This window comes from Lemur catta, chromosome 17, assembly GCF_020740605.2.
Source record: "Lemur catta isolate mLemCat1 chromosome 17, mLemCat1.pri, whole genome shotgun sequence".
NCBI lineage: Eukaryota > Metazoa > Chordata > Mammalia > Primates > Lemuridae > Lemur > Lemur catta.
The window spans coordinates 15,217,091-15,502,812 of record NC_059144.1 but is presented as its reverse complement, the minus strand read 5'-3'; the positions used below and the strand labels follow the sequence as shown (position 1 = coordinate 15,502,812).

General features: G+C 47.0%; 6 protein-coding genes and 3 long non-coding RNA genes across 22 annotated transcripts in view; 4 read left to right on the top strand and 5 right to left on the bottom strand.

Annotated features, from left to right (window-relative positions):
• Nucleotides 1–17,065, top strand: part of HNF4A (hepatocyte nuclear factor 4 alpha) — a 56,621-nt gene extending 39,556 nt beyond the window's left edge. For 2 of the 3 annotated variants that reach the window (XM_045529176.1, XM_045529174.1), the window contains exons 4-10: nucleotides 2,340–2,446; nucleotides 3,126–3,281; nucleotides 6,747–6,834; nucleotides 7,759–7,914; nucleotides 10,881–11,117; nucleotides 14,196–14,348; nucleotides 15,349–17,065. In XM_045529176.1, the coding sequence (XP_045385132.1) occupies nucleotides 2,340–2,446; nucleotides 3,126–3,281; nucleotides 6,747–6,834; nucleotides 7,759–7,914; nucleotides 10,881–11,117; nucleotides 14,196–14,348; nucleotides 15,349–15,491 (1,040 nt within the window). In that variant the 3' untranslated portion in view covers nucleotides 15,492–17,065. The remainder of the gene's footprint in view (nucleotides 1–2,339; nucleotides 2,447–3,125; nucleotides 3,282–6,746; nucleotides 6,835–7,758; nucleotides 7,915–10,880; nucleotides 11,118–14,195; nucleotides 14,349–15,348) is intronic. The other variant, XM_045529175.1, reaches the window with a different exon arrangement.
• A 17,671-nt stretch (nucleotides 17,066–34,736) lies between these two features.
• Nucleotides 34,737–46,787, bottom strand: LOC123622646. Of its 3 annotated transcripts, none has more exons than XR_006729567.1 (7): nucleotides 46,348–46,787; nucleotides 45,410–45,591; nucleotides 44,968–45,053; nucleotides 44,556–44,705; nucleotides 35,220–35,262; nucleotides 35,092–35,139; nucleotides 34,737–34,758 (listed from the first exon to the last, which is right to left on the bottom strand). It is a non-coding gene; the product is annotated as an uncharacterized LOC123622646 (long non-coding RNA). The 3 variants fall into 3 exon arrangements; XR_006729568.1 differs by lacking the exon at nucleotides 46,348–46,787 and adding an exon at nucleotides 46,204–46,269; XR_006729569.1 differs by lacking the exons at nucleotides 34,737–34,758; nucleotides 35,092–35,139; nucleotides 35,220–35,262 and adding an exon at nucleotides 41,019–41,203.
• TTPAL (alpha tocopherol transfer protein like) lies at nucleotides 44,515–61,552 on the top strand. Of its 3 annotated transcripts, XM_045529171.1 has the most exons (6): nucleotides 44,515–44,700; nucleotides 45,018–45,290; nucleotides 53,616–54,075; nucleotides 57,312–57,505; nucleotides 58,731–58,841; nucleotides 61,032–61,552. In XM_045529171.1, exons 3-6 carry the CDS (start codon nucleotides 53,631–53,633, stop codon nucleotides 61,308–61,310), a joined length of 1,029 nt encoding a protein of 342 aa, XP_045385127.1. In that variant the 5' UTR covers nucleotides 44,515–44,700; nucleotides 45,018–45,290; nucleotides 53,616–53,630; the 3' UTR covers nucleotides 61,311–61,552. The 3 variants fall into 3 exon arrangements, with proteins under 3 accessions (XP_045385127.1, XP_045385128.1, XP_045385126.1); XM_045529172.1 differs by lacking the exon at nucleotides 45,018–45,290; XM_045529170.1 differs by lacking the exons at nucleotides 44,515–44,700; nucleotides 45,018–45,290 and adding an exon at nucleotides 49,290–49,397.
• A 7,304-nt stretch (nucleotides 61,553–68,856) lies between these two features.
• On the bottom strand, nucleotides 68,857–71,179 carry LOC123622643. Its single transcript, XR_006729566.1, has 2 exons — nucleotides 70,757–71,179; nucleotides 68,857–70,520 (listed from the first exon to the last, which is right to left on the bottom strand). It is a non-coding gene; the product is annotated as an uncharacterized LOC123622643 (long non-coding RNA).
• Nucleotides 71,180–71,628: 449 nt separating this feature from the next.
• SERINC3 (serine incorporator 3) lies at nucleotides 71,629–89,093 on the bottom strand. The gene is made up of 10 exons (XM_045529169.1): nucleotides 88,915–89,093; nucleotides 81,477–81,638; nucleotides 80,666–80,859; nucleotides 78,904–78,983; nucleotides 78,122–78,259; nucleotides 76,685–76,854; nucleotides 75,521–75,611; nucleotides 74,353–74,533; nucleotides 72,492–72,719; nucleotides 71,629–71,875 (listed from the first exon to the last, which is right to left on the bottom strand). Exons 1-10 carry the CDS (start codon nucleotides 88,951–88,953, stop codon nucleotides 71,737–71,739), a joined length of 1,422 nt encoding a protein of 473 aa, XP_045385125.1. The 5' UTR covers nucleotides 88,954–89,093; the 3' UTR covers nucleotides 71,629–71,736.
• A 5,774-nt stretch (nucleotides 89,094–94,867) lies between these two features.
• Nucleotides 94,868–95,895, bottom strand: LOC123622641. The gene is made up of 2 exons (XR_006729565.1): nucleotides 95,724–95,895; nucleotides 94,868–95,172 (listed from the first exon to the last, which is right to left on the bottom strand). It is a non-coding gene; the product is annotated as an uncharacterized LOC123622641 (long non-coding RNA).
• Nucleotides 95,737–177,692, top strand: PKIG (cAMP-dependent protein kinase inhibitor gamma). Of its 3 annotated transcripts, XM_045529166.1 has the most exons (5): nucleotides 95,839–95,938; nucleotides 109,801–109,862; nucleotides 147,232–147,301; nucleotides 171,896–172,069; nucleotides 176,930–177,692. In XM_045529166.1, the coding sequence occupies exons 4-5, from the start codon at nucleotides 171,919–171,921 to the stop codon at nucleotides 177,007–177,009; spliced, it is 231 nt and encodes a 76-aa protein (XP_045385122.1). In that variant the 5' UTR covers nucleotides 95,839–95,938; nucleotides 109,801–109,862; nucleotides 147,232–147,301; nucleotides 171,896–171,918; the 3' UTR covers nucleotides 177,010–177,692. The 3 variants fall into 3 exon arrangements, with proteins under 3 accessions (XP_045385124.1, XP_045385122.1, XP_045385123.1); XM_045529168.1 differs by lacking the exon at nucleotides 109,801–109,862 and having other exon boundaries at nucleotides 95,737–95,938; XM_045529167.1 differs by lacking the exons at nucleotides 95,839–95,938; nucleotides 109,801–109,862 and adding an exon at nucleotides 137,233–137,462.
• A 450-nt stretch (nucleotides 177,693–178,142) lies between these two features.
• ADA (adenosine deaminase) lies at nucleotides 178,143–203,040 on the bottom strand. 4 transcript variants are annotated; one of them, XM_045529164.1, is made up of 13 exons: nucleotides 202,864–202,996; nucleotides 194,095–194,162; nucleotides 193,885–193,946; nucleotides 188,012–188,134; nucleotides 184,825–184,968; nucleotides 184,029–184,144; nucleotides 182,658–182,785; nucleotides 181,964–182,035; nucleotides 181,412–181,513; nucleotides 181,091–181,155; nucleotides 179,623–179,752; nucleotides 178,935–179,037; nucleotides 178,482–178,573 (listed from the first exon to the last, which is right to left on the bottom strand). In XM_045529164.1, exons 4-13 carry the CDS (start codon nucleotides 188,023–188,025, stop codon nucleotides 178,488–178,490), a joined length of 960 nt encoding a protein of 319 aa, XP_045385120.1. In that variant the 5' UTR covers nucleotides 188,026–188,134; nucleotides 193,885–193,946; nucleotides 194,095–194,162; nucleotides 202,864–202,996; the 3' UTR covers nucleotides 178,482–178,487. The 4 variants fall into 4 exon arrangements, with proteins under 4 accessions (XP_045385119.1, XP_045385120.1, XP_045385118.1 ...); XM_045529163.1 differs by lacking the exons at nucleotides 178,482–178,573; nucleotides 194,095–194,162; nucleotides 202,864–202,996 and adding exons at nucleotides 178,143–178,475; nucleotides 202,397–202,636; XM_045529162.1 differs by lacking the exon at nucleotides 194,095–194,162 and having other exon boundaries at nucleotides 202,864–203,040.
• A 51,474-nt stretch (nucleotides 203,041–254,514) lies between these two features.
• On the top strand, nucleotides 254,515–268,690 carry CCN5 (cellular communication network factor 5). 3 transcript variants are annotated; one of them, XM_045529160.1, is made up of 6 exons: nucleotides 254,515–254,803; nucleotides 254,931–255,045; nucleotides 258,635–258,851; nucleotides 263,898–264,158; nucleotides 266,192–266,453; nucleotides 268,202–268,690. In XM_045529160.1, the coding sequence occupies exons 2-5, from the start codon at nucleotides 254,986–254,988 to the stop codon at nucleotides 266,407–266,409; spliced, it is 756 nt and encodes a 251-aa protein (XP_045385116.1). In that variant the 5' UTR covers nucleotides 254,515–254,803; nucleotides 254,931–254,985; the 3' UTR covers nucleotides 266,410–266,453; nucleotides 268,202–268,690. The 3 variants fall into 3 exon arrangements, with proteins under 3 accessions (XP_045385116.1, XP_045385114.1, XP_045385115.1); XM_045529158.1 differs by lacking the exon at nucleotides 268,202–268,690 and having other exon boundaries at nucleotides 266,192–267,144; XM_045529159.1 differs by lacking the exons at nucleotides 254,515–254,803; nucleotides 268,202–268,690 and having other exon boundaries at nucleotides 254,826–255,045; nucleotides 266,192–267,144.
• The last annotated feature ends 17,032 nt before the right edge of the window (nucleotides 268,691–285,722 follow it).

Here is a 285,722-nt window from a genome sequence, read left to right as displayed (position 1 = left end):
AAGGGTTCTTTCTTATAAGCCAAGGTCAGGGCGACAGACACCTGCCTGGGCCTCAGCTGTCAGGCCCAGGACAAATATCTGGCTCCTGGCCTCAGAGACCCAGCCCAGAGAGTGGGACCAGAGGTTGCAGGAGGTGAGCGTTGTTAATGGGCCAGGGGCCATCTGATGCCACCTTCCTCGGCCGCCCTGGCCAGCTCCCCACGGGCCCCCACCCACAGGTTCTCTGAAGACAGGCTCATCTCCTCTCTGCCTCTGCCCAGGTCGGTTAATATTCAATAGAAGTTACATTAGGTCCCCGACCCTGCTAATACTGAGCAAACATTTGGAAAACATCATTCCGTGACTGAGCTCGCGCCGGGCACTGATAACGCCCGCCTAACCTTGAGGAGCTCTAGCCGCAGCTGCTGACAGCAGCCCTTTCATTCCGCCCGCCGGCCACTCGGCGCCCTGGTGGGTGCGGGCGCTGGCAGGGCGGCGTGGGAGGGGCGCGGGCGGGCGGGGCGGGCAGCGCCGGGCAGGGCAGCGGGGCTCTGAGCCGGCCCGTGCAGGTGCTGGGGATCTGAGGGAAGATCGCTTACCCTGGGGTCTCCGTTAGACCCCACGGATCCCCCGGGCTCGGTGTAGACTGACTTTTATTCTCAGATTTCAACAATGTGTGAAAATCAAGAGAGAGCAGAGTAGCTGGGATGTCGTGTTCCACGGAGAAATAGGGAGGTTGTCAGAATGAGGGCCAGGCTCATCCATCGCTTCTTTCACTCACTCAGTAAATACTTACTGAGCACCTACTGGGTGCCAGGTTCTCTCCTGGTTGCCATGGCTACAGCAGTGAATAAGAGGGATAGCCTTCTGGCTTTCTGGAGCTTTCCTTCTTGGAAGGCAAACAGTAGAGAAATTAACAAACCATTCTGCAATAGGTGACTTGAAGACCAATAAGGCAGGGTGGGAGCAGAGCATGGGGGACGAACCACGTCAGATGGGGCGGCCGGAGCAGGCATCTGAGGGGGCGGCGCTTGTATGGAGACGCGAGTGAAGGGAAGAAACAACCGAGCCAGGGAAGAGAATTCCAGGCAGCAGGAACAGCAGCAGCAAAGGCCCAGAGGACGGGTGTGCTGATGTACCTGAGGAGGGAGGCAGGTTTGGCAGGGACAGAGAGGATGGGACGGGCCATCCCGCCATGAGGACTTGAGAGGTGGGAGCCACTGGTTTTGAGCAGCCGGGGACATGACCTGGGTGTGTTTGAATGGGTCCCTCTGTCTTCTGAGAGGAGCGCAGACGGGAGGGGCCAGGCCGCAGGCGGAGCCCGGTGAGGAGGGCCGTGCTAACTGGGGAGACAGTGGGGCCCTGGCTGGGACAGGAGGGCGAGGGAAGCAGAGGACGCCGCCCAGGCTCTGGCCTGAGAGCCTGGAAGAACCGACCTGCTAGTTCCTGAGATGGGTGAGAGTGCAGGGAGCAGGCGGGGAGGGAAAAGCTTAAGGATGGGGAAACTGAGGCCCAGAGACAGGATGCCATTCTCAGCAGCACACAGAGAGAGGGTGGCAGATTCTGGCCAGGAGGCCAGGTCTCCTGTAGCCTCGTCCTCTCTCCCTCCCGTGTCAGGAGAGCTCAGTCCTTGGGAGGTCAGGACAGTGGAAGGACTGTCTTGTATCTTAGGCTGGGACTGACCTGGATGGGGGTGGGCGGTTGGCGCTGGGGTGTGGGGCCCTTGTGGGCCAAGGCCCCGGGTCCCCGCGTGCCCAGGGGAGAGCCCAGCGGCGGGGCAGGAGGGAGACAGAGCCTGGGTGACTCTCAGAAGGTCAGTCTGGAGCACATGCAGCTCCTGCCGATGCACGAGACTGTCGGGGCAGGTGGGGGCCTCAGATCCCATCTCAGGAACCCCTCCCTGGGCTATTTCTGTGTCACCCAGACCAATTTGTTTTGTTTGCTTTACCCTCTTCAGTGTGGAAAGGGACTGTTTCCTAGAACAGAGCTTGAAAATCTAGTCAGATCCCCTCCTCTGAGCCCAAGACTTCTCATGAGCCCTCTGCCAAGCCATCGCTGTCTTGCACGCCCCTGGTGATGGGTGGATCACTCCTGCAGCCTCCCCGTTGTGCAGGCGGCAGTTCTGATGTTTGGAAAGTTCTCCCACAAGCTAAGTTAGACCCCATGTCCCCTCAGTCCCACATGCTGATATGGGCTCTGTCCCCTGGGCGCCCTCCATCCGCCACCCCCAACTGTGTCTCTGTCTGGGTTGAACTTGAACTCTCTCCTCCTGCTCCTCGCCCACTCATTGGTCATGGGCACCCCCGGCCCCCTCGCCCCATCCTTGTCCTCCCTCCTCACGTCTCTCTGCCTCCTCGCAGCTGTCCAGAATGAGCGGGACCGGATCAGCACGCGGAGGTCAAGCTACGAGGACAGCAGCCTGCCCTCCATCAGCGCGCTCCTGCAGGCGGAGGCCCTGTCCCAGCAGGTACCAGGGTGCCCCGCCCACTCACCTGGGGATCCCCCACACTGCAGAAGAGTGTGGGGGGCCCCACCCCCTCCACCTCTGTCCTCCCCAGCCAGGCCTGGAGCAGCTGATACCACAGAAGGGACACTGAGCCCAGTGTCACATAGCCAGTTTAATAACAGAGACAGAACTGGAACCCAGGTCCGGTCCTCTGGTGCCCTTTCTAGTTCATCCTGCTGCCTGCATCCCACAGGCCAAGCAGAGTCTTTGCTCTCACCGAGGGCCTGAGATCAGCTCAGCCCCCAGAGAACAGAGCAGTGGGCCGGTGGACAGACAGAGGTAGCAAACAGGCCCAGCCAGCCCCTTGCTGTGTGACCTTGGGCAAGTCACAGCCCCTCTCTGAGCCGTGCTTGCACCATCTATCAAAGGAGAAGGAGGATTTCTACTCTGCTTCTCCTCTGAGCCTGAGAGATTCCTTGGGGCTCCAGAGAGCTGGTGGAGGAGGAGGCTGGAGGCCAGCAGCTGCTGAAGGCCCAGAGGGAGCCCCCCCACTTCGTCCATCCACCCATTTCCCAAGCTTCCTTCAGAGCTGGAAGGTTCCCACAGCCCAGCTCCCTCCCTCACCCCTTTCCCCACAGGGAAACTATCCAGGAAGGGGGCTCTGTCCCGGCCATCCCAGCATTTTCCTTACCTCCTGCAGATCACCTCCCCCGTCTCTGGGCTCAATGGCGACATCCGGGCGAAGAAGATCGCCAGCATCGCGGACGTGTGTGAGTCCATGAAGGAGCAGCTGCTGGTGCTCGTGGAGTGGGCCAAGTACATCCCGGCTTTCTGTGAGCTGCCCCTGGACGACCAGGTGAGGGCGGACGTGGAGTGGGCAGCGGTGGACACTGGGCAGCCAGGGGCCTGCTAGTCCACCTGGGATTTAGCCTTGGACTAGTCTGATTTTATTTAACAAAACACATAGAGCTCACATGTGCCTGGAACTGTTTAAATCACTTTACAAATATTAACTCATTTAATCCCTCCAACAACCCTCCGAGGTAGATGTTATTATTATTCCCGTCTCATAGGTGAAGAAACTGGGGCACAGAGACGTTAGGTAACTTGCTCAAGGTCACACAGCTAGTATCCAGTACAGCTGGGATTACAGCCAGGCAGGGAAGCTCCAAAGTCCAGGCCCTGCACCACTGCACATTCTGGGGGGATGTTGACAGGGACTCAGGGCCAGGGATCAGGAGATTTTGGCTTAAGCTGTGGCTCTGAGACTGGTTCTCTGGGTGATCCTGGAACAAATGACTTCCTCTCTCTGAGCCTCGGTCTTCTTATCTGTAAAGTGGGAATTATAATATTCTCCGCAGAGCATTGTTGGGAGGATTGAGGACATTACTGTCTGAACAGTGCAAATTCATATAGTGGAGACCAGAGCTGACCTCCCTGGACGTTAGTTTCTTCCTTCTAACCCACCTGGATGGCCTCACTCAGCATTTTGTTTTCCAAAGGACATTCTTTGGAATACTGAAAATATCCCAGGAGAAAAGACAGGGCTGGTGGGAGGGTGGCATGTGTCTGTGGACAGATGAGTTTCTGAGATACCACATATGACAGCTCCTGCCCAGGGCACCCCCACAGACACTTTCCCTGTCTAGGAAAGGGGGCCTGCACTGGGTCGCCTTCCCAGCTTTGGAGGAAGCTCCTGGTGCATTTGCTTACCTGTTCTGCACCTTTGCACAAGACACGACACTGCCACGCATGCCGCTGTGTGGGAGCTTCCTAGAAGCCGTGTGGTCCACGCAGCTGTCTAGCTTTGTGGCTGTCCGGGCTTCCCAAACTGCTCTGGGCCCCAGACTCTCCTGGAACATCTGTTACTGTTACACAGGGGGACGCTCTGTGGAAACACCGGTTTGGCTGGTCCTCAGCCTCTCACAGGGGCTGGACCGGAGACCCTCCCCCGCGGTTCCTCCCTCTGTCAGGGCAGTTGACAGGGCAGGGATCCTGGCCAGTCTGCCCCTTCCTTCTCCCTGCTCCTCGCGCTCTGGCCATGGTCCCCTCTGCTGGAGACTCTGCATTAATGTTTAATCCCGCCTGTTCCTTCCCAGGGGCTTAGCAGGGCAACAAGATACCCCTAAGCTGAGCAATTGTTAACCTCAATTTCCCACCCAAACCTTTCTGGCTGGGGCTCAGAGCATTCTCAGAGAGCAGTGATGGGTGGCCAGTAACACGGGACAATCATTAATCCCCCCACCTGCCTGCCCACCCCCAGAACAGCCACCATGTCGGGGGTTGAAGCTGGGACCAGGAGGGTACGCAGCTCCCCATTCATGGTGTATGAGGAGCCCATCTTGCCCTGCACGGGTGGCATGCCTGGGACAGCTGGGGGCATTGTCCTCCAAGAACACTCCAGTTCTGTCCACACTGCCCCAGGAACCAGCTTATTTGTCCTGCACATCAACCCATTGAGACCTAGAAGTCCAGGACGATCGGATAAGGGGATGGAGGCCTAGAGAGAGGAAGCCTTTTGTCGACAGCCACAGCGCTGGGACCCGAATCCAGTTTGAGAGCCACTGGGGTGGCTGACGAAAACCCCGCACGGTGCCTGGTGCACAGGAGGCGCTCGGCAGTGAGCATCCCTCGCCTCCTTCACACTGGTCTTGCAAAGTGGCTTCTCAAGTCCAAGGTTTCCCGTTTTCCTCTTTCTCTGTCTTCCTCACAAGGTTCTAACCCTGGGGGGATAGAAAGGGTAGGGACAGGTGGCTGCCCAGGGGGCTAGATCTAGAGAGCAAGTCAAGATGTTTACTCATTCATTCATTTATTCCCCTGCCTTCATTCACTCATTCAAATATTCATGGAAGGCTTACTCTGTGCCAGGTATCGCCATGACTTACAACAGTTTCGCCTCCTTAGAGAGGCCTTCTCTGCCCTCCCCATCTAGCGTAGCCATTCCTGCCCCACTGCTCTGTTCCTCACACCCCTCATCTTCCTTTCTTCCCCCCTTCTTCCACCTGCAGGCCTGCCTCACCCCCTCGTCCATCTCCTTTCCTTCCCCTCCTTCCTTCCTTCCTTCCTTCCTTCCTCCCTCCCTCCCTCCCTCCCTCCCTTCCTTCCTTTCTTCCTTCCTTCCTTCCTTCCTTCCTCCTAGGTAGAGGGTGCTACCACCCTCTGTCCTATTATTTGTTCCTACTCTATTATCTGTTCCACCCCCTCCCCCATACGATGTTAGTTCTACGAGATCGGAGACCTTGTCTCTCTTTCTTTAACATTGTGTTCCATTGTCTGGCACTTAGTAGGCATTTGAGATTTGATAACTGGAAGAATGAACAATCGAATGAATGAATGAACAAGAGCATTTTAACCTTCTGGTCTGGCTTGCTATAGAATCTCTAAACTCCCTAACCCAATGTTAAGGCTAAGCTCCCTGAGGCCACCAGCCTGCTACTATTTTTTGCCAACCCATCTCTTGGTCCTCACATAAGCACTGAAGCAGATGGTTCTGAAAGGGCAGGCGATGTCTCCCTGTGAGCCAGCTGGGCCTAGCGCGGACTCCAGTCTCCAAAGGCTGCCGTGTCCTCCCTGCGGAGAAGGGGCCTGTGCAGCAGGTGCTCTCCGAGGACCAAGGCTCACACCTCTGCTTTGGGAAGGACCAGCCCTGAGAACCAACGTCCACATCCAAGTTCTTGTAATGCTCCCTTGGAATCCTAGAGTCTTGCAATATCAAATGGGCAAATGCCCAGGAGATCTTCCAGACCAGGGATTTCCCAAATAGAATTGCACTTCAGAAGCAACTGAGGAGCCTGTTAAATGCAGATCCCTGGGCCAACCCATGCATACAGAATCAGAATCTCTGGTTGTAGGGCCTAAGAATCTGTGTTTTTAATTGCAATAATATTGCGTAATTCTCTGTAGCTGGTCCATGGGTAGGAACTTGGGACTCACAGTTTTAAAACTTTTGGGGGTCATAGTCCCATCTGAGAATCTCAAAAAAACGCACACAAATTGTTGCTTATGGTTTCACAGGCACAGAGGGGGTCTGGGGGGAGCAGCTGCTTGCCCAAGGACACAGCAGTTCAAGGCCAGAGTCCGCACAAGGTCTCCCAGCTCTGAGTGTGTGTTCTTTCCCCTTCCACGTTTCTGCCAAATCCTTTCCAGGTCCCTAGTTTTATCAGTTATGGGAGGAAGGCTGCAGTTTTATGATTGTTATTTTATAGTTCAGGCAGGCAGAGGCAGAGGGGAACAATAGCTGACATTCCCACGGTCATTGAGTTGGCTGGGAGCAGTCTTCCCAAGGGTGCAGATGCCAGACGCTGTCCCTTCTGTCTTCAAGGTGGCCCTGCTCAGAGCACATGCCGGCGAGCACCTGCTACTCGGAGCCACCAAGCGATCCATGGTGTTCAAGGATGTGCTGCTCCTAGGTGAGGAGGCCACCCGCCCCAGCCAGGGCTCTGCGGAGGGCATGCCCAACGTGGCACGCACTCAGCAAAGGAGATTTGCATGGGGGCATCCAGGGGTGAGGGAGACAGGCCAAGAACGGCCCCGTCTTCAGGCTTGCGAATGGAGGACTCCAGGACTCGGTTCTCAGCTGGATACCCCGCTCAGATGCAAGGAAATGTGGATGCAAGGAATATAGTTCCCCAGCATTAAAGTTAGAGCCCAATCAGGGTTATCGCTGGAATTACCCGTGCATTCTGATATTCTTTCTGGAGTAGGAGCAAGAGGTGACCAGGAATGGCACAAAGCCCCAGCCCATGTCACCTGTGCTTTCATGACATATTTATTATTTTAAATGCTCATATAGCACACACTGTATGCCAGAGACTATGCTAACTGCATTTCAGACATTACCTCTTTTAATACAACAACCCTCTAAAGGAAGCTCTATTATTTATCCCCATTTTATAGATGAGAAAACTGAGACCCAGAGAGGTTAAGTAACTTATCCAAATATAACCAGCTATAAGTGATGGAGCCTTTCAACCGGGGCAGTCCAGCTCCAGAACCTGGTCCCTTAACTCTGATGCTTTCGTGCCTCCCAAGTGGCCTTTGAATGTCATCAATCGTGTGAGTCGTGTTGGTAAAAGGAGCTCGGGGGTCCTAGAAAACCAAGTTCCAAACTCAGCCTGATGACGTCGGGACTTGAGGCAACTCACCCTCTTAATCTGGGCCTCAGCTTCCTTGTCTGTAAAATGGGTGTGACAATCCCTCCAGCTCCTCCTCCCACGGGCACCAGCTGCGTCACCAACTGAAGAGCCGAAACTAGAGAAGTGTCAACTCAGCAAGGGAGATCAGGCTGAGCTGACAAAGTGACTGCCGCATCTCTCCCTCCCAACCCCATGCAGGCAATGACTACATCGTCCCTCGGCACTGCCCAGAACTGGCGGAGATGAACCGGGTGTCCATGCGCATCCTGGACGAGCTAGTGCTGCCCTTCCAGGAGCTGCAGATTGATGACAACGAGTACGCTTGCCTCAAAGCCATCATCTTCTTTGACCCAGGTACAGGCCACACCTCCTGACCCACCTGTGACTGTGCAGACCCTCGGTCAGGCTTCTCCTACTGGGTCACGGACGCTGAGTTCACAGCCTCATCTCATTGTTAACGACAGCCAGGAGGGTCATTTTTGCATCAGCCGCATTTAACAGAGGAGGCAAATCGAAGCTCAGAGAGGTGATTTGACTCGACAGGGCACACTGACTCCAAAGCCTGGGCATTTTCTTTTTCTTTTTTCTTTCTTTCTTTTTTTTTTTTTTTTTTGAGACAGAGTTTCACTCTGTTGCCCGGGCTAGAGTGAGTGCCGTGGCGTCAGCCTAGCTCACAGCAACCTCAAACTCCTGGGCTTAAGCAATCCTACTGCCTCAGCCTCCCGAGTAGCTGGGACTACAGGCATGCGCCACCATGCCCGGCTAATTTTTTCTGTATATACATGTTTTTAGCTGTCTGTATAATTTCTTTCTATTTTTAGTAGAGACGGGGTCTCACTCTTGCTCAGGCTGGTCTCGAACTTCTGAGCTCAAACAATCCGCCCACCCCGGCCTCCCAGAGTGCTAGGATTACAGGCATGAGCCATCATGCCCAGCCGTCTTTTTCTTTTTTTAAATTTCAGAATATTATGGGGGTACAAACATTTCGGTTACATATATTGCTTGTGCATCGCCCAAGCCAGCCTGGGTATTTTCTTTCTCTTCTTTCCTCCCTCCTTTCTTCATTCTCATTTCCTATCCTCCTTCTTTTCTTTCATTTTTGCTTCTTTCTTTTTTTTTTTTTTTGCACTTAGCCTTGACTTCTCAATCTTTGCATTTTTTCCTCAAAAAATTTTATCAAAATAACATCTACACATACTTAAAATGCAAACAGTTCTCCCCACCCTACCCTACTGTTCCTGGCTGAAGGCTGTTCACCGAAAGCCCTTCTGATTCTTTTAACTGTGTTTTCTGGCAGTTACTTCCACAGTTCTCAGTAAAATCCCAAGCCTTCTATCTCTTGATTTGCCCATTTTAGATCGTGTCTTTCCTCCTAGATGGCTGAGGGTTTTGCTCAACTCCATCACCATTCCCACATTTTCTTCCCGTCCTCCCAATATATTTTCACTGTTATTTTTGTGTCTGCATTGACTACCTTGCAACTTTGGGTTGTGTGCTTTTATGCCTTTATTTCTTGTGCTATCAACTGTAGACAGCGTCTCCCAACCCTTCACTCGGCCGGGTGGGGAGGAAGCACCTACACTTCCCTTCAGCTCCTGCCTCTCCTCTCTGCCCTCCTCGGACTGACTTTTGCACTTGCTTCTTTACCGAATGTCTCTGTGGTTGGCTTTGTGCACAGTCTGCGTTCATTTCACATCAGGGTGCCCCAGCCCTGGAGGCTTGTCTGCTTCCTCCCTTACATGTTAGAGAGGACCTACTGTGTGCACTGTCCTTAGGGCTAGGGCCCTGTCTGCACAGAGATCATCTCTAGCAATTCGGTAATGAAGAGGAAGAGGCCCGCCATTGATTGAATGCTCACCAAACACCCTTTTAAACACTTTATGTGGCTTATCTTATTACATGTACCTATGAAGTAGGGATTATTATTATCTCCACTTTGCAGATAAGGAAACTGAGGCATGGGGAGATTGATTAACTTGCTCAAGGTCACGCAACTGGGAAATGGCAGAGCTCCGATTTGAACTTCAGACTACTTATCAGTCGCTATCTATCTATCTCTCAAGTCCATGCTTTTACCTACCACATGCTAGTCCCCATTCCCGAAGGGTGAGATTTCTAGTTCTGGTTTCCTCCGGAGCCTGGCCCAGGCTGTATCCCCCGCAGTGCTCCACCTGGGCCTGGACAGGTTGAATTGCTCCGTAAAATGTGCAGGATTACTGGTGCTGAGTCAGAGGCAGCAACCCCCAGCAACCTGAAGGGCCAGGGTACCAGTCCAGGGCCTGGCATGTAGGTGACCCTTGCCCTGGATCACCCAGCCAGTGCCTGATAAATGGTTGAATGAAATAATGCACAGACATGGTTCAGTGCAGAGAGAGCTCACTGGAATTGTGGGTGAATTCTCTTTCAGCCATTTTCCTTGTTCCTATAAGAGGAAATAAATGCATTATCTCCATGAAGGTTGAGATTAAGGTACGGGATGAGCTCCTGAGTTCCTTTCCAGATTGAGGATCTAGAATTTATGCACTGGTTTTCTCATTTATTCTTCCAGCCATCTACTCCTCCCCTTATCCCATTATCTATTCAATAAATATCAACTATACGCGGTACTAGGTGGTGGATTTAAAATGGCAAATGAGACATCTGGCTGCCCACATGCAGCTCACAGCCTAACTGAAGGACAGTTACATCCTGTCTGGTCAGTAGTGATGGAGGAGCCACAGAAATCTGGGGACATAAGGGATGCTTATGAGGCAGACTTAGAAGGGTAGATGAAGAAGGCTTCCTGGAGGAGGTGAAACCTCACCTGCATCCCCAAGATGAAGGGAGGCAGGAGCCAGGGAAAGGGAGACTATTCTAGCATAGCAGAAGCAGCGTGTCCTGAGGTCTGGACAGCAGGACCTCAGCTGTGGGCCAGAACCCCGAGTTCATATCATGGCTCTGCCAGCAACTGGCTATGTGGCCCATGGCAGGTCCTTTCCTTGCTCTGTGCCTCAGTTTCCCCATGTGTAAGATGAGGAGGTTGACAGGTGCCTGCTGGGCATGGTCCTGAAGTCCTGCCCTCCCTCCCCTGTTCCTCACTCCCCCAGTTTAGTATCTTATGAAATGTGGCAGAAATCTTTTTCTCCCTGAATCTTGGAAGCCACAGTGGGAGGGTACCCTGGATGCTGAGGACCCTCAATCCTTGTCCCAGCACTGCTGAAGACTCCCTGTGTGAGCTTGGGTAGCTGGGCCACACGAGTCAGGGGGCATCTGGGTCCTGGCTCCGCAGACACTCCAGCTGGGCCCTACTGCCCTCCCTTGCCCACCCCCTTCCACTGCAGATGCCAAGGGGCTGAGCGACCCGGGCAAGATCAAGCGGCTGCGTTCCCAGGTGCAGGTGAGCTTGGAGGACTACATCAACGACCGCCAGTACGACTCGCGCGGCCGCTTCGGCGAGCTGCTGCTGCTGCTGCCCACCCTGCAGAGCATCACCTGGCAGATGATCGAGCAGATCCAGTTCATCAAGCTCTTCGGCATGGCCAAGATTGACAACCTGCTGCAGGAGATGCTGCTGGGAGGTCCGTACCAGGTCCAAGAGGGGTGGGGGAGGGGCTGGGGAGACCCACCAGGAGACAGGCCTCCCACAGACCTGAGCTAACCTCTCAGCTCCATCGCTTCCCCACTGTGTGACTTTGGGAAGGTTGCTTAACCTGCCTGTGCCTCAGTTTCCCCATGATAAAATGAGAACAGGGACAATGGCCCATTTGTTCAGGCACTGAGAACCTAGCATGCAGGAGCCAATGTTCTCAGTGGTGGAAATTCAGCAAAGAACAAGGTCTTTGCCCAGCTGGAGGTTGCATGTGGGTGGGGGGGTGTGTATGTGCATATATAAAAGCTGGGGGGAACAGACAATAGCCAGGTATATCATAAAGAAGGTGACAGCGGCTTTTGAAATAAACAGGAAATAAACAGCTTAACTGATGAGACGGCCTCTTTAGATAGGTGGGAGAACTCTCCGAAGTGGCGACTTTTGTGCTAAGGCCTGATGGGCAAAAGGAAATGGAGGATTTAAGAGCCAAAAGAACATTCCAAGCAGAAGTAACGAGTTCAAGGCCCTGAGGCGGGAGGGGTTTGTGAGTTTGAGAAAGAAGGGCAAGGTTGTGAGACGGGAAAGATGTAGGAGGTGATGACGGACACTGGGCAGAAACCAGATCAGAACCACAGGGCTTTGGAAGCCAAGGTCAGAAATTTGAATTTTAGTTTCATTGCAACTATTGTAAAGAGGGTGAAAAATCAGGCTAATGTGTTAAACAAACCACTCCAGTTGTTGGGTAGAGAATGAAGTTCAGGGGCAAAGTGGAGCCCCCTGAGGCTGTGGCTGCTGCAGCCGCATGAAGAACACCAGAGGCTCAGACTGGAAATGCAGACGCAGAGAGGAGCTTCCTCCGTTTGGGGGAAGAACCCACAGGATTTGCTGACGGGCCAGATGTGGAGAGTGAGGGGAAGGGGAGGAGTCAAGGACAAAGTCTACATTTTTGCTCTGAGTAGCAGAAATGATGGAATAATTACTGCGATGGGGAAGACTGAGAAGTGGGGATGGGGGTGGTGGCGAGGGTGACCCGAGAGAACCGTCTTGCTTCTGTGAAGCAAGAGATGATTATTAGATACCCAAGTCGAGTTATCAAGGAGGCAGGTGAAGGTACGAGTCTTGCTGAGACACCAGATGAAAGGCAGCTCCATGGCCATGACTTCCAGCCTTGACAAGTCAGGAGAAGAGGAGGGTGCCGTGGAGGCAGTGGAGGAAGATTAGCTGGGGAAGTTCTAGAATTCGAGAGAATTGCGAGTTTTAAGGAGGATGGAGCATTTCATGGTGTGAAACTCTGCAGAGAGAGAGAAAGGGGGGAAGGGGAGGTGAAGGGGGGACGGGAAGAGACAGGGAGGTGCCCATCGCACCAGCGACTTGGGGGCCTTGGCTGTTGCGTGGGGAGCAGCGTCAGAGCTGGGAGGGTGGGAACCAGGTTGGAGTGTCCCAGAGCGAGTGGCGGTGGCGTAGACCAGCCTTTGAGCACGTGTGGCTGGGAAGAGAAGCCACGAGGAGGATGGCAAGGGAGTGACTAGAACGACGGCATGTGGAATCTTGTCTGCACGCAGAGAGCAGTGAAGATGGGGTGATAGGTAGTGGAAAGTGGGGGTCAGGAGCTGACAGCCTCAGCAGGGTTGAAGAATTTTTGCAGCAATGGTACTAGATTAAGGAATCTGGAAGAACAGGCGGCAAAACCAAAGCGAGGATGCTTGAACTCGAGATGTTGGAGGTGATGCGGTCACCGGTGATGGCACGGCCGAGGGCAAAGGTTCTCGCCCTCGACACTAGTGATATTTGGGACTGGATAATTCCTCGTTGTGGGGGGCTGCCCTGTGCATTGCTTGTCTGCATCCCTGGCCTCTAACCATGAGACACCAGTGGCACTTCTCCAGCAGTGACAAACAAAAATGTCAAATGTCTCCTGATGGGCCAAAGTCATCCCCAGTTGTGAAGTGCTTTCACGTGGTAGCTCGTTTCGTTCTCACTTTGACTCTGCGAATATGGGCTAATTATGAACCAGGTGTCACTGAGATCAGGGTCAGGGGCTTGTGGTCTGTTGCCAGGTAAACTTGGGTAAGATACTCTGTGGGCCCTGCTATCGCATCTGTAGAATGGGATAATAATGGTATCCACCCTAGAGGATGGTTGTGAGTATTAAATTATGTAAAATATGCAAAGCACTATAAAACAGTGCCTGGCACATGATAGGTGCTCAATAGTTATTAGTTATCCTTGAAATATGTACTTTAGAGGCCTCTTGCAAGGCTGGAAATCCCATCATTGTCATATTACTGACTGTGGCCTCTTACTAAACCATAACCCACATGGTATTATCACTCCCTGACATGGTGTTTGAAGCAGTTACTATGTTCCAGACACTTTGCTAGGCCCTCAAAGAAAGAGGAAAAATACATGTGTAATTGTCATGCTCATAGACAGAAGAAGGGATTGTTCCCAAAAGTTGTGTTGCAGATAAATTACCCTGGGAATTCCCAGGAAGGAGAGGCAGGAGGGCGGGGAGACTCAGGAGAGGCTTCCAAGAGGAGGAAATATCTGATCTGGGATTTGGACTTTACGGGCATAGGGGCTGGAGAGAGCATCTCTGATGGAAGTGGCAATGACATAGGAAAACGCAGGGGACACATAGATGCTCTGAGTAGGTCAGGTTGGCTTAAGCAGAGATGGAGGATGAGGCTGAAAGGTGAGTTGGACCAAATGGTCGGAGGACTTTCATGGCAAGGAGCTGAGAGCCACTGATTAAACCTAGCGTATTACTATACAACCAGTGCACAACTCATTATAATATTTCAATGATCTCAGAGCTTCCTTATACGCTCCTTGTTTCTTTCAATGCACTTTTGTCCTCTTGGTTTGTTGGGTCATCTCAATACCCTCGTTAAGCCTGTAGAAAGGGACGGTCAGCCCTAGTTTACTGGCTCAGGAACAAGCACCTGACAGGCACGGTCAGTGCGGGATGGACGGGTGGTTGGCCACACCAGAGGACGATGGTGCCTGAGGCCTGTGGTCCTCATCCCAGACTGTCCCTCCCAACTGATCCCCTCTCTACCTTCAGGGTCCTCCAGTGATGCACCCCATGCCCACCACCCCCTGCACCCTCACCTGATGCAGGAACACATGGGCACCAACGTCATTGTTGCCAACACGATGCCCGCTCACCTCAGCAACGGACAGATGTGTGAGTGGCCCCGACCCAGGGGGCAGGCAGGTGGGCACCCTGGGCTCTACCTGGCAAGGGGTGAGGATGGGAGCCTAGGAGAGGAGGAGGGAGCAGGTTGAGTCTAGAAGGCAGACCCAGGATATAACAGTTCTCTGTGCTCCAGGGCAGGGAATGAGGGGTGAGGCTGTCCATTCAGTGAGGTGACTGACAGCCTCTGCTAAATGAAGCTGTCCTTGGGGCGAGGCAGTACCCTGGATGAGGCTCCCCGCTGGGTGAAGATGGTCACTGGGTGAGAATTCCTTTAGGTGACATTGTCCAGTAGAAGTCTTCACTGAAGAAAGGCTGCCCAGCTGGGTAAGGCCACTCATTAGACCATTAGGTGAGACTGTCCATTGGGTCAGGATGTCACTGGGCCAGACCATCCTCTGAAGTGAAATCTCCAAAGTGTGAGTGTCATCGGGCAAAGCTCTTCAAAGAATAAGATTATCGATGGGATGAGGTGGTCCCCTGAGATGAGATGGCATGTCATTGAGATTGTTCTTTGGGAAAGTTATCCATTTTTTAAATTCTATTTTAGAATGTCACACAGAGGAGGAAAGTTGTCCATTGAATGAAGTTGGCCAACTGGGTCAAAGTTACTCTCCAAACCTGTGATGGGGGGGGAGCAATTAGTTTCTGTTACTCATCTCCTAAAGAAATGGGTATTTTTTGAGCCATTTAGCCCTAGGTCTCATCAACTGCTGCTCTTCCCAAGAAAGAGTCACCTATCCCATTGCTGTTGGCTCAGTCGGACCTAGGCCCTGGTTTGGGAGAAACAGCTCAAGATTCCATATCAAATGGTGGGGGAGATGGGTGGTAAGATCTTCCAGACCTCTTTTGCGCCATAAGAGACCTTAGGGATTATCTGGTTTAATGCCCCCCTTTTACAGCCGAGGAAACTAAGTCTGGGGGTGGGGTGGGGAGGGAAGAACTTTCCAAGGGCTCCTCACTTATTTCTTCCCCCAAGGGCTGAATTCTGAGCAGCCCCTCTCTGTCTTTGTCCTTCCAGCCACCCCTGAGACTCCACAGCCCTCACCGCCAGGTGGCTCGGGGTCCGAGCCCTACAAGCTCCTGCCAGGAGCCATCGCCACAATCGTCAAGCCCCCGTCCGCCATCCCCCAGCCGACCATCACCAAGCAGGAAGTCATCTAGCAAGCCGCTGGGGGTCGGGGGCTCTGCTGGCTCCCCCCAGCCCCCTCAGAGCCTGCCTGGTGATCACTTGGTCCCAGCAAAGGAAGGCGTGACACCAGGGCCAGCCCCAGAGTGGTAATGGGAAGGGTGAAGGGCCCGAGCACATGGCTGATGGCCACAGTCTGTTGCCACCCTTGATGCCCTGCCCTGGGAGACACGGCTTTGACTTGGGGAGACCCCAGCTGGAAAGTCCTCTGCTGCCTTGGACAACTTTTCTTGTGTTGAAGCCACTGCCTTCAGCTTCATCCATATCTACCCCCCACTTTACCTGGGAAAGACGGCTGTCTGGAGATGATTCGGGGCCCTGCTTAAACCCCACTCCCGTCACCCCAAACTGGTGCTGCTTCCCTCCCAGTCCCGGTCCTGGTGTCCAGGCACAGAGCACCTCACTCCTCCCTCTTCTGCTGCCCCCAGCTCCAACACCCCTCTCCCTCCACCCACCTCCTTGGCCAGCCTGTCTTCTCCAAAGCCACCTCTCTAGAGGCTCGGGGAGACTTAGAAACGATCCGTCAGTCATTCCTGGAACATCTCGTAATCCCAGACTGGGGCTAAGCAGAGTGCAGGAGACTCCATTCCTCCCCCTCCAGCCCCACCGCACTTCCCTGCTTCAGGGACCTGGGTGGGTCTTCGGAGGGATGATGGCTTTAGGCTTTCAAGACGAGAGAGCGAGCCAAGGTTGACAACTGCAATAGGAACTTGGAGGGAGGGCTGGAGTGGTCAGAGAAAGCATCTGGGAAGAGGCAGACCATGCACCAGGCCTTTGAGGAAGAGTGGGATTCTGGCTGGTAGAGCGGGTGAAATAGGACATTCCGAAGAACAGCCTGGACAAAGGCCTGGAGGTAGGAAGAATGGCGTGGGAGAGAGGCGGCACAGAGACAGGGCCTGCTGGGCCTGGAATGCCAGTCTCAGGCCCTGAGCAGCTGGGGAGACATGCGCAGTGAGCCAGCTTTCATAGATGAATACAGCCGTCCTACCAAGGTGGGGTGGCAGGGAGGGAGCAGGGAGGTCAAATGGGGTTGATGATGTAATGCGGGTGAGAGTGACATGGCTTGGGGATGAATGAACCTTCAGACCAAAGTGACATCAGGGAGGAATTGTCCCCCAGGGCCTGCCTCAAGCTCTTCCTAACTCCCAGGCACTGTCTTAAGGCATTTGCCATGCATGGTCTCATGTAATCCTCCCCAGTACCTGGAGCTTGTTACAGACGGTGAAGTTGGGCTCTAAGAGGTGACGAGATTTTTTTTCTGAAACTCATGCAGCTGGTAAGTGGCCAAGTCAAGACTTGAACCCAGGTCTCCTGAGACTAGGAGCTCTTAACCACAGTAGCTGAACGTCTTCTCCAAAAGAGCCCCTCTGTCCCTCACTGTGATCGAGTTCAGGGACTTCCTGGCCCTTTCACCAGCCTCAGAAACCAAAGGCTCCTTCTTCCCAGGAGCCCGGCCAACTCCCGGGACTAAGATTGGCCTGAGGTGGCACCAGAATCCACTTAGGGTCCAGAATCCTGTTTGTTGGTAAATATTAAGGAGAATTTCTGACTCTTGACCCCTTTTCTCTGTTCACTTCCCAAGTCTGGGGGAGGGGCAGCAGGGGCTGGTTCCTGGGACACAGAACTATCTGGTGGGCAGCCTGGGGGGGGGTGTGGGGGACAGTTTGAGTGGGGGCAGGGAGGGCTAAGAAGACCTGGTGTGAGGCCTGCTCTGGGGACCGACACTCAGGTGCATTCTGGACACATTAAACCCCAACATAGAGCAGCCAGTGCTTCACCCATTGCAGAATCTTGGAGGCTTTGGGGACAGTCTGGAAAATGCCACTGGCCAGTGGGAACAAAAGGGATGTGTCCTGGGGCTGGAGGTGTGATTAGGTAGGAGAGTGAACTGTTAGACTGACCACGTACCCTGCACCCAAGGCTGACCCTTCTGAGTGGAGGGGGCAGTACCCCAGGGCCCAGAAGTCCCCCAGTGGTGATTGTTCCTTTCTGCGAAAGAGACACAGGCAAGTATTGAGACAGTGCGTCAGGGAGAGATCTGTACGTCCCCCGCGCTGTCAGGATTGGCCTTCCCCAGTCCACCAAGCCAGGTCCCCAATCCCAGGAGACACTGCTCCCTGCACAGAGCTCCCAGGCCTCCCTCGGCCACCTCACTCCAGTGCCGCAGAAGCCCCACCGGGCAGGGAAGCCGGAATCATTCTGGACACTGTGGTCATTCCCACTCTGTTCCTCCAGCAGTGTGGCTCAGGCCTCTGTCATGGGAGCAAAGTTGAGATACGAATGCCCCATGGAGTGGAGGGGGTGACGGTGGCCTTTAATGGTAGCAATCTTCTGTAGCAGGGGGTTGGTGCTTTGCCCCCGAGCCACCTTTTCTAGAGGAGAAATTCATTCCACTTTAATAACTTTATTGCAATTCAGGAAACATGAAACAAAGAAAAGTTTACTTTTCTGATTCTAAGCTTGAGGACACAACATTGGAAAATCATCTTTTTTTTTTTTTTTTCCTATTTGAGTCGTGGTCCTGAAACATAAAATCTGTCAGATCAAAAGTGGCTGTTGGGGGCAAGTGTGGGCGCTGTAATTCCTCCACCAATGCACCCCCTTCTTCAGGCAGCTCTCAGGAGCTTCTAGAATCCACGTGGCTCTCCTGAGAGTGGGTGGAGGAGAAGAGAGAGTTGGAAATGGATGCTCTTCTGTTTCTTGTGATGACCAAGCCAATGGCGTCTGCCAAATGTTCTTGTGATCTGCCCCGATTCAGAGGAATTGTGAAATTCACATCAAGCAATTTGGGAAGTGGGCTGGGTCCCATCAGACCCACCCACATCTGCCCGTGGGTGTGAGTGTCATTAGGTCCTGTGCTGACCCCTGAGCACCCGTCACTGCCGCCCGATGGGACAAAGAAGCAAAAAAACATTTCTTACTCTTGTGTGTTTTAACAAAAGTTTATAAAGCAAAATAAATAGCACATATGTTTTCTAAGTCCTTGGATGGGCGTCTTTTCTTTCTTTCAGGTGTTAGAAGTAACAGTGAGGGTAATCTCATAGTTCTTGATACTGTACAAAATGCTTTGATATCCATGATTATTTTCTTCATCTTCCCATCCAGAGGTGAGCAGGTTAGACGTTATGATTACCTCCCACTTTATAGATGGGGAGACTGAGGCTAAGGGGAGGTGATTTTCTTTGAGAAGCTGAGGCGGACATCCAACCCTGGCGTCTTGACTCCAGGCACTCAGTATGCGGGGAGAGCGAAAGTTGAGCCTCCCTCCTGAAGAGGGGAGGGATGAGGGAGAAGGTGATAGAAAAGTCTGGAAAAATGGCAAGAAGATCCAACAGTCTGTCGTCTACCATCAGGGTTGACGACGGAACCCTTTTCTGGGTCACCTCAACCTACCAGCATAGGAGATGAGTAGCCATGGGGACGTTTCGTAAAAGCTAGTGTTGTTTTTTTGAAAAAGCAGAAAAGCAAGGGAGGCACTTGAGGCTCCAGGCAGGTGTGGAGCTACTTTGGTCCTCTCCCCTGCTGGACTAGGTAGGTGGCCTTGGGTCTTGGCCACCACCGCCTCGTATTCACTCGGGGATGTGCTTGTAGCCAGCTTGTGAGAGTCCACTGTCAGTGTCTCTTAACTCCATGTTTGCCGATGTGACCTTACTAGCTTGAGATGGGCCACGGTGGGAGCGCTGACACCACGAGGACCAGCCAGTGATACGAATCAGGACTTTCTCTCCCGGAGAAGCGGTGGTTAAACATTCACCAGCACACCACGGCAGCCAGCGATGGCTGCACCGCGGCCGGCCTGGGTACGCTGGTACTCAGAGATGAGGGTAGAGCAGGGTGACCCTTTCAGGTCCTCCCAAAGAGGAGAGGACAACAGTTCTGGCCTGGGAATCACACATATTGGAGATCAGTGCAACCTCGGGCAGGTCACTCCACCTCTCTGAGCCTCATCTGTAAAGTGGGAATGATATTTCCCTCAGGGTACACTGCCAGGATTAAGCAGAATGACATAACAGTAACTGTCAGAGCCACCGTTATACGAGGCAGACAGTGAACTCTTCCTGCAGCCTCTCTCTAGTGAGAGGCGAACCACTAAGTTCTCCAGCCTCAAGAGCACCCATTAGCTTCCTGCCTGGTCCCTGGGGCCCCTCCCGCCCTCCCCGTCCCGTCCCTCCGCTCATCAGCACCAGGAAATGTTTCCGATAACATCGCAACGGAGGCCTTGTCCATGCCACTGCCCGCATGGACACGGGCAGGTGGGGGTCAGGGGAGGCTATTTCAGTCCTAAATTGCGCTTAATAAATCCATATCAAAACCATAAACCCCGGGCTACCATAAATTCCTCCGGCCCCGGCTCCTCCACCTCATCAGCCCTTTGCCCCAGTTAATCTCAAACCTCAGCACAGCCGGCCAGAGCGTCGGGCTCGGTTTCCATTTCAGTTGCCAAAAAAGATCAGCTCGGGTGACAAGCAGCAAAACCCCCATTTTAGAGATGATGAGACTGAGGTTCAGAAGGTGAGGGAACTTGTTCAAGGCCACACAGCTAAGGAGCTGTTGAGCTGTCGAGCCCACGCCACTTCTACCAACCCTTGTGGCCTGATCAAGAATTGGGACTTCTGAGAAGTCTCCTCTTTTCACCTCCTCTACAAAAGTTGTTTCCCCAAGCCATGCTGCTAGAAGCCTCTTATCCCACCACCCCAAACGGAGCCCCATAGCTCAGAGTGGGGACCAGAAGTGGAAGGGACGTGGGTGATAAGCAGCTTGAAGGTCCACAGAAAGCGCCTTGCTGTGACTGCCCGGCCATCCCACGTGGGTGCGGCTGTCCTGCCCCTTGTCCCTAGGACCCAGATTGCCTTTGATCCACGTATCTCCAGTCGGCGTGTCATGTGTAAATTCCAAGACATGATCTAAGAGACCTGGATCGCAAGATCCCATGCAGCTGTTTGATGGTGGCGGAGCTAGAAACCAAGTCATGACGCCAACGATGACACGTACTGAGCTCTTTCTCTTTGCCAAACATTGCTGGACGTAATCGAATCCCCACAGCAAGCGTCCGAGGCAGTTATTCTTGCTGTTCTGTTTTCTACATGAAGAAACAGGCTTAGAAGGAAGACAGGCCTTGCCCTGGGCCCACAGCTGGAATGACAGCTGATCCAGTGCCTGTTGCCTGACTCCAGGGGCCACCACAAGGGGATCGAGGAGGACACTGATGACTCTGTCCCTGCGTGGTGGGCACAGAAGTCGCGTGAACGGGGGAAAGTTCGTCATGCGACAAATGTGAACGGGCACAGCCCCATGCCGCAGCATCCTGGGGTTGTGGAGAAGCAACACCACAAGGCGCTCCGTCCTGGAGCTTTCAGTTTCACCTGGGGGGTGGCGGAAATAAGACGCCCTTGGCTACCATGAGCCAAAGCAGCCAGAGCGGCAGCTGGTGGGATGGTAGCGAGGAGAGATGACTGCGCCCTGGGAAAGGAAGGGCTGTGCACTTTGAAGGAGGATTCGGACGTGACAAGCCAAGGCCGAGCGCCCTCCAGGCTGAGGAGCAAACCAGCAGCAAGTCGGAGGAGGTAGCGGAGGCCTGGGAATGAGGGAGGCCGGAGGCCGGCACTTCCCACCCTTGGGCATTGCACATGCCACCTTGACCTCTCTGTGCCCGAGGACCACTGTGACTTCCACTACTTAACATTTTTCTTTAAATCAGTTCATCATCATCCTAGTTATTTATGTTTTTATTTGTATATTTTTAGAGACAGGGTCTCACTCTGTCACCCAGGCTGGAGTACGGTGGCACAATCGAAGCTCACTGCAGCCTCGAACTCCTGGGCACAAGCCATCTTCCAGCCTTGGCCTCCCAGAGTGCTGGGATTACAGGCGTCACCCTGGCCCATCATTCTCTTTAAACTTTAGGTCACTGACATAACCAGGAAACCAGCATCATTTGCCGTAAATAGAAGGTGATTGCAAAATTAAAGTGAAAAGAAAACAACGTTCTTAAGCTGCAGCCTGATGGAATTGTCCCAGGGAAAGCTCTGCTCTTTCTTTCTTTATTAAAAATGAAAATTGACAAATGTTACAGAGATGTTAAAGGCATACGCTTACCCAGTGGGGACTTTCTCCTTAAAGTTTTCAGGGGAAGACCTGTAAAGAGATAGACTTTGGGGACAATGTCACCTAATGCCATTCCTGTGTGTCCCTGAAACCTCCCAGCATTCCACTGGAGGCCCTCATCCCACTCCTGGAAGCTCGCTCACCACTGCGGCTGGTCTGCTCACAGGTGATGGGGGCCTCAAATATGGGACAGAAGAGTCTGGAATTTCTTCTGAGAAAATGGGAAGCCACTGGAGGTTTGACAGCAGGGAAGCTGTCAGGATCACCCTGGCTGCTTTGGGATAGGCAGAATTTTAGAAGGAGTGTGACAAATGAAGACACACTTATGCTGTGTCAGGTAAGAGTAGTGTCCAAGATAGGGGTGGTAGAGTAGAAGAGAGAACCAATCCAAAAGACATTCATTCACTCATTCATTCATTCCTTCAACAAATATTCAGTGATTGCCTATGATGTGTGGAGCACTTTTCTGAGTCTGAGAGGTGGGCGGACAAGACCAGATAGGGCCTTCTAGGCCACGAGAAAGAGCTTGTATTTTATTATAGATGCCATGGGAAGTTCCTAGAAGTATTACCTTCATGTTCTAAGGCCACTCTGCTGTGTAAACAATGGAGTATGCGGAACAAGAGTGGATGCAGAGAAGCCGATAGGTGGCCTGTGCAGTCCAAGTGTGAGATAATGGCAGCGTGGATGGGGGTCACGTAGCAGACAGAATTCTAAGATGGTGCCCAAGATGCCCGCCCTGGCCGCATACACACCTTCTCTCAGTTATTCAATGAGATGCTAAGCTAGGTGCTGCTGTGAAGGGGTTTGGCAGATGTACTTAAGGTCCCAAACCAACTGATGTTATCATGGGGAAATTTTCCTTGGTGGGCCTGACCTAATCAGGTGAGCCCTTCAAAGGGACTGGGCTAACTTTCTGCCAAATGAAATGAGAAGCATGAGAGGGATCCATGTGAGGGAGATTCTCTGCTGCTGGGTTGGAAGATGGGGAGGCCCCATGGCAAGGAGTGCAGGCAGCCTCCAGGAGCTGAGAGAGATCGCTGGCTGACAGCCAGCCAGGAAATGGTGACCTCCATCCTACAACCATGAGGAACTGAATTTAGCCAACAACAGGCAGGAACTTGGATCCTTCCACAGGGGCTTCAGGTAGGAACACAACCCAGCTGACCCCTTGATTTCAGCCGCATAAAACCCTGGGCAGAGGGAACCCAGTCACACCACATCTGGACCTCAGACCTACCAAACTGTGAGATAACAAATGCGTGTTGTTTCCAGCAACTACATGAGTGGCCATTTGTTACACAGCAGCAGAAAATGAATACAGGCCGGGCGTGTGGCGCACACCTGTAGTCCCAGCTACTCAGGAGGCTGAGGCAGGAGGCTCACTTGAGCCCAGGAGTTTGAGGCTGCAGTGAGCTATGATTGCACCACTGCACTCCAGCCTGGGTGACAGACCAAGACCCCGTCTCTTAAAAAAAAAAAAAAAAAAAAGGAGGCAGTGTAGGTAGCAAACAGATTACAGGTGAGGTGAGGACTTTGTTCTGGGTCACAGCACCATGGAGGTTGGAAAGAGGAAGAGGAGCCAACAAAGAACGAGTAAGACGAATGTTCGTGGTGAACGAAAGGATTCAGGGGACTTTGCTGTGGATCTACTATGTGTGAAGTGTGCTGACATACTCACCATCTTAGCTGGTCACCTCGGTGAGGTTGTGGAGCAGGTGAAATAAACTATCCTCGTTATACAGAGGGGGGAAGTGACTTGCCCTGGGTCCATATGCAGCAGAATAGTGGCAAAGTGAGACTCTCCATGCTGGTGTGGCCTGCACACTGTTTCCTGTTTGTTGCATGAGTGAATGAATGAATGAGTGAATGGATGAATGAGTGAATGAATGAATGAGTGAATGGATGAATGAGTGAATGAATGAATGGATGAATGAGTGAATGAATGAATGGATGAATGAGTGAATGGGTATCACTGTGCTCCAGATGCTCCAGGTGCTCCATGTGCTCCAGGAGGTTTCACCAGCAGATTCAGCCGGAGGATCCGAGAACATGGTATTTTTAGAGAAGTCGGGCCATAAAACTTGTTCCATTTCCTGACTTGCGCAACGCCCAGCCTCTCCCCCTGTGGCGCTGAGATTGCTTCCCGGCCTTGAGAAGGCTCCTTGGGCTTATCTCGGGGGACAGTGAAACTGTAAAGCCTTTATGGCTTTCAGATCGAGTCTGGCGGGGGCGGGATTGTCGCCATAAATCTGAACCTGCCAAGTGGAGGAGGGCGATGCCCTGGACCGAGAGAAGTCGGGGACAGTTGAGCAATGCCCAGGGAGCGGCCTCTGCTGAGCCAGGTACTTTGGGGCCTGTCACAGACTTGCCTCATTTCATCCTCACATAAACCCTGAGAGGCAACGGTTACTGTGATATCTCTAAAAATCCTATGACACACACTGTTCCACATTATGATATCTCCAAATTAAGATATGTTTGGCTTTTTTTTGTTTTTTTTTTTTGAGACAGAGTCTCACTCTATCACCTGGGCTAGAGTGCCGTGGTGTCAGCCTAGCTCACTGCAGCCTCAAACTTCTGGGCTCAAGCAATCCTCCTGCCTCAGCCTCCGGAGTAGCCAAGGACCCCCGGCTACTTTTTCTATTTTTAGTAGAGACGAGGTCTCGCTCTTGCTCAGGCTGGTCTCGAAATCCTGAGCTCAAGTAACCCTCCCACCTCAGCCGCCCAGAGTGCTAGGGTTACAGGCGTGAGCCACCGCGTCCGGCCAGGATTGTCTTTAAATCAGTGGCATCCCACATAGCTGTCGGTTAGGTCAGATGGTGGCCACGACCTAGTTGACGCTGATCATTATTTCCGGTGGCCTGACTGGACAACTGCACTCCCTTTGCATTTAATCACAAATGACTTAAGGACCACTTGAGGAAGGGACATAAGTCCCAGTTGTTTCCTGAAACCTTGCATTGCCATTGCCACCTTCTGACAAGAGCAAGAAAGCACCAGGGGCAAAACCTGCAGAGCAGGAGTCAGTGGGTTGGGAGAAAATCCCAGAGACAACAGTGGCACATTATTTCATGAAATGCTGCGTGATCAAAGTGGTTAATAGTATGGGGGACAATATTGCACGAAAAAATGTAGACAGTGAAGACTCTGAGTGGAAAAGTGACCTCGATGAGCTGGATGCTGACTGCGAAGAAGTTTTAGGAATTTTTTAAACTAATTTATCTCACTTATATTTTCCTTTTTATGTATGCACAAGAGGGATACATGGTTTTTTAAAAACTATGTCTAAGCCTCAAAGAGCCTTTTTAATAAATATAAAATAAAAATTCCAGGTGATAAGAAAGCAGTATGTAGCAGTCTGATTGGCAGTGTGTTTTCTTCCTAAGTGATGCATAAAACGCTAGTGCCTCTTTAGGTAGTATGGACATTGTAACCACGTTGATTCTACCAATCCATGAGCAAGGTAGATTTTTCCATCTGTTTATATCTTCTACAATTTCTTTTCTTAGTGTTTCGTAGTTCTCTCTGTATATGTCTCTCACATCTTTCGTTAAATATATTCCTAGATATTTAATTTTCTTTGAGGCTATTGTAAAAAGTATTGCGTTTTTTATTTGAATTTTGGCTTGACTGTTATTGGCGTATATGAATGGCTCTGATTTGTGTGTATTGATTTTGTATCCTGAGACTTTACTGAATTCATTCCAGGAGTCTCTTGGTTGAATCCTTGGAATTTTCTAGATATAATATCATATCATCAGCAAAGAGCGAGAGTTTGATCTCATCTGCCCCCATTTGGATGCCCTTAATTCCCCTCTCCTGTCTAATTGCTCTAGCAAGGACTTCCAGCACTATGTTAAATAAAGTGCAGATAGTGGGCAATCTTGTCTGGTTCTGGTTCTAAGTGGGAGTGGTTTCAATTTTTCCCCATTCAGTATGATAAAGTGATCTATAGAATTAATGCAATCCCTATCAAAGTACCATGGTCATTCTTTACAGATCTAGAAAAAATAATTCTACACTTTGTATGGAACCAGAGAAGACCTCATATAGCCAAAGTAATCCTAAGTAAAAAGAACAAACTTGGAGCTATCAGTCTACCAGACTTCAAGCTATACTACAAGGCTATAGTAATGAAAACAGCATGGTACTGGCACAAGAACAGAGACATAGACCTCTGGAACAGGACTGAGAATCCAGAGATGAAACCATCTGCATATGGTAATCTAATCTTTGACAAAGCAGACAAAAATATATGCTGGGGGAAAAAAATTCTTTTGAATAAATGGTGCTGGGAAAACTGGATAGCTACATGCAGAAGATTGAAACTAGATCCCCACCTCTCACCTCTCACAAAAATCAATTCAAGATGGATAACAGACTTAAACCTAAGGCATGAAACCTTAAGAATTGTAGAAGAAGATGATGTTGGGAAGACCCTTTCAGACATCGGCCTAGGCAAAGAATTTTTGAAGAAGACCCCCAAAGCAATCACAGCAACAACAAAAATAAAGAAATGGGATCTGATCGAATTAAGAAGCTTTTACACAGCCAAGGAAACTATCATTAGAGCAAATAGACAGCCTACAGAATGGGAGAAAATATTTTCTCTCTACACATCCAATAAAGACTGATACAAGACTCTATCTAGAACTTAAAAAAATCAATAAGAAAAAATCAAACAACCCCATCAATAAATGGGCAAAGGAAATGAACAGAAACTTTTCAAAAGAAGACAGAATAATGGCCAGCAAACATAAAAACAAAATGCTCAACATCTCTAATCATTAGAGAAATGCAAATCAAAACCACAGTGAGATATCACCTAACTCCAGTGAGATTGGCCTCTATCAAAAAATCCCAAAACAGCAAATGCTGGTGAGGATGTGGAGAGACAGGAACACTCTTACATGGCTGGTGGGACTGCAAATTAGTGCAACCTCTGTGGAAAAGAATTTGGAGATACCTCAAAGAGCTAAAAATAGAAATATCATTCCATCCAGCAATAGCACTATTAGGCATCTACCCAAAAGAGTGAAAGACATTCTATAATAAAGACATCTGGGCCGGGCACGGTGGCTCACGCCTGTAATCCTAGCACTCTGAGAGGCCGAGGCGGGTGGATCGCTTGAGCTCAGGAGTTCGAGACCAGCCTGAGCAAGAGTGAGACCCCGTCTCTACTAAAAATAGAAAGAAATTATCTGGCCAACTAAAAATATATATAGAAAAAATTAGCCAGGCATGGTGGCACATGCCTGTAGTCCCAGCTACTCGGGAGGCTGAGGCAGTAGGATCGCTTAAGCCCAGGAGTTTGAGGTTGCTGTGAGCTAGGCTGACGCCACAGCACTCACTCTAGCCCGGGCAACAGAGTGAGACTCTGTCTCAGAAAAATAAATAAATAAATAAATAAATAATAAAAAAAAAGACATCTGCCCCCCAATGTTTATGGCAGCACAATTCACTATTGCAAGGATGTGGAAACAACCCAAGAGCCCATCAATTCATGAGTGGATTAATAAAATTTGGTATATGTATACAATGGAATATTACTCAATTATAAGAAACGACAGTGATCTAGCACCTCTTATATTTTCCTGGATAGAGCTTGAGCCCATCCTCCGAAGTGAGGTATCACAAGATCAGAAGAATAGGCTCCACATGTACTCGCCATTAAATTGGCACTAACTGATCAACACTAGGGTGCTCACACGGTAGTAATATTCTCCACGGATTAGGGGGTTGGGGGTGGGTAAACTCACAACTAATGGACACGGTGAGCGTTGTAGAGGGGAAGGGCATGCCTCTAACCCTCGCTTGCATGAGGCAAGGTCATGAAGTGTAACCAAAATGTTTGTACCCTCATAATATCCTGAAATAAAAATAAAAATAAAATAAAATAAAATACCCACATATTAAAAACAAAAACGCTAGTGCCTCTTACAATTGAAGCACCTTAGGTCAGGTTTCCCATTTCATAGATGAGAAAACTGAGGATACAGAGGGCACAAGGCAGATAAGTGAGGGAGCCTGGACTCTCTCTGACAACAGATCCTGTGCTCTGTCTAATACCTGAGGCTGACTTGGATGCCGATTAGCACCCAGGCCCTTCCTCCCTCAGAGGTCTTGCCCCAAACAGCTCTAGCTCTGCCACCCCAAGGGGGTCTGGGAGGCAGTGAGCTGCTCTGTTGCTCAAAATTCAAACAGACGAGGGTTAGCAGGAAGCCTCCCGCCCGATGGACCAACCACCCCTGCCCTCCTCTGCCCACATCAGCAACCCGAGTCTGGCCAAGTCCACCCCGATCTGTGCTGCCACACGCCCTTCGCACTCTTCCTGGGGCCTTTAATCACCTGGTCTTGGGCCAAGCAGACCGGACTCCCCCCTCATTTTACAGAGGAGGAAACTGAGACCCAGAGAGGTTGCCTGACTCTCTCAAAGTCACGGGTGAGTCAGTGGCAGGGCAGGGTCTGGAATCCAGGGTTCAAAGTCCAGTGCTCATTTTAACTTCACAGATGTCTTGGATCCAGAAAAGACAGGCCAGGATGGCAGAACAAGGAACTCAAAGTGGGTCAAAAGAAAGGACTTCCTGGTAAGACGGATTGCTGAGTCCTGAACGTGTAGTGGAGGGATGATGCCAGAGGTTTGACCTGGGTCTTGTCAAGACCTACATGTTTTGGGCCAGTTGTGCTCAGCACACAGCAGAGGCACCATCTTGCTCAGAGGATGGGGCCAAACTACACCAGGCATCTTTCCCATCCCCATCTGATGCTGCCTCTCCCTGCTTAAAACCCTCCAGTGGCTTCCCATCATTCCTGGAACAAATTCAAACACCTCTCCAGCGCCCCAAGGCCCTACATAACCTGCCTTCTGATCACGTGCCCAAGGTCATCCCCCTGTGGTCACTCCATTCAGCCCCCTTGGCCTCCTGCCTGTTCCTCAACCCACTAAAGCTGTTTCCATTTCACAGCTGATGTTCCCTTTGTCTGGAACATTCTTTCCTTAGCCCTTCCCATGGCCACTTCCTTCTAACCATTCGGCTTTCTTTCTGTTCCAATGCCACCTCTTGGAGAGGGCTTCCCTGATCAACTTAGCAAAATATCTGAGGTTTTGCGGGCTACACAGTTTCTGTTGCTACTGTTACAGCATGAAAGCAGCCATGAGCAGTATGTATGTGAACGGGCATGGTTAAATTCCAATGAAACTTAATTTATAAAAGCAGGCAGCAGGCTGGATTTGTCCCATGATCCAAGTTTGTGCCAACCCCTGCTCTCACTCATTGTCTTGTTTGATTTTCTTCATTGGACTTACAATGATCTAAAATCATCTGTCTGTTTATCGATGCCTTGTCTTCCTCTATGTTTCCCTCCCTAGACTGTTAACTCCACAAGGGCAGGGACTTTGTCAGTTTTGTTCAATTTCTGCCGAAGTAACCAGCCTTCATCCCCATTTCCTGGTATTCACACCATTGTGTAGTACCCCTGAAAAGTGAATAAAGCTGTCCTGTGTAATCCCCAGGATCTTGTGGAAATGGTGGGCATTATGGCTTCCATCTTGCCATCTTGGATCACTTGCTCTGAGGGAGCCAGCAGCCATGTTGTAAGGACACTCAAGCAATCCTATGGTGAAGTCTACATGGAGAGGAGCTGAGGCCCCCTGCCAGCTGCCAGCCACGTGGATGAGCCAAATTGGCGGTGAATTCTGCAGCCCCAATCAAGTCCTCAGGGAACCATGGTCCCAGCTGACATTTTGATTGCAACCTCATGAGAGACATAAGTCCAAACCATGCAGCTAAACCATTCCTGAAGTCCTAGCACACAAAAACTATAAGTTCATACACGTTTGGTGTTTTAAAATGGGGGTAATTTGTTATGCAGCCTTAGATGACTAACAAAGTTGCCTAGCACAGTGTCTGATACATAGTATATGTTCACTTAATATTGGCTAATAAATAAGTTAGGTGATTAATAAATATAGAAGGATACATTATAAAAATAAAGATTTGAAAGGCAAACATATTTCCTTGATGCAAAGGTATATAATAAAAAATAAAATAAAAGATGAAAAACAAACATAATATTTATATAAATAAACATAAAAACATAAATTAAATAATATAGAAGGGCACAATTAAAACTTTCCTAGTAAACTGACAGTCTTTGGACAAGATGCCTATACAAGAATTCTTCCAACTTTGAGACCCTAAGCGTCCAGGATTGTCAGTTTCTGTGTATCTAATGCTCTCTTAAGTCCAGGATTGTATGATTCTGAGATTTTAGGCTTCTGTTTCACCAAGTTCATGATTCTAAAAGTTCATTGGTTCTGTGATTCCAACATCTTATGATTCATTTATCAACACATATCTTTGCTCAGCAACTCTCTCTGCCAGGTACAGTGCAGGGAGACAGGAATTTAATAAAGAAAAAAATGACAGTGTTTGCCCTCCTGTGGCTCATGAGCCGATGGGACCCAGGCAAGCTCACGGACACATGTGATTCACAGTGAGCTTTGTCACATGGGTAAGCACAGGCGCTGGGGTGAGAAGTGTGAGGAGGGAAGAGACACCAAGCTCGACTAGTTGGGAGGGATGTGAGCAGACACTGTACCCAGAGGAAACAGAAAGAGGGCATTTCAACCAGAGAAGAGGGTGCTGGTGTAGACTGTGTTCCAAGTAGAGGCAACAGCATGTGCAAAGGTCCAGGGATCGGGAGGAAGGAAAGAGAGAGACAGAGAGCATACAGTGCATCTGGTGAACTAAAGTTCAGTGTGTGTTAGTGTGGAGTTGGGGGATGGGGGCAAAAGAGGGGTGGAATGGTGACAGACTGTGGCCATATGACAGAGGACCTAGCAGACCATGTGAAGGAGTTTGAACTTTATCCTGAGGGCAAAGGGGAGCCAGTGAGGGGTTTTAAGGGAAAGAGTGACACGGTCTGCTCAGTAGTTTGCAAAGATGCCTCCAGCTGCTGTGTGTAGGTCTGAAAGGAGGAGAGCCAGAGAGAAGGCTGGAACGATACCCCAGGTGGGAGAAGAAGAGGCCTGAATGCATAGGGGATGGCCTGAGAGAGACATTTCATCCACGGCGTGGTGAATGGATGGCGGGGTGGTGATGCTGGTAACCTGTGAGTCCCGGACTCCTGGATTTCATGATTCTAAGATTCTCTGATTCTGTGTTCCATACTCCATCATTCTGCGACGCAAAATGCCCATTGACATCACCATACGTTTACGATCCCGACCTCACCGCCTCTCTCCCTCCTTTCTGAGCTTCAGTATTCCTTGCTTGCAAAGTGAGGACCATCAACACTGTCCCTGCAGAGCAGCCATGGCGGTGAGAGCTGGTGTGTGCTCAGCGTGTTTGCCCTGGAGTACTCAACACACAAACGATGTCAGGAAAGAGCTGGGTGTCAAGAGAATGAACGAGATCAGAATGGAATAGCTTTTGCCTGTCCTTGTCTGGTGACCGGGGCTGCTCTGGCCTCTGGACTTATTTTTTTTTCTTTTCTTTCTTTTTTTTTTTTAAGACAGTCTTTCTCTGTTGCCCAGGCTAGAGTGCTGTGGGGTGAGCCTAGCTCACAGCAACCTCAAACTCTTGGGCTCAAGCGATCCTCCTACCTCAGCCTCCTGAGTAGCTGGGACTACAGGCATGTGCCATCATGGCCGGCTAATTTTTTCTATATATATATTTTTAGTTGTCCAGATAATTTATTTCAATGTTTAGTAGAGACGGGGTCTCGCTCTTGCTCAGGCTGGTCTTGAACTCCTGACCTCGAGCGATCCTCCCGCCTTGGCCTCCCAGAGCCTCTCCAAGTCTTAAACTCCTTCAAGGGCAGCAGACACAAGCTGGGCATAGCCAGGCAATACCTAGTCTTCCCTGGGCAGGTCCAACCCATGCCAAATCCCACCAAGGTGATTGGACCCAACCCGCTCACAACCAGGCGCCCCCTCTAGGCCATGCCATAGACCTCATCTTCTTAGGCAACTATTCCATTGGCTTCAACAAGTGCAGCTCTTTGGAGCCAGAACCCTCACTCTTCTCCCCAAAACAAGTGGTCTACTGAACCACACCCAAGGCTTATATATGCTCCTGTGTTATAATTTCCTTCTTGCCAACAGTTCAGTTTTGATTCAGTTCAATTCACAAAATATCAGTAGGATAACATAAATGTGGGCAAACCCCGGAGTTGGCAGTACCCTAGAAGACCAACTCATTGTCTGGAGGAGAAGATGGCAGGACAAGAGTGGGGGGGCCTGAGGCTGCACAGCGCTCAGTGGAAAACTTGGGCTCAGAGTCTTTGCACACAGTCCGTGTTCCACAAATGTCCATGAAGTTAAGTCAAATTAGGAGTTTCAGTGACATACATTGTGTACATTTACAGGCTACCATGTGCATCAACTATTTCTGGAAGGTGAGGAGAGACCAGAGAGAAAACTGGCCTCTGGGAAGGTGGGTTAGGTAGTGGGGTCAGACCTACTTTCCATTTTTATGACCTTTTGCGCCTTTTGAATGTTGTATTTTCACCAAGTGCATACAGAACAGAGTCAATCAATCAAACAAACAATCACAATTACATAAACGTTCACTGAGCCAGGCTCTTTTGAAAGTCCTTGGCTTTGTGCATGCTGTTCTCTCTGGTGAAATACCCTTTCCTGGGTTTTCTCCAACTGGAAAACTACACATCCTCCAAGATGTACTCAAATGTCCTGTCTTCTGGGGCCTGTCCCCACCTCCCTGTGATGGTTCTTCTCCGTCGGCCACCATATCCATGTGTGCACCAGCCACCCCTCCGTCCTGCTCTGTGTCCCGGGAGGCAGCCATGCCTCCTGACTCCCCTTCGTGTTCAGCCAAAGGGATGAATCAATGGGAGATTAAAGGGCAGGATGAGGGAGAAGTAAGTGGGTGTTTAAGCCACCACCCACTCCTCCTTGTTTTGCCTTAATTTTGGCAGAGGCTGCATTTTTCCATGACCTCAACTCCCATCTTGGCCTCACTTCCACGGCTCCAGCTACCTCTGGGTCGAGTAACACTGTTTTCTCTCTCTCATCCCTTCAAGCCTTGGGGTGCTGACAGCTCCCCGCCATTGCTAGTCCCTGGGTGCCTTACCTCTGTAAACACTTCTTTCCTTAAACCTGCTTCAGTTAAGCCAGTGGGTCTCAACATGGGGCAGCTTTGCCCCCCAGGGGACACTCGGCCCTGTTCTGGGGACATTTTTGGTTGTCATGACTGGTGGAGGGGATGCTACTGACATCTAGCAAGTAGAGGATGGAGATAGTGCTAAACGTCCTACGATGCACGGGACAGCCCCGCCACAACAGAATTTTCCATCCCCCAATGTCAGTAGTGCTGAGACTGAGAAACCCCGATTTAAGTCTTTGGGACTCCAACTGCTTCCTGCCCGGAGTGCCACAGTTCATGGCTGGGGGTCCTGGACTCCCGCTGCCCTTTCTGCACCGTGGTGTGATCTGCCAGTTTCCACACCTGCTGCTCGTCTCTTAATGGCACAGAGATGAAAAGACCCAGACTTGGCCCTCAAGCCACCCCCAGTGCAGTGGAGAGAGACCCTAGTGAGTGGGATCCCCCAGGAGTCTTGAGTCCTTGAGGGCAAGGTCTCTGTCATTCCCCACATAGCCCCAGTAGGCGATCAGCAGACATTTGCTGATCGAGCCAAAAGAGCCTTCCAAAACATCTTAAAACAGAGAGCTAGACTCAGTGGCTAAACCACATGCAGGAAACCTGGGTGAGTGTCCCTGTAACAAAAGCACCAAAGAAACCACAATTAGGAAAATATGTACAGAATGAATGAATGATAGTCCCAGGGATACGGGTGGGTGCGCAAGAGAGAAGACAAGTACCAGTGTCCCATATCTCTAAAATGGGTGTAATTGTAGAACCTACCTCCTAAGATTATGTGAGAATAAATTTAATGGAAATCCCTTAGAGCCTAGCACAACACCAGATTTTGTGATTGGCACAAAATAAATAGTATTCACTAGCTACTCAGAGGAAGTGATGGCGGAAACGCTGGGGAAGAGCTCTGCCACTAACATGGGGCTGCTTGGCACCCCTGGGCCTCAGTTTCCCAATCCGTAAAATGAGGAAAATGTAGGTAAGATTAGCGCTTTGCAGGAATGCGTTAGAGGGATCGACAACATATGACTGAACTATCATTTTCCAAATCAAATCTATAATTTTACAAAAGTAAATGGCCAGTCTGCTAAATGACAGTGAAATATAATTGTCAGGCAGCCCTAGGGTGCCCAGCTCATCCTGTTTTGCTCAGGACTTTTCCAGTTTTAGCATTGAAAGTCCTGTATTCCCCTGTCAGTCTCTGCAGACTGGGATGTCGGTCACCATAGCAGGTCAGATGATGGTCACCTTGCCCATACTAATTTTAAAGATAATAAATAGCTAGCATATGTTGAATGCTTATTTTCTGCCAGGCATTGTTTAATGACTTTACAAGTATTAGCTCATTTGATCTTCGTGAGAACCCAGTGGGGTATATATTATTAGCATCTCCTTTATACAGTGACACAGAGAGGTTCCATAACTGCCCAAAGTCACACAGCTCCTGAGTAGTAGAGCCAGGATTTGATTCCAGGCTGTCTGAGTCCAGAGTTCCCATATTTAACTATGACCTCTACTATACATTTGAATATATTTTTGAATATATTTGAATACATCTTTTGAAATGATAATAATAGTAATAATGGAAATATATTTGAAAACATTTTTATAATCCTTCAATCTCATCAAATATCTAGTCATTGTTCATATTTTTAATTATGTCGTAAGAGAGCCACAAATTGCAACAGGTTAATATGTCATTTAAGGCTTTCTTTCTTTTTTTTTTTTTTTGAGACAGAGTCTCGCTCTGTTGCCCGGGCTAGAGTGAGTGCCATGGCATCAGCCTAGCTCACAGCAACCTCAAACTCCTGGGCTCAAGTGATCCTCCTGCCTCAGCCTCCTGAGTAGCTGGGACTACAGGCATGTGCCACCATGCCCAGCTAATTTTTCTGTTTTTAGTAGAGACGGGATCACGCTCTTGCTGACGCTGGTCTCGAACTCCTGAGCTCAAGTGATCCTCCTGCCTCAGACTCCCAGAGTGCTAGGATTACAGGTATGAGCCACCGCGCCCAGCCTTGAAAACATTTTTGAAACAGTAATAATGATAATAAATTTTTTGAGCTCTCCAATATGCATTTCAGAGTTTAACCCAGAGGAGGCAGCTTATATACTAACTTGGGCTGCCAGATTGACTGGTTGCTGCACACATCTCAGAATAAAGTATTTTTGGCCACCTCTGCTGAATTAAAGATGGGGTGAAATATTCAAATATCTACAGATTCAATGTCGGTGAGTGGATGTAGGGCAAGAGGGAGTGGTGAGGATTGTGGCAAAATGGAAATGAACTGCACGTGCTGAGAAGGTGCAGCCAGGACTGAGCTCCAGGCACTTGGGGTTGGGGGCTCACCCATGGCAGAACCTCCAAGAGAAGCAAGACGTCCATCTTCAACAGCAGCTAATTCAATGCAAACAAAACAAAAACACTAGGAGCGTGAAACAAAATACGTCTGTGGGCCAAACCCAGTCCGTACTCACCTCCTTCTCCCAAATTGAATGTGTGCTCAGATCATCGGGCAAGCTGTTAAAAAAAAAATCAATATTTGAAACTGTGGTATGTTCATACAATGCAACACTGTACAGCAGTGAGAATGAATGAAATATTAGCTATGAAAATGTGGATGATCTTGCAAACATAAGCCAGACACAAAAGCATGCACCCTGTGTTATTCCATTTCTACAGTGATCAACAACAGAGAAAACTCCACGCTGGGGTTAGGAGGCCTCAGGGGGCCAGTGGGTGGTGTTCTTTTTGTGACGATTCATTGAGCTGCACACTCAAGTTTGGAGCATTTTTTTTTGGATATATGTTATACTTCAAAATTGATACAAACATTTTTGAAACACATATACACAGAAATTGTTACCATTTGGGAGTATTTCTCTGGACAAAGCAGGATTGTGTTTGGATAGAAAGGAAACCAAATGCTGAAATAATCAGATGACTCTTTGCTGAATGAATGAAAAGAATACAATAGTCAGGTATACCCTCATTTGAAATTGCGGGTTTTATTCAACAGCCTCGTGTTTTTCTCGAGGACTGGTTTATATGCTATTGTCGGTGTTAAGATTTGTATCTGGCTCTCCTCTTTTACCTGCCTTCTCAGGCATTGGAAATGATAACTTCCTATGGATTTTAGACATCAAGCTTTCATGGGAAAAGGGTTCCACAGCTAGGACAATAGGAGAACCCGAAGGCTGAGGTTCTCACTTCCACCTCTCAGAAGCAGGCTGCAAGTGGCAGGATGGCTTTGGGGGTGATTCGCAAGGCAGGGATGGCTGGGAGGGGAGCATCCATGTGGGGCAGGATCCAGCAGGTAGGAGGCTGCCACAGCCACTTCTGCAAAGGCGTGTCTCCATTTACAAAGGGACTTTTCGTCCTCTAGTGGCTCCTCAGCACGCGTGTTCCGAGGGCCTGCTCTGTGCCAGGTTGCCGTGGTACCACGTGCATCCAATAACCACAAAGCCAACTGCGGGGAGGTGTCATGAGAGCAGATGGCCTGGAGACCCTCTCTGGGCTCAGCCCCACCTCCCAACAGCCCAAACTGACCATTTCCCACTGCCTCCACTCCCGCCTCCTAGCTGGCCCTGGTCTTCACTATTCTGCAGCCCACGGTTGCCACCTCGCTGGTCTCCTGTCCCATGGGTCCCTGAGTCCATTCTCTGCTGCACTTTCATAAAACACAGATCAGAAGATGCTCGCTCCCAGCCCTACCCCCACCCTGCCCCCAATTGGCAAGTTATCCCCATGCCACGTAGAGTGACATCCACATTCCTTCCCACGGCTCCCAGACCTCTCCCACCAGCCCCGACGGCCTCCACCGCCCCTCACTCCAGCGACACTGGTCCAGCCCCAGGGCCTTGGCTCCTGCCATGCCCTCTGCCCAGACTCTTCTCCCGTATCTTCAAAACAGCAGCTGCTACTTATGACTCAGATGTCCCCACAAATGTCCTCCCAAGAAATGAGCAACGCAGGGGCCTCTTGGGAGGAAGACTGCAAAGCTGGGGACAAGGGTACGGCAGGGAGAAGCACTGTGTGTGGCTTGTGCACTGCTTGAATTTTGCACATATTCAAACAAATTCTAATTAAAACAAAAGTGTCTCTTTGGAGAGGCCTTTCTAGGGAGTGACCTCCCCAGTTACTTCCTCCTAGGGTGCCAGAATTTCCCCTCATGAAGCGTTTATGACAGTCTGTAATTGCCTTGTTTGTTTAAGGGCTTTTTCCTTTCTTTTTGTAGTTTACTGTCTATCTCCCCTTCATGAGGACAGGGACTCTGCCTGTCTTTTCCACCCATGGCACATAGCAGGTGCTCAAGAAATAGTTATTGAATAAGTGAAAACAGAAGGGAGGGCAGGAAGGAAGAATGTCTGAGTTGACCTTCGGGAGTTAATCGGGCGAAGCTGGGGTCGGGAGGGTTGGGGTCAGTTCCAAGCAGAGGGAACAGGTGGCAGTTTGAAGATCTGAATGAAGAAGGCTAATGACACTAGAATGAGAGAGCCAGGGATGTGAGGCAGGCAGGATTATGTCCATTTTAAATAGGAGGCATCTGAGGCGCAGAGACGGCAAGGGACTTGCCCAAGTTGCCCAGTTGGACAGGGTCTGAGTTTAGAATCCAGGTTCCAACTAAAGGTTAAACAGAACCTCACTTACTAAGCACCTATATGTATTAACTCATGAGGTGAGTACTATCATTCCTTTCTCATTTGACAGATGAAGAAACTGAGGCACAGAGAGGTTGAGTGACTTGCCCAATGTCACACAGCTAGGAAGTAGCCAAGCCTCAGTTCTTTCCCTGGCTCCCCATGGCTACTCTCCACCACTCAGCTCTCAGCTCTGACCCCAGAGGGGGCTGTGACCCTCTCTGGAGATTTGGGCAAAGCCAGGAAATCCATGAAACCCTCCAAGACTTGGGTTCCCCCGACTCCAAACTGAAAGAGCAAAACCAGCCCTGCTCGCAAGGCTTCTATGAGAAAAAAGTGATAAAAAATAAATTATAGGACTTGTGATAAAAATAAGTGCAGGGCTCCTGGCAAACAGCCCAGCTGTGGAGATACTGGCTGATGATAGGAATTTATGGCCCCTGGGCCCAGCCTTTTTCAGGCTCAGGTGATAGAAGCAGGGTCATGAGTAGGGTCACAGGCAACTCCCAGCAGTCTTTTGCGGTGAGGACACTGAGCCTCTCTCCTACTGGCCCACGCTGATTTCAGGGGCTCTCAGAAGGCCACCCCTTCAGCCCGTGGGCCACCTTAGTCATCCATTGGGTTGGCCCTGGTGTCTCTGGCTGCTTGCCTCTCTAAAAACCTTCACGGATTAGCACTCCACGGTGACTTAGCCCATTCATCAATGCTCAGGGCCCCAAGGGAAGGCAGGGAGCGGATTTAGGTGGCGGAGGAGGTGGACCAAGACCCAGAGGGGACAGCAATTCGTCCTTCCTGTATCCAATGGGTATTTACCAAGGGCTACTCTGTGCCAGGACCCTTGCTGGGAAGACGTTAGTGACTGGGACACCAGTAACTGGCCCAGGGTCACAGAGGCCTCTAGGGTTGGGGGGAAATCAGGGTTGGACCCTAGGTCCCCAACTCCAAGGATAGTGGTCTCACCACCACAAACAAGCCTGGGAATCTCTTGTTCCTTTGGCCAAATTACTTCCTCTTAGGATGCTAGCCCTCCCTGCAGGTGTTTACAGCTAACTGGTTTTTTTTTGTTTTTTGTTTTTTGTTTTTTTTTTAGACAGAGTCTTGCTCTGTTGCCCAGGCTAGAGTGAGTGCCGTGGCGTCAGCCTAGCTCACAGCAACCTCAAACTCCTGGGTTCAAGCAATCCTCCTGCCTCAGCCTCCCGAGTAGCTGGGACTACAGGCATGCACCACCATGCCCAGCTCATTTTTTCTATACATTTTTAGTTGTCCAGCTAATTTCTTTCTATTTTTAGTAGAGACGGGGTCTCGCTCTTGCTCAGGCTGGTCTTGAACTCCTGAGCTCAAATCATCCGCCTGCCTCGGCCTCCCAGAGTGCTAGGATTACAGGCATAAGCCACCTAGCCCAGCCTACAGCTAATTCTTAAAGACATAAAAAAAAGCACGTTAAGCTGGGTGTGGTGTGCCTGCAGTCCCAGCTACTCAGGAGGCTGAGGCAGGAGGATCGCTTGAGCCCAGGAGTTTGAGGCTACAGTGAGCTATGATTGTGCCACTGCACTCTAGCCTGGGTGACAGAGCACGACCCTGTCTCTGACAAAAAAGAAAGAAAGGAAGGAAGGAAAGAAGGGAGGGAGGGAGGGAAAATAAGAAACTAGGACTCACAGCCCAAACCTTGCCTGAAGTCCCAAAGCTGAGCCTTGCACCCCAAACATCTAGACTCCAGAGGCAGAGTTTAATCCCCAAGCAATAGCCCCCTTACCCGTCAGGACTGAAAAACAAGCACTGAAAAATCCAGAGGGCTTTGGAGTCAGGTGAACATGACTCTGAATTCCTGCTCTGCTGCAAACTAGCTGCGTCTCCTTGAGCTAGCCCCTTATGCTATCGGAGCATCAGTTTTCTCATCTCTACAATGGGGCTGCGGATACCCATCTCACGTGTTTCTGTAAGTATTGCTACTACCTGGCTAGTCACTGCTGTTTTGGGAACAGTATTGTATGTGGGGCTCCATCCTAACTGCTTTGCAGACAATACTCATTTAACTGAGAAGCACAGGTAAAGCACCTAACAAGTGAACAGGAATTTTAGTTCCCTGAGAATGTACATTGGATGGCAGGGACTTTGGCTGTTTTGTCCATTGTGTAAAATCAGGGCCTAAAAGAATGCTAGACACAAATTAGATGCTCAAAAAAAAAAATTGTTGAATGAGTGAATGACTCTAACTTAGCCAATTTCCGTGACTAAGGGCTCTGCCTTGCTAAGGGTAACCCACCCTTGGCCACCAACAGTAGGAGGAATAAATATATGATAGTACATTTGTACAATGGAATACTACACAGCAATGAAAAAGAGTATGTTACTGATAACCAAAACAACGTGGATGAATCTCACTATTACGTTGAAAGAAGCCAGCCACAAAAGGCTACTATAGTTGCCAGATAAAATACAAGATGTCCAGTTAAATTTGAATTTCAGATAAACAATGAATAATTATTTTAGCATAAGTGTGTCTCAGGAGAAATTCAAATTTAAATGGTGTTCTGGATTTTTACGTGCTAAACCTGGCAACCCTAAAGATTTCACATCTATGATTCCATTTATAGTAGGTTCAGAAACAAGCAAAACGAATAAATGGTGGTGGAAGCCAGGACAGTGGCTGCCCTGGGTGGGACAGCAGTGAGTAGAAAAGGAATTAGAAAAGGTTTACATGTTGATCTGGATGGAGGGTACTTGTGTGTATGCACTTGTAACATTTCACCAAGATGTTCACTTTGTATTTTCACATTTTACAAGATTTGTGAATTATAAAAAATTAAACTATTTTTAAAATTCTACAGAGGAACACATGCCCTATGTATACAATCTTTAGTAATAGCCTGTAACTGATGGGGTGTTTGCAAGGTTAAAATGAGATAAAGTTTGTGACGCAACACGTTTTAGGGTCTCATAGTAAGGGTTCAATAAATGGAAGCCATTGTTAAATGTCACAGCAACGTCGTGTCACCATCATCACCATCATCACGTCCGTTTTTCTCCATTGCAGATTGATTGGGGTGCCCTCTAGTGTCTACATTTTGTCATAGCAAATCAGTTACTGGGAAGAACACCCTTTTACCGAAGAAGGCTTGGAGTTTCAATTCCAAAGGGCAATGCTTTTCTTTTTTTTTTTCACTCCAGGACCATATAAAAAGGCACCAAAATCCATATCAGACCAATGAGTCCTAAGTTCAACACAAGCCAGGCCCGTGATAAGTAAGTGTGTCAGAAGGAAGGCAGAAGGGAACACACAGATTTTCTTTCTCCCCTTGATTCAAGCGCAATCACAAACATTATCTAGTTTCACATGAACACTCATAGTAATATTTGAACGTAGCATTGCACAAGCTACAAAAATGCTGTGACATTAATAATAATCACGGCTAGCTTTCAGTGACAGCTTCCTCTACCAGGCACCCCACTAAGAGATATACATCCATTTTTATCTTTAATCTTTAAAATGAGCTGTGAGGCATATATTACCTTGTAGCCTGCTGTTTTCCCCTTCGATAGTATGTTTTGGGCATCTTTCCATGTCAATAAATACGGCTGGGACGGTACTTAAGTCAAAGGCTGAGAAACTTGAACAGTCAACAGCCACTGCCCAGGTGAAGATCAATAATAGTTAACATTTATTGAGTGCTTTATGACACACCAGGCGCTAGGCTAATTGTTCAACGTCAACTCTCTCTCATTTGATCCCCGAGGCAATCCCAAGGTAGCGTCTAGTACTGTTCAGATGAGGAATCTGAAGCTCACAGAGGCTCAGGAACACTTTCAAGGTCGGACAGCTCCTGTAAATGGCAGAGCTGGGATTCAAACCCAGGTCGGTGGGATTCCGGTGCTGGGCTCTCAACCAGCATATTCGAGGGCCATACGAGGGAGGATACAAGGGCAGATCTTCCAAGCAGGGAAAGGATCCCCTGACCAAGCCTGAGGACAGGCAGGAGGGTGGTGTGGGCCAAGGCCGCTTAGGAGGCAGTTTCTAGAAAGCCACGGTCCTCCATGGAAGGGACAGTAAGGCTTCCCGGGGGTGGCACCATTTGGATGGATTCTATGACTCCAGCCAAGAAAGGAGGTCTTTTAATAACTTACCCACTCTGTGGTTCCCTGTCAGACGTACATGCGTTCAAATCCTAATTGTGCCACTCTCTAGTTTTTGCTGTTGGCTGTTTTTTTTTTTTTAATGGCATTATTGGCCAGGCAAGGTGGCTCATGCCTTTAATCTCAGCACTTTGGGAGGCCAAGGCAGGAGGATCACTTGAGCCCAGGAGTTCAAGACCAGCCTGGGCAACATATCAAGACCCTGTCTCTATAATAAAAAAACCAAAAAACTGAAAACAGTATTATTGAGATATAATTGATGTACAATAAACGGCATGCATCAAAATTGCATAATTTGATGAGTTGTGAAATATGTACATACCCATGGAACAATCAAGGTGATGAGTGTTTCCATTGTCCCAAAAGTTTCCTTTATAAGTCATCCCACCCCCATTCCCTGGCAACCACAGTCACTATAAATTACTTTCTTTCACTATAGGTGGCTCTACATTTTCTGGAATTTTATAGAAATGGAATCATAGCATTTGTACTTTTTTTATATGACTTCTTTCACTCTGCATAATTATTTTAAGATTTGTCCATGTTTTTGTATGCATCAATAGTTTGTTCCTTTTTATTACTAAGTATTATAGTATTTTTTTTTTCAGACAGAATCTTGCTCTGTTGCCGGGGCCAGAATGCCACGGTGTCAACCTAGGTCACAGCAACCTCAAACTCCTGGGCTCAAGCAATCCTCCTGCCTCAGCCTCCTGAGTAGCTGGGACTGCAGGCATGTGCCACCATGCCCGGCTAATTTTTTCTCTTTTTTTTTTTTGAGACAGAGTGTCACTTTTGTTGCCCTGGCTAGAGTGAGTGCCGTAGCGTCAGCCTAGCTCACAGCAACCTCAAACTCCTGGGCTTAAGCAATCCTACTGCCTCAGCCTCCCGAGTAGCTGGGACTACAGGCATGCGCCACCATGCCCGGCTAATTTTTTCTATATATATTTTAGTTGGCCAGATAATTTCTTTCTATTTTTAGTAGAGACGGGGTCTCGCTGTTGCTCAGGCTGGTCTTGAACTCCTGACCTTGAGCGATCCACCCGCCTTGGCCTCCCAGAGTGCTAGGATTACAGGCGTGAGTCACCGTGCCTGGCTCTCCAGTTTTTGACTATTACAAATAAAGCTGCTATGAACATTCATATACATGTCTTTGAGTGGACAAATGCTTTCATTATTCTTGGATAAATGCCTAGGAATACAACTGCTGGGTCATCCAAGTGTGTGTATAACTTTTTAAGAAACTGCAGACTATTTTCCAAAGTAGTTGTACTATTTTGCATTTTCACCAGCAGTGTAAAGAGCTCTAGTTACTAGGGCCAGTCTTTTTAATTGCAGTCGTTCTAGATGCACTCAGTTTTTCAAACTGTGGATCCAGCAGATGGTTTCTTAGACTTTCTGAGCCTGTTTTTTTCATGTGTAAAGTGGAGATAATTATATCAGCTTTGACATGTAAAGCTGGAGTGAACTAGCACATATGCAGTATATTGTATAGGCATCAGGACATAGTAGGGGTTTCATACAAGGCGGCTATTTTATTACACTTGAACCCCCAGCCACCTCATGATCCGGTGACTCACGCCGGGACACAGCAACCTCATCTAGATGGTAAAAAGCTGCTTCCTGGACACTCAGCAAGTGCTGTCAGCCTGGAGGAATAACAACAGCACCGTTGACTGTGCCGGGCACTATGCTAGGTGCTTGCATATGTTGAACCCTTGCAAAGCCCTGTGAGGTATGTGGTTGTTTTCCGTCCACACTGCAGATGAGAAAACTGAGGTGTAGTTACCAGTCATTGGCCAAGGTCACACAGCAGTGAAGTGATGGTGCTGGGATTTGAATCTATGTCAGTTTGATTTGGGGTCCAGAATTCTTGGATAATGAAGTGCCTGGATCAAGGCTAGTGAAATGGCCCAGTCACAAATGCACCTCCTGATGCCCAGGGTCATCTTCAGTCCCCAAGAAGCAGAGCCTGGAGCAGGGATTAGGTACATGTGGTTTATGAAGGAGGAACCTTCAAGGGATGAAGGGAAGCAAGAGAGGGAGGGAAGGAAGAGAGTCTGTGGTCTCAGGTAAAGTCTAGCAAGGGGACTGGCCTTTTGCACCTTTGTGCCAGTCAGGTGTTGGCTGCAAGCCAGCGTGGGTAAGGGGAATAGCCTCCTGGGTGAAGTGATTCCTGGGTGGGTGATTGTCCCCCACAGGTGGGGGTGGTGACTGGGAAGGGAGAAGGTCTAACTTGAGTGGCCAGCATCCCAGCTGGCTTTGAACTGCCCCCTTCTGTCGTGGGATGCCACTGTGGGCTCCCCGGAGACGGCCATCCCCACACGGCTCCTCTCACCCTTGACCTTGGGGGATGCATCTCTCCTCCCGAGAGTCCCTTGCAACTCCTTCCTCAGCCCTTAGAAATCCGACCTCCAACCCCGCACCTTGCTGCTGCCACCCTCTACCCCTCCAGGAAGCCCTAGGGGACAGGACTCAAGCTGCTCACTTGTGGGTAGGTGCTCCCTGCCCACGGCTGGTCCGTGGGAAACTCTCAAGCAGCCTGTGCCCTGAAATGCCTGGGAGTGTGCGCTCCCCTTAGCGCATCCACACTCTCCGGCTCCCTCGGCAACGCGGCAGGGCAGCACATTCCTCTCCACCGCTAGACGTCCCTTAGACCTCCTCGCCTACATCAGACCCCTGGGCCCCACTCAGGAGTCACACAGGAAGCTCTGCAAATAGTGCCCCCTCAAGGAAGAGCCCCCATGACCACATTCCACCCTTCTGAGCAAAGGGCCACCAAGGAATTCTTGGCTCCCTCTTCCCATCATATGAGAACTGTGGGTGAACATGGGGTTTTGAGTGGTCATGGTTAAATTTTAGCAGCTGTGGGCTTTAGACTGTGCTCCTGAACAATGATCACTGGCTGTCATTGCAGAGCTTCCTGGCAACATTGCACAAGTCATGTTCACCATGCTGAATCTCAGTTTTCTCATATCCTTACCGGAGGTGACAACATCTACCCGATGGGGTTGTTGTGAGGGCTGAGTGACGTGGTGAACTTACAGAGGGGACACTCCAGGATTTCACAGTCACAGACCCGCAATGCCATCTCCGTGTGACCATTTACAAGTGATTGTGCCTCTCCGACTATGTCTCCTCATCTGTCAGATGGTACTCGCGACAGCCTCTGCTCCACGGCATCTCTGAGGTGAGCTGAGTGAGCATACAGAGTGCTTAGCGCAAGCCTGGCTGGGTTAGAATTCAGCCCGTGCTGGGTGTTATTCACACAGTGGAGGGTGGGATCCCCACCCCGTCCCGTTCCCTCACTATTCCAGGCCCTGTTTTGGAAATACTTCAGCCCAGCTGGGATCCAGGGCCCTGGGGATCAGAGAGGACGTCCTGTACCTCCAAGTGGCAGTGCTGACTCAGATTAGGAAATCAATGTGCGACCACAGAAACATAGCTGGGCTCTTACTTCTTCTGGGAACACACGCAGCCAACCTGTGCACAACTCTTGATCCCCAGGCTCCGACGGGGCTGGCTCTGTTCTAGGTCCTCATCCTGAAGCCAGGAGGCAAAAGGCTAGCACGGCAAGGAACAGGAGTCCCTGCCCCCTTAAAGCACTCCAGGCCCATGGGTCACAAGCTTCGCACGACCCTCGGATTGGGGTCAAGCACGTCTGGTGCTTGCCAAGCCTCTGACTTCTCCCAGCCCTCGCCTGGACGCTTCTCAAGCCAAGCCAGGCTCCGGACCACTGGTTGGGCAACCCATGACCTCAGACTGGGTCAGACCCATCAGGTGAGCATCTGTTTGAGAGTATAGAACATTTCGTTCTTTAGAATCCCAAGGGACAGAGTAGGAACCTTCCCCACCCCCAGTTCAAGCCCCTCTCCCATCCCTTACTGCCATTTACTTACTTTGTAACTTCGGGCAAGTCCCTTCGCCTCTCTGGGCTCCAGTTTCCCATCCCTCAAACGCAGGCTAACAGGTACCTCCACCTCCCAGGGCTGTTTGTGGGACCCACGTGACGAGTGTGAAAGGATGGCACGCACACTGGCAGGCACTCAGTAAGGGGGGGTTATTACTGCAGACAGGAGCTCTGTAAAAAATAGTGTGGTATATATATTAATAGGACAGTGGGTGACAGGCCAGACCTGGGAGCCAGACTGCCTGAGTTCAAACCCAAGCTGCTCTGCCTCCTGTGTGGCCATGAGTAACCTCTCTGAGCCTCAATTTTTTTCTCTGTGAAATGGATATAATCATAATTGGGTTGTGGGGGTTCAATTAGATTGGATGCCCTGAGAACAATGCCTGGCACATAGTAATCACCTAATAAGTATTAACTATTTTTGACAAGTCAGGGTTTTTGAAAGGATTCACAGGGAACTCATATTTAGTGAGCATCTACTATGTACCTGGTACCACCAGGAGCCAAACATTCGCACACACACATACACACACACACACACATACAGTGAGGCGGGTACTTCTATTTTCATTTTTTGAAATCTTTATAGTGTAAAACAAAACACATGCAGAAAACCACACAAATTACATTTGTAGCTTATCGAGTTATTTCAAGGCAAACACCCTTGTAACCACCACCCAGATCAAGAAATAGAACTTTTCCAGCCAACCTAGTAACCCCACCCCCCAATATACCCCATCCCAAAAGTAGTCACAGCTGTTCCCCTCAAAAGTAACCACTAACCTGACCAGTGTAGTAATTATTTCTTTGCATTTCTTTAATGTCCTACCATGTACAGAACAACACCCCCTGTAGCCCCAAATGCCAATAGTGTCAAGATTGAGAAACTCTGCCCTATACCAAGGTGCCATCCTAGGTAAACCTTACCTTCTAATCAATACTACAGCTGGTCCTAGGAGACCGTAGGAGCTCAGAATCACATGTCTTGAAAACAGAGACAGCTCAGGCATTTCTAGCCTCCTCCAGCATATACCCACTCGATGTTAGGATTTCTTTCCTCAGAGACTGGATAAAGGTAGGAGAGCAGGACATTTGGAGCGCTCCAAACCACGACACAGGGCAAGCTGCCCTCTGCTGATCTTCCTGTGCAAGAGGCGGGTGATCATAACCAATAATCAGACATTTCATGATACAACGTACCAGGACTCTGCACATGGCATTCTACTGAATCCTCCCAAGGACCCCCTAGAAACAAGGGGCACATGCACATTTTATACATAAGGAAATGGGTGTTTTCAAGGGGTTACTACGAGACTGTCACTTCTGAGTATCCAAGGCAGAAGACAGAAGTTCAAATCCCAACTCAAGCACTTAGTCATCATGTGACCATGGGGAATTTCTTGTCCTCTGAGCCTGTTTCCCAACCTGTAAACACAAAAATATAGATCTGCATGACCTTTAGGGCAAAGTACAATTTGGGACTGTGGTGTCATACAGATGTGAGCTCAAATCTGGCACTTTCATTGACTACCTTGAGGCCGTAGGCAAGTAACATTTTCTTTTTGGATTTTAGTTTTCTCTTTTGCAAATGGAACAATCCTCACTTGCTGTTCACAGGGTTGATGTAAGGCACAGTTGAATTCATACAAGCACAGTGTCTGGCATATGTTATTGCTCAAAAAGTGGAAATTCTTTCAGTCGTTGTTTATCTGAGATCTTCTAATCCTGAGATAACTTAGTTTTCTCTAAAATATAACCTCCTTGTTCAGGTGGAACAAGAAATAATGGTCCTCAATTGAGGGATGGGGCAGAGATTTCGTGATAATCTTTGAAACTCTTCCCAGCCCTGCCCCACCCTGAGATCAAGTTCTTCTTCCCCAGCTGGCAGTATCTAGGGTTGTAGTCTGGGCTCCATATACCGCCAGCAGATCCTGGGTTTGGGTTGAGGAGACAAGCTATCGCAATACCAAAGAAAGCGTGGTTTGGACAGGGTTATCCCTCACCCTTTGCCACAAGAGCCGCCATTTATTAAGCACTTATTGTTTGCCTGGCATAAGGAAAGATGTTTCCTCTTATGAGTTCATTTAATCAGCTTTTTGCCCATGAGGAACTAGAAGCTTTAGGAGTTTGAGTGACTTGGCCAATGTTACACAGCTGGGATTAGGATTGTCAGATTTTGATAGGATAAATAACATCCCCCAACACACACACACACACACACACACACACACACACACACACACACACAAGATGTCCTCATGCTAATGTCTGAAACCTGTGAATATCTTACCTTACCAGGTAAAAGGGATTTCATAGATGTGATTAAGTTAAGGACCTTGAGGTGGGAGGATTGTCCCAGATTATCTGGGTGGGCCAAGAGTCCTTACAAGAGGGGGTGGCAGGAGGAGCAGAATCAGTAGTAGGTGTGACAACAGAAAGAAGTGGTTGAAGTGATTTGAGGAAGAGGCCATGAGCCAAGAAATGCAGGTGGCCTCTGCAAGCTGAAAAAGGCAAGGAAACAGATACACCCCTCAGGTCCCCAGAGAGAATGCATCCTTGCCAACACCTTGATTTTAGCCTTCTTACCTACAGAACTGTAAGCGAAAAATTTGTGTTGTTTCAACCCACTAAGTTTGTAGTAATTTGCTATAACAGCGATAAGGAACTAATACATAGATTTAGCAAAAACAAAACATTACAGAACAACAACCAGGATCCCCAGTTAGATTTGAATTTCTGATAAACAATTTTTAAAGTATGTCTGTCCCAAATGTTGCAGGAGACATACTTAAAAAGAAATTGTTGTCTATCTGAAATTCACAATTTAACTGAGTGTTCTATATTTTATCTGGCAACCCTAGAAATGATAGAATGACAGCAGGAGTCAGAACTCACGACTCCCTGGCCACCTTCATGCTGCCTCCCCCCGCCCCACACACACACAATGTAGCATCTGGCAGAGACCGCTGTGTCACCTGGTTTGGAATCTCTGCCTTTGGAGCAACCAGTCCCAGAGCATCTGTCGTGGGAGGGATTCCGGAATGCTAATCCTGAGGGCTGGGTTTGAAGCCCTGTACCACACTGATTGCCAGTTTCCCTTTCATGACAAAGGGGAATTGTATAAATATAAGGATTTAATGAGATAATAGATGGAAAACACCAGGTACATGTTATTGTTGTCAACAGAAAAGAAACCAAACTCTGTAAAATAATTTAAAGAGGTTTATTCTGAGCCAAATTTGAGGACCCAAGGAACCTTGAGCAAGTGGACTCGCTGTGGTTGGGTTACAGTTTGGTTTTATACATTTCAGGGAGACAGGGGTTACGGGTAAAGTCATAAATTAATACATAGAAGGCACACATCGGTTTGGCCCGAAAAGGCGGGCAGTCTGTTAATCAGAGACAAGCTACTGGCCATATATTTGTTGTGTAATTGAGGCCCTGCAGGTTTGCCTGGCAAAGCCTTAGCCTGGTAGTGAGTTACAAACGCTATCTCCAAGAAGGGAGGGGGCATGATGAGGCATGTCTGACCTCCCTCCTCATGGCAGGCAATTCAGTTTTAGGGTATCCCCTTGGCCAGGAGGGGGTTCATTCAGTCAGCCGGTGGGGAGGAGCCTTAAGATTTTGTTTTAGTTCACAGTGTATTCTTAGAAAATGGCAGCGTCTTTCCTTCCTTATCTGGGCCTCAGTTTCCCCATCTATAAACCCGGTTTGACAAGCTCCTCGCGCTCTCGATCCAGACCCGGCCCCACAGCGCGGAGCGCGGCCGCCAGGTGGCGACAGAACGCCGGCTTGGCGGGGAAATGTCGCACATGCGCGCTCCCGGGCGGCGCCCCGCCTTCCCCCGCCCTGGCCGCGTCACTTCCGGCGCGAGGGGCCGGGCCTGGCCGGGCCGGGAGTGCGGGTCGGTTCTGTGCGCGCTGCCGGACGAGGCTCCAGCCGCCGATTGACCCGCGCTCCGCCCCGTAGCCGGGCCGGTGAGTGCCCGCGAGCCCGTCCGTGTGCCCTGGGGACCGAGGAGAGGGCCCCTGAGAGGGAGGGATAACCGGAAGTGGGGCCCAGAGGAACGGGAGACCCCAGGAAATGGGGACACTTGGGGAGGGGGTGACAGCCGGAAGTGGGGGCCTCGGAAGGTTGTCCACGGGCTGTGGGGGTCTCTGGGGTTCCAGGAGAGATGGCTGCCTGACCTGTCCTTGTTGGGGGGTGGGGCGGGGAGGAAGGTGATGCTCCACAAAATGATGGGCTCTAGGTAGGGAAGATGCCCAGCTTCACCCCAACAAATGTTTGCATCCCATCTGAATCCCCCACCTAGCGGCTCGCTCACCAGACTGTGACTGAGCCCTGGAGATTAAACATGAAGCTCCAGGTGGAGGGTAGAGATTGTGAGCCCAGGTTGGGGCTAGACACATCCTTGCTCTGCCTCACTAGGTGTGTACCCTTGGGCGTGCCGCTGAACCTCATATCTTCTGGTATTTCTAGAGCACTGACATGTGCCAGGTACTGGGGCTAGCAGTGAGCATGGCAGGCAAGTTCTCCAGCTTCGTGGAATTTGCATTCTAGGGGACAGTTTCCTCCTTTGTAAAATGAGAACACTAATAGTGCTGTCGCCAAATATTGTGAAGATTACATGAGAAAACGATGTATGGGGCTTGGCACCGTGCTTGATACATGGTAAAACACTCCCGTACATATTATCTCTTTTCATCATTCCTCTCTAAGTTTCATAAGGCAAAGAATGAGATTGTTTGCTGCTGTGTGCCTAGTGCCTGTGAGCACAACGCCTAACACACAGGGTGGGGATAAGTAATTACCTGATAAATGAATGGGTGGTGAAACTGACTCCAAGGAGTTTGATAGCACTGGACTGCAATTTCTAAAGAAGAACTAGGAGCCCAGTGCTGTAGAAAACTGGAGAGAATCACCTTGGGTGGGGGGCAGGGAAGGCTTCACAGAGCAGGTGACATTGCAGCTTGAAGGTGATGAATTGTCTGGTTAGGAACAAACAAGGAGGGGAAATATCAGAAGTGCATGAGGTGTTCCGATAATGCTGGGCCACTTGTTTGTTTTGTCTGGCATTTAAGGTGCATCAAGGTGGGGAGAGGTGGGAAATGAGGCTGGAGAGGGGCCTTCAGGTGAGGCCTGTAGCCCGTGGACACTGCAGTTTATTTCCCAGGTAAACACAAGATAGAGATTGCATGCATCTCTTGGAGACTTCCATGGAAACAGAGCCATTATTGTTTTTCCATTCCTCACTCAGCATACCTCTGCCAAGAACTTATTCAACAAATATTTATGGAGCGCAGACCTTGTGTCTAACACCGTGTTAGGTGCTGAGCTTAAGGTGATGAACCAGACAGACAGGGGTGTTGCTCATGAATTGCCTACAGACAATTACAACAGCGTGGGAGAAGTGCTATGCCAAAGAGCTCTGATGTGGGGACCACCTAACCTGGCTTGTCAGCAAAGGCTGCCTGCTTCAAGCCACCATCATCCCGCACCTGGATTATTGCAGTAGCCACTAAATGGTCTCTTTGCCCCAGTCCTCACCCCTGTCCATTCTCAGGACAGCAGGGTGATCTTTTTAAAATAAAAATCAGGATCATGTCACTCTTCCCAAAACCCTCCATGGTGCCCACCTCACTCAGAGTAACAATCAAAATACTTGCCCATAAAGCCCTGGCCTTTGGGGTTCCCAGTAAGTCTCTGAAATCATCTGCTAGTATTTTCTACCTTGCTCACTTGGCTGAAGCCACACTGGCCTCCTTGCTGTTCCCCTAAAAAGCCAGGCATATTCCTGCCTCAGGCTTTGCACTTCTTCTTCTTCCCCCAGATAAACATGGTTTACTCCTTCTCCTCCTTCATCTTTGCCCAGCTGTCACCTGCGTGAGGCCTTCCCTGACCAACTAATTTAAAATTGCAGCCCCTATCCCTGGGTACATCCAACCCCTTTCCTTGCTCTGTTTCTCTCCATGGTACTTACCACCTTGCAGTGGACTATATAGTTTATTTTGCTTATTGTGTCTCTCTCACTAGAATCTAAGCTCAATGGGGACAGGACTTTTTGTTCACTTCCATATCCCTAGTACCTGGAAGACAGCCTGGTACACTGTAAGTGCTCAATGTCTGTTGAATGAATGAAGTGGCATTTAATCAGGACTGAAGGGTGAATCAGTGTTGGTCAGGTGAAAATCTAGAGTGAACATGCTAGCTCTAGGAAACAGGATGTGGACTGGACAAGAGAACACACCTTTGGGGGGAAGCAGAAAAAGCTGGGTAGAGCTGGAAGTTGGAATGCAAGGAACAGAGAAGGCAGACCTAAGATTGAGAGGGCATGACCTGGTTGCTCTGGCTGCAGTGGAAAGGGCGGGAGTCCAACTAGGTGCAGTCAGGACATCAAAGGTATGTGCATGGACCCCTGAGACAGTCCCTGCTTTCCCTGTTGAGCCTGCAGTGGAGGGCCAGTGACAGCCTGTCAAGAGCCTGTAGTCCCAGCTACTTGGGAGGCAGAGGCAGGAGGACTGATTGAGCCCAGGAGTTTGAGGTTGTTGTGAGCTGTGATGAAGCCACTGCACTCTACCCCAGAGCAAGACCCTGTCTTTAAAAACAAACAAACAAAAAGCCTTGGGTTTTGGAACTGGGCAGTCCTGCTGCTGCTACTTTATTCCTGGAATATCTAAGGCAGCTGTTTTGTTTTTGTTTTTCATTCAGTAAGTGTGTTAGTGCTGCAGGTCCTCTGAGAAGCAGACACTCTGAGATTAGGCATGCAAGAAATTTGGAGGCATCACTTGTGAAGGATAAAGGGGCAAGGAGCTGCGGAAGTCAGGAAGAGCCTTGGGCAGTGATGCGGGTCTGGCCCTGTGAAGGAGGTTTGGAAAGGAAGAATGTCTCTGACTGCAGTGCAGTCCCAAGAAGGGTTTGGCCAGGCCAACAGGGAGTCCTCGAGCCCAAGATGCCTATTAGAGGAGTCCCATGTCTCACCCATGCATTAGCTAGAGTGGTCTGTGGAAAGTGTGGCATCCCCTGGACGTAGATCCAGAGGGACAGTGGCTGGAGCCATTCGTCAATTCTGTTTTCCTAGCAGGAGGCCTGACCAGTGCATTTTCATGGCCGCCATGTTAAGTTATGTGGGTACATGGTAAAAAATTCAAACAGTATAGTAAAATGTCTTTCTCATTTTATTTTGATTTTCCTTTTAGAGAAAGGGTCTTAACTCTTGCCCAGGCTGGAGTGCAGTGGTGCAGTCATAGCTCACTGCAACCTTGAATTCCCATGCTCAAGCTATCCTCCTGTCTCAGCCTCCTGGGTAGCTGGGACTACAGATGCACCACCACACCCGATTAATTTTTAAAATTTTTTGTAGAGACAGGGTCTTGCTACGTTGCCCAGACTGGTCTCCAATACCTGGGCTCAAGTGATCCTCTCACCTCGGCCTCCCAAAGTGCTGGGATTACAGGCATGAGCCACCGCGCACGCGGCCTTTCTCATTTTAAATGTTCTGTTCTCTAGAGGTAACCATTGGTAACAGTTTCTTATATCTCCTTCCAGAAATTTTCTGTGCATTCACAAGTGTATATATATTTTAAAAACATAAATGTGATGATTTTCTGCACACTGTTCTGCGACTTGCTTTCTTTTTTCTTAACATGTCAGTTCAGAAAGATCTGCCAGATTCCTTTTCATGACTGGATTGCACCCCATTCATATAGTAATAGTATTTCACCAGTCTCCTCCTGATGTGCACTTAATCAATTTTTTGTCATTATAATCAATACTTGTACTTTGCACATACACACAAGTGTACATCCTAGAAATGGCATTCTGATAGATACTGGAAATTGCCTGCCAAAGAGGCTGTGTCACCTTATACTCCCACCAGCAGCAAGCATATCAGAGTACCTGTTTTTTATTTTTGCCAGTCTGAATCTCCGAGTTGTTTTAATTGACATTTATTTCATGACTAATAAGGTCACGCACCTATTCCTACATTTGTAAGCCAGGCCATGTGCATCGTCAGTCTGGGGTCCGGGGTGTGCCTATGGTTCAGATCCAGTTCATGCCCCAGGTTGAGAAACAGTGCTCTGATGTTACCTGGCTTTGACAAAAATGTTCCTGTCCCCTACGTCATGCTGCCCCTGGGGTTTGAAATGAGCACTGCTAAGCTTTACTAACTTCGCTTGGGGCTTCTATGTTGGCAGGGATCCTGGTAGCTCATGTCAAAAGAAGGTGATTCTCTGAGAACCAGCCCTTCTGTGGCCTCACTCTCCGAAAATGAGCTGTCGCCACCACCTGAGCCTCCTGGCTACGTGTGCTCGCTGACGGAAGAACTGGTCACCAAAGCCCGGGAGGAGCTGCAGGAGAAGCCAGAATGGAGACTTCGGGATGTGCAGGCCCTTCGTGACATGGTGCGGAAGGAGTACCCGAACCTCAGCACGTCCCTCGACGACGCCTTCCTGCTGCGCTTCCTCCGAGCCCGCAAGTTTGATTACGACCGGGCGTTGCAGCTCCTGGTCAACTACCACAGCTGCAGGAGGAGCTGGCCCGAAGTCTTCAATAACCTGAAGCCGTCAGCCTTAAAAGATGTCCTCGCTTCCGGGTTTCTCACCGTGCTGCCTCACACCGACCCGAGGGGCTGCCATGTCCTCTGCCTCCGCCCAGGTATTCTCCTAGACCGTTGTGGGGCGTGTACAGCCTCCCTGGGACGTGTCGGTCCAGCTCCACCTTCCTTTCCTAGTCCCTTTTGTACCCCTCCTTGTAGTCAAGGCTCTTTTGATTGCAGAGACAAAAAGCCACTCAAACTGACTGAAGAAAAAAGTAGGAGACTGGAGTATCTCCTAGAACCAGAGAGCTGAAAGTGCAGCAGCTCTGCTAGGCCCCAGAACCAAGAACCAGCATGCCACCAGGAGCTGACAGCCATTCTCCTTGTCTTTGCCTCGAACCGTCTGTGTGTCCTTGGGACCACACATTTCTGCTGCCTTTTGCATATCTTCTTTACATTTTATTCTGTAGACTGGCTTTTGCTGCCTCTGTGCACATTGCTAAATCTGGCACCCCTAAGCTCTCAGGTTTGCCTGACTACTCAATTAAGTTCCTCAGTGCAGATTCCACATTTCTAGGGGAGACAATCTGGTGGGCTGAGGAATCTGCCCCTGGTCATAGGACACAAGCATGGCTGCTAGGACCCTCCCTGACCTTCTCTGTGAGTAGGCCGAGGTATAGGAATCAGTGAAAGGGTGTGGGCCTGGCAGACGCCTGATAAGTTACCTACTTCTCCTGCAACCTTTTCTTTCTTTCCTCCCCTTTGTTAAGCCACCGACAAGATTCACTTTAGATTGATGTTTTTGATCTTAGCACTTCATGATAGTAGTCAGGATACTTTACATTTATTTAGCATGGTCATTTGCAATTGGGGGCAGCTCCTTGCCACCTCCCAGCAAAGACCATTTAGATGTGTTTCTCAAAGAGCACTTAGACACGACCGGAGGTACTAGAAATTGAGACTTCTGATTCTTATTTATTTATTTATTTATTTTGAGACAGAGTTTCACTCTGTTGCCCAGGCTAGAGTGCCGTGGCGTCAGCCTAGCTCACAGCAACCTCAAACTCCTGGGCTCAAGCAATCCTCCTGCGTCAGCCTCCCGAGTAGCTGGGACTACAGGCATGCGCCACCATGCCTGGCTAATTTTTTCTATATATATTTTTAGCTGTCCATATAATTTCTTTCTATTTTTAGTAGAGATGGGGTCTTGCTCTTGCTCAGGCTGGTCTCGAACTCCTGAGCTCAAACAATCCGCCTGCCTCGGCCTCCCAGAGTGCTAGGATTACAGGCGTGAGCCACCGCGCCCAGCCATGATTCTTAATCATGTTCTCTTCCATGACACCAAATGCATTATAAACTTGAGAGTGTTCTCCACTCCACCCCCAACTTCAACATTCTCCATCAAACCAGAGCTGAGAAAAAAAATTGAAAGTAAGATGCGATTTTCTTCCCCAGCAACCCAGGGAATAACACATTAACAGCCCCCTTTTGCTCGTGCATACAAACTCCTCTTGAAGGCAGCTCTGACGGGAAGTGGATACCTCCACGTACTTCCCTCTGCCTTTAGTCATTCACCAAACTCTCTCTGGAGACTAAACCATTCTCCAGCCTGTTCTATGTAGCAGGCACAGTGTGAACAGCTTACCTGCTGTTTTAGGCACTTTCCAAAATTAGGAGTGTTTATTTGAAAATAAGCAACGCAGTGCAGATTTCAGGGCACCGAGAGACCTAGAAACCAGTTAACGGGTTTTTCTGCTGCAACCCTATACTAAACCCCTAAGAATATTACAAAACAGTTAGATATTGCCACACTGGTTGCACCTTTGCGTGTGTGGTTTCAACCCTTTGCTCATGAGCTGAATTTTTTCCCTGTATGTCTGGAGCAGATCTCAACCCTTCCCCACTGACCCAATTTTTTAGGAGGCGGCATTCACAGAAGGTTTTGTTCTCAACTGCCTTATTAAAAAAAAAATTTTTTTAAAGGCGGTTAATTTAATTTTTTAAATTAAAAAAATTTTTTTTTTACTTTTTTTTGTTTTTTTTTTACCTTGTAGCTCCAGCTCAAAGGATGCCTTTTTTAAAGCTCTTTTGAGACATATCTGATTGAAAGGGATGAGATCCAGTTATGAAGAGGCAGGTTTAACCAGCGGCAACATTAAACAGCAAGCTGGAATAATTTTTGGACAAAGATTTTTCATAAGAATTTTACATATATTATAGATCCCATTGGTGGCAAATGTGAAGTTTTACCCTTCTAAGAAAGTGGCATAGAGGACCTGGTAGGATTTTCTTGAGAATAGCAGTTACTCAAAAATCATCATTTTCATCTTATTTCCAAAGAGTGGAAAGAATCATTAAACATACGGGGAGTATTAAAGGAATGTCCACGCTGGAAAGGGGGGCTTGGTGAGGGATATCCTCATAGCTTATTCTCCATACTCACAATAATCCCCCCCCAAAGGTGGTGTATGAGTTAGGACTCTCTTGGGGTGGCATGTGACAGAAAGCCAACTCAGGTTGGATGAAAGAAAAAAAGAGATCTCATTTGCTCAGATAACTGAAGTCTGAGCACAGCTGGACTCAGGGGCATCGGAAAACTTTCCACTGCTGCTGTCCTCAGCACGGGCTTCATTCTCAGACCAGCTTTGTCTCCTGGGGCCCCTGAGTCTCAGGCTCACAGCCTCACCACTACAAGAGGGAAGAAAGATCTTATTCCAAAGGACCAAGGTCCCAGAATGGAGTCTCCCTGGCTCAGCATGGCCTGGCTTGGATCACACACTGTGACCAGGAAGACATAATACCAGATTGGGCAATCAGTTCCCAATTACTTGCCCACCGCCGGAGTCAGGAGTCAAGTCAATTCTATCCAAACTGCATGGCTAGAGTGGGAGGAGGTGGTTCCCCAAGGAAAACCAGGGTGGTGTTATGAAGATAAGGGGAAATATCTAATAGCAGGAATTAGATCTGCTAATTCCTGCATCTGTGCTGATGTCCACAGAGGTAGGTATTATCAGCCAATTCTATCCTATCCTACTTGTGCACACTGAGGAAGTAACCTTCCCAAGGTCACACAGCTAGTAAGCTTCAAACCCCCAGGTGTGTCTGACTTCAGAGCTCACGCTTTTAACCTCAGCACTCAATTGCATTTCCATTTCAGAATGTGCTGCTATGTTTGGAGTTAAGAAACATCGGCTGCTGCTTAGTGTCCCATTTACTAACCTAAATGGAATCACGGCCATTTGAATATCTTTCTTTTCCATTTTGAAACAACAGTTTTAGAAAGGAGATAAATCTTTGTCTGATCACTTATTTATATTCACTTCTGTAACATACTGTCCATCTCTTATGACCTTAGACAGATGGATACCGAGCAACTACCCAATTACCGAAAACATCCGAGCCATATACTTGACCTTAGAAAAACTCATTCAGTCTGAAGAAACCCAGGTGAATGGAATTGTAATTCTTGCAGACTACAAAGGAGTGAGCTTATCAAAAGCATCTCATTTTGGCCCATTTATAGCCAAAAAGGTGATTGGCATTCTCCAGGTATGGCCCCTTTTTGTCATGTGCCCGTTCTGTGGTTGCTTTGGGTTCCCCGGGCCCTGTCCGTCTACTGCAGGTCCCATGTGATACGCAGAGCTACGTCCCACTCCGGCAGTCAGAAAGATACAAGAGCATCAGGGGAAGAAATTTAACAGTCCTGCTTACCCCCATTCTCATCAGGGTCTCTAGTACTTTCAATCTGGACAAGGTCAGTATTAGGGCAAGAGTCCAAAAAACCAGGAAAATGCTTCCTATTTTTTTCTTTTTGGTCCAGAAAGCAGAGGAATTCTCCTAACAAACAAAACTGAGCAACTGAGTGCTGGAGCCGCTCTCCTCCCCGCCCACTTCCCACCCAGCCCCCGTCCTCTGTGGCCCTGGGGTCGTGGAGTTCTGTTGGACTGTATTTTGGTCAGATGCTTCATACCTCACGTGCTGTGTGCATTTCAGAACACAAGTCACTGGGGACCATGAAGTTCCTTCCACATCTGCACAGTGTTTAACAATTTGCTTTTAATGTCATTAGAACCGATTCAGTCCTTCAAGGAATTCTGGGAGATAGGCAAGGCAAGAATTACTTTTCCTTTTGATAGATGGGGAAACTGAGGCCTGGAGAAGATACAGCCTCACCACAGTCTCACAGCTGTACAGGTTTTGGTTCCTTGTTCATTCTGACCCACCACATTGGGTGCTGTCTCTTGGGAACTATGGGGCACCAGTGATATAACAGTTGTTCTCACTGAATTCCACAAATTCTGTGAGTGTCTGAGCCCCTGCCATGCACAAGGCTTATTATTTAAACAAATCAATGCTGCGTTTAGACATTACCATAAATTCAAAATCTGACCTCGAGCCAGTGCTCTGGCTTTCCTTAGCTTGCACTTTTTCAATGCCTTCTGGTGAATACCATGTCGATTCAAGTGTCAGGGTATGGAGTTTGGATCAGTGTTTGCCTAGTACTGTAAGATCATCTGGAGGGGAAAAAATTTCCAGGGTTAATAAGTTTGGTAAATGGGGTCCCTTTTTTGTGAATTTCACCACATACCTTTACATATTAAAGCCTCTGAACATGGCTAGAGTTAAGGAAACCCATTTGATTATATTTAGTCTACTAGGAGGCCATGAGGATCAGGCTAGACTGATGTTGGGGCTTAAAATGAAGATTTAACTGGGGTGGCAGGTGCGGAAGGGTCCTCCCAATGTTCTAACTCCCTTTGCTTTCCCCCCACAGGATGGTTTCCCCATTCGGATAAAAGCAGTCCATGTAGTGAATGAACCTCGAATATTTAAAGGCATTTTTGCCATCATAAAACCATTTCTGAAGGAGAAAATAGCAAACAGAGTAAGTGATGTTCCTATTGACTTCAGAGACTTTATTTTTCTTTCTTGATTTATTTGTGACATCTAGTACTTAGTTTATTATTTTTGCCCTGGGACTAATTTGGAAAGAAGTAAAACGTTACAGATAAAATCAATGCACAATCCTTTTGTGCAGGGAAGATGAAATTAGTGAAAAATGTAATATTTGCCAGTAGAGAGAGCCAGGATTTTTGTCGTAAGTCATACGTTGTGTATCATTTAGACTTTTGGTATCCTGGCATGGGCATTGGGAACCAACATTGCATTTTATAAGTAAGAGGACATAGAAAATAGGAAAAGCAAAAGATAGTCACAGGGCAGATAGTTTAATTTAAAAATGCTATTTAAGACTTTCCATTTACCTAATATGTTATCTAAGTGTGTAAAGTTTTCAGGGCAATTCAAGATTTAAAAGATGTGTGTTTAGCTTACTTCTTATTTAAAAAGGGATAGATGACACTTTAAAAGACAGTCTTGGCTGGGCACAGTGGCTCACACCTGTAATCCTAACACTCTGGGAGGCGGAGGTGAAATGATTGCTTGAGCTCAGGAGTTTGAGACCAGCATGAGCAAGAGTGAGACCCTGTCTCTACTAAAAAATAGAAAAAATTAGCCAGACATGGTAGCTCATGCCTGTGGTCCCAGCTACTCGGGAGGCTGAGGCAGGAGGATCCCTTGAGCCCAGGAGTTTGAGGTTGCTGTGAGCTAAGCTGATGCCACGGCACTCTAGCCCGGGCAACAGAGTGAGACTCTGTCTCAGAACACAAAACAAAACAAACAGTCTTCCTTTCTGACCCAGGAGAGCCACCTCTCTCTGAACCTTTCCCAGTACCTCTGATTCAAATGGGATGGGGAGTATTTTTCCTCTTTCTTCCCTAGGCCTAGGAAGGTCACTCCAAAGACTGGGTCCTAAATTTTATATGCTTTTTCAAAGAGGAAACATATAGAGACAGAGAATCTTAAGGTCGCAAGGGAGAGAACTTAAAAACCCAGATGTGGATTTCCAGGCCCTTTCCCTGAAGATTTTGATTCATCAGCTCAAGGGCAGAGCCCACGGATCTGTGCTTTTAAAATCTCCTTAGGTGATTCTGATGCACAGCCAGGTTTGCAAACAATTAATTTAGTGGCCTCCCTGCCTGAGAGTGAACCCATGTTGGTTCCTAAAGATTCTGGTTGGAACTTTTACCAAAGCAACTTTGGATGGGTCTTTTATATCTGTGAAATGCCCTATTTGTAGCCCATGGAGTTGTTCATTTGTTCCTTTGAATGTTCATTCATTCATTCATTCATTCAAGAATATTTATTGATCAACTACTATGTGCAAGTATGTTCTATATGAACAAAACAGACCCAAATCCCTGCCCGTAGGAAGCTTATATTCTAGAGAGAGATACAATGAATCATATGTGTTTATCTAGTATTAGGATATAAGAGCTATGGAGGAAAATAAAGCAGAGAAAAAGGATAGTGTGTGTGTGAGAGTTGGGGAAGGGTTGCAGTATCCAATAGGGTGGTTAGAGGTGATGGCATTGAGAAGTTGACATTTGAGCAAAGACTTGAGAGGAGAGGGAGTGAGCCATACAGGTACCTGGGAGCCCAGCAACGACACGACCCTGAGGTGGGAACATGCCCAGCAGGCTAGCAGAGCAGCTGGGAGGCTGGTGCAGCTGGTGCCAAGAGAGTGGAGGGGAGAGTTGGTCGGAGGAGGAGTCAGAGCAGTGAGGGGACAGGTTGTGACAGGCCTTGTGGGCCATCGTGTGGACTTTGGTTTTTAGTCTGTGAGGTGGGAACACTGGAAGGTTGTAAATAGAGGAATGACATGATCTCACTTACACTGGAAGGAGCTTAGATAGCAGAGGGCCAAGAGTGGGAGCAGGGAGACCAAGTAGGAGGCTGCTGCGGGAATCCAGGCGAGAAGCGACGGCAGCATGGGACCATTAGGGTGGCTGCCAAGTGGTTGGATCTTGGATATATCTTGCAGGTCCTGCCAACGGGGCATGTGGTATAAAGAAAAGAGAATTAAGGATACTCCAAGCTTTCAGGGCTGAGGGTAGTGTTGCCGTTAACCTTTCCTTTCTTCGTTCAATAGATATTTGAGTACCTACCATGAAGGAGATTTCTGCATTCCTGATTAACCTAAGGACATGTGTGTTTTCATTCCATTCCCCTTTAGTTCTTCCTCCACGGGTCTGACTTGAACTCTCTCCACGCAAACCTTCCAAGAAGCATTCTTCCCAAGGAGTATGGGGGCATGGCGGGAGAGCTGGACACTGCCACCTGGAACGCAGTGCTGCTGGCCTCGGAGGATGACTTTGTCAAAGAGTTCTGCCAAGCTGCCCCTGCCTGTGACAGCACCCTGGGCCAGGCGCTGCTGCCTGAGGGACTGACCTCAGACGTGCAGTGTGATGACTCCATGCGAGGTGTGAAATCACAGCTGTACTCCTGTTACTAGGCAGTCCCCCGTGTCACCATTTATAAATCCCTTTTTTCTTTGGAGAGGCACAAGGAGAACTTAAGGTGCCAAGGATTTGGTCTTGTGCCTTGTAATTAAACTGCAGCATGGAGGAACAGCCCTAGAGATCTGAGGGTTAGTCCATCTGGGTTACTTGAATTACTCCATGGAAGACACGGAAAATGTCCCCAGTGATTCCCAAACATTTGGAATCCCAGTTTGCAACTATTGATCTGGAAGCTGTATCTGGTTTTTGTTTTTTTTTTTAAGCTGGTTTTTATGTATCTTGGAAGCAAGAAAAATCAGGACCAGAGTCACTTTGGTCTCACTTTCCAGGAGAAAACCACCTGATTGGCAGTCAGCATGGCTCCTATGAAACACTTGGGCTAAACCTGCAAGGTGGCCTAATGTGAGGCTTTGGGAGTTGGTCTTTTACATGAAGCCTAACCACAGACCTCTGTTGGTCATTAGGAAACTTCACATTTGAGGTCTAGGCCCCAGTTGCTATTACTGGGTTTGGAAAGCATCTTAACTGAATCATGCAAGGATCGGGACATCAGCAGCACCTCCTGATCACATTTCGAAGCCCAAGACTTCAGAACACCTCTGGGATTCATTGGTTGAATCTTGCAATAGAAACTTAAGTTTTCCCAAACCCATAAAGCCTTAGCCCTGGTTCTCAATAGAATCATACAGGGTCCTAGAAGTGTAAGATTTTACTCAACCTATAACATGGGATTCCAGGCCTGTGTAGCTAAAAGAATTCTGGCCTAGGAATCAGAAACCTGGACCCCAGGTGTGCAACTTTGGATAAAACGAGGGCCTCTGTGGGCCTCAGCTTTCTCATCTGTAAAATGAGGCTGCATGAAATGATGTCTTTTTGGCTGCTGAGGTTCTGGGATTTGGTTTAGTTACTGAACATTAGATTTTCTGCCTAGAAAAATGACTATCTAGATACAAGTGGTTGGATCCTGCTTTTCTATGGAACACACGGGCCTTTCCAAGAATGTGTCATCATTTGGCCCTGACTTTAAAGAAACTAGTATGTATATTCCTGGAACTCAGTGATACCGATTTCCTTCGAATAGTGATGGTTAAACTTTAAAAAGATGGCTTTTGCTAGGCCAGGTGAAGTGTCCAGGATCTTGTATGAACCTTTCCATCCCCGAGACTCTGGTAGTGTGTTGTAAACCCGGCTACAGTGGTTACATTCCTTGGGATTCTTAGATTTTGGTCTCTGGATTGCTGGATCACTGCCCTCCCAGACCCACTTCAGTCTCTCTCTGGCGTAAGTGGACCAGCCGGCCTGAATGTTAGCTCTGCATTTCAGCACTTTAGATCTTCCCTGTCAAGATTTTAGCCTTAGCCCAAGCATCAAATTAGGTGGTTCATAGGATGGCTTTTGACCTATTTCCTTTGCTATTTATTCCATGTGATTATGGTGTTAAATAGTGACAAGTACTACGTGTTGTACGTGTACCTTCCCCGTGCATTTATTAGACTAAGGAGGCAAGGTGGACAGCTCAGTTAGGAAGACAACAGTATTCTAAAATTCAAAGGCCAGTCTGTTGTTACTAAGCTGCTCATCTTTTTAGCACTTTGGAAAATGGAGAAACTGTTGGTGGAAATTAATTTATTTACCTCATTAATGCCAATTCTAGAGAAAGTTCTTTTCACCATGGACCCTAACCCTGGATCCTCTAGGGTCCTGGCTGAGCTGGAAGTGCCAAAATGTACACCTCTGGCTGCCTCTAGTTCCATCTGATGATGATGTGACCAGCATTGCTGAAAAGGCCTACGTAGGGCAAGTGGGATGGCTAAAGTAGAGCATTCAGAACCCAGTGGCCTGGATGGGAGATGCTTAGAGGTTTTCTTCAGTCCCAAGAGGGAAGAGAGAGAAGAAACAAGTAACAAATATTTAAAAACTAGGGAGAGAGAGGAATGAATCACTCAGCTCCACCAAGTTCCTGAGGTTTAAGTTCCACATTGCATTCTTGGCCAGTTGCCTTTGTCTATGTGACTTAACACAGGGATGGCCAAGCTCACCTAAAGAAATATCTCAGGCAGCCGGGCATGGTGGCTCACACCTGTAATCCTAGCACTCTGGGATGCCAAGGCGGGAGGATTGCTCAAGGTCAGAAGTTCGAGACCAGCCTGAGCAAGAGCGAGACCCCCATCTCTACTAAAAATAGAAATTATCTGGACAACTAAAAATATATGTAGAAAAAATTAGCCAGGCATGGTGGTACATGCCTGTAGTCTCAGCTACTCGGGAGGCTGAGGCAGGAGGATTGCTTGAGCCCGGGAGTTTGAGGTTGCTGTGAGCTAGGCTGACGCCACGGCACTCTAGCCCAGGCAACAGAATGAGACTCTATCTCAGAAAAAAAAGAAATATCTCAGGCCTGGTGCGGTGGCTCAGGCCTGTAGTCCCAGCTACTCGGGAGACTGAGGCGGGAGGATCGCTTGAACCCAGGAGTTGGAGCTTGCAGTGAGCTCTGATGACGCCATTGTACTCTAGCCCGGGTGACAGAGCAAGACCCTGTCTCAAAAAAAAGAAAGAAAGAAAAGAAAAATCTCAAAGACCAGAAAGGATGTTGCCCATTTCCCAGGCCTTTCCAGTTGGACCAGGAGCGAGCTATTTCATTCAGCTTCTGAAAGGAATCAGAGCCTAGGTCTGTCTGCTTCCTGGAGCTGCTGTGCTCTCTTTTGGATCCAGAGAGAGATCAAATAGTTCTGGCACCTCTCAGGTTTGAGCCAAGCTGTGAAACCAGGACCTCCCTGGGTGAAAATCCAGGCAGTGTCCTTGTGGCTTCACCAGGGTGTTGGTGGGAAGCTGCCTCGGCAGGGTGGGGACCATCCAGCAGCAGCACAGGGAGCCTTACTCGGTGGGGGCAGCACCCTGGCGGAGCAAACAGGTGAACCTCAAGAACTAGGAGTGTTTTCTTTCAGGGAAAGGGTTTGGCCCATCACACAAATAACCTGGAAATTAACCCTTCCCTAAATTCAAGGTAATGTGGTATTGGGAAGGAAAGGGATAGCAAATTAGGAGAACCAAGTTCAAATTTACCTTGCTGTGTGGCCTTGGACGAGCCACTTACACCCCTGGGTCGTTCTGTGATAGAGATCTATACTCTCAGTTCGCTGTTCCTGGCATCTGATTGGCTTTACTGCCACAGGGACACCATACTCTTATGGAGGCTTTTTTCCCCCTCACTGGGTTATTATTTAGGAGATTTAGGTCTGAATGAATTGGTACCTAAAGCTTCCAAATGAAACTGTAAGCTGAGGTACATGGGAGTTTTCTTCCTCTTTACTTATATCCTCCTACACAGAATTCTGGAAAACTATGCCTCTTCCTAGAATCCTATTCTACCTTCCTGGGGAGAGGCTGGATGAAATCTACAGAAACAGCCAGAAGTGCGACCCTGGCTTCACATCTTGAGTTTCTTACTTGCTTTTGGCAAAGGTGGCTTTAAATCTCTCATATGTCATCCTGTTTTCACAAGGAGTCACTTGTCTTATGTGGTTTATTAATAATTCAGATTACGAGATACTGTTTTTTCAGAAATAGGGCAATAAGAAGTATTTTCCCCAAGCCTCTCAAAATTCTCCCTGGCTGGGCAGTTTCTCTAAATGCCATTTGACACTCAGATCAATCATGGGATTACTTTTTTATTTGGGTAGCAGAAGCTGTAATAGTATTGTGGCATTATGATACCTCATTTAAAAGTTTTCAGCTTTTAAGGTTTTGCTTTGAAACCACCTTTCATTTAGGCAGTAAAATGTTAGCTAAACTAGCAAGTGTAGCTGTCCTGTGGTCCTAAGAGATGTGGCAATACCAAACATGTCTACTGTTCAGGAAAGATGTCAGTTCTGATAACACCTCTCAGTATTGGGATCTGTTAATTTTGTAAATCTAATTCTGCTCCTCTGACGTGGAGAAATGGTTTGCTTAAAATGCAAGTAACAAACACCATCAGAGTCAACAGGAGCTTGCTTCATGGAAAGGCCCAATGTGATTTGTGGATGGAGGTGATAGTGAAGAATTTACTATTTTTCACTTGGCTATTTTTCTTTTAATCTCCCTGGGCAGCGTATTTAGTCAGGCAGTAAGTCAGCGCTGTTATGGATTCTTGCGAACATGCTTTGGCTTCTTGGCACATCAGGTGGGAACTTGTTAAAAGTGAAATACTTGAAACTTCTCTGTGACCATCAGCCTCTGACACTCCTCTCTGATGGGGTGACAAGTAGGCTAATTTTCTGACCAGTTTGGGGCACCATTTCAGCCACTGGTCACATTCCTTGCTGCAAACTGAAATTCAGTTTGGCGTTGAGTGTAGGGACACAATGGTGGTGGATTCATGTACTTCAGTGTTTGTTTTGACCAAAAGTTTATTTTTCTAGTGCATTTTCTAAGTCAAAGTGGTGAAAATATGTAATTTTAGTATGCATGACTACTGGGTCTTAATAAAAACCCTTGTAAGGTTAAACATGTGTGGAGTTCTTTTGTGACAGTGACAGTTTGGATAAAGGTTCTGAGGTTTATTATTCACAGGCCCTGGCAGACAGCCTCCCCTCCAGGGCAGGCAGAAGGGGCACTGTAGCAGCAAAGTGTGCTCTGTAGATCTGCGGTCTCCAACCCCCGGACCGTGGACCAGAACCAGTCTGTGGCCTGTCAGGAACCGGGCCACAGAGCAGGCTGTGAGTGAGCAAAGCTTCATCTGTACTTACAGGCGCTCCTCATCGCCGGCATCACCGCCTGAGCTCCACCTCCTGTCAGATCAGCAGTTACATCAGATTCTCATACGGGTGCAAACCCCACTGTAAACTGCGCACGCAAAGGATCTAGGTTGCCGGCTCCTTATGAGGATCTAATGCCTGATGGACTGAGGTGGAGCTGAGGCAGTGACGCTAGCGCCAGGGAGCAGTTGCAAATACAGATTATCATTAGCAGAGACGTTTGACTGCATAATAAATGTAATGTTCTTGAATCATCCCCAAAGCATCCCCCCTTCCCCTGTGGAAAAATTGTCTTCCATGAAACCAGTCCTTGGTGCCAAAAAGGTTGGGAACTGCTGTTGTAGATGTTGGGCTGGCTGCCTCCAAAGACCATGTGCAATTAGATTACACCAGTATGTAGAAAGGAGAATGAAACTAGCTATAAACAGTGATAGGAGTGACAGGCACATTTTTCAGTTCTTGAGGCCCAGCTATACTTCTTGGACTGGCCTTGAATCTTTCCAATGACAGCTAACAATTTCCTGAGTGCTCATGTGGGCTGGGCACACACCTGTTGAGTGTTGCTCATACATCATACTCTCATTTGGCCTTCAGATATACCCTTTATGAAACAGTAGTATGTCCCTGTGGGAAAAATGAGACACACAAAAGTAGCTTGCCCAAAGACACACACAGCTAGGCAAACAGTGGAGATGGGATTCAAAACCAGACAGCCTGATTGGAGCCCACTATTTCCTCCTGATGGTTGGAACTAGGTTGTGCACGTCTCTTATTCTTATAGTCAAATAACCAACCCCCGGACAGAACATACAGGGAAAAAAGGTAGGGCTTTTTTATAGAGCAAGAAAGTACTAGAAATTGGCTTGTTTTCTGGCTTCTTGAAAATATAAAGCAGCTGTTCTTAACTTCTGAGACCCAAGTTGTAATTGAACATTTTATTCCAGAAGCACCTATGAACAAGCCCAGACTCCCTGATGGGTATCTGGGGTGTAGCTTGACAAACTCTGGTCGCATGCATGCTATGCTGTTTCTCTATATGCCCCCTGTTCGTTTTTACAGAGGAACATACACTCTGCCCCAGAGTAGACAAAAGCTAGGTCCCCATGGTAGGTCTGGTGTGTCGCTGATGAGTCAGTTGAGAAACACTTTGCCACAGGATGTAGGCTTTTGATGATGCAAAAGGTTAAGCACTTCCATTGCAGCATACCAGCAATTCAGGTCAGCGTTTCCTGAGGAAGTTGTGGAACTTAAGCTCAGTCTGTCACACCTGGAAAAATGGAGCTAACTGCTCCAATCCCTTTTACCTCACAGCAGTGTCACAAGGATCATTGGAGGCACATTTCTGTGTCGTAAGTCAGCACTTTCTCAATGCCCTTTCCTTACATGGTACCCTTACAATCAATGGCAGCAAAAGTTTCACAGTTCGAGACCCCATCTCTACTAAAAATAGAAAGATTAGCCAGACATTGGTGGCACACGCCTGTAGTCCCAGTTACTTGGGAGGCTGAGGCAGGAGGATGGCTTGAGCCCAGGAATTGGAGGTTGCAGTGAATGATGATGCCACTGCACTCTAGCATGGGGCGACAGAGAGACTCTGTCTCAAAACAAAACAAAACAAAACAAAAAGCCTGGGTCAAGCCCTGAGTTGGTTTCTCTGTCTCGCCTCCGAGTTAACCAAGTTAACCGAGGGCAAGTCATAATGTTCTCTAAGCCTCAATTTTATCTGTAATGGGGGTAGGGGGTGGAAGGGAAGGAATAATCACCACTGTACAGGGGTGTAGCCAGTATCTGTTCACTGCTTGGTACACATAGCTATTTATGTGGCATTTACTATTATTCTTCACCCAAGGACATAGGCATCATGTGCTTGAGTCACCCAGCAGTAACCAAGACATCAGTGAGTAGGCTGGCTGATCTGGGTGCCTAGCTAACAGGATGGACAGACCAACACAACAGGAGTAAACAGATGAACAGCAGCTCCCATTAATAAGCATAAGCCTATTGCCTGCTATCAGTCTGCAGAGATCAAATGCATGACTCACTGTGTGAATACTCACTTTAGCTGTACAATCAAGCAAGGACTTATAATGGATGAAAAAGCTGGTTTAAATTAGACCTGAGTTATGGTTTGGTTCAGAAAATCAAAAACTGTATCATGCTGGTCCAAGTGCAGTGGCGTTAACAACTAATTGACCACGACCAGTTACAGATTTCTTTGTTCCTTCTCCACCTGCACTGCTTCACTTGATTAACACTAACACCCCTGTCCCCCAAAAAAGCCTACATTGATAACCCAGTGCATGGCCACTCTTCGGGAGTCTCTTTGATTATGAACAGAAAGTTTCATTTCCCAACCAAGTATCTTACAAGACCAACTTAGAAAGTAAACGAATCCAGCATGAGCCTACAAGCTTTCTCCCAGCTGTAACCAGGTAAAAGTGGAAGCCACTGCTGTTGCCTTTCATGAATTCCTAAAGCATGCCCCCACCTCAAAGCCACGGTCCCCAAACTGCAGTCCTGGGGAAACAGACAAGCCTGTTCATAGTGATGAAACACCAAGTTACTCATCTGGAATGAGATGCTACCATGAGATGTTATGACTCAAAATACTCCCCTGCTTTAAATGATGATCTTGGGCTTACTCAAAATGTTGTCATTATTTATGCTTGCATGTGTAATTCAGCATTCACGTGTAAACTACTGGGTTTCCTATTAACAGGCAGACGTAACTCATTCTTAGGGTAGGGACACTGACCCCTCCCAATTTTTAAAGAGAATTTTTTACTTCAAATCAGTATCAAAGTTATCATCATGAGAAAAAGTAAAAACTTTATTGGACTTTGTTACACTTATTTTACAGTTTAGTATTGCTTTTATTTTGAATTACATAAGGTGGAGGATGGGCGGGAGACACTGTAATATTTTAGCAGTTTAGGACCTTTAAAGCTCTTAATCTGGCTCTCCTGCTGTTAAGGAAAGTGGGGTATCTGACTTACATTGGTGAAATAAGGGGCTGACTCTTCCTATTTATTCCTCAAATCCCTTGCAACTTTTTCTCCATACCTTGACATAAACCTCTGGATTAAAAGACAGCAGTTCCAACAATTCATACCAATCCCTGCTTCCCTACCAGCTGCCTCCACCGTGCCTAAGCCCGCTCCCTCTATGTTCATCTGTTCAATTCTGTGAGAACACCTCAAATTCTGCTTCCATCAGATTCTAGCTGAACATCTCTAACCTTTGAATATCATCCTGTCTCATTATAGCCACATTCAGATTAGCAGCTACTGTCGGAGTGCTTAAAATGGGTTAAGCACTTTGCAAAATGACTTTAAACAATCTTATGTACTAAAGTACTAAAACTGAGGCTCAGAGAGGTAGAGACATTGGCTCAACTTCATAAAGCATAGTATGTACTCAATAAATATTAGCTCATCAGTTTGACAGCTAGAAAACGACAAAGCTGGGATGCAGACTCAATCAATCTGACTCCCAAGCCTACTCTTAAGGGACCACCTACCTCCATCCTTCTAATACCTGTTCCTTTTCCTATTTCCCACCTGAATAAATGGAACCACCACCCACCCGGATGATTAAACCAGAATCACTCAGAAATCTACCTCTCCCCCATATCTAATTAATTGCCAGTGTTCAAATTCTAATTGCTAAGTAGCTCTTAGCTGTTAATTTCTTCCCATCCCCATTTCCACTTCTCTATTTCCAATCTCACGTCTGGTCTCATCTCTCTAAATCCATTCTCTACACATCAGCCAGAGTGACTGAAGATAAAATTTCATCATGGCACTAAGATGTGCTTTCTGCTGCCCTCAACATAGTAAGGTCCAAACTCTTCAATGGGGTTTACAAAGCCCTTCATAACTCAGTCTCTACTTTTCCCCATTCTAGCTTTACTGAACAATTGTTTTCCATCTCCCTACCTTTAATATGCAGTTTTGTCTACTCTTTAGCAATGTCATCCCACTTGCCCACTTCTCTCTTAGCTAACACCTAACAGTTCTTGGCTTAGACATCACTTCCCCCAGGGAAGCCTACCATGACACCCTTTACCCCTGGTACCTCTCCTCTGAGTTCTCTGCAATTCCTAAATCATAGCACTAATTCACCACATTATAACCACTTGTCAGCTCATTTTCACTCTCCTCTAAGCTGTAAGTCCAAGAGGGCTGAGGCTTTAACATGTTTAAGATTGTCCTCCAAAACCTACAGGGCTTGGTGCAAAACAGTGACTCTTTGTTGAAAAAACAAACTTTTATTTTACCTTTTTACATGCTGCCTTCTTGTGCAAACATTTCTTGACAGTGCCTTACTTGTCTCTCATCTACCAAAGTGTCTTACTCAGAGAAGATATTTATGACGATTTCTCAATGAGTTCAAGATTTTGCTCACCAGTCAGACCATATGTTTTAGAAGGAATAGGGAGCATCCCGCCTTGATGCTTGATGAACCTGACTGTCCAAAAAATAAGAAATGGCTAACTCATAAAAGCTGTTAAAGAAAGGGCCTTAAAATCTTAAAGTCATTCTAGTTTAATCAAATACCTTTATAGTGCAAATATAACAAATTCACATGCATTTTACTTTTACATACTCATAACAAGATAATTACACAGACTAAAGTTGCAGTGTTTTCCCAGGTGAATGTTCACTTTAACGAAACCCACAAAGCATTTATTAAAATTAACATACCTAGCAAAGCACCACACTTGAATCAAGCAGCATCAATGCTATAATATAAAAAAAAGTAAATTAAAAAACTCAAGATGTAGAAGCAGTAGCCATAGCAGCAACCATTCTTCTAGGAAGGACCCACATACATAATTCCCCAAGAACTATGATGCTACACCTCCAAAAAGTTTAAGCATGGAACAGAGTACTTGTATCACACTAGTAAGAACTTTCACAGAGGAAAACTGTCATATAAATGCTTTTTTTTTCTTTTTTGCTTTTTAAGGATACTGCAATAGAAATGTATTAATGATGGCCCCAAATATCCAACATTTTTCTATCTTACATTTTAAATCAAAGTTCTAGGAACATATCTTTTTTTTTTTTTTGAGACAGAGCCTCACTCTGTTGCCCAAGCTAGAGTGCTGTGGCATCAGCCTAGCTCACAGCAACCTCACACTCCTGGGCCCAAGCAATTCTTCTGCCTCAGCATCCCAAGTAGCTGGGACTACAGGCATGCGCCACCATGCCCAGCTATTTTTTCTATGTACTTTTAGTTGTCCAGCTAATTTTTTTCTATTTTTAGTAGAGACGGGGTCTCGATCTTGCTCAGGCTGGTCCTGAACTCAGCTCAAACGATCCACCCACCTCAACCTCCCCCAGTGCTAGGATTACAAGTGTGAGCCACCATGCCCGGCCGGAACATATCAATCTTTATAAAGAACTCTCTTTACAGCACAGCTGTAAGTTCACTTTAAACACAAAAATATTCCCTTTGTGCTATATCCTTACAAATAAACATAATATTAATATATAGATAAAAAGAAAGTTCAGATTCTGCATCAAGCATTATTTGATCTTGCCTTTCTGCTATAAATCTGGATATAGTCAAATTTGCAAAGCGTTCACTTAATATTTTAGTTAAAGCAAACCTAAAAGAGATACGGGTTTTCGGCAAAAGGGACTTATGAATTTCAGTGGCATCCTTGGCGCTCAGAAGTTCAGCTGAAGTCCCGATTAGTAAGGACAAGAGGAGCCACAAGGGTCCAGACGTAGAGGAGGAGGCAGACCCAGCTGGAGCTGATCTTCACCCAGACAGCTGGCCACTTGCTGGTCATGTTCTGGAACTTTGCATCAGGGCTAAGAAAACAGGAGAGTCATGTAAAGGAGCCTGATATCAGCATCTCACAGCCCCCACTGCCAAGGTCAAGAAATTCTCCAGTGAAACATGGTTGGCACTAACCTCTCAGTAAGGTTCTGGAGGGGACTTCAGGAAGCTATTTTTAGTTCTTAAGAGCAAGAGACTCTGCCTCTCTTATGGCTTTTTTCTTCTTGTCAGCAGGAAAGACCCTGACTAACTGGGCAAGGTTCTTCAGAAACATCTGGCTATTCTAGTTACTGGTCAAAGTCTAGATGGAGATGGCCTCCCTGAAACGTTCCTTCATTAGCACATTACTTGAACCATCTCTAGACACAGAAAATTAGTGAACAAAGATGGGTCAGATTGCTCTATGTCATCATTATCTCTCTCAATAAACTCAAGTCTGGAAGAGCCCCTGAGGATGTGCACTGCAAAGAATTCCAGTAAGTTTTAAATGCTAGGGCAGAAAATGTCAAAAGTATTCCAGAAGAGTCAGCACTGAACGTAATTTCATTACATGGGTAAGAGGAGTTCTGAGGTTAGGACAACAGATGGACATTTTATAGGCCATTCAAGAGGCTATGTGGTCTTTCCTGTTTTGTCTGTGCCTCCTACCTGTACCAGCTGGTTAGGGTCATCATGATGTACAAGGAAGCCAAGCAGAGCATTAAGTGGAAGAAGGAGTAGCTGTACTGCACTCCCTCTTTTTCGTTGTCCACAACCCGCCGAGGCTGCCCATCTTCTTCATCGCTGCCACCATTGGTAGTTGTATCACCAAGGATCACGCTGTCACTCCCTGACAGGGTCAGCTTGTCTACTTGGCTATTGCTGGAATTGCGGATGCTGGAAAGTGATCCCAAGGAAGACAAATCAGAAAGGGGCCATGAAGACAAACTGCTGCCACTGGCCTGTACACATGGAGGTTATTTCTGAACTGTTCCTAATTTGGAGACTGAAGGCCTGCTGAAGGCCCTGCTTCAAGTTCTGAACGGTTACCTGTCATCATAACGCTGATAGTACTCTCATCAGTCACTACTTGATGGGTTAATTGCTTAGGGATGTTTCAAAATATTCTGCTCTCAGTGTCTCCTTCCACGGCTTCGTGACTCCGTGACTCTGCTTTGCTTGGAGTGTAACACCCACCAAACTCCTCCCAGCTAATTTACTCATCCCTCACTTCTCTGACTTGTGCCATGTCCTCTGGAAAGCCTTCCCCTGACGCCACTTGTCACTAGGCTAGGTCAGAAGACATTCCTCTGACTTCCCACAGCTCCCTAAGCTTCCTTCTGCCACTGCACTTATCATTCCTGTCTTTCTTGCTATTCAAAGAACTCCTTGACAATAACCTTAGTCATCCATGTGTTTCTAGCATCACAGATGCTCACTGAAAGTTTAAATGACTGAATAAAAAAGTACATACAAATAAAGGACAAAAACCACATGATTATTTCAACAGACATAGAAAAAAGCACCTGACAAAATCGGATACCCTTTCATGATAAAAAACCCACAGCAGAAATAGAGGAGAATGTCCTCAAACTGATAAAAGGCATCAGTGAAAAACCCAGAGCTAACATCATACTCAACGGTGAAAAACTAAAAGCTTTCTCCCTAAGATCAGGAACAAGACCAGGGTCCCATTCTTACCATTTCTATTCAACACTATACTAGATGTTCTAGCCACAGCAATTAAGCAAGAAAAACAGGTAAAAGGTATCCATGTCCAGAATGGAAAAGAAGTAAAATTATCTCTATTTGCAGATGCCTTGATGTTGTATCTAGAAAATCCTATGGAACACACACACTCAAATTATTAGACCCAATAAACAAGTTCAGCAAGGTTGCAGGATACAAGATCAATACACAAAAATGAATTGTATTTCTATACACTAGCAATAAACAACCCAAAAGTTAAATTAACAATTTCATTTACAATAGCATCAAAAAGAATACAACAGAAATTTAACAAAAGAAGACAGGTACACTGCTAACTATAAACCACTGAAGGAAATTAAAGATCTGAATAAATGGTCTAAGTAAAGAAAACCTAAATAAGACATCTTCATGTTCATAGACTGTAAGCCTTACTATTGTTGAGATGGCAATATTCCCCAAATTGATCTACAGATTCAACACAATCCCTATCAAAATCCCAGCGACTTTCTTTTTTTGACAGAAATTGACAAACTGATCCTAAAATTCACGTGGAAACGAAAAGGACTGGGAATAGACAAAACAATCTTGAAACAGAACAAATATGGAGGAAAAAAAATATCTCTTTGTAAAACTAAAAGAAATTATTTGATGAGAGGATTTAATGAACTTTTAAGAACTGTACACAGCTCTATAACTGGAGTAAAAGACTTTTCATTAAAGACACCCTTTTTTAAATCCCTCACACTGCTTTTTGAAGGCAAAATAGCTTCCTTTATGATCATTCTCCATGGGAATCTTGTTTAAGTACCTTTTAACTTACCTAGAATACAAAAGGCAGATAACAAAGACCAACAGCCCAACGAAATTCTCTGAATCCAGAGAAGGGCCACTCTTTGATGGTGGAGCAGAGGTAGGGGCCGGGGCAGTGGAATTTCCAGGAGCCAAAGTTGGTGCAGTTATGTGTTTAATGATGCTCAGCAGGCTGGGGTTGCAGGAACGATCTGAAAATGGGAAATGTTTTACTATCCTTCCAAGAAAGGGCTTGAGGAGTTGCTTACACATCATTCAGTCATGATGTAAAACATGGGGATGCTGTATTTAAAGAATCCAAAACTCAGCAGTAACATATTTGCATCACAACCAGTGACTTAGTATTAGAAAAAAAGAAACAAAACAACAGTATCTGGCAAATTTCATAAATGTCTCTCTTGATTTTATTGGTTTTATAGTTTAATTGACAAATCTTTTTAGTTCTATGATGTCAAGGCTTTAAATACAGAAGTTTATCTCTACTTTTATTTTTACCTAGTTACTTAAGAATAAAAAAGAAAGTCATTATTGGGGAGGGGATATGCAATAATTGTTTTCCTTTAAAAGAAGCCCACAGAATGGGCTTTAATCCTATTGAAAAATAATCCTATAATAACTACAAAAGGAGATTTCCTACAGATGTTTTTTCTACAGCCTGTGACACTAAGTAAAATTCAACTGAAACAATTTTACAAAAGGCCAAAACAAGGCTGCCCTTGTCCAGAGCTCTTAACTAGATTGATTTAGTCCAGGTTTGGTAAAGCTTAGACTATCTACAACTGTGGTCCCCAACCCACAGGGCTGCTGCCCATTACTGGTCTGTGGCCTGTTAGGAAACATGCCTCGCAAGACCACCTAAGCTCCATGCCACCCCCAGCCCCCAGCCCCAGTCCATGGAAAAACTGTCTTCCATGAAACCCGTCCCTGGTGCCAAAAAGGTTGGGGACTGCTGATCTAAAAGACAGCAGGACCCTTTAGGTTGTCAGTTATGAGTAGCTATGAATAGACATAAAATGTGAAAAGGCAAACGTTTGCAAACCTACAGTGAACACCGTACGTTTATATGAAGTTTTGGTTTTTAATTTTATATTTGCCCTAGCTCTCATTTCTTCACCTACCAAAGGGGTAACTTCCTACTTTTCTTTCATCAAATGACTGTGCTATTGACATTCCCTTACCAGGTTCATTGGACATGGCTGACCAGGTGAGGTACATGGTGTAGAGGGTGATTATAGAGGACTGCAGGAGGCCGGAGCGAGGCTGGTGTTCCTATGGAATCAAAACAAAAACAATGCCACAGGGATTGCTAAGGCATGACTTTCTAAAACCCAGTGCACTTCCCTGGGGATTCACTGAACTGCCAGTAACTGAAAATCAGTTGAAAGATAACAAGTAACCTTTCAGTTTGAGTTAGCTTACAAAAAAACCAAGAAAGACAAAGCATGTTCTACTGGTTCTCAAGGCATTTCATGATCCTAGAAATTCCTGTGTCTCACACAAAGGCTTTGATTTTAATCTAAGCTCAGCTTTCACACTATTAGTTAGCTGAGACCCATCACTTCTTTGAGGCTTCAGTTTGTTCACTTTTAAAAGGAGAGGTGATGTCTAGATGTTCTTTTCATACTTCACATCTAAAACTCCATGAATTTTTTAAAGTATGGCATTTAAAAGATGAAATTCAAAAGCATGAGTTTTGTTTTGAAATATTAAAATCAATTATTTTTCATAGCTTAATTCCCCCAAAATATCTTGGCTAATGAACCATAAAAATCATTCCTATGATTTAAACACTTTTATAAGAAGGAAAAATTCTCAGGCCAGGCATGGTGGCTCACCCCTGTAATCCTAGCACTCTAGGAGGCCGAGGCCAGAGGATTGCTTGAACTCAGAAGTTTGAGACCAGCCTGAGCAAGAGCAAGATCCCGTCTCTACTAAAAATAGAAAAATTAGCTGGGCGTCATGGCGTGCACCTGTAGTGCCACCTACTCGGGAGGCTGAGGCAGGAGGATCATTTCAACGCAAGAGCTGGAGGTTGCAGTGAGCTATGATGACGCCATTGCACTCTACCCAGCGTTACAGAGCGAGACTCTGTCTCCAAAAAAAAAAAAATTTAAATTCTCAAGATACCTAGGTTTTTTTAACAATAGGGAAATTCATTTAATTATGATACTGGCACTCAACGGTACACTGTATCCTTATTGGATTATAATTATGAATACTTTATCATAGTATGAAAAATGTTTAAGTGAATAAACTTAGACATAAATTCATTAAAAAAGTTATCTAGATTTTAAGTTTAGCATTGAATAAAAACAGAAGGAAGCAACAGAAAACAATCATACCTGAATTTTTGGGTGGATTGATATGATAGAAACCACAATGCAAAGGATCAGATTAATACTGATGAAGAACTTATTTTCTGTGCAGCCATCTGGTTTGGTGTAGTATGTGTAGAGCAGCCCAACACTGATGATTGACAGGACATAAAAGAAGCTTGTGACAGACAGTAAAGCTGGAAAAAGGAAATCAAAATGAATGCCCACAATTATAATAAACTTACAAGGAAGACCAATTTTCTTTTACTCCATATAAAAAAAAAAAAGAGAGGCATCATTTCACTTTTACAGGGTTAGTAATTTACACTAAAGCCTAGGAGTTCAAGGCTGCAGTGAGCTATGATGATGACATAGAACTCCAGCTGGGCAAAAGAGTGACAACCTGTCTCAAAAAAAAAAAAAAAAAAAAGATGAAGAATGTAGAGTAGTATGTTAACAGTGATTAGTAACTACTGGATAGTTGAATTATGGGGGATTTATTTTCTTTTATGATTTTCCGTTTTCCAAGTTCTTGACACAAAGCATCTGTTACTTTTATAATGGGGGGAAGGCATGGGGTAGAAGTAAGGAATGTCAACAACTATGATTTTTAAAAATTAAGTGTGGCCAGATCGTTGCCCCTAGTAAGTAGAGGGCTCTGAAGTCCCTCCTCATCATTAAACGGGCTGTAAGTTCTATTCTCAGCCTAGCAATTTTAAGTGCTCCTTTCCTACCAGAAAGCTTTTCACAACAGATGTGGGGTCACATTCCGAATAAAGTAGTAAGGACTATTCACTCCTATCTGCCTGAGGGACATAGGCAGCTGTCCCGTATGTAGAACTCATCTGAGTTCCCTGTCCATAGAAACAAAGTTATCAAAATCAGAACTATGCTACTAAATACAACTGTTTTTCCTTATCTAAACAATGTAGTTACATTATAACTTTCAAAATAAATAAATTGGGAGAATCCAATGATTTATATTATCTATAGTATTCCCTTCCAATAATGCTAGTAATTCAGAATTGAATTCAGAAAATTACAGTTTTTAAAAGGCAGCTTGACATTGGGAGTTTATATATTTAAATCAATGGGGATTTTTTTTTTTTTTTTTTTGGAGACGGTCTCACTACATTGCCCAGGCTGATCTGAAACTCCCGGGCTCCAGCAATCCTCCCACCTCAGCCTCCCATAGCTGAGGACTGACTACAGTAGAGGGCATTATATTCCAAACGATAAGCCTTTTCCTTTATTTTCCTTTATTTTCAGGGGAGGGAAAAAAAATCACAGTAGAAATTCACAGATGTCACCTGATGCCATGTTAAGGAAGTAGGTTAAGACAGAAAGCAAAACACAAGGAGTTAAAGGTCCTTATGTTGACAAGCTCTCTGATTAACTTAACTATAATGGAGATTTTATTATACACCCGATGTACAGCTATCAAAGGTGAGGTGAGATACCTACCGGCATACCATAATCTTGGGTTTCCTTCTTCCATTCGATTTACCCATAATTCATTCCAAGAGTGAGCACAGTCTACCAACAGTACCAACTGGATGAGGATGAAGAAAGCAGCCCCTCCCATACCAACAGTAAACCAGGCTACAAATCAAGAGAACAAAGTTATTCTCTATCATAAGAGTAACATTTCAGAATGCTACTGTTCAACATTCTGAACAGATTTCAATTCAAAGAAGAGAGATGGTAAAAACATTCTGTCTCTAGAGGTCTAGCAAGACTACAATTCCAAACTCAAAGGCATTGAGAAGTAGTCTGTTGGGTTTCAGACCTTTTAAATGTTTTAGCTTGTGCCAAGGGGAGCCCGGGACCTGACATTCGAAATGATACGATAAGCCTTTTCCTTTATTTTAAGGGGGGAAAAATTACAGTAGAAATCCACAGATGTCACTTGATGCCATGTTAAGGAAGTAGGTTAAGATAGAGATAGTGAACACAAGGAATTAAAAGTCCTTATGTTGACAGGCTCTCTGATTAACTTTGTACTGAGTCAAGTGAGAAGGTAAGCTATTCACATATGGCTCCACAAAAGCTGTTTAACTGGGCTGAAAGCCTCCTGGCTTTAAATGAATATATTAATACTGGGTTGCAGGTACTAAGTCATATTAATCAGACACCATCTCATTTAATCATCAGTTCGACAAAATCAGTAATGAAAACATAGCTTTAACTCAATCATTTGCAGTTTGTATAGCTTATAATTAACTCCTTCAAATAGTGAGCCCTACCTGTCGTAAAAGGGCCCCCAGGAATGTAGAAAGCTCCAACCATGATTCCAACAAGAGCAGCAATTTTGAAGAACCAAAACCTATTAAAATATAAGAATGCATTTATAAAATGCTAAGTTTCACCCTTATACTGAGAAAAATTAATTTCTGAAATGTAAAAGTAAAGCTTTCATAGCTTTTCTCCCAATATGATGATTGTCTGGGCTTATTTCTTTTGACATTAGGCTAATTCATTTAATATTTCACACAGTTAAAAGACAACATTAGCACACAGAATAAATCATTCACATTAATAACAACAGAAAAATATGTAAATTTAGAATCTCCCTACTTCTAGCACTTATAGGTAGGAATTTTTCTAGCATTCTGGGAGTTCTAAAGTAACAGCGTTAGCTATATACAGAGCCTTTAACTGTAAGGTTTGAAAGAAAAGTAATCACCAAATATTTTGTTTACAACATAGGACACAAATGCCTTGCCCAAAATGACACAGCTCATCACCTGCAAAGCCAGGATCAAACCTGACTTTCAGTTCATGGTCTTTAATGACTACCTTGTATGGCAAAGTGAGAACCAGGCTTTGGAGCTGGGCAGACCTGAGTTTCAATCCAAGCTCCAACCTTCAATTGGCTGAGATCTCAGGCAACTTATTTAACCTCTCTCAAATTCAGTTATTGCATTTGTAAAAAGGGACTGTAATACATACATAAAGTTTATAAAGCTTCCTTCAGAAATGAGAACTGGTGGTCAGGAGTGAGAAGCATTAGAATATGTAAATCAGTGGCCCATAAGTACCCACCTTAGCCCCCCAAGTAGCTAAGACTACAGGTGACCGCCACTGTGCCCCGCTAAGTTTTTTTGTTTGTTTGTTTTTTGCTTTTAGTTTGGTTTTTGTAGAGACAGAGACTTGATATGTTGCCCAGACTGGTTTTGAACTCCTTGGTCTCAAGTGGTCCTCCCACCTAAGCTTCCAAAGTGCTGGGATTATAAGCATGAGCCATTTTGTCCAGCCTAGTGGTTTCTGGTTTTGGTGGGTGGGTGGGTGAGTGTGTGCGCGCGCGCCGTATGTGTGTGTGTACACTGTTTAAATCAGATACCTGTTTATCTTTAAACAATGGAAAGAGAAAAATATGTGTATGTAGTATCTAGTACTTAAAATGTTTGACAGGCATTCAATGAAAATCTAGGAACTTGAAACAAAATGTTTTGTTTTGTTTTGTTTGAGACAGAGTCTCGCTCTGTTGCCCAGGCTGGAGTGCCATGGGGTCAGCCCAGCTCACAACAACCTCAAACTCCTGGGCTCAAGGGATCCTTCTGCCTCAGCCTCCTGAGTAGCTGGGACTACAGGCATGCACCACCATGCCCGGCTAATTTTTTCTGTGTAGATTTTTAGCTGTCCAAATCATTTCTTTCTATTTTTAGTAGAGACGGGGTCTCACTCTTACTCAGGCTGGTCTCCAACTCCCGACCTCAAGCGATCCTCTCTCCTTGGCCTCCCAGAGTGCTAGGATTACAGGTGTGAGCCACCACGCCCGGCCAAAAGTATTTTTAAAAAGACAGAACTCCACAACCCCTCAGCATATAATATAGGGCTCTAACTGAAAATGACATTAAAACAATTTCACGAGTAAAACAGATCAGAAATAAATCTGGGCTACTGATTTAGATATTCCACTGCTTCCATCAGAATGGCAACATTAACTGCTTAAGGGGAAAAAGAGCCACACCACAATATAACAAATTAATAATGAATCTCACATACCCATTGTGTACTGCTGCTCTAGGATCTTTACTTGTTTTTACTTTTAACATGAGCAGAAAGAAGACAAAGAAAAAGATGGCCAAAGCAAAGTTGATCCGATATACAGCTTTATAACTGACCAGCACATCACAATCTGTATCTGCGTTTATGTCAGACATCCTGATCTTAAATCCCCCTTCACAGAATCCAGGAATCTGGGGAAAAAAAAAAAAAAAGCAATTTCAATGCTATGGGAATATCCATATCTAAACAAAGATTCTATTCCACCACAAGAAAGCCTGGATTTATAAAACTACCCACTTTAACAACTGCAAGACTGCCTATGGAATTTTTCTCTTTGGTTTCCAATTCATTTACAATTGTGTTACCAAATAGTATAAACAACTTTCACTGTAAAAAGTAAAGTGACCTCTCCTCTTTGCTTTTATGCTGATGAGGTTATCTTTCATTTTCTCATAAGATTTTCCAGCTACAACTGACTCCCTCCTTCCAAAGGTGAAAAACGTTGTCTAGTGTAGATGCTTAAATCTTAAACACACAAGGAAAGAAAATGTTTTGCAGCCATTCTGTTCATGTTTTCTGTCAGTTATTAGACTAGAGCCTGAAGATGTTCATTCTGTATTTCTGGGAAAGGACCAGTATCTTCATACTGTGTGTCTTGACTACACCCAAAAGTAATTAAAAATTCCAAAACTACAATGAACTCAACTGAGTTTAACAGTGAAGAAATAAAAACAATTACAACTAAAACTTTGCAAAATATAAAAATAAAAATAACCAGTACATTAAGGGTACTGTTACTTCTACTTACCTTCTTCAGCTGAGTTTCCATCTTTTCACTCAACATGATACAGGATACAAGAGTGCCCAGGAAGAGAATTAAGGCATAAATGAGGCGTGTCACCATGGAATTCTTAGTGTTAGGACAGCAACTACACAGCAAACATGATGCACCACCGCAGAGGCATGGAACCTGTAACAAGCACACTGTGGGTCATTTGACACCTTCATCAGTGGACTCGTCATGACACAGATGTCACAGAATAGAAGACAAGGCAAACCAGGCTTTACAGTTTTAACTGAGAGAATCATGGCTAGGAGGAAGTAGTTAAAAGCATGGGCTCTGGAATCAACATTATTTCTCCAAATTAGGCAGAACACTTTACCTCTGCAAATTACATCATCTAACCTTATTTCCTCATCTGTATTTTTTTTGTTTGTTTTTGAGACAGAGTCTTGCTGTCTTCTAGGCTAGAGTGCCACGGTGTCAGCCTAGCTCACAGCAACCTCAAATTCCTGGGCTCAAGCAATTTTCCTGCCTCAGCCTCCTGAGTAGCTGGGATTATAGGTGCACACCACCACACTCGGCTAATTTTTCTATTTTTAGTAGAGATGGGGTCTCAAACTCCTGACCTCAAGCGATCCTCCCACCTCAGCCTCCCAGAGTGCTAGGATTACAGGTGTGAGCCACCACGCCTAGCCTTTTCCCCATTTGTAAAATGGACTCTGTAATAAAATCTTCCTCCCTCAGACTTTGCTGTATCCAATGAGCACACAACACAGTGCCTAAAATAAGAGCCAAATAAATGTTAATTATATTCACACACAGATCATACTTTGTCTTATAAATATGAGAAAAACACAAGCCTAACTCCACTTGCTGTTTACTGAGAATATTAGTTACCAAAGCTGATACTCCAACACAAAGCAACGTTACACGGAAACCTCCATATAGATGATGATGGCAAGGGCTATTTAGCTCCCCTCAAAAGTAAACCAGAGGTACCTCAAAAAGTTAAACATAGAATTACCATATGACCCAGCAAGTATATACCCCGAAGAACTGACACAGCTATTCAAATAAAAGCTTGAATGTTCACATGGAGCACTATTTACAATCACCAAAATATGGAAACAACCAAGTGTCCATTAACTGATAGTAAATGTGGTCTAAGTAAAATATGGTATATCTACACAATGGGTTGAGAAATAAAAGGGAATGAAGCACTGATAATGGTAAAACATGGGTGAACTTCAAAAACAGGAGGGAGGCTAAGTGAAGGGAACCAGACACAAAAGGTCACATCTTACATTATTCCTTTTTTATTTTTTTTGAGACAAGGTCTCACTCATCACCTACGCTGAAGTCCAGTGGCATAATCATAGCTCACCACAGCCTCAAACTCCTAGGCTCAAGCAATCGTTCTACCTCAGCATCCAGAGTAGCTGGGACCACAGGCACCTGGCTAATTTTTCTTATTTTTTACAGAGACGGGGGTCTCACCATGTTGCCCAGGCTGGTCTCAAATTCCTGGCCTCAATATTCCATTTTTTATAACGAAATATACAGAACAGGTAAATCCAGAGACAAAAAAAAGGGAGAGGATATTGGGGAGTGACTGCTTAATGAGTAAGGGGGTTTCCCTTTGGGTGATGAAAATGTTCTGGAACTAGGTCACTGGATTATACACTTTGACATGGTTAACTATGTTATGTGACTTTTACCTCCGTTTAAGAAAAAAAGCATAACCTAAATCTTTGGTCAGCTAAAATCTGTTCATGACCACCTAGGTGACAGAGAAGTTAATTAGGAAACTGCTTGAATTTCTTTGACAGGTGATGTTATCAAGTCATATCACAAGGACAGGCTAATTCAGAATTAGCAGATATAGACAATGGATGACTCTAGTCTTACAATATGGTCCCAGTAATACCTTTAGTTTTTATAGGTGGACTCTACCATGGTTTTGTGTGGTTTGGAGCTAAACTTCTAAAGAGCTCAGTTTTCTCATCTGTAAAAATGAGCATCATACCTCCTACCCAAAAAGGGTTATTATGTGAAGAATCAAAGGATATCAGAAATATAAAGCACCTGCTTTAATGCCTTACATAGTAGAGGCTCAATATAGCATAGTAACCATTATTATTTGTAATTGCAACAGCAATGGGAAATTGACCAGCCATCTCAGTCTCCAATTCTTAACTACAATCTAGGCCAAATGACCAAAATGGAGTCTGTAACAGATGTTTTACGGCCAAAACAATAACATTAATTGCCTTCAGGTTTACTTTATCTGCACTCTCACACTCCTGTCTCCCTTTAGCTATCTTTTTCTGCCCATTCAAATAATTACATAGTAACTGCCTGTTTGTTACGGGTTGAATTGTGTTCCCCCAAAATGTCACATGTTGAAGTCCTAATCCCCAGTACTTCAGACTGTAATCTTACTTGGAAACAGGGTCATTATAAAGAGAAGAAATTTGAACACAGGCTTGCAAAACAGGGAGAACGCCGAGAAGATAAAGGCAGAAATCTACAAGTCAAGGCACATCAAGGATTATCAGCTACGGGAGAGCCAGGGAACAAATTCTTCCTCATCACCTTTAGAAGGAACCAACCCTGCTGACACCTTCATCTTGGAATTCTAGCCTCTAGAACTGAGAGACAATAAATTGCTGTTGTTTAAGCCACCCAGTCTGTGGTACTTCGTTATGCAGCCCTAGCAAACTAATACACTTAACTATTATTAATAACTGTCATAAAAATGCCTAATGGGGGAGACTATCTTTACAATGTTTTATCTTTTGCTCCTTTACACAAAAGGTATTCAGTAAATATCTGTGAAAAAAACCTGTCCTACTATGTGTCCTCATTTCCCTATTTCAGTAAAGGACAACTCTATTCCTCCTGCTGCTCAGGCCAAAAACCTGGAGTCATCCTAGATGCCCTCCCTTTTTCCAAAATCCTCATCCAATTTCAGTATCTCAGCTCTATCCTCAGAATACATCCAGAATCTGACCCCTTTCACAGTATCCTTACCTATCACTTTGGTCCAAGTCACTACTGTTATCTCTCATCTGGATTAAATGCAATAGCTCCTGTCTCACTGCTGCAAGAACCCATTTGGAACCCCTGAGTTGATATAAAGATTATTTTAAGCTGAAGATATTTAAGATTCAATAGATGCAGGAATAAAGTCTTCCCAGGGGTTCCCTTATCTGACTAAAAGCAGCAACTTTTGAGAAATGCAGCTGCCATAAATTCCCTCTCCAGGGGAGTTTTAAGGCCATGAAGAAGCTGGCAAGATCTCTCACAACTATGCAAAGGAGTATTATCACAAAATTTCCTATTTTCTGTTTGTTCTCATAAAAACACACTTTTCCTTCCTAAAGAAATCTATTTGTCCTTCCCATAGAAGCCTTTGTCCTACTAAGTTAGGAATATAAGCCCCAAATTCTAACCAACCTATCGAGTTATTCATCACTGAGCACTCCTGCACATGTGTACCTTGCATGCATAAATAAACAACTCTTTTTCTTGCTAATCTATCTTGTCAGTCTAATTCACAGGCCCCCAGGTGCAGAACCCAAGAGGTTGGAGGAAGTTTTTCCTTGTCTACACTGCTTTACCCTTACCTTTCTACCATCTATTCTCCACACAGTAACCAGAACCCATGTTGTTAAAACCATAAGCCTAAATCATACCATTCCTTTTTTCAAATTCTGTAATGGATTCCCATGTCACTTCAGAGTAAAAGCCAAAGTCTTTAATGAAAGGGGTGGCCTTGCAAAAATAACAGAAAAATACCTAATCCCGCAATTTCCCAGTAAAAGTTAAAGATCAATCCTATGAGTTCTCCCACTAACAGCCACCCAGCAGGAGTTGTTTTGCACAACTTCTGAAAAGAGCTCAACAGTCAGAAAAGAGATGTAAATCTTTCTCTTTAAAATTGCTTTTTGAGAATCTGCTTTTATAGAGTTCCTGAGTAAACAGCAGAAGAATGAGCTACAGCCTCAACATATCTGGAGGGAAGAGTCACATCTCCTGTGATAATGATAATCCAAGGAAAGGCAGGGAAACCAATCAACTCTTGGACATTGACACCCAGCCCCAGCTTTTGTTATCAACTGACAGCCATCGCTATTTTTTTTCTCTTCATCCCCCTTAAAATCAGCAAGCCAGTTGGCCTCAGGGCTGGCATCTCCCTTCTCTTTCTTTGGGATGCCACAGTCTCCCTGCTCTCTTCCCTCCCCTGCTTCCCCTCTCTCACTCTCTCTCCTCTAAGAAGATAAAATAAACTGTTTTTACTTTTATATATCCTAATCTCTGCATGAGAAACTTTTCTCCACCTGTGCCGTGAGCACCTAACTAGGCTTTCCACCCAAACACTTAAAAACCTACAAGACCATACTGATAAGGAAAACCCCCATCTATTACTTAGCACAGCAGCCACCTGAGACCCCCACCCCTCACAGAAGACCCACATTAGCATATTACTAACCTAACACCTGGCATATTAGCATACCACTAACCTAACACCTGGCACATTAGCATATCACTAACCTAACATGTAGCACATCAACATAACATTAAACCTGTTACCTGCTGTGGACACTAACCTAACCTATTACCTGGCAGGCATTAGTCACCTGAGACCCCTCCCCTTGGATCACCCCAACTTAATAAAAATGGGAAAAATTGGGTAGACGGGACTCAGAATTTGGTGGCGAGACCCCCTATAAGCCCGCTGGCGAACAAACCTTGATTCTTCGACTCTCCGTGTGCCGCTCGGTTTGTCCTCAAGACCACTCACTATAACACTTGCTGTAACAACACCATAGCTAGCTACGTGATCTAGCTCCCTACCTTTCTGATTTTGTTTTCTATTACTCTTCTTCTCACTCATTCCACTCTCTAATATACACAACTCCTTGCTGTTTCTACTGAATAAAAGGGATCAATAAAATATAAAAGCAATGGATAGGTAGAAATGCTTGGATGGCATCAATTCAAATCTTAGCTTTCAATCAAAGCCAAAATGTGTTTCAGGTTATCACCATAGGAAAGACAAGTTTGTTTCAAATTACCAATTCACTCCTCAACTAATAACCTTCTCAACCACATTTTTTTTAAACTCTATTTTGTAAATAGTGAGTTTGAATCACTAGTAGATTGTAAAAATCAGCTGAACAGGATTTTTTTAATGTGATAGAAGAGAAAAGGAAAATTGGACAGTAGATGGTAAAGGATTATTTCATAAAACTTTGTCTCTAAATGGATGCATAGGACCAATTATGTAAAAGGTATTTCTTACTTTAGGTCAAGGTCAGAAAAATTATAAAACCACTGCTCTCAAGAAAGTCCTAAAAATGCTCTTATCTAGGATTTTGGCAAAAAAGAAAAAAAAAAAGCAAGCCATAAATGACTGAATGCCCTTTGATTTAGGATTAACAACTTTAAAGGACAAAAAATACATTCTATTCCTAAGAAATAATAGTGGAATGAGCTAAGAAGAATCCTTAGTGTGACACTGTGAAATATACATTTTGGTCCCCACGTCCTGGTATGCAACTAGTAAAATCCTTGGAATCACTAAGTGATAAAGTGTCTTTTTGTATGGTAATGAGATGACTGGCAGCCCCTAGGAAGCTTCAGTAAGAGGGCGGGTCACCTGAAAGACCAAGGCAGGATCAGAGGGTAGGGAATTTCAGCTCCTCCCACCCCAACCTCCAAGGAAGAGACTGGGGCTGAAGGCTAGACTGACAACCAATGACCAATAATTTAATCAATGATACCTACATAATGATACCTCCATAAAAGCCCAAAAGGACAGAGTTCAGAAGAGCTTCCGGATAGCTGAACATGTGATGGTTTCTGGAAGGTGTTGCCCTAGAGATGGCATGGAAGCTCTGCACCCCTTCCCCCGAGCTCATCCTGCACATTTCTTTACCTGTATCTTTTAAAATATCCTTTATAATAAATGAGTAAACATGTTTCCCTGAGTTTGGTGAGCAATTTAATCAAAGCCAACAAGGAGGGTTGTGGGAACCCTGATTTAGAGCTGGTCCTCAGAAGCACAGTTAAAACCTGAGGCTTGCGACTGGCATCAGAAACGGGTGGCAGTCTATGGGACTGAGCCCTCCACCTGGAGGACCTAATGCCATCTCCAAGCAGATAGCCTCTGAACTGAACTGGAGAACACCCAGCTGGTGTCCACTGCAGAACTTACTGCTTGCTTGATACCTGGGGGAAAATCCCCATACATAGCATCTCAAAAACGTGTTGTGAAGATAGTAGGAGAAATTTAGTTTGTTTTTTTCTACACACTTGCTCAATTACATCAGTTGGGGAATTAGGAAACAAGGAAATGATTTCAAGAAATCATGCTCCTCTGAAGTGGGTATATAAACGAAATCAGCACATTCTCTTTTACAGGCCCTAAAATTTCCTTTTAAAAATAGGTTTACAGGCCGGGCACGGTGGCTCACGCCTGTAATCCTAGCAGTCTGGGAGGCCGAGGCGGGCGGATTGTTTGAACTCAGGAGTTCGAGACCAGCCTGAGCAAGAGCGAGACCCCGTCCCTACCAAAAGTAGAAAGAAATTATATGGACACCTAAAAACATATATAGAAAAATTAGACGGGCATAGTGGCGCATGCCTGTAGTCCCGGCTACTTGGGAGGCTGAGGCAGAAGGATTGCTTGAGCCCAGGAGTTTGAGGTTGCTGTGAGCTAGGCTGACGCCAGGGCACTCTAGCCTGGGCAACAGAGTGAGACTCTTGTCTCAAAAAAAAAAAAAAGAAAAAAGAAAAAAAATAGGTTTACAAATTACAAAGTGATACAACACATTTATTCACTTTATCTTCACAACAGTTCTCAAAGGGAGGAATGCTGGGGTGATTATCATCAGAGATAAATGACTTGTAGAGGTCCCAAAAGGTTCAGGCTATGGCTTCCAATTTTTAATAATAATAATCCACAAGGCCTTCTTTCCCTTGCACTAAAACTACCGACAAGCCTCCGTTAAAATCCCAGCTCTGCCACGTAATCTGTAGTTTCGTCAAATCCCGTGCTATCGGATAAAAACATTCAAGCCGCCCAAGATTAAATGACGCCACCTTAAGAGGTGCTTTGGCATGAACCAGAGCCCCGGCCCCTTGGTCCCACCCCAGCTCCGCAGGAACCTCGCTTCCGGAAGGCTCGCGGGGGCGGGGCAATCGGAATTGTAAACAATGGCGGCCTAGCCACCGCCGTTCCTCAACTGACCCGGAAAGCAAGCAGCCCGATCCCGCTCTGGAGAAATCGCGGATTTGGGGCTGGGCCTCCGGAAGCCCTCTGCACCCCAGGACGTCCCCCAACCCCCGGGCCTCTGTGGCCGAGGCCCGTTAGGGTCCGGACTCGAAGTTCCTTCCCTATCGCTCTGCTCCCCAACACCGCCGGTCCAGCGAGAACACAGGCCCCCGAACTCACCCAGCTGGCGAGGGAGAAGACACCCAGCACAGCTCCCATGGTGACGCCAGGGATGGAGGTGGCTGGTCCAGAGGTGTCAAAGGCGGTGGTAACCGCCAGCTGAGGCGTCGCCCCAGAAATGCGACGGTTTCTCAGGCCGGAAACGCGGTCCACCCTCGCCCAACGCAAGGTCTGCGTCATTGCGGGGCCCCGCCCACCGTCCTCGCCCGGCGCTGCCGAGAGGGCGCCTGTCATTGGTTGAGGGAGAAGGCGGGGCCAAACCAGCCTGGGGTTGCTGGGACTGTGAAGGTATCATTCCTTACCTCACTCATTGGTATTCCCTGGGAGCCCATTATGTGTAAAGATCTGCCGGTTACAGAAGTGTGCAGAGAGACACAGTATCCTTTCTAAGGGGATCTGGGGAGTCACGCCTCAAATGATAAAATCTCACTAAACAGGTTTTGTTAACCCAATATAATGTGGTTTACTTCCTAACCTGTTTCCGGCATAGCATCACATGAAAGATAGAAGAGCCTTATGTTAACTGAAGCATTCTTTTCCTGCTGACTCCTGGTCTTTTAGACAAAGCCTAACTCAGCCAATTGTCAACTAAAGAATCCTTAAACCCACCTATTACTTGTAAGCCCCTGCTTTGAGATGTCCTGCCTTTTCGGGCCAAAACAATGTATTGATTTATGACTTTACCTTTCATACATTTCTCTCTCCCTGAAATATATAAAACCAAACTGTAACCCAAACACAATGAGTCCGCTTGCTCAAGGCTTCTTGGGCGTGGCTCTGGGTCATGGTCCTCAAATTTGGCTCAGAGTAAACCTCTTTAAATTATTTTACAGAGTTTGGCGTCTTTTCCATTGGCATATTGTAAGGGGACAGTAACTTAGGGAGTAGTCTTGAAACGCTTTTTTGAAGAATTTATATTTAATCTGAGAATTTAAGGATGAGTCCAAGTTAACCAAGGGAAGATAGGCGTTGTTTCCTAAAATGTGAAATGTACACCATTTGGGATAAATGAAAGAATCTAAGGCGTGCATGAATAGGACATTAAGTAACATTGAAAAGCAGAGTGAAAACATCTGGTTTCAAACCAACAGGCTGGTTGTTTGAGGCCAGTATATATTTAACATTTTTCTAACATTTATCTCCCTTTTTAACAGAGCGAAGGCTACATTTTCCAAATCTCTCCCATGGGCAACCACATCTATGGTTTAATAACATTGTCTTATTTTGTTTAATTTTTTTTGTAGGGTCTTGATATTGCCCAAGGTGGTCTTGAACTGCTGGCCTCAAGCCATCCTCTAGCCTCAGCCTCCCAAAGAGCTAGGATTATAGACATGAGCCACCTCGCCTGGCTGCTGTTTTGTTTTGAGGTGTGTCTTTGCAATAATTCTTCTTTCTACCAAGCAATACTGGTTTCCCATTTAAGCAGAGATGTAAAATTTCCTTTCTAAATTTATGTAAAAATTGAGAGTTCATTTAAACAAAAAAAATGAAAAAGTTATTTGCTTACATAATAGTACAGGTGTAATACAGATACGGCAAAAATGATAACGTCTGGGCAACAAGGTGTCAGCCTTTAATTTCTTCTCCTCTGGTGTGCTAATCTTCCCTGATTGATAAAATTCTCTGGAAGGAGATTCATAACAATTGAATTCCTTCTGGATTATCTGCCTTTAGTCTGATGACGGAAATTCAGGAAAACCCCTCTGTGCATTTGCTGTTCTTAATGCCCTCAGTTTGAAGCAATTATCATACCAGTGTGGCATATTTTGGGATGTTGTTTCCTGGATTTCTTTAAAATATATTCCAAATTCATCTTTTACAGAAAAGTGGAAAGGCTGAAAGTGAAATGATTTGCCCAAAGTCACAGAAAGAGTTGATGACAGAAGAAAGAGAATTACTCAAGCTTCCTAATTCCTACCTCAGCCCTTCTATTTCACCAGACACCCTACCCTGTCTGCTCAACACACACGCACACCAGTTCAAATCAGTTTGCTTCAGGACCACTGAACTTTCCAAGTAGCCCTTAAAATTCTTGCTTCTTCCTGTCTGGCTATTGATGAACTGGGCCAAAGATAGCTAAGACTGTGATAAAATCCATAGATCAAATTCCACCGGGAACACACCTGTAGTAAAAAAGAATTAGGTTTATGGGAGGGTGGGGTTGTGTAAAAGATAAAAAGAATTAGGCTTATTTAGCTTGTTCAGCAAGGAAGAACACACAACAGAGAAACCATGAGGTGCTTTTTGCTCTACAGCCCTGGGTAGAATGCAGTGGCATGATCACAGCTCATTGTAACCTCAAACTCTTCAGCTCAAGTGATCCTCCTACTTCAGCCTCCCAAACAGCTGGGACTACATGCATACACCAGGATGCCCAGCTAATTTTTCTATTTTTAGTAGAGATGGGGTCTTGCTCTTGCTCAGGCTGGTCTCCAACTCCTTAGCTCAAGCAATCCTTCTGCCTCAGCCTCCCAGAGTGCTAGGATTACAGGTGTGAGCCATTGCGCCTGGCCACCATGAGGTGTCTTGTAAAAGGTAACTGGGAAGAGCTTATTTTAGAATTTGGGTTTGTGCTGGGTAACTCTAAGGATGGTTTAAAGAAGGGGGGCATAGTTTTGGATTGGACACTGTGAAGAAACAGGGGCAATTCAGTGACTAGGTATCTGAATAATTGGTATCCAGGAGGTAGGATGATTAAAGCAAGGGTGGCACTCATGTTCATCAGAAGAGGAGAATGTTGTGTCATATTTGTGGTACCAGAGTAGTCTTGTCTGTCTTGGTCCTACTATAGAGTGATTTTATCTGATATTTGTTTATATTCTGTGATCACTGTTTATATTCAGTTAGAAACATTGGGTCTAGCTGCCAGCTGAACAGTTTTTCGTTTTCTCGCCTGCAAGCATTTGTCCTCTCAAATGTGGGATCCCACCCTCTTAGTGTTTCTGGCCCTAAATGGCAAGTGTGTCTCTTCTAGTTGGCAAAGGAGAGTAGAGTAGATCTTTGAGATCATCTACTTTAATTTCCCACCTCAAGCAGGACCCCCTCAGCTACATCTCTTATAGGGTAGGGGACTCGCTACCACCCAGCCAGCTCCTCTCATCTTTGCATGTCCATTGTCAAAACTAGGTTGTTGTCCCCATATATTGTTTGAAAACATAAAATACACGTACTTGGTTTAAAAATGCTGCATAAAAGAGCATACAGTGAGAATGTAATGTCCTGCCATCTTAAAGCCCCTGCCCCCCACCTCTCAGATCTTCCAGAGTTCCTAATGTAACATACACATTGCCAGTGTAGGGACCAAGGCCCTTGGCCCCCTAAAGGCTCATGACATGAAGCAGATCGATTAATAGGAGAAAAGGCATACAAATGTATTTAACACATATACATGATAGCCTGCAGAATGAAGACTCAAAGGTACAGGGGAAATTGTCCATTTTTATGCTTAGGTTTAAAGTATGGACAGCTATGGAGAAATGCGATTGGACACGAAGGGTATAATCTAATGCTAATAGACTGAGTGGGGAAACCCCGCAAGGCCTGTCTGTCTAGATTCTCCTGGGCCTCTCTGGGCATGCATTCCTGCCTTCTGGGAATAGGGCAGGGCCCTCTCTGGAATGGGGGTCCTATGACCAAAGTAGGTCAGATCATTTCTTTATGGCCAGATTTAACACAGAATAATTGTAGGTTTTATGGCTGGCTTTTGAGAAAAGAGGTTCTGGCTTTTATGACCTGCCTTGGGGAAGAGGAATTCTAGTTTCTCTGACTAGCTTCAGGGAAGAATGGGACTCAGAGATAGGAGGAATGAAGTTCAAAGAAAACTGTTTGCTTCTTAGGCCTTCATTTGGGGGTACTGTTTTCTGAGCCCAGCATTGTGTATATTACCCATCACTTCTTTTTACACATAGCAACATTCCAACCAGAGAGTTGCACAGTGCTTTTTTTCACTTATTCATTCAACAGATATTTACCAAGCTCTTACTAGATGTCAGGCACTGTTCCCAGTCATGAGAAAACAGCAGGGAACAAAACAAAGTGCCTTCCTTAAAAGAGCTTATGCTGTGGTGAAAAGAGACAAACAACAAATAAACAAATATATAACTATCAGACACTGACAAGAACCGTGAAGAAAAAGCAAGGAGAATGCAGTTCATAGGGGTCTACTATTTTCACAAGTAGCCAGGGCAGGCCTTTTTGAGGATGGAACATGGGAGCAGAGACGTGAGGGAAGTGAGGAAGCAAGCCATAGGGATACCTGGAGGAAGACTGGTCCCAACATGGAATAGCCAAAGTAAAGGCCCTGAGATAGAACATGCTTATAAAGCAGCAGTCTCCAAACTTTTTGGCACCAGGGACCAGTTTCATGGAACACAATTTTTCCATGGACATGGTGGTGGTGGGGGGCTGTTGGGATGAGTCAAACCCATTACATCTATTGTGCACTTTATTTCTATTATTATTACATTGTAATATATAGTGAAATAATTATACAACTCACCATAATGCAACCTCTCTGCTAATAATAATCTGTATTTTCAGCTGCTCCCCAGTGCCAGCATCACTGCCTCAGCTCCACCTCAGATCATCAGGCATTAGATTTTCATAGGGATTGTGCAGCTTAGATCCCTTGCGTGCACAGTTTACAGTAGGGTTTGTGCTCCTATGAGAATCTAATGCTACTGCTGATCTGACAGGAGGTGGAGCTCAGGTGGTGATGCAGCAATGGAGAGCTGCTGTAAGTATAGGTGAAGCTTCAGTGGGCCGCAACGCAGTATGCCTGCTCACCTAACTGCTATGTGGCCTGGTTTATAGCAGGTCATGGACAGGTACTGGTCCACAGCCCGGGGATTGGGAACCATGCAGTTGTAAAGGAAACCAAAATATTCCTCTCTAAAATACTGGGGATCACTGAGCTAAAGAGGGTCAAACACAGGGGGACACTGCTTCTCCCTCTGCTTGTATGATGTCAGGGTAGCAATTTACAAAGACAAAGGTATTCCTGCCCTCCTCTCTTCCTTTTCCCACCTTTACAAGGCATGCTTATCAGCTCAAAGACAGCAGTGCCAGGTCTAGGAGAATTTACTCTTCCCATAAATTTACCTTCCCACATTTTTCTGTCTTTTGAAAGCCTGAAGATGTTCTTTTCTTTGTCGTGTCACTATATGAGATTTATGGTGCTTTCTAAAATACTATTTAGGCAAGGCCATTAAGCCACTGCCTTGAGAAAAAAATACTTTTAAACTGAGGCCTCTCCCAAGTGATGGGTACACCATGCATTAAACTTCTGCTAGTTTTTCTCATGTTAATCTGATGTTTGTTTTAACTAAGAACCTAAGAGGTTCTAAACTAAGAGGGAAAAAAATTGTATTTCTCTCCTATACTTAACTTCAAAACCACAAAGCCAATGTGGCTGGAGCATGGACAAGAGGGGAAATGGTAAGAGATGAAGTTGGACAGGTACCCAGGGGGCAGTTCACTTCGGGGCTTGTTGGCTGTGACAGCAACCCTAGATTTTATCCTAAATGTGATGGGGAAACTACTGAAAGGTTTTGAGCAGGAGACGACATGATCATGTTTACATTTTAAAAGGATCATCCTGCTGTTGGTTGGAATGCGTAGACTAGGACAGGGGTGAGGTAGTGTTGGGGGTAATAGAAGAAAAGGCAGGACCAGTTAGGAGACTACTGCTGTATATATAACTTGAAGATAGGTCTGTATCTAAACCATATCTACCTTGGTCCCTCTTAATTCTTGCTACAGTAATCTATTTTACGGATGTACCATAATGTATTTACTCAATCTCCTACTGAATGGTGTAATGAATATCCTTTGTGTTCAAGTTCCAGTATATCTGCAGAATTATTCCAAGAAGTATAATTGCTAGACACAAAGTAAACAATTTCCCATATTGACATTAAATCTTGTCAACCCAAATAAATGGCTGAGGCAAAAGTCTCAATCAGTGGAGGTTTATTAAGCCACGATTTTGAGGATGTGCCCTGGGAAAAACAAAAGTAGCAGAGATGCGGCTGTTTTTCCAAAGGGGAGGTTTGAACCTTCAGCATTTTAAAGGCTCAGAGAGAGAAGGAAAAAGGCAGGGTTGAGGGAGGGGTTAGTGGTTACATTCTTGTGAGGCCCTAGAAATCTACATTTTACTTAAAATAACAGAGACAAGGAAGCATCAACTATGTCGGTGTCCCGGGTAGGTGGAAGAATGTTTCATTCAGTCTTTCTCCACTTGTTACCTGTAAGATAAACCTGTAATTCTTTATTAGTATGGAATCGAACAGGCTTTAGTTTTAGGTGCTAGACATAGGTATAATTTGCATGTCCTTGTTTATGGGAGGTTAGCAAGAAATTCCCTCAATGCATGATCCCTGGGGCCTGTTCCTCACAGGTGTCTGCGGCTTTTACCTTCTCTTTTGCATAAGGAGTTGGGGGGCGGGGCTGAGACTTAGATTTCGTTTTTACAATCTGGTGATCTAATTATCACCCAACGAAACAGGTTTATTCACTCTTTGCCACATCACCCCTTCACAGATTATAAAACAAAGGAATCTGCCACCCTCCTCCCCATCAGTTTTCTCCTCTTTAAATATTCCCAGTCTAGCAAGCTGCCACCTGAGGCCTTGTCTCGTCAAGCGTGCCCATCTCAGGTTACATAGAGATAAACTGAAGCACGAGCCGCATTCGAGGCACAAGTCCTCTGCCTGGCCTCTCTGTCCCCCTTCCCCCACCTCCCTCCGGGACAAGTTCCAGGCTGCCAAACCCAACGCAGATCCCTCACTGACCACGACTCCGACACCCACCGCATTCTTCCTCCGCCAGCTCCGCCGCTGCGGAAGGCGTTGCGACTCAGCAGGTCCCCTGCGAGCCTCCGTAGCGCGAGCGCCGCGGGAGTTCAGCAGCCGCGGTCGCCAAGGTAACGGGCTCCGCTGCGGGCTGCGGGCGCCAGGCTGCCCCGGGGAGGCGCTGCGGGCCGGCGGCCCCGGCACGGCGAGGCGGCGAGGCGGCGAGACGGCAGGTGAGCAGGGACCCAGCGGGCAGTGCCGGCCCCAGTGATCCGGCCTGCCGTCGCCTTGTAGGGACGGGCGAGGGCTGGGTCGCGGGGGACCCCAGGGAAGGAGGTTGGGGCCGGACTTTTGTCCCTCAGCTGCGTCGGGGGCGGCGCCCCCAATGCCCTTTGACCCTGCCCCGCGTTTAGGTGGTGTGCGCTTTCGGCTGTTGATCGTAATTTTAGGCATTGCTTGGCCTTATTTGGAAGTTTGTTTAAAAAAAAAACAAAAACCTTATTTGGGGATCGGGGGTTAACTCGAAAGTGCAGATAATGTTTATGTGTGCGACTCCTCTGGGGCCAGAGAGGATTGACTTTGTGCGTCAGTTTTCTTGCCTGCAAAATGGGGATAATGATAGCATCTGTCTTACAAGGTTATTACAAAGTAAATTGACATTTCAAATTATTGAAGGTAGGTCCTCAATACTTGGGAGCTTTTATTATTACTACGACTACAAGGAGGTCCATCAGTGAGTATTTATTGTGAGCCAGGGTCCGGGCTGATTACCAGGGGTGAAAAAGTGAATGAGACATCTTGTCCTGAGGGAACTCCACAGTTTTAAGGAGGAGACAGATCCATAAACAGGCATTCACAGCGACTCGAGCTATGGTTTTGGACACATAGAGGGCTGTGAATGCACGTAAGAGACAGCCTAGATTTCCGGAGGGGGGTTGGTGAGGATAGTCAAAGAGAGATTCCAAAAGAAGGTGACTTCTGAAATGAGACATGAAGGCTGCCTTTGTATTGGCCAGGGGATGGGGCTGGTGAAGTGCACCCTGCCTTCGAGACCGAGGGCGTGTGCAAAGCCCTGGGGGGAGAGTGCAGACTGCATGGGAATCTGCAAGGTCTGGTCTGGCCAAATGATGATTGAGAGATAAGCAGGTGTTCCTCCTGAAAGACTTTCTTTGTAAGTTTTGAGGAATTGGTACTTTATTTTGGGGGCAGTGGGAAACCATCAAAGGGTTTTAAGCAGGAGGGAGGGTTTGGGGTGTGTGTTACGTAGTGTGTGCGTGTTTGCTTAGAACTATGGTTCAGAGAGATCAGGGGTTTTTTTTTGTTGTTCTTTCTTGGTCTCATCACTGTTCCCATCTGTTTTTCACTTTGCAGCCATTTATTTGTGGGTGATTAAAAAAAATATATGTATATATAGCTTTGAGACAAGGTCTTGCTATGTTGCCCAAGCTGCTCTTGGACTCCTGGGCTTAAGCCATCCTCCTGCTTCAGGCTCTTCAGCTGGGTTGGGTGCCAGGTGCACACCACCACACCTGACTAATTTAAAAAATATTTATTGAGCATCTACTATGGGCTAGGCATTGTATAGGTAGTAAGGAAACAGGTCCCTGCCCTCATGGAGATCACACATTAGTGAGGAAAATATACATCAGAGAATTGATTATAAGTGTGATGCGAGTTGTAAAAGGGGGTGCATATTAAGGTGAATCCAATCTAGTTGGGAGATTTGGGAAGGGTCTTGATAAAATGTGTGGAGGGAGTAGTATGAGTTAGCTGTAGTGGGCAATATTCTAAACATGTATTCCAAACCTGTTCAAGGTACATTCATGGAGACGAAAGCAGTCCATGACAACTGAAACTTAAAGATCAATGTTTTAAGAGATCCATCTAGAGGGTTTAAAAAAAAAAAAAAAGGCCCAGATCATTCAGGGCTATTGTATTGCATGCTCTTGGAAGAAAGAGCCATTCACGTAGGCTATACCAAGAAGAAATGGCTAGAGATGTAGGAGGGTAACCAGGTGCGTACAGTATAGTAATGAAGGCCAAAGGAGATGGTCAGCTTTTCTGGATGTTACTGAGGTGTTAAGATAAGTTAAAACTTAAAATGTTTCCTTTGGATAAATAAATACAGAGGTCACTGGGGACCCTCATTGAGCAGATTTGGTGAAATGGTGGGGGTGGAATCTATAATATTGGCAGCTTTCAAAGGTTCAATGTAATGTATCAGTGGGATGAGTTACGAGTGGGATGTGAGAAAGACAAAGTGTAGGCAGCTCAAAGAAGTTTGGCTGTGAAGGGAGGGAGAGAGAAGGCTGGAGAGCAATTGGCGAATAAGGTGAAGTTTTTTTTTAAGCATGAGAGAGAGAGATTAAATGCTGTTGGCAAAGAGCCAGTAGAGAGGGAAAGGCTGAGAAGTTACAAGAGATGAAGGGGAGAATTGATAGTGTAACTTTCCTGAGAAGGTGGGAGTGAATAAGCTCCACAGCACAGATCCTTTAATAGGAGTCTGATGGTTTCTTTTTGGAGAAGTAGGAAGCAAGATAATTGCCAAAAGGAGTGCAACAGTGTTACGCAACAACAATAAATGAATAAAAGGTGTAAGTGTGGAAAGAAAGTCACATTTTCCATTATTGGCAAATAGGCATTTATTGAACTACTATTGTGTTAAGCACATTTCATGCATGAGAATCTCAATTAATAATATAATCTTTCCAACAACGCTGTGAGGTAGGCCCTATTTTAATCCCTAGTTTATGGATGAAGAAACTGAGATAAAATGCTCACCCAAGATCACACAATATTTGAATCCCGGTCTGTATGAGCTCAGAGTTTTTACTCTTAACCACTAACTAGATGATATAATTCTCTACCTATAATATGATTATCTGCTGAGGAAATTCAAGAGAATTAAGTTAAAAATACTTAGATAAGGTTAAATGAACAAGCTGCTATAAGATAGATAAAAAGCAATAGCTTTATGCAAGCAATTATAGTCAAAAAATGTAATTGCAGGAGAAATGACAATAGCAACATGAAAAATAAATACTTAGAAATTTAAAAATAAATGTGCCCAGCTTAGTCTCATAGAGTAAGAGTTGGCTTGGGGGTAGTGGTGGGAGGGCAGAATAAGTGTTAGGATGAAGAGGCTATGGGAAAATTAGGATATTGATACCAGAAAAGGGGCAGGCAAAAATCAGGTGTCTATCATAAGATATAATTGGAAAGTATGTAAAGATGTGAACTATGATGTTTTTATAATATTGAAAAACTGAAAACAGACTAGTTAAATTATGGTGCAGTCACATGATGCATACTATCAGTTCTTAGAATTAGGGCGGGTGCTGTGGCTCACGCCTGTAATCCTAGCACTCTGGGAGGCCAAGGCAGGTGGATCCTTTGAGCTCAAGAGTTCGAGACCAGCCTGAGCAAGAGCGAGACCCCCGTCTCTACCAAAAATAGAAAGAAATTATATGGACAACTAAAAATATGTACAGAAAAATTTAGCTGGGCATGGTGGCGCATGCCTGTAGTCCCAGCTTTTTGGGAGGCTGAGGCAGAAGGATTGCTTAAGCCCAGGAGCTTGAGGTTGCTGTGAGCTAGGCTGACACCATGGCACTCTAGCCCGGGCAACAGAGTGAGACTCTGTCTCAAAAAAAAAAAAAAAAAAGAAAATTAGGTAGGAGCCATATATATTAGAAAGATGTTTACATCATATGGTTAGGTGCAAAAAGCAGATTGTAGTATGTTTGTGTTTTTGTCTCTTTAAAGTGTATACATACATATTTATAGAAAATATGTCTGCAAATATTCTTTTAAAAATTTTTAAATGTTTAATCGTGATAAAATTCACCTGAAATTTACCATCTTAACCATTTTTAAGTGTACGGTTTAGTAGTATTAAATATATTCACATTGTTGTGCAGCCAATCTCCAGGACTTTTTCATCTTGCAAAACCAAACTCTGTACCTGTTAAACAACTCCCCACTTCCGCCTCTCCCCCAGCCTTTGGCAACTACCATTCTACTTTTGTTTCTATGTTTGACTACTCTAGATACTTTATATAAGTGGAATCTTGCTGTATTTATCTTTTTGTGAGTGGCTTATTTTACTTAGCATATTGTCCTCATGGTTCATCCTAATTGTAGCATGTGTCAGAATTTCCTTCTTTTTTAAATGCTGAATAATACTCCATTGTATGTTTATACCACATTTTGTTTACTCATTCATTAATTAATGGATATTAGGGTTGCTTCCATCTTTTTGCTATTGTGAATAATGCTGCTATGAAACATGAGTGTATTAGATAGGTAAATTCTTTATGTCTTTGTTAAGAGATCACGGGGAAACTTTTATTCCTTTCCTCATTACCTTATTTTTCTTTTTTTATGAGCATGAATTGCTTTCACAATCAGAAAAGGCAATCAGGATGGGGGATGGGGGAATAAAGGTAAAAAAGGGCAGTAGCAGTGGGAATGGAATGGAGAGGTCGGATTTGAGAGACATTTCAGAAGGAGAATCAGCAACACTTGACTGACTAAGAGGTAAGGGGGAGAAGAGTGAAAGGTAATGCCTTGCTGGCCTCTGATAGGAAGAGGCATCCATCCTGGTGGGGTTTTGACTAGGGGAGGAGGAAGCAAATAAGCCTGGAGAGCCACCTGAGTCTTTTTTAGCAGTCTGGGCTTTTTCCAGAAGATAGACACCATTGAAAGAAAGTGAAATTACTTGATCAGATTTCATAGAGTACCCTGGCTCCCTCCAACCCATTCTGCAAGCTGAAGCCAGGTAGTGCTGAATATCCCTTTGGGTTACTAAGATTTGAACCTTTGTTAATTTCCTTTTATTTGAGATGTGCCTTTAGTGCTAAAAGATACATACCTACTCTTCTAAAAGCACTTGGAATGTTTTAAACCAAGTCTTATTTAGATTACATTGATGCCTAATTGTGGTTAGTTTTATCTCAACACAGTCTCCTGTAAATTTACTTTCTACCTTTAGTAGGAGAAATGTGAATAATTGGGAAAGTAAAGAGAAATATAAACAATTCAAGGTAGAGAACTTCAATTTACTTAAAATATCTTTGATACTCTCCTTTGAGAGAAAAGGACCAATATAAAGTCAGCAGTGTCATATTAAGGAACTATTACAAAACAAAAATTCTTAGGGTCCAAATGGATCCGGCCCATCACTTATCTCTACTCCCACAAACCTGTAGTCTGTACTTCCAGAGCATTACAGAGGAAGCTAACTGTTGTGCTAACATTTGTAAATAGCTTTGCAGTTTTTAAGAGCTGGATTTCCAAAAGATACATATCCATGATCTCATTTCAGTTCTCCCAACAATTTTATGGGGTAGGGATTATCATTCCCCTTTCCGACTAAGAAGATTACACATCAGAGGATTCAAGAGACCACTGCTGCATGCTATATCATAATAAGGCCTGGAGTTTAAATCCAAGTTTGCTTATTTTCTGCTTATGTTTTAGACTTTTATTATGGAAAATTTTAAACATATCTAGAAGTAGACAGGATAATAAAATACACCTATGTACCCATCTTTCACCATCAACAGTTATCGACATATAGTCAATTATAGTTCATCTGTACTCTCCACTTTCTCCCCACCTTAGATTATTAATAATAAAAAGCAAGTCCTAGACAATGTAGGGACCAAGGCCCTTGGCCTACTAAAGGTTCCCCAAAAAATCACTGACATGAGGCAGATTGATTAATAAGATAAAAGTCATACAAATTATACAGGAAGAGAGCCTTCAGAATGAAGACCCAAAGATACAGGGGAAATCATCCATTTTTATGCTTAGGTTCAATAAAGTATAGACAGCCACATAGAAATATGATTAGACAAAAAGGGCATGATCTAATGCTAATAGACTGAGTGGGGAAACCCAGCCCCAGCAAGGCCTGTCTGTCTAGATTTTTCTTGGTCTCTCTGAGTATGCATTCCTGTCTCCTGGGTATAGGGCAGGGCCCTCTCTGGAATGGGGGTCCTATGACCTACAGTCAAACAAGGTAGGTCAGATAATTTCTTTATGGCCAGATTTTACACACAATAATTTTAGGTTTTATGGCTGGTTTGGGGGAAAAGGGTTCCTGGTTTCTATGACCTGCCTTGGGGAAGAGGGATTCTAGTTTCTCTGACTAGCCTCAGGGAAGAATGGGACTGAGAGAAGGGAGCACAGGATAAGGTCAGAAAAGACCTTTTGCTTCTGAGGCTTTCATTTAGGAGTACTGTTTTCTGAGCCCCGATATCATCATATAGTTTCATCCATAAATACTATACTTCAATATGCATATCTAAAAGAAAAATACTTTTTCTCCCCCTTCTGTATAATCACAGTATCATTATTATACCTAAGGAAATTCGTAAATATTACTTTTGGTATTCAGTTTCCTTAACAAGCTCATAAATATCTTTTATATTTTAATTTTTTAAAAAAAAACTTACTTTTTTTTAGCGATGGCGTTTTGCTATGTTATCCAGGCTGGACTTGAATTCCTGGGTTCAAGTAATCCTCCCACTTCAGTCCCCTGAGTAGCTGGGACAATAGGCTCATGCTACTGTGCCTGGCTTTTTACAGTTGCTTTGTTTAAATTGGGATCCAAACAAGGTCCCCATAATATACCTGGCTGATGGTCTCTTAAGTCTCTTAATGTATAGCAATTTCTCCTCTTTTTTTTTCCTCCCCTTGCCATTTGCCCTTCTCATATTTGGGTTTGGCTGATTGTATCCCTTTAATGTGTTTCTCTTTAATTTTTTTTTGGCCATTATACTTTTATAAGTGGTGCTGTGTACTTCCTATTGCATCACACCAGAAATCAGTAAGGTCTAGGGAACTCTCTTTGTGTAATATTAAGATTAATCATTGGGTTCAGATGTTGATAGCATGATCCATCCATTTTAAGTTTCCCATCAGTCTTTCACAGAATGGCTTTAGCAGCTACTAATGATCATTGCCTAGCTCTTTTATTTCATTAGGGGTTGCAAAACGAATCTGTGTTTTCTGATGCCAAGTCCTGTGCTCTGTTTAATCCCTCTGTCTCCTAACTAAAGGAAGCCTTCACTCACTGTCATGTATTCTCCACTCTGGTAGGTGGAGAAAAATTCTTCATTGAGGAGCTCAATTTAATGTAGTAATAAAAAGGAACCAGAACCTGCATTCTCTGTCCAACACTAGCTGCTCCCAACATTGCTTTCCTGGTTTGGCCTTATGCATTTGCAAAACCAGATAACGGAAGGGCTGCCTATGTTAGTTAGTATTTTTCAAACTGTTGGTTGTTACACATTAATAGGTTGAAGAAAATTTAGGGTAAGGATTCCAGCATATTTTTAATGAAAGAAGAGAAAAAATTAGAGTACATATCATAGAGCAAGAATAAGATTTGTTTTATAAAACTTTTGTTTCAGCTCTATTTATATATGTCTGAGCCATGATGTAAAATGTATTTCTTATTGGAGTCCTGGTCAAAACAATGTTCCAATATTTAAATGACCACCCTGAGGTATAGCAAGTTTCTCAGCCAAGGATTCAATGATGTTCAAACCTGCTTCTTATAAAATAGTACAGTATATTGATCACTTTAGAAAATTGTACAGTATATTGACCCATTTTAGAATTTCCTTTAAAGGCTTTCTTGGGTGACTGACTACCAGTTAACCAAAATTACATTCCCCATTGACCTAATCCTCTGATATTCAAGTTGAATTGGATACATGAAGAATGTGAATCCTCCAGAGATTTTCACAAATACTGATGTATTTGATTCTCTGGTTATACTTGGGGTAGAGTATGATTCTAACCAGGACTGGAACTGCTAGTGGCATGCGGTGCCCCATCAGTATTAGTTGGTTGGGCAGGGGAAAGAAGTTAGGACTGGGCAGGAGTGAGTGGGTGGAGAAGCTGACTCAGCCCTTTGGCTGGCTTCTGGGACATGGGAATTCAGGTTCAATCTAATGTTGTTCCCGCCCTAATCAGGATTGGTTTAGGACATAAGCAGGTAGAATACTTAGTGACAACGGCAATGAGAGACTAGGAAATGCACACTTTGGGCTTCAGTGCACAGTTAACATTTTAAAGCTGTGGAAACTGGGGTTTGGAGAGTATAAGTTGCTCATAATCAGCCAGTAAGTAAGGGAGCCAAATTTCAAGGCTTTACCATACCCTGGAAATATTCTGAATAAATGTTTGACTGAGTAAGTGCCTTAATAATAGCATCTACTGCATAAGGTTGTTGTTAGGGTTGAACCTGTAGTTAAAGCACTTAACCCAGTGCCTGGCAATGAGAACCACTTGGTAAATATTAGCTGCTGTTAATATTTCTGAATCGTATTTTATAATCTTGAGTAGTTGAGCCTCTCACTTTTTTAGTCCAAAGCCCTGCTCAGTTTCATTTTTTAGCTCCTACCTTTTCTTCTATATGGTCTTCTGGCACACCCTTATTGAAAACATGATTAACAGTCTCCTTTGGCTTGAGGCAATTAACAGCCACAAGATGTTAGAGAGAAGTTAGGGCCTGATTAGGGTGGCTCTGAAAATGGTATTATTTGGGGGAGATGATGGATCCCTTGTGAACAAAGACACTAAGTAAAATGCACATAAAGCCTTATTTTTTGGTGTTTTAATGTAATTTTTATCAAAGTAGTAATAAAACCTTCTAAATGCTATACTGTATAGGCTATAACATTCTATATTGGGGATCTCAGCTGCCTGAAGAATGACTATCATATACATATGTCATTTAAAAAATGTAACTTCTAAGTTTTTATAAACAATTTAATATGATAATATTTAGTTGTATATGAGGGCAGGTCAGATGGTTTTTTTTTTTTTTTTTTTAAGTACTCCTCCATGGGCAGTATATTTTTAAGACTAGGCTATGTTTTTATTTTAATATTTGTACCAAAGCTTAGCATTATACTGCTTATTAATTGTATTTTACTACCTAAGAAAATAAATATGTATTATTTTAAATTGGTTTATCTAAAGCATAATATCTGTTTCCTTGTGGATTTTTAGTAAAAACTTGAAGCACTAGATCTTTTCAGTGTAGGTTATTTTCTTATGGATAATCTAGTAAAGCCAAAGGCCCCATGATTGAAAGTAACTGAAACTTAATTAAAATGTTATTTTCGAGGAGGCTAATAAGATGTATAACTTTTCTATGGCCTAAAGGTCATTGTTCTCCGTTAGCTAGTCTTTGGAAAGTCCCAGAACTCATAGGAATGCAGGGTTGTATAATGAGAACAAGAACTTGGGTTTCAGGCAAATCAGGGTAACCTTGAGCAAGGTCTCTGAGTTTAAGTTCCCTTATATGTAAAATGTTTCATGAGGTCATTTGAGAGTTATTATAAAACTTGGTCACTAGAAAGACCTTAATAAATGTGACTTACCTTCATTTCTCCCAGTCCTGATTTCACAAACCCTCCTATTCTGTGCTACTAATCACCAAAAGGAAACTCTTAAAAAAAATGCTGGTAGTCTAATCCTGATTTTCAGTGTCAGTTAAGCATAACATAATTCTGTTGCTTTCTTGTGTGCATAAGGTTTAACTTTCAATGGTTTTTGATGATCTCCTGCATATTGTATGTGGCACATATTAAATGTAGTGACCATATTTTCTGAGCCAAAAACTTGGGATTGATGGTGTGATGAGTATAGTATGCATAGGGTCAAGAGAACAGAATATTTTGAAGTAGTGCAGTCTCAGGGAAATGGTAGATGTGCTTTTATGTATCCATAAGGAAGCAATACAAAGTCATGGTTGGGAACAAGGCTCTAGAGTCCCTGGACATGAATTCAAACTTTGGCCCTGATACTTTCTGCTTTCATGCACAAGTTATTTAACCTTTCTAAGCTTCAGAGTTTCCTCACTTGTGAAACGAATATTATGAGATTTCTTTGTTTCTTGTTAGAATTGCATGAAATAAAGGGCTCAGCACAGTCTTGGCAGGTAGTAAGTACTTGACATATAAATGTTAGCTGTTGTATTATTGTGAGGCCTTTGAAAGCTGTATACTTATATAGTAACCTTTTTTTGCAAAAGCCTGTGCAGAAAGCTCTTCTAAAATAACTCAATATTTGGGAGTTTACTGTATAATTTCTTTATCAGGCTGGTATGGAAAAGGCACAGAAATATTTTGAAGACCCCATGCCCAGCCTTGCATGCCCACTGGGAAGACCTGACTGACTTGCCTTCTGAAAATATTTGAATAACTCTCAGCATTTATTCCACTGCTTCTGAGATACTCTCTCTGTAATGTGGATATGTTGGTATTAATATAGTTTACTTGTGCTAGAGATAGGAGAGACTTTAAGGTTATAGTCCACTGTCTCAGGCTTCTTTCCCTAAGATTCTTTTGGTGTACCCTCCACAGAAAACTGGCTTCATCCTGAGGCTAGCAGCAAAATAGCTACAGTAGCTCTAGGCCCTGGATCCATGTATGGCATCTGCCTAAGGAATAGAAAGATTATCTCGTCCTCTGCTCTTCCCCTAAGAGTCAGAATTTTTCTCAAAAACCCCCAGAAAACTAACCCTAGAATCTCAGTGGCCTGGGTTGGGTCATGTGCCCATTCCTGGACCAATTCTGGTCACTAGGGCAATGCCACGCCCTGATCAAGTCATTTACAAGAGGGATGAAATTATCTTTAAGCCAATCAGAAACAGAATTGTGTTTTTGTTAGGAAGGATGTTTTTCTATGATTAAGGGATGGACGCAGAGTAGATTGGTCAACTAGGAATTATGTTGGCTGCTGATAACAGTATTTAAATAAGACATGTTATTCTTCTCTCAAGAAATACTAAGTCCAAAGTAGATAATCTGTTGCTGGCTTGGCAGTTCCACAGTGCTATCAGGCAGTCTAAATCTTTCTCTCTCTCTGCTTCACCATCATTATCACATATTTTGCATTCTCATGGTCACCTTTTGGTCACAAGTGGGCTTCTGGCTGTCCAGCCAAACAGTCCTTGAGGCAGGAAGAAGTAGGAAAGCAGAGGGCAAAGGTCACTCTTTAATGCATTTTAAGTCCCAACCAACATGTTCAGTTTACATCTCATTGTCCATTCTTATTTGGAAGGAGGCTGGTAAACGTAGTTTCTTAGCTGGACACATTGCTATTCCCAGGAACACTGTTGCTGTGGAAGAATGGGAAATGGATATAGGCCTGTCAGTGGGTGGTGCACACCGCTATACCTTCCATTTGGAGGCAGCTGCTGTTTTTATATGTTTACTGTCTTTCTGTTCATGATTTTTTAACCATACATTACATAATGTTTCATAACTCACTTTTCCCATTTTACTACATCATGAGTATTTTTTTCATGGCAGTTATTAAACAGTAGAAGCTTCTTAACCACTCCACTTATCAGATGCTTAACAGATGCTAGATTAACAGATCCTTCCCATTCTCACTATAAAACTTAATTAAGTGTTTAATTCTCATGGCATTCTGAATGTTCTCTGCTAGTAGACTATTCTCTACTATACTGTCCAGTGCAATAGGTACTTGTTGTGTGTGGCTGTTTAAATTTAAATTAATTGAAATTAAATTAAAAATTCAGTTTCTCGGTCTTGATAGCCACTATTTTTAATTCAGGTTACTGTATTGGACAGCCCAGATATAGAACATTTTCATCATTGCAGAAACTGCTGTTGGACAGCATTGCTTTAGAGCATCAGTACGCTATAGCTCTTTCCCATTTTTGGTTTTAGGGGGTAGTGATTAAAGTCATCAACTTGAAACTAGACTGCCTGGGTTTGAATTCTTTCTCTGCTATTTACTAGTTGTGAGACCTCAGACAAGTTACTTGACCTTACTATGCCTCAGTTTCCTTATTTGTGAAATGGTGATCACAGTGGTATGTAGATCATGAAGATTAAAGAACTTAATATATATAGAGTACTTAAAACAGTGCCTGGCAGACCTTAAACACATTATAAATATTTGCCATGATGTTGATGGTGATGATCAATAAGAGTCAGCTGGGTTTATTCCAAGCCTCTTTGAGTTTTGCTATTGTAATTATAAAATAATTAAATGTTATGTTAACTAATGAAATATGAGGGCAAAAAGTAAAAAAGATATTGCTTTTGTAAGTTGAATGTGTTTGAAAGACCTGACAAAGGTAAATAGCTAAGGAAAAAAATTTTTGTCAAATTAGTGATGGAAGAGACCTGAAAAAATTGAAGAAAAAATTTATCAAAATGTAGGATTCTGCCTTCAGAATACCTCACAAGTGTCTTTCCAGTAAAAACTGGAAACGTAGACATGCATCATGGATGTGGTTCATGCAGGAATTTTTAATTGCTTGAGCTTAATTTTCAAAGAAAAGGCCTTGGTCTATTATCAAGTATTTGGCAAATAAACATACATTTTTAATGATTCCTCTTTTTAACTGTATTTTTAAAAATGAATTACACCATTATTGATCCTGATTGCATCAGGGATAGAGCTTCTACTTTATTTCTTTTTAAATTGTTATGTATGGGTTACAATTCATCAATTGAGATGAATAGTATCATCAAGCCCTATTATTGGACATTTACATTGTTTTTCAGTTTTAAGTATTATACATACATATATATTTATTTATTTTAAGGCTGGTCAAGTGAAGCAGTGGGAGAGTTTTAAGTATTATAAATTATTATCTGGTGGTCTTCTTTCTGGCTAAATCTTCTCTATCAGTATGTTTTAATCCAAGGACTTCAGAGGAATTCTTCCCTTCCTTATGGAGAGGCCTAGATTTCAGTCTGGGAGCCATTATAATATCATAAAAGAGGGCATGTAGCATTGCAGATCTAATTTTGCTTTTGGATTTAGCTCCTTTTCTTCTGTGGACCACTCACTTATTATATTTTTTTTTCCTTTCTTTTCTTTTCCTTTTTTTTTTTTTTTTTTTAAAGAGATGGGGTCTTGCTCTGTTGTTCAGACTGGAGCAAGGTGATGCCATGGTAGCTCATTGCAGCCTCAAACACCTGGGTTCCAGCTCAAGCGATCCTCCTGCCTTAGCATCGCATGTAGCTGGAACTACAAGTGCATGCCACCATGTCCAGCTAATTTTTTAAATTTATTTTTTGTAGAGAGAGGTTCTTACTATGTTGCCCAGGCTGGTCTTGAACTTCTGGCCTTAAGCCACCCTCCCACCTCAGACTCCCAAAGTGCTGGGATTACAGGTGTGAGCTACTGAGCCCAGCCCCTTTAATTTTTAATTTTTTAAATTAAATTTTACTTTTTTAGAGACAGAGTCTTGCTCTGTCATCTAAGCTGGAGTGCAATGGCATGATCATAGCTCACTGCAACCTCGAACTCCTGGGCTCAAATGATCCCCTTACCTTAGCCTCCCAAGGGCTGGGATTACAGGCATGAGCCACTGAACTTAGCCCAATCACTGATTTTAAATAATGTTTAATATGTCAAAAAGTTTGGACATCCCAGAGAGTTCAGTGTCATGGAATTTGTCCTGATGTGACTTTTTCCAGCTCACATTGCACTTTGTTTGAACTTTTCTTTTTATAGCATTTCTCATAAATAAATTCCTCCATAATTGCTTTTGCATTCATTTTGTTTTGTGTCTGCTACTAAACTCTTAGCTTGCTGAGGACAGGAGTCCTTCATTGGACCTTTGCATATCCGAACATATAATGAGTGTTGAATTTGTGTTTGTAGAATGAGTGAATGAATCAATGTCAGTTTCTTCTGTTGTTACATAGCTGTCTTTAGTAACATTTTCCTTTGAATTCATCATCAGTAGAGGCTCTAGCCTTTTCAATAGGTCAGATTCCATGTTAGAGCAAAAAAATGTTTATAAGGTTATTTAAATGTTATAAGGTAATATTAAATGTTCATAAGGTAATTTAAAATATAAACAAAGGTAGAGAGAATAGTATAAAGAAACCCCCATTACACATTATCTAATGTCAACGATTACCAATATTTTAGAACAAATTTTGATTTGGGATTAGAGTAGAGAAAACATGAGGACTTTGGGATGTCCATTTTGGGAAGAGAAGCAGGGCAGTATGATGGGCAGGGTAGAAAAAGGAGGTTGGTGGTCCAAAGACAAACCTGCCTACCTATCTTATAGGGTTGTCTTGAAGATTACATGAATTGATACTTGGAAGTGCAAAGAACAATGCCCAGCACATGGTGAGTACAACTTAAGTGTTGCTGTTGCTGCTGCTGCTGCCGCCATTACTATCACTACTGTATATAGCTTGAGGGAGCTGAGAGTGGTGGCCATGGCACTTACTACCTTAGTGACTTTGGACACCAACCTTTCCTGGCTGCAGTTTCTTCATTTGAAAAATGAGAACAGTAATAGTGACTTATACATAGCATCTTATACCACACAGGCAGTGAAATAATACATGTAAATGTGTTCTGGATTAATTAACATTAATCACAATTTTCCAGAATAGTGTTCTGGTCTGCAGGGTGGGGGGACCATGCTTCTGGAGTTTGTATGGGAGTCAGGCCAGTTCCTTCTAAGGGCTTTCATTCTGAGACTGCAATATTTGCCCGAGTCATTTGTCAGACTAGCAGATAAATACTATAACACAATAAGCTTTGTTTCCATTTGCAAAATGTTTTTTAAAGCATGAAAACAATTTCACTTTATGTAGTTTGTCCATATATGCACTGGAAATGAAATACTTATCAACCAAGTTGATAAAGGCTTAAAAATAGTTTTCCTAAGGAGCTGTTTGCTGGGGATTAGTGTTGGAAAAATTTTGTAGCAGAATCTCTTTCCCTATCTTTGAAATATAAACAGTATCTTCATTTGCCTAGACTTTTCTTATAACAATTTGCTCAACTCCTAATTAAAGACAGCTAGTTCTGTAATCCACAGATTACTTAGCTACTTTCCCAAAGCCAGAATTTCTCTAGAAAATCAGTTTTCTTTTAAGTGAAGACTAAGTTTTAAACACTTTGCCTTCTCCTCAGTACTGCAAAGAATTATAATTATGTAGAACATTCATCCAAACCAAACACACACATGTCTGAGATAAGAATTAGATACTGTGGGAAGAGAAATGAAATATCTCTGATGGTTATAATAATTTTCTTCAGTGTTTGTTTGGACAGGACAATTGGCTGTCACGTCCCCTGGGTATGAGAGTTACATAAACCCAGGTCCAAAAGTCAATGCTCTAGCCTTAAATTCTCAGAAAGTTTTAAAACTTCTTTTAAAACTACCACTTGCCATTTAGGTTTGACTGTTTAAAAGTTCGACTTTTATTGTTTCAGATGTTAAAAATTTGGCCTTCTTAGTATTTGTGATTTATAGCATGTTGTCCTTTTACAAACTTCTTTATCCCAACAAATTAAACTCTTACTCTATGCCTCCAAATAACAAAAACAAATACAAGATACAGTTTTATCTCAAAATGAGCATTATCCTAATGTTACCATTTGACCCCATGACCTATGAAGTCTTAGTTTTTCCCCCATAGCCTGTTCTATTTAAATGCTCTATTACACAGTCTTCTTTTATTGATTCTTTTTCCTGGGATTTCAGCATATTTTGTTGATAATTTCTTTGCAAAGGATATGGAACAAATCATCTCTAGTAGTCATCCAGCCATTGTTATATTAGAAGATGTGTTACTTCTGATTTAAACTTCCATTTGAGAAGGTAGACAGGAGAAACTTTGGGTTTTTATAATTATAGGAATCTTTTGCTTTTATTTGGTACATATTATGTCTCTTTGAGTGAAAGGAAGTCAGAAGGGGGTCTAAATATACTCCTTGAGCTTTCTTGTTAATCATTTAAAAATGAAATTTGGAACTAGTTTTAACTTCTGAAGGAATTGGGAATTTTTTCTAATACCTGGGTTTACCTTAGTTTTTTATGTATGGGACCTTTAGGACCAATATGATTCTTTCATTTAAACATCTACTATGTGCTTACCATTGTGTTGTGTGTTTTACATGTTTTAAGTCATTTAATTCTCACAGAAGCATTGTTGGGTAGATATGAGGGGAGTTGAAAAAGTTTGTAGAAAAATGGAATTAAAAGATAAAAAATATAAACTTTGTTTTTCAACTTAAGCTCCATCAAGGTCAAGACACTTTTTTGTAAGGGATGATACCAGCCATTTAATTCATCTTTAAAGAACTGAGGGTCCTAGGAATTCAACCATGTCAATACTGTCTTTTTTACATTATTAACTGAAGAAAAATTGATGCCCTTTAAAGATCTTTTTGTTTCCTAATCTTAAAAAAAAAGTCAGAAGGAGCCAAATCAAGACTGTAAGGTGGACGTCTAATGATTTCCCATAGAAATGCTAGCAAAATTGCCCTTGTCTGATGAAGGAATGAGCAGGAGTATTGGCATGGTGGAGAAGGACTCTCTGAAACTGTCCTGGGCATTTGCTAAAGGTTTGGCTGACTTTCTTGCAATACTTTATGATAAGCAGGTATTATCATTCTTTGGCCCTCCAGAAAGTCAACAAGCAGAACGCCTTGAGCATCCCAAAAAACTGTTACTGTGACCTTTGCTCTTGATTGGTCTACTTTTGCTTTGACTGGACCTCGTCCACCTCTCGGTGGCCATTGCTTTGATTGTGGTTTGTCTTCAGGATCGTACTGGTAAAGCCACGTTTCACCTTCTGTTACAATTCTCCAAGAAATGCTTAAGGATCTTGATTCTACTTGTTTAAAATTTCCATTGAAAGCTCTGTTCTTGTCTGCAGCTGATCTGGGCACGAAGGTTTTGCCACCAATTGAGTGGAAAGCTCAACTTTAATTTTTCAGCCAGAATTGCATAAGCTAACCAGTTGAGATAGTCTGTGGTGTTGGCTGTTGTTTCTGCTGCTAGTTGTCAGTCCTCTTCAGTGAGGGCATAAACAAGATTAATTTTTCCTCACAAATTGATATGGATGGTCTGCCAGGCTTCATCTTCAACATCGTCTTGTCCCTTAAAACAAGTTATGTGTTTGTAAACAACTGATTTCTTTGGAGCACTGTAAAGCCCTTTCCTAAAGCATTGATAATTTCACCATTCTTCTACCCACACTTCACCATAAATTTGATGTTTGTTCCTGCTTCAATTTTAACAGAATTCATATTGCTCTGATAGCGGCTCTTTTAAAACTGCTGTCTTATCCTTCTTAGTGCCTTAAACTAGATCCTGTGCAGATGTGTTATAACAATTTAGTACAAGTTTATTTTGGTGCAAAAAAAAATTTGAAATCACACATAGTTTTTTCATAATATGCATTTCCCATGAACTTTTTAAAGACTCATGGGTATGATCTAAATACCCAGTTGCTTAAGATAAAAACTACATCTTCCTCTTTGGTCTCTCTCACCTTCCTGTCCACATCCAGTCTGTTTGGTTATGGTGCTATAGCAGCAAAAACTCACCCTGCTGCAATCTGGGAGCCATCAGACAATGGCAGCGGTCTCTTTGCTACTCTTCCTGATTTCTTTCTTGCCCCATTATAAAATAAATAAATACACATATTGTATATGCATGTATATAAATCTATTCTCCATTTAGCAGCCAGGGTGACCTTTTTTCTTTCACCTTTGAGATAATTGTAGATTCACATGCAGTTATAAAAATTAATACAGAGAGATCCTATGTGGCCTTTACCCAGTTTCCATTAATAACATCTTGCAGAGCTATAGTCCAATATCACAACGAGGATGTTGATATTGGTACAGTCCACCAATCCTGTTCAGATTTCCCCACAGAGTGATCTTTTAAAAACATAAACTTGATCGTGTCACTCTCAGCTTAAAGCACTTCCATGGCTTTCCATTGCTCCTGGATTAACATCCAGACTCCTCAACAGAGCTCCCCAAAGCCTGTGGAATTTAGCTCCTGCCTATCTCTCCAGCCACATTGTTTTTCTTGCTCACCAGGTGCTAGCCAGTGGCAGCTTCGTTCTTTTCCTGGAACCTGTGCCACTAATTCCCCCCCTTAAGGCGTTTGCACTGTGCTCCGTGTTCTCTTTGCCTGGGATGCTGTTCCCCAGCATTTCACATGCTGACAGCTCTTCCTTAGGGCTCAGCTCAAACATCACCTCAAGGCAGCCTTCCCTGACTACTCCAACTTAGCCTGCTCTCCACCCTATTTAATTTACTCGTTACTTCATTTAATTTTTTCATAGAATTTGTTACTGTCTGAAGTTACGTTGTTTAATTGCTTTTAGTAAAAGGTAAGCTAAAAACAGTGGGAACCTTGTCTGTGCTATTTGTTGCTTTGTCTGCCATGCTTAGAACAGGACATGGTGTGTAGTAGGCACTTAATAAATGAATGAATGAACTTTATGGATGAGGAAACTGAGTTTCAAAGTGATTAAGTTACTTATCTGTAGTCACACAGCTAGTATACTAGAACCATGAGTGGAAGACACAGGCACAAAAGCCCCAAGGGAGCGTTGAGTTTCGCCTATTCAGAGGACAGGTGGGACCATGAGGCTGGTGGGGGATAGACAGTGAGAGGGAAAGTGGTACAATTTCAGACTGGAGTAGTCAGGAACCAGGTTACCTCAGGCTTTGCAGACTGACAGGAGTACAGATGTCATTCTAAGCACAGTGGGAAGTATTGGCAGGTTGTAAGCAAGGGGACGCCATAAAACAACCTGGTCCGCTTAGCTCTGGAATTTTACTCTGGTGCTGGGACCAAAGTCCCAGTCTGGAAGGATGCTTTCCTTTTCCTTGCTTTGTCCCTATATGTACGCTTTTCTCTTTGAGACCATTTCAAGAAAAGGACTCTGGTCCTGTCACCTTCAGAATAACACCCATTAATCACATCACATTGGTCCTTCCAGTAGGGAATTCAGGCAGAATGATGGGTTTCCTGGAGGGAAGGGAAGACATGGCATGTGCTGGGCTTTGTGTATGTTCAGGAGGAGGCACGATGTGGCACCCAGATCAGTACCTCAGAGTGCCCTGGCCTCTGATGATTGTGCAGTGTAGCACATGCAGTTTAGAATTCTTCGGGACCACCCTCAGCTTTATGTTAGCACAGAAGATATTTCCACGTAAAGTGTACTGTTTGGAGCAAAGCCTTTGGATCAAGTTTCATCTGAGGCAGTATTAAAAACAAGGGCAAGTTCATCAGAAAGCAAATGCAGCAGCCTAGATCAAAGAAAGATTTCACCATGCACCTCTGCAAGAGGCTGTGAGAAGCCTACAAAAATATATAGCAAAGAAAGACATAACATAGCCCTTGTCTTTAAGGAGTTTAAAGTCTCTTTAGAAAGATACCTGTAGTCTGAAAGGTAATTGACACTGCAAGGCAGTCCTGTGTTAAGTTTCTGGGAGAAGGACTCCAGAGAACAGCCAAGTGATGGCTGAGCCTAGCAAGGCTCACAAAGGAGCTGATGCTTGGCCAGCATTCTAAAGGATGAATAAGAATTAGAGTCAGAAGGGAGAAAAGGCATTCAGGTGGGATGGGGAGAGAATAAGATCAGGAAATGTGTGAGAAAAAAATGCACTAGAGTATCAGAAGCATAAGTAAGATCTGTCTGTCTGGAGTATATTTAAGAAGGGGATAGAAGGAAAGGATCTGATTGGAAGGATTCTTGGTCAAGAATTTCCAACTTTCTGCTCATACAAGTAACTCAGGGTGGAAAAATGGGCAGGTGCGTGGGTGAGTGACTATTTACGGAGATATGATGGTAATAACTATGACTTCAGTAGTGCCTTCTCTGTGCCAGGCTGTGTTCTAAAAAACTTTTACTTATTAACTCATTTAATCCTTATAACAACTCTGTGAAGATAGGTAATATTATTAATATTATCCTCATCTTATAGATAGGGAAACTGAGGCAAAGAGAAGGAAAGTAATTTGTCTATAGTGACAGAGTTCTAGAGTCAGTGCACTTAACCTCTGTTATGACCTCTCACCTAATGAGGGCCAGATGGATTTTTCCCCTCCAGCTTTTATTTATGAAAATTTTAAAACATACAGAAAAAAAGTATAACAAGCATCTGTATCAGACACCTAGATCAAACAGTTGTTAACATTTTGCTGCATATGCTTTATCTGCATGTGTGTATATACTTCAATTTTTTGCTGAACTATTTGAAAGTATGTTATGGATATGATAATTTACCCCTAAAAACAAAACAAAGTTTGGAGACATCCTGGTCTCTGCTTACTAATTGCCCATTTGAGTAAGGAGGCAGTCAAATATTGTGACAACCAAAAATGCCCTCCTCTCCTCCCACATTTCCAGAAAGCCCTCTACCGGACGGTGCCTGTTGAGTGTCATTGACTTGATTAGTACCCTAATGAAGGGAGCTATAGGTTAAATTAAAAGAAAATGTGTGCTCACAGAAACCTATAATGATTCATTGTTTAGGTAATGAAGGTGGTAGAACTTATCTGTATTGCTCCTTTTTGTTATACAACCACATATGTTCTAGATTTATGTACAAGCATTCATTTATTCAGTTATACCCTACCACCACCACCACTTTGTTCCAGAAAGGCTGCATGGCAGTTCTTGATTTATTTAACCATCAAGTGTCTCTCCACTGAATCAGCTAGGTAATATTTGTAATTCCTATGCTTTTCCATATAAAGGGACTCGAAGCAGACTCAGGGGCCACACAATATTGAATCTGTTTTTTCCAGCTTTATTTCTCCCTGTTTTGTTGGAGGTACTAAAGGTTTTATCCCAACTGTACTACTTCCTGTAGTCCACCGATCTCTTTAATTTTCACTATTTCCTGTCTAAGTTCATTTGTCAGACTTATCTCAGATGCCATATTGTTCACAAACCATACACATTCTCTCTCATGATATGAACCACAGACTGACTTGTGTTACATTTGATTGTGTGTTTCCCTTAACTTCCACATATATTTCAGTGGTAATTTCCTGGGCAGCTCCTATGTAGCAGGCCTTCATTTAGGATCCTGGAAATAGAGAGGTGAGTATCTCTCCTAGATGTAATATGCTGCTGCTTTTACTTTCTTGATAACTGAAGTGGCCTCTTCTTCCCTTGTATCCTCTGTAGTATCTGATACATTGCCTTGCATGGGGTTATTCATATATATATTTCTGAATTCAAATTGGAATAAAAGGAAACATGCAAGTACTTCCAAGTCAGATCTGAATTTAAATCCTGGTGTTGCCATTAGGCAACTTTGGATAAATCACTTAACCTCTGTGCTCCAGATTCCTTATCTATAAAATATTGATAATAACACCCATCTTACAGGGTTGTTATAAAGTTTATTTATTTTGTTTTTTATTAAAATATATATATATTTTTTAGAGACAGGGCCTCACTCTGTTGCCCAGGCTGGAGTGGAGTACAGTGGCATGATCATGACTCACTGTAACCTTCAATTCCTGGGCTCAAGCAATCCTCCTGCCTCATCCTCCCTAATACCTGGGACTACATGTGCACACCACAATGCCTGGCTAACTTTTTGATTTTCTGTAGTGATGGGGTCTTGCTATGTTGCCCAGGGTGGTCTTGAACTCCTGGCCTCAAACCATACTTCTGCCTTGTCCTCCCACAGTGCTGGGATTACAGGCATGAGCCACCATGCCTGGCCTGTTATAAAGTTTAAAGATGAATAGTGTGAGGTGCCTGGCAGAGTTATTGGCACACAGGAAGTGCCCATGATATGGGAGTTTTTGTACAGGAGGCTCAGTCATTCCTTTAGGTCACTCGAGTGAGCAGTGGGTGCATTCAGGGTGCGTTTGGGATCTTAATTGTCTTGAGGGAAATGCTTGCTTATTCTTGGGGCTTCTCCAAGAAAAAACAGGCTCTGGGGAAGGTCTGGCCCATTGCTGATTAACTGTTCCCTTTTTAGAGTCAATGATCTGAGTCTGTGTTTTGGAACTACTTATATAATGTATACCACCTGTTATTTGTGTATTTTTAGAAGTGGGAGTCGAGTAATCCTAATCCTGTCAGTAAAAGAGCAAACTGTTTACCAGAAGCAGAGCTTTTTTCTTAACACTGACTCACACTGACTCATCCTTCTCATTTTCCTTCCCACCGCCTCATAACAACCTTGCAAGGGAGAAAATTTGGGGGGAATTCAGTTGGCATACTTTTTTCTTTTTGACTTTACAAAGTTGAAAGCTTGAAGGTGTCATGTCATTAATTCCATCTCAGGAAAGGCTAAAGTTTATGCTGCCTTGAGGTGGCCAGTATGACCCATACCATGTAGCCAAACATCTCACATAAAAACCCTTGTCTAGTCAAACCAATTCTGTGGGCTCAGAGGTTAGACAAGTGCCTGAAGTGTACATGTTAAGAGTAAACACATTTTGCTCTTTGAAAATTGTTGTCGCCTTAAGTTCTGTTGAACCTGGAAAATTTCCTTTTCTGAGATAGGAAACCCAAGCAGAATTAGAGCCAGAGCTATGATGCTTTCACAGATGGGTTTGAGACGACAGACACAGAATTCAGACAGCCCATTAGAGTCAGCAAAATGGGGAAGGAAGGTTTATAGATCAGAATGACTAATATCCTTATGCCTTCATTCAACGCTCATTAAATGAATATTTACTGATCATCTGTGATATGCCTGGTGCTAGGGTTATAACAGTGAATAATAGAAACATGGTACCTGCTGTCATAGAGCATTGTAGACCAGTTTATTAATTATAAAAAAATTTTTAACCCAAATTTTACATATGGTGAAATGCTCATGACAAATGCATACACCCATGTAATCAACACCCCATTACAAGTAGGGACTTTTAACTTGATACTATGAGTGAGGGGAAGGATGGGTTTTGAGCAAGGCCCAGACTTGATACCAATTCCTAGCTAAGAACTGGGACAGGGTGAGGGGATGGGGGGGTGGGAGAGGGTGGCAGGTACCAGTGGGGATAGGGCTGGAATAGGCAGTGGTTTGCTGGTGGGTAGGAGCTCCCAGCTTGGGAACAAATCAGAATCTTGGTTTTCCTGAGATGTTTTGAGCAGAGGACAAACCCCTAAGTGTTTTGTAGGATCCAAAGTGTCTACACAAACCACAGTAGATTGTGTTTTTTCAAGGTCATCCTGGAAGGACTCCCAAGGCACCGCATTTTGAAGAAAGCTTCCTGAAAATGGGGGGTAGGGGGTGGGGAGCAGCTACAGAGACAGGATTTCTCCCAACTTAATTGACAAAACACAGGAAAATAATCACTTTATTGATTTATTTTTGTTCTATGGTTCGAGTGACATTTTTCCTTTTCTAAGAGTAGGGTATTAAAAATTTTGTTACAGTTCGGAGTTTTGTGGATTTATTGAAGCTTAGTATCATTTAAGTGTTCTATTTTGATATCTGGATTTTTGATAGGGTGCCAGAAATCGTTTAACTTGTTACTGTGCTATTTTACTGATGATGTTGTTATTTTTTTTTGATGTTGTTATTAAAGAAAGAAAAGATACTATTGGTCGAGTTATCCTCAGTGTTAGAAATTAAGAAATGTTTTACTTTCAGTTAAAACAAACAAGCAAACATAAAAACGTATTGAGAGGTCCAGGTCTATTCTCCACCTTTCTTTTTTCCCTTTTACAAAAACCGTAAGGAATAGTGCTTAATGGTTTGCTGCCAAAACACAAATACATTTACAGAAAGTTCATTTCTCACTAGATTTTTTGTTTGTTTCTCCAAAGCTTGCCAAGCTCTATACATTTTACATAAACTTACAAATATTTTTGTACATGTTGGCCTTAAGCTAAATCCTTCTAGTATCCACACTGTCTTGTATATTTCTGTGTCTAAATTCAGAGATATCATTCTTTTGGTTTTAGGTAAATTATAGAGTAGTTTAGGCCCACATGATTGAAGCTCACCCACAGTTCTTCAGTAATACTTAAGGATTTCATCTGAAAAACATCCTGCTCATACTCTGAAAATATTTCTTTCATCTTAGTACTCCCACCCATTTAGTGTGTGTGTGTATATGGATTATCTTATTTGTTGTTCCTCATATTTTTTAACATGAAAATACTTGTTACATGGTAAAGACAAAGAACCCAAGAGTTGGAAGGAATATTAGAGACCTTTTCTGATTATAAAGTTTGTTGCTGATTTATTACTGTGAACAATTAAGTCATTTATTGCCTAAAATCTTTTCATTTTCTGTCCTCATGTAGCTGAATCTCTAAGCTTAAAAAAATGTTTGGCTCAGTCAATAAATAAGTTATCCCACATATGTGACAAGCAAAACTTAAATATTAGCCATAATGATGTCTTTTGGCCAATGATAGTAGTAAGTTTATGGAGATCTGTACTAAATTTGGATTCTAAGTGAAATATTTTCTTTTTTATTTATGGCAAAGTAGAGAGCCAATAGGTACTTGGTTTTTTTTACTAGTTTTCTCAAATTGGTATGTGAAATCATACTAGATGTGTAGGTTTAAGTCTCCTTCATGTGGTTTCCTTTCTGCTAAGTCTTTAGAATATGCCCTACTTTTCAAAAGGCCCCATCATTACTTTTATGATAGTGGAATAAAAATTTCCAGTTTGGAGAGCTCATTGTTCTTCAAGCCCTCCAGGATTGTTTGCAGTTTGAAAATAAACTGCTGGTGGGTTTATGTGTCTTGCAACATGAGTGATTCATTAAAATTAAGAAGGGGACCATGAATCTTACCTACTCTGTTAAGGTCAGATATAAATAAATGATTTTATTAAGATTTTCAGTGTATTTAGAGTAACCTATACTTAATGAAAGGGATTTATACTCTTCATTTCTTTATACTCTCCAGCCTTTCCTGAAGAGTAAAGAGTAAATGTTTGAAAGAAACTATACCCTTATGCGTTGGTCTCAAAGAGAGAGCTATGGTGGAGTATAGGGTGCAAACATGAGACTTGGTGCTATTTTATTTTAGCTCCAAAGGCTTTTCCATGTCTGAGAACTCAGGAGGGAGCACTTTGCATAGCAGAGGACCTAGGAGCCTCACTATTTCTCCAAAGTTGACTAGCTTTCTCTAAGGTTACCTCTGTAAAATCACTAGTCATTAGGAGTGAAACTTTCAGCCTTTAAGTGATCACAATATTTCTTAAGAAGAGAGAATGAATATATACTTTATGCTGCCCCATTCCATAATGTAGATGTGTTTCTGAAAGATGGCTACTTAGATATACTTGAGTCCTGTTCTAATACGGAGAGTTTGCTATTTAAACTGTCATCTCATCATTGTGTTAGTAGTAGTACTAGTAGTTAACATTTATGTAATACTTTGTATGTTTTATGTATGTCGCTTCCTTTAATCCTTATAACAATCCTATGAGTTGGGAATTTCATTCTCTCCATTTTACAGGTAGGAGAACTGAGACTTGATAAGTAGACTATATGATTGGTTGGTTTGGTTGGTTTTGGTAAAGTTCAGATACATTTTGCCCTATGCTTGACACTCTAAAATAGTAAGTATTTGGGTAATAAATAATTGTGTAAGATATAAAATCGTCTTGTCTTTTGCACTGTTCTCTTCTATTCCATTCCTACTTCCAACTGTCCAGTCCAAGCTCACATTTCTGGCCAGGCGTGGTAGCTCACACCTGTAATCCTAGCACTCTGGGAGGCTGAGCGGGGAGGATCACTTCAGCTCAGGAGTTCGAGACCCTATCTCTGCAAAAAATAGAAAAATTAGCTAGGCGTGGTAGTATGTGCCTGTAGTCCCAGCTACGCAGGAGGCTGAGGCAGGACGATTGCTTGAATTTAGGAATTTGAAGTTGCAGTGAGCTATGATCATGCCACTGCCCTCTGGTTGGGGCAACAGAGTGAGACTGTCTCCAAAAAAAAAAAAAAAAAAAACAAGCTCACATTTCTTTTAAGTCTAAACAGTCTGCCTTTTCCCAACCTCTCTTTACTTTAGTCCATGCTCCTGCTGAAGTTATATCCAAACTCTATTTTGCACACATCACCCTGCCACTTAAAGTATTTTAATCATTTCTTATCACCTAAAGAATGATAATGGGCTTTGGCTTTGAGTGGCTCTCAGTAAGAACAAACATCTAAATATTTCAGTGTGCCTCAGTTTCAGAATAGCCCATCTCATCTGACTTTTTTTTTGTTTTTAAAATAAACTGTTTTTTAAAATAAATTACTTGTTTTGGCCAGGCACAGTGGCTTATGCCTGTAATCCCAACACTTTGGGAAGATCACTTGAGGCCAGGAGTTTGAGACCAGCCTGGGAAATACCACAAGACTTCGTCTCTACAAAAAAATAAAAGAATTAGCCAGGCATGGGGGCACACATGTGTAGTCCTAGCTACTCAGGAGGCTGAAGCAGGAAGATTGCTTGAGCCCAGGAGTTTGAGGCTGCAGTAAACTATGATTGCACCACTGTACTCTAGCCTGGGCAACAGTGAGACCCTGTCTCTAAAAAGAAAAAGAAAAAAAGGGGCCTATTAATCTATAAAAAGCTTTTAGAAATTGATAGGCCAAAGACCAATAACCCAAGGGCTTGATTCCAAGCTCTCCTTTGAGTTTTCCCAGCTGGGGGCTCAGACAACATAGAACAGAGACAAGCTATCCTCTTGGTGCCTGGACCAAATTTCTGACCTATAGAATCCCTGAGATAAAAAAAAAGGTTAATTTTTAAATTTTTTTTAGAGATGAGGTCTTGCTGTATTGTCCAGGCTTGTCTCAAACTCCTGGCCTCAAGTTCCTCAAGAATCTCCCACCTTAGGTCTCCTAAAGTGCTAGGATTAGAAACTTGAGCCTCTGCACCTGACCATGGAAATAGGCTATTTGTTGATAGGAAATACAGTTTTTCCTAGTTTGACGTTTGATTTTTACTTTGCTAATCATGATTTTTGCCATGCAGAATATTTTTATTTATACATAGTCAAATTTATCAATATTTTCTTTAACGACTTTTGGATTTTATATCATTGTACTTGGAGAAAGGTCTTCCCATTGTGAGGTTATAAAATGTGCCATGTGTTTTTCTAGTACTTACATGGTTCCATATTTTTGCATTTAAGTGAACAACTTTGAGTCAAATCTTTGCACACACATCTATAATGATTTCTTGTGGATAAATTCTTAAAAGTGAAATAACTAGATCAAAGGACATGTACATGCTTTTAAATTAATAAACTTTATTTTTTTAGAGCAGTTTTAGGTTCACAGCAAAATTGAGCTTCAGAAAGTACAGAGAGTTCCCATATACCCCTGTGCATGTACCTTTAGGATTTCAGTATATATTGTCAAATTGCCCTTTAGGAACTTTATGCCAGTTTCCATTCTCACTTACATTCCAGATCTCCACAACACTGGGTATTATCATTAAAAAGAAATCTTTAGTGAGGCAGATGTAAAGCAGAATACCTATTCTAATCATCATTGTAAGACTAAATTTTCTTCCTTCTGAAATTTACGTTTACGTTAGTCATTCCATTATTTTTTATTGTGGTTGGTGATAGCAGAATACACCAGCCTTCCTTCCTTTGTCAATGTAACAAAAATTATAAAAGTAAAACATGTACACAAAAATAAACATTCAGATAGAACAGAAAGGTACAGAGGAAAAAGTTAAAAAAAAAACACCTCCCTCTTCACTTCTGGCCTTCTCCTGAAAGCCACTTGTGTGTTACTTTAATGGTTTTTTGGAGTTGTGGTGATTACCTCCAAAAGTCAAATATACGTAAACATGTACTTTTTTATTTGTCTTTTTGGACAGCTACTTTGAGAAGTAGTAGCTCTGTATTATCAGAATTGCAGATGTCCTTAAAGGCTCTGATGCTTGCTTATCTTGTTGGATTTGTGTTTCTCATTTGGCCTCAGGAAACTTCCCATACTTTCTTTTAAGCTCTTCCATGCATTTGGCATATTTACAAGGATGGTAACATTCATCATTTTAGGTGTTTGTGGGAGGGAGGTTTCGGAGTAGTGTCCTGATCCACTCACTCTTTATCTCTTGACTCACCTCTGAAAGATGAAGAAATTAGCCCTCCTCCACTTCACTCTACCTCTTTTCTTCCCCCCATCTTTTTATATTCAAGTGTGATATATTATTTTCTTCATTTCACAAATGAGCTACCAGAGATCAGAGAGGTTAAGTGATTTCCCAGAGGTCATTCAACTAGTAAGTGGGGGAGGGAGCCAGGATTTCAACAGCATGCTCTGACTATGCTACATTAACATAGTCTCTCCACTCTGTTCCCCCTGGCTGCTATCATCTCTCCTGACCTTCCTGTTTCTTCATTACTACCACTTCCCTGTGAGTTTAGGAAAAGGTAGCTTGGTCTGTATTCTGATTTTGGCATCAAGACTTGGAAGCTTATAAATGAGGCTGGGTAAGTCACTTTGCCCTTCTTTGCCTCCATTTTTTCTTCTACTCAATGAGAATATAAACACTTATAACGAGGTGTGTTTTGCACAGGAAATAAGACAATCTATGTGAAAGTCCCCATGCAATGCAAATATCAGACATTATTATTACTAAAGAGCTCAATAAATATTTGCTGATCTAACCATATAAACCAGCCATGTAGGTTATGGACTTCTCATGGCATACGTGAGTTTTTTGGAAAAATCTTTTGGTTTGTTAATTCCTTTTTCTTAAAGTGGCATTTAAAAAAAAAAATCCATGGTTACTGTTTTAAAACAGTTCTGTTTTGATTTTGTTTCTGTTTTGAAATGTTTTTATGCAGACACAGAAGGAAATCAAAAGTCCACAGGAGGACCAGGCTGACTACTCAAAAATGGCACCAGTGACCTGTTGTTGTTTTCCCTCTTTATTACTTGTCCAGTATTCATGTCAATCATTTTCGCATGTTCTTTCATTTGTAGCCAGTAAGTCCTGGAGCCAAAAAGGAAGTTGAGGGGCGAGATTAGTCTGATACATACAGTCTGATTTATCTCACTATATTGCAGTGGTCTGTTTTCTTTTTTGCTTCTCTCAGTTGACTATAACTCTGTCTAGGGATCACATATATCTTTATACCTTCAGGATCTGGTGTAATTAGGTCCCCAACAAATGTTTATGAATGAATGAATGTTGGGAATGTTCTTAGGTTTTCTGTATAAACTGCAAGTGGTTTGTGATACTCACTGTCAACAAAAAATAAGGTCCATCAAAACTGTTGCGGTTTCCCTAGAGCAAGTTCTTGAACTTGGTCTGTGGACTTGTAATGTATCCAGAGATGGCCTTCAGGAGTGCCACAAACTCCCTTGAAATTATATTTGTGTGAAGATATACATTTTCTGCCAAAAAGGGTCTTAGCTTTCATCAGATTCTCAAAGAAATATATGTGACCTAAAGCCAGTAGAAATCACTGCACAAATTATGAAAAGGTTTTCAGTGGTGTGCAATAGTTCAGGCAATTTGATTTTGCACACACACATATCAATTTGTTTCTTGATCCTGCTTGATAAGTAATATATGACCCAGATGTCTCAGCATTTGAAGATCTGGATCAGATCTGCCTGACCCATTGTTTCATCCTGTGTAGAAGTCCAAAGTTTCCCAAGATTCTGTAGATTCGTTGGGGGTGAAGGTGTGACATATACTCTCCTGGTCATTTCTGCTGCCTCTTCCCTGTCAGCCCAGAATTGAAACTTAGTCCCTTCCTTGGTTTTATCAAGAACAAAGAATATATTCACAAAAATCATTTGTAAGTGTTATTGGCTTTGCTCATGATTTAGGGGTCCCAGGAAGGAGTCAGCAGAAAATCCAGACTTCTGCCATCTTCTTGGCTCCTGGCTCCTTCCCTTTTTTTCATAGCTCACAGACTTCCCCTGGAATTTCACTTCTTCCTTCTGTGTTGTGCAGAGCTATTTAGCAATCCCCAGCTTTTATTTGTTATTTTTTGCATTGCTGAACCCAAAAAAGGAGATCGACAGCCAAAAGGGCCATCCACTTGGCAGGAGCCTCTCCCTCTAGAAAGCATATATGATTATAAAGAACTTTTCTTTTTTCTTTTTATATCTATGCTTTAACATCTCAAATTTCATGAAGCCATCTTAATAAATTCTGTAGGTCTGTATTTTTATTAAGAATCTCCTTTACTTCACTGTGAATGTAGCCCTTACAATGGGATGGGACCTATAACCTCATTGAAGATCTTTTTTTTTTTTTGAGACAGAGTCTCACTTTGTTGCCCGGGCTAGAGTGAGTGCCGTGGCGTCAGCCTAGCTCACAGCAACCTCTAACTCCCGGGCTCAAGCAATTCTTCTGCCTCAGCCTCCCAAGTAGCTGGGACTACAGGCATGCACCACCATACCCGGCTAATTTTTTCTATATATTTTTAGTTGTCCAGCTAATTTCTTTCTGTTTTTTAGTAGAGATGGGGTCTCACTCTTGCTCAGGCTGGTCTCGAACTCCTGAGCTCAAACAATCCGCCCGCCTCGGCCTCCCAGAGTGCCAGGATTACAGGCATGAGCCACCGTGCCTGGCCCTTCATTGAAGATCTTGTGCTTACATAGAACAAAAGAGGAGGAACATTTTTATTTTGAGATCTAGTTGCTGTCTCTAGCCCATAAAATGAGTTTCTTCCTGTTTAGGTTCCTCCAATTTTATTTTCTTCATCCCCTTTTTTCCCCAAATAGTAATATCTTTATTTTAATGAATATAACATTAATATGTATTATATAAAAATTAGAAGAATGTGTTTTATACAATTAGTTAATGAAACTCCCTCTGTAATCCCACTGTCCAGAGATAGCCTCTATTAACAATTTGGAATATTGTATATCCATTTAGAAATTTAAATGTATGTGGCAACAACAGCAAAACATTGACGATGAGCCAGGTACTGTGCTTTGTCTCATTAACTCCTCACACACTCTGAGATGGGGGGGGCCTTGTTTACCAAAAATAAACTTGAAGCTTATGGCTAACTGGTGACTTCCTGAAACATATTTCCAATATTTGCTATTATAAGCAATATACAATAAATAAGACTTATCAAACTATGTGTTCTTGTCTGATTTCTCCAAGTAATGAATTTCTACAACTAGAATTGCTTGGTTCAAAATGTATGCACATTTAAACTTTTGGTTCATTTTGAGAGAGGTAATTAAAAGTGTAGGCTTTGTAGTCACACACACTAGTATTCAGATTCCAACTGCCACTCACTGGCTGCTCGCTAAAATTAAACTGTGCCTCAGTCTGCCTGTGTCTAAAATGGGATAACAGAAACCTCCTATGGCTGTGAGGATTGAATGAGATGATGCTGCAATGTCCTTGGCTAGTGTCCAGTACATAGGAAGAGTGATGTACAAGACAGACCAGGTCCCTCCTCTTACCAAGCTGACATTTGAAGGTAGGATGGGAGGAGGTAGTAGTGAAAGGCAAACAGTAAACAAATGAACAAGAAAAATGATGATGTTGTGCAGATAATTAAAAAGAAAGTGATGAGACGGGTAGATGGGTGGTTATCTTAGGTTGGGTGGGTGGGTGAAGTCCTTCTGTAGAAGTGACATTTTAGCTAAGGTCTGAATGACAAGGATATTTTTATATTTCTAAAATTCCTAGAAATATAATCATGGGATCAAAGATTACATGCATTAAAAAATTTTGGTCAATATAGTATTGACAAACTGATGTGAAAAATGTTTTATATAATTTCTGTTTATGTATGTTTATACACTTTATCCGCCTTATGTATAGACATGCGTCTTTCCTTCACCATCACCAAAACTTTTCTCCTAATGTTAAAAAGTAGGGTTGTCAAAAGACTGTCTTAGGGACCTTTCCATTTGTTTTCTAATGAGCTTCATTAGCACGGGGAAAAGATAAGAAAACAAGTCAGTTTCTTTGAGGAATCCCATCTGTTTCCTCTCCCTAAATTAATTGTCCACACTCACCCATTACACTACAAATCTTCTTCTTCACTTACTATATTTTTTCTTTACACCAGATCCTGCTTGCATTCTGTGATAGGACTAGAAGGTGCCAACATACATGTTGGTTAACAACCACTTTTCCCTCTCCAGAATTAGGCAATGCCTGGCTCAGGGGAGATGCAGATCAACATTGCTTTTGCTGTAAAAACAAGGCAACTTTTAGAGGAAGGCTAGTTTTTCCAAACAAATTCGTTGGCAGGGTCTTAACACCTTCTGTGAGTTAAAACTGTGCAGAAGGCTCTGCATATCTTTTTGTTACAGTGTACTATGACTGCTTCTGCCTTAGAATCGGTGGGGAATAAGACCTCTTTTGTTAGTTTGCAATGTGTGTATGATTACATATTGTTTGTGGATCTGTTCTGGAAGCTTTTAATCACCGTATGTTAACTGTACCCTAAGAAACATTCTCTATGGAGGTCTTGAGCAGGGCTCAGCATCAGGACAACAATATGGTAATTAGATTACAAACATCATTCAGGTACTATTTTGTTCATTTATGGGATAGTTGTATATTTTTATAGAGTATACATGTATTAGAACTTAATTTCTGATTATGTAGTTCAAACTTGTAGATAAATGGATTAAAAGTCACTTGTTCTTAAAACACGATTTCTTTTTATAATCTTCTAAAATTCAGCAACTTAAATAAAACATCCTGAGGGCAACATGTGTTAGGGGGTCTGGGGGTGGCGTGGGGAGGGAATGTGTTTGGTGAAATTGTCCAGGAGCAAAGCACCGCTTACTTGAAGCCCAGAGATTTGTCATCCAAATATGTGCAGATTGCTGGCGCTATAAATAGTTTGAACTCAAGTAAACAGCCTCTTCCCCCTAACTGCTGCTTGGCCATTATTCATTCAGATGCCAGAACTGGCTGGAGAGCAGCATCTCACACCAGGCTCAAGGCTCTTATGCCCAAATCTTGGGCTGCTTCTCTGTTGGGTGGAGTGGTTAGCTACCCAGGACTTGAGGTGACCAGGGGACAGATACTCACCCGCTTTAGTTATGCCGCCTTTGGCTCCCACCCCTACACAGCCTGATGTACAGTTTTATAAAGTCGCCTCTGCTCTAGAGTAGCACTGATCTAAGATTCCTGGCAACTATTAAAAAGCCCTAGGGCCACATGGCTGTTGCCTGAAGTAGATTTAGGAGGCACAGATGTTCTCTTTTCAGGGCAGAAGCATGCATGGCTCATTTCTTTCTTTGGAGCCACGAAGAGTGGCACTGGTTGTCAGAACTTCTGTGAGCTGCTTGTGCCAGCAGCTGATCTGCTTATGCCAGGCAGGCAGGCTGCTGACATTTCAAGAGTCCCTTTGAGGACTCAGGCAAAATGCTGACATTAGAGCAACTGAGGACATTCCATGGTTTATTACTATATTTCCATTGGAAAAAATAAGTCTCTTCCTCTATCTCTTTTTTAAATTCCTGCTTCAGCTGCATTCATTTACAGTGACTCTTAGGTCAAATGACCATGAGGAGGTTGTGAATAATTTGACATTTTTTTGTTGAGGGGACAGATGATAAGAAATGGTAGAAAGAATACTGGATTAAGAATCAGGAAGCCTGGATTCTTGGGCAAGTTACCTAACTTTTCTTAGCTTTGATTTCTTCATTTGTCAAGTAAGGAAAGTCCTTTCTCTCCTATTTCATGAAATTGATGAAAAAATTTATGTAAAAGTACTTTCTGGACTATACTGAATGTATGTAAGTACGTAAGTAGAATGTAAAGGAGAGGTGGGACAGTGGAAAGAGCTTGGGCGTTAGAGTCTTACGGGTCTAGCCCATGGTGACATCAAGCAAATGGGTAATGTCTCTCAGCCTTAACCTTTTTATCTGTAAAATGGAAATATCGATATTGCCTTGCAGGAATGTTAGAAGGATTAGAAAGAACATATGTAAAGTACTGACAAATGGCAAACAATAAATGGCAATAATTATTATTATTGCATTTGATGTGGAGGTATTCACTCGGGGTGATTTAGGATTCTAAACCTGAGGAAATATTCAGTTTATAGATGTAGAGATTAACAAAAGGCCCTGCTAAAAACTGATAGCAGTAACTGATAATAATAGATAACTTTTAAAATCAAAGTAATACATGAACATGACTTTTAAAAAAATCTATAAGTCCAGAAAGGCATCATTCTCCTGCTTAATCCCTCACCCCGAGGCAGCCATTTTATTTTTCTGCTTTTATTTCTTGTAATGGTTACTTCCATTTCTTTTTTGAAATTAATTCTGTTTTGTCAGAATGGCACATGCACATAGTTTTGTCTAGTCCTTTTTAAGGTCAAATATCATTAAAAACTTAAAAGCCAGATGTCCCCTGTGCCCACCCCTTCTTTGCTCCCCCCATCCTGTTCCCAAGAGCATACACTTTTGATTCTGTTAGCTGTTTGATCTAGTGTTTAGCTCTATATATCTAAATAAGATGGCTCATATACAACTATCTCTGTTTTTCTTAAAAATTATGTTATGGAAATGTTCAACATGTACAACGCTAGAGAGAATAGTATAATGAATCCTTATATCCCATCTGTTACCTAGCTTCAAAAATCAACAACCCATGATTAGTCTTGTTTCATCTATGCTTATAGCCATTTTTCCTGCTACTAGATTATTTTGAAGTAAATTCTAGACATCATATCATTTCATCAGTAACTACTGTAGCATGTATCTCTAAGAAAATAAGGACTTCTTTTGTTTTACATAACTATATTACTATTAGCACACATAAAATAATTAACCCCTTATTAGCAAAATAATAATTCAATTAACTCATAAATATCATTTTATTCCAGTCAGATCCAAAAGAGGACTTCACATTACTATACTGGTCTTTCTTGACTCATCAATTTTAGATGCTACCTGTTGACTTCCTAGGATGGCACGTGAGGCCTTAGCTGTTTTATACACACCACAGCCCCACTCACACTCCTTCTCCTTGCCCTTTCTCCCAATATCACAGTTTTTGGTTAAATCAATATTCAGTGTTTTACCGTGTCATGGCATTGTAAATATTATTTACTGCTCTGCCAGTAACATTCTAATTACTTTCCTTTCTGTGTTACTCTTTTTCCTGAATTAATAATAGCTTCTTTCACATGCTTAGTTTTCCTTGTTCCTTACTGCTAAGTCTTTACACATTTTTCCATGGACTTCCAATACAGTTTTCATCAAACCTGTTAGGGAGTTTGTCAATTCCGTTTACCTGTAGCCTTCCACCTTCCTGCTCTAATCAGACTGGTCCTTTCTAGGCCTATAGCTCGGTTGATCCCAGAACTACCTTCATCATTGTCCATGGCCTTCCTTTCACCTCTCTCTTGTTGGATCCCCGGTTTTTAAATCCTATTTCTTTCTTAGTTTAAACCCTTGTTTAGGTGAAGCATATTCTCTAGTTTACTGAGAAAACAGTGCATGAGAGATCATTTGTTCTAAGTCCTGAAAATGTCTTTATTTTGCTTCATTAAGTATAGAATTCTAGGTTCCAAATCATTTTCCATTAGAACTTTTTCCAGCCAGGCATGGTGGCTCACTTGTGCAATCCTGGCACTTTGGGAGGCCAAGGCAGGAGGATTGCCTGAGGCCAGGGTTTAAGACTAGCCTGAGCAAGAGCAAGACCCTGTTTCTATAAAAAAAAAAAAAGAAAGAAAGAAAAGAGAAAGAAGAAGAAAAATCAGCTGAGTGTGGTATTGCATGCCTATAGTCCCAGCTACTCTGGAAGCTGAGGCAGAAGGATCGCTTGAGCCTAGGAGTTTGAGGTGGCAGTGAGCTATGATGATGCCACTGCACTCTAGCCCGGGTGACAGAGTGAGAACCTGTCTCAAACAAACATACAACTTTTTCCTTAGAAAGCATTGTTCTATTGTCTTCGGGCACCAGTATTGCTGGTAAGAAGTCCAATACCGGTATGATTCTTTTCTTTTGAAATAGTCTTTGTCCCTCTGGAAACTTTTAGGATTTTTTTCTTTTGAATTCTGAAAGGTTAGGAGGCTGTATCTGGGTATGGTCCTACTCAGCACTTTTCAGACTTTTCAGTTTGAAGAGTCATGTCTTCCTTTAGCTGTGGGGAATTTTCCTCATGATTTCTTAGATAATTTCCTATTGTCCTTTTTTTTTTAAATTACTACTTAGTCTGATATTGAACTTCCTGGATTGTTGTTTTATATCAACAAGATCCTTTATTATTCTGTATATTTTCCCTATATTTTAAAAGATTTCCTTTTCTTATTTTCTGGTACTTCTACTGAATTAATTTCAATATTCATATTGTTAATTTTCAAGAGCTCATTTTTGTCAGTTTATTTACATTTTATGGACACGATATATTCAAAATCTCTGAAGACATAAGAATTTTTTTTAAAGTCTTCTGATTTTTCTGAATTTTCTTTTCCATAAAGGGTCTGTTCTTCAGATACCCTGTGATGCTTTTTTTTGCCATTTGCAATCAATAAAGGGCTCCTTTTAGGAGATAGGCCTTGGTTTCTTCTGGAATTGATTGTCTATTTGTCCCATACACCTCTACCCTGCCTGGGAAGCTGCTGGAAGCTCTATGGGCCAAGTGGCAGTAGCAGGTACTTTAGGGCACATGAGCAGGAGCAGCAGTTAAACTGAGGGCCCTTCATATGTCAGAAATGAGGAGGCCATTCTTTTACTAGAAGCCCTAGATCAACTCCAAGCAGTTCATTCAATTTATTTAAAGATGCCTCCTGTCTTTGCCTGTGGTTCTACGGAGCTTTCAGGCCCTCTGTGTGCCACAGGTATGGGACTGGGGGGCTGGCTGGCACAGCCTTGCAGTGGATCACCTAATTTTCAGCCCTTCTCCTAAATCCTCCTCTTTATGCCTGCGGTCTTTAGGCCCAGTGTCTCCCTGAGGTTCCACACAGTTGTTTGTCTCTCATTTCCGATGATGCTTTCTTGTCCCTGTGCTCTGAACTTCAGCTTCTGATGTCACACTTTTATGAACTTTTTCTATCTTTTAGAAATTATTTGAAATGAAATCCCTTATTGTTTAATGATCCTCCCCACAGAGGGAAGGCTGAATTGTAGTTTAGGAGACATGGTACTTTTTTTAAAACTATGCTGTTGTTTTACCGCAGACTGGACTGAGTAGGATGTGTGTGTGTGTGTGTGTGTAGAAAATATTTATTGAGTTTCCTGTTCTGTGCCAGCCACTGTTCTAGGCAGTTGGGATAGATATATTCAGTGAACCAGGGAGACATATTGTTGGGCCTCAGCCTCGTGGAGCTTACAGTTTGGTAGGGAAACACATATAACATGTACTTATCACATATGTTAAGGGTTTTGAGAGAAGAAATAGAGGGTATCATGAGACTAGTACAGCAGGGTGAGCTAAGAGAGAAATTCTCCCAAAGGAAGTGACATTTAATCTGAAATCTGATGGTTGAGTAGGAGTTAACCAAAACAATAGAGAAGGGCCCTTCAGATTTGTATTTCAAAGTGCAGTGGCAAGTGAGAGTCTCAAGCCAATAGAAGGTCTTTCTACTGTTGGAGCACCAGGCTGTGTAACCTCAGAATGATCTCCTGCCTTCTCTGGGCCTGGCATTCCTCACCTCTGAAATGAGGCAACCACATGCTCTTTTCGGCTGTGAAAATCAATGAGTCCAAGATTAACATTAACTCAAGTGGAGGTCCATCTCTTTCCTGACTGCCCCAATCTAAAACCTATGTCAAGCTGGTGGGAAGCAGTTCCAAAAAAGGCAGGGAGGGGACAGTGCATTATCCTGTGAACCTATCCATTTTCTAGGCACATACTTACAGGGCTCAGGCTTCCCTTCTGCCAGCTCTCCATGGGACATAGCACATCAGCCATCCAAAGGGGACCAGGAACTAGAGCCTCAGAACATCAAACACCAAAGAAAAAGCAGCTGCATGGTCTCCAGAACCAAAAAAAAAAAAAGTATTGAACATGTCTTGGGGTTGACTGCTCTGCACCACTGCTCCCAAATGACTTCAGTTTCTGATTTCAAAACGTTGTTTTGAGTTTGTAAGTGTGGTTCCTTCCCTGGGGCTTTACACTAGGAGGTTGGTGGGATGATGGATGATTTTCTTCTTTTTTTTTCCTGTTCTATATTTTCTTATATTTTACAACAAATATGAGTATAATTGGAAAGAGAACAAAATATAATTTTACTTATAAATCTCATTCAATATACTTCTCAATTAATAATCTAGAAAAAGCATGGACCTTCTAGCTGTAGGGCATAGTGAATAAGTGAGTTTGAAGTGGCATGACAAACTAAAACCTGCCTTTGATGGGATGACAAGCTAATTGCATTTTATAGCAGCAGTTTGGACAAGAAAGTGGGTAGTGGTGGCCAGAATTTATTCACACATTCCTTTCAACAGGTATCTGTCAGTTACTAGTTGAACAAGTTAATCAGTCTGTGTCAGGAATCTCCTCATGTGTCAAGTGGAAATAATTATTATACCTACCTCATAGGGATCCTTATGGGGATTAAATGAGGTAATTCCTATAAAGCAATTGGAATATTACTTGGCATATGGTAACATTCAATAAAAGTTTTTGGTTTTTGTTTATGGGTTTCCTTATTTTATTAAGTGTCTCATAAAATGCAACACAGAGCCTTTCCTTAAGAAGCTCAGATTCTAGCAGAGGAAGGACCTGCCCCCAAATAAATATGCCTCAAAGGAGAAAAAGATGTTTCCTAAGAGAGAAATGGATAGTCCTAAGGAAATTCAGGGGAAGGAGAGACCCTTCTGGACTGGGGCAAGGGGTGGAGTTAAGCATAGGTAATCAGCCAGAGTTTCCTTCATCCTCAAGTGGAGCTGACGCTGCTGTCTGTGAAAAACAGCCAAGTTGCCTGCAGGAAAACCCTTTGAGAGGCAGTAGAGCACAGGGGCTGGGGACACAGGCCTGGCCCCAGATGGTTCCAAGTTAGAGCACAGGCTCTGCCCCTTACTCCTGTGGATGTTTGAGCAGGTTGGCCAGCCTCGCCACACATCTGTTGCCACAGCTGTAAGGTATGAATGTTAATAATAGTGTCCTGCACCAGACTGTTGTGAGGATTGCAGGAAATAGTGTTTAGAGAGTGCTCAGCACAGAGTGTGACCCCAGTCCACCAAGTGTAGCCACTATTGTCAGTTATAAGTGTGCCTGTGTTGCTAGGTTCTTTCTTCTTGGATTCTGTCACAGGTGTAGAATTATTCAGTTCAGGAGACAAGTGTTACAAAGTACATGTTGTTGAAGAAAATGGTGAATAGGCTCCTTACTATTCTTTTTTTCAAGTAATAAAACATGATTCAAAGCACCAAGGGTGATGTCAGTAAACTGACCCATCTCGAGAGTCCAGCTTCATTTCCTGACGCCTACTCAGGCTTCTGAAATAGAGGCACAGCCAAACAATGGCCCCGACCTTCGGTCCCTCCAAGCTGAGTCTTGCTGAGAACGTGCCGACAGCTCTTGGTGAGCTTTGGTTCATTCCTCATCCTGACATTCTGGAGAAATACAGAGTCCTTCTGACTTCCTGACATTCTTGCCTTTATTTCATTTTCACATCATTGTCAGGGGAGAGGATGGTGAAACTGAGTGAGAATTAGAAAATAATGTCTTTACTGAGCTAGGCTGACCCCATGGCACTCTAGCCTGGGCAACAAAGTGAGACTCTGTCTCAAAAAAAAAAAATAAAAAATAAAAAATAATGTCTTTACTACTAAGACATTGCAGCTTATTTTTGCAAGTATTTTTGAACTTATAGTATGTGTCAGGCACTTAACCTACACAAGAACCTTATAGGGTAAATGCTGTTGTTATTCTCATTTTACATTGGGAAACCAAGGCACAAAGAAGTGAAACAGTTTGTCTAAGGTTATTCACAGATAGAAGGACCGGGGACCAGAAGGAAACCCAGATCTCTGAACTATGACCAAAGGTTATTATTCCACGACAGTCCTACGTCAACTTGTTGGAAAGCCTTCAGATTGGCAAACTCCCTCCTAGGATAGCCTGTTTGCTTGGATCTTTCTTAGTGAGCATCAGAGTTTTCTGAGAACTAATTAAAGTTCTTGTTAAGTCACAAACTACCACAGCCTTACTCCCACCTATAGAAAGCTGTCTCCCTAGTAGAGCTCCGGTCCTAATTTGCCATCCCCTTCAAAGTAGCATTAAAGCAGATCAGATCTGCCCCTTTTTGGGAGAGGCAGGTGGAGCCCAGAGTTGCTTTAGGCCACACAGTATTGTGGTAGTAAAGCAAGAAAAGCACCCCTCTGACCTAGTGGCTTGAAGTGTTTCCTTTGCCAGGCTGGGTGGAGTCACAATTTTGGGAAATAGCATTGGCATGTGTGTGGTATGTATGCTGACCTAGTTAGGACTTAAGAGACTGTTTCTAATTCTGGCCTTTTCATTTTGAGCTGTGTGACCGTGGGCATGTCACTTAACCTCTCTGTTTCATTTTCTTATTCAGGAAAGAGAGAGTAATGTAGCCTCTGGGTACCTAATTCTCCTAAGGGTGTTATGAGAATCAAATATTATATGCAACAATGAGAGCTAACTTCTGTGCAATACTTAATATATGCCAGAAGTAATTTAAATTCCCTTGCATGTGTTATTTAATTCTCAAAATTTTAAAATGGAGGCACTAGTATCCCATTTTACAGATAAAAAACTGAGGTTTAGAGAAATTAAGTCACCTAGGACTCAGATCCAGATGCCTGGCTTCCAAATAATGTTCCTAATCACTCTGCATGTCACATGGCTTCCCATTATACACAAAAGTAGAGAGTTTATGGCATTGTCATCAAGCACTCTACAAACATTAAGAGATTATCTCTCATAACCAAGGCTGTTCTGTGTTAGTCCCTAAGGACGCTTACATTCCCTTATTTATCTTATCTAGTAGTTTACGCTGCCTCTTTTCATGTCTCTCAGGACTTGTTCAGTGAATTCTTTTGTTTTGTTTTTTCCCCAGAGAAACAGTTCAGCTCCTTCATAAAGGGGGCTAAAGGAGTCCAGCTGAGCCTGGCGTCCTGGGCAGTGGCCTCTGACTGCTCCAGGGCTCTTCCCTCCCTCAAGTGTGTAGTTGGTTTTAAGGTGGTAAAATGCCTTATAAAGCATTTGTTGATAAGCTCCTCAGTCACTGAGTTTCAGGAGTGGAAAGCACCAAAGCCATCATTTTATTGATGGGGAAACTGAGGTCCAGAGAGGGAGATGACTTGGTTGAGGCCATTCATCTAGTTGGAGGCCTGACCAAGTCCAGATCCCAGTTCCCCAGGCAACAGACCAGTGCTGTTTCCAAGCCTTTCCCGTGGGCATGCGTCATCTCTCCTACACGAAGGACAAACTGACGTGCTGTGCCCAGGATGTACCTAGGAAACTTTATGGAGAAATTAAACAACTTGGAAAATTGGGCAGGAAGAAAGAGATGGAGGTGGGGTGGGGTGAAGATCTCCACCCTGACTAGTATATGATACACTAAAGACATGAATTAAAACATAGCAAAGCAAAGCAGATGGCCTGCAGTGGGCAGTAACTAAGAAGCAAGGGAATTTACCCTGGGAGCCCTGGCTGAGTGAGTGATAGGAAGCCTTTTGTCACTAAGGCTGCAGGGTTGAAAATTGAAGGAAGGATGTTAGGCAAATGTGACGGGCCTGGGATGCAGTTACAGCCCCTTGGCTTATTGTCCAAAGGAAACAGATCTCTCCCGTGGACAGAGAGGTGGAAACTGAGCGAGTGAGTTGAGTGGTTGACATCATCAGGCTGAGCATTGGATTACAACAAATGGGGACTTACTTGGCCTGAGACGTGGGAAACACCCACTAAAACCTCGAAGTGCTTTTCATTTTTAGAAGACACGGTGGGGAGAGAGAGAGAGAGGGTAAGAGAGAATCCTGCCTGCACCCAGGTCTGCACTGCTAATCTTGAATCCTGGTTTCTTAAATTCTACTTCCACTTCTGACTGAGGACCACTGGACTTTGAGGAAACTTCGCGGTTGTAAGTAGAACTTGATTCTCCTTCCCTGCCCCCCACCTCCGGGGAGAAGCAGAGCGTGGAGGCTGAGCTCTCTGGAGAGCTTGCTTTCCAGGCTGTTGGTCACAAAGTGTCTATTTTTATATTATGCTATATGTGAGCTTGCTCTGAAAATTATGGCTTTGTCTGAAACTGCCTAGGGCTGGACTCAGAGCCTCAAATCTCACAGATGGGCTCCATTCAAATGCTGTTTTACTTTTCTACCCAGAGAACTTTGGCAGAGTATCCAGAGCTTTAAAGGCAGCAACTTGCCCCAAATATAGGTGAAGAAATAAATTTTCTCCTAGAAATTGGTGTTTGTAAAACCTTTGTTTTTTTTCTGATTACAAAGGTGGTACAAAAAATTTTAAACATTCTAGAAAGAAATGTCTCTGAAAGTGAAAATTCCCTGTAATCTTCCCCTCACAAATAGAAGATTGGTGAGTTAAATATCATCTACAGATATGGTTGGATTTCATGAAGTTAACACATATAAACCCAATGCTGCAGTAGCTGTGTGGCAAACTCGAAGATGGAAAGAAGGGTTGGAAATCTTTAACTTGGGGTTTGTGATCCTTTTATTGCTTCCTTTTCAAAATGTGCTGTTTATGCCTAGATATATTCTAGATATAAACAGAACATGTAAGTCCTTAGGTGTTTTATTTGTTGGTATCTGTTTTCAGGGTTTTAAACTGAGCAAGCTACCCTGTGTAGAGAGGAAGGGAGGGGGCCGTTGTTGCCACCACATCCCTTACTGGTTGGTCTCTGAGCTGAGGGTTCTCAGATGGCTTGCAGTGTGCGGGGACCCACCTCCCTGGTAGCAGGTTAAATATATTTGAAAAGTCAAAATTAAAGGAAAAATTTCAGCTTTAAAAACCAAAAAGCCAGTCGAATGATCACCCAAGGAAACCGTGCTGCCTTGGGCAAGTGTTTCTCACTCTCTGGGCCTCAGTTTCCTCATTTATGTGTAAATGAGGGCACAAAAGTAGATGATCTCTGTATTTCCAAATTCAGCTTGGAATGAATTGTCCATTTTCTTTGCTCTTTGTGGCAGACCCTTACGGCTTTCAGAGCTAAGTGCCCTAGGTTTTTAGTATTCTAGAGTGGCTAAAACCTGGTGTCTGTAGGGCAATTAAAAGAGGACATAAAACAGGCAACATTAAGTTACTTCTAAGTTTTTATGGGTTTTTTTTTTAATGTTTGTTATTCTTGAAGAAAGAAAGTGTGAGTAGGGTGTATGAGTGTGTGACATGTGTATTCACAAATGTGTACTTGGGGAGAGAGAGAAAAAAAGAATTGACATATTGAGCACCTCTTAAGTGCTAGGCCCTATGTTATGCTCAATCCTTTATGTAACACTAGATGGTCAGTAATATCATTCCCTACCCCATTGACTGAGGGTAAACATCCACTGTATGTTCCCATATTATCCTTAACTCCTCCTTAGTGTTTACCTGAACTGTATTTACATAATTATTGGAATAACTTCAATTCCCTGTGTCTTCACTAGACCACGTGTGCCCTCTCTGGGTGTCTACTATGCCCCATTGCATAGTAGAAAGCCTGGCACGTACGTACAAAGGAGACACAGCTTACTTAGTTTTAACTTAAATACTTAATCCCTAGTTTGGCAAGAGAGAAGGAGAAAAGGAGGGGTAAAAATCCCTTTATTTGCCCCCCTTTCTTGTTCTTTTAGCCTAGACACATGGTCCACTACTGCAGGGAAAGGATGGCCACAAAGTGCAAAGAAGAGCAAAAGTAGTCAGATCTTGAATTTCGAGTTTCCAAAGTTCTACTTCTTGACAAATTAAGGGCTTTTTATCTTTAAGGGAATCAGAGACTGTAATCCTCAGGGAGATGCTTTATTTAGAAACTATTTGTTTGAATTAAGATCCTGGTTAACAGGAGGGTCCTCAAAGCCCCCTGGTGTATCTTAAAGCTGCAGTCTTCCCCAGCAGCAAAGCACATTGAAGGTGGGCATGGGCAGTGGGAATGCCAGGGCCATCTCCTCTGCCTTACCCCAGGGTCTTGAGACTTTGGATAATCAAAACAGGCATTCCTTTTCCTAAGATGGTGGTGAAGAGGTAATGTTCTGGAAGAAGGTACCTGGACTTTCTGGTCCCTGCCAGGAGGCAGGGAATGGAAATGTGGTAAAATGCGTCACACCCCTCAATCCAGGCCTGCATGTACCAGATGAGGGTGGCTTTATTGTCTATTTTTTGTTTTGTTTTGTTTAAATAGAGACAGGGTCTTTCTCTGTCCACCAGGCTGGAGTGCAGTACCATGATTATAGTTCACTGCAGCCTTGTACTCCTGAGCTTAAGCAATCCTCCCATCTTAGCCTTCCAAGTAGCTAGGACTACAGGTGTGCACCACCGCGCCCAGCTAATTTTTAAATTTTCTGTAGAGACAGTCTCACTGTGTTGCCCAGGCTGGTCTCGAACTCTGGTCCTCAAGTGATCCTCTCACTTCTGCCTTCCTAAAGTGGTGGAATTCCAGGTGTGAGCCACTGCGCCCAGCCTCTAGTTTCTTATTTTGTATGTCAATGTCAGCACTGTTGTCAGTGAGCTTTTCCTGATCTACCCCACCTCAGCTGCCCCAGCAGTAAGTTTAGGGCATCTTGGGAGTGGAGGTAGGTTGTGGAAGAGACTACCGTGTCCAGAGCACTTACTCAGCTTTTGTGACTTCCTGCAATACATGTCACACACAGTACTGGGCACGGTGAATGTGCTGACTTCTTTTTTAATCTTCACAGCAATGATATGAGGCAGAGATTATCTCCATTTTATGCATGAGAGAGGCACAGAGAGGTTAAGTGAATTGCCCAAGGTCTCATAGCTGGCAAGTGATAGAGCGGGTGTTCCTAATGAGAACTGGCTCTCCTTGAAGCCCTTGGACTTTATACCACACTGTACTGCCTTTTCCATATCACTTCCCTGGATCTCAGTTTCCCCATCTGTTAAATGAGGAGGATTGAACTACAGTCAGAAGTCAGAGTAATGGCTTTATGTCTAATTTGAATGCCTTTAGGAGGAGTGTGTTCTCCAGTTCATTATCATCTGTGCCACTCCTCTGCCCAGGCTATTGTGCTCTCTGGTCTCCTGCCTGGCTGCTGGCCTCTGGACATTTTTGACCCTGGGACTGGTTGGTGTCAACAGTCTCTGTCAGTTTAGAAAATCTAGGGTTCAATGAGAAGTCAGCAAGGATAGCAGGTAAGAGCTCTGCCCTCACCACCTCCCAGCTGAGAGATCCTAGTGAGGTCACCTCACTTCACATAAAATGGGGGTCATAGTTTTACCTACCTCAGAGGGGTACCCTGGGGGTGAAATGGGATAAGGCTCATAAAGCACTTCGTTGGTATAAAAATACATGCTCAGGATTAGCTGTTTTAAAATTCCAGAGAGAGAATTTCAACCAGTGCATAGGCATCTGCCCCCTCAGTCAGAGGGTGGCACTTGCGTGAGGACCCTCAGGTCATCTCTGTACTCATCAATTTTGAAACCCCTGTGATGGACCTTAGAGCTGCCATGTTGGCTCTTCAAACCAAGCCTCAGCATTATTTCCTGTTCTCCAGTCAAGTGATGCTGAACTTCAAATCAGCCAGCTAGTGCTGAGGCCAAAAGCAGAAGTGGGGGCAATTCTCCTGGGACCAGAGGACTCTGGCCCAGCCACTTAAGGAAGAAGCTGGGTAACAGGTGCTGTGTGTGACAGACAAGAAGCTGATTTCGCCCCATTAACTCTGCTGGGTGTTTTCATGAGAAGCTATTTCTAAGTGAAGACAGGTGGAAAATCTAAAGTTCTTGGAAACAGATTATTAATCGATTATTAATCATGAACCGAGGCTGAGCCCATTACCTCCTGGAAATCCTTCAGAAATGCCATATGCACCTTTGAGAACTGCTACTTCAAAGAATAGTTTCTTTGGAAGTTGCATTCAGCTGTGATGACTGATTCTGAATTGTGAATAAAGGAAGCCAGCATTTCCTAACTTGAAAAGAAGCCTCTTTAATCTTCCACAAATTACTGGCTTCAGTTTGGCTTTTCAGAACTGAATAATGGACCTTCAGGGAAATAAAGTAATGTCTTTTTATGTCCCAGGGACCTAGATCAGTTACTGTGTTTAGTACTTTACAGATGTGGTCTCTAACATTCAATAAATGTATATTGAGGACCCCCTAGTACTAAGCACTGGGCTAGAGGAACAGGGTGATTAGAGACACAGCGTCTGGCCTTGTGGAGTTCTCTGTGCATCAGAGAAGATAAGCAGGTGAATGAATAATTATAATGGCTTCTGAAAAGCACTATGAAAGAAGTATGCAAAAGTGCCACAGAATACCAGGCAGTGGATCAGCATCTAGTGGAGGTCCTGATCTTGAGCTGGGTTGACGACTCACTCCCATATTCTCCTCCGGTTCTTAACTCAGGGAGCTTTGCCAGCATTTGCATTAGAGAGCCACTGAGAGCGGCCCCCTGCTGAAGCACTCACTCCTGGCACCTTCCTATTCCCCAGGGCTTCAGAGGGATAAAGACAACACTTCCTCACTAACTGTAGGGCCCCACCTGAGAAGACTCTGAATCTGGAGTCCCAAGATGTAGTAAGTGAAACATAGGGATAGGTGATTTTGTAGTCTAAAATTACCACTGAATTTTCCATTGGTTTGTTTTCATAATATTTATTGTGGGTTTGTTATTTTTTCCTGATTGCAATATTAGAACATGTTCAAGGAAAGGAAATCTAGATAGTGCAGAAAACCATACCTAAATAAATCACTAAGTGATTTGACTTCTGTGGTTTTTAAATAAGAACTTGTCTCCCTTGCCCCTCACCCACAAACACCACTGCATTTCAAGTTTAGCTCTAATTTTAATTTCTCCCCAGGCAGTCTCATGTTCGTTTGCATATCTCAAAGGTGCTTTGGTTCCATGCTACAGTCACTGAGTAGGAGAAACTACTATCTGCAATTGGTTAGAGGCTGCAGCCTTCATTGGTGTTTTCATGTGTGTGTGCATGAATTCACATACAGTTAAGAACGCTTTATGTGTCAGACATTCTGCAAGGTGCTGTGGGAAGTATCAAGGTAAATAAGACTTTTAAGTTGCTCACAGTCTGATAGGAAAGAAGACTCAGGTAACTAACACATGTGGTAATGTACCCCAAGACAGGTGCAGAGTCCTGTGGAAAGCCCGATCAAGTGGAGGAGCAGTAGTATTTGAGCCAAGCCTTCAATAAATTTTTTATGTATTCAGCCAGTATTTATTGAACACCTAATATCTGCCAGGCCCTGGGCAAGGTGATAGGTAGATAGTAAGACAGGCTTGGCTGGATGTGGTGGCTCACACCTGTAATCCTAGTACTCTGGAAGGCCGAGGTGGGAGGATTGCTTGAGCTCAGGAGTTCAAGACCAGCCTGAGCAAGAGCGAGACCCCATCTCCAAAAAAAATAGAAAAGCTAACCGGGCATGGTGACACATGCCTGTAGTCCCAGCTACTCGGAAGTTGAGGCAGAAGGATGGCTTGAGCCCAGGAGTCTGAGTTTGCAGTGAGCTGTGATGATGGTACTACACTCTACCTGGGGTGACAGAGTCTCTAAATAAATAAGTAGGAAAGAAAGAAAAAGGCATGGCCTGTACCCATATGAAGTTTACAAGGACAAATAGTGGTGTTAGGAAGTCAGTAAGCAGGGGGAGTGAAAGGGATGGAGAGTGTGGCTTCCTTGAAGAGGTGGTATTTAAACCAGGATGAGTCAGTTATGCCAAGAGCTCAGGGGGGAGAGGGAGAAAAGAGGGGTGCTGTGGAGTGGAACAGTATAATCCAGCCAGGGAGAAGTGCATATGTGAGAGGACCGAGGCAGGAAAGCATGCAGCCGAGAACTTGAAAGGAGGCCAGTGTGGCCAAAGCACAGGGGGCGAGAGGAAAGAAATTGGTGAAGGTCAGGAGGCAGGGGCCTGAGGATGTGGGCCTTTGTGGGTGACAGTGATCTTTGCTATGTGGAGAACGGATTGGAAGGAAAGAGTGGAGCGGAGTGAGGAGGCTGCCATAAAATGTGCTTTGTAAAATGTGAAGTCCTGTAGAAATATGAGGTATCATTATTATTAACAATGAAATAAAATAAAAGTTAAAAGGAAAGCATTCTACCAGGTGAGAGTGGAATGTACCTTTCAGATAATTAAAGTGGCAAATTCAGCAACCTGTTATGAATACCATTCAGCTGCTTTTTCTCTTTCATTTCATCATTCTGCTACTTTCTCTTTCCATCAAAATGATTTGCAAAACATCCCCATTTCAGTTACCCAGATTCCAGGCCCATGTGATACAGAGGCCAAAGCATCTGCTTGGAAACCAAGAGAGCCCTGTGGGCAGGGATGCTGCTGTCTGCAGGGCTCCGCTCCCCAGCGATGGTGCCCTCCCAGGAGTGTCTGGAGTTAGGTTTGGAGGAGGGAGGGAACCAAGGGCACCGACCTCTGTAGGCCTGCTTTTGGATTTTGAAGGGGAGACTTTTTTTTCTTAAGTAAAGGTGTTTTCCCCTTTTTGTAAATGCTTAAGAAATAAAGTATACTTTTTCCCCCCATAAAGCCTTTCTCTTTTTTTAATTTGGCTTCCAACTATCAAAACAATAGGGGAAGACCTATTCGATTTTGATCAAAAAAACAAAGTGACAATAAATGCAACTTACTATCCCATATAAAGATAAATGGATAGTGTGTAACATAGTTTACCATTGTTCTCTCTCTGCTCTGATGTATTTCTTTGTTTTTATTATATTTATTTTTCCCTTAAGTAATAGGCATGCTCCTTGTCACTAAGTAAACAATTAAAAAACGTATAAAGAAAAAGTTGCAATCTTTCTCCTTACTCCCCATTTCCATCCTTCTGCGATAACCAGTGTTATGAGTTTGGTATATATCCTTCCATACCTTTCTCCAACCAAATGAATATAAAGCTTGAGTGTATATGTGGTTATTTGTTTTGTCAAAAGTGGTACCAAATTTTGTTCATTCCTCTGCAGTTTATTTTTCCCACTAAATAATACATCATGGGTAGTTATAGATCTAATTCACTCTTTTTAAATGACTCAGGCCTATAGAGCTAGAAGTACCACAGTATATGGTCAACCATTTCTCTTTTGACATATTTGAGTTATCTGTTTTTTTTCCACAAAAATATTGTTGCATCAAATATATTTATGTGTACATATCCTTTACTGGTGCTTTTGTTTCAATAGGTTACACTTTCAAAAATAATATTGCTGGGTCAAAGGGTATTTGTATTTAACATTTTAACAGATAATACTATCCTACTTTACAAAGAGTTGGAGTAATTTACGTTCTTCCCAGCAATATACAAGTACTTCCATTTCCTTAAATCTTTACCAATAATTAGATATGCTCTTCCTTCTTCCCTTTTACTTCTCTTGTCCCCCTTACCTCCCCTTCCTCTCTCTATATTATTTTATTTTGTGGCCAAGCTAATGAGGGGAAGTGGTGTCTTATAGTTGCTTAGTTTGTATTTTCTTTACTACTAGTGAGATTAAACATTGTTTCATGTTAATTGGCCATTTCATTTTCCTCTTCTGTAAATTTCCTTCACCTATTTTTCTTGAGTTGTTTGGTTTTATCTCAACAAGTTCTAGGAGCTTTTTGTATATTAAGGATTACATAATATGCTATAAATATTTTTCCTAATCTATCACTTTGTTTTTATTATTAAATATTTATTGCAAAATATATCTATTTTCTATTTTTCTCTTTATAGTGTCTGGATTTCTTGCCTTTTTTAGGAATAACTTCCATACTTTAGAGTTACATAAATATTTTCCTAAATGTTCTTCTTAAATTTTTATTGTTTGAATTAACTTAATCCAGAACCTTTAATCCTTTTGGAATATATGTTTATATGTAGTAAGAGGTAGCTTTCTCCTACTTATGTAAGCACCACTTCTTCTTTTTTTTTTTTTTTTAGCACTACTTCTTAAACCATCTTTTTCCTCTTCTATTGAAATCCTACCTTTTTTAAATAAAGAAGTTCCTTTATTTACTTGTATCTATTTCTGCACTTTCTAATCTAGTCCACAAACCTATTTGTCTAGTCTTCTGTTAATACCATATCTTTTTAATATATCTTCATAGTAAATTTTAATTATCTCATAAGACAAATCCCCTAATTTTCATAATTTTTTACTATTTCTTGGCCAATTTTCTCAGATATTATTCCATATAAACTTTAAAGTAATTTTATCCATTCCCTCTCCTGAAAAAAACTATTGATATGCTTATTGAAATTTAATTAAAATTATGTAGTAATTGAAGGATTGAAATTTTTTGATAATTAGGCTTTTTTATCCAAGAACATGCTAACTGGTTTGACACTTAATGCATTCTATTTCTATTTTTTGTTGTTTTTGCCTTTAAAATTTTAATTTGCATCATGGATATATTGGCTAAAGTAAAACATTTCTATGTTTATCCTGAATAATCAAGGAATTTAAAAGTTTTAATTCTGATCTCTCTTCTGTCCTTAATATTATTATTATCATCAAATATTGTCAAATTTGTTTTTCTCTCTCATTGGCTTTGTTTTTGTCAATCGGTACTTTATTTTTTGAGACAGAATATCACTCTGTTGCCCTGGGTAGAGTGCAGTGTCATCATCATAAATCACTGTAACCTCAAACTCCTGGGCTCACAGTGATCCTCCTGCCTCAGCCTCCCTAGTAGCTGGGACTACAGGCACGTTCCACCATGCCCGGCTAATTTTTTTTTCTATTTTTAGTAGACACATGGGGTCTTGCTCTTGCTCAGGCTGGTCTCGAACTCCTGAGCTCAAGCAAACCTTCCACCTTGGCCTCCCAGAATGCTAGGATTACAGGCATGAGCCACCACTCCTCGTTCTCAGTCAATACTTTAAATTTACCAATGTGCTTACTAATTCCTTTGCTTACTGCTGATTCTAAAATCTCATTTGTTTTATGTGTCAGTTTCCTTGCTTGGAGAATGTTCTTGGAGTCTGTGAATGATAAACTTGCTTAGGCTTTGTTTGAAAATATCTTTTGCCCTCACTCTTGATATTTTAGCTGGATATAGAATTTTGCATAGACAGAATGTATAATGATTCTGAAAGTTATACATGCCTCTTTAAAAGTTGTCAATCAAAACAGAAATAGATAATGTACAAAGTTGAAAGTCTTTCATTCCTTTCCTCACAACCTCTCTGAGTCATACAGAGAACCACTGTTTGTAGTTTGTTTTTTTCTGTGTATACTTTAAAAATTTTAAACGGTAAACTCTGTATACTTTTGAACATGTGTATGTACACAGATGCTTTCCTTTTTTCTAAGTATAAATACTCATGTTCATATTTTTTATGAAAAAGTGATAATGTATGCAATTTTACAATATACTCTTTAACAATCAAGCATGTATATTTTTCCATGTCAGTACAATGAAATCTCTCTCATTCTTTGAAATAACTATATAGTTTCTCATTGTATTGATAGACCATAATTTAATTCTTATTCTATTAACAGACATTTAAGTCATTTCCCTCTTTATTTTGCTACTATATGTTTCACTGAGTGTCCTTTTACTTATGTAAATATATGTATTGTACAAATTCCTGGACATTTGGCTAACCGTAATGGATGTACACATTTAATATGTTAATAGATATTATTAACTTGCCTTTCCAAAAGATTGTTTCAGTTTACAACCCCAGAGTATCTCTGCCTCTAACTTTTGTTTTTCTTTTGGTTCCTTAGAATATCCACACTGATTAGTGAACAGTGGAAAATCTGAAGAGATGCAAGCAGGAAAAAGAAATTAAACCAGGTGAGTAGTCATGCTGTTCATACCATGCTACCAGAGCATCACAGATTTTTGCCTAAATACCTGTATTTATGCTTGAAGAAAGAAAATAAGTAGGTTTTACATGAAATTAAAGACAAAAGAGTACTTGTGCAAAGCTTCTAGAACTATTATTAATATTTACTTAAACTGTGTGCCAGACATTATGATAAGCACTTAAATACTTCTTAATCTCATTTAGTTTAATCTTATGAGGTACATATATATTATCCCCACTTTATAGATCAGGAAACTGAGGCTCAAAAAGGTGGAACCACTTGCCCGTGGTAACACAGTTAGGAAGAAGTAGAAGAGCCAGAGTGCACAGGGCTTGCCATTCTGCTGATACTCTTTCTGCAGATGTTTCAGATAGTGTGGAAGCCACAGAGAAATTAAGGGACAGCTCTTCTGTTCCTTATATCTTGAAAATTCTGTGCAGAGCCCTCACATAACTAACACATGATCTGGAACTGAATTCTGGGACCAGCATGCCCATTTAGTATTTCCCCTCAGTCCTTTTCTTCAAGTGCCTTAAAAAGGGCTGCTACCTTTCCACCAGCTGGGCACACTGCGTGGCAGCCAGGAGTGTGCCTGCTCGTCTCCCAGGCTGTTTTCCTTCTGACCTCAGCAAGGAGGGCAGGCCATGCGTGCAGGGGCAGCACGTAGTTATTCCTCAAGAAGGCTGCCACCTGCTCTGGCCTGGCACAGACACCAAAGACATTCCCCATCTTCTGGCTGAGGAAAACTCCTTGGAGAGGAGCCAGTGAAGCAAGCAGAGAGTAGAAAGTGAGAAAGAATCTTGCCTGGCTGAACAAGATCTCTAAGGCCCAGGACTGGAAAGGGTTGAAGCAGTGTCCACACCAAGCCATTTAAAGAATCTTCCTAGTATAATAGAATCAATATTGTCAAAATGTCCCTACTACCCAAAGCGATGTACAGATGTAATGCCATCTCTATCAAAATTCCAATAGCTTTTTTCACAGAAATAGAAAAAAATCCTAAAATTCATATGGAACCATGAAAGATCTCAAATAACTAAGGCAATCTTGAGCAAGAAGGGTAACAAAGTTGGAGGCATCATACCACTTGATTTCAAATTATATCACAAAGCTATGGTAATCAAAACATATGGTACTAGCATAAAAAAAAGACATATAGACCAATGGAATAGAATATAAAGGCCAGAAATAAACCCACACGTGTACAGTGAGCTAACCTTTGACAAAGGTGCCAAGAGTACATGATGGGGAAAGGATAGTCACTTCAATAAATGGAAAAACTTGATATACACATGCAAAAAATGAAATAGGATTCTCATCTTATACTATACATAAAAACCAACTGTAAATGGATTAAAGATTTAAATGTAAGGCCTAGAACCTTAAAACTCCCAGAAGAAAAGATAGGGAAAAAACTCCACGATGTTGGGCTTTGGCAGTGATTGTTTAGACGTTAGCCCAAAAGCACAGGCAACAAAAGCAAAGAAACAGAATAAAACAAGTAGACTACATTAAACTAAAAACTTTCTGCTGGATGACTGGATAAAGAAAATGTGATACACCATGGAATACTACTCAGCCATAAAAAAGAATGAAATCATGTCTTTTGTGGCAAGATGGATGGAACTGGACACCATTGTCTTAAGTGAAATATTAAATAATTCCGAAACAGAAAATCAAGTACCACATGTGCTCACTTATAAGTGGGAGCTAAATAATGTGTACACATCAACATAGAATGGAATAATAGATAGTGGAGACTCAGAAGGGTGAGAGGGTAGGAGGGGGGTGAGGGATGGAAAATTACTTAATGGGTACAGTGTACACTGTTCAGATGATGGTTACACTATCAGCCCAGACTTCACAACTGTATACTATACTCATGTAACAGAACTGCACTTGTATCCCCTAAATCTATAAAAATAAATAAGTTTCTGCATAACAAAGAAAATAATGAAAAGACAACTTACGGGAGGGGAGAAAATATTTGCAAATCATACATCAAATAAAGGGTTAATATTCAAAATATATAAGGAACACATATAACTCAATAGCAAAAAAACCAAGTAACCCAATTAAAAAGTGGACGAAGGACCTGAATAGATACTTTTTCAAGACATACAAATGGCCAACAGGTTTATGAAAAGGTGCTCAACATAACTAATCATCAGAAAAATACAAATCAAAACCACAATGAGATATCATCTTGCACATTAGAATGACTATTATAAAACAGTCAAGAGATACATGTTGACAAGGATATGGAGAAAGGGAACCCTTATACAGTAAGTCCTCACTTGATGTCGTTGATTGGTTCTTGGAAACTGGGATTTTAAGTGAAACTACATATAACGAAACCAACTTTACCAGAGCTAATTGATAGAAAGAAGAGTTAATTCCTATGGTATATTTCTGGCCACAGAAACATCACCAAACTTCTAAATGAAGGCCAAAACACTTCTAACATTAAACATTGAAAGAAATGTGAATTATACATTTAAGAAAGATTAATAAAAAGTATGACAATTATTTATACAGTCATTCCACTTCAAGGTCATAGGTGGCCAGGGCCTATCCTGACAGCTCAGGGAACAAGGCAGGAACCCACCCTGGACAGGACACCATTCTATCACAGCGTACACTCACAGACACACCCTCCCACACTCACTCACACTGGAACAATTTGGATGTGCCTGTGAACCTAACGTGCACATGTTTGAGACATGGGAGGAAACTGGAGTGCCCAGAGAAAACCCATGAAGACATAGGAGAACATGCAGACTTCACACAGACAGTGGCCTCAGCTGAGAATCAATTTATTTTTCTCATCAGTGTTGAAATGAAATGACATTAGTGAAATGTTGAATGAAACAGCATTGAACGAAAGGACGTTATTCAACGACTTGTGCACATTGTTGGTAGGAATGTAAACTGGTATGACCATTATGAAAAACAGTATAGAGGTTCCTCAAAAAAGTAAAACTAGAACTACAATGTGATCTAACGATCCCACTACTGGGGATATATTCAAAGGAAATAAAATCACTGTTTTGGAGAGATACCTGCACTCCCATGTTCATTGCAGCATTATTCACAGTAGCCAAAATCTGGAAACAACAAACCTAAGTGTCCATTGACAGATGAATGGAAAAAGAAAATGTGGGGGGTGTGTATACACACACACACACACACACACACACACACACACACACAACACTCACAATTGAATATTATTCAGCCTTTTAAAAGAATAAAATCCTGCCATTTGCAACAACATGGATGAACCTGGAGGACATTATGCTAAGGGAAATAAGCCAGACACAGAAAGACAAATACTGTGTATGATCTCACTTATGTGGAATCTAAAAAAGTTGAACTCAGAGTAGAAGGGTGGTTACCAGAAGTTGGGTAGGGGAAATGGGAAGATATTGGTCAAAGGATACAAATTTGCAGTTATAAGATGAATAAATTCTGGAGCCTTAGTGTACAGCATGGTAACCATAGTTAACTATAATATATACTTGAAATTTGCTGAGAGAGTAGATCCCAAGTATTCTCACCACACACAAAAAATGATAACTGTCTGATGTGGTAGATATGTTAATTAGCTTGATTGTGGTAATCATGTCATGGTATATACATATATCAAAACATCACATTGTACACGTTGAATATATACAATTTTTATTTGTCAATTAAATGTTAGTAAAACTGAAAAAAAATAAAGAATCTGCCCCATTCACAGGAAGCCATCAGTCGAGCACTGAGCTCTTGTGTCAGCCCATAGAATATGGTTCATACTTTTATAGCTTATAAATAAATGAGTGCTCTTATGCCGAGCACTGGGCTAAACCTTTTAAATCCAGGGTCTTATTAGCTCCTGTTATTATTCATGTTTTATCAAGGAGGAAACTGAGGCTCTTGGAAATTACGTTTGGCCAGTGTGCCAAAGCTGAAAAGTGGCTTAACCAAGATTTCACTGTTGCTTTTTTTTTTTTTTAGCTCTATATCTTTTATTTTTTAAACTACACCAAAATGACCTTTGGATTTTAGCTTCACTTTTCTGATAACGGTAACTACCCTACCGCCTTTTATTGATTATCTCACCATGTGAACCAGGCATTATACATCTATTATTTCTAATCCTAATACCACTTTGCAAGGAAAGTATTATTGTTCCCATTTCACAGATGAAGAACTTGAAGTTCAGAGAGGTTTGGAATCTTGCCTAACTAAGTGGTGGAGCCAGGATTAGAACCCAAGTTTTATCTGAGACAAGAGTGAGCTCTCAGCTCTCCTGTACTTCCTCCATTCCTTACTTTTTCAGGTTCTTAGGAGGAAAGGACTCAAAAAAATTATGCTTGAATTTCCTTTAACCTCACAACAGAACAACTCTAAGAGTTGGGGATTGGTATCTCTATTTTACAAGAGAAGAAACTGAGGCTCAGGGATGTTAAGTGATTTGCTCAGCACCATATGGCTAGTAATTCATGGAGCCACAATTCAGCCTCCGATCCATAGTGTACTGGCCTCCCCCGTTCCCACCCTTCTTATCCCCCTTTCAGCTCTATCTCCTTGCAGTTATGCCAGAATCTCCAGCCTTTATTTCTCTAAGTCCTGGTAGTCCTGGGAGTTTGGGGGATTTCCAGCTCCCTTGAATTCCTTCTTAGGACTTACTGTGCCTCCAGCTCCTCTCCTAAGATTCCTCTTCTCATCTGGAGGAAGCTGCCTTGAGGTTGGAGCTCCTTGACTGCTTATCAGCAAGGCTTCTGGGCCTTGCCCTACTGCAGCTTCCCAAGCCACCAGGCTTGTGTCCTGTTCTGACTCAGGGCCCCTGGGAATCCCCTGGATGCAGATGTTTGCAGTGACTAGGATGCAGCAGTCAGCTCTCAGCACTGTTTTTCTGGCCAAGGCCAGTTTAGGCGGCCAAGCCTCCAGAGAGCCTTCTGTCCCCAACTGCTGTGGGAGCATCGAGGTCCAGAACCTCAGAGCCTTGAGAAGGCTGGGGTTATGTGACTTCTAGAGCTCAGGTTTTTAACCAGGGGTTTATGGGTAGGTGTTAGGGATTAAAGAGGCCTGTGTAATCATAGGTATGGTCTCACACACACACATACACACACACACACACTCAAAATATACTTTTCTGGGCAAAGTTTCGATAGCTTTCCTCAGATTCTCAAATGAGACTGTGACCTTTGAGGTTTAAGAACCACTGGTCTAGAGAGAACCCAAAGTGTTGTGGGCCACTGTGTCCCCTTGGGCACCAGTTTCTCAGATGTCAGAATCTTGGGAGACTACACCAGGCCTTAAGGTGTTTCTGTTTAGGGGTGAACTGGGATACATTACCAAATATTGCTGAAACTCACAGCTGTCCTGTAGGATGTCCCAAGTCCAGTCACAAAAATGCACACCCCCCAGCCTGTTTCATCTCACTAAACTCACCAAGTGTACTGAACACTACGTGGGTTTTCTGGTTTCCGAGTCCAGAGCTCAGGAGGGCTGCTATAGGCAGTTACACTGACAATAGCGAGAATAGTGTTGACAGCTGAAATTTAGTATGGTTTATCATTGCCAAGAGCAGCATTAAATGCTTTAGACTCGTTATCTTATTTAATCTTCACCGTGTGCCAATAAGGTTGACACTATTATTTTACATATGGAGAAACTGAGTCATGGAGAGCTTGAGTTATTCGCCAGAGATCACACAGCCAGTAAGTCAGTCAGACTCAAGGACGTGAGCTTCACCACTAAGATTTAAGATAAAAGTAAAGGATATTTTTAGATAAAAATAAATAAATAAAAATACGGGGCAGTTTTGTTTAAGGCAGACAGCCCTGTATATTGTGATAGTAAGAACATTGCTGTGTTACAGCTGATATGAAAATCTATGTTTATAGCAGTGATCTTAAATCAGGAAGAAAAGGCTAGTGAGTAATACATGAATGCATTAGTGCAATACACGAGGACAGTTTCTCTCCATTGTAATTCAGATAAGACTTTTTAAAAAAGCTTTATTGAGATAGAATTCACATGCCATACAGTTTGCCCATTTAAACTGTATGATTTAGTGACCTTCAGTATGTTCAGACTTGTGCATCCATCACCACAATCAATTTTAGAACATTTTTATTACCCCAAAAGAAACCCCGCATCCTTTAGCCACCACCCTCCCAGCCCCCAACCCCTCCCTGATACTTGGTTTTGAGTAACAGTGTGGGAATCTTGGTGCTCTGGCATGCGACATTCCCTGAGGAATAATTAGACAAATAAAATTGACTCTAATATATTTTATAAATGGCTTTATTAACAATGAAGCTACAAACACGTCTCTGATATGCCTGAATTTGGAGTTGACATAGGCAGGAGTGTTTTTCTAATTTCCACTTGTCAGGTCTCCTGTCCAGTAGGCTCTTCTCAGTGAGCAGCTGAAAAATGATGATGGTTTTGTGGAGCCACGTTTCTCCATTGGCGTCAGAACCAGTGGTAGTTCAGCACAGGATCTTCTTTCTGTCATCTGAATCCCTGGCTTGGTTTCTCTCTGTCTTGCTGCAGTTGTCAGTGTGAAGGGCACTCCTGTAGATACTGTCACTCTTTGAAATTCAAGAGACAGCATGCAGAGCGTCCTGTCAGGCACCTGGAGGGCTAGAGCTGTGTGCTCTCTTGAGCTGTTTCATGTTAGCAGATCTCTTGTGTGTCTCTCCTGACTCATTCATTCATTCATTCTTTTAGAAAACATTTATTAGGCACTATGCACCAGGCACTGTGCTAGGTGCCCAGAGAATCACTCTGAAAGCCTGTCATCCGGATCCTTACCGTGCATGGGCTTATTTGACCCTGGTGGGGATAGCCATTTCAGCTGAGAGAAGCCAGAGGAGCAGGGAGGTTGCTAATGGGACAGTTTTCTGCTATGGATGAGGCAGATGCAGTATCATCCACAGCAGGGCAAAGCCATCACCAGAATGCACCATCCTAAAGAATGGACACTGAATCAGGGATGAGAAAACGCAGTTGCAAGTGCTGATTCAGTCACTGACTGCTTGGAGGATTTTGGGTAATCCACGCCATTTCTCTGAGCCCTGGGCTGTCCTTTGTGAGGATTAAGTAATGCAGTGTCTCTAACTTTAGGATCATTGCTGAGAACAGTACGTACTTAGTAATCTTGAAGAATGACTGAAGGAATGAAGGAATATTCTGTAATTCTCAGTGCTAGAGCATAAGGTCAGATAACTAGGTGGTGACAGGTATAAATGAAGACAAAGGAGAATCTCTCTCTCTTCCCCTAGTCAGTCCCCTTCTGTGACCTTTAAGCTCACCTTTTCCCAGCCACACCCTCTGATTCCCTGAGCCAAAGAGGCACTGCCTTTTGAGGCCTTGGGACTAGGAGTCAGATAGTCCTGGGTTTGAATCCAGGCTCCAGTGCATCGTAGCTATGTGTAAAAGTGATTATACAGGGCTATTTTTGTTTTGTTTTATCATTGTTATTATTTATTTGGTTAGGAGCCAGGACTCAGATGGCTATCTTAATCACTGGCTTGAAAGTGTATATGTTTTTATTTTGTTTATTGGTTTCTTGGTCTGTTTATTAATTTATTCATGTGTTTATATCTATTGAGTATCTTCTATGTGTGAGGATCTGTGCTGTATGCTGGGGAGAGAGTGACAAACAAGACACTCAGGGTACCTTTCCTCTTGGGACCAGTCAGAAAGGCAGATAGTAAACAAATATATTAGCACCTGCACTGAGCCTGGCTCACAGGAGTCTTCAGTATGTATTTGTTGAATAAATTACAAGTGTAGTGATTATTGGGAAGCAGGAGTCAAGGTGCTGCAGGTGGCAAACAGGGAAACCTTGTCTCTTCAAGTGGATCAGGGAAGGGGAAGAGACGCTTAGGCTAAGGGGTCTATTTCCCGGGCCACTGGGAGTTACACAGGACAGTTGTGCTGGAGGCTGGCAGTCCCGTGAACGCTCAGTACTTAGAGGTGGGGTGGAGGTCTGGCACACTGAACCAGTGTTAATGTGGGCCAGAGTTACAGGTGACATCTACACTCTGCTCAAGTAGTGATGGTCCCTGGCTTGTAAACATGTTGCTCTTCCAGGCTCCAAGGAAGGCTATTGTTTAATTAGTATTACCTACGTGGGGTTTTCGGATTCAGAACCTTACTTCTGTCCAGAGACAGGAAGAATGGAAGGAGATCCTTCAGCCTGAGACAGGAGGTCCTCAACCCCTTCTGGCCCTGGCCTTGGGCACACAGTGCCGGTGCCTGTGGGCAGTGTTTGAAGACACTCCCTCACTGCCTCCCGGCCCCATTCCTCCTACACTAGGGAGAAGCCTCTGAAAATTGGTGTGGAAGGGACACATTAAAGTGTTCAATTGGAAATGCGAGTGAAAGGGTAAAACCCAAGTCAGAGCAAATTTCCAAGTCTGCCTTTGCAGTCCAAGACCTGGAAGGTCCCCAGGCACAGCCAATCCTGTCTCACCCCTCTCCTCCACTCACTGTTCCCAGCCCAGCAGCCTCCTTGTTACTCTTTGTGCACAGCAGGTGTGCCAGCCTCTTGCATGCTGTTCCCTCCGCCTGGTACACTTTCCCCAGGTGTGAGCCTGGCTCCTTCCTCACTTCCTTCAGGTTTCTGCACCAGTGTCACCTCTGTCAGAGAGACTTTCTGTCCTCTGTGTAGAAAAATCTCACTTCCCTGTCTTGCTCTACTTTAGCTTTTTCTCCATAGCACTTTTGCCATGTGATAGTTATTTTGTTTGTTAGTATGAGTCACTCTGCTAGAATGTAAGCTTCATGAGGACAGAGAGTCTGTTTTGCTCATTGCTGAATCCTCAGTGCCTGGTGAACAATACATATAAGGGCTATTATAAAGGAAGGGAGGAACTTCCTTAAAATTAGTGAATGTATATAAATGACTGGACTCCTGACCCCCCATTCCACCTTGTACATCTTTTTGCTGTAGCTCTTAACTACCAGGCCTTTTAAAGAGTTTTAAAGTTTTTGAAGATTTATATAGATAGAAGTGCTCCCTAAATTCTTTTCTGTCTTATGTGTGTGGCTGTGATGTTCCCATCAGGAAGCCGACAGGGCAGTGATCACCAGCTACAGAGCACATTCCCTGGCTCCCCCACCTGGGTCGTATTAGAATGCCCCAGGGCAGTGATCACCAGCTACAGAGCACATTCCCTGGCTCCCCCACCTGGGTGGTATTAGAATGCCCCAGGGGAAGCGAGGCGTATAGTTTGAAAGTGTCCCCCTCTCCACTACCACTGGTTAAGAATCATGAGTTTGAGTTATCTCCATAACCAGACCATGAACTTCCCTCAGGGGCAGGATGGTGTCTTACTGTTTTTGTATCCATGGCATCTGGTCCCAAGCCTGGTACACCTTGGGGCATCAGTAAAATTTTATTAAATGAGTGAATGAATATTACAGAGATAACATCTTGCTTCTTTTCATTCTCCACAGTGTATTTTGGTGATGCTTTTTATAGAATTCTAGAGGAACTGGAGAGGAAACCCAGAGCTGGAAGTGACATTAGAGATTGCTCTGGTTATCCACTGCTGCATGATGTATCACCCCCGATACTTAGTGGTTTAAAACAACAGCAATAATTTATTGTCTCTTGTGGTTGCTGTGGGTTAGGAATTTGGGAACAGCTTGCCTGGGAAATTCTGGCTTGGATCTCTCATGTAGTTGCAGTTAGTGACTGGAGCCAGAGCAGCTAAGGGCCAGCACAGCTAGAGGCTGGCTGGCTGCTTCTCTCTCCATGCTGTCTCAGGACCTCTCCATGTGGTCACTTCATGGGGCCTGTTTGGGCTTCCTTACATCATGGCTGCCTCAGCTTTCCTGCATGCAGCTCAAAGCTCCAAAGGCAAGTGTCCCAAGAGAGAACCAGGTGAAAGCTGTATAACCTTCTCTGCCCTCGTCTTGGAAGTCACACAACATCATTTCTGTTGCATTCTATTTGTTAGCAGTTTGTCACTAAGGCCAGCTAATTCAAGGGGGTTGAAATTAGACTCCATCTCCTGATAGGAGGAATGTCAAAGAATTTGCAGACATGTTTCAAAATCACCACAGAGATACCCAGTTCACCCCTTCAGTCTGCACTTGAGACTGCTGCGGTTTGAGGGGGAAGAACCTTGCCCAGAGGCCCCCAGCCTGGCATCAGCAGAGCTGGAGCACAGCCTGGCCCCTGGACTTTGGCAGGCCTGCTTGGAAGTGATCTCACTTTCCCTTCCTGCCCCTCCCTGCACGGTAGGATGGAGCCTGCCACTCTCTGGGAACCTTGCTTTGTAGCTGATCCCTCCCCAAGAGTAGATAATGCATGAACAGCAGGAGGGGACCCCCAGCATGCCTGGCCACCAAGCAGTAATCCAGCTGGACCTTTCTGCTTCCTGAAGACCTCCAGAGAGGCACCAGCTTTCATGGGTTGAAGACAGTTTGTGTCACATTTCCAATCACCAGCCCCAGCCCTTCATGAAGTAATAACACTGCCCTGCTGCAGGGTAGGATACAGCTGCTGAGGGGGAGAGAGTTTTAAATTTTATAGCCCAAAATAATTACTTTTACTATTGCTGTGAAGTTAGATACCAAAAAATAGAATCTGGGGTAGAACTCAGAGAATCAGCCCAACATTGCTGAAAAGATTCTGAAGATTTTTGTCTCCAGCTGAACATCCAGAAGAAAAGGTTGCTTAAGCTTGGATAAAATGCATCTGTGTGCATGTTTTAGCCAGCACTGTAGCATGCTTTCTTGGTACTTCCTTGCTTTCTTGCCCTTCCTTCAGAAATGCCTTATTATGAGGTTGGGGACAGGGGAGAAAGAAGGGTAGAAAAAGGAGTGGACACTTTTTAACAAACCCTTACTGTATGCCAGGCATGATGCTAATTCATTTCCATGCTTTACCTAATAGCACAGGCTCCATCCTGCTCCACACCCTCTGGGTATATGGCCTTGGACAAACTCCTTAACTTCTCTGAGCCTCAGTTGCCTCTTTTGTGCAATGGGATAATGATACTCTCTACTTCATAGAGTTACTATAAAATTAAATGAGATAATGCCTATAAGATGCTAGCACAGTCTGGCATGTAATAAGGACTCCATAAATGCTGGCTTTGATTAATCCCCACAACCACCATTTAAGACAGTTGTTAGCCCCTCATTTTATAGAAGAAGCGGTCGGGTAAGTTGCCCAGCACCATGTGGTGCAGGTGCAGGGGCAGAAGTCGAGACTCCAAAGCCCTTGCTGTGTCCACCACACCACATTACCCTCCAGGCAGCTCTGCCGGGGCCTTCCTGACATGCAGGAATGGGGGACAGAGGAACTCAGGAGGCTTCATGCCCTATAGGGGCCCCATGTCAGGTCCTAGAGGAGGAACCTTTGAAAAGCCAGGGCCAGGAAACCACGCAGCTCTGTAGAGAGCAGGGTGACAGAACACTGAAGGCAGAGGGAATAGTCTAGTAAAGGTTCTGAAGTCAGGAATTAAATGAGGTTTGAGGAATTAGGCCAGTGTGGCCAGAGCAAAATGGGCCAGGAAGAGAGTGGAAATAAGACAAAAGTTTGCAGAGGAAGCCAGGGCCAGATCACTGCAGGGCTTCAGGGGCTGGCAGAAGGAATTTGGATTTTGCTAGATGTGGAATGGGAAGGCATCAAAGGCTGGATGAAGCAGGGGAATGACGTGACCTAATTTCTGTTTTGAGAACATCACCCTGGCTGCTGTGTAGAAATAGACCTTGGGCTGTGGCAGGGGAGGGAAGCAGGATTGTGGCGAGGGACTCTGCCGGGGTTCCAGGGGAGGCATCATGGAGCCTGCGTGGTGCATGTGGAGGAGAGAGGCGAGCAGATTCAAGCTCTGTTTTGCAAGTAGAAAGGATAGGACATGGTGACAAATCGTATGTGGGTGGTGAAGGAGGAGGAGGCTCAGGGATGGGCAGCCTGGGCATGTGGTGCCTTCGCTGAGCCGGGGAAGGTTGGAGGGGAGGCTGGTGACTTGCTGTGTGCAGTTCAGAGTGCTGGCGAGGTAGTCGAATGACACACTGAACAGGCGGTCAGAGTCACGCATCTAGGCTCTTGAGAGGTTTGGGGTCTTTGGCAGTCATCACCATACACTATTTAAGGGAAAGGGTAAGAACCCCCAGGGAGTAAATGAAAAGAAGACCGTCATCCTGGGGGGGCTCCGACTCCGAGGTCCTGTCAGGAGGAGGTGCCTGTGTGGAGTGGCCAGAGAGGTTGCAGGCAGGCCCCGAGGGTGTGGTGTCTGGAAGCCCCGAGAAGAGAGTGGTCCGAGAAGATACAAGCGGGAAAAGGAGAACATAAAGGTGTCCATGGGAACAGGCCATGTGGAAGTGTCAGGTTTAGTCTCGTTTTGTGTTCTCTGTTCTTGGTGCATTCGTGGCCACAAGATGAGCAGACGAGCCTGAGGTGAAATTTATTGAGGGGGAGCAAGATAGGATCATAGAGCAAGAGCAAGACATGGGTTTGCAAAGCCAGATACAGTGCAGATGATGTCCCCTTGTTGCGCAGAAAAAGAGAGCAAGAAGGAAGGGCAAAAAGGGTCTGGTTATGGTCTGAGTCTTACTTTCTAGTGCCCGGATTGGGACCTCCCTCGTGGTTTAGAGGTCACCATGGAACCACTTTGGACAATTCGGAGTTGTATGACCTGTCTTACTGTGCATACAGATTGTTCTAGGTCAATTTCCAGACTCTATGGTACCTATGCTGCTTGGTCCGTGGGCTAGAGAGTTCTCTGCATTCTTCTGCAGCTGGGCACTAAGTTCCAACTGACAGATTCGTAGGGTATTCCCTCCTCCCCCAGGTATGGCAGTAGCTCAGGGCAGGATTAGGGTAGGGCAGGAGCAAGATGGAGGCCTGGGGCCCACCTTGTCCTTCTTCCCAGGTGGGGCAATTGTACCAAGGCAACAGTACCCACTTTTATCCCTAGGAGACGCGAATCCCTTGCTATCTACCTAACACAAGTCACCGACGACCTTGTCCGGCTCCAGCACCTTGCCCTTTCCCTCCTCACCCCTGCCTGCACCCAGGCCTGCATGGGTCTGGGCCTTCCAGAAGCAGAAGCAGAGGCCCAAGGCCTGGCCTGCTTCCAGATAAAGCCTCCCCAAGGGCTGCTCTTTGTGAATGGGCAGCAGGCACTGTCCTGGCAGGAGACAGGCTCCGCTCCGGTGATCCTGTGCTGGACGTGCCCCTAAGGCACTGGATAGAGCTTCGGTGCCAGCCCCCAGCAGGCCACACGTGGCTAGAACCAGCAGCCCTGCCCTCTCCCAGGTTCTTGGAATGTTCTCAATCTGGGGCCCTGACTTTTCTGTTTGTCTTGGTGCCTCTCTGGTTCTGGCTTCTCATCACAGAGAGAAGCCGCTGCCCTTTGAAGGTGAGGAATGCCAGTTCAGTAGGCCCTGGTATTTTCATCATGTTTCCACAGCCCTTTCTTCCCTCAGAGAAGCCTGAGAGAACATTTTGCCCACCCTTAAGGAAGCCTCTCCCATGGGACCAAGTCCCACTTCTGTGCTCTGTGTCCTCTGCAAAAAATCTGCTTGCTTTTCGTGTGGTTTCTGCAAATACTGAATTTTTTAAAAGAAAAAAAAAAACAGGAAATGACCTTTCTAGTATATTTGCAAAACAACTTGGAGCTGTAACGGAATCTGCCTGAGCGAGGAGGACTAATAGCTGCAGACTTGGAACAGACCATGTAGCTCTTGGCAGAGCCCGGGAGCCCTTCAGTTTACGAAGCGGGGGGAGTAGTAACCCAAGAGAGAAGCGGCTTCCTGTGGGGAAACCTGATAGAGCCCAGAGCAAGCACCTGCAGGCGCTGTGGCCTCTGAGCCCAGGGCCCCAGGATCTGGGGACATAGTATAAGGGTTTCTCCCTTCTGTGCTGGACATTCAAGGTCAGTCAAATGCCCTCCAGTAATCCAGATCCTGCAAGACACCAGAACCTCCCCCACAGGGCTCAAGCTGAGATAGGAGATACTAGGTTGCCAGTGGACTCAGATTGCCTGTTGGCTCTGTCTGAATCACTTTCTATCCAACTGTCCTGTAGATTTCAGCCAAAATCACCTCCTCAAGGTGGCCTTCTCTAACCATACAACCTTTAACTGAACGATCCACACACTCAGAACCCTCTCCTCTTCCTCCATAGCACATATAATCTGTGATGATAGGTTCATATACTTATTTAGGGCCTTTTTCTCTTTTCAGATCATAAAATTTATTTTAGTTTCCAGTGTATACCCCACACCTGGCACAGTGCCTGGCATATAAAAGGTGCATTAGTAAACACTGAATGTATGAATGAGTGAAGTGGCAGGACTGAAAGAGACTTAGAGATCATAATTCAACCTTCATTATTCAGATGGGGAAAAGGAAGTTGGGAGACATAAAGGGTCGCACTTCCGGCAGGGGCATTGAGACAGACCTTCACCCACTGTTACAAGAGCAAAGGATGTGCAGCCTTTGCTTTTTCTACCCTGGAATCTAGAACATCTTCTCTTATTCGCTCATTCATCACATATTCATTGAGCTTCAGCTATGTGCTAGGCCTTCCAGATATAACAGTAAGCATGCCAGCCAGGGTCACCACTTTTGTGCAATTTATATTCCTTCCACTCAGCACCATAAAGCGCAAAAGAGGGAAGTATAAGTTTTGACCTTTTATAGCACCATTAAACAGTAAAAACAAAGGAGATGAATGAAATGTCAAAAGGAGAGTTTTATTAATACTGTCACCCCACGAATGAACCTTAGTAACGATTTATTAATTGTATGCTGCTTATGTTACATCCCACATAACTTACTGGACTCTTCATGTATCATCGTCTCATTGAATCTTCACAACAGCCCCATGAGCAGGGTATTACTGTTGTCTCCATGTTGCTGAGGTGCAGGGAGTTGTCCAAGGTCTCACAGTTAGTAAACAGGGAAGCTGGGCTGGACTGCTGCCCTAGATGCTTTCTACCATGCTACACACCCCCTCTCAGAGATCTGTAATGTCATCTGAGACTCCCAAAGGGACAGTGTAGTGTGGGAGAAAGAGCTCTGGACCAGGAGTTAGGACCCCTGGATCAAGAACTTTGAGCAATTCATTTTCCCTTTCTAAGCTCAGTTTCTCCAATTGTTAATGAGAGGCTTGTCTAGATGAGCTCTGGGATCTCTTCCAGTTAGGTTCTACAACAACTTTTCCTTAGTTGAACAAATATTTCCTGAGCACCTGCTATGGACCAGACCCTGTGATAGTCCTGAGTGAATCAAAGCTGTTCCCCTGATGGAGATAGGTCATAGGCCATTGGAAGTAAAGACCCAGAACTCAGGAGAGAAAAGACTCTCTAGAATTAGATCCATATCTTAGGGCATGTTAGAAATCATTTATTGAGAACATCCTTCCATGTCAATATACCTAAATGGATCTGCTTTATTCTTTTTAATCATTGAAAGTTTCTGAGCTGGGCATGAGTATGCACCGTTTGATGTTTGAGAACGTCCCTCTTGCAAGCAGAGGACAGAGGGCTTGAGGATGAATTGGGGACAGGAAGGTGGGGAATAGGTGGGAAATCTGAAGGCAGGAAAACCAGTTAGGGGAAGGTTGTAATAGACTCGGTACAGATGATAAAGCCTAACTAAGGCCATCATTGTGTGGCGAAAATGCGAGGATGGACCTGAAGTATTTGAGAGAAAGTAATTGAATCTAAGTGACTGAGCTTTAGAACTTTAAGGTGCAGGTGCCTCCTTAAAGAGGGAAAGATGAGGTGAGGCATGAATTCAGGGGAATAGATTTTTGACTTGGGCAACTGATTATGGAGGTGGCTCTTGACTAAGAGAAAGAATGAATGAGAGTACTGGAGGAGGGGGAGCATAATCCTGTTTGTATCCTCCTGGTGGATTCATCTAGATGTCTGCAGCTCAGCAATGAGAGGATCAACAGTGAATGAATGGAAGGGGGTGACATGAGAGAGAATGAGATGTGTAGAACAATGAGAGGAAATATGGTAGAAGAGAGTAAAGGATGGAATTAAAGGCATATACCAGTAGTCAAGGTGTTGGACTAGGAGAATGAGAAAGAGCATTTCAAGAAGTTGAAGGAAGTACTTCACTGCCTAAGCCTCAGTTTCCTCATTTCTAGAATGAGGATTAGAATAGTACCTACTCATTTGGTGTGCTGAGAGCTACATGAGACAATGCATGGAAGACACTTAGCTTTGCATCTCAGAAGTAGAACGCATGGAGTAATTCATTATTCATTCAGTAAGTATGAACCAGGCACCAGCATATGCCGGACACTGGATCAGCCCTTTGGGATACAGCGGGGAACAAGAGGGAAGACTGAGTGCTTGACTTCATGGGAGGGGGGTTGTAAAAGAAAGATGACTCACTATCATAAAAATGTCACTTCTGTCTACATTCTGTATTCCTGTACCATGTATCACTGTATACATTTAGGGCAATCCCAATGAAAATACCAAGAGAGTTTTGGGAACAAATAAAATGACTATTAAGTTCATAAGAACACATAGACTAGTAAAAACAGCCAGAAAAATTCTGAAGACAAAAAAGATCTAGGCTATGAGAAGGAAACTAGCCTATAGGTATTTTTAAAAAAATTAAAGCTAAGGTAATATAAATAACTCAGTACTAGGACATGAGTAGCTAGATCAATTGAAGAGACTAAAAGGTTCAGAAACAGACCCTGATAATACACAGTTTTGTATATAATAATGGTAGTGTTTCAAGTTAATGAGGAAATGATGGATTATTCCCCAAATGATTTTGCGATAAATGAAAAAATTTAAGATGAATTTCTAACTCATATACAAATAAATTTCAGATCAACCAAACATTTAAATATGAGCTAGGTGTAGTGGTTTATGCTTGTACTCTCAGCTACTTAGAGGTTGAGCAGGGAGGATTGTTTGAGGCCAGGAGTTCAAGACCAGCCTGGACAACATAGCAAGACCCAATCTTAAAAAATGAAAGGAAAAAATTAGCCATGAGTATAGCTTGAGCCCAGGAATTTGAGGCTGCAGGAAGCTATGATCATGACACTGCACTCCATCCTGGGTGACAGAGCCAGACTCTATTTAAAAAAAAAATTTTTTTTAAAGATTTAAATATGAAAAATGAAGCCGTGAGAGTACCATAAATGAACAAAGGAGAATTATTTACAGTCTTGGAGACATTTCTAATTATGTTCCAAAATCCAGAAACCATAAAATAAAATATGGACGAATCTGACTACATGAATATATATAAAGACATGTATGTGTGAAGAGAAGTTCCCAAAACAAACTCAAGGTAGAAATGACAAGTAAAAAATACTTGTAATTCCTCTTAAGGCAAAAGACTATTTGTCTTAATATATTAAAAGCCCCTACAAATCAATAAGAAAAAGATGTAAAATCCATTACAAACATGGCAAAAGGATCGGAAGAAACAGCAGAAAGGGAAGTGCACATGGAAAGATGCTCAACTTCACTCACAGGAGTAATACAAACTAAAACAACCAGATGCTGCTTCTGACCTTTCCGATTGAAAACAATAAAATATCACTGAGAAGAATGTGGTGAAACAAAGTGCCCCTCAGAGAAACCTGGTGGGAATGGCTGTGGTTTGAATGTGTTGCCCGTGTGATGGTGCTAAAGAGGGGGCTGGCCTTTAAGAGGTGATCAGGCCGTCAGGGCTCCTCCCTCACGAGTGGGATCGGTGCCTTTATAGAAAGGCTAGAGGGAGGCAGTTTGCCCTTCTTTCCCTTTTTGCTGTCTGCCCCTTGAGGATGCAGTGCTGAAGGCACCAAGGGAGGGAAGCAAGAGCAGCCCTCCTCAGACACTGAATCTGCTGGTGCCTTGATCTTGGACTTCCCAGACTCCAGAACTGTGTGAAATAAATTTCTGGATTTTTAAATGACCAGTTGCAGGTATTTTGTTGTAGCAGCACAAAATGGGCTGAAACAGGAGTTAACCTGTGTGGAGGAAAATTTGGCAATACCTATTACAATAAAAAAAAAATGTAGATCCTTTGATGTGGCAACTCTACTTTTACGGAAACAACCTCAAAGCCCATCAAAAGGGAAGTAATTAAATCAGTCCACAGCAGTGAGCAACAGAGAACAATTTAGCTCTGTGGGAATTTTGATATAATAAATGCTTCAGTGGCTTCAGGGTGAATTAGAATTGTTTTTAAAACATATTTTTAAATGAAAAAAGCAAGATGGAAAACAAAATCTTGTTTTAAATAAAGGAAAAAGGAAGGGAAGGGGAGAGCGAGGGACTGTGTATATTGCAGACTCTCTCTAGGACACAAGAAGATGCTTGCCTTGGGGAGGATGTGTAGGACAGGGTGGGAAGGAAACTGAGGTCTTACTCTTTCCTTTGGTGCCTTTTGAGTTTTATACCCATGCACACATACACAAATATTAAGTAATGTAAAAACAAAGTGAATGCTTTCCCTGTAAATTTAGAAGATATAAAAGATATTTTAAAATCATTCATAATTAAATATTAGTATATGTGATTATATCATTGAGATTCTGTTTCATTTAACAATACATGTGAACATTTTCCCATGTCTTTAAAAATATTTACAAACATCCTTTTAATGCCTGAATGATTTCATCTGGATATAAAATAGTTAAATATGCTAAATCTCTCCATTGTCCATTTAGGACATTTAAAATACATGTCCATTTACATCATTTTGATGTCTTTGGTTTCTGGCTATTATAAATAATACTGTGATAATACATTTATATTCCCAGCAGCAGCTTACAAGATTGCCCATTTATCTGCCCCCTTGCCAACAAGAAGTATTGCTACTATATGAATAAAAGGTTAATCTGCTAGGGGAATACTAGTATCTCTCACTGAGCACCTATGGTTTTCTGAAGGCAATTAAATCACATTTATCTTTGTACATTTCATGTACAACTTGGGTTATTTTAATAGATTATTAATAAACTGACTTAGTGGCTCAAGGATGTGAGAACATTTGAGGTTTCTTGCTACATCATATTGTAAAGTCACACCTGGGAAGGTCCTGGGAGTTTATACTCTCATTAACAGGGTCTGAGAATGACCTTTTTTTCTTTTGGGACAAAGTCTCGCTGTGTTGCTTGGGATAGAGTGCAGTGTCATCAGCCTAGCTCACAGTAACCTCAAATTCCTAGGCTCAAGTGATCCTCCTGCCTCAGCCTCCCAAGTAGCTGGGACTACAGGTATGTACCACCATGCCCGGTTAATTGTTTTTATTTTTAGTAGAGACAGGGTCTCATTCTTGGTCAGGCTGGTCTTGAACTCCTGACCTCAAGCGATCCTCCTGCCTTGGCTTCCCAGACTGATAGGATTACAAGTGTGAACCACTGCACCTGGCCTGAGAATGACCATTTCCTGACATCTGAGGATTCTTTCTTTTGTTTACCCATTTGCTGTTGACTTTAAAGAGCAGAAGGTGAGCAAAGAATACAAATGTGGAAGAAAAATGAAATTATGTATTTGTGCTTTGGATCAGAGAGTTCCTCAGACCCCGTTTGGAATCGCCATTCCCTGAGGTAGCAAGCACATTGGCTCAGTTGATGTTTTCCAGGATTGGGCTTTGAGCATGGCGCAGTTCTCTCTCTGTGCCACGAGGGTCAGCTTCCTACACTGGGCAGCTTGTAAGGTCAGGTAGGGCAAGGGCGAGGTCACAGCCCCAGGAGTCTGTTCCAGCAGGAAGCTGGCCTCTTGGACGGAGCCTGTAACTCCATCCCATGGTGTCAGATCCTAGAGATACCAGTCAAGAATAGCAGCACAGCCCTCATCGCCTATCACCCCACAGATAGGTAGGGAGTGAGGGAGAGATAGTGAGAGGGAGGGGGAGAGAGAAAGTGGATATAAATTCACTCTCATCAGCAGGGTCCGAAAATGAAATTCAGGGAGCTTTGCAGGGTGCTGGTTGAGAATCAGGGAATGGAGCAGGCAGAGCATGTTGGCTCAGCTGCCAGGATTAGGTTGCAGTCTGGCAGGGTGACAATCCAGATGGAAATCCCTGTTCTCATGGAGCTGACATTCTAATTGGAGGAAAATTGCTGAGGAGATGAGGCTCTAGGAGATGGTGTGGCCTGCTCAGGGCTTCTCCCTTCCCAGAGGCAGCAGGTGTGATGTGGAGGATGAGCTGAGACCTTTCTGAATCATGGTTATAAACTCCCTCACTTCCCTCAGAGGGCTGATGTGGCCATTAAGTGTGATGTATGTAAAACACATAAGCACCTGGTAAATGTTAGTTATTGTTACTGTTAGAATTATAGTCATAATTGTTATTACTGTTGTTATAACAGGCCATTCCCTGTTGTGAAGCTTTGGGCAGTTTCCCCAGAGGGAAACTGGTCTGCAGAAGGAACCACCTCTGGAACTTCTGGGAATTGGTTTGGCTGAGGGGCCAGAGCAGAACTGGGGCAATGTCTCTCCAGGCAGCTGAGAAAGCTGGGCAGGGCGCGCCATCTGCTGGAGCCAGGGGGAACTGCCTGGGACAGTATTCCGGCCCCACCTTTGTTTTACACATGGGGAAATGGAAGCCCCAAGAAAGGCAGGGTCTTGTTCAGGGTCCAGTGGCAGAACTTGGGTTTAAGGTCACATGTCTCATTATTTGCTCTTTCTACTGCAGGGCACCTCCCTGTCTCATCTGTCTGATCTTTCATTGCCCCTAATTCATTCTTTTTTTTTTTTTTGGAGACAGAGTCTTGCTCTTTTGCCCTGGCTAGAGTGCTGTGGCGTCAGCCTAGCTCACAGCAACCTCAAACTCCTGGGCTCAAGCAATCCTTCTGCCTCAGGCTCCTGAGTAGCTGGGACTACAGGCATGTGCCACCATGCCTGGCTAATTTTTCCTATATATTTTCAGTTGTCCAGATAATTTGTTTCTATTTTTCAGTAGAGACAGGGTCTCGCTCTTGCTCAGGCCAGTCTTAAACTCCTGACCTCGAGTGATCCTCCCACCTCGGCCTCCCAGAGTGCTAGGATTACAGGTGTGGGCCACCACACCCAGCCCCTAATTCATTCTGTAGGTGTCTCTTCTGAGCTAGGTATTGTGGGGGACTCTGGGCCCAGCCCCATGCTGATTATCCCTCCTTTGTGTGTGTGTGTGTGTGTGTGTGTGTGTCTCTCTCTCTCTCTCTCTCTCTCTCTCTCTCTCTCTCACACACACACACACACACACACACACACACAAAATGGCACTTACTAAGCCCCACCCTGGGTGCTTTGTGGGCACTTCCTGCCAATGTCAGTTACCTTCTAAAAGCATTACATGATAACTTGGGTTTATAAAAACTTCAACCATTACAAAAATATAGACTTAGAAAATAGAAGTTTCCCTTAATCACAAAGGACCACAGTTGACAAGGTTGATATGTATTTTTTCAGATTTGTTTTTCATACGTCTGCTATCTTTCCCCACAGAAACTGGGTTTATTTCAGGTGGTGTTTTGCAACCTGTGTTTTTCAATTGACAGTTTTATCTCAGACATCTTGCTGTGTCAGTACAGGTCTATCTGGCACATTTTCTTTTTATTTATTTATTTTTTACTGACACATTGTATGTATTAATATTTATGGGGTACAATTTTTTTTTTTTGAGACAAGAGTATTGTTCTGTAGCCCTGGCTACTAGAGTGCAATGGCTTCATTGTAGCTCACTGCAACCTGAAACTCATGAGCTCAAAGTGATCCTCCTGCCTCAGCCTCCTGAGTAGCTGGGACTACAGGTGCGTGCCACCATACCTGGCTAATTTTTTCTATTTTTAGTAGAGACGGGATCTCACTCTTGCTTAGGCTGGTCTCAAACACATGAGCTCAAGTGATCCTTGTGCCTCGGCCTCCCAGAGTGCAAGGATTATAGGTGTTAGCCACCACACTGGGCTGCCAATTTGATTTTTTGATATATATGTTGTATAATATTCAAATCAGGGTAGTTAGTGTATCCATTACCTCATGCATTTATCATTTCTTTGTGGTAAGAACATTCAAAAGCCTTCTAGCTATTTTGTAACATACACTGCCTTTCTGTTAACCATTATCACCCTACAGTGCAACAGAACTAAACTTATTCCTCCTAATTGTACCTTTGTACCCATTGACTAACCTCTTCTTCCTCTTTCCTCCCTCCCCAGTCTCTGGTAATCATTGTTCTATTCTCTGCCTCTGTGGTATCAATTTTTTTTTTTTAGATTCCATATATAAGTGATATCACACAATATTTGTCTGTGTCTGGCTTATTTCACTTAACGTGATGTCCTTCAAGTCCATCCATGTTGTCACAAATGATAGGATTTCATTCTTTTTAATGGCTAAATCATATTCCCTTGTGTATATACATATCTTCTTTATCCATTCATGCATTGTTGGACACTTGAGTTGATAAAATAGCCAATATCTTGGCTATTGTAAATAGTGTTGCAGTAAACATGGGAGGGCAGGTATCCCTTTGATGTAGTGATTTCATCTCCTTTGGACATATGCCCAGTAGTGGGATTGCTGGATCATATGGTAGTTCTGTTTTTAATTTTTTGAGGAACCTTTATGCTGTTTTCCATAGTGGCTGTGTAGCACATTTTTTTAGTGGATACTTCATAATTCCCATAATGCCTGGCCTCCTGGTGGACTTCGGGTGGTTTCTTACAGGTTGCTATTACTGACCACGTGCAGTAAACATCCTCACAATTTAGAGAGCATGGGGCATTTGCCTGAGTGTGTCTAGAAATGGGATTTTCTAGGCCCACCCCACTGGATTGTGAACCCCTAAAGTCAGACCAGTGCTTAAACACCCCCCTCCCTCTTCCTAACTCAGAATCTGCCAGGTAGCCAGAGTCCATGCAATGACTGTGATTTAGTTGCCTTCAGAAAACCATAAGTGCCCAACAGAGATATGAGAACCCCCCTAGCAAATTAACCTTTTTTGAATATAGTAGCAATGCTTGTTGTTGGCAAGGGTACAGATAAATGGACAATCTCGTGTGCTGCTGGTGGGAATATAAATAGGAACAGTACTGATTTTGATAAGGTTTTTTCTCTCAGTTTTTATTATAAATACCACTGTACCACTTGGGAAGGAAACTTGGAAATGTGTCAAAAGTCTAAACATTATTTCACTCTTCCCTTTAGCTCAGCAACTCTACTTCTAAGAATATGCTCTAAAGAAATATTAATGATGACGGATGGGCACAAAGATTTACAGACAGACTCAGTGTTGTCTACAGGGGTGGAAAATTGGAAAGTACCTCTGTGTTCATTTCTCAGGGACTGATCCTAGAGTGTATCCTGGCATGTCTGAATATGCAGGTACAAGAACTAGGAGGCGGGAGCCTTAACAACATGCTCTTAAGTGTTCTGAAGAGTAGCCTATAAAATACAACGTATGGTATGATCCCAAATAAATTCTAACTGTATGTGGCTTTTCTTTATATACGTGATTTTCTTCTCTTCTCTCTCTAGGCTATACTATCAACCACCAGGGCTGTTACCTACCATCTCTGTAGTAAGAACTCCCACTTTCATGTCTTTCCCACCCCTCATCTGAGCTCCAGCCTCCTAGCTCCATGTACTACTCTATCTCCCCCCTTGGAGGGCCCACAGGCATCTCAAAGTTAACGTGGCCAAAAGGACTCTTAATTTCCACCCCACTTCACTCCCCAGATATTTCTCCTGTTATTACTCATCTCAGTAAACCACATCTGTCCACCTACTTATCCACATCAGAAACCTGAATTTCCCATCCATCAAACACTGAGTCCTGTTGATTTGTTCTCCACATTATATCTGGAATCCGTCCCACCACCGCCGCCGTCCTCCACTCACCATCTTTACACCTGTACTTCTGCGGGAGCCTCTTGCCCTCTTCCCAGCCCTGCTCCACCCAGACACCAGAGTCATCTTTGAAGATGGACAGCTAACCGATCGTTCCTGACCCTCGGGAACCAAGTCCGAAATGTGCTCTGGCCCCTGCTCACCTCAGCAGTGCCCTTCTCCCGCCACGCTCCGGCCTGCTGGCCCCTTCTGTTCCTCAGCCCACCTCGCCTTCCCTCCCTACCCAGAGCCTTCAAACGTGCTGTTCCCCTCACTCTACAGCTAGATGGTGCCTGTTCCTCCTCGGAGCTCAGCTAAAATGTCACTTCCTGCCCCCAGCCTTGATCAGGTCCTGGTGGTCACTCCAGCACCCTCCCTTGAATCCCTGAGCACCAAGGTCCTGACTTAGGTGCCAGGTGATTTTATGCCGCCCCTGTGGATGGTAAGCTCTGCCAGGGCAGGGACCACGGCTGACTTGTTCTCTGCTGCATCTGCAGCACCTAGCCAGTGCCGGGCACATGATGTTGATAAATGTGTATGTGTTTATCAATAACTTTACTTGAAAGTCTGAACCCACGTTCTTTAAAATGTTGATGGTGGTTGTCTAGATGTGGAATTACGAGTGACTGACTTCGTTCTTTGTACTTGTTTTCAATGAGAAAGACAATAACTATCATTTTGTCAGAAAACATCAGTGCTGGGAACCGGAGCTGAGTCTTCTCTGCAGGATACACCTGGACCCACCTCTGCCTCTTTCCCCCTCCCCACAGGCCTGAGGAGCGATGCGACAGGCATGATGGAGGTCGAGTCCTCCTACTCGGACTTCATTTCCTGTGACCGGACGGGCCGTCGGAACGCTGTCCCTGACATCCAGGGAGACTCGGAGGCCGTGAGCGTGAGGAAGCTGGCTGGCGACATGAGCGAGCTGGCACTCCAGGGTACAGGTCAGAGCCTGCAGGTCTTCCATACTCTCTGCCAGACTCTGGGCTGGCTTCCACGTCTAGACTGCCCATACTTTCTCAGGGAAGAAACCGCATTTAAACCAGGCCTGTCCCATGGTCAATGGCAGAGTCCAGCCAATCTCTAGGTGGGAGGGTGCCGCGTCTCAGGCCCCAAGGACTCTCTGGCCAGGCATCTAGGCTCTCCCCTCCCCCCAGTCCATCTTAAAGTCCTGTCACTTCTCCTCTAAGATATATCCCAGGTCCCGCCACTTCTTTCCTTCCCACGACGACACCCGGCTGACTGCAGTGGCCTCTTTCCTGGCCTCCCTGCACCCCTCTGTCCTGCTGTGTGCAGTAGCCCAGGGATTCCTTTAAACTGCCCTGTCCCATCATGCTTCCGCCAAAATATCCCCCAGGGGCGTCACCCTCAGAGTGAAGCCAGACTTGTCACAGTGCCCACAGCAGTCCTGCTGTGAGCCGGGCCCTGATGCCATTTTCCCTTCACCTCCACCCTCCAGCCACACCTGCCCGTATCTGTCTCTCAGTGAAGGCACAGGTCTTTCCCCTTGAGGTCTTTTGTCTCACTGCTTCCTCCGTGTAGAACATTCCCCACCTAGTGCTGTGGCTGCCACCTCCTCACACTCAGGCCCAAGCTCGGATACCAGGCACTGGGAGGGGCTTTCCCTGTCTGTCAAACCGTCCTTCCCAGTCACATGACCTCATCGCTCTCTGACAGGGTCTCGTTTGTTTAAATCTGAGCTCCAGGAGAACAGAGGCCTTCTGTTCTGTCTGGCACACAGCAGGTTCTTGGTAATCACAAACTGGACGAATGACTAGAGGAAGCGTAGCATCTGCCACCCGTGTTGCCTAGGACACTTCTACTCCCCTGTCCCCTCCCTCCATTCTCCCAGAGGACCCCGCTTGGCTCAAGTTCCTGGTCAGCCTGGACCTTCCTCTGGGAAGCCTTCCCTGACCCCTGCACTGGCTAAGGCCTTTTCTCCTGCTCCCACAGCGCCACAGGGGCTGTCTGTCACATCGCTTCTCATAGCACAGCAGTCAGGTCACAACCCTGCCTTTCACTGTGTCACCCCAGTCTAGAGCTCCTGCCCCTTGCTGGCCAGAGTGACCTATGAGTACAAAACAGAGAGGGCTTTATGGGGACGTGGCCCCAACCCTCTCATGCTATAGACAGACAAACTGAGGCCCAGAGAGAACAAGTTAACATAGTGTAAGAATCTGGCTGCCTCAAGACAGAGTCCCTGCCCGTGGAACCCCCCTGCTACGAGGCCTTCCCTGTTCCAGGGGTCTGTCAGCCCTCCTTTGTCATGTGGCTCCAACTCCTTACAGACACATCAGCCTCTGTGGCTGTCACCCTGCTCACCTCTCCAGCCTCAGCCTCCTCTTCCTGCCCTAGGACCCGCTCATTGCAGTCAGAGGAAAGTCCTTTTCTCTCTCAGAAGCCCCCATGGACCTTAACACAGGAGACCCTCTGCCTGGTCCTCACCCCCGGCCCCCACAGCTGGCTTCTCCTCATCCTTAGAGACCCAGGTGCCTGCTCTGTGGAGAAGCCTTCCCCGCTGGCAGTGTCCCCTCCCAGACAGGGTGGCACCTCTTCTCCCTGCTGCCTCCGTAACCCCACGTAGCACAGTGCCCTTCCTCCACACTGAGCTTCTCCAGCACAGGGTCTGTGTCTTGTGCCCGCCGTGCCTGGTGGCGTTTGGCACGTGATAGGGGTGCCTAGTCAATGGCTATTCACTGACCGACTGAATGACCAGCAGGCCCAGCTGTCACACCGGGCATGCTGCCAGGGCTCGCTCTCAAGGCTTCTGTGTCCTTCCCCTCAGCTCTGGTGAGCTTTATTTTCTGTCTCCCTCTACCTCAGCAGTTGCAGCCACTCATCCATGTACCCGGGCCCTTCTGACACCTGTTTCCCATGTCTGACTCAGACTCTCTTAAGTGTCAGGGTCCTCTGGGTATGTGACAGTTGCCTGCCAAGCCAACTGATGTTTAAAAATGTAATCTAGGGCCTGGACGCAGTGGGTCAAGTCTGTAATCCTAGTACTTTGGGAAGCTGAGACAGGAGATTCACTTCGGGCCAGGAGTTGGAGACCACCCTGGGCAACACAGTGAGATTCCCATTTCTGCAAAAAAATACCAAAAATTAGCTGGGTGTGGTGGTGCGTGCCTGTAGTCCCAGCTGCTCAGGAGACTGAGGCTGGAGGATCGCTTGAGCCCAGGAGTTCCAGGCTGCAGTGAGCTATGACTGTGCCAGTGCACTCCAGCCTGGGCAACAGAGTGAAACCCTGTCTCTAAAAAAATTAATAAATAAAAATAAGATTAAAAGTTAAGAGGAAAAAAGGGGGACCTGAGGACAGAACAGTGCTCACTGCAAGGAATTGCATTCCTCGTGGTGGAGTCCCTGCAGGAATGACGAGCCAAGGAGCCTCCCAGGAGGCTAAGAGCAGTGTAGTTTCCACAGGCAGGGCTGAGGCCGTGGGAATACAGGGTTCCAGGTGCCACCCCAGAGATTCTGATAGCAGCATGTTTGGGGCCTCTGTGGCTTACAGCCTCCCGGCAGACTACAGCACAGGTGGGGAAGGGGAGCCTCCCGGCCTCCCCAAGGCTGTGGCCAGTCGTGTTTGTTAGCACTCCCCAAGCATGTTGTGTGCAAACCTTTGTCATTCCTTGATATTTCCTTGTGTAGGGAGCACAGATGTTTCCTTAACTGGCCTTAAAAAAGAAACAGCAGGCAAGGCATGAAGAAGTGTGAGTGCCCTGCCCACTTCTGTGGAACATTTTCTAATCGTGCTCTGAAACTGGCCCCGAGAGAGTCCTAAGAGTGCCAGTTGGAGAGGAAAGTGCTCTGCCTGCCCGAGAGCGAGCCAGGACTGGCACAGAGGAAGCATTCCCGGTGGCTGAGCCATCCCATGTGCCAGATGACCACATTCAGGCCCTACACCCTCCTCATGGCCTGGGCAGAGGTGGTCACCATCCTCCTTTATAGATCAGGAAGCAGAGGCTCAGAGACATTCAATGACTTGCCCAAGGCCCCACGGCAAGGAACTAGAGCAGAGATCACTAGGGAATTTAAAGACAACCTTCCTGCTCATGGCAAGAGGCGGCTTGGGGACAAATAGGGCATCACAAGGTGGATATTTTGCCTGAAGAGTAGTCTGATTGGTCAGGCTTCTGGAGGGCCAGGAGAATCTTCTGGACCTTTGCTAAGCTAAGGCACCATCCGAGGAAAGGAGACAGGCTGGGAGTGGGCAGGCAGCAAGGTCAGCACGGACTTGAGAGCCAGACCTCCAGGTTCTTCCTGCTCCACTTGCCGCCGCTGCCACGCACTGCCTGAGCTTGCTGGAAGGACCCCATGAGGCAGCGCCGATGCTGGGCCTTTCGAAGCCCTCGAGCAGTCTTACTGGAAGAGGTTGTTTAGTGGAAGGGGTATGAGCCTTGGTGGCAGGCAGGGCTCTCTCACTCTCTCCACCACTTGATCTCGGGCAAAACATTCACGCCTCTGAGCCTCGGTTTTCTTGTGTGTGTCCTGACCCTAATGACACCTCCAGGTTGCCGTGTGGGTTGCATGAAAAAGTGCCCCCAGCAGTCCGCACACCCTGCAGGCTGGGTGTGGTTTTCCTTAGTTATGGCATGAAGGATGCAAAGGTGTGGTCTGGTGAGGGCTGGATTTGAAGTCAGGCCCTTGGTGAGCTTGTACGGCACCTGGTGACATTGCAGTGTCGCTGAGGTTGAAGAACTACACCCCTGAGGGAGCTTTGCCCACATGCCAGGCCCCATGTGGCCACTTCAGGGGAAGATGCCCCATTAACAGAGACTGGGAGGGGTGGGGTGGGGTGGGGTGGGCTGGGCAGAAGCTTGACCCTGCCCTCCCCTGCACTGCTGGGCCAGTGGGTGGCAGGGCCTGCCTGCCCCACTTTCCACAGGGGGGCTTGAGAGAAGCTGGGCCACAGGAGACCCAGCTTGCACCCCAGCTCACTGGGCCAGTCGCTTCCCCTCTCAGCCTGCTGCTGCCCCTCACCCTACCGGGGGTTCCAGCAGGATAGGGTTGGGAAGGGGTGGAGGCTGCCAGCAGCACGCTGCTCAGGCTCTGCACACCACCCCCCTCTCCAGGGTTTCCGTGGGCACCCACAGGCCCTAATGCAGGCCACACCCTGGCACTCCCTGAGCTGGCCTGGTTCTGTGCCCTTACTGTCTTGTAAGTACAGCTACCATTTGCTGAGCACTGCTGGCACACAGGGGCCTTAACGTTTGTCCTCTCCCTCTGGTGATCCTGCACAAACATACTGACCTGCAACAGACCTTCACCTATTGCTTTTAGCACCCATCCACAATCCAAGACAGACTCCCACTCTGTTGCCTGGGGTGGCGTGCAGTGGTATGATCATAGCTCACTGCAGCCTCCAACTCCCGGGCTCAAGCCATCTTCCTGCCTTAGCTTCCTGAGTAGCTGGGACTACAGGTGCACCACCATGCCTGGCTAATTTTTTTCTATTTTTTATAGAGACAGGGTCTCGCTATTGCCCAGGCTGGTCTCGAACTCCTGGGCTTAGCAATCCTCCTGCCTCAGCCTCCCAAGGTGCTAGGATTATAGGCATGAGCCACTGTACCTGGCCCTTTAATTATACTAGTAACAACACATGCATTTCCACCACAAAAGTTGATATTACAGTCTAGGCTCTAAAGTTCCCCCTGGCCACCACCACTCCTAATCCAGCTCCAGCCCTGCTCCCCAGGGCTTATCCGATGGTATCAGTTTGGCTGGGCCCCACCCGCCCCCGCTTCTGTGCTTTCCATCTGTGTCTATGTGCCCAAGACAAACCTGCTTTCCCTCTCTCTCTCCTCCAGAAGGACAGGCAGAGGTGAGCACCGCAGACAAGGAGGCCAGCAACCAGCCCCAGAGCAGCGATGGCGCCACCTCGTCTTGAGTCTGACCTTGTCCAAGGAGGCCGGAAGAGAGACCTGCTGTCCTCTCCTGGAAGGGGAACCCTGGCGCTGGCCTGGCAGCCTCTTCTCTGAGCCCCGCCATGTCCCGGGCAAGCCAGGCCAGCCTGAGAGGGCCCCCCAGCGGCCTCTGTGGCCCCCACTCTGGGTGAGCCCTCTGCCCACACCCACAGGCTCCGCCTTCCCACCACCCTCTCGCCATGCCCAGGTCCACCTTCGAGACACTGTAGCCGCAGGATGTTATTTATTCAGCTGGCGCCAAGACTCACAGGCTGGGCCCTGCCTGCCAGGGTGAGCGGCCCGTGCAGGAACACTCCTTTTGTCAGCCGCCCGGGCGGGGACCACGTCCCAACACCGACCCCTCCCCTCCACCCCCAACCTTCTGGGTCAAGACCTTCTTACCCCTTTTTTAAAAAACACTTTTAAACTTTTTAAAAATTTTAAACCTTTTTTCAGCAGAGAAGGAGAGAGTTGACAATCAATTTACTTTTTTTTTTAAGCCATTTTAAGCTAAACTCTCTAGGCAGCTCTGAGGTTCCCTCATGGAGCTTCACAGATCCATTCTTAGGGGAGGGATTTTGGCTCAAAACTATCTGACCAACTCTTTGCCCTTTCTACCAAGATAAGTGACACCTACGACCCAGGAAATAAATGCTGATGATCTGTGTGGCTGGTTTAAGATTACTTCTCCTACGAACAGCAGGAGCAAGGGTTGGGCCTTCTTTCCTCCAGGTCCACACTGAGCTGGCCTCGCTCCAGGCTTCCACAGGAGGACACACCGAGAAGATGCAGGGATTCCGCAGAGGCCGGCGCCACTCCTAGGCCCCCATGTCTGACGAGGCCTTTTCCATCTCACCCTCGCCAACAGCTTCAACAACCCAGAAAGAAGCTTAGAGTAGGCGGGGCTGAGAGTTCAAGGAGCATTTGAGTGACAACCCTTCAAGAGAAACCTTATTTCTTCTGGAGGGAGGACAGGCTGTGGGTCCCTCTTAGGCAGGGCTTCCCATTCACAGCCTCCCTTGGGCCCCAGGACCCGGCTGCTGGGCCGGCTGGCTGGGTGTAGGAGCCCCAGGTCTCCTAGTCTCAGCCCACAACCACAGCACCACACGCCACCTGCTGCATGACACCAGCCATGGGCTTCTTTATTGAGCACCAGATTTTCAGTACAAGTTGCCATAGAAGGAGGGTTTCAGATTCAGCCATGCCCACCAGCAAGGGCCCTGGTCCCTGAGAAGGGCACGTAATCAGAGGAGAGATGTGGCCATGCCGAGGTATATGTGTGTACCGAAACGGGCGCACGGGCTTCAAGAGCAGTAGTAGCTGACTATCAACATCATAGTCTTCTTGGAAGGAATAAACGCAGGGGTTGCTTGACCCCACAGAGTTGTGTAGACTCCACGGGGTACGGGCTCGGAGAGGTGGCCGTGGCGTCTTCAGGGGTGCTGCCTCTCTGCTTGTCAGGTCAGAGGAGCAGAGAGATCAGGAAACTCTCAGTACCCGGGATGTTGTAAAAATCACAGAACACCAGAACCAGAAAGGACCTTCTTTCTACAGGTGGCAAGACTGAGGCTTAGAGCAAGGAGACGCCTTGCCAAGGCCACACAGGAAGAAAGGAGCAAACAGACCTGGGCCCTACACTCCCTGCCCTTGGCTTTGGGCAGCCATGGAGATGCCCCAAACTGCCCAGACCTTTGGGACTTGAGAAAGTCTCCCCGCTTAGACCAGCCTCTCAGGTTAGCAGTTATATAGAAAATAAGCCAATCTGACGAGAGGCTGCTCCCAGCCGGGGCCCGCTAACCACATTCATGGTGCTGCCCAAGAGAGGACGGGCATGTTGCTAGAAGTCCCCCAGAAAGCCAGGCTGGAGCCAGGGCAAGGCAACAGCCCAAAAACCCAGACAGGAACATACCTGCAGCGGCTGAAGATGGCATCCCGTAGGCTTTATAGAGCAAGTCGAGAAGTTCTGTCTTCTCATCTTCCGGGAGGAAGCTGGACTTTGCTGCATTAATGTTCTGGAAGGGCCAGAATGTCAGACAACATGGAACCAGAGAGCACGGAAGGGAGCCCTTGGCAATCTAGTGGTAATCTGTCCTCTTCATTGAACATGGGCAGGTAAGCTCAGGGAGGGGGGACTTGTCCAAGGTCACACGGCAGCTAGTGCCAGAGTAGAGACCATGAGGTTCTGTGTTCTTGATGTGGCGTTACATGACACAGGGATGTGAGAAGTTGGAGAAACCACGGAGAGGCAGGGTGGCAAGTGGGAGGCCATGAGCTGACTCACACAGCCTGGGACCTGGGAACAACCTGGAGTGTGGGTATGGAATTTCATAGCTGGGCATGCCTCTCTGGGGAAGGGTTGACAGCTTTTGCTGGATTCTTTGAGGGCACTTAACCCAAGCAAAGGATAAAAAACCTGGTCCTAGGTCAAGACATCAGCACAAAGATGTTTTCCTTGTGGAAAGCTCCCGACTCTAGGTCCGGCCCGTCTTGGACTGTTTAGGCAAACTCACTCCCCATCTCCCGAGGTACCAGGCCCCGGACAGGACCTGCAGGCCTCACACTCCCAGGCCCGAGCGTCAAGGGCAATGCCCACTCACCAGTCTCTTAAACTCCTCTTCGGTAAAACCCATGTCCTGTTTGGTCATCTGGTAATCGGTATTCAGGGTGGACTTGAAGATGAGCGGGTCATCTGTGTTGAGCGAGTAGTTAGCCTGGTCATTTTTGAACCTGCATCGGGAGGAGGGGGCAAGAGGGAGCCTCCTTTTACTCTTTCATAAAGTCAGTACACACTGACCTTCACCCTCCTTTGAGCCTCATGGCAACCTTAGACTGATCTGGATCCTTGCACAGAGGAGGAAACAAAGTACAGAGCCCTGGGGTGACTTGTCCAAGGCCACCCTGCTAGTCCAGAGCTGGGCCATGGCAGCAGAGGGGCCTGATGTGACAGGCAGAACGGGAGCTTGGGGAGGCCAGTGAGCCCTCCCCTCTGCACCCTGCCCCCATCATCCTCAGTCCCACGGGGCTCTGGCTATTCTAACACACCATGGAAACTGTTCTTAGCACAATCCCTGACCACCATCTTGTTAAATCTAATGCATCTTTCTTAGCTCTTACCTTAGTTGACTTGTGTAGCAGAATTTGGCACTGTAGGCTGTTCTTGAAACCCCTCCCCCAGATTCCTCTGACACCATACTTTTGGCTTTTCTCCTACTTGTCTCTTTTGCCTGTCCCTTAAATGTCACTGTCCTTCAGGGTTCTATCCTAGGCCCTTTTGCTCCACCATCTCCTGGGGCCATCACTTCTACTTCAGCCACCACATCTGTGCAGATGACTCGCTCTTGAATCCTCCTCCAGCCCATGGGCTCTGTACCCACGTGCTCCACAGGTGCCACATGCTCCATGTCCCTAAGGCATCAGAACATCAGCCCAGGCTCCTTCCCTTCTCATGAGCTTGGCAGACAGACCAGCGCTGGCCTGACCATGGTCACCCTGAGTTCCTGCTGTCCTTATCTTGCGTCAGGGGAAAGTGGCTCTACCCTCCTGAGGCCTCATGCCACTCCCAGGGCTCGGTCACATGACAGAAGGGCCTTGGCCCTGGTTAGGCTGCGGGCTGGGAGCAGGGTAGGGTGGGACAGACCCAGGGGAAAGCTTCAAGAGGGTGCTCAGGCCAACGCCCAGAGGCGCCAAGAGGTCCCAAGGGCCAGGTGCCAGGAGCAGTAACGTGCAGGCGGCAGGGACTCATGCCTCCTGATGTGATGCCCAGGAGGCAGAGTTGAGAGGGTTGGGAGTATGGAAGCTTCCCTCGGGTGAGCAGGGCATCGTGCTGTAGCTGAATGAGCTACAGGGTCCCCAGCTCTGCTAGTTAGTAGCTAGATGACCTCGGTAGAATTACAGCACATCTGAGCTTCGGATTCCTCATTTGTAAGATGAGGACAGCGATGCTTGCTTCCCAAGGAGTCAGAGATTTCATATCTAAGAGACCGGCATATGCTGGGGCCTGGTCCCTACATTTCCTTCCCATCCTTGGGCCTTCCTGGAACAAAATTGAATGGGACCTGAGCTCACCGAACGACCGCGTGCTCCGTTTCCGGCTTCCAGGCACCAGTGAGGTAGCTGGACCAGGGGCAGACCTGGAAGAGCAGGTGTGAGGCTGGCAGGGACAGCTCCATGCCATGCTGACCCCTCCATGGGCCCCCCCATTGCTGGCTCCCACGAGCTCGGCATTCTCATCTCCCTCCACCATCTAGCAACTTTGATGCCCACTGTCCACTCCCGCCCCGGCTCACCTGCCCCTTCAGCTCCTGCAACCCACCTGGCCTTCTACCTCTCTGTCCAGGATGGGGAGGACAGCCAGGGATGCCTGCTCCCCACTCCCTGGCCCCTCACCTCAAAGTGCATGTTTTCCTGCCGCAGCCTGTCGTAAAGGGTCTTGTCTCCCAGGGTGTGGTAGCCATGTCCCAGCCGCTCTGTCTTGAGTACATCCACAGCCTGCAAGGAAGCAGAGTGGAGCTGAGTGTGGGGCAGGGGAAGGCGGGGAGGGCAGGGGGAGGGCAGGGGGAAGGCCGGGAAGGCAGGGGGAAGGCAGGGAGGGCAGGGGGAAGGCGGGGAGGGCAGGGGGAGGGCAGGGGGAAGGCCGGGAAGGCAGGGGGAAGGCAGGGAGGGCAGGGGGAGGGCAGGGGGAAGGCCGGGAAGGCAGGGGGAAGGCGGGGAGGGCAGGGGGAAGGTGGGGAGGGCAGGGGGAGGGCAGGGGGAGGGCAGGGGGAGGGCGGGGAGGGCAGGGGGAGGGCGGGGAGGGCAGGGGGAAGGCAGGGGAAGGCGGGGAGGGCAGGGGGAGGGCAGGGGGAAGGCAGGGGGAGGGCAAGGGGAAGGCAGGGGAAGGGCAGGGGAAGGCGGGGAGGGCAGGGGGAAGGCGGCCCCGCGGCCAGCCCGGCTCCTCACCTCTCTCACCACCTCAGCCGAGCCCACCTCCCCGGCGTGGACGGTGCGGTGAATGCCGCTCCTCACGGCCTCCTGGAGGGGCGAGAGCCAGGTCGTGCGCAGCCTCAGGAGGCCCAGTAGCCCTGCCTCCGCCATGCTGTGGGCTTGGACCACCCACAGGCAGGATGGCCTGTGTCAGCCATGCGGGAAGTCTGGTCTCCCCCCGGCCCATCATCGCCTGAGCGGCAGCTGTCATGTATCGGCCAGCACCGTGTGAGACGGTGTCTATGCACTACCTGATACGACCATCATCCCACCCGTTCTACAGGCGGGGAGCTCAGGAAAGTTAGGTAACGTGACCAAGGTCAGACAGGAAGCACAGAGCCAAGCTCTGAACCCGGGCCGTGGGGCTCCAGAGCATCCGCCCTTCACCACCACGCCCCACCCCTTCCACAGGAAGGACAGCCGTCATTAGGCTGGAAGGGACCCCTGGGACGTCTTCTCCAACTCGGTCACCTCCACAGAGGAAACTCGCCCGAGGTGACACAGCAAAGCCTAGGTGGAAGCAGGTTCTACGACAGGTCTCCCAACACCAAGGGGTCTTCATGCCCAGTTCCAAGCCCCCAGACCCAACCAAGGCACACTTGGGAACTCCGGAGCTCCACGCTCCTGTTCTCCCGACCGTGGGCAGGAGACGAGCTCGCCCAGGGCCCACCTCGTAGGCCTGCACGTGGCCGGGCAAGAGGCTGCTTCCTTGGAGGGTCTCGTCTCCCGCCAGGTCGATGGCCACCACGGTGTGCTGCCGGTACTTCTTGCACAGCTCCACCACCTCGGGGGACCAGTCTGCGGGCGAGACTCCCGCCGGGCTCTGTCAGCAGCAGCGAGGAGAGAGACCTCCCAGCCTCCTGCTCGCTGTCCCACCCGCCCCTCCCCAAGGCCAGCACGAGACGGGGCCCAGTGTCTCATCTTCAGACCCCAACTGCCCCGTCCCAACCACGTGGCCTTTGGCAAACTGCACTGCACAGTGCCTCAGTTTCCTTCCTTCGCGGAGGGAGCACTACCAGCTACCGCACAGGGTCGTGGCAAAGCCCTGCTGAGGCCATGTGTGTAAAGCACCAGGGACAGGGCCATTCTGGCACCTGGTGCCCATAGCAACCCTCAAGGTGGGCTCACCCCACTTAGCGGATGAGGAGATGGAGGGCACACCATCTAACGCTGAACCCTCAGTCCAGCCCACACTCGTACCAAGCGTGTTGCTAGTGTATCGTGTCATCTTAGCCAATAAAGTCATCATGAAGTAGTCAAAGCAGAATGAACATGCGCAGGCTTTGGAATGAGATGGCTCTAGGTTCAAATCAAGACTTTGTGCCTCCTTGATTGGGAGCAAGAGGCTTCACCTCTCTCTGCCTCAAATTTCCTCATCTAATGGGAATAAACAACGGCAGTGCCACCTCCCAGGCTGCCGCGAGGATCGCAGCAAACGCAGGCCAGGTGCTCTGCAGGTAGGTCTGTAGGTTGGCATTAAGCCCTGGCTTTGGCTCTCACTGACCCTTAGGGTGGAGGAATGAAGGACATACGACTGTCTCCTTGAGACAGCACATAACTGAGGCCTAGAGAGGTCGTATGACCTGCTGGGGTCACACAGTGGGGCTCTGCCCGTGAAGCTCCTGCCCTAGAGATTTGATCAGCATCAGTGACAAGGGAGACCCCTTAGAAATCCCGGAAATCGGACCTGTTCATGGGGTCGGTGGCCCAGGCAGGACAAGGCCTGGCCCACAGGGTCTCAAGAGGGGACTGGGGGATGATCAGACCTAGCTTAGATTTCCTCCCCCTAATTGTTTAAGCTCCTTTGGCTTTGAGCTACCTGCAGGCCACGTGGCTGTCAAGGCCTGGTCTCCCTGGGGAGAAAAGTATGTCACCAGGAAGTTCTGAGTCTGCCTAGGAGGCCTCCGTGGCTTCAGGAATCACCAAGTTCCTGCTCATGGGCCCAAGGGGACACCATGGGTCAGGGGTGCCGGTGAGACGAGGTACAGCCCCCCTGCCAGGCCAGGAGGTGGGGGCTGGGGTCGGGTGGGATCCTACTCACTGGGCTGGTGGCGCAGGCAGCACAGGATGGACCGCGCCTTGACCCCGAAGTCTCGCTCCCCCTCCTGCAGGCCCTGGCCCACTAGGGCCACCACCTCGTCTGGGGTGAGGTCCCCTCTGTGTGGAAAGAGCAGGGGAGGGCTTGAGGCAAAGGGAAGGCCGGAAGGGCGGCCCTGGGGCTGGGACAGAGGAGGAAGAGGAGTCTTTGGGGAGGACTGGCAGACAAACCCAGGCCCAGCACCCCCGCCACACCCCAGCTTCCTCAGAGCTGTCTGGGCACTCTGGATCCCAGTGGGAGGGGAGTGGTGGTGTCAGACAGCCCTCCCCGCCCCCGGATGGACAGCGTGCTAAGCTCGGGCCTTTCCACGGGTGTCAGAATCACAGCTCAGAAAGTGGGAGACAAGGTGGTTTTGTGATGCCGCTTAGAGATCCGTGGGGGTCCAGGCAAGGGGGTGAGGAATGGGTCAGACTCACTTCAGTGACGAGGTTAGAGCAGGACCCTAGAGTCACTGGCTAAGCAGGTTAACACACCTGGGCAGCAGAACTATGTCCGCAGCTATGGGCTGCAAGACAGCTAAACGCTTTTGCCCAAGGTAAACACAGACCCCCAAGCAAGGTGAGGGACGGCAACCCCATCTCGTGCTGGAGGTAAACCCATTTTCCGAGGCCACGGACCAGATCGGGGGCAAGACCGAGGTCTTGCTTGGGCCAGCGACTCCCAACAGTCCACCCCTCTGGTCTCAAGGTGGGGCCACCCAGCCACACCTCAGTGTAGCCCCTACCAGGGCCCCACTCACTCGGCCTGGTTCCAGGGGACAGGCTCCACTTTGGAGTTGGCCAGCAGGTGCGGGCTGTAGCGCACCTCCACGTACACCACACCCTCCTTGGCCTTCATCTCTACAAACTCGTAGGCGATCCTTTTGATGGCCTCCCGGGAGCCCCTGGGAAGGGAAGAGAAGGGGTTGGGGACAACCTTCCCCAAACCCCTTGGGAGCTCCAGGAGCAAACAAGGCTGTCCCCAACCCTTGGCAGATCAAACCCACTTTTTGTCCCCAGTCCCTCGGCCTCCAGCTCTCGGCATCTGCTGGATAGGGTCCTAGACGCTCGGCAGGTCCTGTCAGCTCTACTTCCAAACCACGTGCCAACTCTCGCCCCTCCACCCTGGCTCGAGCCCCGTCCTCTCTAACCGGCCTCCCCATCCGCAGGCGTGGCCCTATAACTGTTCACGGCACACGGCTGGAACAGTCTTCTAGGAACATGAGAGTATATTTATCGCTCCTCCCCACTAAGCCCCTTTCGCAATCCCAACTCCGCAGCCCAGCCCACAAGGCCTGCACGATCCAGCCCTGCTGGCCTTTCCAGCACCTTCCTTCCCGCTCACTCTCCAAGGCCACCAGAGCCTCCTTTCCGTCCAAGGACAGTCAGGCCTTTGTGCCTGCAGCCCCCCTGTGGCACGCTCTCCCCCAAGCTCGTCCCCTGCTGCCTTCTTCCCTGCCCAAACCTCACCGCCTCAGAGAGGCCTCCCAGGTACCTTAGCACAAAGCGTCCCCCCCCACCACTCCCCTGCACTTTGCTTTCTCCACGGTCCTTATCGCACCTCGACGCTCTATGTCACACGGCTTATTAGCCGATTTCCTCTCCCCTCTAGCAGCACGTGGTCTCCATGAGGCAAGGACCCTCCATCTGTCTCATCACTGCCCTACCTCTCGGCCGAGGACAGTGCCTAGGACGCAGCGGCCAAGTGTTTGTCGGTGACGGTGTAAGGCCGGCAGGGAAGAGAAATGTGAGGACACAGATGGACAAGTCCAGAGGGACTCTTGGAAGGGGAGACACCTGGGACTCGGTCATGGACTCGAACCCTTGTTCCCACACTTATCTGCCGTGTAACCCTTGTTTAGTCACCCACTCCGACGCCTACATCATGGAGTTTCTGTGGGGACAAATGAGTCAAACTTCATAAACCTCACCTAGGCCAGCTCTTGGGGCAGACAAATGCTCCAAGCACGTTAGTTATTACTGAGCATTGGCTCCAGAAGTCAGGCACAAACTGACCCATGAGGGCCACTGCAGGCCAAATGACAAACGAGCTGATCAGATGACAGTGGACTGAGCCTCGCTGCAAGTCCCACCGTGAAGAGTGAAACGGAGCGGTTACGAGAATGTGAGGGAAGGTAACAAGTATGCTGAGAGCCCGGGGTGGGGAGAAGGTGCACTGTCCCCAGGAAATCGGGCTCTCCCAGGAGGAGGGGCCCCTGGGAGACCCCCCCGTGCCTCGAGGCCGAGGATGGATGGGTGCTGTTCCCCTAGGGGGTGGGCGGAGCGCCTGGATCCTGGGTCTCAGCCCCCCCAGGTGACTGGCCTCCCTGGGCCGAGGCTCACTCCACCCCCCACAACCCGGCCACCCTGTCTCCCCACACTGGGGGCTCCGGGGCAGGGAGCTGGCTTAGGTTTAAGGACCATTGAGGTTTCTCTGTAGACGCTCCCAGCCCCACTTCTGGGCCTTTCCAGTACCCAGTAACGTTCCTCAGCGACTCAAGACAGGAAAAAAAAGAGCCTCAGCGAGAACCCACCCGACCCCACCCTGTCTCTCTCCCCCCTCCCCGACTCCCCCCTCCCCTCCCAGCACAAAGCCCTGCACCAGGGGCTGGAAGACCCCTGTGTTCGAGCCCTGTACTGCCCGACCCCGCGCCTTCTCTGGGCCCCGGTTCGCCCTGGCCGAGGGCTTCTTCCCCGACATCCGTGGACGGCCCAAGGTCTGGGCAGGTCAGACCCTCAGTAGGCTGTGGCCCCAAAGGCCAAGCAGACGACGGCTAACAGTGTGCCCAGCACAGGCCTTCAGGGAGCTGGGACTCTCCCGTCTGCGGTGGCGTGGGACGTGGCAAGCCCACACGCGGTGGCTCGGCGCATACCGGAGCTCCCCCTACGCAGGGGTGCTGTCGTGGGGGAGTCTTTGGGGAGACGCACTCCAGGGAGGCAGCCGCGTGTCTGTGCAGCCGCGTGTCAGCACCTCCCAGGCTGAGCCCACAGGCTTCCAGCAAGAAGGCAGCAGCCTCGGCCCACGCCTTCCAGGGCTCCCCACGCCCGTCCTGCCAGCTGCCCGGCCAGTGCCCTCGCCCGCCTCACACGCCTTCTCCACTGGTCTCCAACAACCGTGCCCGGCCCACCCGCCAAACCGGCCCTCACATCCTCCTCTGGACAGTGTCACACCCTCTCATCCCTCAGGGCCCGGCCCACCCTTCCTCTTCCAGGAAGCCTCCCCTGACTGCCCCAGCCCCTTACCTCCCCACTCCTGAGCTCCCGCAGCACTGACTGCCAAGGCCCCAACTCTCGCCTGCCTCAGGGAAGCCTGCCTGGGGCCAGGAAGCTTGAGGTGGCACCAGGGCACGAACCTGGGCTTCAGCCCTTGCCAGCAGCACGGCCCAGGGCAACCTCCTCTGCTTCCCTGAGCCTCCATTTCCCCTGTCAGCAAACGAGGACCGTGTCTACCTCACAGGACTGTTGACAACTACAAAAGGGAAGGACGATTCTGGAGATGTTCTGCTATTACAAAATGGAAGCAATGATAGATACAAGTGCCTGTCACTAACGGTAGCAATCATCTCCAAAGCGACAGGGGCTTGCTGAGGACAGGGCTGGGTCCGTTCCAAACCCGGCCCCATGAGGCAGGTAGATCACAGGCCCTACTGTCTAGAAGAGCAAACAGAAACCCAGAGAAGGTAAACTTTGCCCAGTGTCGCAGTTATTGCATGAAAGCGTCTGACACTAGGATCTGTATCTGCCACTTCTCTATAGAAGTGATTTTGGTCCATCACACCCACACTCCAGAAGGGAAGACCAAGGCCTGAAGGCACTGAGTGAGAGATTCACTCAAGCGTACAGGATGGTGAGAAGGAGAGCTGTGGTTTCAAGCGCCTTCTCTGGCCCTGCAGGCGGAGGCACAGGGACCCACGCTGGTGCAGGACCCGAGGGCTGGGGGCAACTCACGCGACAGCCGGCATGTAGTAGTCGAACTTGGCCAGGAAGCCCGGGAGGGTGAGCGGCTTGTCTATGCCGATGACATTCTGCAGCTCCTCCGCCGTGTTGGCTGGAAGCCTGACCCCCCTCTTCCTGGAAACAAAACAAAGAAGGTGGCCGACCCAACCCAGGGCAGGATCCAACCAGGCTTGACAGGGCGGGATGGAACAGCCTCCTCGGAGGACCCCACACTTTCCTCCATGCAACTCCTTCCATTAGACAGATGGGAAAACCGAGGCCCAGGGCATATGGAGCCAGGACCAGAATCCTGCCAACACCCCTGTCCCTGAGACACAAGTCAGCGCATCTCAAGGGGGCAAGTGGGTGGAGGCTGTTTGTGTGCATGCAGTGTGTGTGCATGCACGCACACACGCCCCGTCCATGTCCCCGGTGGGCTGATGGCTAGAGACAGGGAAAGAGCCAGGGCAAGCCCACAACTTCCTCAGCCCCAGCAGTGGGCACAGCCAGCAGGTCCTACATCCTGTCAGGGGTTATCAGGGGCAGTAACTGCAGTGTCACAATTCCTGGAACAGGGATAGGGCAGGCGCCAGTCGGTCCCTCTTCTGCCCTCTATCTGGCCGGCATATCAGAGAGGCTTGTACTGGGAGACCCATGGGTGGGGCCCAGGGAGCCTGCCGTCAGGCTCAGAGCTCTCTCCCCGCTGCACGCAGCCCTGCACAGGGCTCGACCACGGCAACACTCAGAGCGGGCTCTGCCTGCAGCCTCCTTAGCATCTCTGCCCCCTCCCAGCTGTAGGAAGCCAGGTGCGAGCTCAGGGGGGCTCCCTCCCTTCTGCACAGGCCCCTCCCTCCTCCTCCCATCCTGACTCTGCCTGCATCACAAGGACACCCTGAGCCTTCCCCACTTTTAAGATAGAAGTGACAGCCAAAGAGCCCCAGACGTTAAGAAATGCTTCTTGGCTGAGTACAGTGGCTCACACCTATAATCCCAGCAGTTTGAGAGGCCAAGGCGGGAGGATGGCTTGAAGCCAGGAGTTCGAGACCAGCCTGGGTAACGTAGTAAAGCCCCATATCTCAAAAATAATAGAAAAATTAGCTGGACGTGGTGGCATGAACCTATAGTCTCAGCTACTCGGGAGGCTGAGGTGGGAGGATCGCTTGAGCCCAGGAGTTTGGGGTTGCAGTGAGCTATGATGACATCATTGCACTCTATCTGGGGTGCAGAGTAAGAACCTGTCTTAAAAAAGAATGCTTCTAACGTGAGGGACAAAACAAGAGAACAGACAAAAGACACTCTGAGGCAACAATGCAGAGAACAAAAGAAAACTTCAAAAAAAAAAACCAAAATGAACATCCCTCAAGGAGCAGGGAAGATATTACATCCTTGAAACAAGAAAGTCCATTTGTAAGAAGGGAACAGATAACAAGAATGAGCTCTTGGAAATGTAAGGAGACATGGCGGCAACATCCGATGTAATAAAAGGAGAGGAAGCTAAAAGTGAAGAAATCCTCCAGGAAGTAGAACATTAGGACAAGACGATGAAAAAATAGGAGCAAACAGCTAAGATTAGAAGATTAAATCAGGAGGCCCAAGCATCCAAGCATCCACAGAGCAAGAACAAAACACAGACAGGAGGAAATTGCCAAATAGAAGTTTGACCAAATAGTGTCTAAGTTCTTTAATGGCCTCTGTTATTAAAATGTTTTCCTACATAAATATCTGTTCCTTAGGCCCCTGAATATTCCCTCTTCCCCATCTGGTAGCCTCAGTCCCTGCGAGTGCCCAGTAGGTTCCACCAAGGTGTCACCCTGTTGCCCGCCACCCGCCGGTCAGCCCACCACAGCCCTCGCCAGCCCCAGTCCCTGTGAGGCAGGCGAGCAAGGATACCCTGTGCGGTGCTGGCACCCAGAGGGCGGATGCGCAGTGCCCGCAGAGCCCCCCAGTGCCGGCCAGCATGCCCCAAAGTCACCTACATTAGGCTGTGCCCAGTAACTGTGGCCCCTGCAGAGCCTGTACCGGTTGTTAAATGCTGTATTTGGATATCCTGGGAATCAGCGGGTGGAAGGCAGGGAGGTGAGGCTAAGGCTCTGGCTCCCACATTGCCAAACCCACTGGCCACATTTGCCTTGGGCCCCTGGACCAGCGGTGTGTGACTCTCCCGGTGGCCTTCCTCCAGCTCCCAGGACCCCACCGCTTCCTGCCGGGCTCTCCCCTCTGTCCCTGCTCTCTCAGACTCTGCCTTTTCCACACCTGTCCCGATGAACTCAGCTCCTGCCACAGTTGCACCCAGGTCCACAGCTTCCAGTCTCCGTCCACACACCATCATGTGGGGGGCCTATGACGTGCCAGACGCTGGACAGACAGCAGCGACCAGGGCAGGCCCCTGTGTCTGACCACCTTTCCCCTTCCCCCAAAGCTCGCCCCACCCGGGTTCCACATTTCCACGTGGCTCCTCCACCTTCCCAAGCCAGAGGCGGGGGCCTCCCTCCAACTCCACCATCCCCCCTGCCTACCAATGGCCAGTCCCCGAGAACTCATTTTGCTTTCTAGATATTTCTCTGCTTGGTTTCATCGTCTCCAGCCTCCCTCCGCCATGGTCACCAAGAAAGATCTTTTTAACACACAGTTGAGATGGGGCAGCCAGGGACGACCTCCCTGAGGAGGTGACATTTGAGCAGAAGAGTCAGAGGACGGACAGGCAGGGGGATTTCCTAGGCTGTGGGCAGTGGCGGGGCACACAGGGAACAGTGGCCAACGGGAGCCAGAGAGGAGGGGGGCCAGGCTGTGGCCAGGGAGGGGCTGGGACTGTGTCCTGAAGGCGCTGGGAAGCCACTGGAGCATTTTAAGCAGGGTGGTGGCATGACATGATTTATCTTTTTAAAACCTCCTGTGGCTGCTGGACGGGGAACAAAATGGGAAACCAGAGCAGAAGCCAGGAGCCAACGCAGCGGCCTGGCAGGAGACGCAGAAACCCCCTCCAGCATCCCGCGTGCAGGACGGGGCCCCGGAAGCTGCTCAGACAACTAGAAAGTCGTTCCCAGGGCCCTGCTCTTCCCGCCACCCCCAGCCCCTCGCAGAAGCCAGGGCTCCTCAGCCCAGCTCTGCTCCCAGAGGCTCCCTGCTCCCCAGGGGGCCATAGCGGCTGCCCCGCGGCTCCATCTGGTCCTCTTCTGGCTTGGTGGCAACACCGCCACCAAGAGCTCACCCTGAGGGAGCCTAGGGAGGGGACGAGCTCAGGCCTTGGGGGGCAGAGGCCATGTCCTGCCCTTATTTACCACATTACTCCAGGCAGGAGCTCTCTGAGGACCTCGATGCCCTTGTCAGTAAAACACAGATATTGCCTTTGTAGGGATACAAAAAGGAACAAACGAGACTACCATGTGTTATGGGAAAGATAGCCGACTCCAAAGCCCAATGGCCTGGGTTAGAATCCCAGCTCTGTTACTTAAAGGCTGTGTGACCTTGGGCAAATTACCCAGCCTCTCTGTGTTTAATAGGTCTGGCATGTTTGGGAAACCTCCAGTGTGGACTAAGCAAGGAGCAGTAGAGAGGTCAGAGAGGTAAGGTGGGCTCTGCAGGACTTTAAGGGCCACATGAGGCCTTTGGCTTTGACCCTGAGCGAGACAGGGGGGTGTAGGAGGATTTCCGGCAGGGGATGAGCCGGTCAGACCAGGTTTGAAGACACCTGCTCTGACTACAGCACTGCAGGCCCAGTGGATGAGGAGGCCACAGCGAATGTGAGAGACGGTGGCGTCTCAGACTGGGGTGGTGCAGGGGGAGAGCACGGCCAGATTTGGAATGTGCTTTGGAGAAAGAGCCGACAGGGCAGTGAGGGAGACCGCGAGAGAGGGAGCAGAGGCCCTGGAAGGTGCAGAATCACAGGCGCTGAAGGAAGAAAGCAGGTGAGAACGATCAAAACGAGGCAGGCCCAAGTCGGAGACAGAGAGGGCCCCTGGATTGGCCTGGGGGTGACACGGGCCGGGGGCTCCCCTCCTTCTTCCCTCCTGGCCTGACCCCACCTGGCCTCTGGCTTGTGTTTACGGGCACTGGTATGAGTGTGACCCACTCCCAGGTCCCCCAGCCTGACTCCAGGTCAAACTCCAGCTGGCAGCTGTCACAGCCTCTCCCCAGGGCCTGGGGGTGACCTGGGACACACAAAACCAGCCCAGCCCATGCCGTCAGCTCCTTTCGCTTTTCCCTCCACCCTGCCCTGGATATCGTCGCCTTCCTGACCCCGCTGATGAGCACCCAATGACCCCTTAATGAGCACCTCGATTAGATCCCATCTTGGTGCCCCACCTAAGTGACCTCATTAGGGGTCTGTGACAACAGCTGGTGGCTCAACATGGGCAAAGGCCAGGCAGAGATAAGCCAAGAGGCTTCACTCCACTTAGCCAGAGCCGTAAGGTTCTAGTTAATAACATTATCATTAAGTGACATTTATGGAGCACTTAACCTACGCCAGGCCCCGAGCTAAGCGTTCTATGTGCCTTACCACTTCACCCAAACCTCTAACCTGCAGGGGCAAGGTCAGGGGCATGGACTCAGGGGCAGACCACCACGCCCTGTGCTTACGAGGCAAGTTCCTTCACCCACCACGGTATGGCTCCTCATCTGCAAGTCGGGTCAGTAAGAGTCCCTATCTCACAAGTTGTCGTGAGGATTCGATAAGTTAACCCAGGTGAAGCACTCAAATGCTCGGCACACAGTAAATGCTGATGTGCTTGTATTATACAGTTAAACAAAAATTAAATCAATGGCAGCTTCCTGGGGCAGAAAAGGTCACGGGGAGTGGGACAAGACGGAGATAAGTGGACGTCCCAGAGCTCTCTGGGGGCACTGGAAGGGACGCTCCCGCGAGTTGGGGGCAACCCCCCACGGATCACTAGTTCTCGCCTAAGGAACAGGTTTCTGGACAACTGAGGGACTCTGGTCTATGGAGCAGAGGGTTCAGATTTGGACCCAGAGCTGATCTCAAGACCGCGAGGCAGAGGCTGAGTTCTTCCACTCCAGCCGCGATGGGTGGGCTGGGAGGAGGGGCCCTGTCTCCCTGGTCAGCTCTGGAGGAAGGCCTTGCTCTCACCCCCTCAACCTATAGAGACTGACGTTGCAGAGAGGAAATGAGATGTCCAGATTTGAATGCAGACCACTGAGCCTCCAAAGCCCCTGCTCTGAAATGCTGGTCCCAAGAGAGGAGCTTCTGGGAGGAGGGGGCGAGTCTCCCCCGCTGGGAGGGTTCACTCTCACCCGCAAGGGCCAGGAAGTGTGTTCTCACTTGAAAGACACAGAGATCTGGGCCCAGGGAGGGTGAGCCACTTTGCCTCGGCTCCTAGCAGATCATTACCATGATGTAGTAGTAAAATGGGGGGTCAGACAGCTACAGATTCAACTCTTGATTCCACTACGAACTCGTTGGGTGGCCTGGGGCAACTGTCTTCACCTGTCAGAGCCCACTCCCTCCCCAGGAAAGTGGGGGGCAGCACGTCCTCCCCGTCCAAGCTTGGAGGGATGGAAGGAGCGGGCACAGTCCAGCCCAGCACTGGGACGTGCTCAGCAGGCAGTACCCGGCATCCTGTGTGGGCCCATCACCTGCCATGGCTCTTGGCCCAGTCAAAGGACAGTGGCTGATTCCGCCCTGGGAACTCCCTTGGCCCGGCCGGCCTGGCAGCAGGAGGATGAGAGTCAGAGGCCCAGAAGGTGCAGGAGTCGGGCTATGCGTCTCCAACTATGTCCCCACGCACCACCTCTTCTGGCGGGGGGCTGGCTTGATTCCCACAGAGATACAGGAAGCAGCAGTGACGCTGGCGTTCTCCAGGGGACTATGGGTAGCACTGGGGACCCTGCCCAAATCCTGGGGAGGGAGGGCTCTTATCTGCCCTTACCTGCCATAGTATAAGATGGTTTCGGGTCTGATGGCTCCATCTAGATGAACGTGCAGTTCCACCTGCAAAGGGAGAGGGGTGGGAGGAGGAGAGGGGGGGCCGGAGAGAAGGAGAGAGAGAGGACACCTATGAATGCCCGACGGCTCTCTCAGAGGGTTAATGTTAGCACTAATCACGATAACCATTTGCCACGATTCACTAGGCACTTACACGTACACTGCGCTACACTCTCTGTTCAGTCTCTCTGTTCGCCACACACTGTCTTGTTCAGTCCTCACCTGCGGGGTGGGTTCAGGTGTTATCTCTTTCACAACTGACAACACTAGGGTTCAATATCTCACACAAAACCACGCAGGGAGCAAGTAATGGAAAACAGGAACCCACCTCAGTGCCTTCGTTCTTAGCTACAGCCAGTGAGTGGCAGAACCAGGGTTCTAACCCAAGCCCGGGTCCGAAGCTCGTGCTCTTACCCACGAGGCCAGCCAGGGTCCTGTGGGAACGACTAGGCCCGAGCTGCCATGCGGGCTGCTCCTGCTCCCAGTGAACTCACGAGATAAAACCCAGCTTTAACAGAAAGGATTGCCCGGACATCCCAACTGGTGAATATCCACACCATATTTCAGACGCGAGGATCCATTTTCCACGGCAGGTGCTACTCAAGCGTAGCTTATCAGGAATCAACATTAGGCAATACAAGATCTTTCTAGTACTCTGGAAAGGGTGCTGGATACTTGGCCTTCTTGATGATCATCTATAAGCTCAGCCCTATTTGCACACAAAGCCAAGTTTAAGGAGCAGGGCCTTTGGAGACAGCCCATCTGGCTTGACTCCTGGCTCTGCCCCTTCTCCGGCTGTGTGACCTCAGACAAGACACTTGACCTCTCTGAACTTCAGTTTCCTCAACTGAAAAACAATGGGATATTACACCTCCCCATTCAAGAACTGTAAGGATTTTAAAAGACAGTGTAGGCAGACATGCAGAGCCAAGGGAAACAGCCCCTGCCTCTCAGCCAGGTGTTTACCGAGCGCTGTCAATAGGAGCACACAGCAGGTGCTGGGGGGCAGTGGGGAAGGGACCTTGTCATCTGCCTGTCCCAGGTGACAAGTGAGCTTTTCCCCTGGCCAGGGGCAGATCCAGAAAACTCTCAGCTGACATCTCCAACTGGGGGAGGCCATCTCTGGCACTTGGAGACTTGGACATTTCTTACATGCAAAGATGTAGCCGAGGAGCTGCTGGCCCCAGGGCGTCCCCAGAGCACACACAAGCGGCAGAGGAAACCCAACCCAGCCCCACGGGAAGCCAGCAGGGAACAGAGACAAGAAGTCCTCTCGGCAGGAAGGACTCCAGAGGTCACCCAGCTGGCAGAGGACAGAGCAGTCCTCACACCCAGGCTCGGACTCAACTGAGTTGTTGGAGTCCCTGGAAAAACGAGTTCAATTCCTACTCGGCCAAATGTTTATCAAGTTCTCAAAATACACTCAGCATTGGGAGTACTGAATCTTGCAGCCCAGGGGACCGACACGCAGCTGTGGTTGCTTTGGAAGGCAGGCGTGTCCTGGGCGTGTCAAATGTTCACGGGGAGGCTGAAGCTGAGCGAAGGGTACTGAGGTAGGAGGGAGGTAGAGGCAAAACCAGGCCTCACCTCAGACAAGCCTCTGAGAGCAAGAGAATCAGGCTGTGGATCAGGGAGGGGTCACTGGTGCTGTGTCCCCCAGTGTGGCTGCGGGGGGCCGTCTGCATGGCTACTTCTGGCTAAAGCATTCAAATGCCAATGCCCCCAACCTCTCACTTCACTCTGTGACAATGTTCAGGATGGTAATCGCCCCATCTGCCTGCAGCCTTGAGTCACAGCCACAAGCAGAACATACCCCCACCCCGCCCAGACTCGTGATGGACAAGCAATGAGAGAGCCAGGCACGCCTAGGTTGCTTTAGCCCCTCAATCTGGGGGTGTTGGTTACCATAGCACCGTGTCACCCCTCCTGCCTTCCTGGACCCAGAGTCACAACCCGTGATGAGCAGCGGAACCAAGTGCTATGAGATAGACACACAGTGGGGGTGCACCGCAGAAAGCACATCCAGAAAAGACTTGGAGGAGGAGTTATCCAGGGAGAAGAGAGGAGGAGGGAGCGGGACGGTGGCTCTGGGCAGAGGGCCCTGCACATGCGAAGTGTCTGAACCAGAGGCCAGTGGGGAGTTGGTGGCGAGAATGAGGCCAGAGTGATGGGGGAGGATTTCCCACCTAGGTATTTTCTTTTCTTTTTTTTTTTTTTGAGACAGAGTTTCGCTCTGTTGCCCAGGCTAGAGTGAGTGCCGTGGCGTCAGCCTCGCTCACAGCAACCTCAGACTCCTGGGCTAAAGCAATCCTCCTGCCTCAGCCTCCCGAGTAGCTGGGACTACAGGCATGTGCCACCATGCCCGGCTAATTTTTTCTATGTATATTTTTTAGTTGTCCAAATAATTTCTTTCTATTTTTAGTAGAGACGGGGTCTCGCTCTTGCTCAGGCTGGTCTCGACCTCCTGACCTCGAGCGATCCTCCCGCCTCGGCCTCCCAGAGTGCTAGGATTTACCCAGGTATTTTCTATAGGGCAGTGATCCCCAACCTTTTTGGCACCAGGGACTGGTTTCATGGAAGACAATTTTTCCACAGATCGGGGGGCAGGGAGCGGGCATAAAGTAAATACAGATGAAGCTCACTGCCCGCTGCTCACCTCCTGCTGTGGCTAAGAGGCCACAGACTGGTACTGGGTCCATGGCCCAGGGGTTGGGGACCACAGCTATAGGGGAGTCCCCTTTTAAAAAGCTGTTCCTGGCTGTTGTGACTGAGCACCAAGCTGGTAGTTCAGATGGGAAATGAGTAACTTGTCGTGGAAGTACCTGCTGCAGCCTGGGACACAGCAGGTGCTCCGTAAGCAGGAGCCACGCCACACAGCAGTTGCAGGACAGGACAGAGGGTCCCAGGGGGGCCTGCAGGGGGCAGGAGTGCCTCGGGAGGGGGCGGGCAGAGCCAGCAGCCCAGCATGGCCTGCAGGTCTCATCCCTTCTGTGGCTGCCTGGGAAGCTGCCCAGACAGATTTCAAGAGGGGGCAGAGGCAGCACGTCCACAGGCAGCCACTTCCCAGAAACTGCAACCACCCACGGAGACTCTATCAGCCACCCCGGATGACAGTGGGGTGCGGACCCTGCTCTCCTGGCCCCATTCAGGGAAATGGAACAGTGACCTCTAACTTTTGAGTATCTGCTGTGTGCTAGACTACCGACCTGCATTATCTTACTGCATCCTTGTAACCAGTAAAGTAGGGACTTCACTCCCATTTTACAGATGAGGAAACTGAGGCTCAAATAAGCATCAAAATACACAGTCAGTGATGCAGTCAATATGAACCCAGGTCTGATTCTTGAGCTCCTAACCACTGTACCATACTGCCTCTGCGGGCCTAGCCTCAGACACCAATACTACAGCAATAATAATAATAGAAGCAGCTACCTACTATTATCAGACTCTTCATTGCATTTAATCTTAACCCCCAGGCAACGTACACAATAGTCTATGCTACAGATGGGGAAATGGACTTGCCACGCTAAGCTCAGAGAAGTTCAGTGACCTGCCCAGGGCTGCACAGATCAACGGTGGTGCACCTAGACTGGAACCCAAGTCCCTCTGCCTGCATTGCCCAAGTGCCGCCCAGGGGCTACACTGCCTCCCTGGCCCTTGCGCCAAGCCTGAGCCTGGCCCTCTGACAGCTCATAGACTCGTCTCACGCCCCCTCCCACTGCACGTGCTCTCTGCAGTCTCACAGCCCACCCAGCCTCGCACAGCAGGAAATCCTCCCAGAGCTAATCTGAACAGGAAGCATCCTCAGTTACCAGCAAATATTTACTAAGCCCCAAGCACTGTGTGGGCACTGCAGAGACGCACCAAGTCCTTGCTCTCAAGAAACACCAGCCAGCCAGATGCGGCCCGGGAGGGGGGTTCACTCCCCCAAGGTCAGACGCGTGTCAGCAGCAGAGCCAGGATGAAGACCCAGGTCTTGGACCCCTGTGCAGTCACTCCCAGACCCGACTCCCGTTCCCAGTCGCTGGAGGGCGAGCAGGGCTGCCTACCTCCCGGGCAAATCCAACCTGACTTCTACCTCAAACACATTGCTCCTTTTTGTTTTCATCCTGCTATTTTTGCTCATGTATTTAACATGTCTGTCTCCCCCAGGAGTAGTTTCCTGAGAGAAGGGACCTTGCCTGTGTCATCACATTGCGCCCGCAGTGCTTGGCATGCGCTGAACGATGAGGCGACTGTTTTCTCCTCTCCGTGTCCTAAGTCAGCAATGCTGGGTCCTCTCTGGGCTACAAGGAAGGGGCTGATCTCCCCACCGTGGGCCTGGCAGGGAACCAGCAGGGCAGAGTGGCCAGGGCTGCCTGATCGGCCCTCAGAGCCTGAGCACTGAGGCCGGAACCCAGATGAGCCACCAGTGCCCACCGCCAGCCAGACATCCCTCCCCTCCCTCCCTTGCCCTGCTCTTCGCAGTGAGCCAGGCAGTGCCAGGGGTCACTGCCTCATGCCACCAGGGCCTCCCAGCTGACTTTCGGGGTAAGGCCAGGAGACAGGACAGCCCTGGGCTGACAAACTCTTTCAGCCCCACCTCCTGCAGACAGTCCTCTGTGCGCAGCCTCATCCCGGCTTCTGCAACTCCAAGGTCCAGAGTGGAGGAGGCTGAGCAGTCCCCCAGTGTCCCTGCTGACTTGGGGCCCGAGTCCTCTGCAGCTGCCACGAGGTTCCACAGAGGTTTCACAGAAGGCAAGTTGTGTCTTCCGCTGGAGGGGGACCTCGCGGAGCGGCAGCCTAGGAACACGACACAGCTATCCCCATTTTACAGGTGATAAGACTGAGGCTCAGAGAGTTTAAGAACTTGCCTTAGGTCACAAAAGACTAATGAGTGTCCCAGACTGGTGAGCACCACCCCGGGAAGCTGTTTGACTCTAAAGCCGGGGGTCTTAACTGCCACAGTACACTCCCCACATCCCGCATAGCAAGGCGCTGAGTCAGTGGTGGTAAAGTCTAAACAGGAGGATTAACCACCAGGCAATAACGCTGCCGACCAACAGCTGTATCGCTGGTGTGTCTGCTCTGAGCCAGGGCTGCACTTGGTGTTTGTGAGGTGGGTACAATTCCCATTTTGGAGAGGGAAACTGAGGCACAGTGAAGGTAAGTAACTTATTCAAGCTCCGCCAGCTGGTAAGTGGGAGATTAGGACTCAGACCCAAGCAGCCTTGCCCCAGCCAGTGTCCAGGTTCAAATTCCTTGGCCAATGTACCTCCCTGGTCACCAAGAGCACAGAAGTTATCCCCTCCCCCCAGACCTGGTCTGGGGCCTTAGAACACTGAGGAGTAAGGGTGAGCCCTTAACACCTCGGGTAAATGGAGGTTCAAACCTCACTCTGGGACCCCCAGCCTGCTCTCCCCTGCTGTCACATGCCAGTCCACTGTCCTCCCCTCCTCCACCCCAGGGGGTGGCACAGGGACCCCGAGGACACCTGGGCAAGTGGACAAGTCTCCCGCAGCTCACAGTGCCCCCCCCATGCCAAGCCCACCCGAGATTGGATATGGAATCGGGAGGCTGTCTGGCCTCCCTGCCTCCCTGTGTGACCACAGACCACTTCCTCTGAGCCTCGCTTCCTCTTCTGTCAAGCCAAAGGCTTCACTGAAACCCAATCTCCTTCATGTCCCCCTCCCCGCAACTGCCATGTGAGTCGAAATGGGTAAGGCAGGCTCCTCCCAGGGGTATTTCTGTTCTAACAGGTGGCTCTGTAACCGAAAGCCCAAGAAGGGCAACCGGTGGGCTTTCTATGAGAAAAACCAGAAAAGAGAAAGATTCTGCAGGTGGGGAGGCTTCCCAGAGTCAACCACAGCCTCCCGGAAGGAAACACACCCCTGAGGGCCTGCCCTGCTGGTGCCAGCCAGGTGCCGTAGGAGAACCAGGCATAGCATTGGTTTTATTGTCCCATTTTACAGAGGGGAAAGATGAGGTTATCTGCCCGAGGTATAGCTACTAAGTGGCGAGGCAAGGAGTGAACTCCAGTCTGTCTGAAGCCCAAGGACAAGCACCGGCCCAACCCACATTGCCACCCTGATCCCAAATCTTCCCTCCATCCTGCCCCCCTTTTATTTGCACAAAGTGGGAGTCGCAAATTGGCATAGCAGTTAACAGCAGCTACTGTGGTTTTAGGTAGGTCTGGGTTCAGGTCTAGCTCTGCTGCTTTCTGGCCGTGTGACCTGGGCAAGTTTCTTCCCCTCCCAGTCGCAGTTTCCTCCTACGCGAATGAAGATAATAAGACCAACCTCAGAGGGCTGTTGTGAGCATTAAATGAGTCAATATATGCCAAGTGTTAGAACCGCACCTCGTGCAGAGTAAACATTCAAATATGAGAGAGAGAAAGCACATTGGTGATTTAGCCCCAGTCCCCCCTCTGCACCAGGAAGGGACAGTTTAGAAACTGCCCTGTCCCAGCCTGGGCCAGTCTACGGCTTCAAGGCTCTCAGATTTTATGTAGCCTCGGGCAAGTCCCTTCACCTCTCTAAGCCTCAGTTTCTTCATCTGTAAATGGGGATGAAGACATCTGCCTTGTCGAGTCATCCAGAGGATTCTGTGAGCTAAATCACTGGTACCTACACTACTCAAAGGGCGGCCATTATTATAACAATAGCCATGTGATCAGCATCGCCCTCCAGGACACAGAATGGCACCAGTGCCTTCTGTGGACACGGGTTGATAAGGGGCACAACCTCCACGCCCTCCAGTGCCCAGCAGGTGCTTAGGAAGAATTCACTGGAGTGACACAATCAAACCAGGTAGGCAGCCACCTAGGGCCTTGCTCTAAGTGTGTCCGTGGATGGGCAGCATTAGCGTCACCTGGGAGCTTGCGAGAAGTGCAGCGTCTCAAGCCCCCACAGGCCTCCTGAATCAGAGAACATTAGAAGTCAGGTGATTTGAGTGCAGCTTGAAAAGCATTGCCCTGCTCTGCCCTCTTAAAGCCAGCCAGGTCCCGGGCCCCAGGTGGGGGTAGGTACCAGACGCTAACGAATATGGCAGAGCTCCTGTCCCAGGAGGCCGGGGCCTGAGGCACTGACACCTCCACCCCCAAAGGCTTTTGCAGGGAGAGTTCAGGGAAGATGGTTAGGGGCGTGGGATTTTGAAGCCAGCCTCCCCCTAGGCTAAACCCCCAAATTGGCCACTTCCTAGCTGTGTGATCTGGGGCCTAGTTAACCTCTCTGTGCCCGTTTCTTTATCCATAAAATAGAGATGACAGCAGCTACCTCACAGAGTCATTACCAGGGTCACATGAATTCATGCAGGTAACATGTTTCAAATGTGCTGGCACAGAACAATCAACACACAGTGACATTTAAGTATCATCTGCCATACCCATGCAAAGGCAGGGAGCTGTCTCTGGTCACAGTGGCTCCGAGATTCACACTCCTCCCTGCTTCTCCTGCCCACTCAGGCAAGTCCCCTCCTTACAATAATGAGATTCGTCACACTTCAAGCACGTGGCACCCACCTTCACTCTCAAACATCACCTTTCGGCTTCCAGACACCCACACGAGCAGGTGGTGCCCCATTCCCCAGGCGTGGAAACTGAGGCCCAGAGGGGGGGACAGGACATGCCAGCTTAAATCAGTTGAGAGGATTGGGCAAGGCCAAAAAATAGGGGTAACGATAACAAGTCCATCCCTCTGGGGCTGTTATAAAAGCACCGCGAGGATGAGCCCAGTGCATGTAGCAAGCGCTGTGGAAGCACGAACTCCATTTCACTCCCAACGAAGGGGCTTCGCCTACGGCCTTATGATCCACCCAGGGTAGGGCAGAGGGGACCCAGAGCAATAAAAAGGAAAAAAAGACATCAAAGGAAAGAGGCACTAACGTGGGGCATGGGCACCCGGACAAGATGGGAGGGGGCGGGGGAGGGCTTGTCCCTGTGCTCCCACCTCCTGTAGTGGGGACCTCAGAAGGCAGGTGGATGCTGGCTCTCAATCTCTCTCTCTCACATACTCACTCGATTCTCACCACTTTTCTGACGTCTGCCATCACCACTCACTCCTATTTCTCAGGGGATAAATTGAGGCTGATCGCAGCTGACTCCTCCCCCTCCTCCAGTCCCACGCCCTTATTGGCCGATTCGCAGGGCTTGGCGGACTCCTGGGCCCCTTCCCTCCCTGGACAGTATCTCCGGCTCCCGAGCAGGCCAAGTGGGCCCCAGCCCTCCAACCCTCCCTGACCCCACGGTCCCCTAGGCGCCAAGTGGGCCCCAGCCCTCCGACCCTCCCTGACCCCACGGTCCCCTAGGCGCCGCAGCTGGGGGGCGGAGAGACTGGGACCGGCGGCTGGGGCTCGGCCCCAGTGAACCGTGCTAGGGCCCAAGTCCCAGGGTCCACCCAGCCCTTTTGCACCCCGCGTGAAGAACGGGGTGCCATGCTGGCCGCCCTCCCCTTTCTGACAAGCCTCACACTTCTTCCCACCTGCTCATCCGCACATCTGGGCTCCTTGGCGCTCACCATCGTGTTGGAGTATAAAGCTGCTTCCATTCACTGAGCGCTCAGTACGCACCGGGCACAACACTAGGTGCCTACAGGCTAGGACATTGGGCCTCACTTTACAGCTGGGGTTCAGAGAGGTCAAGCCCCCTGCCTAGGCTCACGCGACCGGCGGTGCAGGAAGCCCATTTGCCAGATGGAGAAACAGACCCGGAGGGGCCACGTCAGGCGCACAAGCAGAACCTGGAGGGCTCGGGGATCGGGACCCTTCCCGCCTCGTTGTCCCTCATTAAGCAGCCTGGAGGCGGGCCGAGGCCGGAGCAGAGGCAAGAGAGCGCCTGCAGAGCCCGCGTTCGCTCCCGGGGTTTGCACGCCCAGGGCTGGGCCCCCGGACCCCCCCACCGGGCAGACCCGGCGCTGGACGCCGGCCCGGAGCCCCCACCCGCGCTCACTTTGGGCTTGTCGAAGGCGAGCGTCTGGGCCATGGTGCCCGCGTGCGCCCCGGCGCTGCTCGCCCAGCTGAAGCTCGGTGGGTCTCCGCGCGGCTGGTGGCTGGTCGGCTGTCCCTGGGGCCCTCGGTGGCGGCGGCCCGCCACGCTCTTCTTAACCGGGCCGGGCCCCGCCCACCCCGCTCCCGGGGCCGCCCCCGCCCCGCCCACCCCCCGCAGCCCCCGCCCCGCCGGCGGCCCCGGCTGCGCGTTTCCTGGAGTTGCCGACCCGGAACCCTCGTGGGCCGCGGCCGACCCGCCGACTCCGGCCCCGGGACGCGCGGCGGGACGCACCTGGGTGCTCCGGGCCCAGCCGCCTCGCTGGGCTCTACCTCCTCCCCGGCCCCGCCTGCAACTTTCAAGCGTCCCCGGCGCCTCCTCTGCGCCAGGCCCCATCGCGAGCCTCGTGGGGCCCGCGTTCTGCTGGGCTGGAAGGGACGCCCGTCGCAGGATCGCACAACATAAGTGTGTAATTAGGGAGCTTTAATGGGAGGCCAGCCGTGGCCTGCAGGACCTGCAGGAGTTCACCAGGTGAAAGGGGTTGGGGCGGGGGCGGGGGCGTGGAAGCTGGCGGCCCTGGTGGAGAGACTCCGGAGAGCTGGGAGCGAAAGGAGGCCAGGGTGGCCGGAGCACAGAGCGGGTGGGAGAACACAAAATCTCCTCCTGGGTATTGACCCTTGAGAAACCTGCAGCCAGAGACCTGTGTCAAATGTTCGCACCAGCGCGGTTCGTAATAACAAGAACATCGGAAACACCCCTAAACGCGCCCATCCACCAATAAACTGGAATATTCACACCACGCAATATTATACAGCAGTGAAACTGAATGAACTTCAGCCACAGACAACAGATCTATCTCAGAAACGATGTCGAGTGAAAAAAAGTTGCAGAAAGTGACATACATATGGTGCAACTTTTAGAATGTATAAAAGCAAAACCAAAAGTGTGCATGATAAGACACATGCATTGGCGGAAAAAATTTTAAAGCAAGGGAAAGACAAATGTGAGAAGAATGGTTATCTCAAGTGAATGGGGAGGATGGGGCAGGGGTATACAGGTGCTTTCAGGTTATTGGTGATGTCCCAGTACTGGGGTCGCACGGTGGTTTCATTTCATTGTATCATAAATAAGGGGGAAAGAGAGAGTGGGAGACTGAAAAGCAAGGAGATAGGGGGTCAGGTGGGAACGGGGTCCTGCCCAGCCTATGGGACAAGTGAGGGTTTGTTCTTTTCCTTGAGAACACTGGGAAATCAGTGAAGTGTTTTAAGTGGAGGAAAGACAGGATCAAAGTTTTATTTGGAAAAAACATTCTCCAGCTACTAAAAGTGGGGTCCAGGAATCATCAGCATCCACGTCACCTGGCAGCTGATTAGAAATGCAGGTCCTCAGACTCCATCCCAGACCTTCTGAACCGGAATCTGTATTTTAACAAGATCCCACCAAGTGGCTGGTGTGTATGTTGCAGTTTGAGAAACCTGGGCTCTCTGCTAGGAGGGGACGGCATTGCATGTGGCGGGAGACCAGGGAGGCGGCAACTGCGGTGGTCTGGGCAGGAGATGGTGGTGTCACTGGGGGATATGGGGACCCTCAGATTCAAGCTACATTGAGAGAGTAAAATCAGCCGGACTTGGGGTTCAGCCATATGTGGGAGTGAGGGAGACAGTGGGTCCAAATTGAGCCTTGTAAACACATTGTTGAAGCCAGAGTTTTTGGTAAGACCCTTTCCTGGTGCTTGGTGTTACTCAGGTTAAATAATAAAGGCTGCCCTATATTGCGACGCACTTGGACCAGGGCATCTGGGAAGCACTTTATAAGCACCGTCTGACTTGGTGTGTACAGTCACCCGGTGAAGTAGGAGCTGTGTCCTCTTTTTGCAGATGAGGACACTGAGGCTCAGAGAGACAGCCTGCCTGGCTCAGGGGTTATAAGTGGCAGAGCTGGAGTCTGAATTTGAATCGGACTCTAGAAACTTCACTTTCCACCTTGTCACTACCTCCCCAGCCTCTGTCATGAATCAGGTTCCTCTCCGACCCCAGTCCCACCACTTCCAGCATGTTCCTGAAATGCCAGTCAAACTGGAAGACTTGCTGGTCAGTTAAAGATGACCACAAGTTCTGTGCCGTTCCTCCCATTCCGAAGTGGAATCTGATTTTCCTCCTCTTGCACCAGGGCTGGCCTGAGCTGACCCTCCAGACCAGCTGCCAGCCAAAAACTTGACTTCAGTCAATGCCGTGTGGCACAGAAGAGTTACCCAGATAAGCCCAGCCCACATTCCTGACCTACCATACTGTGATATATAATAAAATAATTGTTATTTTGAGCCACTATGTTTTGGTGGGAGATTGTCCTGCAGCAGTAGGTAACAGGGATGCTGGCTCCCACCTGCCTCTGCCCTCAGCCTCTGCACCTTAGTTTTCTCCATCCTGACACCTGGAGAAGCCTCTTCCGAGATCCTAGACTACCAAAATTCTGCTTTGCACACAGATCAAACACAAAGGGAAATAGCCGGGCTGTGTGCTACAGTTCTGTCCGCCCCTGCAGGTGCTTCACCCTGCTGCCGGCTGCCCTGTGCCCAGCGACACAATGGGTCTGTCACCCTCTGGCTTCTGGCTGGGATTGGTTGAAGGGGACATTGGCAGGAGATCAGAAGATGAGAGGAGGGAGAGGTCAGGAATGTTTATTCCCTCTCCCTGCACAGTCACTGGGTTGACTGTGTCTCTCTACAAGGCCACAGTCCTGGCAGCCCTCCCAGCTGTCCTGTCCATACCGTTCCCTCTCCGGGTCTGTCCTTCCTTCCTTCTTCTTCCTTCCTTTTTCTTTCTCTCTTTTTCTTTCTTTTTCCTTCCTTTCTCTCTTTCTCTTTTTTCTTTCTCTTTCTTTTTCTTCCTTTTTGTCTTTCTTTCATTTTCCTTCCTTCCTTTCTTTCTTTTTCTTCCTTTTTTTCTGTATTTTTCTTTCTTTTTTGTCCTTCCTTTCTTTTTCTCTTTATTCCTTTCCTCTCTTTCTTAGACAGGGTCTTCTCTGTCACCCAGGCTAGGGTTCCGTGGCATCATCACAGCTCACAGCAACCTCAAACTCCTGGGCTCAAGTGATCCTCCTGCCTCAGCCTCTCGAGTAGCTGGGTCTACAGGCACCACCACACCTGGCTAACTGCCCCTTTCTTGGAAGGCTATGGCTCCTTTTGTCACCAGCCCCAAAGTACTGTGCCACCCTTTGTTGCTTTCCCAAAACTCTCCTCTCTGGGTTAGAAGCAGAGCCTGAGACAAAGATTTGAGTGCAAGTAGTTTATTTGGGACGAGATCTCAGGACACCCAGGAGGGGAGGAAGTGCAGAAATAAGACAGGGAAGTGAAAGAAGCCAATACGGGTATGTCACCCCACCGGCCATCTGGGACTCAGCCCCTCCCGGAGGTGACACAGAATGTCATAGAGTTAACCCAACTGAGGAGGGAGGAACCTGGGGGATTCATCTACTCACTCCCCTCTGGGAGTACTTCCAGAACATTAACTTCCTGGCACTCTTTGTTCAACGTAAGGGGCTAAGCTTGCTCCCATGGCTGGAAAATACCTGCAACAGAGAGAGGGAGGGAGGGAGGGAGGAAGGGAGCAAGACTGACTCAGGTGTTAGTAGTAGTAGCCATCGCCATGTAGACAGGGTGCTGGGGCCTATGGACAGGACTCTGACAGCTACACCTGCCGACACATTTGTAAATAATTCCTTTATTAAACTCTTCAGTTACTCAGCCTGAGTGTGTCACCTGGTTCCAGCCAAGACCCTGGTGATACAGGCTGGTCTTGAGCTTCTCCACAGCGACACACAGTGGGCCAGTGTCTACAGAGAGCTGGAGAAGGGACAGAGATGCCCTCCCCAGAGTTTATTATCCACACACCACATGTCACTCATGTGCAAAGACAACAGAGATACATTCCCAAACATGCAGGAATCCTAGCTCTCACAGAGCCTTCCTGAAAACTCTAGTTCAAGATCTAATTCCAGCCAACAACAACAACAAGAATGAATGAAAACAGAACGAATGACTCCCAATGTGAGAGTACTGGTCAGGAGTATTGCCTTCAGTTAAGCAGAGTTAAGTTGTAACAGTAGCATTGGTAACTTAGTGCCACAGCACCAAATGCAACTGTTAACGTTGTGAAGGGGGAAAGCTACATGATAATACCAAAAAAAATTGGCTTTCAAGGTAGATGTATTAATTAGGGTAACCCTGGCTACTGTAACCCATAGAATGTTTCAAATACCTGGCAAACATGTTTGCCACAAAGTTCTTGCTCTTCTCAAACTTCTGGGTGGGCAACCCTCTCCTCTCAGTCCTTCTGAGACTCAGGCTGAGCCTACGGCACGTGGGTCTCGAGGTGTCATCTTTATTCCTGCCAGTCAAAAGGGGAAGAGAGTATTAAGGAGTGTTTGGGGTTGGGGGGCCGGGACAGTCTCAGAAGTGGCATGCATCACTTCAGCCTACCACAGCTCGGTCACATGGCCACACTGAATTGCAGGGGAGGCTGGGAAATGTAGTTCAGCAGCACCTAGCAGTCCCTGCTGGAGTGGGAATGCATCTTCCTTGAGGAAGAAGCCCTTTTGCTCTTCTTCCCACAAGATGAAGACGTGTCATCTTTCTGGCAGCAGAGGGTCATGTGACCTTGTCCAACCTCACCAGGGAGGTGGACAGGTTCGATTTCTCTCTGGGTCTCCAGCCCGAGCCCAGGGCCTAGCGGAGAGTAGGAGCTTATTTTGTGTTGGGGGAATGATGGTAAGCAAGTGGGCACTTCAGGTCATTGTTCCCAAGCTCCTGAGATACATGGGAAGCCCTCACGTGCGCAGGGCCCCTGTGCAGCGCTCAGGCTGCCTCGGGCTAAGGGAGGGCAAGTTGACGCCTAAGGGCAAAGATTTCCAGACACAGGCAAATCAATCCCTCCCCACCACACACTCCTACAGAATGTGTCACAACAAGGCTACTATTTATTGAGCACCTGCTATGTGCAGGCCGGAGAAGAGATTTGCATGTGTGATCTCAGCCAGCCTTCCCGGCAGCCCTGTGAGCGAGGTCCTGTGATTAGCCCCATTGCTGGGAGAGGAACCAAGGCTCAAAGTGGGCACAGCTGGTGAGAGGTGAAGCTGGGGTTGGGTGTGAATATGTTCGTCCCACAGCCTGTGCACTTGACCTCTGTCAGTATCCAGGAGAAAGCAGGTTAGGTTGGGCGGCAGCCAGGCCTGGGGGAAGAGCCCAGGGAGGGCAGGTAGGAGCCCTGGCTTTGCATCCTGGCTCTGCTCTGGCTCCATGTGACTGGGGGTGAGGGGTGGGGGTCACCTTATTCGTTCAGCACACAGTTCCCTAGACCTGCTATGCACCAGGCACTGAGAATATGGAGAAAAATCCCACTGTCCAGTTGCTCACCATGGCAGCCGGGGAGCCAGCCCCACTGGTATGACACAATATGACAGTGATCATTATGTATTTCCTCTTCTTGGCTCTGGTGTCTCCCTCTGGTTTTGAGGAGGGGTTGGGAAGTCAAGAGATGCAAACTCAAATGCTGACAGAGCAGGCACAGAGTGCAGATGGCCTGGAGTCTCAGCCCTGCCACTTACAGCTCTGTGGCTTTGGGCAAGTCCCTTTCAGCCTTGATTTCCTCATCTGTGTAGTGGAGGCAGCACACACACACACTAACTCACAGGATAAGCCGTGGACATGCCTCGCGCATGGATGAGGAGACCGACCTCATGCAATGGGCAAGCAGGTGCCTCACCTAAATGCTGCTGTGCTGAAACATGCACCCAGTGTTGCCAGAGCCTCTGACTACTCAAGAAAAGCGAGAAATCCCAACTGCAATGTTTAAAATGTGTTCAAATATCTCCTACATATTAGAATTTTGAGCTAAAGAAAGCATCTGTGGGCCAAATTTGGCCCCAGGACCTGTGGCCTCCACACAGCTAAGTCCCTGCTGATTCTGACCTGGGATGTCTGAATAGGTAAGAGGAAAAGGCAAGGTTGTCCCTCAACTCAGACTTATCAGACAGGATTAGCTTCTGTTGCACACAACAGAAAACCCCAAAATAACAGTGGCTGAAACAAGATACAAGTTTATTTCTCCGTCATGTAAAACATCCAGAGGTAGGCAATGCAGGGCTGGTGTGGCAACTGCATGAACACGGCTCCTTCCATCTCTCTGCTCTGCCATGCCTAGCATGCAGCCCCTCTCCTCATTGTCCAGCATGGCTGCCGGAGCACTGGCCTTCACATCTGCAGTCCAGAGAGCAGGGCTGAAGAAGGCAGGAAGCAGCTAGAGCGTCCCTCTTTTAAAGATCCACATCCCTGGATTTCCTCATAACAGTTCCACTTATATAGTCCCATGGCCACAACTACTTGCAAAGGAGCCTGGGAAATGTAGCTGTGAGGCTAGGTACCTAGCTACAAAAGGAGGTTCTATTGCTAAAGAAGAGGATCATGGGTATTGGAAGGTAACCACCCATTTCTGCCACATCCAGTAGCTTGCTGGGTGAGGAGGGCGTGTAGCTGGGTGGAAAGAGCCTTAGCAGGAGGCCAGATTCTGCTGTCCATGTTACGTCTCTTTGCCTCATATGTCTGTGAGCCTCTTTCTGACCAGGAGAAAAACATAAGAGAGCAAGACAGAGGCCATCGAATATAATAATGATAGTGACAGCTTCCCAGGGACCTGCTATATGCCAGGCCCAGGACTGAGGCTTGCGTGAACACTGTCTTAGTCCATTTAGTGCTGCTGTGACAGCATACCTGGGACTGGGTAGTTTACAAGGAACGGTTCATTGACTCCTGGATCTGGAGACTGGAAAGTTCAATATCAAGGTGCCAGCATCAGCTGAGGGCTTTCTTGCTGTGTCACTCCACGGCGCAAGGCGAGAGAGTGACAGGGCTGGAGAGGAGCGAGAGACTGAGGTCCCAGCCTCGAGCCTTTTTATAATTGGCATTAATCCATCTGTGAAGGTGGAGCCCTCATGACCTAAACAGTTCCCACGAGGCCCCACCTGCCAGCACCATTGCACTGAGGATTAAGTTTCCAACACGTGCTTTTGGGGGACACATTCGAACCACAGCGAACATCATCTCAGATTATTCTTTCCCAGCCTGTCCCATGAGCCTCTCCTGCTATGGTGGGGAAGGGCCATCCTGCCTGTGCCAGCTGGGGTAGGAGACCGAGACATCCAGTTGTCCCCCAGGCTGACAGTCAAGCAGCCCTTCTGTTTGCAGTCCTACCCCACACCTCTCGGTCTTTGGAAGTTTCTGGTCCTTCCAATCCCTGAGCCTTTCTGAGGTTCTACACGTTGTCCAGTGTCCTGCAGACTGTCCCTGAACAGCCAGGTTTAGCTGCCCGGGTTCCTCGTTAGGCGCCACTCACTATCTGCTTTCCAGCTTCCAGAAGTTGGCTGATTCCTCTCATCTGCTGCTATCTCCTCACATGTTTGCTTTGTCCCAGTAGATAGATATGCATTAAAAACATTCCTTCGTGTCATTTTCTTGGAATTTCTCTCCAGAGAACACTGGAGATAAATAAGTATATTCAATCTGCCATGTTTAACCGGCTGCCTCCAGCCTGAGTTCTTGAATGGGGGAGCCCTCAGTGCTTGGGAGGATGGCGTCCCCGTCCCACCCCACTCCTTCCTCATCCAGCCCCAGGAGCCCCTGGGAGCCTTCAGCACACAGGACTCTCTGCCTGCCTCTCTGAGCCGGGGCAGGCTCTGTCCCGCCTCTACAGCCCACACCTGCTTCTCCAGGGCAGGAGCCAGGCCTCATGCTTGTCTGCACCTTGGCAGGTTTGGGCAGGCCTCTGGAAGGCAGGTAGGAGTCCACAGTGTGGCTCATTCCTGAGAAGTCACTCTGGCTTTGATGAGTTAAAATTTAAAGCTGGGGATGAGAGCCAGACATTTCCAAAGTGGACTAGCAAAGTAAATCCCCCCCAAAGGGACATTCCCATTGTATTTACAATGGAGGCCAATGTCAACACGCAAGGTCAAAGAGTCACACTTATCCTTGAAAAGCTCTCAGAAAGGTGCCAGGTTGGAGACAGACACACTGCCCCCCAGTGAATCCAACAGAGACAGCATTTCCTCCCAGTTTCCTCCCTGTGTCTCAATTAAGTGCCTGCAGGAGACCCTGGTTTGGGTTGAGAGGCTGCGTTGTGTGGACAATAGACACCTGTGGACCCAAGAGTCTCCCCCTCAGTGGGTCATGGCCCTCATGAGACTCAAAGGGGAAGTCACCCATCCTGGTTTGTCACAACTGAGGAGTTTACTGAAATACAGGGTTTTCAGTGCTAAAACCAGAACAGTCCCGGGGGAAATATAAGAACACCTGTAACAGCAGGTTTACCCCTCACACACCCTCCTGGGCATGCATATGTTGCACACTTAGTTTTCTACAATGTTAGTTGCTATAATAGAACACCCAAGACTAGGTAATTTACACAAAAACAAACACAAAAAGAGGTTTATTTCTTACAGTTCTGGAGACTGGGAAGTCCAAGATCCGGTGGCTGCATCTGCCTGGCTTCTGGTGAGGGTCTCATGCTGTGCCATCACATGGTGGCAGGCATCACAGGGCAAGACTGGACGCAAGAGAAAATGAATGAGGCTGAACTTGCTTTTGTGACAGCTCACTCTTATGATAATAATCCCACTCCCTGGAGAATGAACCCACTCCCTTGAGAAAGGCGTTAATCCCTCTTAACAACCTACTTACCTCGTAAAGCCCCCCTTCCCAACACCATTACACTGAGGATCAAATTTCAACATGAGTTTTGGAGGGGACAAACCACATCCAAACAGCATAAAATGGTTGTTTCCTGCTGCTACCACCCAGCCTACCCCGACTCCACCCAGCACTCTTCAGCAGGGCAGAGGGTGAGGGTTCAGAGAGCAGGCTCTGGAACCAGGCTGCCTGGGTGTCCAACCCCAGCTGCAACGCTCACCATCTGTGTGTCTTTGGGCAAGTCACTTCCCCTCCCTTTGCCTCTGTTTCCTCATCTATTCAATGGGAAGAATAATAACAACACATTCCAAGGATCGAGTTAATAGGTACAAAGCAGTTAGGACGGCACCTGCCATACAGTAAGCTACTCAGGCTACAACCCCTTAACTTAGACCTTGACGTCTCAGGGGCCTGATGCACTTTGGGATTTGGGGAGTTTGGGTTTTGGAAGGCATGTGACATATGTTATGCAACACCCTAATGGGGCCTGGCTTAGCATCCCATAACTAAATGCATCACTATTTCTGCAGAAAACAATGATTGAATATTCATGCAACTGTTCAGGTTAGGTTTTTGCTACCAAATGAGTTTTGATGCTAAACATAAATTATTTTGTTCAGAAATGTTGGGATCTCTGAAGTGTGGATAAGGGATTGTAGACCGGTGAAAGGGTTTGCTATTATTATTGTTTAATGTATATCTGGTGTAAGTGCCATGTACTTGCTTCTTGAGCACAACGCTGAGTTTTGTGCCCAAGGCCCCTTTGGGTCCCCAGAGTTCTCTAGCAGGGCCTTTCTGCACCAACAGCTCTGAACAACCTCCAAAGGCTGAGGCGACACTCTCTTTTTGTCTTTCTCTACCCCAGCCCTCAATTTAGTTCCTTTTCATGTGACTTTAATGGTTGGTGGTGGGGAGGGGTAGGTTGCAAACTCAAGTCTCTGAGAGCCTTTTTCTCAGCCTGAGCTGGGGCAGCCAGCTGGCCCCCAGTGGGGGAGGGGCATGGGTTGTGGGGAAGTGCGAACAAGCTGTGTTTCTGGCAAAGCCGTGTGGGTTCTGGGCAGTCGTCTGGTCTGGGCAGGCGAGATAGTGGAGCCAAAGCAAAGCAGGCTTCTGGCCACTCAGCAGTCCCTGGGTGTCCACAGACGTCATCTCAGTGGCAGACACTGTAGCACTTGCAGAAAAGTGTCAGAGGGGAATCCGGGAAGTTTTCCCAGCTGGGATGTGTCTTCTCTGAGCACTCCAGGAAATGCACGTTTCAACAGGTATTAGGGACTTACAGTGGCTCTGCGGGGGGGAGGAGGGGAGAGGGCTGGCTCCCTCCGGCCCTCTGACACAGACGTTGCTGGCCCAGCTAATGAATTCTGCAAATTCATTCCTTTCGAGATTTGATTGTCTGGGAGGGAAAATTGGCTCCTGCTCCTTATCAGTGGAGCTTTGGCACTCAAAAACATGGGCCTTGCCCAAGAGGGAGAGAGAGGAGGCCTGGCGTCCGGCCCCTGGCAGAGGGAGCCTTACATCGCCTGCTGGGTGCTTCAAGCCTTCTGTGAACTGGGGGATCCTAGAGAGGTCATGGTTCCCACCTCCTCCTTTGGCACCTCCACCATCTGGGGTACCCCCTGTCCCGTGGCCACTTAACTCCACCCCAAAAGGATCCTAGACTTTGGACATCTCCATCACTTTCTCCCTCCCTAATCAAACCTCCCCTCTGCTCACAGATAAGAAAGATACTGAGAAACAGCAGTGGAGGAGGAGCTGGGAGACCTCTGCCCCTACACACTGTGACCTTGAACTGGTCCCCTGTCCTCAGTGCCTCTGTTTCCCCATATATTTGAGGGAGGGATAGAATTTGACCAGGAGCTGCAAAATCAAATCACTGTAGGAGCCAGGCAGATGGGGGTCAGGGATCAGGTGAGTTGGAAAATGCCAGCCAGGCCGAAGGAGGTGGCCGCTGCAAAGTTCCAGCTCATTGTCGCCGTGTGGAAAAGTGAGCCCAGTGTGGCCAGATTCCTGACTTCTCAAGGGAAGCCGTGTTCGTGGGTCTAAGCTGCCATGACAAACAATCCTGCTGCTCAGTGCCTGAAGGCCATAAAGGTTTATCTTCTGTTCCCACCACCATTCAGTGTGGGCAGCAGGAGCCTCTACACGGCCATGGAAGAGGCTGGCTCCTTTCATTTTGTGGCTCTGCCACCTGTGAGGGCCTCAAGGTCCCCCCCCCCAGGATCCTCTGCATCCGGCCAGCAGACAGGGAAGACAGTACGGAGGATCGCAAGGCAGGTTTTAGGGATTGGGTAAGACGTGGTGTGTATCACTCCTGCCCACATTCCGTGGGCTAGAACGTGGTCACGTGGTCCCAACTGACTGCAAGGGAGGCTGAGAAATAGAGTCTAGCTGTGTGCCAGGAAGAAAAGACCTGGGTTTGGAGAAAGCTAGTCAAACTCTGCCACAAGCTGAGATTTTATGTGTAATGTTTTAATTTTTAAATATTGGTAAGTAATTCAAATTTTGCAAAGATACTGTGTGGCTTTCACAACCCCTGTTTATGAGCCATCTAGTCCCTATGCTGTCAGGTTGTGACCTTCTACCCAAATGATCTATGATTCCACTGGGACAGGCCAACGACTGCTGAGGCGGCTGCTTTTGTCTACTGAGGTGCACACACAGTCGTTCAACAAACGTCTACTGAACTCCTGCTCCACGCCAGGTCCTGGGACAGGCAGTGAGGACACGAGACGAACAAAAACCCATTCCTTCCCTGGAAGAGCTCACAATTGTTTTTATCTCTGTGTGGAAAACAGTGTTAGATTGTAAAACCAAATTTTAGAGTTATTTGCCATAGTGCTACACTTTAACACTAAAATATAACTTAACTGAAGAGAATGGCTTCCTAAGGGGGAAAGTCTAGGCTGAGCCTCCGTCTCCACCTCCCTGGGAGGGGGAAGATGATGCCTATCTTACAGGGCTGTTGGGAAAGAAGAGAAACATTGGAAAAGTCTAGCACACTGGAGTTGTACAACCACCGGTTCACCCGCTGCTGCTGCGGTGATCCAGGGGTGATGACTTTGGGCAGAAAGCATCCTAACATCTGCTTTAATTCTCAGCCAGCATTTACTGAATGTGACCCCGGGCTGGGCCCCATGCTAGGTGCTGGGGACAGTGGTGAGAAAGGCCTGGCCCCTCCGAGAGAAACTCACAGTCCACAAGCCTGCCCGTGATGGAGGTGCGCTCATCCCTCTTCAAAGCAAGGAGGGAGAAGTGCATGCACATATAAGAGTTACTTTTTGATAACAAACAGGTTCATCGTCTTGGTTGACATCAGCAGAAGCCTTGGGGTGACCCCAAGGGGCTGGGGTGCAGGTGGGGGGTTGAGACAGGCTCAGCCTGCAGAGAGGAGGAAAAGGCTTCCTCTTAGGCCCCAGTTCACAAAAATGAAGCTACCACTTGGTGATTCTGTGCCCAGGGCCTGAGCACTTCCTCTAACCTAACGCTATCTACAATCCTTTCACTCTGTGGAGGGAGGTGCCGTCATTAGACCCATTTTACAGATGAGGACATCGAGGCTCAGAACGGTATTGCCAACTTGCCCAAAGCTTCACAGCTGGTAAGATTCAAATCTAGGTCCACACTCTTTCATGCCTCGCGACATGAGGCAGTGGGACGGAGATTTCTGCTGTGGGGCTTGGGAGACCTCCTCCCAGGTTCCCGATCAGCAGTCCAGGATGCAGAGTGGGAAGCAGGCCATCTAGGGCTCTGCGGGGGTCTGGTAAGAAATGAAGTTTCTCTGTCTGAGCCTGGGAAGCTGGAGTTCATTTGTTTCTTCATTCATTCACTCGTTCTGGTTGACTTCCAACTCCAGGAGTTACTATCTGGGTGACCCTGGCAGGTCACTTCAGCCTTCAGAGCCTGAGACTCTTTTACGTACTGGGAACTGCTCAAAGTCTACTGAGGGTGCACAGTGGACTAGACTGACACGGCCTCCAGCCGCATCCAGCAGGTAGTGGGGTGGGGACAGGGGCAGCCAGCTTATTCTAGAGGCTTCCTGGAAGAAGCGATGCTGGCTCGAGTGGAGGTGGGCAGATGAGAAGCTGCTGACCGCGTTCCTCTCCGGTAGGCGTGGTGGGATTTCATTCTGGGGAGAGGCAGAGGGGATGCTGCAGACTTGCTGTGAACATCACAAGCTTAAGCCCCGGAGCCCCTCACTGGCCAGGCGCCTTCCAGCGGCCTGGGAGGTGCTGAGCAAGGCACGCTCAGGATCACATGCTTTTGTGGAACTTGCCAATGTAAGATATTTTAATGGTACTTGATTAAGAATGCTTCCTCTTCCCGTGCCGGCTTCCCTCTGTCACACTTCCCCTCCTTTGGGTGTTGCTGGAGTGGCGGGTGGCATTTTTGGGGATCTAGCTAAGGGGAAGTTGTCACAGAATACTGGCATCAGTGAAAATAACAAAAGCCAAAATACACCGCTATGAAGAGGATGTTGACAACAAACTGGTTAACAGGTGGCATCAGTTCACAAAATATTTAAACTTAGTAATCAAGAAAACAGAAAGTCTCAAAATCTTACAGCTCCTGTAGGAAAGAAACTTGATCGAGGTCCTTCTAAATTTGACAACAATCCTAAAATTTTATGACACTACAGTAGTCCCCCATTACCCTAGGGGGATATGTTCCAAGACCCCCAGTAGATTCCTAAAATCACGGATAGTCTGAACGCTACGGGTACTATGATTTTTCAGCCTGGTAACCAAGACAATGACTAAGGTACTCACGGGACAGTAGCATGTACAGCGTGCACACGCTGGGCAAAAGAAAGATTCACACCCCAGGTGGGACAGAACAGGACAGTGTGACATTTCATTATGCTACTCAGAATGGTGTGCAGTTTAAAACTTATGAATTGCTTATTTCTGGAATTTTCCATTTCATATTTTTGGACTGCAGTTGACTGTGGGTATCTGAAAGCTCAGGAAGCAAAACCTTGGATAAGGGGAGGCTACTAGATCAATAATGAGTTGCGAAGCCGAAAGAAACTTTTCTAAACTAGCGACAATAAAAAATTTTAGTCAACTGTGCCAGAGAAAAGACTACATTATCTTCTTAGTCCCTCTAAAGAAAATGACATTACTAAATCAATGTCATATGATGCGGTTAACCTAAAAGTATGCAACAAAAATGTAGAAAATGAAATTATTATGGAGATATATCATATTAATATAAATATGAAAGTAAATGTAAATGTAAATTTATATAATTATGTAACATAAATGTAATGTTAATGTGTAAATATGTTTGTTGTGTAATTTAGCATGTTTAATAACATCTTACATTGTCATGTTACGAACTCTTGCTGGCTGTGTGGCCAGAGAGGGGAGGGAATCTTGGGATCCTTATCCAGAGAGACCAAGGCCAAAGAAAGAATCTAACAAGTTGTTTCCTTCAGCTTCCCACCAGTGCAGGAATCCTCTCCCTGACAGCTGCCCACTGAGTGTGGGTTTTGCACACCTCCTGGGATGGGGAGCTTACCCCTCCCGCAAATCCTGTACTATCATGAGTCAAAACTCTGGTTATGGGAAGTTCTTTTGCCAAGCTTACCACTAGCTGTCTGCGGTCCCTCCTTGGGTCCTGATCTTCCCCAAGATCCCCAGAAATAGTTGGCTGCTTCTTCCAATTTCATTATAGCTCTGCAGTACTCTAGTGTCTTGTCCTTGCCCCACATAATCTGACTTCCTTCAAAGATCCCTCTTATGTCTTGACTTCCAAAATCTTCCTCATCCATTATCTTAAAGATCTATCAACCTGCCATACTTATATGAGGGTGAGAATGATGATGATGATAATAGTAACAGCTAACAAGCATAATTTAACATGTTTAATGTGTGTGTGCACTTGGTTTTGCTCTTATAAATGAACATTTAATAATAATTATGTTTTATAATGTCTTTACTTAAAAAGATTTTTCAAATCTTTTTGGTAACTATCCCCTTAGAGTTTTGCTCAGCTAAATTAAATGATGAATATTCACTGAAAATCTAGATCATTTCCAAATAAGATATAATGCTAAGACATTAATTACTACATATGAGTTTAAGCTCATATACTTTTGACTTCTTATTTCAGGGAAACAAAAGATATTTAGATCTGTTAGTAAAAATTTCCTGTTCCACGTTGAAAAATTGTTCCATTACAAAGCTTATGTTTCTAAACATTTAAAATATGTATTCATAAATTGTTAGTACTTGACTGACAGTTAAAATTACTTATTTCATAGGTTTTCACTATAAATTAAAGTTATTAAGAGTTAAAATTCTGACCGATATATGGTAACTAAAATAAGATAAAAAGGAAAACAATTCTATACACGGAATGTATATGAAAAGTAAGGTGCGTTTAGTAAGGAAGGTTATAAGAAAGACATGAGGATGTGGTTTTCATTAAAGAAAACGTGATTTTTGTCTAGAGGTTATTTAAAGTTGTATAAAATTGAGGACTAAAAGAAGGAAAGAATGAAATAGATAAATTGAATGGATATTAGAAAGTTTGGAAAAGAGAATGGAAAAATTGTAAGAGGTTATAAAAGCTTTATGGAAATATTATCTTGTGTGGTCAAAGCTTATTGAAATTGGATAGATTTGTTTATGAGGTTTTATTAAAATTAGGTTTAATATTTATAATACACTGATGCAAAGGTAGACTTTGGTTTTCTCTTTTGAGCAAGATTTTCACATATTATTAATAAGATATAGTGAAAGATTTTTTTGTTAACCTTTTGAGTAAACTTCAAAAAAGTGGGGGGAGAGACAGATTCCTTTGGTGTCATGCTGTCTTTATTAGGTGCTTTGATTATTTGGAAAACTGAGTCTCCTTTCTATGAAACAGTAAAGGTTTTGCTTTTTGAGATATTTGAATTATCACTTTGGCTAGATGACTGTTATTTTACAATAACCTGTGATCTTATTTTGATATCAAGTGTTTTAAACCTTTAAATTTGATGTACTTCCCAAAATCAAATTTCAAATTCTAAATTAAATCTTTTTGGACATGCAAAAAAAGGGCCCTTCAAAGTCCAAGACAGACATATTAGCTTTTTTTTTTTTTTTGGTATGTTAAAACTATATGGGAAGCACTGTCAGATAAGAAATGCTGTTTAACTTTCTTTGAATTATATTTGTATGTGTTATTAATGCATTCCAAAATGTATGAGATTTTAAAAAAATCTGATAAGTCTTGGTATACATTATCAGTCAGAATTATGGTCATTATGTTAAATTGTTGTATGCTACAGAAATAACCAAGTTTTCTTGTCAATTGGGTCTTTAACCATGGCTATTCTAAGTCTTTCATCATCCATAGATAATTATTGTTTTACCTTAATTCTTCTCAAAAAGTGGTTTATAATCAGCTACAATCCAAAATTTGCTTCCTCAAAAAAATTCCTGGAAGGGACCATGACAAGTACTCTTGAATACAGATTTCTGGTAACTTTGGAGATCATACCATTGGATGGAGTAAAAACTTCCAGAACTCTAATAAAAACAAAAAACTGATGGGTTCACGAAGATTGCTGATCCAACATCAAGCAGAACAAGACGTAATTACGTGGGACTGAATTAATGGAGGATTAAAATGGCTTTTTATGAATTTTTGGTTGAAACATTGATGATTCTTTTTATTTTGTTTTCCAGAGTCAAGAAAACTTTTCTTTTAAGCTACTTATAGCTTACAGCAATTGGGTACAGTAGTATTTTGTGAGCAAATTGAGACATTTACCTTTCTCTCTGATTTCTCCAGAATTCAGAAAATATTTCTGAGTATCCTTATTGTATAGCAATACAGTTATTTGTCTAAGTTCAATATGAATTTCCTGCTTTCCTTTGTAACAGGACAATTGGAGGCACTGGTTACTTTACCAAGGCTTTGACTGGCATGGCTTATCTTCAGATGTGACCAGACTGCTTCGAGGGGTTGAGGTTGACTTTATAAAACCAACAGACTTGGAAAAAGACTGTCTACATGGTTCCCTTACAGGGTTCCTGACCTCGAGGTAAGTAAAGAATGCCACTTTCTGACAAGCTCAGGAACCTCAAGATATTTTGGAGACCTTGGGAAGAGAGAAATCCACCTAATTCATACAGGCATTACAAGCACAGTCTGATGGTGAATCCTTGTACTTGGCTTCCCAGCCTTGAGAGGCTTTTAAAAGTCTAATCTGAAATTCTTTATGGAAAAGTTCCAGGAAAGCCAATTTAAAAGGACTCTATATGGCCAATGACTATTCTTGCTGCACTTGATGCAAATAATCAGGCCAAGTCTTACTTGTAAAATCATAGTACCCCGAAGACTAGAGATGGTTCAACAAGTGAAAACAGCTGTATAGATCAATGACTTGACTGTGGTCTCATTTTTTGCCACTCCGTGATGCCATCGCAGTTTGGCTTTTGGGGGCTCTAAAAATTCCTCACTGAGACATCTCCTCCTTCGCCCTCTATGTGGGACAGGACTATCCAGGAATGAGCCTTCCCAGTGACAAGGGACACTGTGACACTTAGATTTTGATCATCAATGCTTTCATGAAGAAAGATATTTGATCAAAAGGGGCAAATGAGATAGAAAAAACACTTGTCATCTAAGGAAAGCAAGCCCCCTTTAAATTATCAGGCCCAGAGAGAGATTGGAATGAGACAGCTAAGTAATCCCCTCACCTTGAGCTAAGTAATCATTTCAAAGCTGCTTGCTGTATGGACCCTGGGCTGAGTGTCACCACCAAAAGCTGTAAAGTAACCTAACAAGGCCATACACTGGACACCATAACTCATACCCTACAGTGCAACAATGTATAGCCAATCACTAATCAATCATTTCTGAAAACCAATAAGAATTCCTGAAAAACAACTTGTGTAATCACCCCCTCTCCTTTTTCTCTTTAAAAACTTGAGCCTCTCTTCTGTTCTCCGGAGCATTTGCCAAGGTAACTTGGAAGTATTTCTGGGCTGCAGTTCTCAACCTTGGCCCAAATAAACTCGTTATTTATATTAATTGGCATCAGTTTCTTTCTTTTGGTCGACAGTGTTAAGTATATTCACATTGCTCTGCAATAGATCTCCAGAACTTTTTCCATCTTGCAAGAGTGAAACTCTGTACCCACTAAACAACTCCTCATTGCCCTTCCCCCAGCCCGTGGTAACCACCATCCTACACTCTGTCTCTATGAATCTGACTACTCTAGACACCTCAAATACATGCAATCATACAGTAGTTGTCTTTTTGTGACTGGCTTGTTTCTACTAGCATAACGTCCTCAAAGTTCACCCATGCTGTGGCATGTGTCAGAATGTCCTTCCTGTTTTAGGCTGGTCATACTCATGTATCTATATGTAGCCACATCAGGTATTCCCTTAAGTAAGCACTAAGGGAGCCAGGGATGGGCCAAAAGAGCAGAGGGAGCACTGAGAGCTGGTTTTTTTTGGAGCTTCTTGCATTCCATTGCTCCCTGGGGCGCCTCCTGTTTGCAACAAAGAGAGACTCACCCTGGGAAAGGCACCAGGGCAGACGGCCCCCTGCAGCCTGCCCCAGAGCATCCCGGCGGCTCGGGAGGGCTAGATACGCAGTCACCAGATGCCTGACCCCACAGACGCCCTGCCCAGCCTCAGCTGGTCCCTGCTAATGGCCAGGCTGCACCTGGCAGTGATCTCAGAGCAGGGGCTGCCAAATCTAGCCATCGTGCGGCAAAGTGGGAAACAGCCTGCCTTTGTCTTCCCTCCTCCCCTGCCCTGCCCTTCCTGGGCCACCAGGAAGCTGGGTCCCCAGCTCTCAGGGCCATTATAATAGCAACTATTCACATCTGCTCTACCCTGCATGGTTCACCAAACATGCCTCATGGGACCCTCGCAATGGCCTGCAAGGGAGGGAGAAGGGGTGTGGAGAGACTGGGAAGATGCCCCCCACCCCTACAGGTGAGGAGACCGGGCCCAGAGAGGCAGTTGATGGGTCTGCTTCCCCCACCGGACTACGAGCTCCTCGAGATGAAGGATCAGGTCTTGCTCATTCAGTCATCTACTCTAGGTAGAGGAAACAGTGCAAATGCAAAGGTCCTGAGGCAGGATTGCATATGGTATGTTGGAGAACCATCTAGAAGGCCCATGTGGCTGGAATAGTTTGAGAACAGCTGTAAGAGATTAGCTGGAGAAGTGGGCACTAGGCAGACCGTGCAAGGCCTTGGAGAACATGAAGTGGAGTCTGGCTTTTATTCCAGTTGCCACGAAGTCACTGCGAGAGGCTTCTCTGAGATCACACACTGAGAAACAGCGGCCAGTTAGACAGGTCTGTCCTCATGTTCTAGAGTCAAACGTAGGAGGCAGACAGTTAAATGGCCAATCACAGAGAGCATGAGCCCACGATGAGGGACAGGCAGGGCTGTGAAAGCCCAGATGAAGAGTCCTGCCCCAGCCCGAGGGCCCGAGAGCACTTCCCGGGGGAGGAGACAATTCAGCTGAGACCTGACTCGGGAGGGGACGGGAAGTGGATTCCAAGCAGAGGGACCAGCAAGTGCAAAGACCTGAGAAGAGAGAAAGCCTGGGGCATTCGGGGACCATAAGCGGTTTAACATGGCTGGATTGTAGGGGCAAGCAGGGGTTGGCCTGGGTGCAGGGACAGCAGCTGGCAGGGGTCTGCTCTCTCACTTAACGTACCAAGAACATTTCCCTAAGTCAGCAAGCATCCTCTTCCGCAGGATTTTTAGGGGCTGCATAGTATTATTCCATTGCACATGCTGCTGTGGAGAGATCCCCAGGGTTGGACTTTTAGGTTCTTTCCAGTTTTCCCTATTATAAACAGTGCCGTGATGCCCGTCTTTGCTCATCTGTCTTCCTGCACATGTATTATGATTGCCATACAGCGCAGCTGGCAAGCCTCGGGGGTTACTTGGCAGACAGGCTCGAGGGCTGCCTTGGAGGGGCCAGAGTTGGATCTGTCTGCCAAACCAGGCCCAGGCCAGCCCTTTGCTGGGTTTCTACTTGAGGAACCGTAAACAGGGAGGTGCTGGGAGAAGGCTCGAGGGACAGATAAGGAGCCCTGAATGTGAACTCTGGCTGCCCAGGCCAGATAACGGGCAGGAGAGAGAGGAGCCCCAGACCCTGGGCCCCACACGTCCTGTCGGCCGTATGTTTGTCTGTCCAGCTGGCCTGGTGTACCAGCTCCCGGTGCCTTCCAAGCAAGTAACAAAAGCACATCCAATCGAGCACGGGCCTGGGTTCAAATTACAGCTCTCCCGCTCAAGTGCTAAGTGACCTCGGGCCAATTGCTCAGTCACTCCCAATCTCAGTGTCCTTATCTGCAAAACAGGGAAAACAACCTAATAGAAAGAGAAACGAGATCAGTGAGTCCTGGCCATAGTCCCTGCTCCCTGGAAACGATGTTGTACATTTTTATTGTCATCTTGGGTCCCCATCCTTTAAAACAAAATTATTTTTACAACAGTTTTATTGAGATAAAATTTGCATGCCATATTCTTCACCCATTTAAAGTGTACAATTCAAGTTTTTTTGTACGTGCACCATAAATTTTGGTACTTTCTCTTCATCCCTAAAAGAAACCCTGTACCTATTAGCAGTCATTCCCTATCTCCCTGCTGAGTCCCTGCCACCATCCCCCAGCGCTAGCAACTGCCAATCACTTTCTCGCTCTACGGATTTGCTTATTCTGGAAATTTCATATAAATGGAATCATACAAGATGTGGTCTTTTGTGACTGCTTCTTTCACTTAGCATCATGCTTTCAGGTCCACCCATATTATATCAGCATGTATCAGTCCTTCCTTCCTTTTATTGCTGAATAACATTCTATGGCATGGATAGACCACATTTAACATAGCCATTCATCAGCTGATGGGCATTTGGGTTGTCTCCACTTTTGGCTCTTAAGAATCATGCAGCTACAAACATTGGTGTGTGGACACGTGTGTTCATTTCTCTTGGGTATATACTTAGGAGTGGAATTGCTGGGTCACATGACAACTCTATTTCTAATATTTTGATGAACTGCCAGACTATTTTCCAAGTATTGCACCACTTTACATCCCCACCAACAGTGTATGAGAGCTCTGATTTCTCCACATCTCACAACACTCGTTATCGTCTGTCTTTTTGATGGTAGCCATCCTCCCGGGTATGGAGTGACATCTCATTGTGGTTTTGATTTGCATTTCCTTAATGGCTAATGTTTCCATCTTTTTCAATGGAATCCTCTTTTGGTGTCCAGGGGCACAGAAATCCTGGGACACCCCATTCCCAATGTGGAAACACTAACTTGCCCCAAAGAAAGAAAAGAATCTTAGATGGAAAAAGATGTTCATTACTGCCACATAACATTCCCTAACAAAAGTGGCTGTTCCATAAATGAATGAATGATTTCCTTGTTTGGGGGCACTGAGTAGTTCCCAATGTTCTTCTATTATCTTTAATATTACAATTACAAAGAGTGGTTATCACATGGGAAATGCCTATGATATGTGAACAAAAGCAGAATGAAAACATACTCGGTTTAGTCGTTTTAGATAAAAAAAGTTTGTTAAAACATCCAAACATTTTTTGAGCACTGCTGTGTGCCAAGCCCTGTGCCAGCTTATGGGCAAAGGCTGGAAAAGAACTGGCAAGAATGAAAGCCCTACTTGTGTCGGGAGTGAAGTTCCGGGTGACAGATTCCTCACCCTTCCCTGCCCCTTTCCCCAAACTCTCTCTACTGTTGCAATATAGCCTGGCAATGACAAAACCGAGAGAAAAAAGAAACCATGATGGACCAAAGAATGACGGGAGAAACATTTCTCAAGCCAGTGCCTTTCAAGGCTGTTATATTGTAGAATCTCCACACAACCCCTGGGAAATTAATAACAATAACTGCTAATATTAGGGCACTTACTGTGTGCCTGTCCTGTCCCACTGGTTAGATACCATTATTGTCCCCATTTTACAGATGAGAAAACTGAGGCTGGGCAAGGCGGTGCCCTTCTGCTTGGTGGTCTGTCCTGCGTTACCCAAACATGTGCAGAGCTGCCCTGAAGCTCATGTTCACACTCAGATCCACATCTGCACACACAGGACGACACACGCCACACCCAGACACACATGTGCACTCACACATAGCACTGCTCATAGCCAGAGGTATGTGCATTGTGACACATGTGTATACACATGTATATTCCCATGTGCACACATGTCCTACACTTTTGGACACACATCTGCCTGAGAGTGGGAAAGGGGTGCAGATACAGGAGCCAGAGTCCAGCTTTTGCCTCCCCCCTGCACCTGCCAGCAGGTGTGTGCAGGACGGGGTGGGGCATGGACAGGTGGCTACGGGCTCAAAGGGCAGAGCTGGGCTTGTACTAGAGACCCACCTGCCAAACTTCCACATGGGGCTACAGTGACTAAGGGGCCTTGCCTTTTGGGCAAACCCCAGCCGGAGGGTGGGGTCCTGATGCTCCAGGAGCCCCCAGGGGATGGAGAAGATGAGAAGCGTGTCCAGCAGCCCCTCTCGGGGGCAGCATGGCATTCTGGCTAAGGGCAAGCACTCTCTGGCAGGATGCCGGGGTTAGAAGCCTGTGGAGTAAGCCGTTTTGGCAAAGGGGGTGTGGGATATGAGGAGGAGGGGAGACTGGCACTGAGTAGAAAGAACTTCCCCAGGACCCAAAGTCTGATGACCTTGGCCCTGCATCCCACTAGCTGGGTGACACTGAGCAAGTCGATGTCCTCATTTGTAAACTGAGCACAAATCATTCCTCTGACCACTAAACAAGTATCTGTTGAGGACCTACCATGCCAGGCACGGTGCCCGGCTCCGGGAACACAGCAGCACAGACATGCCCTTGCCTGCGTGGAGCGTGCGCAGTTAGGGGAAGGACGAAATGAAAACGTCCTGCACTCAGTAGCTGCTCAGTCAGCATTCCTCCTGTCTTCCTTTCCTGCTGTTATAAAGGCTAAAGGCGGTGCAACAACATTACAGAAAGTGTGGAGAACGCGGGACCGAGGTGCGGGAACTCTATCACCAAGAATCCCGCCACACCCAACACAGCTGCTACCTTCATCCTTGCCGATTTCATAATCTCATACAGGGGTTGGCGCACGGTAATTCATTTCAATGAATTCATACATTTGTGATCAACAGGAAAAAGCTAATTACATTGTAACAGATTTACCTGATGAAAAGCAAAGCAAGCAATCACGGCCATCCCTTTGCCTACGTAGAAGCTTTTCTTTGGGGACAATATTTCCGTTTTATAGAAAAGGAAACCGAGGCTCAGAGAGGTCAAGGCACTTACCCAAGGTCACACAGAGAGAAATGCGAAGAGCTGGTTCCAGGAGCCTGGACCCTGTTGCCCACGCTGTCCCGGCTGTGGCGGGCAGCCAGGGATGGACGCGGGGCTTCAGGGGTCACACCTGGCCGCCTTTCCGTCCACTGGAGCTCCGGGTTTGGGGAGCCCCTGGGGGCCAGTTGCAGCCTACCCCGCCACCGGCAGCCAGCCCTAGGGACACAGGAAACCTACCAGGCTTTTCACTGCCTGGGGCTGAGGGCGGGGGCGGGGGACACTTGGGCCCGGAACCCCCTACTCTCACCTGGCTGGGAGGCCTGTTCGGTCCGGGGCGCAGAGCTCCGACCTCGGGGCTGCGGTTTCTGGCGCCCTCTAGTGGGCACAGAGCAAAGCCCCGGCTCCATCGGGGAGAGGGAGCCCCAGCTGCCCAAGTCAGCGGCTGCGGCTGCTATTGGTGATGATGATGAGGAAAGTTTCACGCGATGAGTATTTACCAGGTGGAGGCCCTTTTACACCTGATCTAATTCAGTTCCCTTAACAACTCCCTAAAGGTAGGAACCATTATTACCGCTTTATATATAATCTGAGACCTGGGACAATGACATCCCACGGTCACATGGCTGGTGGGTGGCAGAGCCCAGAGTCAAGCCCTTGGAGCTCAGAGGAGGAAGAGACCATCCTCAAGGAAGGCGTCCTGAGAGCAGCCTGGGCAACACGGTGAAACCCCAGCTCTAAAACAATTTTAAAAAATTAGCTGGGCGTGGTGGTGCGCGCCTGTGATCTCAGCTTCTGGGGAGGCCGAGGCAGGAGGATCACCTGAGCCCCGGGGTTCCAGGCTGCAGGGAGCTACGATTGTGCCACTCCACTCCGGCGTGGTTGGGGACACAGCAGATTTACTGTGAGGCTAATGAAGCTTCAGGACTCCTCCCCAGCACGTGCCCTTCCCCTTTGGAGGGACTCTCCAACCATTCACATGGTCATATGTTTTATAACATTTGCAAAATTAAGTCATCTTAGTTGCAATTGACTAAACCCATTGTCTCTACTCTAGTGCTTGCATAATGTCTTCACATAATAGGTTATAAATATATTAATAAATTTTTGTGTTTAATAAATTGTGTTAAATGAATGAATAAATGAATAAAGTAGCATTTAGTTCAATCTTGAAGGAAGGGCAGGATTTTAGAGAGTAATTCTCATCCAGTCTAGGGGTCACCTCCACAGACAAACCAAACTTAAGCCACGAGATGGCCTTTAATGCCAGAGTGAGGAGTCTGGATTTATTTGGCAGGTAATAGGGATCCATGGAAGGTTTTAGAGCAGAGGGAGGATTTGAGTGTAACTGTCAATTAGGGAAGAGTTGAATGTCAGATAAGAGGACAGGGTCCTACGGTGGGGGCCAGAGTGGTACAGATAAAATTCCCCTCATCTGGCACCGCCAAAGAGCTGGTGCTCACACGATGTGATCATAGGGGCCCAATCAGGGTGTCCACAGGCTCCCTGGGAGAGAGTCCAGGCCTTGGTGGGTGTTGAGGGTGGATTTGCACAACACTGTCGTGCCCAGCCCAACCCAGCTTAGCCATGGGGTCCCTGGTATTGCAGCATGTCTGAGCCCCCAGGTGGAAAGTGAGGTGACCATTCCCCAGAAAAGGAAACTGAGGTCTAGCAGCTGGCTAGATTTTGTGGTGGGCCCACAAAAATCCACCTGCCTCCTCTGCTAGCTCCAGCCGCCCATTCTCTCTCCCTTTGGGTCTTTCTGAATGTCAAGAATTCCAACTAACACAGGGGAAAGGGAGGGATAGGGAGAGATTTGTTAAAGGATACAAAATTACAGCTAGGTGGGAGTAAATTCTAGTGTTCTATACCATGGTAGGATGACTATAGTTAACAATAATATATTCTATAGTTTTAAATAGCTAGAAGGAGGATATTGAACATTCCCAACACAAAGAAATGATAAATATTTGAGATGATGGATGTGTTAATTATTCTTATCTGATCACTATACATTATATGCATCAAAACATTACTATGTACCCCATGAATATGTACAATTATTACTTGTCATTAAAAAATAAAATAAAATAAATAAATCCATATTCAGCGAGATCCAAATTCAGAAAATACATAAAAAGGATTCCAGCTATCAAAAAGAAAAAAAAAGAATTCCAGCTACTATTTATTTGGCGTTTGTTTTGTGCCACACCCTCTGTTAAGTACCTTCATGTCCTATCACCTGATTATTCCTCCAGCAAGCCTGTAAGTGAGAGGAATGGTTATTATTCCCATTTTACAGATGAGGGGGTAGACAGCCCAGAGAGGTGAAGTTGCTTACCCCAGGTCACACAGCAGTAAATGGTAGAAGTGAGATCAAACCCAGATTTCAGAGGCAGCCCCCTTAGTCCCTGGCCACCCTTCCTCCCCTCCTGGTCTAAGTTGGGGAGGAGGAACTCAGCTTGGCCAGCAGGGGGCGGTATGCCCTCAGAGATAAGCCCTGTTTCCCAGCACTCCGGCCAACACCCGGCTGGCCACAGCCCCGCTACAGCACGATTCTGAAATACCTGGCCTTCAGCCCGACTTCGTCCCAGGCTATGGTTGGGGCCTGAGGGGCATGGAGAGGGGTGCAGAGCCCTAAAATGGGGTGTGCCAATAGTTCACAGGAAAGGAAACGCAGTGGCTTTTTAACATGCAAAACGATGCTCTCTGCTCCTAAGACATTGACAAAGTGACGCAGGTGAGGGTGTGGAGAAACACCCCTTCATCCATTGTTGGTGGGATTGAAACTTGGTTTAATGCCTACAGAAGGCAACCTGGCAATAGCTCTCAAAATTTAAAATGCACGTGCCTCCAGCAGGAGTGCATCGTGCAGTCACGGAAAGACCCGTGCCAGCCCCGCACTTGGTATCCAATGCGGCAGCCACTGGCCACATGTGGCTATTGAGCATTTAATGTGTGGCTCATCCAAACTGAGATGGGCTGTAAGTGTAAAATATATACCGGATTTTATTAGTATGAAAAAAATGTAAAATAACTCCTTAATAACTTTTTTATATTGATGATGTGTTGCAACCAGATTTTGGATCAATTGGGTTAAATGATTTTTGAAATTAATTCCTTCTGTTTCTTTTTACTTTTTAATGTGGCTGCTAGAAAATTTAAAATTACATATATGGCTTACCTTTTTGGATCTTATTATATATTTTTACCTCTTTATTGTGGCAAAATATACATAAAATTTACCATTTTGACCATTAGGTGTACAGTGCAGTGGCATCAAGCACATTCACGTTGCTGGGCGACCATCACCACCGTCCATCGCCAGAGCTCTCTCCCCATCCCAACCCGAAACTCTGCACCCATTAAACATCAGCGCCCCACGCCCCCTGCTCCCAGCCCCCCGCAGCCACTGTTGTGCTCTCTGTCTCTGTGAATCGGACTATTCTAGGTATCTCATGTAAGTGGAATCACACGATATTTGTCTCGTATGTCTGGCTTATTTCACTTAGCATAGTGTCTTCAAGGTTCATCATGCTGTTGCATGTATCAGAATTTCTTTTTTAAAAATTTTTTTTATTTGTTTTTTTGAGACACAGTCGCACTCTGTTGTCCTAGAGAGAGTGCAGTGGCGTTGCTGTAGCTCACAGCAACCTCAAACTCCTGGGCTCAAGCGATGCTCCTGCCTCAGCCTCCTGAGTAGCTGGAACTACAGGCATGTGCCACCACGCATGGCTAATTTTTCTGTTCTAGTAGAGACGGGGTCTCACTCTTGCTCAGGCTGGTCTCGAACTCCTGATAGCAAGCGATTCTCCCACCTTGACCTCCCAGAGTGCTAGGATTACAGGCATGAGCCACTGTGCCCGGCCAAGAATTTCCTTTCTTTTTAAAGACTGAACAATATTCCATCGTATGTACATACCACATTTTGTTCATCCATTCTTTTGTTGACGGACATTTGGGTTGTTTCCACCTTTTGGCTATTTTGAATAATGCTGCTATGAACATTTTTGTACAAATATCTGTTTGAGTCCATGTTCTCAATGCTTTGTGTGTGTCATATTTTATTGAATAGCACTGTACTAACAATTTCCACAAACACGCCATTTGAAATATCTCCAAACCAAGAACTACTCAAATGCTCATCCATAGTAGAATGGATAAATAAATTGTGATATATTCATACAATGAAATAACTACAGTGAGAATGACAATGAATGAACAACTACACACAGTAGTGTGGAGAAAGTCAGCAAAAGAAGCTACACACAAAACAGCACATACTGTATTATCGTATGATTCCACTTACGCAAAATTCAAAAGAGGCAAAACTAACGGAAGATGTTAGAAGTGAGGATGTGCTACTCTCTCTGGGGCATGAGCAGGCTTCTCTGGGGCGAGCAGTATTCTGCTAATCCGGGTGCTGGCTGCAGGAGTGTGATCACTTTGGGAAAATTTATCAAGCTAAGCACTTAGGATTTCTGTTCAGTTTGTGTATATGTCAAATTTCCATAAGAAGTTCCAAAAAAAAAAAATACTTTGATCCAGGAATTCCACTCTTAGGAATTAAATGACAGATATATTTTCACAAGAGTAAAATGAAGTGTGCAAAAGATATCCATTACAGGTTTTCTTAACATAGCAAAAGATTGAAAACATACCATCTCACACCCATTAGGATCGCTACTATAAAAAAAATGAAAATAAGTGTTGGGGAGGATGTGGAGAAATTGGAACCCTTGTGCACTGTTGGTAGGAATGTAAAATGGTGCCACTGCCATGGAAAAGCAGTATGGCAGTTCCTCAAAAAATTTAAAATAGAACTACTATATGATCTAGCAATTCCTTTTGGGTATGTGCCCAAAAGAATTGAAAGCAGGGTCTTGGACAGATATTTGTACACCCATGTTCAGAGCAGGATTATTCACAATAGCCAAAGGTGGGAGCAACCCAAGTGTTCATCAGTGAATGAATGGATAAACACGGTGGTATTTATGTACAATGGAATATCTTTCGGCCTTAAAAAGAAAGGAAATTTGAACACATGTTATAACATGGATGAACCTTGAGGACATTATGCTAAGTGAAATAGCCCAGTCACAAAAGGTCAAATTTCACTTCTATGAGCTCTCTCTCTAAAGTAGTTCAACTCGGAGACAGAAAGTAGAATGGTGGTTTCCGGGAGCCGGGAGGAGGGGGACGGGGGAGTTAGCGTCTAACGGGTACAGAGTTTCAGTTTTGCAAGGTGAAGAACATTCTAGAGATGGATGTTGGTGATGGTTGCCCAACAACGTGAATGTAATTAATGCCATGAACTGTACACTTCAAAATGGTCAGGATGGTAAATTTTATATTATGTGTATTTTACCACAATTAAAAGTTTTAAAAATCAAGATCTCTATAAGGAGAGGTGAGAAAATATTAAAGATGCAAAGGGAATAAAAACCAAAGGGAGAATAGTGTATAAAGGATGTTTCTATTTGTTTAAATATATCAAAATGTTAAACAGAAGACACTGAGATAGGAGAGAGGTGACATGCCAGGCCAGATCGCCAGGCACAAAGGATTTACGGAGGAAGTGCTCAAGGACCTGTCTCCCCTTCCTCCGCCTTCACCAACTGTGGGGGAAGAAGGGAGGAGGCTTGGGGAGGAGCAGTTGCAGGAGGGCAGCTTCGGCTGTGAGACCTCCCTACAGGCAGCCACTCCTGCACCTCCAGGTGTTGGGCAGGGGACCCGGGAGGCTTTGGGGATCATATGTGGGCTGCGGGATGCAGAAGGGTAGCTGGCTGGGGGCCAGCTTGGGTCCTGTCCCCTAGAGCCTCCTGGAGGGGTAGAGGGGTGGCAGCAGCAAGACGGTGGCCTTCCAAGGTTGGATTCCTAAGGGCTGAGGAAGGAGTTGCAAGGGACCCTCGGGAGGAGAGCTGCATCCCCCAAGGTCAAGGGTGAGGGGCCCCGCGGGGATGGCCATCTCCGTGGAGCCTACAGTGGCATCCCACGACAGAAGGGGGCAGCTTGAAGCCAGCCGGGATGGTGGCAGCTCAGACAAGACCCTTCGTCTCCCCTCACCATCTCCACTGCCCCCCACCTGTGGGGAGGGGAGGAGAGGCAGAGAAAGAGCCGCCCGTGTCACCTCCCCCCAGCTGGCAGGAGCTGGGTGAGGGGAGAAGGTTTAAACCCAAATCAAATTGGAAGTTTCAATGAGTTGAGAGCATGTTTGTGACTTAAAGTGACAGCAGAACTGTCTGTTATCTGGGGAGCTTGGGCAAAGTCACATTGCAAAGGGATGTGGGAAGAGAGGGGTGGAGAATTGGGCCCACTATATAATCAGTCCAGCAAAAAGACCTCGCTTTCCTTGCAAGAGAGGCTGGAAAATGTAGACTCGCTGCGTGTCCAGGCAGAAGAGGGACGAGTTCGGAGAAGAGCTTGCCCGTCTCCGCCACCTTTGCCCATGCCTCTCTGGATGTGCATTTAGGCACAGCCTACGGTGTGCTCAGCCCTGCAGGGCAGCTTAGAGAGAGCAAGGGCCTCGGGGACAGAGGTCCTGATTCCACAGCTGTTAGCTACTGACTTCTGCGCTCACAGCTTCTGGTTTTTTTCTTTTTTTTTCTTTTTTTTTGAGACAGAGTCTCACTCTGTTGCCCGGGCTAGAGTGAGTGCTGTGGCATCAGCCCAGCTCACAGCAACCTCAAACTCCTGGGCTCAAGCAATCCTTCTGCCTCAGCCTCCCGAGTAGCTGGGACTACAGGCATGTGCCACCATGCCCGGCTAGTTTTTCATATATATTTTAGTTGTTTGGCTAATTTCTTTCTATGTTTAGTAGAGACAGGGTCTCGCTCTTGCTCAGGCTGGTCTTGAACTGCTGAACTCAAACGATCCTCCCGCCTCGGCGTGAGCCACCGCACCCGGCCACAACTTCCGTTTTCTTATCTGTAAAATGGGCACAACCATCATCTCCTTCCATCGGTGTGGTGGTGATAAAAGCACTTTATCGATTCAAGGTGTTCAGACTTTGCAAAGTGGATGACACTGTCCCTGCCCTCAAAAGTGCTAAATAAAGAAGACAAGAATCAAGACATGTCCCCAGACATGGTGAGAGTGTAGGGGTTGTGTTAACAGGGGAGGGGAGAGGGATCAGAGAGGCTGTGGCAGGAGAGGGCCCTGTGACGAGGCCTGGACAGGTGATGGGCAGACTCGGGAGAGACAGAGGAGATGGTGCAGTGCTGCAGGGAGGGGAAACAGTGCGTGCAAAGCTGTGGGGGCTGGAACGCACGTGGTACACGGAAGGGTCCTGCACCCCACGATTCAAAGCAGAAATTCTCAAAGCATTCGATGTTGGCTGGGCCAGGAGCTGACGCACACTTGCATGCTTGTTCCTTGGCAAGATGGGTTTGAAAAGGGAAAAAAAAAAAGAGAATGAGAGATTGAAAACAGATTATTGGGGAGAAAAGTATTCCAGGCGCGAGACGACCGTCTCTGCAGCCTCTGGCTCCTGTCCCACCCATTCCCTGGCCCTGACGAAGGGCTGGCTGGAGGAAGGTGTCCCTCCCGGGGTTGTTCAAGCAGAGGGCCCGGCTGGCAGGAGCCTGAAGCCTCCCCATTCCTGTCTGGGTGCCAGGCTCTGCACGAGGCTTAAATATACCCACAGCCTGGCCCTGCGCCGAGGCCACGCTACATGCTTTCCACGCTCTTTGAATTCTCTCCTCAAGGTACATCCTGTCATATTCCCAGTTTCCCAGATGAGTAAACTGGGGCTTGGAGGGGTTAACTGGCTTGCCCACACAGCCAACCAGAGTCGAGTATGTCTGAATAATCCTTTGCCTTATCCTGGGCTTGGGTACAGGTTTGGGATGGCAAGGAAGAGTGTTCTGGAGGGTGTGGCATTAGTGTAAGCAGTAGTACGGTGCAGTGGTGAAGGGCCTGACTGGAGGCAGGCTTTGGGGTTGTTTGTCATAGCAACATGACCTTGCCCATCCTGACTGATCCGAATCGTGATAAACTAAGTTCCATGTCCCGGAACATGTTAGGAATTACCATATTCCTTTTAGGAGTGGCATTTTTAAAAAAGAATTTTTAATTTTGGCAAAACACGAGTAACACAAAATTTACCATCTTAACATTTTTAAGTATACAGTTTAGTGGCAGTAAGTACATTCACGTTACCCATCCACAGCCCTCTTTTCTTTGTGCAAAACTGAAATTCTAGGTCCGTGAAACACTAACTCTCCTTCCCCTCCACCTCCGGCCCCTGGTAGTTCTACTTTCTGTCTCTACGAATTGGATACTTTAGACAGATACCTCGCATAAGTGGAACCACACAGTATTCGTCTTTTTATTATTGATTTATTTCACTTAGCATAATGCCCTCAAGGCTCACGCCTGTTGTAGCGTGTGTCAGAATTTCCTGCCTTCTTCAGGCCAGTGAAGCCAGAGACCAGGAGTCTAGGCTTGGCCACCAGCTTGCCGTGTAGCTCTGGGCACGTTGCCTCCTGCATCAGGCGTCGTGATTCCAGCTTTCCTCCCCTCCACCGCCTGCTCCGGCAGTGTGCTGACGACCTGGGGAGACGGTGCAGTATGAAAGCCCTCAGCAAAGAAAAGCCACCAGGGATGGTTCTTGTTGTTACTCGGTGGGGTGAGAGCATGAGTCACTGATGGTGGAATTCCAGGCATCAGGAGGCGCCGGCCGTTCTGGGCAGCAAAGCCCAGATTCCACACAGAGCCGTGACCCTGACCCTGAGCCCTCGGAGGAGCCACACCCTCTCTCCTTGGCCACTGGCTGCGGTGAGGAAGGAGTCAGAGAATGTCATAATCATATGAGTCCCCAGGAGTAACGTCTCCAGTCCCACTGCCTTACATAACCGTTAAGGAAGCTCAGAAAGGGTGTTGCACTTGCCCAGAGTCACACAGCCAGAGAGCAGTGGAAGCTGGTCTGGAACTCGAAGCCTCAGACTCCCAGCCCTGTACCACGCTGCCTCCCACAGGGTCCCAGTGCTAGGAAGAGGGGATCAGAAGTGAGCTCCGGAACAGCAATTTGGAGCAGGGAGTGTTGGAGGATCCAAATGGCTTCAAGGTGAGGGTAGAACTTCCCTCTTCTGGGTCTCACAGGGATTGGCTTAAGAACCTTTTGACTTATAGCCCCCTCTGTACACTTTCCAAAATCTTGATTAATATTGAGACTACTGGTGCTAATAATAATTGCTACTATTAATTGAGCCCCCCTTCCTAAGTCCCAGACACAGAGCTGAGCACTTCACATGCCTGGTCACGTTTCATCCCTCCTGGGGGGAAGGAACCAGGATTATTCCATACAAAAGCCCCCCAACCTGACTTCAGTGGCATTTCCAAGGTTACAAAGTGAAATCAGGTCAGAGCTGGGATTCAAACACAGGGCTGGGTGCCCACAGACTCTGTCTCTACTGGAATGTCAACTGAGTTCTGACACAGCTCTGATAGAGGCAGGGAATGTTGACTGTGCCCATTGCCCAGGTGGAAAAACTGAGGCTTAGAGTCGATTGGTGCATCCTGGTGAGAGGAGGAGCAGGGGCTAGGACCCTCCAGCATGTCTGCTCTCGGGAAGAGAAAGCTCCGTCCAGGAGCGCATGGGCCCTGCCAAACCTAAGCTTGGAGGTGCAGGCTGAGGAGGGGTGGTGATGAAGCCCGAATGTGGCCCCTCGCCGCATGGATGACGATGGCAGCCAGCACTTGAGGAGCACTTCTGGGTGCAAGAGCTCTGGCTTCACACTTTACATTGATTACTTCATTTCATCTTCACTCACAGGAAAGGGATTAACTTTCCACACCCATTTTACAGTTGAAAACACTTTGGCTCAGGGAAGTAAGCTCACTTGTCTAAGCAGGTGTGGAACTGAGGTGCTAGTGTGGCCTCTTAACCACCAGGCAAATTTTCCCCTCCCAGGGGAGGGGGAAGAAGCAGCCTGAACACCCCCCTACGCGGCCCACCAGGCCCTGAGGTTCTAGGATCCTGAGACTCCACAAATGCATGGTTCTAAGAAACCAAATGCTTCCAGTGGAGTACTGCTACGTAGTGGTTTAACAGTCGCCCCGTGCTCTGCTTCCGCTGGATGACACATGGGTACAGAGCCAGCAAAGGCCCTGGGGTGCCTCAAGTGCTGGTGACCCCGCTGACAGCAGGTGTGACCGGTCAGGTTTGGGTATCCACGAAGCCCTTCTCCCTGTTCGCATCGCTCTTAGCCCCAGCATGTGGGGAAGGCAGCTGCCTCCCTAAGCCCCATCCTCCCATGGCGTTAGGCTCAGCTCAAGTCTAGCTGAATCTAAGCTTCCCCTTCCTGCCTTCGTCTTTCTCTGCGGAGCCTTGCCTTCGTTCTAGAACATGCGGTGAGGAATATGCTCAAGGAAGAAATCTCTGCCCCCAGACCCAGGGCCTCAACCGTTCAAAGTTCTCCGGTCCCCCTGGCTGATGTGTATGGGTGAGGTTCAGTCATGCCATTAATAGCTGCTCTAACAAATAACTATTAATATAAAATTTTAGTGTCTTTGCACCATAAATGTTTTGTTTTTTTCTCATGTCACAGTGCAATACGTCTTGACTGGAAGGCTCTGTTTTGTGCAGTCATTTAGAGACTCCTAAGTCTCTAAATTCCTATTCTGTAGCTCTGCTTTCCTCATTCTCGGAGTCCTCTCCACTCAGCAGGCACGTGGGGAAGGACAGCGAGGATTGTGGGTAGGAGATGTTTACAGGCCAGACCTGAAAGACCTATTATTATTTTTGCTCATATCCCATTGGCTGGACCATAGTCACACGGCCACATCTAACTGCAAAGGAGGCTGGGAAACATAGCCCAGCTGTGTGCCCAGAGAGAAGACACTATTGGTGGGCACTGGCAGTCTGCCACAAGAATGTGACCCAGTTCTGGCTGATAAGACATAAAGGAATGTCTGCTGGGGAGTTTTGAGAAGGGTTGGCCTCAATCATAAAAAGGACTTTGGGAGAAGGTCGACTGTTCTTTCCCTTTAAGTGGTTGTATGAGGAGGTGATGTCTGGAACTTTGGCAGCAATGTTGTGAGCATGAAGGGCCAAGCCTGAGGACTACAGCCAAGACACTGAGGGTGCTGGAGCCAAAATACAGGTTCTAGATGACATCATTGGACCTCTGCATGAACCGAACCTGGAGCTACCCAACATCCAGATTTCTTAACCACAAGGATCCTTATTGTTGAAGTCAGGAGTAGCAGGGCTTTTCTGTTACTTGCAGCCTAAAACCTTCTAACTGATTGACACTCAGGTGTGAATAGTGAGAACAGCTAAGGGGCAAACCTACTCTGGATGTGCCTTTGGTGGGGGGCAGAGGGTACAGCAGCTCAAAGGCAAAGTGAGCAGCTGTGTGCCGGGTCCTTTGCACACATAGTACATATTGGGGGAAAATCACTTGGAGTCACATTTGGGCTCCACCACCTCACCAGCCATGCGACAACCTCACTGAGCCCGTTTCTCCATTACTAACACTGCGGTGATTACAAATGTTCTACCTAATGGGTAGAGGATTAAATGTCTCTTTCAGATAAAGAGCTTAGCACATTGTCAGTAAATATGAGTTTAAAAAGTCCTGAGCAGAAGCCTGTGGGATGTGAGTAATATTAACCCCGCCTTAGAGATGGGAGTCTGAGGTTCAAGGAAATGAAGCCCAAGGACATACAAATAGTAACAGATGGAGCCTGGACTTGAATATAGGTCTAATTGCCCACCTACTGTGTGCCAGGCATTGTGTCTGATGTTTACCTACATTATCCCATTGGATGTATCAGTAATCCTGCAAGGGGAGGTATTATTACTATTAGTATTGTTATCATTCCTTCTGGACACATAGGAAAACTAAGGCTCAGAGAGCTGATGAGACTTGCCTACAGGCAGAGTCAAGATGCAAAACTTGAACCTAGACCTGAGTCCAAGCTTTTATTCTTTCCAGCATTTATAAGCTCCCTAGTGGGGATTCACAGACTATTATGGTGGAGTTTCAGGCATCAAAGGAGCAACACATTTGGCTGCTCAGGGTCTCCTGAAGTCATCCCCAAAGCTGGCTGCCAGTCCAGCCTATCCCCAAGGTTGTCCTGGTGATGGCTTTACCCTTGCTCCTCCTCCAGGGGAATAACTGGGACCTGGAGTGGAAAGTCCCAGAAGAAAGTTTGGCTCCCCTGATAGGGCAGAATTTTCCAACAATTTGAGCTCATGCACAAGAGAAGAGGCTGCTGCCTTGGGATGGGATGATTCCTCCGGCCCTGGGAGGGTAAACGCAAATGCTGGCAGCCACCTGCAGAGACAATTCCTGCATAGAAAGTGAGGTTGGATTCAAAGACCTTTCAGGTTTTAAAATCCGTGGTTTTGAGGTCCTCAGATCCCATTTTCTCAGATTCCAGTCTACGACTGCAGGATACTCAAATCTAGCATCTAAGACTGTGTAAATTTCCCCCCTGTATTTTCTATTTAGTTAGTTACACTACAGGGCATCTACTGACTCAAGGAAGGGAAGTTTCAGGTAAAGTGGAGCACAGACTTTGAGTTTCAAAAGTCCCCTTTCCCCCAAAACAGAACATTCCTGAAGGGACTTGGGGCATAGTGAATACCTAATGCATCTGAGAAAAGATCTTCCATCCTGTTGCCGTCTTTGGGGCTGTTCACAAATATTCTGCTTCTCCTTTCAGGCTGTCTTAGTCTGTTTGCACTGCTACAGCAAAATGCCATAAACTGGGTCATTTGGAAATAATGGAAATGCATTGCTCATAATTCTGGAGGCTGGGAAGTCCAAGGTCAAGTCACCAGCAGATTCAGTGTCTCATAGACAGCGGCTCCTATGTGTCCTCACAAGGTGGCAGAGGCAAGGGGGCTCCCTCAGCCTCTTCTATAAGGGCACTGATCCCATTTCTGCGGGCAGAGCCCTTCTGACCTAGTCACCTCTCAAGGGCCTCACTCCTTGATACCGTCACCGTGGAGGTTAAGTCTCAACATACGAATTTTAGTGGACACAAATATTCAGACCCTGGCACAGGCCCGTAGGAGGATTTTCACTCGAAATCCCTCCCCTGTCTGAAGTTAGGTAGAGCCAACTCACTAGCTTTGGCCAGTGAAATGTGAGCAGAAGTGACATGTGCCACTTCCTGGTGGAGATGTTAGGAGCAAGTGTGTGTTGTGACAATTTCTCTTTCCCTCTGCTGTACAACATTTGAGATGGTGGCTGTGGCATCACCTTGGACCCTGGAGTGAGGAGACACAGAGGACATGGGGGGAGGAGACATGCAGCATGAGCCACTGAGGAGCAAGATTTGGGGGCTGTTACTGCACCAGTACCTCCCTCCCCTGCCCTGACTGATGCACACCTCTCCCCTCCCCTCCGACCCTCCTCCCAACTAAGAGGGCTGGGAAGGGAATCAGAGAAAAAGCTATTGAGTGAGCACATTTTGGACATAGTATTATAGGTCAGCATACCCCAGAGAGCTTTGAGGAATTCAAAAGTAGTCAGTGGGAAGGGCCTTGAGAGATGAAATAGCCAAGAGGATCTGAGACAACCTCATACTTAGACACGACCATAGGAAAAATGAACGGGTGGGGCAAGGTGATGGGGTTGCGGAAAAACCCCAATTGAGTAAGATTAATTTTCTGCCCACATATGGAATGGAGCATCTAAATGAAAACTAATGAAACAGATTGCAAATCTATTTGTAAATAGATTTCATTTCCTGCCCATCTGAATTTCAGACTGAGATTTGTACCTGCTGCACCTAATTCTAAGATTCCACAATTTCAAGGGTTCTGGGCTCTTACAATGACTCGTTCACTGGGCAGAATGTTGCATGCAGACACCAGGAGCGCCCAGGGCTAGAATCCAGGAGAACTGGGCTTTCCTGGCTGATGTCACCTTCCCAGGGAGGCCTTCCCTGACCACCTGATTTAAAATGGAACATTTTACACCAGTCTGGGCATTCTCCATCCTTCTTTATTTTTCTCCAAGGTACTTAACATCAACTGATATGCCACATGTTTTACTTATTTGCTTATTATCTATTTTCCCTCCTTGATTATAAGTTCCACAAGGGCAGAGATTCCCCCCTACTTCTCCTCTCTCCTCTCTCTTTTTTTCCCTTTTAGTTATAAAAAATTTCAAACCTACAGAAAAGCACAGAAAGCATATATAATGGAGACCCGTTTACCACTTACCCACCCCCTAGACTTAACAACTGTTAGAATTTTACTATATTTGCTGCATTGTTTTGGTGCTAGCATTTTCAGAAGTAAATGATATTCATCATGATTTTTTTTTTAACTTGAAGGTAGGAATTTTTGTCTGTTTTATTCACTGCCATATTAGTTACCACCTGGAAGCTGGTAAGCTTTCAATAAACAGTTGTTGAATAAATAGTTCTCATTTAATCCTCACAGCAGCCTTATGCAGTAGGTGTTATTATTATTATCCCCATTTTACAGAAGAGGAAACCGAGGCACAGGAAGGAAAAGGAACTTGCCCAAGGCCACACAGGCAGGAGGTGAGGAGAGGGGATTTGTGCTCAGGCAGCCTGAGTCCTGAGCCCCTGCATTCGCTGCACTATTGCTCTTTTGGGGATATTCATTCATCCTCTCTAGACACCATCCACAGAGGGTACCCAGGAGAGGAAGAGGGGTTCACAGGCTGGCCCAAAATGGGTCATCCCCATTTGGGGACCCAAGTAGTCTCACAAAGCCTAGGGCCTTCTGACCTGCCCTGGGGTGGAGACAGAACACTCCTTCCCAGACAAGTGACCTTTGGAGTTTGTTATGAATAGAGATTCCTTCTGAGGAACGTGATGGCTGATGCTGGGAGCCTGGGTCCCCAGACTTAACCCCCAGGAATGTGGACAGGAATCTCCAGGCATTCACCCCGGGAGGCCAGCTCTCCCAGCTGCCTGTTCCAGCCAGAGGAGGGTGGTTCTAGGCAGCTTTCTGGATTGTTGGGCTGCTGGGGAGACAAACTGGGACCTTCTATTCCCAGGCTGAGAGGCAGCTCCCCAGGGAAAAAAGACTCCAGGTTTCAAACTCAAAGAACCCTGGGGTCTGTGTCTTCCTCCCCAGCTGTGTAACATTGGAAGGGTACCCGACCTGGGGAAGCCTTGGTTTTCCCATCTACCAAATGGGGATAGTTATTATAGCACCCTCTCAGCAGGGCTGGGACCAGGGTTTAGCGAGCCACGTGGCCAGGGCACAACAGTCAGGAGCTGCTCACTCTCAGGCGCCAGCCCTACACTTGCACGGCTGGAGAGCGAGGCCTCCCTAGATGTGCACCCGCTCTCTTGCTGCCTCACCCAGCCCAGCCCTGCCTCCCAGGGTTGCTGTGGGAAGGGAATGAGATATTCTGTACATAGCATGTTAGCACAGCGCCTAGCGCACACTTAGTGCTCACTCTTTGGGAAACGCTGTTATTGTTACTACCACATTTGTACTGACCATCTTTCTGCAGCTGGCTGGGTCCATTTCCCAGCCACGGCCCTGCCTTGAGCCTCTCGCCACGGCCTCCATCTCTCCCTCCACTTGTGCGTACTTATTATTTATCCCCGTTTAACGTGATGTCATTCCTATCATCCACTATTGCTTTCCTGGGTCTGTATCTCCCGCTCTGTGTTGATGGCGTGGAAACAATAATTACTAATTGTCGCCAAGAGCCAGGCACTGGGCTAAGCTCATGCTGATCTCATTGAATCTCTGTGATGACCCTGTGAACTAGGAACTATGTTTAGACCCATTTTGCAAACGAGGAAACTGAGGCACTGGAATACCAAGTAGCTTGTCCACTGATAGGAAGGGCCAGAGCTAGAAGTAGAACCAAGATGGTCTCACCCCTGAATCCCACGAGGTGGAGCACAGAACGCTGTTTCTTCCACTCCTCGCCAGCCTCTGGGTGCAAACAGATGGCTCCAGGCAGGGTCCTGGTGCTGCCTGGGGGAGACTGATCTCCCTGGGCTGTCAGGTCCCTCCTCCCTAGGGGGAGGGACCAGATGCTCTCTGGGCATCTCTAGGCCATGGCAGGCCGTTCCAAGTCTGACCCAGACAGGCTGCGGCACCATCAATGGCTTTGGGCTCGTGTTTACGGAGCACACATAGCACTCTGCTACCTGCCTCCCCATCAAGGGCCTCCAGGCACCTGGCCAGGGTCTCAGCCCCCGTACACGGCAGGGCCGAGGTGTGAACCCCGGATGGGCTGGGGGTGAAGGCCGGCCGCCGAGGGCCCTGTGGGCCCTTGACCCCTGCAGCCACTGCCTCCGGCGCCTCCTCCCTGCTGGAGCAGCCGAGGGTGCCACTGTGGCGTTAACCCCAAAGGAGCGCATTGAAGGGGCAGGGCTGGGGTGGCGAGGAAGGCACATTTCTGGGCTCCAAGGGCCCTAAGCTGGGACACTCTGTGCCCAGGCCCTGGGCTCCCAGCACATGCGCACATGGCTTTAAATGAAGCAGAGCACGGGCAGTAGGTTCTGATTGGGGGGAGACAGCTCATCACCAGTAGTGATGCTGAGACTTGTTGTTTGTACACACTGATTTTTTTTCCCTGCCCTCTACCTCCTTCCTTTGTCACCCGTCTTCCATCCTGGCCACCAGAGTGGCTGTACATATGGCCACGAGCAGGTGCTGCTTGGGACTCTCCAGGGGCTCCCACCCCGCAGGATGTTCTGAAAACACTTCCTTGGCATTCTAGGCTGTTTGCAGACATCCCTCAACCTTGCCGCCTGCTGCCCCACCGTTCACACGCCCCAGCCCTGCACGCCACAGGCTCTGCTGGTCCACGCACATCTCGCGTCGCTGGCAGCAAGGCAGCCCTGCCTCTCTGCTTCTCCGCAGGTGTGCGACTCCACCTAGAATGTCCTCCCTCCCCAGGGATCCTCTGGGTCTTCTCAGGTCGGGCTGGGCGCTCTTGTGAGCTCCCAGGCTGAGTCTGTTGTGCAATTTGATACTACGTCAGCATTTGGGGACGATAATGTGTGGCTGAGTGGTTAAAAATGCAGGCTTTGAACTTGGCCGTGGGTTCAGTCTCAGCTCTGTCACCTGCCAGCTGTGGAACCTGGGGCTGGGCTCTCTGACCCACTGTTTGTGTTTCTGAACACAGAATGGTGCGACCCACTCCATCGGGGTGGAGGGAGTGAAGGAAGAGCCGGACTGGGCTCGGTGCTGGCTGCAGGGTCAGAGCTCAAAACCCATCGGGCTCCATCTGGTCACTCCCCAGCCGGGGGCTAAATACCGACTTGGTGCCGGGCTCTGAGCTGGGCTCAGAGACAGGGCAGTGAGTGGCCGGTGTGGTCCCTGATCTCACAAAGACAGAGACTGAACAGGCAGGCGTTACCCAATTAGCAACTATTGTGACCATAATTAGGGATGTCACCCCCACAACTGCCCAGCCCCCACCTCCCATCCCTGGCCTTGACTCCAAAGCTCCCTGGAACAGGACCTATATCTGATTTATCTCTATGACCCCAGCTCCTCCTGCAAGGTCTGGATGCCCAGCAAATGTCTCAGCTGAAGAGATTTCTGTAACAAACACTTTCGCACTTAGTTTGTGACAGGGACAGTTCTAAGCACTTTACAATTATTAAATCATCTGATTATGTCAACATCCCTGGGAAGTATGTACTATTATCACTATCCCCATTTCACAGATGGGGAAACCGAGGTACAGAAAAGTCAAATAAGCTTCCCAGAATTATACAGCCAGCGAGGGCCACAGCCAGAGTGTGAACCCAGGTCATCTGCCTCTAGAGTCCACTTTCTACTCGTCTCCCTGAGATGATGCCAGCTTCTCGGGGGTGTCCAGAAAGGGCCTGGTCCCTGGCCCCAGCTCGGGCAGCTGTACCAGGGGGCCCGGGGCTGGCCTGGAGACCTGGCCCATCTCAGCCGCCCACCGGGCTTCTGGGCTCTCCACTCCCAGGTGGGCCGTGGGGGCAAACAAGGCCCCAGCTTCAGCCTTTGGTGGCTCCTGCCAAGCTGGCACTTTGAGGCCTGGGGGTGTCCCAGGGGATCCCAGCCCAGCAGCTGGGCTGACCTCAGGGCCAGCGTTTCCGTAAACACCCCAGCGAGCCAGCCCCGCGTGGTTGGCCTGTGGGTCACTGGCCAGGAGGGGCTGAGGTTTGGCCAGCCCTGTGCGGTTTCCTCTAACACAGCCACTTCCACCCCCTCTGCCTGGCTGAGCTTCCAGTAATGAAGTGTTTTCTCTGGGGCTGGGGGAGCTGGTGGGGCTGGTGGGATGAGGCCCTGGGCCTCCCTGTGCCTGCAGCTGGCCTAGATGCCCCTCACTGCAGCCTGGCAGCATGTGCCCACCCTGGTCTCTGAGGGCACGCTGGCCTCTTGGGGGGGTCTTGGGCTCTGAGCATGGAACAGGGGCTGCGCCCGAGGGACAGCGTGTGGCCACACCCTGCCCTGTCAGTCCTTTCTGAGGGCCTGGCGGGTTGGAAACAGCTTCTCCTGGGGACAGACCCAGGCAGCTCAGAGATGCGAGGGAAGGTCAAAGAGACCCAAAGACAGTGGCTTCAGGGGGCCATGGGGCAGGGGTGGATGCTAAAGGAATAGCAGTCATGACAACTGCTACCATGTCCCAGATGCCACTGGGCCCCAGGTCATACAGTGAGGAAATGACAGAGCCAGGACATGGCCAAGTCTCCCCCATCCCTTGGAACAATCTCTGTCTTTCTGTCGAAGCGCCAGGCAGTAGGAAACGAAGGTGCTTCCAGGCCATCTTCTAAGAAGCACAGCGATGGGAGTGGGGACTCTAGGGCCAGCCACCTGGGTTCCAATCCCAGCCTTGCCTCCTACTGGTTATGTGACCTTGGGCAAGCTACTTAACTTCCTGGTGCCTCAGTTTCCCCATTTGTAAAATGATGTCTGTCCTAGAAGGTTCCTGTGAGGACTGACACCTAGTGAGCCCTCGACGGTGCTAGTGACTTCTGCCCTCTCACCCACCCTTCGCACGGCAGAGAGGGACACACAGGCCCAAGGATGGAGGCAAAGCCCGCAGGGGCCGCACCCGGGCCAGGGCACAGCTTCAGTGCGCGCCTCCCCCCGGGAGCCTCCCGGCGTTGAGTCGAGGGAAGCCCCCAGCACTTCACACGCGGGAAGGGGGGCCCTGCGGAGGGTGAGGGTGGTGGAGGAGGCCCTTGCTTTATCCTCCACCCTCCAGGAAGGAGAAAGGGCGGAGTCAGAGCCCAGGAGAGCGGAGAAGCCAAAGAAGGTGCTGTGTGACCTGGGGTCAGTCCCTTCTGCCTCAGGCCTCAGTCTCCCCTCCCGAGGGATGAGGGTGTTTAAACTCTTGGGCTCGGAGGGGCTCCTCGGGGGGCCCCACCATCTGCTTCCTCCTAAACAATTTTCCTTAGGCCTGTTTTAAATATTCGAGTTTGGTAGGAGGTTTTGTTCTAACAAAGGGTCTGCTGTCTGGAGAAGGAGGCTCTGGGGCGGCCATGAACAGGGAATGGGCCCCTCCCCCCATCTGGGGACCCTGGGGCCCAAGCTGACGGCTGGCCAGTGACTCACTCCCTTCTCAGCACATCCTGTCATCCCATGACTGGGAGCCCCTCGGGGGTGGCGCCTAACCGAGGTCCCCCCAGCCAGGCCCCCCCGCCCTGCCCCTAACACACGCAGAGACTGGGAACAAGTCACTCCTTCCTCAGGCCAGGGCAGATGTTCACGTGGGCATTGGTTTTGCTGACCACAAGTGACTCAAGGGCTCCCTCAGAGCTGGAAGGGTCCCAGGAAGCTAAAAGGGAAACCTGTCACGTCACAGCTGGGGAATGGGACCCAGAGAGGCAAGGGGGGTTGCCCAAGGCCACTCAGGAGTAGAGGGAGGAAGGAACCTGGTGCTCAGCCTGACCCTGAGCTTTGCGACCTCTCCGGACAGTCCTTGGATGAGCCCAAGGCCTTGGTCCCCATTCCCGCCCCAAGTCACAAATGTCTCCCCAACTCAGGGCCCCTCCCTCCGCATCCCACCCCACCTCCCACCTGGCTGGTGGCTTCATCCAGATTCAGCTGCTCACAGCTCCCCAAATAGCTTCGGCTCTCATGCCCCCTCCAGGCCTTTGGACTCTCCTGCCCCTGTGTGTTAACTGCCTCCTGCTCTGGCTTTAAGACTCAGCGCAGGTGTCACTTTCTCCAGGAAGCCTTTCAGAGCCTCCTCCTCCTCCCAGGCTGAGTTAGATCCTCCATCTCTTCGCCCTTGGAACCTGGTGTTTCCCATGAACTGTGTGGGAATCATCCTTTTGCCTGTCTCTACCTCCTCTAGTCTGTGAGTTCACCGTGGACAGAGATCTTACTTTTCATTCTTTATTTAATAGTAGGACACGGTGCACTACATTCAGTGTTTGTTGAATGAATGCATGGATGGATGGATGGGTATATGGATGGATGGATGGATGGATATACAGATGGATGGATGGATGGATGGATGGATGGATGGATATACAGATGGACGGATAGATGGATGGATGGATATATATATGGATGGATATACGGATGGATGGATGGATGGATGGATGGATGGATGGATGGATGGATGGAAGAATAGATAAATGGATGGATGGATTGGTGGATGGATGGATGGATGGATGGAAGAATAGATAAATGGATGGATGGATTGGTGGATGGACAGATGGATGGGAAGATGGGTGAACAGATGGATGAATGGATAGACAAACATATGGATGGATTAGGCCACTGCACCTGCAGGGACTCAGACAGTGAGAGGTAAGTCTCTGGAGACTGGGCATCCTGACTGATGGAGGGGCTCTGGGATGGGGACGGAATATCCTAACCTGTTACCTGCCTCCTCCAAGGGATGTCTGCCCAAGAGCAAAGCCACCTCTGCCCTGGTGCCTTGTCCCTCCTGAGCAACTGGCTCCAACTCCATAGGTTCTCCTGAACTCTGGCAATTAGTGAGACATCAGAGAGTCTATAGGAGTCACTTCTGCCTCTGACATTCTGGGACTCGGCATTCCCGAGCCCTTCCTCCAAGGCTCTTTGCAGATCATAGCTGCTGCCCCAGAAATGCTTTTAGGCACAGAAACATGGACCCCTAGAGCCAAGAGGCTCTTGAGAAGATGGAGTTTACCCCCTCCCCTCTTACAAATGAGGAAACTCAGGCCAAGGAACTTGCCCAAGGATGCACAGCAATGGAACTGGGATCAGAGCTAGGGTCTCCCAGACATTTATTTGTCCATGCAACAAAACGTATCTAGCACCTAACATGTGCCAGGTTCAGTGCCTGTTCCCTGGCACGTTCAGCCTGGAAATAAGCCCTCATGCCAATTTCCAAAGCCCTTTCTGTGCCCCATCATGACATCCCCCAGCAGCCTTATCTATGCATCACCAGCTGCACACTTGGCACAGCCCCCATGCCAATCCTCTCGCCCAACAAACGAGGACCACTTCACAGCCAGGAACCCCCAGCTGGCACCAGTGTGGGCAGCCATGTGCAGAGGCAGTCACATGTGTGTGCTGTGAGCTGTGCATTCCATCCCCGGGCTCGGTGGGGACTGTGTCGGTCCCTGCACACTCGTCCTTGCCAGCTCGGATGATGCCAAGAGTTAAACTGTTCAAGCCCCACAGCTGCCCCAGGGGGAGCCATGCGGTGGCACCTGGGATCTCGGGGCCAGGAGCAGAGCTCTGAATTCCAGCCCAAACTGGGGGATGTGTGGCAAGGGGAGGCCATAGAGGGGGTCCTGGGGGCTGGACACTCATAGGCCAGCTGAGCAGGTCACCCTTCCCCCTTCGCCCCTCCCGCCGTGGCTGAGGCAGGGGCAGTGAGGAGGCGGCCAGTCTTGGAGAGATGGAGCCTCAAGTTTGGGGGCACGAGCCTGGCCGCGTGAGTCAGGGCCATTGCTGGGTCCCCTCTATGGACTTCCATGATTAATGTGACCTTGCTGAAGACAACAAAGTGTCGTAAGGACCAAAATTAGGTGCAGCTGCGTGTACCAGAAAAGCTTCTGGAAACAAATCAATGAATTAGAGAACAAACGAAGATAGTGCAAGATTAATAGAAGCACAAGCTGTTTCTAAGATGAAATTAACATGGAAGACAGACTCCTTAAGAGATTGGTCATGACGGAAGAGATGCAAAGAGGTAAAATAAATACAGAGTAAAAATGGGGAATAACATGGACTGAGAGATTTAAAGTAATTTAAAAACTATCGTGAACAGTTATATGCTCATAATTTTGAAAACTAAAATTCCTAGAAAGGTATAAAATGCCAAAAGATTGACCCAAGAAGAAACAGAGAATTTCAGTAGGTCACTCAGTATTATAGAAACTGAAATGTTTGTCAGAGCCCTACCATTCTCCAAAAATAAGACCCAGATTTTTTTTTTACTTTATTTTTAGAGACAGGATCTTGCTGTGTTGCCCAGGCTGGAGTGCAGTAGCCTGATCATCGCTCACTGTAACCTAGAATTCCTGGGCTCAAACAATCCTCCCACCTCAGCCTCCTGGTAGCTAGGACTACAGGTATGCACCACCACAGCTGGCTAATTTTTGTAGAGATGGGATCTTGCTGTGTTGCTCAGGCTGGTTTTGAACTCCTGGCCTCAAGTGATCCTCCCACCTCAGCCTCCTAAAGTGCTGGGACTACAAGAGTGAGCCACCACATCTGGCCCCCAGATGCTCTTATGGGTAAGTCCTGCTGAACTTTTAAGAAATAATTAATTCTATCTTATACAAATTGTCAAAAAAATCCAAAAAAAAAAAAAAAACCCAACAAACAAAAAAAGAAGCAGCCAACCTAGCTTATTTTATAAGTGTTATCTTGGTTACATAAACCAGATAATACAATACAAAAAAAAGGAAATTATAGGCCATTTCATTTATGAACATATTAATAGTAAAACACAAAACAAAATATTTGCTTACTGAATTTGGCATAGTTAAAATAATGATACATCACCACCAGGAAGAGTTTATCCCAGAAAATCATCAACATCAGAAAATCCATGATGTATGATTATGTCAGTTGATGGAGAAAAAGCTTTTGATAAAGTCCTTATGTATTTATGATTTTTTAAAATTCTTATCAAACTAGGAGCAAAAGAGAAGTTCCTTAATTTAGGAGGGATTTTTAATACCAAAAACCTACAGAAAATATTCCTAGTGGAAAAACTTTATATACATGTCTTTTAAGATCAGGAATGAGGCCGGGCGCGGTGGCTCACGCCTGTAATCCTAGCACTCTGGGAGGCCGAGGTGGGTGGATCGCTCCAGGTCAGGAGTTCGAGACCAGCCTGAGCAAGAGCGAGACCCTGTCTCTACTAAAAAAAATAGAAAGAAATTATATGGCCAACTAAAATATATATATATATATATATATATATATATATATATATATATATATATATATATATAAATTAGCCAGGCATGGTGGTTTTGAGGTTGCTGTGAGCTAGGCTGATGCCATGGCACTCACTCTAGCCCAGGCAACAGAGCGAGACTCTGTCTCAAAAAAAAAAAAAAAAAGATCAGGAATGAGGCAGGAATGCTAGTTACGGCTGCTACTGTTTAATGCCTAGTGCTGGAGGGCCAAGCTAGGGCTACAAGAAAAGATAATGAGAGGCGTAATTAGTGGCAGGGAAGAGAAAACTGTCACTGTTTGCAGGTGGTGTGATCATCTACCTTGAAAAACTAACCAAATAAACTGACAAAATATTCGAGCAAATAACAGAGTTTATAACAGAGTTCAGCAATGTTGCCAGACACACTGTCAACAACAAAAATCAAAACAGTTTTACAACAGCAGTGACTAACCAGAAAAACTCCAAATAATGTTGCCTTAAATAAGACGGTGTGTGTGTATATATAGAGTATATATAAAGTACATAAATATAAATACAAAAAATAGTGTGTATATATAAAATAGTGTATTTATGTGTACATATGTGTGTGTACACACACACACATACACATATTATGTTTTTAATCATGTGAATGAAATCTACAGGTAGAGTCCAGGGCATATATGGCAGCTCTAGTGTCAACAGCAACCCGAGCTCCTTCTATATTTCTCCTTCAATCTCCTCTGCTCTTGAAATCCATCTTCAAGGTACCCTCATGGCGCACAGTGGCTGCCAAACTCCACCATTGCATCCGCATTACCGACTAGAAGCAGGAGGAAGGAGGGGGTGGTGGTGGTGGGACAAAAGAGAAGCCCTTCCTTTCAAGGAGCCATCCCAGAACTGGCACACAGCACTTCTGCTTGTGTCTCACTGCTGCAGCTTAGTCCCATGGCCACGCCTAACTGCAAAGCCGAGTGCACTGCTGCCCCAAACAAAATCAGGGTTTGGTAACTGAGGAAAGAAGGGAAGAAGAACATTGAACGGGCATCCATCAGGCTCTGCCACAGATCCCAGTTTCTATGAGAGGAAACTGAGGCCCACAGAGGTGGAGGAACTTACACACAGCCACAAAGCAAATGAGCGGCCGAGCTGGGATCTGCACCTGACTGTTGATCATCCCATGGTGCAGTTGTCACCTCATGTTCTAGTATGTCCAGCCATGAGAGCACTGCCCCTACTCACTCCCGGCCCTGCGTGGGTCAGTCCCCCTAATGTCATACCTGCGAGCGCCACCTCCCGCCTCCCCAGCACCGTGCGCAGGACTGCAGGGTGTAGGTGCAGTCACCACGGAGGCAGGAGAGCACCCAGGGAGCGGACAAACCGCAAATGCCTGAAACTGGCTTCACCTTTTCAACTGCAGATACATCTCATGGCTTCCGTACTCTGTGCCCCGATCAGGATGTGTTTCCTCAGTTTCACTTTTCAGATTCATTTCTTAGATCCTAAAATGTGAGGCCTAGCCCAGGCCTGGAAGAACATGTGGGCTGCCTTTTATTTATTTATTTTTTAACAAATGGAGAAACTGAGGTCCAGTGAAGCAAAAGTCTGTATCCCAGATCCCCAGGTACCTGCGGCAAAGACTATTATATGTCTCTCACTCTGGTTTCTCTGCTGTGGCGCACGTAGAAAGATGGCATTTCTCTAATAAGAAAATGAGAAGTGACACTTTTTATGAACAGTACTTAGCACAAGGGCTGGATCTGGCTGGGTGCTCAATACACGATCACTTTATTGTTATTGAGTCCAGTAGCCCAGCAAGGACAGCCCCCCTTGTGGTTAAGTTGGGGCCATGTGACTAGTTCTGGCCAATGAAATATGAGCAGAAATGATGATGTCACTTCTCCATCCTCCTCTTTCCCTGCCAAGGTGACCTTGGATGCCACTGCTCTAGAACAGGGATTTACAAACTGTAATGTGCATGTGAATCACCCGGGGGTCTCATCAAAGTTTAGATTCTGATTCTGGGCTGGGGCCTGCGAGCGCATTTCCAACAAGCAGCCAGGTGGTGCTGACGCTGTTGGTCCCCGGACCTCGCGGTTGAGTAGGGAGGAGGTACAGGACGCAGCTCCCGGATGGAGCCCCGCCCGACTACGTTGACTACTGTGAGCGAGAAGAAAACCTTCACTGGGTTAAGCCCCTGAGATGTGGGAGTTTGTTGATGGCCTCAGCATGGCCTAATCTACCCTGACTAATACATTGGGATAGGGAATTGTCATTTAGTCAGTCAACCAACACTGAGTGAGTTCCTTCCATGAACTCCTTTTGTGCCCTGGGTGCTCACTCTTGGTTGGGGTCAGCGCCTGAGAACTAGAGCCTCCTTCAACTGCGCCCCATCCCCAGGTGCCTCTCTCACCTCACCCCAGCCCCAGCCCTGCAAGTCGGTGGGGGAGCCGGATTTGAAGCTGGGACCGTTTGACTTAGGAGCCTGTGTTTCCTTTTGGTAAAGCAAAGGGGCAGCTGTGCTCACCCTGGGGCCTTATTTGGGGGCAGCAGCCCAGCCCAGAGCCTCACGGGCTCCCTGGACTCCCACATCCCTCTGGGGCCCAGCTTGGCGGTCTGGGGGTCCGAGCTGCAGCTAACCAGTCAGCAAAGTGGCTTGGAACTGTGAGTGGAAGGGGGTCTCTCGGTCCCTCGCACTTCATCACCAACGCCCTTGACGCTGCCCTGTGGTTCCAGATCTGGCCGGGCACCAGGGCCTCCCTCGCCCACACCCTCCCTCTCGCAGCCTCAGTTATTATAGAGGAAAGTTCCAAGAAAAATCCACACGGCCTCTGCTACTGGCATGGCTGTGACTGGGGCGTCTGTCTCCATGTGTCCTGCGCACTCCTAATCTCTCCAAATATTTTCCTTTGTGCCTCTGAGAAAGAAGGGATTTCAAATGGATCCTCTCAGGAAAAAGTAATCAATGGCCATAGAGGTCAGAATAGGAGATATCTGGGGGGGCAGAGTCTTGGAAGGGGCATGAGGAACCTTCTGGAAATGTAGCTTGATCTGGGTGGTGATTACATGGGTATGTACATAATCATGAACACATGATTATACATGTATGTACATGCATACACATACATGTGCATACATGATTATACATATACATGCATATATATGAAGAGTCATCAAGCAGTACATTTAATACTAAGTTCACTTGAAGCACTTTTCTGTGTATATGTTATCCTTCAATTTAAAAAATATGTATCACAGAGAGCTCTATGGGCAGTAGCAAAAAATACACAAAAACAACAAAACTGCAACTTATGTTTTGGAGTCATGTGGACCTCTGCTGAAAATCTGGCTCTGTTTTCCATCTGTGCGACCTTAGGCAAGTTACTTAACCTTTCTGAACCCCACCTTTTTATTGAGGTATGGACTGTGAAAATTAGAAATGACACTTTTTATGAACAGCACTTAGCACACAGGCTGGATCTTGCTGGGTGCTCAATACCCGATCACTTTATTGATACTAAGACCAGTAGCCCAGCAAGGACAGGAAAGTGGGGGTGGTTTTCCCTGGGTGCGGGCAATAAGGGGGTAGCAGGTAGAGAATTTCAAGATAAAATAAAATTGATGAGAAGGCAGTCTGCTTTTTACTATCACTGTGTGATGGCAAATATAGGCAATGTCAGTGATAAAATACTCTGTCCCGAAAATATCATTTATTGGTCTAAGTTCTAAACAACTGTTCTGGTAACTGTTGAATTTTCATAACATATATGTAAGCTTCAAAGGAGCACATTTTAATTCTTATCCTTTGATAAACGTAGTCTACAGAGAAGTTAACTTGGAGAACTTATAGGAACACAGTTGCCCCCAGTACACCTGGGCGTAGGAACACGCGTTCATGGAGAGAGCAAGTTCCTAACGGTCATGAGTCTTCCAACCTTGCTTCGGGCCCATGCCTCCCTCTGCTGTCTGGCGTTACGTATTTCTTCATTTAAACAGTAGATTCGAATAAACAATGAATGCAGAGTGATGGTACAGACAACGATATAAGTATTTCAATTTTGTCATCTTGCACGACTACTTGGAGTTCTGATTTGTGTTTAAAATTTTAAGAAGAGTGAAACAATGTGAACTGTGAAGGGAAATGGTTTTGCTTTGTAAGTGCAAATTTTAGTTCATACATGAAATATGTTTGTTTCACTTCATGATTATTACTGAAAATAATTTTGCTGTAGGAAGGAGGGGGGTGTCTAAAAGGATCCATTTGGGGTGAACAATACCCTAGGCATGCTTCTGATTGAAACATCAACAGTTTTAAAAAAAAACAGAAACTCACTCTGTTTCTCTTTTCCCCTCAAGTCTCTGGACCTCCCACCCCAACCCTGGCCGCTTCTTCGTGCCATAAATGATCAAATCCCACATTTTCATCTTCAACCTCCATCTCCTCTGGGGGCTGCAGCAGGCAGGCATCTCCTCCATGCTGAAAATCCTGCAGGTCTTGCTCTTTACCAACTGCTCATTCTGGAAACTTCTATTGTCCAGCTCTATCACTTTGAGGTTTGGGATACTGGTGGGGGTGATGAGGGCCCAAGCCTTCCCCAGCCACCCCTTGGCATCACCTCTATAATTATCTTTGCCAAATTCTATAGGCAAAGCCCCTGTCTTTCCATTCCCCACCTCCAGTGGCTGGAATGTTCCAGGTGTCCCCAAATCTTAGTGGTATGAATTTGTGTCTTACCAACTACATACATCACACTCCCCATTGCACAGAAAGCTGCGGTCATACCAGTTACCTTTGGCTCCCAGAACAGGCAGCTATCATGCTCTGTCCTACCTCTAGTCATTTGTACGTGCTGTTCCCTCTGCCTGGAATATTCCGCCCTCTCTCACCCTCTCTTTTCTCGGCTCTCGGAAATGACACCTCCTTCAGAAAGCTGTCCCTCACTTTTGGTCTGAACAAGGGTCCCTCCTTGGTATTCCCAGGAGTTCCGCCTGTCTTCCCACTGTTGTCTCCCTCTGGGCCCTGTCAGTGCTGTGTCCCCTGCTCCTGCAGAGGAGGCCTCGGAGTTGGTTGAATTAATCGAAATGGATTTGGTTTGACCAGATCATCTAGCAGTGGGAAGCAAGTGCTGCACACAGTAGGTCCAGCCTGCTTGGCTCACCCACTGTGGACCACCTTCCAGAGCCGGGGAGCAAGCCATGGGAGACCCCTCATTGCCAAGAGCAAATAGGCCGCCCAGGGAGGTTTTGCTCTGGGTCACACCCACCTTTGGGTGGCTGCCAATCTTCCTGCCAGAAACCGCAGGCTGAGCCGAGGCTGCCCGGAGCCCGGGCCTCGGGGCTCAGGAGGCCCTGGGGTCAGATCCACAAAGGGGGTGTTTGCTGAACGCTCCTGGCATCTACGGCCCCTCCGGGCTCGGCCAGGGGTCTGGGGTAGGGCTGCCGTGGCCACAGCAGCAGCTGGGGCTAAGGCCCTCTTGGGCTGGGAGGAGTCAGAGAGGCCCCTGCCAGGCTGTCACAGCTCCTGGCGCTGGCATTGGCTCAGGCTTTCACACACACTGCCAGACACCCCCTTGGTGGCCTCCACAGTCCCACCTGCAGGTAAATGGGCTCATCACCGGGACCAGGAGGATGGGGAGAGGAGCAAGGAATGAAAAGGTCAGTGTGTACGTGTGTGTGTGTGTGTGTGTGTGCCTGGGAGTGACCTCACAGCCGCCGGAACATAAAGACCCACAGGTCCTGCCTCCCAGCCTCAAAGCTGGCTCTGCAGGGAACACAGTGACATGAGGGGCGCATCACAGACCCACCTCCTGGCCTTCTCTCTCCTCTGCCTCCTCTCAAAGGTAAGGGGGTCCGGGCTGGAGGGGGCAGGGGTGTAAAATCATAGCCAGGGACACCCTGGCAGAATTCCTCCGGGGCCCCACTCTGGGCACAGTCTGGTCACCGTGCCCAAACCAGGCTTCCCTCCCTGGTGCCAGGGAGCTGCCTCTGGCCAGCCCTGCTGTGTGACCTCAGGCAAGTCCCTTTCCTTCTCTGAGCCTCAGCTTCTTCCTCAGTTGAATGGGCACAATGTCCTTGATGCCTGTGTGAGGATCATTGGTGATAATTCATCTAAAATGCTTAGCACAGGCCCTGGCACGTGGTAAATGTTCAAAAGAGGATTTTAATGACTATTACCAATCCCCACACCCCTCTACAAAGCAGGGGTGGGTACCCCCATCATAAATGGGGGGCATTTAAGCCATGACATGCATTGCCTGACTCTGAGTCAGGATTCGTATGGATGTTTGAATGGTGTCTCACTCATTGGAAAGTTCATTCTACAAGAGAATTAATGCTGTGGGGTCCTTGGGCAGTGAGTGATCCACTGACCCTGGCTACAGGGGGACAGGACACTGCAATGCAGCAATAGTCTTCTCCTCCAGTGCTGCATGGGGCATTTATCAAAGGGCATGTGGGATGTCCACCTCACCTAACATGCACAACAACCGTATAATGAATTATCATCTTCACTTTTCAGTCAAGTGAGGCTCAGAGAGGGTAAGCAACTCTTCCAAAGCCACACAGCAAAGAAACATCAGTACAATAGAGAAGGGGCGTGGCAGAGCCCATGATACACATGAGTGTGTATATGGGAGGGGGACTCCAGTCTGCACCTTCCCTACCCTAACCTGGACCAAGGCCACAGCTACTGAGCCGTGTCATCCCCGCAGCAAATGCTGAGTTCCAGGAACCTTGGGATTGGCCCCACCACAGCCATGACCTCACTGTATTTTCACGCTCCTTTGAGGAGCACGGGCAGGAGCTCTTCTCTCCTGTCCCCACGTAGTCGTGCCAGGGAAAGCCGAGAACGCTGCTGGCACCCAGTCCTGCTGTTTGTTCTCTCGAAGGGGAAGGGCAGGATGTGATGCCAGGGTGGGTAGCTTGGGGAGCTGGAGCAGGTGATTGGGGTCCTGGGAGGGAGAAGGGGCCCAGGATTGTGAAAGGCCAATGTAAAGCTGTCCTAGACTCACCACTGGGGTGAGACCAATGGGACCCTCCTTCCTGGTCCCAGGAAGCCAGGCGGCATCCTGCACAGAAACACGGGGACTTAGTCATGGCTGGCACGGGAGCCACAGCAACCCACAGAGAGAGAATTTCAAGTCTTCCAGGCAGGCTGTAGGATTCTGGGCTCAGGGCTGGGGACAGGGCAGGAGGCAGACACCTGGAAACGAGCAAAGTCACGTTGACCAAAGAGCTGGCCAGGAGCTCATTTAACCCCAGTCACCACTCAGAGCAAGGCAGTGGTAGAACCTGGATCTCAACGCTCGCCCAGAAAGCTCCAGGCCCAGAGCTTCCCCACTGAGCCTCTCCCTGGTGACCACAGCAAAGCTCCGGGGAAACCCGGGTGCAATAGGACAGCTTAAGCTTGGGCCTTGGATTCACATGAACGTGGATTCTAATCCTGGCTCCACCGCTTACTGGCTGTGTTACCATACGGCTTTGAGCTTCAGTTTCCAAATCTTTAAAATGGGCATAAGGATGGTACCTCACATCGAAGGGTTAAATTAGACAACAGCACTTGGCACATGGCACACACGTGGTGTAACACGTGATAACTGACCGCTGCAGTCATTGATGTTATTAATAGCCTCTCCCAGGGGCCCTGGGGACCCGGCAGAGTCCAGCCCCTGCCAAGCTTGCCCGGCACAGGGGTCCCACAGCAGGGACCCAGGTCGCAGCAGCAGGCCTATTTCCTGGCATCCCTGTTTTCAGGTGACAGGGACCTGAGAGCCAGGTCTGGTCGGAGTCCTCCACCGCCCGCACACCCAGGGCGCTGAGCCTGTGGTTTGGAAGGAAACTCCGAAAGTCCAGCCTATTTCTTCTCAGACTCTCTAGATTTGCGGGCCGTAGATGCCACATTTCTAAGCTCCCCGGTAATGCTGCTGCGCTAGTCTAGACCACACCTGAGGGGCGAGGCTGGGCTGTCTTCTCTAGAACCTGCAAATCCTGCAGAGATGGGACCGGGTCCCCCGTGAGAGGCACACAGGCGCGCAGCCACACACATCCACCTGCCACCGGTGCTGCCCCAGGTGGGAGCCCCACGCGGCCCCACCAGAGGCGGGTGGGCCAGTTCAGGGTGGCCCCTGGTGGCCAGGGTGGGAGCTGCAGGCAACTGAAAGTGGGTTTGCAGGGCTTGGGGGCCGGGGGGCACACTGGGGTGGGGCAGGGCAGGGCTAAGGGCAAAGGGGTCATTGCCTGCTTTGAGGACACGCGGGAGATAGGAAGTCACTAATTTCACCTTCCTAAACTGTATATCTCCCCTACTCTAGTTAAAACCCTCTAGTTCCCTAAGGGTCCTACCAAACTAAAAATCATTCCCCCATGGACAGACAGGGCCACTGGGGTATTATAGAGAATTACACCCGCATCTTGGTCCCCAGCCCCAAATGGACAAGCAGGGAGCCCACAGCACCCGATTTATGCTTTGGTTGTTTCCTCGACCTGTGTGGGAGGGGAGGGTGGGTCACTTGGGTTGATACCTGCCACTGGGCGGTGGTCCCTGGCTCAGGCTTTTCCCTGTTATGGAAAAAGTGAACCCCTGCCCAGTGCCCCTGGGCCCTCACTGGGGAAGCAGGACTTGGGACTGCTCCCAGCTCTGCAGCCAACAGACTTTGGCAAGGCCCTTCCTCTCTCTGGAGCTCAGTGGCCCATCTGTACCTGGCATGGGGAGGGAGGTGGAGGTGCTGAACCCTACATGAACGTCACAAGCCCCCCGAACAGCTTGTTAAAAATACAGATTCCAGGGTCCTGCACTGATTTGGTAAGTGCCAGAGAAGGTCTGGAAGTTTGTATTTTACCAAGTTTTCTGGCTTTGGATTTGGTGCACATCCAGGCTTTGGAAACATGTTTGGATTGTTCCAAAGACCAAAAACACCCATGATACTGTTTGATGTACTCAGTCCTCAAGATAAGTACCCGCGTGCTGGAAAATGCACCATACCCTGCCGTTTTCATCCTTCCCTTGTTGCTTCTGCCCTTCCGTCACCTTCTAGCAGCAGGAGCTGAGCCCTTCATTGTAATTAACCGTGATGGTCATCAGAGCTCAACGCATGGAGCGCCTACTGCATGCCAGGCCATGTGCTGAGGGTGTGGCTTGCGTCAGTTCATGTACTCCTCAGAACGATGCTCTGAGGGAGATGCTACTATTGCCCCCATTTTATAGTTGATGAAACTGAGGCTCAGAGAGCTTCAGTAACTTCCCCAAGGTCACTCAGCCAATAAGGGCAGAGTTAGAATTGGAACTCTAGTGCACAGTCTTTGCTCTTGATCACAATGCCATACCGCCTCTTAGGGAGGGCCACGGGGCCGCCAGCGTTCAGGGCCAGGTCGGTGAGGGTCTCACTGTCCGCCTCAAAAGCCCATGGCTGAGTGAGGTCTCTGTCTCTTCAGGTGTGTGCCCAGCCATGCCCGGGACGGTGTGACTGCCCCTGGCGACCGCCCCCGTGCCCACCGGGGGTGCCCCTGGTGCTGGATGGCTGTGGCTGCTGCCGGGTGTGTGCGCGGCGGCTGGGGGAGCCCTGCGACCGTCTCCACCCCTGCGATGAAAGCCAGGGCCTGGTCTGCAAGCCCGGGGTGGGCCCCGGCGGCCAGGGGAACTTTTGCTTCTGTAAGCAGGTTTGCGGGACTGATGGAGGGTGTGTGCGGGAGGTCAAGGCCATGGGGGCCTGAATCAAAGGGCAACCTTCCTCTCTCTCCCTCCTCTCACCCTCTTCAGGTACACCACCCATTCCAGCCAAACCTGGGGACCCAAGGTTCTCCCAGGCCCACTCCTTACTTCCCGCCTCTTGGTCTTTGCTCAGATCATGTCCACCACCTGGACGCCCTCCCCCACCCCCACCTGTCCAAATCATTGCCAACTTCCAAAGCCAAGCTCAGACACCTCCCCTGAGAAGCCCTCCCAGATTCTTCCAACCAGAAGCCACCAACCCCTTCTCAGGATCCTCACAACACGTTGGGGAAAATAAAAGTGCAGCCCCTTATTTAGGGCATAATATGTGTCTGGCACTGTGCTAAGCGCACACTACACAAGTCACATCATCCTCACAATAATCCTATGACAGTAAGTACTTTCAGACCCATTTTACAAGTGAGGAAACTGAGGCTCAGTGGTATTAACTGACATGCTTCATGTCACACAGCTTGGGACCTGGTCTGACAGGCTCTAAAGGAACATTCCATTCCATCTTCCTCCCAGAGTGGGAGCCCTCAGACCAGTTTGAATCTTGGGTTTGCTATTTACCGGTGAACTTGAACATGTTACATTTCTCACCACTCTTCTAGATTATGGTATCCTCTGACGCTTTAGGGCATGGTTTGGCAGCTTGCTCTAGTGACATTTGGGGCCAGATAATTCTTTGCTGGGGGTGGGGAGCTGTCCTGCACATAATAGGAGACTGAGCAGCATCCTCCTGAACTCCACCCACTAGATGCCAGGAACAACCCTTGCCCCGACCCCCGGCCAAGTCGTGACAGTATGTCTTTAGACATTGTCAAATGTCTTCAGGGAGCAAAAATCCCCAGTTGAGAACCATTGCGTTAGAGAACTAGAAAGAGGTAAGCATTTGTTTGTTCTTTTTTTTTTTTTTAAATAATAAACCTTGTAGAACTATTTAATTCTTTCATCTATGTGCATGTCACTTTAACAAAAATAAGAACGAGAGACAGAGCGAGAGGTTCATGAATCATTGACAATGACTCCATCTATAGGAAAAGCCTTGTTCAAAAAACAACAATAAAACTTAGAGACAGAAAGTTATCAATAGTAAATCCTTGTTAAGTGCTTTCTTTGACTGGGGGCTTATTGGAAGGAGAAAGGGATGTTTTGTTATACAAACTCACGGTGATCGCCTTTGAAAAAACCAAGATAAGTAACATTTAGCATCCAAGGCTGTTATTTAAATTCTCCGTGACACGCCTAAACGGCACTTGCCAGAGTTTATTTGTTGAACACTTCCATAACCCTTACCAGGCACTGAGGGCTTCATGAATAGCAACTCATTTTATCTCACAACCGCCATATGGGGTAGGTACTAATGTTACCCTTATTTTATAAATGGAAATAAGAGGCACAGAGAGGTTAGGGAACTTGCCCAAGGTCACACAGTGCATAAGTGGCAGAGCAGTAATTTGAACTCAGGGAGGTAGCTCCATGACCTTAGGCTGCGTGACCTCAACTGCCTAACAGACAGCATATGATTATTACATAGTGGCTGCTGTTGTCAATAACTTTTTTAAGGGGATTTTCTTATTCCATCTTAATTCAGACTTCAAACACCTGCGGGCCAAGGATTTACTTGGTCCCTGGTCCTTCCTGCAGCTTCCAAGCCTGGTCTGGCAACACGGTGGGTGCTCAAGAACGTTTAATGATTTGAACTGAGTTTATATTCTCCAGCTGGAGCTGGAGAATAGCACAGGTGAGTCAGAGTCCAGCTGAGACCCCACAGAGGCTCAGTCTTGGTCTTGGGCTCTGCAGGGAACGTGCTGCCAGAAAACCTCTGTCACTTACTCATTCTACCAACCTTCTCCGAGGGCCCACTCCAACCATGTGTCATGCTGCAGATTCACGATCGCACCAACAGCGCGTCCAATGCTGAGCTCTGACCTCCCACCCCCCGAACTCGCAGCCTCCCCAGCCAGTAGAGAGCGTCTCCGTCCTTCCCACAGCTCGGGCCCAACACCTTGGCGTCATTCTTGATGTCTTTCTTCTTCTCACCCCCACACACGTTTCACCTGCAAACTCTTCACGGTATTTCCAGAATCCGACACCTCTCAGCCCCTGCACGGCCACCACCCTGGTCTCAGCCCTGTCATCCTTTGCCTGGACTTTGCAGCAGCCCCGCAATTGTATCTTTCCTCTGTCCTTGACCCTAGTCTATTCACAACACAGCAGGCAGAGGGCTCAGCGTACATCCTCCTCTGCCCTGAACCCTCCAGTGGCTTCCCACCTCCTCGGAGTAAAAGCCAAAGTCCCCATAGTGGCCTACAAGGCACCACAGGATCCTGCTCCTATTTTTTTCTCCCTCCCTTTCTCTGCTCCAGCCACACTGACCTCCTCACCATTCCTTAAATACACCAGGTACACTCCTGCCACAGGGCCTTTGCACTGGCTCTTCCCCCACCAGCATTCTTTGCCCACAGATACCTGTAGGGCGAGTTCCCTCATCTTTATACTCAAATGTCACCTTCTCAGTGAGGCCTTCCCTGGTCACCATATTCAAAAACTGCAAGCCCCTCCCCTACTCCTTAACCTTCCTTTATTTTTCTAGCACTCATCACCAGCTGACATAATAAACCTACTTGTTTATTATGTTTATTTCCACTAGGGTGAAAGCTCCAACGAAGGCAGGTGTTTTGCCTGCTTTATTCATTGCTATATCACAAGTACCTACAGCAGTGCCTGGGCCATCAGAGGCACTCAGTAAATATTTGCTGAATAAATAATAACCCTAGTTCTAGTGGGGCTAGCAGTACCAGGAACCATTTACTGAGCACGTACTGTGAGCAAGTCCTTGATGTACATGATTTCATTTTATCCTTCATGTTGAGGTAGGTCCTATTATTATCCCTATTTTGCAGATAAGGAAACTGGGCTCAGAGAGGTTAAGTCATCTGCCCAAGGTCACACAGTTTACAAGTGGCTGAAGGTAAAAATAATAATAATACTGTTGTTCCTGCCCCTGCAAAGGACTCTGAGAGGGCGAGAAGGATGCAGAAATCACCAGATGACAAGACTGTGCTCTGTGCCTGGGACAGGCTGTGGGAACCCAGAGGAAGGCAGTATTTGGGGAAGTGGATGGTGACAGGAACATCGCAGAGGGCTGGAAGGAGGAGCAGGGTTTGGACAGCCGCATGTGTGGCAAGGGAAGAACAAGAGCAGTAAGTCTGGAGGTGCCTCGTGGTATTTGGGACCGTACACACCCTGGCGGGGAGAGTGGCTGCCCAGGGATCTTTACTGCCACCTCCAACCCCAACCAGCTCTGAGCTGCAGACCCCAGGGAGGTGCCAGGAAACCTTGCTAAAATTATCACCCCTCTGGCCGATTTTCCTAAACAATCCCTCTGTTTACCAGGTCAGCCCAGCGACCAGGAGGCCCCAGGGCTGTGGCACCGGAGTCAGGCTGGGGGACTTGGGCTTGGCCAGCCCAAGGGTGGGGATTAGGATGCAGCTGCCCCTGCGGTTTCTGGAAAACCAGCAGCCACATGATCTGGGCCAAAAAGGTCAGGGATTTGGAGCCCAATAGCTGTGGTCTGGAGAGAGCAAGGAGGGAGAGCTGACTCTGCTCCTGTCCTCCCCGAAGAATGAGCATAACCCACTCCCATCTGCTGAGCATCTGCTCTGTGCCAGGCTGGGGCAGAATGCTTTAAGACACCAGCTCATGTAACCCTCCAGCAACCCCAGGAGCAGGGTACCGGGCTCAGAGAGGTGAAGTAACTTGCCCCAGACCCCACAGCTGGCCAGTGGGAGCTAGGGTTTGAACCCAAGTATGTGCAGTTCCAAACCCCTGCGTGTGCACGGACCTATTTGGAGTTTTTCTCGGAAGACCTGGGAGAACCTGCTTGCAATGAGTCCTTTCCCCAGACCAGCCCAATTGCCACCCAGGTCCCCAGGAACATCCCCCGCTCACCTGCAAACACACACCTTATTTCTTCGTCTGCGCTTCCCGAGCGGCTCTCTAGTCAAACGCGGCATGAACTTTCTTATTCCTGTCCAGGAGCACAGTGGTTGGCATACAGGAAGGGCCCAGGAAATATCTCTGGAATTAGAAGGAGCCAGAACTATTTTATCAGTGTCTCTCCTGTGCTGAGCCTTGTGCCAGGTATTCATTCAAAGGGCATGTCCTGAGGTTCTGTGTGTTCCATCCAGGCTCTGAGCCAGCCCCTGAGGGATGCCAGGATTAATACACTCAGCCCCAGCCCTCATGGAGTTCAAGTCCAGTGGAGGAAGTGGGAATAATCCCATATCCTGAGGGCTTCATTCCGAGTGTCTCCAAGAACATACTACCTGCCTCACACTGTGCCAGATGCTATCTATGTACACATTGCCCTGGGTAACCCGAAGGTACAAATTACTGTTCTCATCATTGCTATTGCTCAGGCCACTCAGAGAAGTTAAGTAACTTACCCAAAGTCACACAGCCTGCAAGTTAAGCCCTGACCTGGAAGATGAGTACAACACAGCAGGTGGACAGTGAGTTTGTTGCCTGAATCTCAGGGTGTATATAATAGTTAACTATTATTATTAATACATAATAATTATACTAATGATAACAGAGTAGTTAGGACATATTCAAGGTCTCCTTTACATTGGGATCGTGACATATATCATTTCATTTAATCTATACCACTCCGTGAAATAAGTACCATTATATTCCATTTTGCAGATGAGGAAACTGGGGCAAGAAGAAGTGAAATCGCTTGGCCAAGGCCCACAGCTAAGAGGGGGCAGAGCAGGGGCTCAAGCCAGGCCAGTCTTCCCGCAAACCCTGTGCCAGGATCCAGGATGCCACGATGCCGGGCAGGCTGGTGGTGGAGAGGGGAGAGTTGCAGGTCGCTGGGCTGGAGCCCCGGGCAGGGCTCAGACGCTGTAAAGCGCTGCCACTCTGCAAAGTGAGCATGCAGAGCTGGGGGCTCAGTGCTGGGTTTCTCCTCTGCAGGGGGAGAGGAGGACGACAGGAGCTGCTTCGTGAATGGCCGCCGGTACCAGGACGGGGAGACCTTCCAGCCTCACTGCAGGGTCCTCTGCCGCTGCGAGGACGGGGGCTCCACCTGCGTGCCGCTGTGCAGCGAGGACATCCGGCTGCCCAGCCCGGACTGCCCTTACCCCCGGAGGGTCGAGGTCCCTGGAAAGTGCTGCCCGGAGTGGGTGTGCCGCCAGGCATCTGAGCTGGAGCCGGACCATCCCCTTCCAGCCCAGGGTGAGTGCGGGGCTGGCCCCCCCCAGGGGCGCCGTGGGCCTGGGGACTGGAAGGGGTGGGGCTCTTGTTAGGTGCCAGGACTCGGGGCACATCAGAAGTGGGAGGGGGCGGTGGCTGAGTTGAGATGCAGGAAACAGGAGTAAAATAACTCCAGGTCTCTTTAAAAGTGGCAAAGCCAGAAGCAGCCATTTAAATATGTCATTTAAAATCATAAATAGTGAAAAATAAAAACTACGTGGCAGTGTGGAGAGGGGAAAGGAGGATTAGGATACTTGAACCAAATTCTCACATTTCATAGCAGAGATGTAATACTATATAATGTGATCGAGGTATAGTATTATGATATATAATATTAGTATGTTTATATTGATGCCTATCGATAATATATATTATTTATTTATTATTATTTGGGTTTATAGAAAAAAGAACTCAAAACTGAGCGAGGCAAGGTGGTTGTCCCTGGGACATGGGCCTGGGGGTGGACAGAGACGGAGAGAAGACAGTTACCTCTGCTATAAACTCTTCAGTCTTAGAGATTTGTTGTTGCTATGTTGCTTTTTTAAAAGTTATTATTGCATAACTGTGACTTTATAAAAAAGGCAACAGAAAGATAGGATTGGTTCCGCAAATGCCGCTGCCACGCACGAGAGGCAGCAGGGCGTGGGGGGTTAGGTGCATGGAGTCTGCACCAGCCCTGCCACTTCCTTGCTCTGTGACTCAGAAAGTTGCTTAACTTCTCTGTGTCTCAATTGCTAGAACGGTAAAATGGGAATAATAATAGCATCCTCCTCATAGCATTGTTGTGAGAACTACAGCAGTTAGTACGAGTAAAGCAGGTATAACACACACAGCACATAGCACTTCATCAGTGGTGGCTCTTATCCCAGTGATAGAATCTGAGATATCCGTTCCAATGCATAGCAGAGCGCCAATGAGCTCACCCTATGTATACAAAGCAGGATAAGAATCCACATCTCCAATGTAGTCTCTCCTATGTGTGTACATATGTATGTGCATGCACACACGTGCAGAGAAATCAGCGTTTCTCACCTCAGCACAAGAGACATTTGGGGCAAGTAATTCTTTTTTTTTTTTTTTTTTTTTGAGACAGAGTCTCACTCTGTTGCCCGGGCTAGAGTGTGTGCCGTGGCGTCAGCCTAGCTCACAGCAACCTTAAACACCTGGGCTCGAGCAAGCCTACTGCCTCAGCCTCCCGAGTAGCTGGGACTACAGGCATGCGCCACCATGCCCGGCTAATTTTTTCTATATATATTTTTAGCTGTCCGTATAATTTCTTTCTATTTTTAGTAGAGACGGGGGTCTCACTCTTGCTCAGACTGGTCTCGAACTCCTGAGCTCAAACAATCCTCCCGCCTTGGCCTCCCAGAGTGCTAGGATTACAGGCGGGAGCCACTGCCCCCGGCCTGGGGCAAGTAATTCTTGAAGAGGGATGTTTAGCATCACCCCTGGCCTCTACCACTAGCCACCTCCCCCCAGATTGTGACAACCCAGAACATCTCTGGATATTGCCAAACATCCCCACGGGGAGCAAAATCACCCTTAGTTGAGAACCGCTGGCATAGGACTGGAAGAAAGGACATCAAAATATTAATGGGGAAGAAGGAGGCTTGGGGAGGAGGAAAAACTAGACCATGGTCACAGGAATCTTGGCATCTTTAGCATCCTTGCCACGGGGTCCCAGCAGCAGTACACACGGCTGGGCCCCTCCTGCCCGGGCGATGCTACTTATTATCAAAGGCACCAGGGAGTTACAGAAGGAGAAAGCTCTAATGTTTACTGGGGAGCCATCCAGACCCGCACTATCCTAGTTGGCTAATAACCAACATTTACAGGGAGCTTACGAGTTCACACCCATCCTTTTATTCCATCCCAACAAGCACCCGTTAGGAAATTTACATAAGAAGAAACAGGTCAAGAGATGTTAAGTACCTTGGTGCATCACTGTGGCCAGGTAGGTCGCTTTGGCAGCCAAGCCCTGATCTTGCAGTGCTGACTCCTTGTTCTTCCCCCAGGACCCCAGTTTTCTGGCCTTGCCGCTGCCCCACCCCATGGCCGCTGCCCAGACTGGAGCACGCCCTGGGGCCCCTGCTCGACCACCTGTGGGCTGGGCCTGACCAGCCGGGTGTCCAACCAGAACCGCCTCTGCGTAATGGAGATGCAACGCCGCCCGTGCCTGCTCAGGCCCTGCCCGCCTTCCATGGGCCGCGGAACACTGATCAGAACCTTCTAGAGCCTGGCTGGGAACGGAGACGCCATGCCCACTGTCCCCAGCAGGTGGCTCTGTGAGCTTGGGTCTACCATCCAGGCCCAGGGGGACAAGAATAGTCACAAACCGCCTGGTCCCGCGGGACCCTGAGACACAGTGGGGGTGCATGACCTCGTCCCGCTTCCTAACTCACAGCCTGGGAGGCTGGGCAAGCTTTCCAGGGTGTTCTGGTCTATTCCCAGACTAGACTCAGCCTTTATCAAACATGCACATGGCGAGCTTTCTCTGCCACCTGCCCTGGGCAGGAGATGGGACAATCGCTCCCTTACAATGACACTGCAGCAGGGCTGGGCTGGCCACTTTTCTGGGGGTAGAGCGAAGAGGGGGCACACAGATATTCTGAATCTTTTGCTTCCTTTCCTGGAGTTTTATAAAATGGTCCCTGAATACAAGCCTGTGCGTGAACTTGTGTGTCAGGCTTGTGCTGAGGGCCTGAGGACGCCCTGCCACCCGGGGCAGAACTCAGAGGGCTGAATTCTTTGTGAAGCCTGCCAGGTGAAATCACCCAGTCTTGAAGAAAGTCAGAAAAACCGGCTTTCAAGTGACCCATGGAACCCAATTTGTATTAGCAAAGATTACCCTTTCCCGAGCACCTCCCGTGCGCCGGGCACTGAGCGGCAGGCACGCTTTGCATGGGCATGAAGGCTGCCTCCCAGGGACCGGGGACACAGCCTGAAATAAACCAGCCCAGGTGTGAAATGCTGTTGGAAGTCTCGTGTTTTATTGTTTATAGAAAGAAAAAAAAGTGAAACACATCGATTTTACATCCTCCTCTACGGTCTACCTGTGTTTGTTTGAAAATTAAAAATGTGTTTCCAGCACAGGAAATTAGAAAAACACTCAGTAGTTAAACAGGGATTTCTTCTTACTAAACTGATTTTACTGAGGTCCAATTTACACACAGTTAAATACACAGGTGTTACGCATGTGGCTTAACGAGTCTTCGCAAATGTACACACTCAGGTAACCAACACCTCAATCAAGGTATAAAACATTCCCATCCCCTCAGAGTGTCCCTCTGGCCACTTCTTGGTCCCCCTCTGCTCTCCCCAAGGCAACCACTGTTCTGATTTCTGTCACCATGGATGAGTTTTCCTGTCCTTGAACTTCACTTAAATAGAACCATATATTAATAGTAGGTACTCTTCCATGAATGAATTCTTTCACTCAACCGAAAAGAAGGAATGTACCGAGGGGACGTAGTTACCCAGCTGAGAGGCCAAATAGGGGACTGTGAGAGGCAGGAGGAGAAAGTCATTGTCAGCGCTGAGGGTGGAGGGACAGAGGGAGGGCAGAGCCCGGACGCTGGCATCGGCAGGCGGAAGATGGAACCGCAGCCAGGCCCTCTGCAGGGAGCTGGAGCCGCTGAGGGGTCGCAGCCTTGTAGACCTAACAAGTAGGCCAAGATGGGGACACATACCCCGGCTCATTCCTCTTCTGTCCCTGTTTCTGGTTGTGCCTCCCATTAGGCAAACCTGCCCGGAAGGAGGAAGGCCCGGGAGCCTGGGAGACGTGGGGCAGGGGGAACAGGGGCGATTTCCAGCCATGGTGTTTGTGAAGTCCAACCCCCCAATCGTGGCCGCTGGTCGGGAGGGCACGTGCTGCCCACCCTAATGTTTGCTTTGGGTACCACCCCCCCACGGCAGATATAACCAACTCTAGTGATCTGTCCAAAAGATGGTCTGCAGTGGGAATGGGATTTCCATCCAAACCGAGTTTATCTGACTCTCAAGACTGGCTTTATGGTCTCTCACAGGCAGTGAATTTCGGTGGGTCTGGCTCTGCAAGAGTGAACTCTCAACTTATTGCCAGGAAAAGTTCTGATAACATCCGGATAAGCAGTGAGAGTGAGGACAAGCACAAGGAACACGCATGGAACAATTCCTACGGGGAAGGTTCTCTCTGCCAAGAGCTCTATCCACATGACAGTGTGTCATCCTTGGGACACCCCTAAAGGAAAGCGCTACTGATGTTCCCATCTTAGAGATGAGTAGACTGAGACTCGAGTGATGAACAAGTTGCCCTGGGGTTGTGGAGCTGGGACTCCGGGCCAGGCTGGCTCCGAGGCCCACGACCTCACGCCGGGGCGGCTGTTGGGCAGGGCTGGAGTGCGTGGGCCTGGCCAGACTGCCCAGGTTTGGGTCCTGGCTCTGCTGTTTCCTAGCGGTATACTCTTAACAAAGTACTTAACTTCCTTGTGCCTCAGTTTCCTTTCTTTAAAATGGGGATAAATGGCAATACTCAACACAGAGGATTGTTGAAAGTATTAATTGATTTAAATAAAAATTTTAGTAATCATCCTGACTTGACCTCTTGGTGCTTCAGTGTTTTAACCTGTAAAATGGGGATAAATGGTAGTGCCCACCCCCTAGGATCACTGTTAAGTGAGCGTCCACGCCCTAGGGGCGTTGTGAGTGTGAGGTGAGTAATTCCTCCATGTCCTTAAATGGAAGCTACCATCACCATCCTGCCTCTGCCGTTCTTTGCAAGTCAGAGAGTGAAGGCCAGAGCCGGGAATCCTCTTGTTTGTGGAGAAGAGAAGGTGGTGTCAGGGGCAGAGGCCACGGGTGAGAACCAGCTAACCCTCCCTGAAGCTCTCACAGCCAGAGATTCCTGGGCCTGGGCATCCCCCCAGAGCTTCCTCGATGCTGGGTTGGGGCTGCCAGGGAAAAGGAGTGTTCCTGGGCCCAGTGCTCTCTGGAGACCCCTTTGCCACCCGCTGTGGCCACACAGCCTGGCACGGAGCCTGTCCCTCGGGCCCTCGCACATGGTCCTCCTCCACACTGGGAGGCGGAAGAAAGAGGAAGTTTCCATAGTGGGGAGCATCAGGCCCCCGAGATCCTCCTGCCTGCCGGGATACCAGGGCCCTCCCCAGCCCCACGGGTTACAGTTCAGATGAATTCACCAAGCACAGCCGGCCAGGCCCTGCCCTGGGATCTGGGGACAAGGATGGCACCCAGAGGTGCTCACACACTGGAGGGGTGCAGCTTACAGCCTCACCGCTTTTGGAGCACCTACCACGTTCCTGATGCTTGCTACACATTATCTCACTGAGTGTGAGGTAGTTGTTGGGATCCCCATTCTACAGATGAGAATCACTGCTCATCGGCTGGGGAGGCCAGAGCCAGCTGAACCCAGGGGCCCGCCTAGCCTCTCTCTCTCTCTCTCTCTCTCTCTCTCTCTGTCTTTCTCTCTTTCCTATCCTCCCTCCTTCCCTCCCTTCCATCTTTTCCTCTTTTCCCTTCCCTTTCCATTCTTTTTCTTCTTTCTTGAATTTTGAATGAAAGTATAAAAAGTATACAAATCACGAGTGTTCTGTTTGTCCAGTTTTCACAAACAAAACATATCCACTCAGTCAGCACCCGGATCAAAAGCAGGATCTCACACTTCTGCACCTCCGAAACCCACCTTGGGCACCCTTTCATCACTACCCCCAACATAGCCACTGTCCTGACTTCTAGCAGCATGGATTAGTACCTGTTTTCAAACTTAGTTCATTCTTTCTCATTCCCGTATAATAGTCCATTGTGTGGATATAGCTCATTTTACTCTCAATGGGCATTTGGGTAGTTTCCAGTTTGGAACGGAGAAACTAAGGAAATAGCCCAAGTTCACACCATTCAAAGTTGGCAGAACCAAGTTTCAAACCCAGAAAGCCCTGCCCCAGAGCCCATGCTCTTGCCACCAGGCCACACAGAATGCAGCTACTGCAGTGGTTTGGGTACAGTGCAAGGGCCCGCGTGAGCAGCCACGGGAATGAGAAGGAAAGGGCAGAGGGAGAACCAGCAGGGCCCGACCACACGTGTGAGATCTTGATTGAAGGGAAACAGGGGAAAGAAGACATCCAACACGTCCCTGGGCTTTCCCTGGAGGATGGGGAGGATGATGGTGCCACCGACAGAAACCAGGAAGGGCAGAGGGGAGCCCCTTTAGATGGCAGACAGGAGAGAGTGTCCTAGAGGTTCTGACTTCCAGGAGACAGTAGCCACCAGGACAGCGTGGCTGGCGGCAGTTGGGGACCCCAGGTGGGTCAGGTCTGGAGGAGAGAGTGCAGGTGTAGCAGTGAGAACTGGAGTCTGCTGCGCAGAGGGGAGGAGTCAGTAATCAGATTGCCCGAGCTGACTTAGGACAAGAGCTAACGTGTACTTAAGTGTTTGCGTGCATAGCCTCTAATCACCCCTCTGCCTTCACTGCTGCCCCAGGCCGGGGCCACTTGGGCTCTGCCCAGACGACAGCACTAGCTGCCTCCTGCTGTCCTCGTCTCCACGCTTACTCCTTACAATCTGTGCTCAACACAGCAGCCAGAGGGGGCCTGTGAGAACCAAGCCAGATCACGTCACTCCTTTACACTCCAAGAACAGCTAAAGGCCTTCGCATGACTTACAAGGCCCCCACTATCTGTCCCCAGCCACCTCTCTGCCCTCATGCCCTCCCCGCTGTGACTTCCCCTTGCTCACGCTGCTCCCACCTCATTGGCCTCCTTGCTGTTCCTCGTACACGTCAGACACGCTCCCACCCCAGAGCCTTTGCACTGCTGTCCCCTCTGCCTGCTGTCATTTTCCCCCAGATACCCACCTTGCCGATCCCCCCCCACTCCCCCGATCTCATTCCAGCTTGATTCACAAGTCACCATTTCGCCGACAACCCGCCCTGGCCATCCTCTTCCAATCCCCCTTAGGCTGCTCTACTTACTCTTTTTCCCATGGCACATATCACCTCTTAACACACGACACACTTTCTGTATTTATTACATTTATTGCTTGTTGCCTGACGCCACAAGCACTGGGACTGCTTTTATCTGCTTTGTTCAATGACGGATCTCCAGAACCAAGAACAGTGCCCAGCACAGAACCAGGCTTGGTACTGAATGAATGAGAAAATAGATCTCGCTTGGGAGCAAATATTTGCAAGCCATACATCGGATAGGGGGTTAATATGCAAAATACATAATGAACTCAAACAACTCAATAGCAAGAAAAATAACCTGATTTAAAAGGGGGCAAAGGACCTAAATAGATGTTTCTCAGAAGATACACAAATGGCCAACAGGTATATGAAAAAATGCTCAACATCACCAATCATTAGGGAAATGCAAATTAAAACCAAACGAGATATCACCTCACGTCTGGCAGAATGGACAGTATCAAAAAACGAAAGATAACAAGTATTGGCGAGGGTGTGGAGAAAAGGGAACCCCTGTCCACTGTTGATGGGAATGTAAATTAGTACAGCCATTATGGAGAACTGTACGGAGGTTCCTCAAAAAACCAAAAATAGAACTACCGTATGATCCAGCAATCCCACTTGTGAGTGTGTATCCAAAGGATTTGAAATCAGTATGTCAAAGAGACGTCTGTACTCCCATTTCCCTGCACAGCACTACTCACAACAGCCAAGTTACAGAATCCGCCTAAGTGCTTATCCGCGAATGAATGAATGAAGAAACTATGGTATATAGACACAGTGGAGTGGTATTCGGCCTTTAAAAACAACAAAATTCTGTCATTGGCGACAGCACGGATGAACCTGGAAGGCATTACACTAAGTGAAATAAGCCAGGCACAGAAAGACAAATTCCACATGATCTCACATGATTGTTCACATGTGAAATACACAAAAGTCAAACTCACAGGAGCAGAGAGCAGAATCGTGGGTACCAGAAGCTGGGGGTTGGGACGAATGGGGAGATGTTGGTCAAAGGGTACAAAGTTTTGGTTAGACAGGAGGAATACGTTTTTTGAGATCTATTGCACAGCATGGTGACTATAGTAAATAATGTCTTGTACACTTCAAAATTGCTAAGAGTAAATTTCAAAGGTTCTCACCACACAAAATAAGTCTTCGAGGGGACATATATGTTAATTAGCTTGATTTAATCCGTCCACGTTGTGTGCGTACATCATAACATCACTTTGTATCCCATAAACACATACAATTATAATTTGTCAATTTACAATAAAAGAAAAAATCTATACTCCTTTTATTTACAATAAAAGAAAAAATCTATACTCCTTTTTAAAACAGGATTTAATGGGGCTTGGAAAAGTAAATATGCAGTTGAAAAACTGGAGCGGCTGCCCCGTTCACAGATTTCCCAGTGCCGTGTCTGTGGGGGCCAGGGGTCACCTCCCACCCCCATCCATCCCCAATCTGGGCGGTTCTCAAAGTGTGTGGTCCCCAGACCAGAAGCCTCAGCCATCACCTGGGAACTTGGTAGAAATGCAAACATCTGTGTCTCATCCCAGACCTACAGAAGCTCTGGGGATGAGTCTGGAAATGTCTTAGCAAACCTTCCCACCTCATTCAAATCTGGGTAAGGTTTAAGGAGAATGGCTTCAGATGGGTCCTGGGAGAGGAAAACAGTGGTGTGCTGCTGTCCCCTGGTGGCACTGCCATGCATGAACAGCCTCGGGGCACCCACTGGGAGGAGGCCTCAGAGCCTGGGCCCAATGGCCTCCTCTTGTTTCCCAGAGGTAGAAACGGGGGCTCAGCAAGGGAAGGGGCTTGCCCAAGCCCTCAGAGCGGGGCAATGGCAGAGCCGGGCCTAGAATTCTTTCCAATCTTCCCGGATGCAGCAGCTTTCTGCTCTGGAAGCATTATTTAAACAGATGCCTGTAAGAGCCAGTGCCCAGCCCTGAGCCAGGGCTCCTCCATCTGTCCCCTGGATGACTCCCTGTCCCTCTGCACACAGCCAGCTCCCTGCTGTCATCAGCCACTCCGCACAGCCAGGCAGGTCTTTCTCAAAAACGACCATGGCGTGTCACTCCGCTCATGCCCCTCTGAGGCCCAGAGCTGCCCTTAGGGTTGGGCCCAGACTCCTGCCGCCATGGCTCACAGTCCCTGCTGTTTTTCCAGCCTCTTCTGTGAAGCAGCCACACTGTGTGGCTTGGGCTCCCCACTCTGGCCAGCCTCTCACCTCCAGGCACACCTCTCCTCGCTTCACCTGGGTGACCCCGATTATTCTGCACGAGTCCCTGTCCCCATTTCCACCTGTGGCCACCCCTCCCTGTGCCCTCACTCCCATCCTCTCATCTTCTGGGAGCTCCACTTCCTTCTTGCTCCCAGAGCTTTCGTTCTGCCCCAGTCTGGGCTGTCAGGATACGCACATGTTAGTCCTTTTCCCAGAGCAGCAAAAGGCACAGCCACCAGCCCAGGCGATGCTGGCTACTCTGGTAACAAAAGGTGGGGTGCTGTCTTTAAGGGACAACTCCAGCAGCCTCCCTGGGGGGTGCCCCCACCTTCTGCCTGGCAAGGGTGAGGCTACCCATGGCCACCATGCTTCACATGCTAACAAAATGTCACCTGCCTCTCCATGGCTAAAATGTGGTGTCGAGTCTGAGAGTCTCTTGGCCTTGGAGTCATGTTTTAGCTGATTCTTGGGAATTCATCTGTTCCTCTTCCACTGCAATTAATTATGACATCAGGGAGAACCCACGGGCAGGGGCCTAGGTATCTTGGTCACCTCCAGGTTGGCCGGCAAACCTAGTTGCTAGTGGCCCCATCACATAGGCCTGGCCCTTACCTGTGGCTGGTCTCTTCCCCCTGCCCCTCCCCACTGGCCTCATGAAAATGTTTGCATCTTGTCTCTGGGCCAAGTCTTTTCATTCACTCTGCTGGGCACCAATAATCTAACATGAGCGTCTCCTCTTCCCTGAAACCAGCAGGGGTCAGACATGGGTGACTGACTTTGACTTTGCCCACTGCTCACCTCAAGGACTGGTCCTCCATGTCCCGCTAGGCCTCCTGCATCCCTCAGTCTCTGAGACATCCCACTTGAGTCCCAATGCTCTGCCTTCCTCTCTTGACACCTGCTCCTCACCCCTGCTCCACAAGGTCGATGTGGCACCTGTGGAGTCCTTTCCCCAACTCAGGCAGATTGCTCAAGTATCAGAATTTGATCTCCAAAAGAAATCTAAGTTTATTTATTTTTCTTTCCTTTTTCTTTTTTTCAGTAGAGATGAGGGGTCTCACTCTTGCTCAGGCTGGTCTCGAACTCCTGAGTTCAAGCGATCCTCCCACCTCGGCCTCCCAGAGTGCTAGGATTACAGACATTAGCCACTGTGCCTAGCCCAGAAATCTAAGTTTATTTAAAAATTTTATGTCAACAGTCATATTTGTAAACGTTTTGTTCCCTTACGCATTATGGTGTACATATGAATGCTTGTTATATCGCTGTTTATACCTTTGCATATGCCTTTGTTAGCCAGGGTAAACTAGATCCCAGTGATAAATAAACCCCAAATGCAGTGGGATACCAAGGGGCCAGGGGAGGTGGTGAGAACTGTCTCCTTGGTGGGAAGGAATATTTAAACACTGACAATGTTTAGAATTGCTGGCATGTGGCAATAACAAAAAGCAGATTGACTTTTAGACACTTTCATTATTGTTTTAAAATTCTCTATAAACAATGTACCCCTTTATCACTGCATCTGGGGCAGACCACTTCCACTACCACCAGCCCCACTGGGGTGCCACAGCCACAATGCTTAGAGCCAGAGCACAAAGTCCATTTCTCAGTCATGGTATGTTCCCAGCAGGTGTCTCTGGTTGGTGGGCTCCTCCACGTGGTGATCCAGGGACTCAGGCTCCTTTCATCTAGGGCTCCTCCCTCCCTTCCCCGCTCATCTGCATCCAGTATTGCCAGAGCAAGTTGGGACTGACACCCAGACATTTCACTGAAAGCCTTAGCCAGGAAGAGGCACAGATAACTCTGCTCTCATCTCATTGGTTAGAACTCAGTCACATGGCCACACCAATCTGCAAGGGAGGCTGGGAAACGTAGTCTATCTGCATTTCTACACTTTGGGCGATACCACAAACTTCTAGCAGTCTTTGCCACAATGTCTTAAATACTAATATTTCATAATAATATTTTTTAAATGTCTGGCTAGACAAGAGTATGGATAAGCTACCTTCTATGAGCCTTCTTTCTCAGTGTAGGAGTTTTGCCGTGGGGTACATAGTCATGGCTCCTCCAGTTGAAACAAACATCCCAAATTTTGCACTATTCCAGTGACCCAAATGCTGAGCTCACAGAGCCTTCTACTGTCTTCTTCTCCTACTCAGATTATCTCATTCTATCTGAGCACATGACCAGACTACAATTCCCAGTCTCCTTGCAGTTAGTTGTGGCCATGTGACTAAATCCTTACCAGTAAAATATGAATGGAAGTGAGGGTGCCACTTCCTCACCTCAGCCTTAAAAGTTACTCTGCCTCCTTCCTGAGTTCCTTCCCTTCCCACTGGCTGCAGCCATCAGTGGCCCAGCTTCCTCGGTGCAGATCACAGTAATACCCGAGGGCAGTGGTCCTCAAACTTCCAGAATCACTTGGAGGCCTGTTAAGACACAGATTGCTGGGCCCTACACCCAGAGATTCTGAGTCACTAGGTTTGGGGTAGGGTCTGAGAATTTAAATTTCTAACAAGTTCCCAAGTGCTGCTGCTGTTGCTGCTGGTCCAGGGACCACACTGAAGACCATTGTCCTAGGGAACAACGGAGGACATGATGAAGAAACGTGGGTCCCTGAGTGGCCCTATGGATCACAGCTGCCCTGTCATCCTGGGCAGCTCAGCTGAGAAAGAAGTAAACTTTTTTATTTTTTAAGTCACTGTACTGCTGGGCATCTCTGTTACAGCAGCTCACCCTTTTACCCTAGGAGTTGCGTTTCTATCACTTGCAACCAAGAGTCCTGACCAATACAGACTTATAGCTTAACTTCAGTAAGTCTAGATGCCAAGAGAGTTTGCTTCTTTTTTCCTGCTTCACCCAAACCCCCATTTTTTTCATCCTACCTTGGCATTGGCCAGGACTCTAGAAGGGGATGTGCATATGCACCAAGCCCCAGGAAGGGGCTGGAGTGTGAAGAAAAACCCCACTCTTCTACAATATTACCAAATATTAACATTAATATTATTATTATTTCAACTATTTGCCTGAGTCCCTTGAACACCAGGCCCAGCTCTGAAATGTACCTTGCCATGGGGTCTGGAGCCAGCCCAGGTGCCCACTCCCTCATTGGTGGGTACTTTTTGTGCTCTCTGATTTCCTGGCTCTAGGTGTACACTCATTGTGCAGGTAAAGGAGGGGACAAACCCAGGAGGTGGGGACATGTGTGGTCCAAGCTCTTCCTGGATCTTGTCCTGATAACCACTGAATCACCAGCTTCCAGCATACCACTTGGCACAGAAAATACCTGTGGAATGAATGAATGAATGTCATCTTCCCCTTGATCATGTTACCTCTCTGTGTTTCTCCTTCCAGCACTTGCCCAAGCCTCTCTCCAATTTCCTCCACATTCAGATAGTCATCAAGATCTTGTCATTTTTCCCTGAAAAGATCTTGAATATTGCTTCCTGCCACCACACACTTCATTCCTATAAACATCCCCTATATTAGTTCTTTATTGCTGCATGGCAAACAAACTGCCCCAAAACTTAGTAGATTAAAACAATTACTTATTATCTCACAATTTTGAAGTGGGCAATTGGTATGGGCTCAGCAGAGTGGTTTTTCTGGTCTCAGCTGGGCTACCTCATACATCTGCAATCAGCTGCAGGCTGTCTAGCAGCTTTGCCTTTCTTGGCTGGGCCATCACATGGCCTTGGACGAGATAGCTCAAATCCGTGCCACATGTCTCTTATTGTCCAGCAGAATGGCACTGGCTCATTCACAGGGTGGCTGGGCAGAGTTTCAAGAGAGAGAGGGAAAGTCTGCAAGGTCTCTTGAGGCCTGGGTTTGGAACTGGCCAAAGAAAGTCATAAGCCCTGCACAGATTCAAGGAGCAGAGAAATAGATTTCCCTCTGTGATGGGGCATGGGTATAGGGAAACAAATAATTGCAGCAATTTTGCAAATAACTTACCACTAACCCTAATCCAAGCCACCCTACTCTCTCATCAGTTGGCTGTGTAGCTGGTCTTGCCATCTCAACATACTCCTTCCTATTCCACTTGCCATCTGTGTGCAGTTTCTCAAGTGTGCTGTGGTCTCTTCATCACTGGGTCTTTGTACATTCTGTTCCCTGTGCCTGGCATTCTCTTCTGCCTTGCCTTTCCCAACCTCCAGCCTGGATTAGGAATGCCCTCTTTCTGTTCCCAGGGCATACAGTACTATCACTGTCATTGCCATAAGGGGCATCTGTTGTTTTTGCCTTCTCAGCACATTATTCCTTTTCATTTGGGGACACTGTCCAAATTTTTCCTTTGGGAGACCTTCCAACTTCCAAAGGAGGCTGATTAAAACACCCCAGATGCAGAGGCCAATAGGCGACTAGGCCTGGTCAACTACAATTATTCTGATTGGCTCAGGGATGATCATGTGATACTATTCAGGCCAATGAGAGTCAACCTCAAGACTGTTTCTGGAACAATTGGGAAAGTGGTACCATCTTTTGACTCAAGTTGCCACAGTAGGAGAGGGTAAGCCTGGAATCACTGGGGGCTATCTTCATCACCATGAGAAAAGACTTGATCTCAAAAATGTAGCCACACAGCGTCAAGAGAATAAGAAAAACAAATTCCAGGCCACATGATTTGAGTTGCTGGATCCAGCCATGCCTCAAACCAGATAGCCCTAAATTTTTCATTATGTAAACCAATAAATTCCACTTATTACTTAAACTAGTTTGGGTTCGGTTCCTATCTTGAACTAAAAGAGTCTTGACAAATATAATTATATACAGTGATATAATTACCTGTCTATTCTTGGATTTTCTACTGGGCTTTGCTCCCTAGAAGCTGAGTGGATTTCTCATTCACCTCTGTATCCGTGGATCCCAGCACAGAACCTGGGATACAGTAAGTATTTAATACATGCCTAGTGCATGGTGATTGAGACCTGGGTACTAGCCCTGATTCTGCCTCTGGTTTGTGAACTTGAGCATCTATTTCTCTTTCCTGAGCTCAGTTTCCAACTCTGCACGTGAAGATCATCCTCCTTGCCCTGCCTTGCTTGAGGGCTGTGGTGAGGACCAGACGAGCCCAGGCTCATGAAGTCCTTGGCAAACTCTAAAGCTCTACATACACACTCGCTATAATTCTATTTTCAGGGATGTACATTTTGTCCTAATTTTATAAGCCTCCAATAAACTATAAGTTCTTGGGGCACAAAACATCCAGCACATTGAAACAGCAAGAGGAAGATCTGAGAAGCTCAGTCCCAACCGCCCCCAGAGCTGCCTGCATGCAATACAGACTTGTCACACCTGCAGATGAAATAAGAAAGATAGGCCCCTGCTGCCCGGCACCTGCCTCCCTCCCCCTCCCCCCAGAACAGAGGATGCTGTATAAGGAGTCCTGGTGTCTCCTTGAATTTGAGTTATTGCAAGTCACAGCATAATGGGGCAGAATCTGGCTGGCTGTTCTCCAAACTGTCTCCTTTTCCCTCCTGGGCACCTCGAGAGAAACTACATTTCCCAGCCAGGTGACTGAGGTCTGGCCATGGATGTGACTCCAGACCTGGACCATGAAACTGTCTCATAATCATCCACACTTGCTTTCTGCCCTCATTTTCTGGTCACATGCAGAGGACTCAGTGGAGGACTCTAAGGCTCTAGAATATGGTTCTTAACTTTTCTTTATGAGTCTGGGACCCCTTGGGAAACTGATAAAGCCTATGGTATCTCTCTAAGACTAATAATTTTAAATGTATAAAATAAAATACAATACATAGGATTACAAAGGAAGCAAATTATTGAGATACAGTAATAAAAATTTTTAAAGTATGTAACATAGTACTTCTTTATTAACACTTGAAACCACAAGATTTAATTACCATAATTTCAGTATGGTGCCAGTATAAACAATATTTTGAGATATCAACAATAACTTCAATGTGGTATGAAAATGTCTGTGCTTTCTAATAGCAACAAATAGGTACTGCTAACATCACTTTGTTCATTGTCTACATTCATCGTTGAAGGAAATGTCAGATGTCAGAGGTTAGTATAAATAAAGATGCAATTATTTTCCCTTTCAAGTCCATGAATACCTGAATTCCATTCACAAATCTCTTGGGGGTCTGTTGTCTCCAAGATGGGAATCTCAGCTTTATAGCATGACAGAGCCACAAGAAAAAAGGAGCCTGGGTCCCTGGATGACCACATGGAACAGAGGTCCCTCCAACACTATTAAACGTGAAGGAAAAGACTATTTTTTGCAGGAGCATTGAGACTCTGGAGCCAGGCCTGAGACCCAGTGGGGTGACCCTGAGCAAGTCATCCAACCTCTCTGAACCTCAGTGTCCTCATAAAGAAAGTGTAGACTATGATCCCTGCTGTCGTCTGAGTGTTTGTGTCCTCCACAAATCCACGTGTTGAAACATGACCCCCACGGCGACAGTATTAATATTAAGAGGTGGGGCCTTTGGGAGGTGATTTGGGCAGAGCCCTCACGAATGGGACTAGTCCCCTTATAAAGGAGGCCTGAGGCAGCTTGTCATCCCCTTTGCCCTTCTGCCACGGGAGGACATGTAGACAGTGCCATCCAGGAGGAACAAGCCCTCACCAGACACCAAATCTGCTACAGCCTTGACCTTGGACTTCCCAGACCCTGGAACTATAAGCCATACATTTCTGTGTCTTATAAATTACCCAGTCTAAGGTATAGCTACTTGAATAGACTAAGACAATCCCAGTCTTGTAGGTCTGTCATGAGGATTAAAGGAGATAACAGTCTGACTGCTTGTAAACTTGATGGTAATTTACACCTGGGTTCTCCAAACACTGCCCAGTGAACTGGCACTAAAAATAAAAGCAACACAGTGAAATCTCATCAGTGAAATAGATTCCGTCTGAAAAACTGGCCTTTAAGATTATGACCTTCTTAATTTGAGGTTATAAAATTCATTCTTTTATAAAATGAGAGTGATTGTAAATAGTACGTGTGGATTTTTTTCCCCATTGTTCTTCCTTTGTAAATGGAATTGACAACATTATTTGGATTCATAAATATTTTATGAAATTTAGCTGTTTTATGAAAACTCCAAAGTATGAGAATCATTGCTTTCTACCACCACAAAAATATTCATTCTTACTGTCACTCAAAAGTAATGAAGCTTAGAAAGGATTTGATTCCTGACCTAGCACACGTTTTAATAAGAAGAAGAGTTAATGTGTATTCAGGATTTCAATGTGCCCCAAACTGATCTAAACATTTTACATGTATAACTGGTGTATTGAATAATCTGAATTTGGTGAGGGACACCCACAAATGAGTTTAGTTTTTCTTCAACCATTGCATTCCAGTACATTTGATCAAATCTCTCCTTCTTGTCCATGCCTTTCCGGCCCGTTTGAACATCCCGTCATATCATATTTAACACTTCCTCTAAATCAAGCTTGACCTTTCACCTCAACAGTGCATTGTTATTTAATTTAATAAGTAGTTAAATAGCCCAACTATGTGTACCTTACAAGGCTATGAGGTAGGTACTATTTTTAATGGGATCTTATAGATACTAAGGCCCAGAGAGGTGAGGTAACTTTCCCAAGGACACACAGCTGGTAAGTTGTGGACACAAGATTCAAACTTAGGCTGTCTGGCTCCAGAAATTTGCCCTTAACCTCTATTCCTATTCTTCTTACATAGGCTGAGGGGTCTGGGATGGTGGGAGGAAGGCTGGTATAATGTCCCTAAGAAAATCCTGTAGTCATGTGTCTTGTGGCTTTCTGGAACATGGGGGGATTTAGCACCTCAAGTCCATTCTCAGCTTTGGGGCTTTAGCTGGAAATTTGAGGCAATAGGAAAAGTCCCATTTAAAAGTTTGTTACGTGTGTGCCATCTAATTTCATCTCACAACAGCCCTGTATGGTAAGTCTATTAAATACGGTAATGCTAGCTACTATAACAAACAGCCTCCAAGATTTAGTGGCTCAACACAGTAGCAGTTTATCTCTCATATAATATTCTAAGGCAGGTGGTCCTGGTTGGAGGGCAGCCTTGCCTTCACATGGTGATCCTGGTAACTTACATGTTTTGGCTCCATCATCCCCCAGGGCTTTGAGGTCCTCTGTATCTAGATTGCACATGGGGATGGAGAAGCTCACCTGCTTCCTAAAATCCCTCCCTGGATGTTACGCTCACCATTCCAGCTCATCTTCCATTGGTAAAGACTAGTCACATGACTACATGCAAGGGAGGCTGGGAAATGTAGTCTTTGGCTGGGCAGGTATCTTCCCTAGACAACTCTACACTATGGAATCTTTTCCAGGGTTAGTGCAACAAAAAAGTTCTCTTTACCAACCTGTTTAACCGGCTCACCAGGATAACCAATGCTCCCATTGTGTCTGAATGCAACACTACTGCCCCAGGCATGTTGAATGCTCATGGCTCTCTGGCCCCCATGTCCTCTTTGGTTCTTTGCCATAGAATGGCATGCTTTGCCAAGGGTCTGTTGGGTTTGTTCCCAAACCGGTTTGCACCAGCCGCACTTGTTATTGTAATGCTGTAATTGAATTACATATTCCATAAGCTGATGAAATATGAGTGCGAAAGAAAGAGATTTGTTTTTATGAAAACTCAATGAGGACTAGTTGCTAACGAGAATACTGCCAAGTTAGGTGTGGAAGAAACAACTAACTAAAAAAATCTGGAACAAAATAACCACGAAAACCTAGAGGGATTCGACACCCAAGTTGCTACATAAGTGTCTGCAGGTCCTTGTTCTACATCAAAGAAACCAAAACTGGAAATCAGAAGATAGATTCTGGGTGTAGTTTACGTAAGGAGGACAATGTGCAGAGACAATTAACAAACCACACTCAAAGAACAGATTGGCAAAGGAGCATATGCGTATGTTTTTAGTTGAACGAAATGTCCAAGGTATATATCAATTAAGAGAATTCTGTGCTTCTTTGATTAACTGACTAACCACTGGTCCCAAATAAGCTGGATACGTTGGTTTCTACAGGATTATTATCCCCATTTTATAGGTGAATAAATTGAGGCCCAGGATAATAGCAGGGGTGGAGCCAAGATTCAAAACCAGCCACTCCGCCCTCAATGTCTATGCTCTTACCCTCTAAGCCAGAGTGGTCCAGTTGAACTTTCCATGATGACAGAGATGGTCTATATCTTCTCTGTCCAATGGCCACTAGCACATGTGGCTAGTGTGCACTTGAAAAGTGTCTAGTAGGACTGAAGAATTGAAATTTCAATTCGATTTAATTTTAATTACTTTATAAATGGCCACATATGGCTAGTGGCTCAGGTATTGGACAGCGCAGCTCTGTGCTACAGTGACATCAGCACACACCTTTCACCACGTCTCAGGCTGTTTCTTTGCCTTGACTCTTTCCAGGTCGTGATGTCTTCTCAAACGCAAGCCCCGCCCCCTTTGATTCAGGCATCTCTGGATTCCAATATATTATGCTGATTGGGGAAGGGAGGGGTGGACCTCGGCAGGAGGAACGGGGGCAGGCCTCTGTCAGCAGCAGCTGAGCTCAGATTGCCATATGGTAGCAGCTGCCATCTGTGCCAGCACCACGCTAAGCTCCTCGCCGGCAGGGAAGTGCTGCTGTTTAGAGCAAGAGCTCGGCAGACAGCAACCCCCTCCTTGGCAACGTGACTTCGAACAAATCACTGCATCCTTCTGAGCCTTGGTTTCCTCCTCTGCAGGGTGGGATTAAAAGGGCCTACTCCACAGTGCGGTGAGGATTAAATGAAGTGATGCCTGCTTCGTGCTTGGATCACAGTAACTACTCAGCGAACGTCGTTCGTGTCTGCTCTCACCCTCCCCGATACACCAAAGGAACAGCAGGAGAAAAATCGGGGTGGGATGGAGCGAAAGGGTTCTTTTTATTGTGAAAATTCTCAAACATACATGAAAGTAGAGGAAATGGTTTAATAAACCTCTGTACCCCTATCACTTAGATTTTTAAACTATTAACGAAAGGATTTAATATCTCCATTAACCCAAAGATGTCAGTCCTTAGGAGGCTGAAAAACAAACTCTCAATGGGTCCAACTAAATGGTCACAAACACGCGTTAGGACTCCTCTGAGCAGCCCTGGCTGGGACCCAACAGTCAGAGATGGAGTCACTTTCAGGTGGTTGTCATTTGTCCCCCAAATAACATCTTCATCCTCCTGGGAACAATGGTCTCCCCCTCAGCCCCCGTGCTGGGTGTGGCTATGGTGTTTTCCTGGAGATACTCAAGGTTCCATTTCTCTGGGTTCCCCCAGACCATATGGTTTTTCTTTCAGTGCCCAGAAGATTCTGGGAGGCCCCAGAATCCTACCTATAACATTCCTTAAATTAGTAAGAGGCAGCTTTTAATTTCTTGCACCCCAGATCCCTAAATGGTACTCAGGCTGCAGAAAGGCCACAGCTGCCATCTCTAAAGAGCTAGTACCTATTGCCGCCTGAGGTTAAAATAATCCATTCTTTTAGGAGTGAGGCAAGAGAGAGATCTTATCAGGGAAAACACCTGGGCCCTGTGGCCTTCTGGAGAACTACTGAATTATATTCTAACTATAAAAATCAATCCGTTAAGATGCCAGGAGGCCTGGGGAATAGGCAGCGTGGAAAAGGGGAAAGAAGAAATTCACTGGGTGGAGGGAGTACTGACCTTCAGTGGGCACCGCTCTGCGCTTCCATCCAGTCCTCACAGGGATACTGCTGGGCAGATATTCCTACCCTTGGCCCACAGGTGTGGAAACCAAGGCTCAGAGAGGTGGAGTCACTTGCCCAAAGGTCTGGCTCACTCTGAAACCCATGTTCTTTCTCAAGCGCTGCCCTATTGTGTGCAGCCTTAGGTGAATTCTCTCTCTCTCTCTCTCCCTCTCTCTCTCCCTCTCTCTCTCTCTCTCTCTCTCAATTCTGAGCCTCAGATTCCTCTCCCTGACATGGGAATGGCAAGTTCTGCCCGGCTCACAAAGCTTTCAGAAAGATCTAGACTCAGAGTGATATGAAGGCCGGGCGCAGTGGCTCACGCCTGTAATCCTAGCACTCTGGGAGGCTGAGGCAGGTGGATCATTTGAGCTCAGGAGTTCGAGACCAGCCTGAGCAAGAGCGAGACCCCGTCTCTACTAAAAATAGAAAGAAATTAGCTGAACAACTAAAAACATATAGAAAAAATTAGCCGGGCATGGTGGCACATGCCTGTAATCCCAGCTACTTGGGAGGCTGAGGCAGAAGGATTGCTTGAGCCCAGGAGTTTGAGGTTGTTGTGAGCTAGGCTGATGCCATGGCACTCTAGCCCGGGCAACAGAGTGAGACTCTGTCTCAAAGAAAAAAAATAAAAATAAGTGATATGAAATGCTTCGAAGGGTGTCCACCCAGATGGGAACTGGGGCTACCTTTTTTGTTGTCCTCAAAGCTGACAACATTGGAGCTCTGGAAAAAGAAAATCCAAGGCCTCGTTGAGGGGTCATGGGTGCGACTTTGGCATGATGGGACAGAGGAAAATCACTAGGTCCCATCAGGTCCCCAAAGGAAGAAGGAGGGGAGGTAGCAGAGGGAGGGTGAGCTGAAGGGGGTGCCTTGGGGTGTTGCTGTTTTTGGTGACTGTTCACTGACAGTTTTCCAAACTGAGAAACACACATATACAACCTCCAACCTCCTCTGGCTTAAAATAGAGCTACTGCACCAAATATGCCAAGCACAGGGCAGAGTCACCTGCCTGGCAGGGCCAGACAGCTCCGCCATGGCCCCAATAACACCCAGCCCCAGCAGGCACAGTCTCCGCTGTGTGTCACAGGTGCTCACAGCCAAGCGTCCTCAGCCCCATCTCAGAGATGAGGAAAGTGAGGACCAGAGATGCGACAGGGGGATGATAAAGCCAGCAGCATCTTGCTTGGCAAGCATCATGACCTCAGGGGCCAGCAAGCCCTGAAGACAATCCCGGCTCAGTCACAACCTGGCTGGGAGGACTTGGCAAGTCTCTGTGCCTCTGTTCCTTGGGCTGTCAGGTGAGAGTCCCATGAGTGACGTCTGCGACTACGCCTAGCACAGACAGTTTAGCTTTGCCCTTGCTTTTGAAAAAAGAATTCTTGACATCTGCAGGAAGACAGTTGTGAAAAGTGAGGAAAAACAGCTACAAGGTAAGGGGTGCCTGGATAGTGGCACAAAATAGCTTCTATAATCCTCACCGTGGTCCTAGGAGGGGGACATTTTTATCACCCCCGTTTCTCAGATGGGCAGACTGAGGCACAGAACGTGGAAGTGTTCTGTCCACAGACACCCAGCTAGAAAGTGGAGGAGCTGGAGTTTGAACCCAGGTCTTGTTGGCTGCAGCTGTGTCCATGAGCAAGCCCTCATTAACTCTGCCATGAGCGGGCC

Coding starts and splice junctions, on each gene's coding strand:
- CCN5 (XM_045529160.1), top strand. CDS start 254,986: ATGAGGGGCGCATCACAGACCCACCTCCTGGCCTTCTCTCTCCTCTGC. Junction 255,046..258,634: donor TCCTCTGCCTCCTCTCAAAG/GTAAGGGGGTCC, acceptor CTGTCTCTTCAG/GTGTGTGCCCAGCCATGCCC. Junction 264,159..266,191: donor CCATCCCCTTCCAGCCCAGG/GTGAGTGCGGGG, acceptor TTCTTCCCCCAG/GACCCCAGTTTTCTGGCCTT.
- SERINC3 (XM_045529169.1), bottom strand. CDS start 88,953: ATGGGAGCTGTGCTGGGTGTCTTCTCCCTCGCCAGCTGG. Junction 74,534..75,520: donor AGCCATGTCCAATGAACCTG/GTAAGGGAATGT, acceptor TCCCATTTTCAG/ATCGTTCCTGCAACCCCAGC. Junction 72,720..74,352: donor ATCTGCCTTTTGTATTCTAG/GTAAGTTAAAAG, acceptor ATCACTTTCCAG/CATCCGCAATTCCAGCAATA.
- ADA (XM_045529161.1), bottom strand. CDS start 202,462: ATGGAAGCAGCTTTATACTCCAACACGATGGTGAGCGCCAAGGAGCCC. Junction 181,514..181,963: donor CGGCTGAGGTGGTGAGAGAG/GTGAGGAGCCGG, acceptor GCTTCCTTGCAG/GCTGTGGATGTACTCAAGAC. Junction 181,156..181,411: donor AGGAAAACATGCACTTTGAG/GTGAGGGGCCAG, acceptor CTGCTCTTCCAG/GTCTGCCCCTGGTCCAGCTA.
- TTPAL (XM_045529172.1), top strand. CDS start 53,631: ATGTCAAAAGAAGGTGATTCTCTGAGAACCAGCCCTTCTGTGGCCTCA. Junction 57,506..58,730: donor AGGTGATTGGCATTCTCCAG/GTATGGCCCCTT, acceptor TTCCCCCCACAG/GATGGTTTCCCCATTCGGAT. Junction 58,842..61,031: donor AGGAGAAAATAGCAAACAGA/GTAAGTGATGTT, acceptor ATTCCCCTTTAG/TTCTTCCTCCACGGGTCTGA.
- PKIG (XM_045529168.1), top strand. CDS start 171,919: ATGATGGAGGTCGAGTCCTCCTACTCGGACTTCATTTCCTGTGACCGG. Junction 172,070..176,929: donor GCTGGCACTCCAGGGTACAG/GTCAGAGCCTGC, acceptor TCTCTCCTCCAG/AAGGACAGGCAGAGGTGAGC.